This window comes from Chionomys nivalis, chromosome 5 (assembly GCF_950005125.1).
Source record: "Chionomys nivalis chromosome 5, mChiNiv1.1, whole genome shotgun sequence".
NCBI classification, from domain to species: Eukaryota; Metazoa; Chordata; class Mammalia; order Rodentia; family Cricetidae; genus Chionomys; species Chionomys nivalis.
The window spans coordinates 21,785,823-22,070,902 of record NC_080090.1 but is presented as its reverse complement, the minus strand read 5'-3'; the positions used below and the strand labels follow the sequence as shown (position 1 = coordinate 22,070,902).

General features: G+C 44.8%; 9 protein-coding genes across 14 annotated transcripts; 3 read left to right on the top strand and 6 right to left on the bottom strand.

Moving 5' to 3' along the window:
• Nucleotides 1–13,669: 13,669 nt before the first annotated feature.
• Vangl2 (VANGL planar cell polarity protein 2) lies at nt 13,670–41,332 on the bottom strand. 2 transcript variants are annotated; one of them, XM_057770846.1, is made up of 9 exons: nt 40,362–40,460; nt 36,515–36,631; nt 27,643–27,904; nt 27,395–27,515; nt 23,980–24,587; nt 23,135–23,271; nt 22,524–22,659; nt 18,192–18,423; nt 13,670–17,291 (listed from the first exon to the last, which is right to left on the bottom strand). In XM_057770846.1, exons 3-9 carry the CDS (start codon nt 27,711–27,713, stop codon nt 17,031–17,033), a joined length of 1,566 nt encoding a protein of 521 aa, XP_057626829.1. In that variant the 5' UTR covers nt 27,714–27,904; nt 36,515–36,631; nt 40,362–40,460; the 3' UTR covers nt 13,670–17,030. The 2 variants fall into 2 exon arrangements, with proteins under 2 accessions (XP_057626829.1, XP_057626828.1); XM_057770845.1 differs by lacking the exons at nt 36,515–36,631; nt 40,362–40,460 and adding an exon at nt 41,082–41,332.
• A 25,955-nt stretch (nt 41,333–67,287) lies between these two features.
• Nhlh1 (nescient helix-loop-helix 1) lies at nt 67,288–72,565 on the bottom strand. The gene is made up of 2 exons (XM_057770425.1): nt 72,297–72,565; nt 67,288–69,390 (listed from the first exon to the last, which is right to left on the bottom strand). The coding sequence occupies exon 2, from the start codon at nt 69,216–69,218 to the stop codon at nt 68,817–68,819; it is 402 nt and encodes a 133-aa protein (XP_057626408.1). The 5' UTR covers nt 69,219–69,390; nt 72,297–72,565; the 3' UTR covers nt 67,288–68,816.
• Nucleotides 72,566–80,900: 8,335 nt separating this feature from the next.
• On the bottom strand, nt 80,901–96,971 carry Ncstn (nicastrin). Its single transcript, XM_057769083.1, has 17 exons — nt 96,763–96,971; nt 95,331–95,435; nt 90,717–90,840; nt 90,020–90,141; nt 89,520–89,665; nt 88,108–88,258; nt 87,691–87,800; nt 87,330–87,482; nt 86,691–86,795; nt 86,475–86,552; nt 85,119–85,291; nt 83,661–83,763; nt 83,456–83,551; nt 83,083–83,170; nt 82,674–82,828; nt 82,185–82,397; nt 80,901–81,613 (listed from the first exon to the last, which is right to left on the bottom strand). Exons 1-17 carry the CDS (start codon nt 96,845–96,847, stop codon nt 81,491–81,493), a joined length of 2,130 nt encoding a protein of 709 aa, XP_057625066.1. The 5' UTR covers nt 96,848–96,971; the 3' UTR covers nt 80,901–81,490.
• On the top strand, nt 96,955–144,223 carry Copa (COPI coat complex subunit alpha). 2 transcript variants are annotated; one of them, XM_057769081.1, is made up of 33 exons: nt 96,955–97,118; nt 103,381–103,494; nt 104,458–104,531; nt 107,070–107,150; nt 107,419–107,495; nt 108,718–108,827; nt 114,751–114,860; nt 118,398–118,497; nt 119,594–119,729; nt 120,616–120,698; nt 124,055–124,205; nt 125,332–125,398; nt 126,460–126,535; nt 128,455–128,537; nt 129,998–130,137; nt 130,681–130,766; nt 130,843–131,008; nt 131,884–132,046; nt 132,144–132,290; nt 133,509–133,698; nt 133,819–133,914; nt 135,345–135,433; nt 135,621–135,744; nt 137,427–137,516; nt 138,052–138,161; nt 139,144–139,221; nt 139,394–139,462; nt 140,287–140,423; nt 140,690–140,876; nt 140,962–141,072; nt 141,380–141,541; nt 142,941–143,135; nt 143,569–144,223. In XM_057769081.1, the coding sequence occupies exons 1-33, from the start codon at nt 97,079–97,081 to the stop codon at nt 143,626–143,628; spliced, it is 3,702 nt and encodes a 1,233-aa protein (XP_057625064.1). In that variant the 5' UTR covers nt 96,955–97,078; the 3' UTR covers nt 143,629–144,223. The 2 variants fall into 2 exon arrangements, with proteins under 2 accessions (XP_057625064.1, XP_057625065.1); XM_057769082.1 differs by having other exon boundaries at nt 96,956–97,118; nt 130,870–131,008.
• A 9,991-nt stretch (nt 144,224–154,214) lies between these two features.
• On the top strand, nt 154,215–162,534 carry Pex19 (peroxisomal biogenesis factor 19). Of its 2 annotated transcripts, XM_057770109.1 has the most exons (8): nt 154,215–154,294; nt 156,035–156,144; nt 156,565–156,730; nt 157,317–157,402; nt 157,570–157,731; nt 160,703–160,879; nt 161,262–161,306; nt 161,462–162,534. In XM_057770109.1, exons 1-8 carry the CDS (start codon nt 154,225–154,227, stop codon nt 161,543–161,545), a joined length of 900 nt encoding a protein of 299 aa, XP_057626092.1. In that variant the 5' UTR covers nt 154,215–154,224; the 3' UTR covers nt 161,546–162,534. The 2 variants fall into 2 exon arrangements, with proteins under 2 accessions (XP_057626092.1, XP_057626093.1); XM_057770110.1 differs by lacking the exon at nt 156,035–156,144.
• Nucleotides 162,535–171,809: 9,275 nt separating this feature from the next.
• Dcaf8 (DDB1 and CUL4 associated factor 8) lies at nt 171,810–217,715 on the top strand. 3 transcript variants are annotated; one of them, XM_057769978.1, is made up of 15 exons: nt 171,842–172,057; nt 172,352–172,451; nt 172,967–173,034; nt 191,171–191,247; nt 197,193–197,845; nt 198,784–198,924; nt 200,833–200,927; nt 202,854–202,964; nt 207,551–207,623; nt 208,102–208,159; nt 208,640–208,747; nt 210,067–210,197; nt 214,189–214,308; nt 215,070–215,186; nt 215,797–217,715. In XM_057769978.1, exons 4-15 carry the CDS (start codon nt 191,199–191,201, stop codon nt 215,911–215,913), a joined length of 1,773 nt encoding a protein of 590 aa, XP_057625961.1. In that variant the 5' UTR covers nt 171,842–172,057; nt 172,352–172,451; nt 172,967–173,034; nt 191,171–191,198; the 3' UTR covers nt 215,914–217,715. The 3 variants fall into 3 exon arrangements, with proteins under 3 accessions (XP_057625962.1, XP_057625961.1, XP_057625960.1); XM_057769979.1 differs by lacking the exon at nt 172,352–172,451 and having other exon boundaries at nt 171,810–171,887; XM_057769977.1 differs by lacking the exon at nt 172,352–172,451.
• A 270-nt stretch (nt 217,716–217,985) lies between these two features.
• On the bottom strand, nt 217,986–227,707 carry Pea15 (proliferation and apoptosis adaptor protein 15). Its single transcript, XM_057769838.1, has 4 exons — nt 227,550–227,707; nt 221,447–221,620; nt 220,119–220,274; nt 217,986–219,956 (listed from the first exon to the last, which is right to left on the bottom strand). Exons 2-4 carry the CDS (start codon nt 221,616–221,618, stop codon nt 219,892–219,894), a joined length of 393 nt encoding a protein of 130 aa, XP_057625821.1. The 5' UTR covers nt 221,619–221,620; nt 227,550–227,707; the 3' UTR covers nt 217,986–219,891.
• A 3,037-nt stretch (nt 227,708–230,744) lies between these two features.
• Casq1 (calsequestrin 1) lies at nt 230,745–241,363 on the bottom strand. The gene is made up of 11 exons (XM_057769773.1): nt 240,846–241,363; nt 239,161–239,245; nt 238,011–238,111; nt 237,270–237,381; nt 236,868–236,941; nt 236,408–236,538; nt 235,022–235,067; nt 234,589–234,643; nt 234,271–234,371; nt 233,054–233,128; nt 230,745–231,387 (listed from the first exon to the last, which is right to left on the bottom strand). Exons 1-11 carry the CDS (start codon nt 241,122–241,124, stop codon nt 231,229–231,231), a joined length of 1,218 nt encoding a protein of 405 aa, XP_057625756.1. The 5' UTR covers nt 241,125–241,363; the 3' UTR covers nt 230,745–231,228.
• Nucleotides 241,364–245,020: 3,657 nt separating this feature from the next.
• Nucleotides 245,021–280,717, bottom strand: LOC130874443 (sodium/potassium-transporting ATPase subunit alpha-4). Its single transcript, XM_057769789.1, has 22 exons — nt 280,565–280,717; nt 280,323–280,382; nt 276,859–277,062; nt 276,217–276,330; nt 273,848–273,982; nt 273,273–273,390; nt 268,870–269,138; nt 267,319–267,520; nt 266,934–267,043; nt 266,604–266,738; nt 262,570–262,759; nt 262,285–262,457; nt 258,382–258,518; nt 257,847–257,997; nt 257,448–257,616; nt 255,817–255,971; nt 255,564–255,687; nt 254,084–254,229; nt 249,888–250,018; nt 249,678–249,779; nt 245,419–245,510; nt 245,021–245,138 (listed from the first exon to the last, which is right to left on the bottom strand). Exons 1-22 carry the CDS (start codon nt 280,715–280,717, stop codon nt 245,110–245,112), a joined length of 3,099 nt encoding a protein of 1,032 aa, XP_057625772.1. The 3' UTR covers nt 245,021–245,109.
• Between the last annotated feature and the right edge of the window lie 4,363 nt (nt 280,718–285,080).

Here is a 285,080-nt window from a genome sequence, read left to right as displayed (position 1 = left end):
AAATTTACAATCCCTGGTCTCAACAAGCTTAGTCTTAAAACAACAGGAACAACATATGAAGTGTGTTCAAAAAATTTGCATTAAACCCATTACTTTTTATGCTGACTAAAATAAAAATTAATAAAATAGGCATGTTGCTGGGCACAGTGGTTCACGCCTTTGATGCCAGCACTTGGGGAGGCGGTGCCAGGGAGACAGATTTCTGTGAGTTCTGGCCAGGCAGTGTTCAAAATGATAATAATCCCCTAAGCCAGTCATTCTCAAGCTGTGAGTCGTGACGCCCTTTGGGGAAGTAGAATGACCTTATCACAGGGGTTGTCTGAGACCATCATGCATATCAGATATTTATATTACGATTCATAACAGTAGCAAAATTGCAGTTATGAAGTAGTAACAAAAATAATTTTAAGGCTGGGGTTGCCACAACATAAGGAACTGTATTAAAGGGTCACAGCAAAAGAAGACTGAGAACTATGTAGGGCCTAAACTCTAATGGCACAGATATTTAAGTCTAATTTCTGAGACACTATTTTATTTGGTTAACCCTTTATTGATATGAAAAATACCCCTGGAAGCTATCAAAATTAATAAACTTAGGACAAAAGAAATATAATTACTAAAGGCCAGGAGTGGTAGTGCACACCTTTAATCCCAGCACTTGAGAGGCAGAGGGAGGCAGATCTCTGTGAGTTCCAGGCCAGCGTGATCTACATAGCAAGTACCAGGCCAAAGTTACACAATGAGATCTTGGCACAAAACCAACAAAGTAAATAAATAAATACTAAGGCTGAGCATTTACTCTGTTCTCACTATTTCTATTTTATTTATCCAGACATTTGTGGAAATACATGTGACTCTGTATACAGTTGCTTAACTTAATCATGAATGCTCAAAACTTTATGTCGTGATTCTGGTGAGCCCTAGAAAGTGTGGTCCAGCAGGAAGGCCTTCTGAGTGCTTTATCTCCTGTTAACTGGCAATGATGACCCACCCAGTCACGGACCCAGCCTCAGTACCACACAAAGCACTTTCTGAGACAGGGTCTCTTGTATCCGACACTGACCTGGAATCTTTATGTTAACCAAGAACAACCTTGACTCTCCGATCCTCCTCCCTCCACCTCTCGCATGCCAGATTACAGGTATGTGCCACCAAGACTGGTTTCTATGATGCCGGGGATCAAACTCAGAATCTAGGCAAGCGCATTCTTATCTATTAAATCCTAAATTCATTCTTGGATGGTAATAGTGAAGATAAATGTGAGCGATATCACCCCATATCACTTGAGAGGATCTGACTGATGAGCTTGGAATAGCAAGCTGCCAGTGATGGGAAACCTGGAAAACGTTAATGAACACTTTGCTTGGTCCACTTCAGGGATCCCAGGGCTGTGTGCACTATTATTTAGGTCTAATAATTACCCTGCAGTGGATAAGGACCACGGTTAAAGTTTTAACCCATAATTATTAAAGAAAACACCAGCCTGCCCAACCCTCCTATCTGTGATGAACTGCTCCCCTGTAGGTGCTTAGGATGCTAAATTTTTTTTTTATTTATTATGTATACAATATTCTGTCTGTGTGTATGCCTGCAGGCCAGAAGAGGGCACCAGACCTCATTACAGATGGTTGTGAGCCACCATGTGGTTGCTGGGAATTGAACTCAGGACCTTTGGAAGAGCAGGCAGTGCTCTTAACCTCTGAGCCATCTCTCCAGCCCCCAGGATGCTGAATTTTTATGTGGTGAACTTACAGAGGCTCCCAGGAAAAGCCCTCCCCTCAGTGCATGAATGAAGTTTGTCCTCAAGGAAGTCTTAGCCCTGGGCAAAATGGAAGCTTTTTGTATCTCCGGAGGCCAGCTTCAAGCTCCAGCCTCCTGCATTCCTGTTGAAAACACTAATTTTGTAAGTGAACAAAGGGAAGATCACAAGCATCTCTCCTTAGCATCTCTCTCCCCAACCAGGGCCTCAGTGCAGGACCACAATGACGCCATCGCTGGTTGTAATAACATTCTACTGTTTGTTTGTTCATCTGCTTGTTTGTTTGTTTGTTTGTTTTTAAACACAGGGTTTTTCTGTGTAACAGCCCTGGCTGTCTGGATCTCACTCTGTAGACCAGGCTGACCTCAGACTCACAGAGATTCACCTGCCTCTGCCTCCCAAGTGCTAGGATTAAAGGCATGCATGCACCACCTTAGTTCTAATGCTGAGAAATCTTTGAGTAACTTTGGAAGGTTCAGTGACTTCAACACTCACTATATAGCAACTATGTGGACAATGTCATCACAGAACAGAAAGAGTAAGGTCTCTCTTATAAAACGGGGTGCTTTCTTGTTTGTTTTACTTTTTAATGTGTGTGTGTGTGTGTGAATCTGTGCATGCATTCATGTGAGGAAGTGTGCTCTCACCAGGGCCCACACGTGCCATGGTGCACATGTGGTCAGAGGACAATTTCAGGTGCCCATCTTACCTTTCACCTTGATTACCTTATTTACAGCAGGGTCTCTTCCTGTTTTGTTTTTTTTTTTGTTTTGTTTTTTTTTTTTTGGTTTTTGAGTTTTGGTTTTCCTTTTTTTTTTTTTAAGATTTATTTATTCATTTATTATGTATACAGTGTTCTGTCTGCATGTGCATCTGCAGGCCAGAAGAGGGCACCAGATCTCACCACAGATGGTTGTGAGCCACCATGTGGTTGCTGGGAATTGAACTCAGGACCTCTGGAAGAACAGCCAGTGCTCTTAACTGCTGAGCCATCTCTCCAGCCCTGGTTTTCCGTTTGTTTTGAGACAGGATTTCTCTGTATAGCCCTAGCTGTCCTTGCTTGGAGACCAGACTGGCCTTGAACTCCCAGAGATCCCCCTGGCTCTGCCTCCCAAGTGCTGGCACCCCCACCACTCAGAGGCAGGGTCTCCTCTTGTCTTCCCACTGTGTATATAGAGCCAGGTTAGCAGGTCCTCGGGCTCTTGGGACTTCTCCCTGTCTCTGTCTTTATTCTCATTCTATACTTATTGCAATAAATATAAATATTCGAGTGCATCACAGGATCTTATCTGAAATCCGTTAAATACAGTTGAAGACCTAAATATCCTTTGTTCTATCGGCAGTGTTGACAAGAAGTTTCTGGGGAAAGATAATTAATTCAAACAGTATGCATGCTGCTGCTTTAACGCTTTGGCATTTTTCAAGATTTACTTTTAACTGTTTAAAGTGTGTGTGTGTGTGTGTGTGTGTGTGTGTGTGTGTGTGTGTGTGTGGTTGCAGGACCTGTGGAAGTCCGGATCATAGTTACAGGTGCTTGTGATTTACTAGCTCAGGTCTGCTGTAGGCAGAGGATTTTGGTGCTAAAAATCCAGCATCATGGCTCTTCTTTGAACCATTATACCAAGAAGCCAACTTCTCTTGCATAAACCCAACACATAAGCCCCCCATCTCACAATATATTAGTATTTAAATGTCTCACAGAAATCAGTTTGATGCATATATGCAATCATATAACATGAGCAACAATGACTTTATCAAGATATTTATTATGGTCATGAAGCTCACTAATAATAATTTTTGTTTTTTGAGATAGGGTCTCATTATATGGCTCAAGCTAGCCTGGAAGACATTATATAGTGATCCTCCTGCCTCCGTGTCTCAAGCACTGAGATCACAGATGTGCACCACCACACTCAGCAAACAATTTTGAACTCTTGCATCAAGCATTATTTCTTATTAAGGCAAATTTGGTCCCCTTCAACTTCATGAGTACAAAAACTTTCTCTTACGGCCTTGCTACTCCAAGTAAGATCTGCCTAACAGTATCAGCAATGTCTGCTGGCACTGCAGACTGAGTCGCGTGATCAGAATTCAGGTGCTGAAGCCTCGCCTGATTTGATGTTCTTTCAGTAGAAATTAGGATAAGATGAGGGCATAAAAGAGGGGAATTAGTGACCTGGCTAGAAATCAGAAACCTAGTGTTTCTCTCTCTCTCTCTCTCTCTCTCTCTCTCTCTCTCTCTCTCTCTCTCTCTCTCTCTCTCTCTCTCTCCGCCCCCAATGTGATGTGATGTCACAGTAAGAGGAAACTGGTCTACAACCCAACCCTCTTCTCCAGATCACAACCATGTAATCCTTGGCGTTTAAGCTCCCAGAACAATAAGAAATGAATAAATTCTATTTATGTCACCCAATCTGTGGTATTTTGTCATGGCAGCCCAAGCTGACTAAGAAACCAGATGTGTATACCCTCAAGATGTATACTCCCAGGCAGGTAGTGGGGGGCCACACCTTTAATCCCAGAAGCAGAAGCAGGCAGATCTCTGAGTCTGAGGCCTACCTGGTCTTCAGAGTGAGTTCCAGGACAGCCAAGGTTACACAGACAAACCCTGGTCCCATCCCAGACCTTATGTGTAAGGTCCTAAGACCACCTGTACACGATGATGTGTACACCCTGGTATGAGCACACTTACATTTACATGAATGCATGCACAGGTTCATACACACACACACACTAAGAAGCTGCATATCTGGAAGATGCTGGAGTGATCTACACATGTCATAGGTACAGTGACAGTGTGAGAAGCTCTATTTGGGGGGAACTGCCTCAAGATAGACTAGAACCGCCGGAACATTTCAATCCATGAAAGAAAGATCCCTGCTGTCCAACTCTTTGATATGCTCCAATTCAAGAGGCATCGGATTCCATAGTCGTCTTAGCAAATGAAATCTACACAGTTAGCTTTGTCTGTTTTCTTTTCAGCTCAGCCCCATCCTGCGGAGCAAGGAGCTGTGTTCGGGGAGAAGGGCAGAAGCAGAAGACAACGACCCAAGTGGAATCCATCTAGACTGTCAAAACTCTCCCAGTCTATTCCACCCTAAAATTACACGTTAAGGTGTCAATGGAAACTAATGTTAACAGGAACTGGTAAAGAGCAAAACCCAGCTCTATCCACTTTATCTCCCAACACAGTGAGGCCCATGCAAATTTTTGGCATCTGTGGTAGATCATGAGGCCCTCCCTTTCCTCTTCGGATGTTTTTGTTGCATTTCCACATTTTTTATCTGCTATCTTAAGTCCTACACTAGTGCTTTTATTGCTTAATCTATGTCTAGAACTACACATGTGTAGTGGGGAGCTGCAGGCCTCTTCCCACAGCCCAGCTCATGGCTGCCTGGCTAGCTTATGCCCCAAAATAACGACACACAAACTGTATTCCTTTAAACACTGCCTGGCCCATTAGTTCCAACCTCTTATTGGCTAGCTCTTACATATTGATCTAACCCATTTCTAATATTCTGTGTAGCACCATGAGCTGGCTTACCAGGAAAGATCTTAACCTGCGTCTGTCTGGAGTGGGAGAATCATGGCGACTCCTGACTCGGCTTCTTTCTCCCAGCATTCTGTCTGTTTACTCCACCCACCTAAGGGCTGGCCTATAAATGGGCCAAGGCAGTTTCTTTATTAAATGAAAGTAACTCCTCCATCATTTCCCCTTTTTTTGTTTAAACAAAAAAGGAAGGCTTTCACTTTAACATAGTAAGATTACATATAGCAAAACAGTTATCAAGCAAGAATTACAGTTATAATATTTATATCTATTTTATCTTTTATCATAACTAAGGAAAACTATAACTATAACTAACCATTCTTCAACTCCATCAAAGACTCCAGAAGGATATAATATTACCTAAGTAAACAAGAAATCCAAAACTCTAGAAATGACAGAGACATTTCGCTGCCTGGACAGTCACCCAAAGTTCTTTTGTACCGTTGGGGCATCCATCTTCTGCCTGCAGGCCCATAGTATCCAGCAGACATTTTCATGAAGCAGGAAATTTCAAAGACAGTTCAGTCACTATCTGCTGTGTCCTGCAGAATGTCTCGTAGACTCTTTCATGAGTCAGGAACCCCGAAAGATCATCTCACCTTTAGGCAAGTTCAGTAGTCCTCCCTCTGAGGGTTCTCTGTGTCCAGTTTATGCAACAGTCCAGGCAAGAGCAGTTTCTTGCCCAAATGGCTATCAAACTCCATAAGGAGCCTCTTTGATGCCCATCTTCCTCTTGAAGTAGATTGGTGCTGTCAGGAGCAGATGTGTCTCATTTTCATAAAAAGCCCTAAGTTTTTAAAACATTAAATGCCATATTCTGCAGTCTTTGAAAGATATGAAGAATGCCTATCTAGCTGAAATATATTTATGCACATCTAGAAAATCTAACTAACATGACTACAAGCTTGACTATTATTTATGATTATCCATTAGCAACCTATATTTCCTAATTATACATTACATTTTTAAATGAACTACACAATCACAATACCTTAATCAAGATCAGAAATACATATACATATAACAAAATTGACCTTAAAATCTATACAAATGCAAATTGTTCATATCTATATCATATCCCCCTTTAAATGTAAAAGAATATTCATAAACAATATTTGGGAATATGGGCGCAGTTTTTTTCTCTCCAAACTGCTTCCTGCTGAATGGGGGCGCTGTATTCAGATCTTTCATGGTGTAACCTGTGTGTCAGGGTCATCTCAGTCAGCAGTTGAGTGAAGTAATTTTCTGAAGGTGTTCACAGTAACCTTTCAGGAGGGCGTGGTCTATCATACCATATTGGGATAGAAGAAATCCACAGGGTCGCATCCTCTGTGAAAACAAAAGAAGACCCTCTCCAAAGCATCATATCCTTAAACCCATATTCTGAAATCATAATACCCTTGTATCCATTTTGGTTTAGCTTGGCAGCCCATATAATGAAATGTCTTTCTGCAGTTAGCTCCTTTACAGTCAAAAATTTTAAAGAAAACACAATAATACAAAGAATCCAGACTCTCTGTGAATTTTCCATTTCTACGTGGCTTATTTTTCTTTATTTCTTTTAATCTATAACTATCTGTACTCTGTCTCTTTAAGGACTTTATCCCCCCCCTTTTTAAGGGCATTAACTTTATTCTTTATATATATTTTTTTCTCTCTCTCAAGCCTACGTACATTCATCCAACAGTGTCTGAATCAGTTTTATTGTGAATCTGTAATTTTTTTACTATCCAGGAGCATTTCTTAAAATGTTAAGCACTTTTTAAAAACTTAAGTTGCACCATGTACAGATAATACAGTACCGCCTGTGTCCTGCACAGTCCAAACCTTAACTGCGCTGTTATTATAGTAATTACGGTAGTTCCTTTCTGAGACCACCACAGTTCAGCGTGGTGGAGTTGAGCCGCTCCTGCCTCAGAGCCATTTGGTGCCCCTGAGCCACACACAGTTCCAGGCACACAGCAGTCCACATGCCATCAAGCAAGACGTAGCTCTTTACTCCAAATGATCCATTCAAAAGCTCTGTCTCCAGCAGGAGGCAAACAGAGATCACAATGGCGGCACAGCCCAGAAAGCCGGCATTTTAAAACAGCCAATTTTTTCCTGTTGCTGAGTCAGGACAATTTCTTTGCCACACGCAACCCACAAACAGCAAAAAGCTGTCTTAAATTCTCTCTCTGTCCTTTTTAAGCCCTCTCAGGTTTTACGTGGAGTTCATTAGCACGTTGGGTGCCACTCTGTTCACACATGGCTGTATTTGGTGCTTTGCTTAGGTTTTTGTTTGTGTTACATAGACTTCATTTTTCTAAGAGCTGCAGTTTCTCAGGAAAATTGAATCTAATTCGGAGATTGTCCTTAACTCTCTCCTGCCCCGTCCCCTGTTCAGCCCTGCACTGGAGTGAGCCAGGGGTGACAACTGGCAAACTTGCAATGATGCACATTATCAAAGCCCATAATTAACATTGGGGTTCAGTCTTGGTAAGGTACAGTCTGGATTTGAACAAATGATGATACTGTGTACACTACGGTAACATCCACCACCACTATAGTAGCATATCTAGTCTCACTGCCCTAAAAGCCGTCTTTCCCAGTGCTAACAACATAGTTGCCTGGGTGCTGCGGCCAGCGCAGCCTGCATAGCCAAGACTGGCGGGGGGTGCTGGGATTGAGACACGGACGCTTCATTTCAGGTGGAAGAACAGCAGCCTTTATTTTTCCCAGCAACCTTTTATACCTCTACTCCTTCTGTGGAGCCCCACTGGCCAGAAAGAACACAAACATCCTTGTCAATTACAGACCACAAGGAAGTTCCCCTGTCCGATCAGGGGGAGTAAGGGCAACTGGATCACAACACCTGGTTAAGCAGCAAGCAGCACTGGTTAGTTGTGTAAAAGCGAGAATGACTAAGACACAACCATATCCAAACTTTTTTCCCAACCACAGATTCTCTTACAGGATATCAGTTCAGACAGCCTTGCAAGTAGTGGCTACATGATAGTTTACCCACTCCTACATTGCTTGCTTCTGTCTGTCTCTTGCCTATGCCATGGGTCTCCTCTAGGGGAAAGTGTGATGTATTTCCTTAGTTGTCAACAGTAGGAGACAAAATGACAATAATGGTATTTCCCACTTGTACTAGCAAAGGTCCTGAGAGCTCCTAGGGAATGGGAGTGACCCTTTATTTCCCTCTGCATCCCAGTATCACTATCACAAAGAAATGTCTTCCCGAAACTTGCAGAGGTAAGAGAAACCATTGTGTTGCCCAAGTTTCACAGATCATTTAAACGAGTATCTTTTCCCCCCACTCCACTTAAATGTGGCACTTGCTATGTATCACGCCTGTCCTGCCTTTTGTAATGAATTCCGTTCTCTACTTTAAAAGGTGAGAAGCTACAGAGCTCTTTCTACTGTACGCCCAGGGGTTTCTCTCTCCCTCTCTCCCTGCCCCCCTTTTTCCTACCACTTTAAAATGCATTAATGCTGCAATGGCTTCCCATGAGCTGACGTTCCCCCACCCAACCTTCCTAGCAATTGGAGGAGCCTTTGCATCATTTGCTTAGACTAATAAATAAAATGAGGCACTATTTTGAGTAGCTGGCTCTCAGTTCTGGGCAAGTGATTGAACTGTTCCCCTCCTCCAAAACACTAGTAACAAATCACTAAAAACTGAGTGTAACATTGTGTCACTTCACCAAGAACCACAGCCTGCCCCCCCACCCCACCCCACCACTCTGCCCCCCAGCTACATTGCAAAGTCAAAGACTACACCATCACATTTGAGGAACAAGAAGAAGTCTTGGTCATGACCTTGACAATCAACTAAGCTGAGTACCTATCTTCTTCAGTGATAGTGAAGTGCTTCCAAACTGTCCCTTCTCAACTAAAGGTTACAAATACCCTTTGTTTACATGGCAAAGGGCTGACATCATGACTTTCACTTTTAGCAAACCCCTGAAGAAAATAAGGTCTTACTGACGAGCATTGAGGCTGGTCTTAAGTTGATTAGTTCCTGGACCAGCCTTTTTGGTTAGTTTATTGGTTTTGTTTTTTGGCTTTTTGAGTCAGGGTTTCTCTTTGTAGCCCTGGTTTGACCTGGAACTCGGTCCTATAGACCAGGCCGGTCTCAAACTCAGAAATCCACCTGCCTCTGCCTCCAGGGAACTGGGACTAAAGGCGTGTGTCCCATTCCTAGCCTGGACCAACGTTTAATAACGAGGTCCATTATGTTAAATGGACACTGCTCAAAGGTCCACAAAGGTCAGTTCAGTGAGAGCAGGACCATGGCCACTATCTTTACCACCCAAGGCAAGGCACTTTAGTACCAGACTGGGGACATCAAGGCACCAAACAAAAGCTTAGTATACTAAATGGCATTTATTCTATATTTCAATAATTTCAAAGGTTTGAAGTAGAAATCTGGTCATACTAAAACTTAACTATGAGGTGAACTGAAAACAATAAATACAAGTATTTCTTCCATAAGCCGAAGTACAAAGAGGACAGGGGTGTAGTTTCCAGAGAAGTATTTTTGTGGCCAAATAAGAAAGATGTTTAAAAGTAGAAGCGAGGGGCTATAGTACAGTTCAATTGGTAGAGTGCTTGCCTAGTATCCATGAAAGCCCTGGTTCAATCCCTAGCACCACCTAGATTGAACATGGTTGTGCAAGCCTATAAGCATGAACTGGGGGTAAAAGTGGGGCAATCAGGAATTAAAGGTCATCCCCAGGACAGGCTGGGATACATGAGACCTTATCTCAGACAAAACAAAAGCTAATGGTACTATGTGTGCCCTTGTGTGTGTGTGAGGGGGGTGAGTTTGTTTGTGTGGACACACATGTGGAGGTGGTGTCTTCCTTGATGCTCTTCACCTTATTTTTTAGGCAGGGTTGGAGCTCATTGGTTTAGTTAAGCTGGCTGGCCAATGAACTCCATGGAACTGTCTGTCTCCCTTCCTCCCCAAGCAAAACCACTGTGGCTACCCAGTTTTTTACATGAACCCCTGGGGATTTGAACACAGGTCCTCATGCTTGTGTGGTGGCCACTTTACTGACTAAGCCATCTTTCTAGTCATTATCATGTTAATCTAACTCATTGTTCATTTAGCAATATTTTTAACTCTATTGGGGCTTTTTTTTTTTTTAAATACATAAGGGTTTTTTGTTTTGTTTTGTTTTTGCCTGCATGGGTGTCTGTGAACCACATGCATTCCTGGTGTGCTCAGGGGCCAGGAAGGGATATTCTATCCCTTGAACTGGAATTAAAGTCAGCTGTGAGCTGCCCTGTGGGTGCTGGGAATCAAACCTGGGTCGTCTAGAAAAGTATCCAGTGCTCTTAATTCCCCTGCCTTCTTACCAGCCCCAATTAACGATATTTTTGTTGAGCATCAACACTATATGAATTAGGGCAGACGGCAGTAATGTTTAGAGAAATAACACTTAATCTCAAGGCTGTGGTACTCCCCTCTGAAGTCTTAAAGAAGAAAAGCTCCCTGCTACACAGCCCTTTAGGGTTAGCTCTCCACACTGCTGAAGACTGATTGGGCCTCCCATTTCAGTTCTCTGATCTGGCATCTCCAATAAATGTGTCTTGCATTTGCATCCACAAAGCCTGGAAAAGCCGTGAGGCAGGGGCAAAGGAGGACAATATCTAGTAAATGTGTCATCTCCACGGAGGAAAGTGTAGGTTTGTTTTAAACCTGAGAAGACAAGGGGCCCAGCCTGGAGCACACCAGGACTACGCCAGTAGTAACAGGACTCAGGAAGCGGTAACAGGAGGATAGCAGGCAAGCACACAAACACCCATAAAGAACCTGCTATACGGAAGTGCATTCTTTTTGCTGATGGTGGTGTTTGTTTGCTGAGACCGGGTTTTTCTGTGTAGCCCTGGCTGTTCAGGAACTCATTCTAGTATCGGACCAGGCTGGCCTTGAACTCAGAGATCCGCCTTCCTCTGCCTCCCAAGTCCTGGGATTAAAGACTGCTCCATCACTGCCCAGTAGAGGTGCAGTCTTTAACTCAGCACTCTGTAAATTGAGGGAATAAGTATCTGAAACCCAGGAATTTAAAGCCAGCTTGGGGTACATAATAAGACCTCCCTTCTTTCTCTTAAGACTTTTTTTTAACATTTAAGTGTTTCTCAGCCATCTGAGATTCCTCCATTGAGAATTAGATCTGTACCCCATTTTTTTTTTTTTTTTTTTTTTTTTTTTGGTTTTTCGAGACAGGGTTTCTCTGTGGCTTTGGAGCCTGTCCTGGAGCTAGCTCTTGTAGACCAGGCTGGTCTCAAACTCACAGAGATTCACCTGCCTCTGCCTCCCAAGTGCTGGGATTAAAGGCGTGCGCCACCACCGCCCGGCTGTACCCCATTTTTTAATTGGATTATTTGGTTTGTTGATGTCTAGTTTCTTGAGTTCTTCATTTATTTTGGATATTATACCTCTATCAGATGTGGACTTGGAGAAAACCTTTTCCCATTCTGCAGGCTACTGTTTTGTCCTTTATCTTGCAGCTTTTCGGTTTCACGAGGTCCCACTTATTGTTGATCTGAGTGCTCGCACTATTGATGTTCTGTTCTGGAAGTTGTCTCCTGCGCCAATGCACTCAAGGCTACCATCCACTTTCTCTTCTATCAGGCTCAGTACATCTGGTTTTATGTTGAGGTCTTTGATCCACTTGGACTTGAGTTTTGTACAGGGTGATAAATACGGATCTATTTGCATTCTTCTACATGCAGACATCCAATTAGACCAGCATGTAAAGATGCTTTCTTTTTTCCGTTGTGTATTTCTGGCTTATCAAAAATCATGTGTCCATAGGTGTGTGGATTTATATCTGAATCTTTGACTTGATCCCATTGATAAATATGCCTGCTTTTAGCCATCAGGGAAATACAAATGAAAATTACTTGAGATTCCATCTTACACCTGTCAGAATGGCTAAGATCAATAACACAAGTGACAGCTCATGCTGGTGAGGATGTGGAGCAAGGGGAACGCTCCTCAATTGCTGATGGGAGTGCAAACTTGTACAACCGCTATGGAAATCAATATGGCAATTCCTCAGAAAATTGAGAATTAATCTACCTCAAGACCCAACTAAACCACTCTTGGACATAAACCCAAAAGATGCTCCATCCTACCACAAGAACACTTGATCAATTATGTTCACAGTGGCTTTATCCATAATAGCCAGAAATTATAAACAGCCTACATATCCCTCAATCAAAGAATGGATAAAGAAAATGTGGTACATTTATACATGGCTATTAGAAAAAATAACATCATGAAATTTTTGGCAAATGAATGGAACTAGAAAAAAATATCATTCTGAGTCATGTAACCCAGAAAGACAAACAAGATTGGTGCCTAGGCCAATTATCATCAGAGAGGTTTCCTCTGGCAGTTGGTAGGAGCAGATAACACCCACAGCCAAACATTAGGTTAAGCTTGGGGAACCCAAGTGGGGTGAGGAGAAACATTTATAGGAGCCAGAGGGGTCAAGGTGGGCAGGATAACATGGTCCAGAGAAGCAACTAAGCAGGGCTCATAGGGGCTCACAGAGACTAAATCAACAACCATAGCGCCTGCAAGGCTCCTCTGAATACATGTTACGGTTGTTCGATATGACTAAGAGGAATGCAGGGAAGGGAAACTGTGGTCGGGATGTGAGAGAAGAATTTAAAAAAAGAAGAAGATTTATACACACGTGCGCGTGCAGAAGGCCAGAAGAGGGCACCAGATCCCCTAGAGCTGGTGGTTATGAGCCACTGCCAATGTAGGTGCTGGGAACCAAACTCGAGTCCTCTGTAGGAGCAACAAGTAAGTGCTCTTAACACTGAGCCATCTCTTCAGCCCCAGGAATCCACCGTTTAAAAATAAATAAAACCAGCGGTGAAGTTTGGGGACTTTCATAAGTGAAACGTGAGAAGCCGTCACATCATCATTTTCTGGTTGAGAGCCCACTCCAGTTCTCACTTGGAGGCCACGCGCACACACAGACACACTCAAGAAGACAGGGGATGAGAGCAACCTTCCTCCCCTTCCCTCCGCTTCCTCCTCCACCCGCCCCCAGGACCCAGAGATTATCCATCGCAGCTCTCCTCAGAATGAGGGTTAGCAGCAAGCGGTTTGCTTTCTCATTTTCCCTCATTCTCCTCCAAGCTGCCTGAGGCCTGCAGCAAGACAAAGTTCACACTGCCCCCTACTGCCCAGTCACAGTCTCTTTTCCTCGACCACCTTTATCCCACTTTGAAAAAAGAAAAGCAACAGCATACCCCCACAAAAGTCAAATGTCTTTATTTATATATATAAAAAAAATTTGTACAGTTTTAGTTCCTATGTTTAAGAAAAAAAATCCCTAAAATTGCCATAATGTTTAATCCACTGCAAACTGTAAAAACAAGATTTTTATATATTAAAAAAATTTACATTTTACAATTTTCTACATGCATGCACAAGATCTCAGCTCTGTAACCAAAAAAAGGAGGAAAAAGAAAGAAAGAAAGAAAAAAAGGAAAGAAAAGAAAGAGAAAGAAAAAAAGAAGAAAAGGGGGGAAGAAAAGGAATTTAAAAATCTAGATCCAACCATGGAAAATTCTAAATTACATTCTCACTTGGAAGAGATTCAAGAAGGCCCTTCCTTTTGCACACAGAAGAACAAATTACAACAATCACACATCAGAACAGAATCCATCAGTAGATGTTGTCCCACGAGGAGAACAGAGGGGGCAAGAGACTGACAGACACTAGGAACTGACAAGGCAGAGCAAGGCCCAACCAACAGGGCAAGCACAAACCCTGGAAACCAGACATTTGGAGTGAGGACCTCCCAGGATCCTGCCTCCTTGTCTTTATTAAATCAGGGTTTACAGTGGGAATGCTGTGGCTGGCTAGGACCAAAAGCAGAAGGGAAGAGATTCCAGAACTGGGAGGACATAAAATAAAAACAGAGCGAACAAAGACACTTATTTAGGAGAAACCAGGAAGGGACCGATGGGGATAGCGACAGAGTGGTGAGGTAGGTGAAGGACTTAGGCACGGTGTCCTGGCGTGGAGGGAAGAGAGGTAAGCACTCCAAGGTCGTGAAAACAAAGGCCAAGGAGCAGCGGGATGAGCTAGGACGCCTCACGGATGGAGAAGCGAGGACACTAAAGTAGGCCAGCACAGCATCCCCTGCGGTGATAGCGCTGGGCTGGGCAGGCACATTCCTCCAGTGGAAGAATAGAAACCAAGTGAGTGGTGGGACAAGATTGGTGGGGGAAACTGCTCAGAGGGACTGAGTCAGCCACCCACACACAGCGGTTCACAGCATGAAGACAACTTCCTATTCTGAAGAAGAAAAGACACACAGATACACACCTCTCTCTCTCTCTCTCTCTCTCTCTCTCTCTCTCTCTCTCTCTCTCTCACACACACACACACACACACACACACACACACAGAGCTATATTCTTGACAAGTCATCCGGACATTTTAAAAAACATAATAACCAAAGTAGACAAAGATACCACAGTTCTGACACAAAGGACCAAAACGCTATACCATTCTTAGTCACAGCCCTTAGTGCTTTGACAGAGAGTCGGGGAGACTTTTTTCTTTTTCATTTTAGGGAAAAGGAATGAAAATATCACAGTGATTAAAAAACATGGCAGGTTCTTAAAATAAACGCCCCTGCGCCCCTAACCTAGGGCATCAACTAAGATCCCAAATATTTTCCTTCTGCCCACCCCCACCCACTGCTTAAACCAACACCATACCCCATTCTTGCCCAAAAAGGCAGCGGTCCCCAATCACCATCCAGGCCCTGCTTTCCAGGATAGTGAGGTATTTATGTGACCCAAAAGGACTCCTTTGAAACCTGCTTTGAAAGAAAGAAAGAAAGAAAGGAAGGAAGGAAGGAAGGAAGGAAGGAAGGAAGGAAGGAAGGAAGGAAGGAAGGAAGGAGAAAAGGAAAGATACCTTCCCGTGACTCAAGTACAGATTTATTTCCCTGGAGTCTATCCAGGAACCTCTACCAGACGCCTAGGCTAACCTTGAGGCCCTGCCTAAGTCAGCTCCAAAAGCCCATTCCTGTGGGAACAGTAAGGGGTGGTTGGCTATGGATCCCACAGCCTCACATAGAGATCAATGGGTACCTCATCTCAGCGGACGGCAAACACCAGCAAAATTTCCAGGGAAGTGAAAGGCCTATGCAGGGGCTTTGGTAGTTATTTAAGAGACATGACCGACCCAGGGGCATTGCTCCGTCCCAGCCATCAGAATCATCTCCCACACGGACTCCTGGAAGGATGGATGTGGATATTTCCTGTTTCTACTTTCTTGTGATAAAAGATAATTTAAAGGTGTCTGATTTAAGGGCTTAAATTTGCTCTGAAAATATCCACTAGAGGGTTAATGAATCCTGCTCAAAATGAGCTTTCAATTACTGAGATTCAGATGTGGTGCAAAGGCTATGTTAGTTAAAATGGGGTGAGGAGCTAAGACCTACAAAAGGCAGGAATCCTGGTCCCTCACCCCAATATAGAGCCTAGAAAGCAAGGCAGGGAGAGAAGAGGATGGGACCCTGGAAGGCCATGGAAAAGAGACCCCTGAGGCAAAGAACCGGACTTAAGGCAGGGGATGAGAAGGAGCGGCTGGGCCCTCCCCTAAGAAGAGATGAGGCCACAGGTCTCTAGAGTTGGAAGTTAGCAGGACTGGGGTAGCTGGTGCAGAAAAGAAAAATGTCTTAGGCCATGGTCTTAGACCACATCTTAGGGTTGGTCAGGGTCTGCACATCATAAAGTCCCTACAGAAGTCAACATGCATCCTTCACGGGTAAGGGTGGAAACGAACTGCTCAGAGGGATAAGGGTCAGTGGTTCAGAGGGATAGGGGCCAGTGACAAGCATCTCTCCAACTTGAGGGGGTTGTCCTGCCCTTCCCCTTAGAAGTTGCCCAAAAAAGAAATACCGAACCTCCCCCACAGCCCTAGTAAAGTGGTCAAAGAGGTTTTCACCTCAATTTGCCTATGATCATGTGATCCCACAAGTCAGAAATAGCAATGAAGACTCCTGGGTGGGACTTCCCACTTGTTCTGTCTGTGCGTGGACCAGGAAAGTACAGCTGTAACAGCGGGAAGCAAGTTAACACGCAGGGAGAATCCTAACTCTGGGACTTGTCACAGGTCCAGCCCTGCCCAGGGACTCGGGGCTATGAGTGGGCACAGGGAACAGGGTTAGCTGCTGTCCCGCAAGAGTTTGGCACCATGGCTCTCTGGGGTCAAAGCTCTGCGCCCCCACTCCAGAGAAACCCTATTAGGACCACTGGAGAGCAGGGCTCTAAGAACTTAGGTTTGTTATGTGGAAGTTCAGGGTTAAGGTACAATCAAGAAGGTCCTGCGCCCTTTGAGAAGGGACTTCCATCCAGGGGACACTTTGGGAAAGAACAGGGTAAGAGGCACTGTTTCCTGCAGAGCCTGGAGTGATACAAACTTGGGGGGGGGAGGCAGGGTGGTTCCCAAATATTGTTAAAGCAAGGTGGTCTCTCCAGATTTACATGGGAAAACTGAGGAAGAGGGGTGGAGACCAGATACAGGATAAGTTAATTCAAGTAAAAAAACAAAACAAAACAAAAACAAGAGCAAGAGGAAGTAGGGCAGCAGAAATGTGGCAGGGCCGGAGCCCCAAGCCAAGCCCACTCTGCAGGAGCCCCCCCCACATCCCCCCCTGCCCTGCTACTGCTGTAGAGTCACACAGAGGTCTCCGACTGCAGCCGCATGACAAACTTGTGAGACTTGGGATCCACAAATTCCTCAGAGAGTTTGAAGAATGGCACCTTCTTGGTGCTCACCACCAGGCTGAAGTCCTGGCGTTTTAAGAGGAAAACGATGCCGTCCTTAAGCCCGTTGGTCACCGGCTCCTCGCTCACCAATGTCCACTGTTTGGCCAGCCACCGTTCCTTGTGGTACTGGATGGTGGGTCCAGCTGCCAAATATCGCTCCAGGAAAGCCTGAGGAGGAGAAAAGACACTGCCTGGGCATCTCTATCACCCGCCCATCCTTCATCCTCTGCCACACAGCTTTCAAGGGCAGCCATGATGTTCTGAGCTCATTCTATACACATGAACAAGTATCTTCAAATGTGTGAGCAAAAGAGAGCCTGCGAGAAGCTTAATATTCAGATGAGGAGGATAGCATGCACAGAGGTGAGAGTGCTCCAGTCAGGACCAGAACTCACTCTGTTCCCTGCACCAGGCTGCGTCCCAGGCAACTTGACCCTCATTCTTCCTTCTTTCTTCCTCCCCTTCCATACAGCTTATATGATTAGAGCCATGTAGGTCTGCACACAGACAGAAGAGGGCCAATCAAAGATATACATGCAACAGAGTGTGTGTGTGTGTATGTGCGTGTGTGTGTATGTGCGTGCGTGCGTGCGTGCATGCGTGTGTGTTGTGCTAGTAATTGAAATCAAGAACTCAGGCCTGCTCTAGCACTGAGCTACATCCCCAGCCTCTTTAGCACCCACTCACCAAAGAAGGCTCTGAGAAAGCCATTCTAGGAAGCTGGCAACTGGGTTGAGGCAAGCAATGGCTAAAAGTAAGCACAGGCAGAAAGCTTACTTGGAGGCCGAAGGGTCAGGAGGGTAAAGGTGAGACTTGGAAATGTAGAAATTCCAGAGCCTTATGAAGAAGAGCAACAGGCCTCTGACATCCCCCCAAATGGTTCAGAAGCCTACCCTTGCCTCCTCCACTCCACACAGACAGGTTAGGTGGAGTGGGGACGAGAAAAGAGATTACAGAAAAGAAGTGAGGAAGAGGCAAAGAGAGGGAAGGTGAGTGAAGGAAGAGCAGCCATGAACAAAGGGAACCGGAAGCTGGACCCAGAGGAAGGGCTCAAGGCGGCAGGCCTACCTTGGGCGTCATGTCATGAGTGATGCAGAACTCCAGGTGCTGTAGGATGCTCTCCATGGTATGGTAAGGCTGCTGCTTGGTGGTCCGGAGGTACTTCTGCATAGCACGGGCCATGGAGGCAAAGATGGCTTGGGCTGCTTCCCGGGGATCCATCACCTCCCTGGGGTTCTTCTGCTCCTCTTCCTGCAGCCGCTTAATGTGAGTGAAGGCCTCCTCCACAGCCACCACAAGCCTGGGGACAGGCAGTAGCTGAGGCAGATGCCCACTGCGGCCCCACCCTCCACCTACTGGCTTTAACTGCTGCAGTCAGAGCAAGGTCAGGCATCCCTGCTCTCTCTAGTCCTAGAAGCCCATTTGGAGCCAAGTGCTTGGGGATTAAGAGATGGGGGGGCAGGCAGGTGATGTTTTCTCACAGGCAACAATAAACAGTTGTAGAACTCAGTGGACTCAGACTAGAGTTCTAAAGTGAACAGGCCTGGCATCAAATCCAGAAAGACACCTAAGAACTATGTTACTGAAAATGCCAAGTATCCCACCATACCCTAGGAAAAGTCTCCACACCACACCACACTATACTATGTAAGAAAATTAATAGATATGAGTAAAGGGAAATGGCTCATTATCATCATTATTATTTATTTATCGTTATCATCATCATTTATTATTACCATCAAAGTTATTTATGTGTATGTAGGCATGCATATGTCTTCTGTGGAGGTTTGAGAAATCCCTTCTTTTTCTAACATACGGATTCTGGGGATTGAACTCAGATCATCAGGCTTGGCAGCAAGACTTTGCTCCTGGCCCTAGAAATGTGGTTTCTGTTCAGCCACAGTGGGAGAGGCGGTGCTGACACTTGACTGGGACCAGAGTAGGGGAAGGGGGAGAAAACACAGACACAACATGGGACATCTACAGTAGCTAAAGCTGTATCTACTATACAACGAACTGCTATCTAAAATACACAAGGAATTCACTACAGATCAGGAAGGAAAATGTAAACTCTTTAAAATAATGAATAAAAGAGGAGGCTGGTAAGAGAGCTCAGCCAGGAGAGGGACTTGCCACCAAGTCTGACACCTGAGTTCTATCCCTGGACTTACATGGTGGAGGAACAAAACCCACGTGCAAAAATTGTCCTCTAACCTCCATATGAACTCTGAAGTGTGCATGGCCACACAGACACATAAATAAATAAATGCAACTATTTAATTACTGACAAGGGAGCCAGGAAAGATGACATATTCCTATAATCCCAGTACTTGGTAAGCAGAGGCAGAAGAATCACAGGTTCCAGACCAGGCTGGTCTACAGTGAGATTCTATCTCAAAAAACTAAGTACACTCAAATAAAATCAGACCAAGGAAGTAAAGGATTCATATGAAACCTGAAGGACACTAGGCAAGTAGAGATACAAACTGAACACTAATAAGGAGCTAGAGAGGACGGCTCGGTGGTTAAGCAAACCCATTGTTCTGGCATAGGACCCAGGTTCAGTTCCTAGCACTCACATGACGGTTCACAGCTGCAAGTAACTCCAGGTCCAAGGGATCCCATGTCCTTTTCTACCTCCCTGGACAGCATGCACACACATGGTATTCATACATGGAGGCAAAACACTAATACACATAAAATAATCTTTTTGTGTGTTTGTCCATCGTCTCGTTCTCCCCTCCCCCAATCCGGTGTCAGCACCACCTGTCCCACTGTGGCCGAATAGAAATGTCATTTTCAGAGCCAGGAGTAAAGGCTCTTGCTGGCAAGTCTGATGACTTGAGTTCGATCCCTAGAACTGGAACTGGAGTTACAGACAGCAGTGAGCTGTCATGTGGGTGATGGGAACTGAACCTGGATCCTCTGGAACAGCGTCAGTGCTCTTGATCACTGAGTCATCAATCCAGCCCCTAAAATATTTTTTTTAGTTTTTAAAAATAAATAAAACATTAAAAAGATGCTTCTTCATCAAGATGGAAAAAACTATAATCCTAACACTGGACAGCAAGTCAGGGGCTGGTGCAGGACAACTGTCTATATTCTGTCAATTATGTTTTAAATAAACACTAATTGGTCAGTAGCCAGGCAGGAAGTATAGGTGGGACAACCAGACAGGAAGTAGAGGCGGGTCAATAAGAACAGGAGAATTCTGGGAAGAGGGAAGCTCCCTCTGCAATCCTGTCCAGGCACAGAAGAAGCAAGGTGTGACTATGCTGCTGAAAAAGGTACTGAGCCATGTGGCTAACACCCATAAGAATAATGGGCTAATGTAAGTTATAAGAGTTAATAAGAAGCCTGAGCTAACAGGCCCATCAGTTTATCATTAATATAGACCTCTATGTGATTTCTTTGGGACTTAACGACTGTGGGAACCGGGCAGGACAGAAACCTCAGACAACAAGGGGCATCCTATGAACCACAGCGCAGCAATAACATGCAATGAGGGGGACACATAGGTGAACCTCAAAACACACTACAGAGGAAGAAAAATCAGTTTAGCAGAGGGCCTGGATGAGTTTGAAGTCAGCCTGTCTGCATAATGAGTTCCAGGCCAGTCAAGGCTACAAAGATGATTTTATCTCAAAAAAACAAACAAAAAAGTCAGTTAACACTAATATCACAGAGCCACACAAGCCAACACATCATTTGTTCAAAAACACAGATTCTAAGGACCTCAAGCCAGACTCAAGTATATGAGAAAAGACTGTGAAGGAACTATGACCCCAGGTGGTAACAGCTGAGGACAGCGAGGAGCGTCGTACCCACTAAGTCTAAAAACTGAAACAAAACCCTTGACCTGAAAGTAGGAATGACCAGAAGTGATAAGACAAGAAAGAATGTGAGGCCTGGATCCCAGAATCCAGACACCTGGGGACCTTCCATGAGCTCAGGATGGAACTCTGGGCTAGTACATGCCTTTGTCTGCAGGTCTCCTTTCTGGACATCCTTATGCCTCCTTACGTTTCTTGGTAAAGTTTCTTTAGAAAAAAGATCTTTTTGTTTCAGGTGAACCAGAGTTTCTACCAGCTACAAGCAAGGTAATGGGGAGAAGAAAAAAACCCGTATGCCAAGAGGGACAGCGGCCGTGATACCCAAGACCCTAATCGGGAAATAGCAAAAGGGCCTTCACTGGTTTCTTTCCAACAAGTGCCATTTCCAAGACAACAGGCAATGTCATAGAAGTAGAGCTGGTGGTCTTTGCTCTCCGGGGGACACCAAGCTACATTAAGACCAAGACTGGGCTCTCTCTGCCCTGAAGCCTACAGATGGGAAGTGGGTGGAAGGCAGGGTGGATGTTCCAGTCCTATATTTCTGCTCCTCTCTTCTCCAGTGAAATCCTAGAAGTTTCAGCCGGAACCTGGTAGCAGCAGATACTGAGAAAGAGTCTTCAGACATGGTTTAAGTTCTTATGACAAAGGGAGACATAAAGACAGCATTTAAGAATTTACCAAATGAGGTCAGGCGTGGTGGAACACGCCTTTAATCCCAGCTCTTGAAAGTAAGATATCATCAGATCTCTGTGAGTTTGGGGCCAGCCTGAACTACATAGTGAGTTTCAGGGCAGCTAGGGCTACATAGTAAGGCCCTGTCTCAACAAAACAAACAAACAAACAAAAAATCAAAGTCTATGTCCTATACTTTGAATCTCAACACCAGGGAAACAGAGATGACAGATCCCTGGCATCTGATGGCCAGCCAGCTTAATTTAACCTACTTGGTGAGCTCCAAAGCGAGGAAGATACCATCTCAAAACACAAAGTGGATGAAACCTGAGGAACAATAGCCCAGACTGTCGTCTGACCTTCACATGCATGCACACACAAATATATACACACACACAAATAATAAATAATGAACAGACAAACAAACAAATAAATAATCTGTTGAGGCCTGAAAACCACTTTTCCCTGTAGATAGCAAAATTTAGAAAGAGCAATCTCCTGTTAGAAAAAACTGGAACCTGTTGGAGTTTCATGACATGAAAGTGATCCCATCAAAAGCCAGGGAACTTGGAAGAGAAGCCCGGGCTCAGATGAGAGCCACACAGATTTATCCTTCAAGGTCAAAGCAGATGGTCCAGCAAACCCGAACCTGACCCACGGAACAGAGCAATAATAAATGCACTGTTTTACAGCTGCTGAGTCTGTGGCAATCAACCACGGAAGCACTAGAAAATGACTACGCAAACCTGTATCATCACTGCTCTACCCCCAGTGGGTCTACGCCTCCTATGCTTCCTCTCCCCAGTCCATCCCAGAGGCTCGCCCTCCCCATCCTCCCGGCTCTTCCCTTCCTTAGGGTACTCGCCAGGCCCCTGAACTCACGGCCAGTACCCACCTGGCCCTGCGCTTCCGCACTCTGCGCTCATGCTCGGCTTCCTCGTAGTAGTACTCATTGTGACTGTTGTCCCGCCTCCGTGCCGCTGCCGCAATCACAGCCCTTGACTGGCCAGTGGAGTTATTGGTGCTGTTTTCTGCACAGGAGCAGGATGGAGGAGATGGTCAAAAAAAACAAAAGAACAAAGATAGCCTCCGCACTTTGCTGGAGCTCTGGGAAAATGCCTGACACATCCAAAGGATACGCCCCCACCACCCAGCAATGCCTCCCAGTCCCAGCCCTCCTGGCTACCTCTGGAAGAAGCTGCAGGAAAGCAACCAGGAAGGCATTGGAAGGGCAGAAGTCCTGCATATATGCCTCCCGAGGCAGGAGACTTTGCAGCTCAGGGCCGAAGGGTAGAGACCAGGGGTATGAGAAGACACAGGTGCTAAACCAGGGGACACACCGTAGCATAAAAAGGATCAGCAGCTAAGACCAGCTACCTGAAGTCAAGGGAAATGACAGAACAGAGGGGGCTGGGACACAGGCCAGAGAAAGGAAAAGGCAAGGGAAGTAGCTTGGAGTCCTGTTTAGGAAGAGGCCGGGAGGGGCGGAGGAGCAGGGCCGCTCACCCTCTCCGAGAGAATACACCTTGAAGCCAGACACTTTCTTGGCCAGGACGGACTTGGGCAGGTTGAGGAGGGCGGGGTTGTAGACAGGGAAGTCATGGTAATACTTCTCCAGGATCCACACTGCCACTCGCTGGATGCTGTTGGGGAGACGGCAGGAGGGGAGGGAGAAGGGACAGACAAGGGGCGCAGGGGAAGGGACACATCAGGGCAGGTCGGCAGGGCTGGAGAGGACACATGACAGGGACAAGCTGCTTCCAGGAAGCCTGGCTCAAGCCTGAGGTCTACTTACCAGGCCCCTAACCTTTCCCAAGACTGGGTCTCCTAGTCATTTCCTACCATGCTGAAGCCCAGGGGTAAATAGGGCCCAGCCAGAGGTCTCCTCATCCCCCTCGAACATTCTCCCAAGGTTACTGACAGGACCTGGGAGGTGCCACTGATGCTCCGCACAGCCAGGGGGAGGGAGGGAGTCATCCTGCCCATAAGCCTGGTAGGAGGCAGCCCATCCTCTGACCAGTTCATCTCGCTGACTACTTGCAGGAAGCTGTGCCTCCAAGAAAAGGTTAGAAACCTCCTGTTGCTACCCCGTATCTCTCTCTCCTTTGGTCCATCCTCCCCTAAGACTCCTGATTTTGAACTGCCTATCCCTCGCAGTTCACAACTCCCACAGGCATCTTGCCCACGGGTCTCCATATGACTTTGCCATCAGGTTGAAAATATCCCTTCCATCCAGCCCCTCCCATCCATCGCTTACTGTTCCCACCACCACACTCTTCCCCTCCCCCCAAGACCTTTCAGGTCTCATCTTCGTCCTATGCATTGTCCCACCTACTGCCACGCACCCATACCTGAGATGGCCGACATTGTAGAAGCGGCTGGCCCCGTCCGTCGACCGCACGACCTTAAGCGTGAACTGGGGCTGGAGTTGGCGCAACTCCAGCAGAACTACAGCCAGGTAGTGCACGAAGAGTAGGGCGTCCACTAGCGAAACAGCAAACTGAACCACGCCCTGGTAGCTGCGCTCCCGCGCATCCAAGATGCGCACGCCGTAGAAGAGCCAGTAGGAGATAACGAGCAGGAAGACGAGCACCATGAGCAGGGCGCGTAACACGAAGACTCGGGGCAACGAGGCCTTGGGCCGGCGGAAGAACAGAGCCCAGCTGCCCAAGAGCAAGATGAGCAGCTTGAAGGCCACGGAGATGAAGAGGCCCTCACACGCTGTCCCACACGGCTCCAGCTCCTCCCGCCACAGTAGTGGAGGCAGAAGCAGGAAAGCCAGCGGGGTGAGGAAAGAGAGGAGCGCCAGAGTGGCCCCTGCTGCCACGCCCAAGTGGCGTGAACAGTCCAGCGGCACACTGTCCTCCATGTCCTTGGCGATGCGCGTGAGGTCATCGTGGGAGATACTGTGCTCGGAGGTGCCTGTGACCACCGTTGTTGTCTCTCCCCAGTTGTCATCCTACAGTCGGGAAGGGGACGAAGGAGAAAAGATAAGCAGAGAAGACAGAGGCGCACAGGAGAAAGGAGACAGCAGAAAGAAGGGGAATCAACAAATACACCGTCATCGGAGGATGCTGAGCTCCACCATGCGCCCGTCTTGTTGCTGCAGGAATTGCAATATAAAACCCAAATCCTCGGGGAGCTGCACAGAGACTGGGGAGGGAAACGCCACGTATGCAGCGATGACCCTCAGAAAACAAACCACAGGACAACTGCCAAGGGAACAGCTTGGGACGGTGACAATGACCCAGGGGCAGGCTTGCCAGGCAAAACAGGCAGTTTCCAGAGAGTGATAGGACCCGAGCTGACCCCCCCAGCAGCGGGTGACATGCAAAAGCTCTTCTGAATTAGTGGTTCCCAACCCCAGCTGCACACATTAGAATCACCCTGGGGAGCTTGGAAAACATACCAATTATGCAAAGTGAGATCTGCTTGTCAACCTTTTTTTAAAACAGTCCCGAGATGATTATAATGTTCAGCCAAGATTGGGAACTCTGAACTAAATGATCTCCAGGGGCTGCTAGTCAGAACACTCTGTGGACCAGCAGAGCAGCAGTCACCTGGGAGCATGTGAGAAACGCAGAACCACAGGTCCACCCCACATTTACCAAGGCACAGTCTGCACTTCAACAAGATGCCCAGGAACTGTTTCAACTTAGAGTTCTCCTAAGTTTCTTACAGCTCTTGCAGAAGACCACAATTTCAACAGAAGCCAGAGACAGACATTCAGGGCAGAGATTCAGAGGGCTGAGGATCCAAGCACAGGGGCTTGGAAGTGCCTGGGAAGGGGAAGTCAAAAGCCACTTGTGCAGGCCATGTGGCAATGCCAGGCTAAGCAACAGACATCTATCCCGGTCAAGTGAGGTAATGCATAACTACGATTCCAGCGTAGAGGAGGTTGAAGCTGGAGGATCGTGTCAGCTCAAGATTAGCCTGGGTCACAGATCAAGACAGTCTCAAAGAGGGAAGAAAAAAAAAAAGCCAGGGGCTTTTACATGCCTGTAATCCTATCACTTGGGGAAGTGGAGGAAGAACTATGAGAGGGTCAAAGCCATCCTCAATTATATTAGTGAGTTCAAGGCCAGCCTGAGCTCGGGAGACCTCATCTTTTGAAAAAGCCGTCTATTCTTCAACCATGAGCAGCTACTGCGGTGTTCCCACAAGGGATAAAGGGAGACAAGACGGCCGGCGAGTGATCTAAATAGGATGTGGGAAACACACTGCAGACTCAGGGGTCACCATGGGTGACCTCAGGTCACTCGGGATCTCTGGGAAGCTAGTGCGGCTGGGTGGCCATCTGAACAATCATGGTTTTGGTCTGTGGAGGTAAGCAGTGGACAGGCTGGGTGCCTCAGGTACTCTCCAGAGTGTGAGCTGCCCACATCCGCTTCTCTGCAGTGGCCAGAGACCATCCTCCAAAGAAGTCCCAGGACACCAGGACTTCCAGTACCCACAATTCACTTCCTGGACAGCCTGGGCATATGGAGTCATACCCTGAAGCCCAGGGGATGCAGGCCACAGGACCGAGTCACACAGTGCAGTGAAGGGGGGTGGCCTAGAAGGGCCAGTGACTAGAGGGCTGAGGAATCTCCTCTCCCAAGGAGGGGGGAAGAACCCAAACTGAATGTAGAAAGTAGAAGCTCTGGCAACTGTTGGCCGTGGGGGTGGAACCACACCCTCACCCGGTGACCCCAGAAACACTGTCTACCCTCTCAAGGATCAAGGCCTAGGGAACCCCACCCCATCAGGAGTGATCAAGATCACTTCAAAAATCTATGAAGCTTGGTATCATGGAAAGAAATGAGCTTCCAATGTCAGACAGGTCTGCCCCCCGTCCCCTTTTCGAGGAAAAAGAAGCTAAGAGTCTCAACTTCCTAAGAAGGAAGTTCAGGAATAAGAAGATTTGGGCAATCTCTGTCACTGCAAACCCTGTTGCTCCTCAATTCCAGGACTGTATTCCGGACCCAGAGAGTGCAATGAACCAGAAGTTAGAACAGGAACAACAGTTCCCTCCGTCCTGGAGAAATCTTTTCCAAGGTACCTTCCTTAACTGCTCAGCCTCTCCTCTCTCCCTAGGACCTAGGTGATGCCATTTCCACATCCTGACAGCAGAGGGCGCAAACCTGAGACTCAAGGGAAACCTGTGGTCTACCCACCAAGACTGCTGCCCTCCTACTCCAACCTGCACCAGCCTGCCAGACTAACTGGAGCCTCAGAGGAGCGGCCCATTTCTCCTTATTCAGCTAAACCCCCTCCACCGCTTGAGAAAGGGTAGTTTTCCACTAAAATTCCCTGAATTCCAACAGGGCTCCACCTTGGAACCCTAAACTAAGGAAGGGAATAGTAGCACACAGCTGTAACCCGGACACCTGGGAGTCGAGACACGAGCGTACCATTTTAAAAGCAGTCTGGGGACCAGGGATAGTGGCGCACACCTTTAATCCAGCACTCGGGGCAGAGGCAGGCGGATCTCTTTGAGCTGGATGCTAGCTTCGGCTACACTGTGAGGCCCTGTCTCACAACCATAACAACAAAACAAAAGAAAACCTAAGACCAGTCTGGGCTACATAATGAGTTCAAGTCTAGCCTGGGTTACAAAAAGAGACCTTGTCTTGAAAAACAAATGAAAAGATTCCCTTCTGGATCCTGTAACTGTCCCAGGAGACCAGATATTTATCTTGGCCCTTCCCTTGCCTAGTGGAGCCCCGACCTCCCTCAAGGGATCAGAAAATGTCAGCTCTAAACCATCTTACTCCTAATGCTCACCCGCTCATCTCCCCTCGTGGACTCATTGTCCAGCAGGGGCTCTCCTGGAGCCTGGATCGTCACTGATTTATCTCCACGGCTCCCATCCCGGCTCTTAGAGCGGTGTCGGTCCCGGCGGTCCCTGCAGCAAGAAGTCGGAGAAACAGGAACAAAAGGTCAAGAGGGGATCTTAAAGATCCTTTCAGGAGACCCCTACCCTGCCCACCTCTCTACCAGCCGGACCCTCCCCACCATTCAGCCGGACACACCTGTGCTTTCTGGAACTGCGGGAATGGCCCGACTTGTAAGAGTAGCCCGAGTACTGGGACTCGGTGTCCATGGCGTCTGAACGCCGTGCCTTGTAGCGCTCCAGGGTCGCGGGCTGGAGCCTCTTGGGGGGCCCCACAGCCACCTCCTTTAGCACAGGCTTCTTCAGGCCAAGAGGCACCTTTAGGAAGTCAACTGTCACCCTGAGGGACTCTATTTTGCTGGACGAGTGGGCTTATCTCAGAGAAATTCAAGCGGCGACACCTAAGGAGATAAAGCAGTTGCTTAGGGGTAGCCTGGATTCCCCCATGGGTGAAGACACAAAAGAAAACCATGCCCAAATGTCACCAGAAGCTTAGGTAAACCCAGACACAACCTGAGAATACCTCATTTTTGGTTCCTGTTCTGTTCAATAGACTCAGCTCCTCCTGCTCCGCCAGCTAGAAAAATCCTTCACCCACGGTGTGCCCAGTATTCAGGGCGGGGGAAATACTGGCACAGGCTCCGAGGGCAAGAAGGACACCCCGAATAACCCAGCTTGGATGCCCCATTGGGAAGAATCAAAGCAGTACTTTCCTATTCTCAGCCAGGAAGACAGAGACTTAGAGACACATGGACATATGTACAAACTCACAAACATAATATCTCTCTCTCTCTCTCTCTCTCTCTCTCTCTCTCTCTCTCTCTCTCTCTCTCTCTGTCATTGATGGGTGGATGGAGGAAGTAGCCTGACAGCAGAAAACAAACAGAAGCATCCTCCAAACACCTGAAATCTCTGGACAAGCAAGATCCAAATCTATCCCCACTTTGGGCTGGTGGGCAGCCTCCTTTATCTACACTGCACAACTCTGCAGCAGAGGATGGTATCTCCTCCCCGAATCTCTAAGCACCACCCATCCTTCAGAGCCCAGCCCCAGCTCTCACAAAAGTCCCAGCTACTCTAGCAACTAGGGCCATCTTCTCCACTGATGCTGGCAACACTAACTTAAGTCATCACCTTGCCCTGAGAACTTCCTGTCTTCACTCAGTGATTGAGCAAACCTCTCTAACGCACCTACTTTGAACTATATACTTTGCTATGCCCTGGGTACTGTGGTGTAACTGACTCTGAGTTTATAGTCTGGGGAAAGATGTACGCTAAGCAACTAGGCCAATAAATACAAGCAGCCATGTCAGTGTGGTGGAGCTTGGCCGACAACAGGCAAAGGTATCAGGGACCGAACCCTGTGTTCTAAGCAGGCATTCTACCACTGAGCTAGCTACATTTCCAGCCCCATGGAGATGGTTTAAACTGAGTGTCTGGAAACATTGGAAAACAACACTTAAATGGATGCTGAAGAAAGGAAGGAAAAGCTCCAGGAGGGGAAGAAGTAACACCACATCAGGGAAAGTCAAGTCAAAAGTGCTCGTGAATTTAAGGCACAACCACCACACAGCTGAGGACAAGAGAGGAAGACAGAAGCAGCGGGCGGCAAGTGAAGAGGTCGGGTTTTATTCTAAGGTTATCAGGAGACTATTTTGCTGTGCAGATTTGGGTTGGAAAGAAGAAGCAGCAGAAACGGAGATATCAGTGAGGAGGGTCCACGGCAGGAAGACTTGGCTGCCAGAACCAAGAAGGAGGAAAGAAATGGACTCCCAGAACCAACCAGACCTGGTGAAAGGCTGGCTGAGGGGGTGAGGAGCAACAAAAACACCTAATCAAGCACATAAAATAAGTAAGTAAAACGTAATCAAAATAAATAAAAACAAACAAACCTAGCCTGAGCAAGGGAGAAGGTGCTGAGTCTCTGGTAAGGCAGATTATTAGAAGACAGGGTTGGGGGACACTGTTTCTGAAGAATTCTGTGTGGAGAGAAGGGCTGTGAGGACTATTCCCCACGCATTGAAGGTCATGCCTATGAGGAACTGGACAGTTTGGCATTCAAGGAACTGGAGTCTGAGCTGGATGTAGGGGCCACAAGCAAGAGACACTGCACTGAGCTCAGGAGAAAACTTCATAATTACATGCAAGAAATGGAAGGGAAGGTGTCCAGCATAGAGGTTTAAAAGGAGAGTCCAGAGGTCAGTAGAGTGTAATCTCAAGGCAACCGATAAGACAAGTGGACTTCCAGGGAGGAATAAACACAACCAGGTCCGACACCACTGAGAAGCCCAGTTTTACGCACTCAAACAGACTTGCTTTGTGGAGTAACCTTTTTTCCAACCACTTTAAATCACCAACAAGTGGAGAACGCGCAGATTAAGTCATACATATTCGCAGACATCTCCCCTCCTGTGGGTACAGGGCAAGTAACCGATACCCACCTAGTAAACGAACACGCTTCAGGGAAACTGCCACTGCAGGGAGATAAGCATCAATGTGAAATCTATTCATTTCTCCGCCTAACAGAGTCACGTGGAAGCGATCCATGAGCCAGTGATATCAATACCCCCACATCAAAGCACTGTGCGATAGAGACATACTTTGGGACAAATATAATTCAACCCGAACCTGAACCTCTCTAAACAGAACCATAAACAGGGCCCGTCCCATGCTCATCCCTCTGCCTGCAAATCACATGTTGGAGTTCTCCACCCCTCCCCAGGGACCCACTCTACTGGTTTACTCCACCATGTGGCTCAGACAGTCGCGGCCACATCACTTTTTGATGTGGTTCCCACCTATTCTTTCTAGTTCTCCTCTTAAACACTGAACTTTGCCAGGAGGCTCTGAAACCAGCAGATTAGGGGAAGGGGGTGAAATAAAAGGACAAAGAAATGCCATGGATTAGATCCAGACAGACACTAGAGCCCTCTCCTTCGCCACCCCCATCCCCGAATACCTACACTCTATCTGCCAGAGCCAACAGCAGAAAGAGCCTGGATTTACACAAAGACCTGGCTTTAAAGGCTCCCTCTCCCATTGCTGAGCTGTCTTAACTGTGGGCAAATTACTAACCTTTTTGTGCTAGTTGGCCTGGTGGGCCCTGGTAAAATGAGGTGATGATACCTCCTTCATGGGGTAGCTGCAAGGAACACGGGGATGGAAGGAGTGCTTTTATACGCTGTACAGCTACTAACAGTTAAGCAATTAATAAGCTCTCAAACTCCAGTCCCCAACCACTTCCTCTGAAACTAGGGAAGGCGATGGTATAAATAAATTGTACGACTAAATAAAGAACTCGTTCGCACACACACATCCCAAACAGACCCACTACTTCAAACACACCCAGATGTGAGGTGAAGCCGCTGTTTCCCCTACAGATAAATGTCAAGCCAGACAGGGTACCAGCCATCTCCCAAGTCTTTGTTCTGAGTCACTTAGCCTGGATCCACTCCCTTCCTCACTAGCAAAAGGCAAACCCCGCAGCCCTAGAATACAGAGGGCTCCCCAAAATGCAACAAAACGTGCTCCTTCCTCAACTACCAAACACAGAGGGCACAAAGGACCACTTCTGAAGCCTTTGCCTGCTGTCCCTTTGGGTACCCAAGGGAGCTAGCTAATCACAGCATTGGGAAGGGATGAAAGGTAGGCAAAAATATGGGCAGATGATCCCCCCCCCTTACTTAATTGGTCTCAAGGATCAGGTTTGGAGGGTCTCCCGGGTGGGCAGTGTTCCCAGGAAACAAGGTGGGGGAGGGGATCAGTGGATGAGATCAACAAGTAGAAATGTCAGAGCGATGAAAAGACAGGAGAGAAGTCTGGACTTGGCACAGGGCAGAGAGCTGTACCCAGCTGAGGGGCAGAGGGTAGGAGGCTGTAAAAAGGGAATATGCCCCACTGTTTTTCAACTCACCCCCCCCCCCACTCCTCAAGACACAAATACAGGCACCTCGTCCCCTACTCAAACCAGCCATGGATTATCTGGGGTTAAAAGGAGGCCAAGGAGGAGAGGGAGAGAGCAAAGAGAGCCCCACACAAAAAGGAGACCCTTCTCCCCTCCAAAGGCCTTTCAGAAATAAAATTAATGGAATGTGTCTCAGTATCACCCCAAGGGAATTGGGGGGGGAGGGCTGAGGGGAATGTGGGGGCTTTTGTCCCGGCTGCCCAGCTTCTCCCACATTGATCACCATAGCAACCAAAGCCCCCTGTTGCCTAGGTGATGGCAGCCAGGTCCTGGAACCCATACCCAGCATCCAAAGCGAGAAAGGTTATAGAGGTGGGAGAATGGAACAGAGGAGAGAACGGGGTTTCTCCTCTGGCAGCCCCAGCTTTTGTCTAAGCTTGGGATCGCGTTTCTTCAAGAAACAATTGGAGGCCTCTAGAAAAAAAAAAATAAACTGAAAACTTGGCAAGAGGGCCCTGGGGTACATGGTACGTGAGTAGATATGGGTGCCGGGTAAATACAGACCAGGACAAAACGACCCTTCCTCATTCACCACTCACAGGAACAGCTGAGTGTCAGCTGAGTGTTCTGCGTGTGCGCACACGTGCACACACACACAGGCACCCCACATGTGGCAGGTGCTCAGGACAACAACCAGGCATGGGAACCTATGGTCACCACCTCCTTCTGCCACTGCAGTAGCCCCGGCCTTTAGACCCAGCATGGGGACATGAGGCAAAACACAGCGAGGACACATCTAGGAAGAATCAGAGAGCCTGGGTGACTCAGCCAGAGAAAGATAGGGAAGGGACAGATGCCCAGTGCACACCTCAGAAGCAGCGTGCTTCGTCTATACCCATATGACAGGGTTGGAAGTAGCCGGCCTGCGGGGTGGAGGTACCTGTTCCTGAGGACAGGAAAGTTCCTGAGGACAAGAAGCTAAAAGTGCTGCTTAGACAGAAGTCTGTCTCTAGGAGAGCACATTCCCCCTTCCCAGCCAGGGACCAGGAGGTCTCCTGAAGAGGCATCCATCTGTGGGAGCTTGCCCATTACAGCCTTCTGATTTCTACACAAGAGTCACAGTCGTCCTGTATCTGGCCTGGCCCCACTTCTGCACCACAGCCCGTAGAGAGGTGAGGGACTCCTAGGTAGCTCTCACAAGTGCTGAGTGCCTACTTTGGAGGTGGGGGTTTACTGATTAGCTATCTGGCCGGAAGCGGAGCACCTAGTCATAAGGCTCATCATCAAGAGGCAGAGAGAAGGTTTAGAGGTTCCTTTGGTCCTTACCACACTATCCCTTGAATGTCTGAGATGCGTCCAAACAGGTGGCCTGTCAGGCAATAGTAGAGACTCAAGGCTTTTGATGTGGGTGAAAATACAGACACCTAACTCGGATCTCTGAAGAAAGGGGTAGAGCTCTCTGATTCTGCCCTCGTCTCTCCTACACCGGGAGACAGTGAACTGACCCACAATTCTCTCAGCTACTGCAAGCATTAGCTGAATGGTAACTCGGAGCCCTAAAACCAACCGAGTTTTACAGTAAGGCCCAATGAAGGGAAAGAAATGGCTGGCCAGTGGTCACTACTTCCATGACAGCCGATTCTGGCCTCTTACTGCTGGGAAAATTTCTCTTGAAGAGCAATCAGATTCTTCTGCGAGCCTCCCTCTTGCCCTTTCAACAGACAACACTAAAAGAAGCTGAGGGAAGGAGATATGCTGACTCCTGCCTTGAGCCTTCCCATCAGTGAAAACGATCAGAGGTCAGGCAGGCCTAAACCCAATAGCAAAGAATCCCTACGTAACCAGCCACGGCTCCAAAGAGCGTCAGCACACCTTCATTCCTCCGCATCCAGTCTTGGACATGGGCAAGCCTCCCATTCCAAGAGGCTCATGCCAGGTCCTTCCCATCACAGAAAGAACCAAGGCACAGAATGGGCGAGGACCACCCTCAGCCTAAAAATGGGCTCCAGACTCACTCTTTTAAGTAGTCGGAATAGACCCAGTGACTCTAGTGACCCAAGAGGCCAAGAAGGCAGCTGGATCTCAGGGGGCCCAGTGGGAAGGCTACAAGACCAGGTGCCCAGGAGCTGGCACCAGGTGCCCCACCCCCGGACTGCTAACCAAGCACTCTCCTAGGAGGGCCAGACATGAGCTCACCATCCTCACAGCCCCAGGGTGGGGGAAGGAGCCTTCCCCTCGCAGGGGAGGGGCAGAGGAGCAGGGAAGGGCCCACAGATGGGCTTCTACCAGGGTACAAGATACTAACTAGGAAGGAAGGTGCTAGAAAGCAGAGCCACGCCCCTTTCCACCTTCTGTAATTTCCCTCGATGTAAAGGAGATCAGTGTGGAGGATACCCTCCAAACCCAGACAAACACCGACACACACACACACACACGCCCATACATTCTAGTTCCCCTTCTGAAACCTGGAATGGTTCCTGCCTGCCCCACCCAGCTCCACCCACCCTGGCTAGGCAGGTTCTGTAGAGACCTGTTCTGCTCTCTCTGGCACCCCTACCCCCACCCGGCTCTCAGAGTCCCTACCCCCAATCCAGCACGCATACAAACACACACACACAGCCCATAGCATCCCATTCTTCAGTTTCTCCTAGACTCATCCCTGGTCAATCTCGAGCAGAATGTTGAGGGGTGAACATTCCCTTTGGCATCTTTCCCGGGTTGAGGCTATAGGGAGAGAGAGAGAGGACACAGAACTTGTACGGAGGCAACCAGGACTAAAATGCCAGGATGCTCTAGTTAATTTTCACCACCCACAGGGCTTTGAGCTGCTGCCTCCCAGGTTGTGGCAAAAGAGGCCCCTCCCCACATGCCAGGTGAGGTGTGGACAGACTAAGGAGGAAAAACGGAAGGACAAGAGGAAGGAGGTGAGCTGTGCTGACCCACAGGCCCACTCCCCCACACATGGTCATACTAAATGCCATCTTGAAGATATCCTAAGGAGGCCTCAACTGTCCCTGACCCCAAGAGACCTCGACGCCTGCTCACTCAAACCCTGCCTCAAGGCAGGAAGAGTTATTTAGGAAGGGGAAGTCAGCCAACCTCAGGCTGGCAATGTCGACCAGGAGCGCTGAGACGTGGGGAAGGAGTGTGGGGGAAGAAACATATGGGACACTGTGGGTGAAGGCCGATTGTATGGGGAAGCAGTAGAGTGAGCCTCAAGGTGTGAGACACAGTGTGTGTGTTGGGGGGGCGGGTAGGCCTGAGGTTCTCCATAAAACCTCCTCCACCCACCTCAGCCCAGGGCCACTCATATCGAGGAACACTGAGCAGGCCGAAAGGCCTGAGTTCTAACCAGCCTCCGCCCTCCTGACAACACCCACCTCCCTCATCCGAGATTCAGATTCTGGCTCTTTCTAAAGATGATCAACTCCCCCATCCTTATATCTGCCACTTCCATTCCTGGAGTAGAGCAGGTGACAAAATATGTGTTTCTGTTCACACTTGGCTGTTTTCTGAGTTACCACATCACGCGTCAGGCTCAGCACCTGTTTCTGCCTGACCTCCTCCGCTTATCCTAAAAAGCTAGAGCCCCCATTCACAAACCCCCTCTTGTCTTCCGTCGAGGCCAAGGGAGCCAGGCGCCAGTGAAAGCAGAACCTGAGGACGTACAGTAACGACTGTGGGAAAATCCTATGACAAGGATGGCAAGATCTCCTCCACACAAGACTCCATGAGCTACGGTAGCGAAGCTTATTCTCTTGGCTGAGCGCCTGCTCCACACAAAAGGGAAGAGCTTCAGCTCCAACAGGAGTCCTGCCATGGCTTAGACAATGAGGTGCCCACCCCCAGAAAAAGCCTGGGTTTCTCCAATAAGGCCCCATCTGGTTCTCATCCTTAGAAGGTGTCTCTACTCATCAGGCTATATGGACTCGAGTTAGCTTTCCAAGGGGGAAGAGGAATTAGTCACGTTCAAGATTAAAGCCAAGAAGGAGCAATCAGATAAAATTGGGATGACAGCGCAGACACGACAAGAGCACTTTGAGAAAAGGAAGACCAAAGAGCACAGAAATTACAGAGATCAAGCCCAGCCTTTAGGGGCTACGCCATCTTGAAGACTTCCTTGCCTTCTCTAAGCTTATTTTCCTGGCTGTAAAATGGGGACAATAGTTTTCCATATAATGTATCTAGTAAGTCAAAGAAGCTGTAATATACAAGATGCTCCATCAGGCCAGATACAACAGTCACATGTTTTTGTGATCCAAGCACTTCAGAGACAGAGGCAGGCAGACCTATGTGAGTCTGAGACCAATCTGGTCTATAAAGAAAGTTTCAGGCTAGTCAGGACCACACAGTGAGTGAGACCCTGTTTCAAAAAACAAAAGATAGCTAGACCTATAGATGATAGATTAAAAACTGATGCTCAGTGAAATGTGTTTCCCAGCTCTTTTAGGTACCGGATAGTCAATCCTTCGACTTCTTTTCCTCTAACCTCATTATAAAAAATAGATTCCACTCAGAATAAGGAGGATGCAGAGGTGGTTCCTCCCCAACATGGGCCTCAGCCAGAACTAATCCTACTGTGATCCATTTCCTCGGGAGCTCTTGGGTCCCCAGCTTCTCTCTTCTGCTCCTCCCTCTTCTTCAGTGAGGTCAGGCCTAGGATCCAATGTCTTGCCACTCTTCTCCAGTCTCTCATCCTAGCTACTCATCAATGGGAAGAGGAAGGAGACCCCAAGGCTCCTGCCCCTCTCCAGCCCCCCAGCTACTGCCTACTCGCCCCTGTTAGGGCCCCACCCTGATTACCAGGATAGCCTCAGTGCTGCTGATTCCAAGCTTGCTTCTCCCAAGCCCATCCCCAGCTGTCTTGTCTGTAATTACCAACCTTGCCAGGGGCATCAGACTGGCAATGCAACAGCTCATTTCCAAAGGGTCCCACCACAGAAGACTCTGCCTCCCACTCTGCACCACGCAGAAGGGAGAATAAAAGAGATGAAAAGTTCTGTCCAGGTCACTGTTGAGAAAGTGACAAACGGCTGTCGAAGACCAAACACGATAGAGCCCATCACATCTCTCCTATCAAAATCACACGCAACACAGGACTACCCACCTGTAGAGGGCAAAAGGCTTCAGGTCAACTCAGAGAGAGAGGAAATTGATTGGAGGCAAAGCAGGAAGACAATTCGCACAGGGATGAGAGCAGAAGCGCACAGGGCACAGGTGGGAGCTTCGAGGAGAGAGGAGGAAACAGTAAGTTAAAAAGAAAAAGACCTGAGAAGAGACAAGACTATCATCCCAGTCTCTCTCCCTGAGGCAGCCACCTCTACCAACAAACACCACAGACAGGAAAGAAAAGGGATCGTTAATTTTGTTTTATAGCTAGGGAAACTGAGACCAAATCCTCACTTCGTACTTCAAGATCCAGCAGGACCAAACACCACAGTCCTTCCTGCTCATGCTCAGCCTCTACCAGCAAGCCCTCCTCAGTTCTCTCCATCTTTCTTCCTTTGAAAAACTGCCAAGGGCCAGGCGTGGTGGCACAGGACTGAGCCAGAGAGGCAAGCAGATCTCTACGAGTTCCAGGTCAGCAAAGATAAAAAGCAAGACTTTACAGATAGATAGATAGATAGATAGATAGATAGATAGATAGATAGATAGATAGATAGATAGATAGATAGATAGATGATAGAGAGAGGATAGTGAGAGATAAATGGGATCTTCTAAGAAATATGTGCGTAGTAGAATATTACTAAGCCATAAAAAGGAGCGATGTACATACATGCTGCCACATGACTAAGCCTTTCAAACATGTTCAGTGGAGGAATCCAGACATAAAATGACGAAATTTGGAGGAAATAGCCAGAGCAGGTAACTCCACAGAAACAGACTGCATGTTAGGGGTGGCCAAGAACTGAAAAAGAGGGCATTGGGAACTTAGTGTGCCTGCAGTTCCTTCAGGACTAGCAATAATGTCCCACAACTCGACAGAAATGGCTGCAGAGTATTGTGTGTGTGCACAAAACTCCACTCTCTTTAATGTTCATTTCATGTTAACTTCTAAAACTCCAGCGGCCAACACATCTCCTTCAGGAACCTTGCCCAATACTCCACCTCAGAACCAAACTCTATGCTGCAAAGGCCTCCAGAATACACCTCCATCCGGCACTCAGGGGCTTACGGGGATCGACATGTTCAAGCATGCTTCCCCTGTGAACAGTGTCTTCTTCACCCTTCCATCCCCCGTGCTTCTCACAACACCTAGCAGAAAGTGGACTGCACTGACTGTGATCTGCCAGGGGAGAGCACAAAGCAAGCTAGTTCACTCCCCTGCCCCACTGCCCGGACCTCCATCGCTTACAACAGCCATGGATTAAAATTCAAGCCACACCAGCCAGGACTTACTAAGTCATTTCCCCTGTGCCTGGCACTGAGGAGCATACTCTTCCCAGGTTATTTCACTTGGTCCTCATGAACCTAAGAGGTGGGACTTTATCATCAAGCCATGTAACAGGTGAGGCTTTACAAAACTTATCCGTTTTGTCTGAGGTCACAGAATCAGGCAAAGCTAAAAGTTAAGAGCAAATTGTCAACAGGGGAGAGAGGTCACAGCACCAGGAGGGGGACTTGGGATTCCTTGTGGATGGGTTCAGAGTGGCCATGGAGGATGGTGTCTTAGAACACCTAGGCGGCTAAGGAATGGAACTTAATTACATGCATCCGGTCACATTGCTCTTAGACTAAGTGAAACTGTCTGACTCTTCCTTTTGTCTCATAGTGTGGGAACCAGCAAAAGAGAAAACCAGAGTCCTTAAAGCTCAGAAGGAACGAAGGGCCAGGGAAAGGGGGATCTCCCTCCTCACGTCCTACAAGAAGGTGAGGGAGCACAGGAAGAGAAAGGAAGGCAGCCCTGTAGGAATTAGAGAAAGTAGAAAGCAGGACCAAGACAATAGAGAAGGAGGGGCCAATGTGGCCACTGGTTTCCAGTCTGGAAGTACTTTCTGAAATGGCACTTCCTATTGTCTAACCACAATTCCTCCTGCTTGGAGGGCAACTCCTACTGGTGGTGAGCATAAACTGAGCAAATAAGGTATGCCAAAAAGTCAGGCACTTTGGACACAAGTGCTTTGCAGGTTTGGGGAAAAACATCTGATTGGTGTCTGATTTTAAGAAATAGAGCAGTGAGGTGGGGAAGGGGACATCTAATCTTTTCCTAGCCTGCTCCTCTTCCTAGTCCAACATTTTCTAAACCTCTCCACTCTTTCCAAAGGCTTTATGAAGGGTAGGGAGCTCTGAGGGCTAAAGATGGAACATTCCAACTGCACATGCCCATTAGAGACCAACATTCCAGTTGCAATTACCCAGGGACTCTAATGGGCCCCTGTCTTAAAACCGGTGACCCCGCCTAACTAACCTCTGGCAGCAAGTGGGAAATGGTTGAGAATGTGCAGCTGGGAACAAGACTTGGGTCCCAGAGGAGACGACCACCCCGGTCTTCCTTTCACCCCAAAGGAGAATGAACAAGAGCAAAGAGAGAAAGAAAGGAGGTAGCCGCTGCTACTCCTCAGAGAAGAGATGTTCCCCTCATGGTCTCTGACTTCCCACCCACTCTCATAATGATGAAGGCAGACCCTTCCCACCATGTGGACAATCTGGCCCCTGGCACGATCAGCGCCACCACACACACACACACGAACTCACACACAGACACATTCACACAGAAACACAAACACAAGCACACGTGTACATATGAACTCACGCATTCACACATATGTGCACACACACAAACATGTACACACATGTACACACACACAAGGCTTCTCATCAAGAAACTACAGGACACACACTCGGACACCTGCAGAAACTCCCAGAGAAGCACCCCATGTCCCTTTCTCAACCCTGTGCCTCCCTACCAGGTCTCATGCTGTGTGCATGTTTCTTCTCACCCCCCAGCACACACACACACACACACACACACACACACGTCTCTGGATCCTAAAGGTAGGGCAGAGTTGGAGGGCTCTGAAGTAGTCACCTTCAAGACAGCTTTCCAAGAAAGCTGTGGCCTCAGAGAAGAACTGGGGCAGAGAAGCCAAGCATGTGGCCTCAAAGAACACTAGAGCCCAGCCTAGAACAGTGGGGAAGATCGCTACTCTTATTTGTGTCCTTGAATCCTTGAACCCCAAAATTCCTTAGGACTACAGAGCCCCTCCACCTCTCCTGAGCCTATTCCCCACTCCCTTACAATACACACCATCTTCCAAAAAAGTCTACCTTCCCAAATACGCACCACCTCATAAAGCTCACTACCCCCCAAATGCACAATCCCCATGAGGGTCTCAGATCCTCAAGACACTACCCTTGAATCTAGGCAGAGCCATTCAAATCCTGCGGATAGCCTTCCCTGTGGGCTTTTGGCCAGGAAAATCTGCCTGCAGAGACAAGAGGTACCCCCAAAACATACTCAAAAATACACACCCTAGCAAAGGCAGGCACACACATTGACATCTACCCATCAGTACAGGTTACTCACGAGAGCACAGATTCACACACACACACACACACACACATACCCGTTCCCACCACACCGGTGCCCACACAACTATCCACTTATACCACCCATTCTGCTCTTATAAACCCATTTTTTCTAATACCTACCCACCTCTTTCCTATAAGCCCCTCTCTCAGCACATACACAGATACACACCCCTTCCCTAGAGTATACACACAAATACATACCAAACACACAGCAGATATGTGGCCAGCTCTCTCTCTCTCTCTCTCTCTCTCTCTCTCTCTCTCTCTAGAGAGAGAGAGAGAGAGAGAGAGAGAGAGAGAGAGAGAACCATCTACAACCCAGGGCCCACCTGCAGGAACACGCAGCACGTCAAGGCGTGCACACACACACAAAAACAAAGAATCATACATACTGATCCCCCAATCAACCCTTTAAAACTCACTAACGCAGTGTCCAAGCCCTTCGATGAGTAAATAGGAGGAGGGAGAGATGATGTCGTTTCCCACAACCCACCCAGAAACACATTCCCCGGTATCGCTGCAAGTCCCATCCTTGGGTCTCTCTCTCTCTCTCTCTCTCTCTCTCTCTCTCTCTCTCTCTCTCTCTCTCTCTCACACACACACACACACACACACACACACACACACACTGCTGTCCAGGGCCATCTCTCAGGGATCCACTCTACACCATGTACATAGAGTTCATGAACCTGCCCCTTCCCTCCCGACATTTCAAAGGTGTATATGCAGCCCTACATACCTTTAGCTTCCAACACCTCCAGCCTCCGATCCTTCCACGGCCTCTACCACCACCTCCAACACACGCTTCCCAATCCCCAGCTTCAATGGGCTCTCTGGGGATCGTTCAAGCGCCCGACCCGGGCCCCCAGCCCAGGAAAGTCCCCGGCTCTTAAGGCCTGGGCTCCGCCCCTTCCCCACGAACCCTTTCCCCTCCCCAAAGTTGGGGGTACTCCGCTGGGTAGTAGAGAACAGACCGGAAGGGGGTTGCCTCGAGCCCCCCTTCCCCCAGAAGCCACCCCGCTTTCTCCAGGGCCGGGCGCTCCCTGATCCTTTGCATGATCTCCTTTTTTTCTGCTGCTTTCTTTCTTTCTTTTTTTCTTTTTTTGCAAACTTTGCCCGCGCCCCCGCGGCCCGCCACTCACCCGCCGCTGCGAACAGTCGGCTGGACTGGGCGCACGCCCCGCTCCGCTCCGCGCCTTTGTATCCGCAGCGCACCGGGTCGCTCCGAACTCAGCGCTCCAGGACCGGCAGCGCGGCCGATGGGGGTTGTTGAGGGGGGCTCCTGAGGTCGTTCACCCCGGCTCCGTCCCAGACCACTCGCCTCTTTCCCCGTCGAGGCCCCGGGGGCAGGGGGCCGGGGGAACTGCAGGGCGCTCAGGCTCCCATGGCGGGACCGAGGAGGACCAAGCAATCGGGGATCAGGAATCAGATCTCCAGCCGGCGGCGGAGGGGGGGAGGGGATAGAGGGGGAGGGGACCGGAGGGGGGCAGGGGGCGGGGAGCCTGCTCCCAGGTGCCGCCTCCCGGCTGTTCCCGCAGCCGCCGCCCCTCCCGCCGCTGCGTCCATTGTCTGCGGCCCGGCTCTTCCCCAAGTCGTGGCACCCCCAGCTCTGCGCCTGGCCATGCCCTGCGCCCTCGGGATCCTGGGAATCCGCTCCGGGTTTGCGAACCTGGCCAGGAAGGTGGGCTTGATGCTGCCTCGATTCTTGGCTTTGGTCCAGCCCGCAGCCCCTCTTGGAACTGTCTCCTTCGACCCCCCGTTGAAGACCTTTTCCCTAGGCCCTGATGCTGGCCATATTCTCTTCTTTGGGACCACAAACCCGGCCACATGAAATCCACTGGAATCTGAGACGTGGGAAGATTGATCCCCCCGGCCCAGAGCTGCGAAAAGGGTCATCCCTGATTTTAATTAGTGACAAGAGACAGGCCCCTCTCCCATGTATACGGAATTTCCCTGACACCATCGCCACCATACCCCCCTTCTTCCAAAAATAATTTAATTACTCGGTGTTCTAGCTGTGAGCGACGACCGCCTAGTCAGACTGGGACGCTCGCTCATTAACACGTTTTCCTCCCCTCTGGTTTGAGTGTTGGGATTAATTACAAAGGGAATCCTGCCCTACGGGAACGGGGGAGGGGGGGGGGATCGACGACGAGGGCCCGCGACTTCAGGCGGCGGAGGAGAGGGGGGATTTCTCCCAGGAACCTAGAGTAAAAAATGCCTGGGTCGGTGCGGAACTCCTAGCTCTCCACCCATGGACTTTTGAGTAGTTTAGCTTTGCAAGTAGGTCCCAGAGAATGTAGGTTAGCACAAAATATCTGGCATTTCCACTTCAGAGCACACTAAGAAACAGAGTTCCTAAAGAGGGAAAGAACCCAACAGAGGAGAGCCTACCATAAAGTGGCTGTGGGAAGGCCAGGTTGCCTTCGGAGTGAGTGAAAGCAAAAGTATTATTATATCGCCGCTGGTATTATTTACCCTGTAACCTGCCACTTACCTTGAACAGTATGGCTTCAAAAGCATCTTCACACACGTCTCAACACCCCCACCATCTCCACCTTTCAATTCTGATACCTGCCCTCCCAACCCTGTGATTAAGAAATCCCAAGGAAGGCGACTCCCATCCTCCTTCCTCTGATACTCTCTCCGAAAACTCCCTCTTGTCGCTGCTGTACATCTAACCGGTCCCCAAATGAGGACAGGTTGTCTTTATCTTCGTTATGACCGTTCGAAGGTGAAGAACCGAAACAAATGTGTCCTGTCCACCTTGCCCAAACCCTTGCTTTTCCTCAGCCACTAGTTTTTTTTACTAACCATTATGGGTTAGCAAAAAAATTAGCACCAAGACTTCAATAGTCATCATTTCAAGTACCACAGCCTGTGCAAACACAGTGGCCCTCATTCACCTACATCTATCTTGTGCCGACACTGGGCTGTTCTGGGGGTCCCATACCACCAGGAATGTAACGGAGGGACACATGGCAGGAGAGCAGGAAACCATAAAAGGAGATAGTAAAGACATCAGAGTCCCCTGGCCTGTCCAAAGCATACCTCCAGTGTTGAACACAAGTTTATAATTTGACAGTGTTGGGGCTGCCACGTCACTGGAGGTCCTCTGCTATGTTTAGTGTATATTAAATTCATATTCTGCCAGTTTTTTTTCCAGACCTCAGAAGACCCTCAAAGAATTGGAAACGAGTATCGATGTGAGAACTACAGTCGATTTTTTTTGTTTGTTGTTTGTTTGCTTTTATTTTTTTGATACAAGGTCTCTCTGTACAGTCTTGACTGTCCTATAGACCAGGCTGGCCTTGAACTCACAGAGATCCGCCTGCCTCTGCCTCATGAATGCTGGGGTTAAAGGCATGTGCTACCACCGCCTAGCTAGATTATAGATGAGTTTGTAGACTGGCCCCAGTTAAAGCTTGAAATGTCAGTCAAGATGCCAGGTGAGTACACAAGACTTTAAAATTAATGTCCGTAAGGCATGAGCCTGGAATACACTCCATTCTTCTTTTTTTCTTCTGAGGATGAAATGTAATTGATAAATTGTATCTGCGATGATGAAAATACTGTCTTATAGAACTATCTGACATTAAATGTAATTGCTCTAGTATGTCCTATCCGTACATACAGCTCTCTGAACAACCCTCCACTCTCACCCATTGGATGAAATTCACACATCCTCAGATCACAGAGTGGAAGCCAAGGCCCAAAGACAAGAGTCAGTCATGCATTCAGGTCCTAGCCTAATTCTTTAGGAAGAAGAGCACCCACCGAGGCAGGTGATATCTAACCACAATTTCCCGAGGACAACATGCTGAAGCAGAGCAGGGCTGGAAACTAAGGAGGTCAGGAACCTGAAGGACCACGTAGAGGGACAATTGGACTTTGTTTCGTTACATAGTCCAGGTCTCTTTATGTAGTCAGGCTAGCTTGGAATTTAAAACCCTCCTGCCTCAGCTTCCCAAATACCACCATGTCTGACTTAGCATTCTTGGATGTTGAATGCACAAACAACGTATTTATTCAAACCTCAAATCTATTCATGTAAAGCATACTAATGAGGTAACAGAAGGCGTCCCCTCTGTAGATCCACAAGGTCGATAGAACCAGTGAGTTCCTGGTCAAGTTCCTCTTTCCTCCCTGTTCCATGCCTACGGCACCCCTGGGTCTTTGGGGATTCTTCTTCAGGGAAGTGATTTCTAGTCCAAAGTCAAGGCCTTCAGTAAAATCTCTTCTAAGTCCTTGCCAGCTCAGGGTCCTGGGCAGCAGGGATGGAGCAAGCAGACATCCCAGAGGTGTCTCAGAAACCCTGGGAGGTTTGTCTTTCAGAGAAGATTCAAAAAGCAAGAATAGTTTCTCTTCAGGAAGACAATCAGGCTATAGAAAAAATGCCTGTTTTCCTGCATCAGTAAAGCTGTCCCTGGCCAGGCAAAGGTGGCACACTCCTCTAATCCCAGAAAGAAAGAAAAAACTAGTAGATTACTATCTATGTCTTTCCTTTCTAATATCTTTCTTTTCTCCATTTTCGTCTGTCTCAAACTTTTGTGGCTCTCTACTCATTCAGTGCTTCCTAATTTTGAGTTTCCTTGAATTCAATTCCATTATCACTAATCTAAAAAGTTACCTACAAATTAAATGGATGATTCTCAACCTTCATCATAGATAATAATCTCATGTGGAACTCTGAAAATATAGCAATGCCCAGGACTCATCCCATACTAATTAAACCAGAAACTTCCAAGGTGTTATCCAACTATGGGCTTTTTTGTTTGTTTCTTTGTTTGTTTTGTTTCCTTAGTGATTACTCTAATATAAAAATCATTACTGTAGCTTTGTTTTGTTACTTTTCTGGTCCTGTGATAGAACACCTTGACCAAAGCAACTTCTAGAAGGTGAAAGACCTGGATAAATACAGACCCCCTCTAGCAGGAAGAATAGAGCCAAAAATCTAACAGAAAGAGAAGAGCCAAAAATCTATGTTAGCCGGTTCAGTGACTCTGTTCCAGGAACTACCTGACCATAAAGTTAGATTATAATCTTGAGAATAATCTTGAGAAATGGGAAGTACCCCCTTGTGATTATCACTGGTATTTTTGGAATTTTCCAACAATGCCCTCCCTACCCTCTTTGGGTTGTGGTTTCTTCCCCTAAATACCCCTTCTCCCAGCTACTCAGGGTCAAACTCCTCTACCCCTGTGTGGGAAATGAGTTTCGGCCCTAGTGCACTGGTTCCTGTCAATAAACCTTGTGTGATTGCAGCAAGTATGGTCTCTCGTGATTTCCTGGGGAGTCATGTTATCCCAAGACTTGAGTGAGAGTTTCCCCACTCCAGGGGTCTTTCAAAGGGAGGGTTTATTTGACTTATGGTTCTAGAGGGGTGAGAATCCATCATGGTAGAGAAATGGGGCAGGGAAAAACAGATATGGCGGCTGGACAGAAGCTGAGGGCTCACATCTTGAACAGACAGTAGGAAGCAGAGACAGCAAATGGGAAATGGCACCAGGTTTCAAACTCTTAAAGTCTGCCTCCAGTGACATCATTTCTCCAATAAGGCCACAGCCAGAGCCTCTCCAAACAGTGCCACCAACTGGGGACAAAGCACTCAACTGCCAGGTAGTAAGGAGGACACCTTATTCACTACCACTTTTTGATTCCCTCCCCCCTCTCTGGGAAAATAAATGACTGTCCTGCTTTTCTTGGGAGGCGGGTCTTGTCCCTTTCCATTTCTGTCAGTTATCCCCAGTGTCTCCCACACCTGACTTTGACCTCTTCACTCATCTGCATCTCACATAACAAAATCAAATAACAGATGGCAGTGGCTCACACCTTTCATTCCAGCACTTGGGAAGCAGAGGCAGGTGGATCTCTCTGGCCAGCCTGGTAAAACAAAAACAGTTCCAGGACAGCCAGGGCTACACAGAGAAACCCTACCTTGAAACAAACAAACCAAATACCTCCCTCCACTCAGTACCCATCTTTGCTTCAGTTTTCTCTTCCTTCTCATTCTACTTTCCCCCCCACACCACAACCCACCCACCCGTCACAACTGTGTACCCAAGGATCCTGCTCCACCTCCTAAGTGCTAACTGCCAGGACTACTGGTATGAGCCACTATGGCTCATTTATATGGTCCTGGGGACTGAGAACACGGTGTCATGCATGCTTGGTAAGCACTCTGCTTACCATCTTAAAGGGATAGATTCCCCATCAGTATCCTTTCTTCTACCTTCACTACAAAGCTCTCTGGGATGGCTGCCTCCTCTTCCATGCCTAGACTCCATCTCCATGTTCCTTCAGCCTTCACACTGCTCTCCCCGAACCATGTCGTTCTCTCCTGTCAATTCAACCAGTGCTTACTTACTGACACTTCAGACTCCAGGTCTCTCGTCTAAGCAGCAGATTCGAGTTTCCAACTTCCTACTAGGCATTCAGGCATGTACATTCTTTGGGTACCTGTCCTCGTCAAGATTACTATTGCTGTGATGAAACACCATGACCAAAAACAAGTTGGGAAGGATAGGGTTTCACATCATTGTTCATCATCTAAAGAAGTCAGAATAGAAACTCAAAGAGGGCAGAAACCTAGAAGCAGGCGCTGATGCAGAGGTCATGGAGGAGTGCTGCTTACTAGCTTGCTCCTTGTGGCTTGCTTCTTATAGAATCCAGGATCACCAGTCCAGGAGTGGCCCTACCCACAATGGGCTGTGCCTTCCCATATCAATCACCAATTAAGAAAATGCCCTATAGCATCATTTCTCAATCCACAGGTCTCGAACCCTTCAGGGGTTGAATGACCCTTTCACAGGGATGCCTAAGACCATCCTGCATATCTGATATTTACGTTACTATTAATAGCAGTAGTAAAATTGCAGTTATGAAGTAGAAACGAAAATAATTTTATGGCTTGCTGTGGAATAATCTTTGTGTTCACTGTGTGAATATGTGTCACTATGATTAGTTTAATAAACAAGTTAACTGGCCAATAGCTGAACAGGATAAGGTTAGGCAGGAAAGACAGACTGAGAATATTGGGATAAGAAAGAGTCAGACGTATCACCAGCCAGATGGAGAATGAGTTGTCCTAAAAAATGGGATAGTGGTACAAGCCATGATCCTGGGGCAGCACATAAATTTATAGAAATGGGTTAAGTTGTAAGAGCTAGGTAGTAATAAGCCTGAGCTATTGGCTGAGCAATTATAATTTATATTAAGTCTCTTGTAGTTATTTGGGACTGGTGGCTGGGACTAGGAAAGAAATATTCGCCTACAAGGATTGGGGGTCACCACAACATGAGAAAATGTATTAAAAGTCAAAACATTAGGAAGGTTGAGAACCAACTGCCCTAGAGACTTGCCTACAGATCAATCTTAGGGAGGTATTTTCTCAGCTGAAGGTCACTCCTCTCCAGTAACTCTACCTTGTGTCAAACTGACATAAAACTAGACAGCACAGTACCTAAAATGTAAAAATTTTCAAAGAAATATATTATCTTCCTTCAGGAATCATGCCCAACTTGATTTATCCAGAACTTTACCACTTCTAAACTTGTTTCATCTCTTTCAGTCCCTCTTATCCATTGCCAACTGAATTTTTCTTTTCAAAAAAAAGATTTGTTTTGGGGCCTGGAGAGATGGCTCAGAGGTAAAAAGCACTGGTTGCTCTTCCAGAGGTCCTGAGTTCAATTGGAGTTACAGACAGTTGCAAACTACCATGTGGGCACTGGAAGCAAACCTAGACCCTCTGGAAGAGTATCCAGTGCTCTCAACCTGCACCATCTCTCCAGTTCGCAAGTGATCTCTGAAAAGAAGACAATATGATCCTTAACATTAGCAATGAATACACACACAATGAAAAACACAGTTTTGTTGCATGCAGTGTTTTGAGTCTATGTTCCCAACTACTTAGGAAACTGTGGCAAAATGGTGGCTGGAGTTTAGGCATGCAAGGCCAGCCTAGAGGTCATAGCAAGATCCCCATCTTGAAAGCAGGAAGATGAGTGGGGCTTGAAGATATACCACAAGGGTAGAGATCATGAGGCCCTGGATTATGTAACATACTATAAAATATTTTAATACTATTTATATAGTTTAATACTATTAGTAGTTTAATACCATTTACATAGTATTAAACACACATATATAAATATAATGTGAATAAAATAAAATGTTCTTTAGGAATACATCTAACAAAAGGTGTTCAAATCAAGTTTACTGAAAACTACAAAATACTAATCAGAACAATCAAGGAAGATCTAAATAAATGGACTGGTGTACACTTTCACAAATTGAAGGACTCAGTAATATTAAGATTTAATTTTCAGTTGAGTGTGATGGCACACACTTGAAATCCCAGCACATGGGAGACTAAGACAGGAGGGTCACAGCAAGTACAAGACCAGCTAGGGATACAGAGTAAGAACTTGACGCAAAATATTTTAAAAAGAAAGAAAGAAAATATTTCATTCTCCACAAATTGAATCTATAGAATAAATTCAATCCAAACAAAATCATAACACTCCTTTAAAAACAATATAAATTGACAAGATGGGCCACTAGCTCATGTCTATGAATCAAACAGGGAGAAAAGGCAGGAGGATTGCCATGAGTTCTAGGACTACATAGTAAGTGCCTAGCCAGCCTGGGCTACAAAGTGACACTCTGTCTCAGAAGGGCACGGTGGGGATGTGGGTGGATGGCTCAGTTAAGAGCACTGGTGATTCTTCCAGAGGACTCAGGGTCCAATCATCAGCACCCATATAGCAGCTCACAATCATGTGTAGATCCAGTTCCAAGAGATCTGATGTCCTCTTATGGCCTCTGTGGGCACTGGGCACACAGTGGCCCAGAGACATGTATGCAAGCTGAGTACCTATGCACATAGAAAAAATGGACTGGAGAGAAGCTCAGCATATAAGAGCACTAGCTGCTCTTCCAGAAGACCTGGGTTCCATTCCCAGTACCCACATGGAGACTCACAAATGCTTGTAACTCCAGTTCTAGGGAATCTAAGAATACCTGTACACACATGTACAGAGTCATGCAGACACACACATAATTTAAAGCTAAAAATAAATTGTATACATAATTGACAAATATTTTTTAAAATAAATAAATAGAAATAAAGCAGGGCAAGGGAGAAGGAAGAAACTAACAACAGTGATTCTAAACATCACATGGAGTTGTTGGATTTTTCTGTCCTGCCTGCCAGCTCCCAAACAAACAACACGGAAACTTATTAATTATGAAAGCTTGGCCAATAGCTTAGGCTTATTTTTAACCAGCTCTTACAACTTAAATTAACTCATTTCTATTAGTCTATGTGCTGCCTGAGGCTCGTTTACTTCATCTATGCATTTATCCATTGTGCTTGTTCTGCATCTTATGGCATCTCCCTCAGATCTTTACCTTCTTCCCAGCATTCCCCTCTGCATCAAAAATCCTACCTAGCTATTGGCTGTTCAGCTTTTTATTAAACCAATCCAAGTGACACATCCTCACAGTGTACAAAAAGACTATTCCACAACAACATAGAAATTCAAAGGAACAAAACAACTTTGAAGGAGAATAAAGTGGAGTTATGTAACATAAACTAATCAAGACAGTAGGGGCATAAGTATAAAGATAGACAAGTTGAACAGGGAACAATAGGAAGTCCAAAGACAAGTCCACCTACAAATGGCCGATTTTTTGCTAAGGCAGAAGGACATCCAAATGCAAAAATTAATAACCCACCCCAGTCATAAGAATTAACCCAAAATTGATCACAAAACTAGAACTGGAGTCTAGTTTAATGACAGGCCAGCATGCATGAGGCCCTGGGCTAGGCTCCTAGCACCATGTATGCAAGCACACATACATACACACACACAGAAACTCCTAGAAGAAAACAAGGGAGAAAAGGCATGGTAGCCCATGCCTCTAATGCACTTTGAAGGCAGAAGCAGAAGATCATCTAAAGTCCAGTATTAGTCAGGTCTAACTTAAGACCCTGCCTCAAGACAGCAACGAAAAAAGTAGGATGAAAATCTTTGTAACTTTGGGATAAACAAAATTTTCTTAGGTACGATGCTAAGAACAAGGTACACAAAAGAAAATGAGAAATTAGAATTTATCTAAATTAAGAATTTCCATTTTTGAGCAGGGCAATGGTAGCCCATGCCTTTAATCCTAGCACTCAGGAGGCAGAGGCAGTCAGAGCTCTGAGCTCAAGGGCAGCCTGGTCTACAGAGCAAGTTTCAGGACAGCCAGGGCCACACAGAGAAACCCTGTCTTGAAAACCCCAAAAAGAATTTCTATTCTCAAACCACTTGTTTTGTTGGTTTATTTGTTTTCAGATGGAATCTCACTATGTATTCTTAACAGGCCTGGAAACCCTACATGAGTCAGGTTGCCCTCAAACTCATAGAGATCTGTCTGTCTTTGCTTCCTGAGCTTTGAGATCAAGACACTTCAGCTGCAGACCAGGGAGAAAAGAGGTGAAGAGCACATTTAACAGAGCATATAACTGCGGTGTTAAAAATAATTCTTAAAGGCCAGTGAAACAGCTTAGCAAGTAAGAGCACTTAGTGTTTGATTGCTGTGATGAAACACCATGACCAAGTAACTTGGGGAGGAAAGGGTTTACTCAGGTTACACTTCCACTGTTCACCATCAAAGGAAGTCAGGACAGGGACTCAAACAGGGCTGGAACCTGGAGACAGGAGCTGATGCAGAGGCCATGGACGGGTGCTGCTAACTGGCTTGCTTCTTATGGTTGCTCAGTCTACTTTCTCATAGAACCCAGGACCACCAGCCTAGGCAGGGATGACCCCACCCACAATGGACTGGGCCTTCCCATATCAATCACTAATAAAGAAAATGCCCTACGAGCTTGATTACAGTCCCATCTCAGTGAAGCATGGGAACTTCCTACCTGCCAAAGCCTAACGACCTGAGTTTGATTCATGGAACCCATGTGATGGAAACAGAGAGTGGAAGGAGAGTGTCTTACCACATGTTCACCATGGCACATGTACACATACATGTGTGTGTGTATGTACATACATACAAAACGAATAGATATTTAAAACTTTTAAGGGCTGGAGAGATGGCTCAGTGGTTAAGAGTATTGCCTGCTCTTCCAAAGGTCCTGAGTTCAATTCCCAGCAACCACATGGTGGCTCACAACCATCTGTAATGAGGTCTGGTGCCCTCTTCTGGCCTGTAGGCATACACACAGAACATTGTATACATAATAAATAAATAAATAAATATTTTAAAAAAATAAAATAAAACTTTTAAAACATTTTTTAATGTCCCAAAAGTAAAGCAGGGGCTAGGGGTGTGGCTCAGGTGGTAAAGTACTTGCCTAGCGTGAGTGAATCCCTGGCTTCAATCCGTGACACTGCATGCACCGGGCATGGCTCTGTGCACCTATAATCCCAGCACTGGCCTGGAAACAGGAGAATCAGAAGTTCAAGGGCATCCTTGACTACATAGGAAATTAGAGGCCAACCTGGACAACATGAGGTCCTGTCTCAAAAAAACCTAAAATGAGAAGCTAGAAAATGGCAAGACTATTTAAAAAAAATACAAAGGAAGAAATTTTTTTTTTTTTTTTAGTGTTGATGTTTTATTACATGAATGGGATAACTGGGTGACCTGTGGAGAAAATAAAGTTGGGTTGCTACCTGGATTTTACATCTAATGAAATACAGATAGTGGATCTGAGAATGAAGCTCAGTGGTAGAACACGTACTTAGCAGGCATAAAGATCTGGGTTCTACCCCAAGTGCCAAAGGACAAGAACAACAGCTAAACAATAATAATAATTATAATGGAATATGTAGGGTTTTTCTGCTATGATTTTTAGAGCAGAGAAGATTAAGACCCAAAATGCAACCATTTTCTTTCTAAACTGAGACTGGTGAGCCTAGCCTGCAATGCCGTCTACTCAGGAGGCTGAGGCAAGAAGATCTCATGTACAAAGCCTACCTGAGCTATGTGAGTTTAAGATGAGTCTGGACAACTTGACTCAAAATAAAAAGTAAAAATAGGACTGGATATCTCGTTCACATCACTTGTCTACCTCTGCTTTTAATCCCTGGCAACACATAAATTATTACCTAACTAAATTTGGCATGGCAAAGTTAATATCTATAGTCCTGTGACTCCTGCAATTTTATAATCCTAAAGATCTTAGAGTGAGTTAGAAAATTCCAAACAACCAAACAGAAAAATAGTATCTTTCACTTTATATCACTTTACCTAAGTAGTAAAATTTAATAGTTGAATAATATAAAATGTTAATGAAGTCTTCCTACCAAGGAAATGGAACCCAAAATGAGCTACTGGTGTGGATATAAATCTGTGTGTTTTATAGGACAATTTAGAAGTATCTATTAAAATTGAATACGTGTATAGTCTATGATCCAGTTCCACTTTTAGGAATATATTATTAACCAACCCTGTAAATGACACACAAAATAGCATAATCAAGGGTGTTTATTGCAGAAAATGAGGAAAATCTTACATGATAGATTGCAGAACATATACATAGTATATATAGATACAAAAGATAAACTATATGCCATGTTACATTTGAAATTCCATCCCCTGTATAAAAAGAGAATTGTTGGGTTAGTAATGTTCTCCTCAAGATCCATAGACTAGGACTGAGCCAGCGACCTAGGCCAGAGCAGGCCTGGAAAGGTGAACTCCACGGGAGCAGTAGTGGATCTAGACCAGGGACATTTGCCAAAGTAGGACTGAGCCAGCAACCTGTTCATAGCAGCATTGTTTGTCATAGCCAGAACCTGGAAACAACCTAAATGCTCCTCGACCAAAGAATGGATAAGGAAAATGTGGTACAGGTACACAATGGAGTACTTACTACACAGCAGAAAAAAAAAAATAATGGCATCTTGAGATTCGCAGGCAAATGGATGGAGCTAGAAAACATCATACTGAGTGAGGTAACCTAGATTCAGAAAGACAATTATAATATGTACTCACTCATAAGTGGTTTTTAAAATATAAAGCAAAGAAAACCACCCTACAAATCACAATACCAGAGAACCTAGACAACAATGAGGACTCTAAGAGAGACATATATGGATCTAATCTACACAGGAAATTGAAAAAGGCAAGATCTCCTGCGTAAATTGGGAGCATGAGGACCTTGGGAGAGGGCTGAAGGGGAGGGGAGAGGCAGGGAGGGGAGCAGAGAAATATGTAGAGCTCAATAAAATCAATTAAAAAAATCCATAGACTAACAAAAATCTCAATAGCAGACATGAGAGACTCTGACATGGAATGCCCTTCTGTAGGCTGAGAATATGTGTTGCTTTTATTGGTTGATGAATAAAGTTGCTTTGGCCTACAGCAGGACAGAATATAGCTAGGCAGGAAAGCCAAAGTGAATACAGGGACAAAGAAGGCAGAGTCAAGGGAGATGCCATGTAGTCACCCGAAAAGAGAGATGCCAGCAGCAGCCAAAGGGGAAAGATGCCCGAACAGAGGTAACATCACCGCCATGTGATGATACATAAATCAGTAGAAATGGGTTAATTTATAGGTAGAGCTAGCCAGTAAGAAGCCTCAGCCATTGGCCAAACAATTATATTTAATATATTAGCCTCAAGAGATTATTTCATAAGCAGCTGTGGGGACTGGTGGGTGGAGAGAAACTGGTCTAGTGGGGAGAAAAGTCTCCATTTACAAGGCTCACTTTGAATTGCTGGTCAGAGCTGTCCAAAAGACTTCCAAAACATTATTGGCTATTTGCTGTTGCCTTTGGGTGTCTCCCAGAGATGAAAGGTAAGTCCCTATTGCTAAAGATAAATACACTTTGGACACAGGACTCAGAGGACCTGAGCTGGATCTGACCTGAAAGTCTCCTCCCTGAAGAACAGCTTTCGGGGTACCAGAATGTGTCATCCAAGCCTCCAAGAGAGAGAAGAAACCAACAGTCCTACCCAGTTATGACACCTATGAACCACAACAATGGCCAACATGTCACAATAACATAAGGGTGTAATGTGTCTTTTTGGGGCAGAGGTGGTTTCGAAACAGTTTCTATGTGTAGCCCTGGCTGTTCTGAAGCTAGCTTTGTAGACCAGGCTGGCCTCTAACTCACAAAGATTCACCTGCCTCTGCCTCCTGAATGCTGGGATTAACGGCGTGCGTCACCACTGCCCAGAAAGAATAGCTTCTATTGCTGTGAAGAGACACCATGACCATGGCAACTCTTACAAAGAAAAACATTTAGTCCATTATCATCATGGCAGGAAACATGGCAGTGTGCAGGCAGACATGGTGCTGGAGAAGGAGCTGAGAGTCCTACATCCGGATTGGCAGGCAGCAGGAAGAGACTGCCACACTGGGCCTGACTTGAGCATTTGACATCTCAAAGCCTGCCCCCATGACACACTACTCCAACAAGGCCATTGCCTAATAGAGCCTCTCCTTGTTGACCAAGCATTCAAACACATGAGTTCATGGGGGCCATTCCCATTCAAACCACCAAAGAATGTATATTTAAAGTTTTAAATTGAGTTGTTCGTGTGTGTGTGTGTGTGTGTGTGTGCATGCAGGCCTTCACATGACACGGCACATTTGTGGAGTTAGAGGACAACTGTTCATCACCTTGTTGAGGCAGACTCTGTCGTATTTCTGTTGCTGTATTGTACACTCCAGGTTACCTTGTCTAGGAGCTTCTGGTCTATTTTTTTTTCTTTTTTTTTGAGTCTGCCTCCTATCTTGCCGAGGCAGTGCTGGGATGACAGATTTGGGCCACCACTTCCAACATTTTCCACGAATTCCGGGGATTGAATTCAAAGCATCAGGCCGTGTTATTGGAACCACCTTCCTGACCCCACATTTAAAATTTTGATAGGTGGTGACAATCGTTCCTCAAAAAGAACAGTATTTTATTTTATCTTTTCTGAGTCAGGGTCTCCCTATGCAGCGCTGGACAGCACCAGACTTGCAGTGTTGCCCCTTGCCTCTGCTTCCCAAGCGCTAGGACTGTAGGGAGATGTAATCATGGCGCTTTACATGTCTTCTATTTGAACCGGGGGTGAAAATCCTCATCCCTCTAGATCATGTAAATTCCAATGAAGTGGAAAAAACAAAACACAGCTCTGGAGGAAATAACTTACGAAAGCCCCATCTGAAATGAATGCTGGGAGAGAGAAAGAAACCCATATTCTCAAGGTGGATGACAACAGGCAGATGCAGAGACACCGCAGCAACTGAAACACTAGATAGTAAAAGCATTAACTTCCCTAACACAGATGCCCTTTGTCGAGCACCGTTCTGCACCAGCATAGGGCTGAACATGTTATCTCAATAATTTATTCTGGTTCACGCAGAAATCCATGTGTGAGTAGAGAGGTGATGTCAATAAAATTCCATGTAGTGAGGGTGTAGTGGTTGAGTGAAAGTGGCCCCTATAGGCTTATAGAAAGTGACACTTTTAGGAAGTGTGGCCTTGCTGGAGGAAGTGGGAGTGGGCTTTGAGGTGTCAGATGCTCAAGCCAGGCCCAGTGTCCCTCTCTCTTCCAGCTGCCTGTGGATCCAGATGTAGAACATTCAGCTACATCTTCAGCACCTTCTCTGCTTGCATGCCATCATGCTTCCTGGCATGACAATGATGGACTAAACCTCTGAACTGTGAGCCAGCCCCAATTAAATTGTTAAATTGAAAGAGTTGCTGTGGCTATGGTGTCTCTTCGCAGCAACAGGAATGCTAGCTAAGACAGAAGCTGGACCAGAAGTGGGGGTTTGTTGTGATAGGCATAATTCCTTTTTTGCCTGGAAAACAATGGAACACTTTACGGCTTTGAACTAAAAAAGCAACTGGACACTTTGAGCAGGGTTTAATGGGCCATACTGGGAGAAGCATGAAAGATAGTAGTGTTTAGAGTAATTTGAAGGTGGGGGTCAACTCAAGAGTTTTCAGAGGAGAAAATTTTTAGGATGTGGCCTAGAGACTGTTATGTGATATTTTGATAATAAAAAAAAATGTAGCTGCTTTTTGTCCTTGTTCAAAAAGTCTGCCTGAGGGGCTGGAGAGATGGCTCAGAGGTTAAGAGCATTGCCTGCTCTTCCAAAGGTCCTGAGTTCAATTCCCAGCAACCACATGGTGGCTCACAACCATCTGTAATGAGGTCTGGTGCCCTCTTCTGGCCTGCAGACATACACACAGACAGAATATTGTATACATAATAAATAAATATTTAAATAAATAAATAAATAAATAAATAAAAAGTCTGCCTGAGGCTGAATTGAAAAGTTTTGGATTAACTGTGTTGGCAGAGGCAAATCTCAAAACAGCCTAGTATGAACTCTGTCATGTCGTTATTAGTGTTCACTCTTATGCAGATCTATAATATGAACTCTCTCATGTCGTTATTAGTGTCCACTCTTATGCAGATCTATAGTATGAACTCTGTCATGTCGTTATTAGTGTCCACTCTTATGCAGATCTATAGTTTGAACTCTGTCATGTCGTTATTAGTGTTCACTCTTATGCAGATCTACAGTGAAAAGGAGCAAGTTAAGAAAGTAAAAACACAAAATGTACAGTTTGAAGAGCAAAGGGGTACCAGGAAGAGAAATGGAGCTAAATCCTGTCTTCAAGGAGATAAACAAGGAAAAGTCTGATGGAATAAAGAGAGTGGTGACCTCAAAGTGAGACCCCCACCTAGCTAAGCTCCCAATTTGTGAAAAGGAATTAAAGAAAAGTAAAAAAGAATTAAAGAAAAGTTTGAGGCTAGGTATGATGGTACACATCTTTAATCCCAGAGCTCAGAAGGCAAAGGCTGGCAGATCTCTGAGTTCAAGGCCAGCCTGGTCTACAGAGCAAGTTCCAGGACAGTCAAACTTAGACAGCAAAAGACAGAAAGCTGGTGAAGATGTAATTGAATGAGGGGCCATGTTCCAGCCCCAGCAAGCAGCAGAACTTGGCAGCTTCAGCCACATGGTTCTGGCTTAGAGTCAAGGATACATAAAAGTGGTTATAGAATCTCCTGCAACTAAGGAAAGCCTGTTTCAGGGTTGTCCCTGCATGAAGGGCTAGAGAGATCATTGTGTGAAGCTGTGAAGGTGAAGCCTTGGAGATCCTAAGAAGCTGGAGATGCCAGATTCATGGGATGCCTGCAGAGAAAAGCCGCTAACAGGAATAGAACAAGTCTAAGAGAAGAAATGTGTTGCAGTCAACAAAGTTGAAAGGCTTGGAGATCTGAAGAGCGCTTTGACATCAGGCATGGAAATGCAGACTTTGGAGTTTGCCCAGCTGGTTTTTCTATCTTGCTTTGTTCCGGGTCACTGTGCTCCCTTTCCTCCCTGATGAAATGGTAATATATTTCCTGCACCATTGTATGTTGGAACTGTGTGATCTGCTTTTTATTTTGCTTTTACTAGGAATTACAGTTAAGAGATTGTATGAATTGCAGAAGAGACTTTGAACTTTTTAAACATTGTTGAGACTGTGGCAGATCATGGGGACTTTTGAAGTTGGACTGAATGCAGTTTTTCATTATGATATGGCCACAAGTCTATGAGGGCTGGGGAGTGGAATGTGGCATTTGAGTGAAAATGGCCCCCAGAGGTTCATGGGGAGTGACACTGCTGAGAAGTGTGACATTACTGGAGAAGGTGTGACAGTGGGGGTGGGCTTTGAGGTTTCAGATGCTCAAGCTCGGCCCCGCTGCCTGACGATCCAGAAGTCTCGGCTACCTCTCCAGCATCACGTTTGCCTGCATGCGATCATGCTTCCCACCATGACAAAAATGGACTAAACCTCTAAACTGTAAGGCAGCCCCAATTAAATGCTTTCCTTTAGATGAGTTGCTATGGCTGTGGTGTCTCTTCACAGCAATAGACACCCTAAGACAGAGGGCAGTCATGGAAGCAGGCATTCCATGAAAGGAGCACAGTGGAGCAGGGTCTGGCTTGGGGCTTTTGGAGGAACACACCCCTTCTGAGAGAGTTTTGGAGATGAAGACATCTGTTGTTATCCTGAAAGGTGAGCAAGCCACAGAAGAAGTGCAGAGCATGGGAGATCTCGGATGAAGGAACTCCTGGGTAAAGGACAGGTAGAGAAGCCGTGCTAGTGTAGACACAGAAGTGGGAAATGCACCGAAGGATGCTGATCTCGCGAGAACTGCCAGACCCTAAAGCACAAGGATGGAATGACATCCGAGGCTGGGCAGAGCGGCAGGAGAGGCACCCGGAAGGAAGTCTCATCCCAAGTGGAAGAATGAGTTTTCTTCTGGAAATCATGGGGAGCCAGGGGAAAGAACTGATCCAGATGAATCCGGTTAAATTTGCATTGTGATTAGGTAAGTGTGATGTCAGACTGCACTGTGGACTCAAGAAGAGGGACCTGGGAAGTAAAGGGTGGGCATTTAAGCAACAGCTAAAGCTCTATGGAAAGAAAAGAGAGGTATTAACGGATATACAAGACGGTTCAAACCTCATTTAAGAGGTAAAAATGTAGCCTGTGATGACAGGCTGCAGATGTTACAGGATATTCAATCACACTATAAACCCTGAGCTTGAGTTTGCATTAATTAAATAAAATCAACCTTCGGTCAGGAGGCGGAGTCAGCAACTAGTTGACAGGAAGTAACCATAGAAAGTCAGAGGGGATCTGGAAGATGGATAGAGAAACACACAGGAAGTAGTAAGGAGGGACTTTGAGTGTGGTGGTCCTTTTTTGGTTTGGCAGAGCAGGAGGCTCCCCTTTTAAGACAACTGTGAAGAGCAAAGTTCAGTTAGCTGTCCCTCGGCCTCTCTGAGCTAGCAAGTTTTCATCCCAGCCTCTGACTCCTGAGTCTTATTGATACATAGAACAATAGACATTTAGTTAAAAACTACATTTGGTGGTAGCAACAGCAGGAGGCAGATCTGGTGGGACATAGGCCAGTAACTGCAGAACGACACTTCTGGCTAAAACAGCAGTAGATTCGGGTACAACTGCTTTGGGGAGGTGAAACGACATAGGTGGGAGGAGAGAGAAGGAACGTGTGGTAGCCAGGGCAATGGAGCTCTGGTGTGCTGGCAGCACTGTGGTCAGGGAGCAGGAAGAAGATAAAATAACTCTTTCAGGGCATGTAGAGTTGGAGATTTCTGGAGTGATCTCTGGTAAAGAGACCCAGCTCTTCAGCTACAAACCCAAGAAGAGAGCTGGGCGGTGGTGACCGTGTCCTTTGCTTTACAGAAGCTTTTCAGTTTCAGGAGGTCCCATTTATTGTTTCTATCTGTGCTGCTGGGGTTCTGTTTAGGAAGGGGCTCCCTGTGCCAATACGTTCAAGTGTACTTCCCACTTTCTCTTCTATAAGGTTCAGTGTGACTGGCTTTATGTTGAGGTCTTTGATCCATTTGGACTTGAGTTTTGTGCATGGTGATAGATATGGGTCTATTTTCATTCTTCTACATGTTGATATCCAGTTATGCCAGCACCATTTGTTTCCTTTCTCCGTTTGATATTTTTTGCTTCTTTGTCAAAAATCAGGTATTCGAAAGTGTGTGGATTGATATCCGGGTCTTCTATTTGGTTCCATTGGTTCTCCTGTCTGTTTATGCCAATACCAGACTGTTTTCAGCCCTGTAGCTCCGTAGTAGAGATTGAAGTCAGCAGTAGGTACTCTAAGTGCTGAACCATCTGCCCAGCCTCTCAAAGTGACATTTTTAAGATATGAAATGATGGTGGCACCTATGTACCGTACTAGTGCCTGTCCACTGTTTGCTCTCCCATCCGTGCACGGCAAAGGACTGGACGCTACCTACCTTACCTGACCATTGTCCATCCATCTCCTGTTTCTCCCCACTTAGCTTCAAAAGCACTGGGATTATCCACACCGTGCTAAAACACTCTTTTGTTTTGGTTTTGTTCTGTGTTTTCTGCTTGTTGTTTTCACCGCTGGAGACTGAACCCAGGGCCTCACGCAGACATCGTAAGTGAGCATTCTATTACTGAACCACACCTATGGTGGGAACGGGGTCCTTTGATTCTGACATTGAACGCAGGCAAGGGCTCCCAGGAGTGGACTTGGTTCAGGTGTGAGGTAATGACAGGGTGACTACAGAGGCCTCTGGGGATCCCACAAGGGTTCTCAGGCTTGGGATAGCCCACATCGGCCAATCATTGCATTCAGATGCCCCCGGGAGAGAGCCATCTTCCTCCCAGGGCATGTCCTGGAGAGACTCACCTGTGAGTCAGCACGCCTACACCTACACGCCTACACCTAGGAAGAAAGTGCCTCTGTCCAATGAAGAAGGCTTCTTGGCTATAGCAGCCACTTTAATCACCTTGCTGACCTGAGAGGCCCTTGACCTTCAGAACCCAGCTTGGATTTACCTGTTTCTGTGCTCAGCAGTCTTCCTCACACCACTTTTTTTTTTTTTAAGATTTGTTTATTATGTATACAGTGTTCTGCCTGCATGTGTCCCTGCCAGCCAGAAGAGGGCACCAGATCTCATCACAGGTGGTTGTGAGCCTGTATGAGAACCTGCAGCCGTGCTGGATGCACCTGGAGTTTCGGTAGATATGTGTCGCACTGGATGGAATAGAACCCTCTAAGAGTATAAAAGGGACAGTTTGCCGGGCGGTGGTGGCGCACGCCTTTAATCCCAGCACTCAGGAGGCAGAGACAGGCAGATCTTTGTGAGTTCTTGGCCAGCCTGGTCTACTGAGTTCCAGGACAGGCTACAAAGCTACACAGAGAAACCCTGTCTTGAAAAAATAAATAAATAAACAAATAAATAAATGGAAAAGTTGGAATTGAATGCCATGGAAGATAAAAGAAAGGGGGAAAAAGGTAGCTAGCAGACAGACTGTGTTCTCAGACTCTTATCTCTCCCTTGCTTCTCTTGGAAGAGCCAAGTCTTTCATGTTAGAGAAAATCAAGTGTCTGAGCTGAGAATGAAGTGGGACAGGGATCAGAAAAAACAAAATCTGCGACCTGCAAACAGCCACACGGATGATAGAGCCTTTCAAAAGTGAGACGTGAAACTCAGAGAAAGAAAAGGCCTCCAGGAAAAAGGAGAAAACAGTGCCTTGTTCTTGCTGCCTACCTAACAGCCAGCACCCAGATTCCTACATAAAGAAAGGCACGAAGGGACTGGACAGTGGCTCAGAGCATATGAGTGCACACTGTTCTTGCACAGTACCAGAGTTTGGTCCCCAGCACCCACATCAGGTGGCTCACAATCACCTGGAACTCCAGCTCCAGGGCATCCAGCACTTCTGGCCTCCGCTAGCATCTGCACTGGGGTGTGTGTGTGCATGCACGCATGTGTGTGTGTGTGTGTGTACGTGTGTACGTGTGTGTATGCACCCACAAGAAACAAGCATCAAGACACAGGTGTGTAGCCACACCAAATGATACAGCCACAGACAAAAATGATTTGAAATTCTCGTCAATGAATAGATGTAATAAAACACGAGGTCTGGTCTATGTGCCTAGTCAGCACCCCACATTCCCTTATCGTCCAGGAACAGAATCCTGTGTTGCACACCCCACCAGCGTTTTCTCTGCTCTTTGTCCCCAAGTCTGATAGTTTCCTCAGGGTTTTTTTTTTTTTTCCGGTTTCTTAGCTGCTCTCCTTCAGGAAGACGAAGTCTGAAAAACATCTCTGCTAGTGACCAGCAGGGGGCAGTGTTCAACAAGCAATGGTCAAGATTTACAGAAATTGGGCCTGGAGAAGGAAACCAACCAAACGGGTTCTCAAACGCTTTTCTATTTCATTTTTTCTTTTCTATTTCTCTGGCTCCCTATTCTATTTCTTAAGCCCCCATCCCAGCCCCACCCCCACTCCCCTGGCTATAATTTCTCCAGTCTTAGTTTAGTGTATCTCCCAGCTTGCTTGCTTGCTTTTTTTTTTTGACCTTTAAGACAGCGTTTCTCTGTGTAGCTTTAGAGCCTGTCCTGGAACTCGCTCTATGTACCAGACCGGCCTCAAACTCACAGAGATCCACCTGCCTCTGCCTCATGAGCGCTGAGATTAAAAGCCAGTGCCACCACTGACGGGCATATGGAACACTTTCATGCAAATCTCATTTAATCCTCCTAGCACTCTGGCAGGCTTTAATTGTCTTCCCACTTTACAGATGAAGAAGTTGACAGCATAACAGACAGTTTGTTTATTACAGTTAAAGTAATAAACAGTAAAGATGAAGTAAAGGCTTACACCTGTATTCCCAGAACTTGGAGCTGAGGCAGGAGGATGGCAGCAAGTTTTCTATCTCAACAACACTAATTAGGAAGAAGAGGAGGAGGGGAAGGAAGACAGGGAGAGAGGGAAGGGAACTAGGTCACCACCAGTCCGCTGGCTGTCGGGTATGGGCTGGGCTTTCTCGCCCTCTGCACAGTGTTGCTGCTGCCTAGCCCTGTTTCTCCACCCCACCCCACCCCCGGCACCCCATGCCTCCCAATCTTACAGACAAATGGTTTTGTGTATTCTTCTCCTGTGTTAATGACCTGTGGTGGCGACTTTCTTGCTAACTCACCCTCCATGCTTGGTCGAATTCGAAAGCACGGGAAAGATCATTAGAAAGAAGCAGAAAGATGAAGGCTGGGGCCTTCGGGGAAGAGAAGGAGAGGAGGCTAACAAGACAAGTGTTCTATGGGGCCTGGAGAAGGAAGGGGTGGGTGAGCTGAGAGAGAGAGGAGGAGAGAGAGAGAGAGAGAGGCACCCGCATTCTATGCCCAAGCTGTAAAGGGGCACAAACAGGGACTCCATTGTGAGGGCACAAAGAAGCCATATGTCTGCCAGTCTACCTCAGTGTGTATGTGTGTGTGTGTGTGTGTGTGTGTGTGTGTGTGTGTGTGTGTGTGTGTGGAGAGGACTGGCTTAGAGACCCCATTCCGAAGCCCTTGAGGCCTTGCCTTCTGCTGTCACTGAGTTAAGGCTTTCTGAGATAGAAGGCAGGGGGGCAATTATATTGCAGGCAGGACTTGAAGATTAGGGCCTGTGGCCACCAGGGGATGAACAACTGCAAGAGACCGCGCTGTGCATGGGCCCTCGAAGAGGAAAGGGATGATGTGTCAGACTCCCCCTCACCAGACAGCCCGCTTCGCTCACACCCTGCCGGCTCTGGATCCAAGTTTTGCTTTTTGTCTTGTGATTTCATTTTGTTTCTTCTTTCGGTTTTTTGAGATCGGGTCTTGCTATGTATGCAACCCTGGTTGGCCCAGAACTCTCTATATAGCCGAAACTGGCCTCTCGAACTTGGGATCATCCTGTCTCTGCCTTCCTGGTGCTGGGATTCCAAGCCTGAGTCACCACACCCTGCTTTGGAGCGGGGTTCTGGAGCAGTGTAAAATGAGCTGTGTCCTATCCCTGCCTCTCTCACTGCCTGTTGGCTTTGCAGCTTCCACTTTCCTCTTCTTCCCTCAGCCCTGGGACTGCCATCTCCCGCACTGCGCGCGCGCTCACGCTCACTCACACACACGCGCGCGCGCTCCCGTCTCCTGTCCCCTCCTCCCCTCACCCTCTGCCTCCTTCCCTGTCCTGCCACGCAGAGCAGAGCGGCAGCCGAGGCCAATTGATTATCTGAAGAAATTCGGAGTTAGCAGCACAACAGCTGCAGCCGCCCTCTCTCACCACCCTCAGGCCCTGAGGGACCTGCGAGGGGAGGGGCCCCTAACCCTTCTGCTCTCCAGCCTGGGAGGGAGGGAGGGAGGGAGGGAGGGAGGGAGGGAGGGAGGGAGGGAGGGAGGGAGGGAGGGAGGGAGGGAGGGAGGGAGGGAGGGAGGGAGGGAGATGGTCCCTGAGCACGGAGGCCTAGTGCTAAGGCTTGGGTTCACACCCAGGATCCTGAGAGTCTTCGTGAGTCATGTCACTTTTCTGGATAGGTAGCTGTCCTTGAAACAAAGGTGTTACCAGGCACCCAGGCACGGTGGTGGAGGCATATAACTGTCATCCAAGCTTTGTAAAGGAAAAAGCAGGTGCTTGCTAAGTTAAAGGCCAGTCTGGGCTATTTAATGTGTCTTTTTTTCTTTTCTTTTCTTTTCTTTTCTTTTTTTTTTTTTTTTTTTTTTTTTGTTTTTGTTTTTGTTTTTTCAAGACAGGGTTTCTTTGTAGCTTTGGAGCTTGTCCTGGAACTAGCTCTTGTAGACCAGGCTGGTCTCGAACTCACAGAGATCCGCCTGCCTCTACCTCCCGAGTGCTGGGATTAAAGGCATGCGCCACCACCGCCCGGGTTAATGTGTCTTTATATCAAAATGAGTAGTTAAATAAATAACCGCTGGGCGGTGGTGGTGCCCGCCTTTAATCCCAGCACTTGGGAGGCAGAGGCAGGCGGATCTCTGTGAGTTCGAGGCCAGCCTGGTCTACAAGAGCTAGTTCCGGGACAGGCACCAAAAGCTACAGAGAAACCCTGTCTCGAAAAACAAAAAAAAACAAAAAAATAAATAAATAAATAAATAACCAAAGGTGTTGGTCATGTACAGTGGCGCACCCTTGTAATTCTAGCCCTGGGGAGACTGAGGTAGGAGGATGGCAAGTCGGAGGCCAGGTTGAGCTATATAGTGACACCTGGTATCAAGTTTTTTAAAAAAAATAAAAATGAAAATTAAGGCCGAGGTCTGGGGAGATGGCTCAGTTGTTAAGAGGTCCTGAGTTCAAGTCCCAGCAACCACATGGTGGCTCACAACCATCTATAATGAGATCTGGTGCTCTCTTCTGGTATGTGTATAATCAATCAATCAATCAATCAATAAAATTAGGGCCGAGCAGTGGTGGTACCTTTAATCCCAGCACTCAGGAATCAGAGGCAGGAATCTGTGAGTTCAAGGCCAACCTAGTCTTCAGAGCGAGCAAGTTTCAGGACAGCCAGGGCTACACAGAAAAACCCTGTCTTGAAAGCAAACAAACAAAGAATTTAAAAGGAAGAGAGGTAGGAATGGGGGGAGCTGGACACTGGGATCTTCCAAGGTCCTTCCAACACAGCGCTCGGATTTCGCTGCCCTCAGTTCAGCCCGTCCTCCTGCCAGGCTCTGGGCTCAGGATATTTCACTTAAATCACCCGCAGAAGAGAAGACATCACATCTTAGGAGTTCCTTTCCAACTGTCATCCAAAGCCCTCTTACTAATGGCATTCTGCAGCCACCCTGGGATGTATGTAGTACATACTGCATTCTGTTGGACCAGAGGATGGATGTCTCAGTAGACCCTTCCCACTAATTGAAGTTCAGCTGTCTCGCATGGCCCTAAGTTAGGAAAGGCTCTTCCAGAGATCCTTCTGGAATGGGAATGTGCTCTAGGTATCTCTTTACAGACTAGATACTTCAGCCCCTCTACCTGGATTCCTCTCTATGGGGCAAATGGACAGCTCCAGACTCTACAAAACTGCCAAGTTTTTCTTGGAAATAAAATCTATTATGCTATAGCCTCTACTCAGTGATCATGATTCTAGCTTCTGGAGACATAGAAAGTCCATTTTTCTTCATTTAGTATTTGAAGATAAGGATGGTTTTACTTCTAAATCTACTCCTTGCTTGCTTTGTTTTTTGAGGTTGGCTCTCACACATATTCCAGGGTGACCTCAACTGTAGCTGAGAATAACTTTGATCCACCTGCTGCCACCTTGGAGTGCCAGGGTCAGAGGGGTGCAACCTACCCCTTTTATGCAATGCCAGGGATCAAGCCCAGGTTTCTGTGCTTACTAGGCATGCACTTTACCAACTGAACAGTCCCTAACTATACTATAAATATAATATATATATATTCTAGCCCCTAAATATACTCTTATCAAGACAGACATCATTCCTATCCCCTCTCCAGCACCCGCCCCAACCGCCCCAACCACCCCAATGGTACAGCACTGGCCTACAATGTGTGAGACCTCTGGTCCCATCCCCAGCATCAAACCAAAAGCAAAACAAAAACCCCAAATGTATCTTCTGTTTTCCTTGTAGCGTGGTCTCCAGACCTTTCACTTTCTTAGCCATGTGATGGGCCTCTCTGTTCTATCAGTGTTCCTCTTAAAAACGGGGGGTCCAAAAGAGCACTGTCTGGGCCGGGCGGTGGTGGCGCACGCCTTTAATCCCAGCACTTGGGAGGCAGAGGCAGGCGGATCTCTGTGAGTTCGAGACCAGCCTGGTCTACAAGAGCTAGTTCCAGGACAGGCTCCAAAACCACAGAGAAACCCTGACTCGAAAAAGAAAGAAAGGAAAAAAAAAAAAAAAGCACTGTCTGTCAGGTTGGCTTCTTCTAGGGAGATCAGATAGAGCGGGGAGCACCTGTAATTCCAGCACTTGGGAGGTTAGCAGGTGGAAAAAAATCTCAAATTTAAGACTGCCTATGACTGTGTGTCAGTCAAGATTAAAGCCAACCTGAGCTACATGAGACCCTGTCTTCAACTGACCCACTTGCCCCCCAAAAAGAAGCTGACTGTAAGTCTGAGTCTTAACTGTGTCCCTAATAACTTTGTGACCTTGGGGAAGGTGCTCTCTGACTCTGGGTTTAAATGTCTTTATAAGTTGATTTTAGAGTTTTTTCAAGAATCCTTCTGATGCCGGTTCAGCACCTCCCCCGGCTCTGGTGTTTTGGGCAGGTTCTGGGCTGGACTTGAACGCGTGGCTGCCTGCCTCAGTCTCACAGACTCAGCCACTCAGCACTCTATTTTTTTAATTACTTTCATTCTCTCACTATCACGTCCTCCATCACGCTCCATCCTGTAGCTGATGATGCGGTGCACAGAACAGACCATGAGCTGTTTCAAGTAATTTTGACCCATCCTGGAGATGATCAGAGAAAAGGCAATGCCTTGATTTTATACCATGGCTTTCTCCAGCAGCATGGACCTACAGACACAGGTAGGGACACCTAGCTGCCTTTTCTCAAGGCCCTAGTGAGAAAGATCTGAAAAACAGAAAGCATCACTCAATGACTGCTAAAATGGAATGTATGAGATTTCTGGTAGGAGACCTGGGGCGTAGGCACAACCTCTTTTTCCTGTAGCCCCTCTTCTCTGTCTCCATTTATTTACCACACGAAGCTCTCATCATGATACAGACAGACACTTTGAAGAGGCCTCAGTGCCTAGGACCCTCGATATCCTCTTTACATAATCTTTTTCCTTTCTATCTTTTTGTTTTTTGTTTTCCGAGACAGGGCTTCTCTGTAGCTTTGGGGACTTGTCCTGGAACTAGTTCTTGTAGACCAAGCTGTACTCAAACTCACAGAGATCCGCCTGCCTCTGCCTCCTTAGTGCTGGGATTAAAGGCGTGCGCCACCATCGCCCGGCTATATTCTTCAGGCCAGCTTCCCAACACAAAGTAGCCACAACCATTTCTGGTACTAGATCGAGGTCACTTTAATTTTTCTTTTTTTAAGAAATTAGCAGTGTAACCAGAGAGAGACTTACACACAGGACACCAGACCTGGACTCTGGGGTCTGCTCTTGGTGGTATTGGGAAAAGCAGAGTCAATAAGAGGAATGGAGGTGGGTAGGACTGGAGCGGGACTGCCAGGGATGGAGGGGTTGAGAGAGGGCACCCAGAAGGTGGGAGGCTGGGGGAGGGGCACTATTCCAGAGGAAAGGGGGTGGGGACGGAGCTGAGGAAAGGGTGCTGGTATGCTGGGTGAAGGGATCCCCACACACACCTGCATTGGAGAAGGAGCAAGAAAAGGAAAGAAGGTACCAGGAGAAAGGATGGTCCCAGCTAGAGTTAGCTGCAGGGAGCCCCCCTCACCATACCCCAAAGTGCATAACTCAGTAATAAATAGTAATATTTATAAATAAATAAATAAATAAATGCATAAATAAATAAATACATAAATAAATACCCTTGTAGAGCTAGGAGTTTGCTGTGAGGGTGGGTGGAGCATGGAGAAGCAGTGAGTTCATCTCTTCTACAAGGAGTCTAAGACCCATGGACTCACGGTGCACAGACTACAAAGGGCAGGTGGGGCTCAGAGGCATGGGCGGGGCTCAGCAGCATGGGCGGGGCACCTTCCTTCCATGGCAGCTTCAGAAAGGAGGGGGGAATATAATAAGAAGGCCCAAGAGCATGCACAGGAGGCAGGCACAGGCATCCCCTTGCATCTGAGTGGGAAGCTGATAGGGTTTGCATGTTTTCAAGGTCTGCTGGGACCGAAGCAGCTGCGCTGAGCTGCCCCATGCAAGGCCTGGGCCTTTTGCAAGGTGCCTTGGGCTATTCAGAGATGACATTTTCATCCCAGGACTGAGGTTTTCCTTTTGCTAGCTGCCACAGGGGAAAGGAGAAAACTGGAATGGCAGAAGTGGGAAGAGACGGGAGCGGTCAGACAGCTCCTAGAGAAGGCAAGGCACTCACTACCAAGTAAGATCTGAGGTCTATATAATTCTAAGCCTCAGGAGTAAGATAGGAAAGGAAGGGCAGACTTTTTCTATAACCCCTGGCTACCCAGGAGTCACCTCACTCATTTTTCTGTCCCAAGAGCCCATTCCTCTCCCAGGCATGGCTGGAGAAGTCTGGGACTTAGGAACCCACTCCTCGCTCTCCCACTGGTCATTTCCCCTTTGGATTCTGATGCTGAATCCCACACCATTGCCAGAAGAGAATAATGGGTCTAAGGTCTCTGAAAACTTAGACATAGGGCAGAAGAGGCAGCAGCTGACCAGAGGCTAGGGTAAGTAAATCCAGCAAGGGCTCCATTCTGACCACTCAGGCAAGCAGCTCTGATCAGCTAGGCCCTAACAACTCTCTGAAAGAACCCACGAGAGCATCCCTCACAAGCCTAGGTCAATGAAAAGAAACTGGCCTTCAGGACCAGCGGTGTGAGCCCGGTCCTCTGGGATGGGAAGAAGACAGCCATAGGTAATGCATGGTGGCAGGGATCTCAGAAGAGGCCCCAGGAGGAGGGGAGAATCCAGGGTGGGAGGCGGGCTGAGTTCAGACATCCAGCACGTGATTCAGGTAGGAGATGTAGCAGATGGCCAGACGCAGGATCTCAATCTTGGAAAGCTTCTTGTCTGGGGGCAGAGTGGGCAGCAGTTTGCGCAGCTCGGCGAAGGCCAGGTTGAAGGCTTCCACGCGGATGCGTTCTCGCGTGGCATGTGCTGTGCGGTACTTGGCCGTGGCTCGGCGCCGACGTCGGCGCTCCTCCCGGCTCAGGTGCTGCAGGTCTTTGCGGCCGGCTTCTCCGAGATCTGCGCTTCGGACCTGGCCCACTCCGGGATCCCCCGACCCGGCGCCATCCGGGCCCGGCCCGCCCCCACAGTCGCTAAAGCCCGACTCGGTCTCCGAGTGGGTGGGAGGCAGGTCCAGCTCCATGGTGTCAGAGTTGAGCATCATGATGGAAACCCCCAGCCTAGTGAAAGCCGGATCACCTCCCTACCCCTCCCTCTCGGAGCTTGAAAACGGGCTGTGGGAGAGGCAGTAAGGGTCTGGAGTGCTGGGGTCCACCGCTAAGCTCAGGAAAGCAGAGTCGCTTCAAGGTTCCATGGTCAGGATTCCAGCCTGGAGCCTGAAACAGAGAAGAAGAATTAAGAATTGACTGCTGAGTGGGTTGAGCGGCTCAGAGCTGGGAGAAGAGTTGGAAACTTGGAGTCAGGGCTGTCCAAGGTTAGAGAGACCAGCAGGCAGAAAAGAGTGAGAGGAAAAACAGAGGAAAGAGAAAGTTCTAGGAAAGACACAGCAGGCACCGTAACACTGAACAAGAGAAATGAAGACCTAGAACCGCTGCTTCCTAGAAGAAAACAGAGGGGAAACCTTTCGAGACATTGGACTTGGCCTTCATTTTTCTTGACTATGAGAACAGAAGCATAAGCAGAAAGGAAAAAAATGTACACCAAACTGTAGCACACTAAGAACAATTACCACGGTGAAAATTCAACCTACGGAATAAGGAAGCAGTCACAAATCATATATCTGGTAATAAGTTCATATCCAGAGCATATGAAGAAGTTCTTAGGCAAGTGTGGCAGCATATGTCTGTGTAACCCCAGCACTCAGAAGACTGAGGCAGGAGGATTGTGAATTTGAGACTGGATACATAGTGATACTCAGTCTCAAAAGAGGAAAGTACAGAGCAACCAAAATATCGCATAACTTCATTTTGAAGTGGGAAAAGGACTTGAACGGACATTTCTCCAAAGATGATGCACAAATGGCCAACGTGCTTATGAAAATACGTGGTCACTAAAAATGCAAATGAAAACCACAGTAAAATATCACCTCTCATTCACTAGAGATAGAACAACAAAAAACAAAACAACAACAGAAAGAAAAAAAACTAAAACTCAGTCAGTGTTGACAAGAATGTGAAGAAAGCCGGGCGATGGTGGCGCACGCCTTTAATCCCAGCACTCGGGAGGCAGAGGCAGGTGGTGTGAGTTCGAGACCAGCCTGGTCTACAGAGCTAGTTCCAGGACAGGCTCCAAAGCCACAGAGAAACCCTGTCTCGAAAAACCAAAAAAAAAAAAAAGAATGTGAAGAAATAGGAACCCTTGTTTATAGGACTGTAGAGCGGTACAACTGTTATGGAAAACAGCTTAGATGTTACTCAAAAGCAACAATGACAAAAAAAACCACCTGAAACTGGAAATACAGTGTGTTCTAGCATTCGTGAAATATTGGCACACCCATGCTCATAATAATAGCAGAAGCAGCTCAAATGTTCACCGGTAGAGCAGTGGATAAACAGCATGCAAATATGATGCATACATTATAAATGTATACATCTCTATATAAACATAAATAAATATAAAATTATATAAATATATACAGTATAGCTTCGACTAGGAAGGGACTCCTGTCATACTGCAACGTCGATTAAACCTTGAGGACATTATAAGACAAGTACTATGGCTCCACTAGTTTAAGTTCCTAAAGTCGTCTAATTCATAAAAAGAGAAAGTGGAGTGGTGGCTGCCAGGGGTGGAGGGAAGGCAAAGGGAAGTTGTTTTATAAGGATCATAGAATTTCACATTCAAAAGATGAAAAAGTTCTGGAGATCAGTTCCACATAAAAGAATATACTTAACATTCTCAGGTTCTACCCTCATTTGTTGTGATTGCAAATTTTGTTGGGGTTGTGTGTAGGGTTTTTTTGCCAGGTGGGAGCTCACATAATAATAAATAAGGGGAAAGACAGAGAAATAGCCCCAAAGGAAGTTGGTTATAATTCTAGCCCTTTCCCAGTAGTGAGGGGAGGACTGTTAAGCCTTGGCTTTGGGACCCTCTGTCCTCTTGTTCCTTGCTGGGGAGAGGAAGCAAATGCAGAGACTGGTCATTGTTGCGTGCGCTGGGATATATGAAGCATGGTACAACTTTCTCAGCACCACCGCTGGAAACATTATGTCCTACCACCCTGCCCATCAGGACCACCGGACTCCCCAGCTCTGTCCTCAGCACAGTTAGCCCTTGCCGTTTCATGGCCTCTTGGAAAGCCTTCAAGGTAGCCAGGGGACACTCACCCACAGCCTGCAACACGGTCTGCAGAGGAGGACACAGGAAGTTCCTTGGAGCTACCCTTATGGAGACCAGCTAAGTTTGCTTGTCCCAGAATCTCTGGGTCTTTCACAGTGAGTTCAGCCTTAATAGAAACAGAGGCACTGGGACTCCTTCCCAGCCACCATGCCCTTCGTCCCCAGCCCTGGCTTTCCAGCTGACAGACAGTCTCACAGGACCCACTCTTTCTCCGAGGCTTGCCCCCGCCCCACCGCACAGAAGACAGGTTTGAGACCAGAACAGTTACAAGCCTTTAAGGGGACACTAGACCACTAGCTTCTGATGACGGAGAGACACCTACACACCAACCACACCATAAAACAGAAGCTGACTAAAGCTGAAATTATGAACGGGGTCCAAAGAAAGAAGAGAGGAGAGAAATAGTGTGGGGTGGTGGGAGAGCAGTTCCCAGTAGTCCATAATTCCCGACTCACAGGGTGGGCTGGAACCAAGAGTTTAGCCTTGGAGTTCCCAGTACATCTATTACAACTGGATTCCCTCCCTGACCAGTCCCTATGTTCCCACATCCTCCATTGCTCTCTGATGCCCTCCCCTTCTCTCTGCTGCTCCCCATCTGTCACGACCCATCTCCACCTGCCCCTCCCGTCTCCCCACCTCCAGTCCTGGCAGCAGCTTCTATTTTCCCATCAAGTCTTTTTCCTCCATGTCTGGTCTCAAAGTTTCAGGCTCCGAGGAGCAGGGACGCAACAATTCCAAGCATCCAAGACAGAAATTCCCACCCTACTTCTTCGAACTACAGTTGACAGAGGCTGCACAAAGAATCCAAGAGAACGGGAGAAGAGAGAGAAAGGCAGAGGCTGAGGGAGACCCAGCTAGGGGAAGGTTTTGGGAGGAGGGGACTCCAACCAGAGATTGGGAGTGGCATGCCCACCCTTCCTTCCAGCCCATGGTTTTCCCTTACCTAGAAGGACTCTGCCAAAGGATCCAAGCCGGCGGATGAGGGGGACAGTGTAGAGTGTTCCAGTCTCTTCTGGCTGCTCAAGGGTCATCTGTCTGCAAAGTTAGTGGTCAGTTTTAGAGCTCTTAGGGATAGCTTGTTGTGGCTGAACAGGCTCCAGGACGGATGAGAGGGGTACGCATGGTAGAGATGTAAGGCCTAGCCAGAAGGGGGGTCTTACTCAAACACTGGAGTCACCCACACTCATACACTCATACACACACTCATACACACTCACAGACACATACACACCTGTACTGGCCCAGCCTTATGTGTACATATATATGGAGATACACACACACCCCCAGCTCTCCATTGGCTGGCCCAGGCAGCCCCCTCATCAATATTAAACAGCCAGGCCAGGCAGCCATTGGCAGAGGGATCTGGGAACCCCTTGGGAGCTGGGGGCGGGGGCTGGCCCTGAGGGGGGCGGGGAGTGGGGGAGCAGGGACATCTGTTCTCCATGCATATTTCATAAGCAAGAAATAGAGAGCTGGGGAAGGGGTGGGGCTGGGGCGAGAGCCAGGGCAGGGCCACAGATGAACCCCTTCAGTCTCCGCACTAGAGGTAGTAGGGCAGGGTCTCTAAAGAAGCTGGATTTAAAATAGTTCCATTCTGAGTTCCAGAGTGGCTTTGACTGTCCCTTCTCCGTATCTCCCTTCCCCTGGGAAGAAGGCTGTCCCTAGTACTAACAGCGAAACTATGAAAAGACTAAGAGACCGGCACTAGGACTTGGAAGATGACCTGGAAGTCCTCCCCGTGTATGAGTTCTCATACACACAGTTTGCACAGTTGGGCAGGCTGCACCTCGCTACTGTCCAGGTCCTAGCTCTTGTCATCCTGGGACTCAAGCACCCCATTTTCCCACTTACCCCATCACCAGGCTGTAGTGGGGTCAGATTCTAGATAGAGACCCCTCCCCCCCGAGGAGTTCTTCCAGACTGGTCAGCCCAGGGACTTGGGGAAACCGCGGGGGGGGGGGGGGAGCTAATAGGAGAGGAAGGAGGAGATCCAAGAGAGGCGGAACAGAGATTGGAAGGACTCTGGGAGAGGAGGGCAGGGCAGTCCAGGCTGCCTGAGTGTGCAGACCATCAAATGAGCATCAAGAAAAGTAGATACAAAATCATGTGCAAATGAGCACTGATTACGCTCACTTCGAAAGCTCAGCCGCCTCCAGGGTCTGTGCCTGTGCCCTGTGCGTATGCGTGTGTTTGTGTCTGTGTGGGTGTGTTGCAAGGTAGCAAGTTTCTGGGGCTGAGGGAAGCACAGAGAAGCAGTGAGCTGGGTTTCAGCGTGGAAATTCTCCCATGTACTGAGCCGCAGGACGTTTCCATTGAGCCTCGGTATCAGAAACATACCATGGCTGGAGAGACCCCAGACACAGTGAGCGACAGCGAAAGGGGCTCTGTCAGTGCACGACCTTGGGCAAGCAATGACCTTTGGGCCGCAATGTTTTCTTTAAGATGGGGTAAATTCTAACTATTTAGGTTATCATGGAGATCAAGGGGGATAATGCTTGTAATAAGCATAGACCCTAGTAGGAGCTCACGCTGTGGGAGGGATTTGCCACTTCACTGTACCTTCTCAACCTTTTCTGGGCTTTCTCCAGGGTGAGGCCTTCCCTATAGGGAATCCTATAATTCCTCCCCAAGCTCACCCTCCTCTCCCCACCCCCAAGGTCTGGGAGGTGCCAACTCCCACCTGGGCAGGCCCAGACAGGTGCCCAGGCGCCAGCAGATGGGCTGAGCTGGAGGGGAAAGAAGGTCTGAGGAGGGGGTGGGGGGGCAGGGGATCAGGTGGCGGTTTGGTTCTTGCATCATCATTGTCATGGTGCTGATTAAAAACCAATCTCTACCTAATGAGCCCCCAGCAACAACAATTCTACTTCCACCACCCTCCCGCCCTCCAACCCATCTAAGGAGTGGGGAGCCATGGGAGGGATGAGAGGAGACGGGGAGAAGCAGAGGAAAATGATGGAGAGTAGAGGAGACGCTGAGACGTGGGGAGACATGGAGAAGAGGGAGGATGTAGTCACAAGGTGACAGAGACATAGGGGAGACAGAGGTGGAGAAAGAGGGTGGGGTCAGGTTGCCAAGTCTTTGCAAGAAAAGAAGGGGAAAAACTTGGGGGGGGGGATCTGAAAAATGACTGTTATGGAGATTCAGGTGTGGAAGGACGGACTCAGGAACGGGAAAGTCTGAGAGAAGCCACAGACAGAAGAGAGAGGTAAACAAGGGGAAAGCAGAGAGTGGACAGTTGTCAGGAGGAGAAAAATCATGGGTGATAAGGTAGGGAGACACAATCGTCAAGTGTTAAAGTGTCACCAAAATGGGGGACCCAGATCCCAAAGGGTAAGGCATTGAGGAACACAGGAGCAGAGTCTTGAGAGACCACAGAGCAAAAAGGAATGATGGGACGAGGAAGGGACACTGGGGGAGGGAGCCAAGCTCCTGTTGCCAGCCTCCCCCCTGCAGGCTATTTAGCTCAGATAGTTTCAGCCCTGCAAGCCCTGTCCCTGAAGCATTCAGCTCTAGCTGTCCCACGTGCTCTGGGGACTATTTCTTCCTCCTCTGCATCTGTCATCCCAAGATCTTAGGCTCTGGGGAGCCCCAGTCCTAGGCCTCATACAGGAATTCAGTTTTTACCTTTTAGGGCAGTAGCTAAAAAGAACACAGGTAGGTAGTAAAGAGGAGCCAAGAGCCTAGAACCATAGAAAGCACTGTGTCTACTCAACCTGGAGTCTGTTGGACATGAGGCCAATTCCTTGTGACCTTGGACAAGTCACATAACCTTCAGTGGATTCTTTGCAGTCTGTAACATGGGCATAATGCTGCCTTCTCTATAGGGCTGTTATGACACCCAATGAAACAGTTCGTGGGAGATCGCTCAGTGAACTGGGGAGTGTTCACCCCAATTCTCTACATATGCACGGTGGTTGAAAGGATATAGGAAGTTTCATTCACATATGTGTGTGAGGCAGTATGACTGAGGGAATCTGAGGTAAGCTCTCCATGTTGGGAGATATGGGCGTGCGTGCGTGCGTGCGTGCGTGCGTGTGTGTGTGTGTGTGTGTGCTTGATGTTTGTATAGGGCTATCTTCCCTGCAAGGAAGTCAAGAGGAACAGGCTTTGGGGATGGAGAAAATTATTATACCTTTGTGATTTATTGTTATTTTGTATTTTACAGGCATCTACTTTTTCAGGCTGTGGATTACAAATTTCGTTCTATCCTTAGGCAGGCTATGAGGTTCTAAGGGGAGGAGGGAGTTCGGAGGGTAGGTTAGACACAAGGGCTGGGGCTGGTCCTTGAGGGTGAGGGGAGGGCCTGGAGAAGCTGGGAAGCAGTGGGCTTGGCAGGAGAGGGGGTGACATATGTAGGGAGCCCTGGGGACCCAACCAGGCAAATGGCTGGCAGGGAGAGCAGACAGTGTTAACTCTTGCTGTGCTGACCCTTTCCTGAGAGTGGCTGGGGTTGAGGTGTCATTTTGTCAGCCGCTGGAGGCACATTGGGTCACAGAGACACAGGCAGGCAGGAGAAGCCTGAGTAGGAGGTGCTGTCACTTGGAAATGGCAGGAGTGCTTTAGTGTCTTCATCTTCCAGTTTCTGTTCTTGGTTGCCACATGGCTTCTGTCAGTCTTTCTGCCTCTACCTCTCTGTGCCTCTCGAAGGTGACAGCGGGTCTCCACTCTGGCTAACCACACAATCTGTCACTCTCTGCGCTGCCAGCCCAGCTGGAAGCCCCCCCTTCTCAGCACCCAGCCCCAGCCCTCTGCCCCTGGCCCCCTAGGCCTTATCGCCTTTGTCTCCTAAGGCGGCCTCCCCTTTCTTCTTCCTCTTCACTCACCTCAGAGCCCATCTCCAATCTCATTACAGTCTCAGGCTCCAACCACTGTACCCCTACCCCCAGCCTCCCCCCTTCCCTCCCCCACCCATCTGTCTTCCCTGAAGCCCTCCTCTTTGTGTCTTCCCATCTGTCACCACCAGCACTGGGCCTACTCCCCTCCTGGCCATACCCTCCCGGCCTTTCTCCCCTTGGGCTCAGTTCCCTCTCCCTCCCCTTCCTCCTTAGGCCCTACTAGGAAACCAGCTTCCCCTGTTTCCTATCATAATTTTGTTTTTCCAGGTTGTCTTCTCTCACTTCACGTTTTAATTCCACCCCTCTGACTTGTGAGTTGGGGGAAAAGCGAGGACTCCAGGGTCCCAGCCCCTAAGCTCTGAGCAACCACTTAGTTGGGACAGAGGATGGTAATGTTGGCTCACAGTTGCATCACCTCAGGTGAGTGACTTCTCCTCAGGCCCCCTGAGATGACCCTCCACTCTTGCTCCACGTTTCCCAGTGTGGGCCCAGGGCTTACACTGCCCTTCTGCACCACAGGAGGTGAGACTCTCATACTTTCTGAGTTTGAATTCATGAGAAATAAAATTTTATCCAGAAGCCCACTGGGACCCTGGCCTTCCATGGCTTCAGATACTCCAGCATAACCACAGCTTTCTCTTTTATTTCTTCTATTTCTTTTTTGTCCTTCCTTTCTCCTTTCTTCTTCTACCCTCCTTCTCTCACCTTCACTCCCTCTCCCCCTCCCTCCCTCCTCCCTTCTTTCTTCTCTTTCTCCCTTCTTCTTTATTTCTTTTGAGGAAATGAAGCCACATTTATCAAATTTCTCCTGGTCCTAGGCTAGGGAACAATAGTGTCCCTTTCTAGAATTGATCCTTATGCCATCTTGAGAGTTCATAAGTTGATGTTTTTTTTTTTTCAAATGGTCCTTGCCCCAAGGAACTTAGGGAAAAGGAAGAGGCTAGAACCCCAATTGTTCCTTCACGGAACCAGACAGAGCCAGTATAGACTAGAGACTACACTCTGGAGAGAACACTGGAGCCCGGAGAAGGACAATGCTCCTCCCGCTGCCACACAGGCAGCAGACCATCCCACAACATAAGGCTCCTCTCCACTGGCCTTTGCCCTCTGAACTCAGGTAGAACCTTCTAAGACTGATCTAGTGTGATGCACACACAGTCTTGCTGGGTTATCTTGCGCTATGTCCCTTCCTTCCATCCAAACTTTGGAATCTTCAAGAAAAGACGCAATATCTCTTATGCTTTTACCATGTGGGGACAAAGTGGCTCCCGGGTAGCTATGCTTAGCAAGCGTTTGCTACTCCATGGCTGCCGGCAGAGATACCAGGCATGTTCTAGTTCCCCCTCAGACTCCCGTTTATTGGAGGACCCTGTGCAAGCAGCATCACTCCTCCAGGCTAGCCTCCCCTGCTTATCAATCAAATGAGCTGAGCCTCCGAACATGGCGGCACATGCTGGTATTTCCAGGACTCGAGACACTGAGGCAGGAATGGCTGAGTTTGAGGCTAACCTGGGTTTAAGACTCAGTCTCAAAAAAGAGGGAAAAAGGGCTGGAGAGATGGCTCAGAGGTTAAGAGCACTGACTGCTCTTCTAAAGGTCCTGAGTTCAATTCCCAGCAACCACATGGGGACCCCCAACCATTTGTAGTGAGATCTGGGGCCCTCTTCTGGTGCTGCAAGCAGAATACTGTACACATAATAAATAAATATTAAAAAAAAAAAAGAGGGAAAAAATACACATGATTTCTAAGGTCTTAGAAATTCTAAGTCCCTGGATGCAGAGAGTATGGGAAGAAGCAAAGGGGGAAGAGGAAGATGCCATATAGTATGAAAATGCCATAATGAAACTCGCTGCTTTGTATGCTAACTTAAAAAAAAAAAAAAAAGTTGGCGGGGCTGAAAATGGTTCAGCGGTTAAGAGCACTGGCTGTGCTTTCAGAGAACCTGGGTTCAATTCCCAGCACCCACATGGCAGCTCACAAGTGTCTGTAACTCCTGTTCCAGGGGACCCAACACGTTCACACAGACATACATGCAGGAAAAAAGCACCAATGTACATAAAATACAAATGACTAAATAAAAAAAGTAAAAAAAAATTTTTTTTTAAAGATTTATTTAAGCCGGGTGGTGGTGGCACACGCCTTTAATCTCAGCAGAGGCAGGCGGATCTCTGTGAGTTCGAGGCCAGCGTGGTCTAGAAGAGCTAGTTCCAGGACAGGAACCAAAAAAGCTACAGAGAAACCCTGTCTTGAAAATCAAAAAAAAAAAAAAAAAAAAGATTTATTTATTTATTATGTACACAGTGTTCAGCCTCCATGCCTGCAGGCCAGAAGAGGGCATCAGATCTCATTACAGATGGTTGTGAGCCACCATGTGGTTGCTGGGAATTGAACTCAGGACATCTGGAAGAGGAGTCAGTGCTCTTAACCTCTGAGCCATCTCTCCAGCCCAAAGTAAAAAATTTAAAAAAAAACGTTGGTTGTGGCACACTCCTTAAATTCTACCTCTCAGAAGCAGGTGGATCTCTGTGAGTTTGAAGTCAGCCTGTTCTACATAGCAAGTGCCAGGCTAGCTGGGGCTACAATAGTTAAACCCTACCTCATATCTAATTAATTTCCCTCAAGGGCAAAAAGTTCTATTGAGTAAGGTGGGATTTCAGTGCAGAGCACCAGAATACAGACCAGAGAAATGGCTAGGCCAGCGAGAGTGCTTGCCATGCAAGCCTGGCCACCGAAGGTTGATTCCTGGGTCCCATGGTAGGAGAGAATTGGCTCCCCAGAGTTGTCCTCTGACCACACACATGCTCTGACATGCGCGTGCATGCACATACACACAAAAGTAAACATCTCTTCCTACAGTGTGCTTTTCAACAACCACCAAGATGTTAAAAAAAGGAAAACAGTATCTTTATTCAAACAGATTGGAGAAGACACTGGCTTCATGGGTAGACAGACTGGTATCGAGGCATAGGGAGTCATTCATTCAACTTTCTACCTGGGCTCGGAGAGAAGGGCTGATACGAAGCTAACAAAACATAGGGTGAGAGAGAAGCCCTGGGGGAAGGGAAAGGGCTAGAAAATGACACATTTCAGAAGGCACAGACCTTCTAGGGTACAAAGGAAGACTAAGGGATTATAATAAAAGTGGGTCCTAAGATGCTGCAGGCCATTTGGTCTTCAGGGCACAAGGGGTAACCTCTTGAGAGGCCAGCACACTGGTCTGAGAGAGGGAGCGGGTCTGGGAGTCCCTGAGGGTCGGTCTCGGTGGCTATGTTCCTTCCATGGAGTCTGACCTCTGCAGAGACCGTGAAGAACTGGGTTCTGAGGTTGCTGGCAGGGGGCAGGGATAAAGAATGGAGCGACTGGAGCAAGGAAGACAGATGAGCTCGTATTCTGTGTCCTTCCCTAGGAGCAGGAAACATCTTGTCCTCTTCTTTTTTCCTACCCCGATCCCTTGACTCTGCCCAAGCCTCTGCTTCTCTATTTAGCCCCCTCTCTGGTACCCAGCCATGTCCCCACTTCCTGAAGCTGCCAGCAGGATGAGGGAGTTTACTGCTCTGTCCGCTGGGAGACCTGTTGGCCAAGGGAGGCATGGAGCCGGCCCAGCCGAAGGCGGCAGCTGTGCTCAGCTCCCACCAGTGCCAGCACAGCACACAGCTTTTCCAGCTCCAACTGGGGGCTGGCAGGGGAGCAGCAGGGTATATTTCCTATCTCAGAACCCTGAACATGCTTCCTCCAGGGAGCCTGGAGAGAAACCTGGAGGAAAATCATCTCCTCTCAGCAGGATTCTCGAAAAGGTAAACAGCTCAACCAAGGAACGGTGTCTGGACTGTGCAAACACCGGCTTTCCATGTCCGCTGGTCTTCAGACATGTGTGAGCAATGGCCTCCTGGCCAGCAACAAGGAGAGATAGCAAGCCCCAGTTAGGCATCCACCCCTGCTGGCTCTCTTCCCCCACCCTCTGTTGACTCAGCCTCGGCCCACAATCACTGTGGCTCTGTTCATCTCTACTCTGCAACTGAACCTCCACGAAGACACAGGGACTTGGTCTCTAAGAGCTGAGGGTCTCCCTGAAGCAGCCCCCAAACCACTCTTGTGTTGAGCGACAAGAAGTCTGCCATCAGTACAGGGCCCAAATTCCTTAGCATGCCACCCAAGAACCTTCGGGTGTGGCCCCAGCCTCACCGCCTGCTCATCCTCATGGTTCAGGCACACTGAGTACACTTACCATGGCCCAGACACAGGCTTCTGCTTGCTGTGCTTCTGCGTGTGGGGAATTCTAATCCTAACTCACGGTCACATCCATTGCCCTGACTCCCATCTGCAGCACATCACAACGCTTCCGCTTCCATTTAGTACACTCAATAGTACATCCAGTTCTAAGGCTGTCTTTGTCTCTCACTCCAACCCTGAGCTCAAGGCTTAGAGCTGCATCTGCTCAGAGCGGATACAGTAAGCAGAAACTCCACTAATACTGTTCTAAGAGGGGCTCTGGGGATGTCTGAGCCCTGCATTTCACCTCTGCTGTAACAGTATCTTACTTCTGGAGGCCAAGGCTACACACACACACACACACACACGGTGCTCTAGTCCGGGGTCACCGAACAAGGTGATCTGGGAAGGAATACAAAGGAACAAATACAAATTGTATGGGATAATTTTAATGAAACTTGCTATTTATATATTTACAAAAAAGGAAAAAACCCAACAAAAATAGATATTACAGTTTAATAATAAAAAGTACAACTGAGCACTGTGGGCTAGAGGTGGGATACCCACCTAACGGCATGCCCACCCTAACATGTCATCTGGGGGCCTGGAGAGAGGACTGTGAGAAAGACACAGGGGCTCAGCCAGAGAACCCGCTCTTCTCCCCAAGGGTTAGGGCAGTTTGAATTTGATGCTCAATCCTTCACATCCTCTTCCTTGTCCAGCAGGTGGCTGGGTACAGGGGTGGGGGTAGGGTGACACTAGGATCAGAGGGAGGTACAGAGCAGGACGGAAAGACAAGACGTATCCCAGGAAAGGGCAGACAAGGGTGGGTGACTGGTGACTTAAGCAGAAGGAAGTTCCTATCATAATTCCTGGTATTAGAGACGGGGGAGCAAACAGGAAAGGAGAGCGGGAAAGGGGAGGCAACTTGTCCACCTCTCCCTGTCTCCACTCACAGTTCCATTCCGTGTGTCAATTCCAGTCTAGGACAGACCCAGAGACAGTCCAGTGATAAATTAGTGGTTTGTTCCCAGTGGAACAACTGATCGAGGAAATGAAGTCCAAAGCTGGTAGGGAGAGCTGGAGTCTTCTTCAGTAAGACACGGATCCTGGCTCTCGGGGAGCAACGAAAAGGACATCGGCTTTGGCATTGATGCAGTAAGTGACGATGAGAGAGAAGATGAGGATGCCGAAGCCCACGATCAGGGTGATGAACTGCAAGGGTGAAAGTGTGAGCAGGAAAGGAGAGTTCTCAGATGCCACAGTCTTAGGTAACCCAGGAAGAAACGACATCAGAATTCTGATAGTAGACTCAAGTACCAAGAACCAGCAACAACCATGGGCAGCATCTTCCCAGTGAGCAGCCCGAGCTCTCCTTAGGTGAAAAGAGCGGTGTCTGTGTTCTTTAAGTGATCTGAAGGTAGGCAGGACTCAGGCCTCAGTCCTCTTATACTTATGCTCATGACTTACTTGTAACAGGGGCTCAGTGACTATTCGACTGACTTCTCCCAGCTATGCCATAAAGTAGATGCTAGGTAGGAGTGGAAGATACAACTGAACTTCTTAGATTGAACAGGGCTCTTCTAAATAAGCATGCATTTACACTATCAGTGCAGAGAGGCCTTCGAAAGGGAGGCAATAGCAGACCAGGCACAGATTTGCACTGGTTTTGCTGTAAATCTGGGACAAATGAGAAACAACAGAAAGGAGCCTAACAGAACTGAGATGAGAGATAGCAAAGAAGACCCCAATGGAACTCTACTACCTCCCTCCAGCCCATTCTTACCTCAAGTTCTTTGCTGGCAATCAGGAATATCCGAGCTTGGATGTCTTTCCAGCGGCTTTCAGCCCATGTAGAATATTCTGTGGAGCCCCACTGACTTAGTTCAAAGGCAGGGGACAAGGCCCTGGCCAGTCGTACTGTGGAGCGCACACACCGGGGGAGCCGCTCTGTCTTGTTGGAATTCCAAGGGCCTTGTACCCATGAGTATTCATACAGCTGCACAAGAAGACAGTCAGAGCGCAGGGCTGAGGTGACGGGTCTTCTCACTCGCTCCCAGCTTCCCTATTAGCACCACATTCCAACCCACCAACTGGCTGACACTTCAGCCCACAGGTGGCCCAATTTCACTCAGGATACTGCTTCCTCAACACGCAGGTTCAAGGACTATATCCCTCTACCTTCCCATGCCCATTCCAACGTCTGCCCCACAGATTTCCAACTCTTCCAAGGGAAAGAGGCCCCAGGACACCTCCGACACCCACCGCCACTCACATCCTTGCTTTCATTTGGGACTTTACTTGGATCCTGGCACTGCTCTCGGGTGAGGTCGGTCACCTTGCCTGTCAGATTTGCTAAGGCATACTGCACAACGTAAGTAGTGTTGGTAGGGCTGGAGACAGCGATGTAATGTTGAAGAGGCCCATCATCTGATTGCAGGTCAAAGGGAAAGGGACGATTTGGGAGGTGAGGTCAAGGTCGGCAGAAACAGAAAGAATCCAGAATTGGCAGGAACCAGAAGGGAGCAGGTTAAGAGAAAATAGCCCAATAAGCATCAAGAAAAAGAAAGGAAAATGGGGAAAGAAAGCAGAAAGGGAAAGAAGAATAAAGATTAAGCAAAATGACACCTTTTTCTCTATACATTTTGTTGGGTAGGGACCCCCCTCTCAGAGCAGATGCTTACCCAAATAGGACCTTAGGTCCTGTCTGAGGATAGACTGGAACCACGAGTTGTTGGCTCTAACCAGGAACCCATAGAGCAGACGTGTAACCTAGGATTGGGACACAGAGAAGAAAAAAACGTTGTGACTTTGAGCAAGACCAGGGAAACAACGAGCAGAGATCAGTTATGAGACAGGACGTCTCCCAGGGCTGGGAGTCAGTGGGCAGTTCACAAGGATGTAGACGAAGCCACTCGAGAGCGCTCAAGTATCATCCTTGCAGGCATGAACAGGCATGCTAAATTCCAAAGTTCAGAAAGTTGGCAAGGACCACGGGGGATGGGGGTGGCCTGTGTTAACAGAAACAGGAGGGACTAGGGGCCCATCTTTTCTTACTGTTTGGGGATCAGCCTGAATGGAGTCATTGAAGTTGGTTCCTCCTGCAAGCTCATACAATGCGCGAGCCAGCACTGTGGCCACGTTCGCCAGAGCCTGCAGCGGGTGAGGAGAAGGGCTAGATGGCTCACCTGTCTCCCAGGGCTTCCCTTGGGCCATCTCTGCTATATTTCCAATGCTCCTACCCAGCCCAGATCGGTGCTACCTTGGCAGTGTCTGTCACAAAGTTCAGATCCTCTTCTGGGCTCTGCCACTCCGGATAGGTCACGTTAATGTTCTCAGCAGTGTCATAAATGCTCTGGTAATACCTGCCAGAAAAGTCAGCATGAGCCCTGGCTATATGAAGCCAGGTCCTTGTCCCTTTCCTATCTAAATGTCCTTATGTGGGAACTTGCTATCTTATTTTTCATTGTCCAGTGGGAAAAGGAAAGAGAAAATCAGGCTACATTATTAAAAGGGTATTGGAAATGGGGAAGTAGGAATAACGGTGAGGTAAAGCAATTTAAAGCCTCTGTTGCTAGACAGAGTATAAAAAATAAGCCACACAGCCGGGCAGGGGTGGCACACGCCTTTAATCCCAGCACTTGGGAGGCAGAGACAGGCAGATCTCTGTAAGTTCGAGGCCAGCCTGGTCTACAGAGTGAGTTCCAGGACAAGTTCCAAATCTGCAGTGAAACCCTGTCTTGAAAGACCAAAAAGAAGAATAAGAATAAGCAGCAGCAGCAGCAGCAGCAGGCAGCTCTGGACACACAGGAGGCTGCCTGGCTTCTCAGAGAACTATCTCCCTGTATGAGTGTTCCCACAGATGCTCACAGTGACAGAGGGGAGGCTGTTGGGGCTAAAACCAGGGATGCTCACAGACAGACACTCTGGATCAGATCACTGTAATTGTCCCTCTGAGTGACAAGGAAACATATTTTAAAGAGCACCCTTAGCCTTCCTATTCAAATGCCTCTTATGTAGGTATGAATTGCTGCCCCAAGAAACAGCCAAGCAAGCCACATAATCAAGTGAATTATCTCTTACCCCATAGGGAAAAAAAAGCTGATAGTGACAGTAATCTAGAACCGCTCCCCTGAGGAGTGAGAAAGGATCTTTGCTACGGTCAGAGAATCAAAGTTCAAACATTTTTATTGAAAAAACTCATTTGGGTCCAACGAGGCTGGAGAAAGAAAGAGAGACATCTAGCCTGAGTGAGAACCCCATTATCCCTGGGCTCAAGTTAGGAAGGCGTGATGACCTCTCCAGAACCAGGAGAGGTGACGGGTGCCTTCTTATCTTCAGAGGCCTCTCCTGCATCAGCCACGTGCACCTATCACGTGGTGAGAACATGTTACATTTCAGAGTAAGAACACTGCTTGTGGACCCCAAATAGAACTCCTTTCTAGCTTCCCATGCTTTGGCCTGAGATGAAGACCTCCGTGGCAGCCATTGGGAGCACAGGTGCCGGGAGAACCTGGGAAAAGTGGACCCGCAGCAGAGGATGATTGCTCTAGGAGTGCTCGAGGTTGAGGACCAGGGTTCCAGGCCTCCTGTGGACAGGCTACTGGGTAAAGAACACCCGGTTGGAAGTGTATGGGGTGGGAAGAGACAGCATCTTCCTCCCAGACTACAGACTAGACTGTCTCTGAGAACAAAGAAGGTGTGGGGTCAGGTGACTTACCGGTTATGGAAGGAACCAGAGTGGTCGGCCAGAACCACACCCGAGATGTTTCGAGCCCGAAGAAATCGTTGTAGAGATGATGGTGGAAGGGCCTGGGACTGATTCTGCCTTCTGAGGACAACTTCAGGGACACTAGCACCACTCTTCTCCAGAGTGACCAGGAGGTTCTCCACCTGAGGAAGGAACAGAAGCAGACTGCTGAGAGGCGGGGTGGTGGGAGGGCTCTATCAGCCTATGCTCTCCTAGATATATTCTTCAAATGCCCTGGAACCAAGACTGAATTCCCTACAGTTCCCATGGTTCTTTCTACAGTTAGGAAATTAGAGCCCAAAGATGCCTGGGTTTTCCACATTTATAGGTAAGTTCTGTCCTCAGGACTCTGCCTTATCCTCAGTGGGTATTTCCTGTAGAATTCATTGTGCAGATCTGGAGGGGGCCAATCAACAACAAAATGCCAAATATGTAAGTCATTCTCTAAGTGCTACAGGAGTCCAGAGCAGACATGACAGCAGCTGCAGAGGCAACAAGAGCACTTCAAGGAGAAAGCAGGCATACAGCTGCACTTGGTAGCACATAAGAGTCATGAATAAGCATGGAGAAAGAGGAGGGCAGAGGCAAGAGAGATGGCTCAGTGGTTGAAAGTACTGGTTGCTTTTGCAGGAACCCAGGTTTGATCCACAGTGAATTCATACCTATCTATAACTCCAGTTCTAGGAAATCTGCCCCTCTTCTGATCCTGAGCACCAGACATGCATATGGTGAATATACATGCAGGCAAATACTCTTACATATAAGATAAAATAGATCTGTAAATCCCCCCCCCCCCCGCAATAAAGTGGAAGGCAATTTGGGCAGGAGCCTGGTGCAGGCAGGACTCCAGCAGGCAGCTCTGACAACTGGGTCCATGGGACAGCAAGACTAGAACAGAAAGAGCAAGTCACACTAGGTGGTGGTGAAGTACGCCTTAATCCCAAAACTTGGGAGGCAGAGGCAGATGATCTCTGTGAGTTCGAGAACAGCCTGGTCTACAGAGTTTCAGGATAGCCAGGGCTATTATGTCTTGAAAAACAACAACAACAACAACAACAACAACAACAACAACAACAACAACAAAAAACCAAAAAAAAAAAAAGAAAAGAAAAGAGAAGAACAAAGGAAGAAAGGAAAAGAAGAGAAAGAAGGAGCAGCCACTCAAATGTCAGTAGTGATACTATTTAGGTGCTGAATGATCACAGAGAACTACCTACTCCAGGGAACCGATGAGATACCACTGTCTCTATTATTCTTCTCACAAAGCAGTGGTGTTCAGCTTTAGCCAACACCTAATTTCATCCTTTCTCTTATCTGTTGGGTTACCTGGTTCTTCACAGAGTCATTCTTCTGAGACATGGGATCTGTGTGCATCCAGAGATCTAGGGAAGTTCTTAAGGCCACCTGGGAAGGATGAAGAGCACCATGCATATCTGTCTCCTGCTGTGATCCATGTCTGGGAGACAGACACTAGGGGATGGGTGACAGCCGCACAACAGGGTGCTTAAGTGCGAGGAAGAGGTGGAGGATAGAGGCTCACACCTGTCCCAGCTCCACAAATGAGTCGATGTTCTCGAGCCGCACGGGAAACTTGCCGTTCTCCATGTCATAGACCATCCTTGAGCTGCCAATGTAGTCAAAAGTCTCCTGAGGAGTGGAGATAGGAGAGATTCCCAAGGGATAGGGCAGTCTGAGGTCAACACAGTGGGTTGCTTTCTTGGGTTATCTTAGCTGACAGTCATCTTACAGTCATGAGATCTAGCATCCCCCCAGCAACCTCCCAGCTGCCTCTCACATGCATGTATCATGGGATTTTTGAGCCTAGAGGTGGGGAAAGCAGCCTTTGTAAAGGATTGAAGCAAACACCAGCTGCTACAGTTGCTTCTTGATTCTCCACCATCTCCACAGCTCTGGCTTCTACTACCGTACACTTCAGCCAAGCTGTAACACCACAGGGATTGGACAGTAAACACGAAAGGAAGCCTCAAACGAATTTTGTTAATGGGGGAAGGAAGGGGACACATAAATTCAGGAAATCTAAGCTTCCTAAAACAGAGGATGTCAAAGGGGAAACAGAGAGACACACGCAGAAACTCTGGTTAACAGCTCAGGTCAGTAATTCCTCTCCCACCATTACCATCCCCTCTTCATTGCCCTCTTGCCCTACGGAAAAGCCCTTACCCCCTGGAAGAAGACAAACATCACATTGCGGGGTAGCGTGGTCACATCAGGTGCCTTGTGCAAAGCTTCAGCTGCAGCCAGCTGAGTGACAAAGGAGGCTACAGCGCTTTCTGCCCCTGGGGCCACGTTCCAGAAAAAGGACCGGCTATCCAGCTGGAATAGCAGAAGACAAGACAGGGTGGTGTACTTTAAAACTGGACCGTTAGAGCCAAGTAAGCACCTTCTCTTTGGGGCAAGTACTAGAGCCAAGGAGTCCAACAGCCCAGCTCCCTCTCCACTTAAGGCTCCCCAGTGTGCTCACTCTGAAATCAGATGTATCTAATGGGGAACCCTGCCCATGCTGCACAGGGGCAACACTCACCCGGGTGGCAGCAACCACAACCTTTTCATCAGGTTCTAGTGCCCCAGATGTATTTATAGGCTTAAGCATGCTCCATACGTTGTAGTCAGATAAGGGGTCACAGACGATTTCTGAGTAGGACACAAACAACGAGAGATCAATAGTACTAAGGGAGAAGGCAGTTGTGGAGAATGCCTTCAAGATGGCTTAGCCTCTGTCCCCATAAACTCCGAGGACCATTTTCTCCACCTTCAACAGCTCTAGCTCCGCTTCTCTGCCACCGTCCACTTCAGGTGCAGGCTGCCTCTTCTCTTCAAGATTCTCCTATCCAGTGCCTGCTGCCCGGGCCCACTCTTCCCTGGATGATCTCACCAAACTCCCCGGCTGGGTCCACCCCACTCACCGCAGTCCACCTGCATGGCTTGGCTCTCTGCCTACCTGGGTTGATGCTGAAGGTGCTCTGGATGAAGTTGCGCCGCATGCAGGTAGCGGTGCTGATGACGGCGTGCATGTGTGAGAAGAGCTGCATAGCACACAGTGGGAAGCTTGGTGCAGAGCCATTCTGACCCAGGTTGTGATCTTGATAGCACTGGAGAGGAGATGGACCCCACTGAGACAGCTAGCTGTGGAGGCCCTCTCTCGCTTTCCAGGAAGAGGAAGACCCAGCTCCATTCTTAAGCCATTCCCTTTTGGGAGACATAAGTCCCCAAGCTACAGGTGTCCTGGGATAACCATATAAGGTCAAAGAGAAAAATTCCTCAATCAGTACAAATAGCATGGACTCAACAGACTGGTTGGAGCAGATAAACTTATCCAATTCTAACTGGTGTGGTCCAAGCTTCAGCCACCACAGGGTCTTGCTACACAGTTTACTCATAATCCTGTTTCAGTTTCCCAAGCATTGACAGTACAGGAGTGTGTTACTGTGCCTGGCTTCAGAAATAAAGAATAAAAATTCAGGACAGCTTGGCCAGCAACTCACTTTGATAAATCTCTCAATTTATCTTAAAGTGAAGACGCTGGACTAGACAGAATGAGGACATCAGAGCCGTAAACAACTCATCTGAGATGGCTCAGGGGGGAAGGATGTTCACTGTGCAAATATGAAGAGCTATGTTCCAATCCTAATACCCATGTAAAATGCTGGACACAGCCAAGCATGAACCCGTAACCCCAGTGATGTTGGGAGAAAAGACAAGAGGACTGCAGGAGCTTGCTGGCTGCCAGTCTAGGTGGAGAGTGATAGGGAAAGATATCTGATGCCTTCCTCTGGCCTGTGCATATATACTCAGGTATACACATTGCATACATACACAGAGAGACAGACAGAGAGAGAGAGAACCTCAGGGATTTACTGAACTCAACCGCTCAACCCCTAGTTCAATGCTCTCTCTTTCTGTTTTTGTTTTGACCTTTATCAGACAAGCACTCACTGCAGGCTGACCTATTCTTGCCAGTGCCTGGGATTAAGCATGGTCCAAAGTTCTTTTTATGTCTTTTTTTTTTTTTTTTGGTTTTTCGAGACAGGGTTTCTCCGTAGCTTTGGTGCCCGTCCCGGAACTAGCTCTTGTAGACCAGGCTGGCCTCGAACTCTCAGAGATTCGCCTGCCTCTGCCTCCCGAGTGCTGGGATTAAAGGCGTGCACCACCACAGCCCGGCATCATTTTTTGTTTTTGTTTGAAACAGGGTTTCTCTGTGTAGCCCTGGCTGTCCTGGAACTAGCTCTGCAGATCAGGCTGACCTCTTTCAATGTGTGCACTAGCAGAACAAACCACCCACCAAACAGGACAGCAATGGGAAAAATAATCCTGTTTCTCACTGGAATCGCCAGAAGCTGGCAGAGTCAGTACCTGCTTGATGACCTTGGTTTCATTCTCATCTTCAAGAAGAAAGATGGGAAAACTGAAGTCTTCATAAGCCAAGCCATTGCCCAGTTCATTCCACAGTGTTTGTTTGCAGTGAGCAAACTCTGACCCATAGGAGTTGGAGTAAATACCTGAGGGAGGAGGCAGGGAGGGGTACAGAGAACAGTATATTGAAGCACCAAGTATTTAGGGACCAGGAGAGGTAGGAAGGGCTGGGGCTAAGAGTACAGAAAGAGACAATGATTCTAAGAGGCAGTCATGAATCTATCACCAGCCCCATTAGATAGAAACTGCTATCAGGGAAACCTAGGCTGGCAGATTAGGTATCTGAGCATGCGACAAGAAGGGATGGTGGAAGAGGAAGTGGGGAGGAGTCAGTTGTACATAGTCCACACAGACATCTGCCCCCTGCCCCGAGACCTGATGCTGGTGTAACAGTTAGCTTTGTACAATAGAAGGTTCTCATGAGCTTTTGAGGCTCTTACCAAACCCATCATTTGGGCACTGCACACTAGGAGAGAAGCTTGAAGTCGAATTGGGCTTGGCTAGAGTCACTGCAAGACCAGCAATTCTGTTGGTTTTCCCCTTCAGCTTTTCCATTACATCCCTAGAACGAACAAGGACAGGAGAGAAGACAGGAAGGTATCAGAGAGACTAATACTCAAGACGGAAACAACTGGAGAATTAGGGACTCAGAACTCCAACTCACTTCTTCTCTTTTGGGGCTTAACTTCTGAGTCTGGACTATGGTCCAACCTGAGTTCAGGGTTTCATTTACCTTGTCCCTGCGTGGTTTTGGACAACCCTCCTTCCCTGAAGAGGGTCTAATTTTTTTTTTTAATAATTATTTATTATGTATGCAATAGTCAGTCTGTGTGTATGCCTGCAGGCCAGACTTCATTACAGATGGTTGTGAACCACCATGTGGTTGCTGGGAATTGAACTCAGGACCTTTGGAAGAGCAGGCAATGCTCTTAACCACTGAGCCATCTCTCCAGCCCAAGAGGGTCTAATTTTGAGATCAATAAGATGATTCCTTTTGATGTTACCTCTTTTCTGAATATAAACCCAGCTTCCCTTCCCACACCAGACTAGTGCAACAGAAGTTGCCACTCATCAGTACAAGGAGCAGATCTTTTCTTTCTCTACATACGGTTCCAGAATGACACATACAGTTCTTACCTGATAAAGAGCCTGCCCTCCAGTAGAACCACATACGGGGGGTTGGGGCCATCCGTCAATGCCCACTGCAGGTCCTCTTCTTTCTCCACGACATGGATAACCCCTGTATCCCCACTAATTGAAGCTGCCAGGACAGAATGGGTCAAATTAAAGCTCTCATGGTTGATAATTCTGCAGATTTTTTTTTTTTTTTTTTTTTTTTTAAAAAAAACAGGGTCTCACTGTGTAACCCTGGCTGACCTGAACTGACTGTGTAGACCAGGCTGGCCTTGAATTTGCAGTGATCCTCCTGCCTCTGTTTTCCAAGTGCTGTGATTCAAGGCCACCACATCCAGCTTCTGTAGATTTTATCTCTAAAGATGTCACAAAATATTAGGGTAAACACTGCCACTTCTAGACTTGAAGAGCTGAATTACCCCAGCTCCATTTGAAGGAGGAAAAGGAGAACAAAAGCCCAAGAGGACTCATTAGAAGTCTTTCTGAATTTTTTTTTTAAAGTTTGAACTTGGGTCATTAGGATTGTAGAACAAGAGCTTTCACCCTTCAGGTCTTCTCACTGGCCTCTATAACCCTTTTCATTAGATGTTGGAAAGACGGCACTTTTCTTTTTAACCCAATTCCAAAGATCTCACTTAACCATATAACAAGATTCTAGAACACCAGACATTCAAGTTCCAAAATCTGATTTTTCCTCAAGAAAATGCCAGACTCTTTATTGCCAGCTAAGACTTCTAGCTTTGATCTTCCTTTGAAAAGACACAGATTCTGTGGCCTCAACAGCCATTCTCCAGCCTCCTTTGGGAATGTCTTTATTTGCTCCTGGCCAGGGTTAGGTGATTTTAATCTAGAACTCTGAACTCTCTAGAGCAGAGCTTCCCAATTGATAGGCCTGGAATGGACTGAAGACATGCTGATAATCACTAACTCCTTTCTGGGAATCTAGGGTTTCAAAAGATCCTCAATTGTCCAAAAACAAGAGCAGACTCCTCATTTACCCAGGATGACCCATAAATAATACCCATTTTTATATGTTAGGATGCCAAATTCAATATTTCTATGCATCTCATGATATGACAAAGACTAGGAAGTACAGCCTCACAGAACAAATGATCCACAGTCCAGGATGTCTAGAATTTAACATGATAGCCTGAGTCTCCAGGGATTCATGTGGAGACAACCTAGGGAAGACTAGATGTGCTATTCGAGAGTTCCTTTAGACCTAGCCCTCACACAACTGTGTGAGTACAATTACATCGGAAGTATTCTTTGCTTTGCTTTTTTGGCACTAGGGACTGAGTCAGAAGCCTTGTGGACAACACCCACTACCAATGAGCTGCACCCCCAGCCACTGGAATTTTAGGAAGTATAAATGCTTGGGCATTCTCTCAGTGGAGCCTGGATATATGTATTTTCTAAAATTATCATATGTAATTCTTGGCTATTTACAGTTAGACATAAGAACTATGCTTCTAGACCACAGCACTGAAATCAACTTGCAACTGGCAGAAGACTGGAAACCATCAAGTACTTCTCAATTGCTAACTAAACAGAACTCTTCTCCTGGGACATCTAATAAACAGTAAATACAGTGAAGAGTCTACAACATTTGCCTATCCTTATATATAGTAAATAATTAACAGGATCATGGCCATGGCAATAAAACGTAGTGGAAGAATTGCGGAGCTGGGCATCGCTTTAGTTAAGATCCAGATATTAACAAAGGTTTTAAGTAAAACAATAGAAAGGAGAAAACAGTCTCTACTTGCTAAAGTTCTTAAAACATGAGAAAAGTTAGTGTAGTGAATTAAGAAGAAATAAATAAAGGTAACCGGTAACCAGCTCTAAGGAGGACAGGGAAGAGACAAACTGTGATGCTGAACTAAAGAAACCTGGACTCTCATCCAGGTCCTGACTGGTGCCTGCAGAGTTTCAAGTAATGTGTTTGCTTTCTTTGGATCTTCAGGAAGGAACAGTTTTCTTATCCCTATTCATCTTCTACAGTGGGGATGGAGGGAAAACAGTTACATGTAGCTCTCTTTGAGCACTTTAAGGATCCAATAAGTGGGTCATAATAATCAGAAAATCAAATCTAGAGCTCATCTTTTCTCCTCAGTTTCATTAAGCTCCAACCCTAATTAAAAGGGTGTTGCCTGTGAAGGAATGGACTGGAGTGATGAAGCAAGACTCAGAAGTAAGAAGGTTGGAAGGGAAACACGATCCTAATGAGGAAGTGGCCAGAGTCCAGCCCCTCCCTCTCCTCTCTGCACTAGCTTTGGCTTTATCTCCAGAGGTACTGCTCTGCTTCCCACGGGGCTGCCTGCAGAACACGCAATGCAGTGACTCATCTCCAAAGGAGAGTTTTTAGAGCCCTGCTTCAGGAGGATGGGGTCCTTGCAGTCAGGCTCTGGCATATCCAGCAGTCTGATTTCAGCCTACCCTGGACCTAGTTCTCCTTCATTCACAACTCAGAAGAGAAACTAAATCCAAAAACCTTAAGGCTGTCTGTAACCAATGAATCTGCTTGTGGTGTTTCCTGTATGGGCGACATGGGACAATTAGCTCACGGACGTATAGGTAGAAAAGCATTAACTACCTCCCTGAGAAAATTCCTTACTTTCTAGTAACTGAGTTTCTTTTCAACCAAGATGGAAGGCAATCACATAAAACTGTTTGACACTTTACTCCAAATCAACAACAGACGCTTACTTAAAAAGTGTTTGAAGCAGGAAGTGGAGGACTGTGACTACGTGATTTCAGCATTAGGAAGCCTGAGACAAGAAGATCACAAGTTCAAGACCAGTCTGGGCTATATGATTAGATACTGTCTTTAAAAACAGAAAAGAAAAAAGAGATACTTTGACTTTCAGCTTTGTGTATCACTATCCCAGTCATTATTAAAAGGATAAATTAAAATTCAAAAAGTGATCAATTTGATAATAAAGCCAATATCAGGCCCTGCTTATCTGCAAAAATATATCCTGACAGAGCTACTGTTCACAGAAGACTGCAATCTGATGATAACAGATAGCTCAAGCAGAAAACAGCTGTAATTTTTATTTTATTTATTTTTTTTTAATATGTGTAGTACCAAGAGATAGAATTCAGGGCCTTGTGCATATTAGGCAAGTGCTCCACCACTGAGCTACCCTTCCAGTAATTTATACAGTACTGAGAGTGATAGTGTTCTCATGGTATTGTTTTGGAACACATTTACAAAGTATAAGGATAAGTCCAAATACTTCACTTATTTCTCTTTTGGTAGATGGCATGGGCAATAGGGTCTCTACCTCAGGCTGGCTTTGGCAACCTACCTCCTGGTTGTTATTATAGCATATAATAAAATATATAATTTATACGGTGCTAGGGACTTAAATCAGGACTTTGTATTTGCTAGGAACACACTCTACCAACGACTTCCATCCCTAGCCTTTATCTGGCATTTGTGTGTACATGTGTGCACTGTGTGCAAATGCCCGACAGAAGACAACGTCAGCTCTGTCCTTGTCTTTGGTCTTGTTTGGGGCAGGATCACAACAGACTACCTGGCCTGTGAGTTTCCACTGATTCTACTGTCTCTGCATCTTGTCTCTCTATAGGAATGCTAGGATTATAAGCAATCATATTATGCCTCTAGCTGTTTTAAAAATGTGAACTCCAGAGATTCAAATTCACGCCTAAGAACTATTTTACCTACTGAGCCATCCCCAGCCCTTAGTTGTCATAAAAAACAAATAAATAAAAATAAATATTTTTTAAAAATTGTGTACGTGAGTGTTTTGCCTCCATGTATGTATGTGCACCCACACATGTGTTCAGTGCCAACGGAGGTGAGAAGCATCATCAGAGTTCCTGGAACTGAAGTAATAGCTAGTTGAGAGCCACCATGTGAGTGCTAAAAACCAAAAGTCAGCCCTCTGCAACAGTAATGAACACTATTACTGAACCATCTCTCCGGCCCCCTGCTTAGCATTTTTAATGCTTTTTCTTCAACTAGTTTACTGCCGGTGAAGAAGCTGATTTTTGGAGGCTCGGGATACTAGTTTGAGGATAGGGATTTAATCAACAGCATCACAAAACAACAAGAGAAGCTCAGACAAATAGGGGTGCATGTTTGTAGCCCCAGAACTATGCAGAAGGCTAAAGTCAGACTGGGGTGCACAGTAAGGTTCTGCTCAAACGAAGAAAAAAAAGGCCATTTTGGCTCAAAAAAGATCACTCAGATGCCAGAGTGATGGCCAGATTCCATAGAATATGGATTTCTTCTTTCTTAGAGAACTCTATGATAAAATAGTTAAGAGTCCCACCAGGGTTCAGGTCCTAGCACAATTTCTTATTATGATAATGGTGGGAAAGCTAAACAGTTTCTGTAAGTTTTAGTCCCATTGTTTGTACAATGTTAATAACAGGGATTGATGTGGAGGTAAAAATATAATGCACACATTAAAACAACATTTACTAAATTTTAGCTCTTATTATCTTGCCTGGTTTGACAGATGCTAATCACACTCTGATTTGAATGCCAAAATTCCTAAGCAGGATACGAGTATTTCTGCATATCCACGAAGCAAACTGAATTATTAGCGGCCACAAATACAAACTGCAATTTCAACTTACACTGGCAGCCGATCTGATGAGTGGCATTGAGCAGGCGGACACAAGGAGCTGTTTTATTTAAGGGGATGTAGATTTTCCTCTCCACTGAGTTTCCCAGACACAATCCTGGCCAGAAGATAAAAAGTATTAGGGAAAAATGAAAGATATTTGGTATTAGCCTCTATCATCATTAGCTTGGCTCATGGTAAATCATTCCCTGTCATATTTTCTAACACAGGACTAATGATCACTGTTTTCACTTCTTGGTCACATTAGTGGAACATAAACATTGTATAAGAGTACCTAGCTATTAATAACTATTTAATAACTTAGGAAGTTATTACACTCCATGATGACCAATTAACAATAAAGTTAAAAAATGATTTGTCAGAAGTCCTTGACTTGAGATGTGTCAGTGTCTGGTTGCATGGGTACAGGCTTCTGCTTTTCTATCTTGTATGTATATTACCAAGTAGCAAAAGACCTCTGGTTTGAGAATATAGCTTACCAAAACCAAACAAAGAAAAGCATTCAACAACAAAACCCGGCTAAGAATCTGAACAGGCCTAGGAGAAACCTTATGCCACACACCTGTTCAATCAAACATCAGATCATTTGTGTATACAGCTAGAGTAGGTGGCGGCTACCATTTCTTCCTTGAAGAAGGTCGAAAACAATGTGAATGGAGGGGATAATTTAGTCATGATTATACCCCGGAATGTTTGCATTTTAAGACTTAACTAGAAAGCCATAACCATATAAAGAAATATTTACACTTTGCTCAATTCTTAGTTGAACACACTATAAAGAATTACTGATGTGTTAATTATTGTAATTCGTAATTGCGAAATTACTAAATGTATATTAAATCGAAAAAATGAAAATATTCATATACATTAAACGTCTAAAAGTCCTTGACTCATTACTTCCCTCTTAACAGTTTAAAGCAGTCAAGCCCAGTTTACCCTCACTTTAGTAAGTAAAGGAAATAAGGAACACATATTTAGTATACAACCATCAACAGGAGGAAATGAGGGCACTCCCCCCTCCCAGGGTTGCAAAAGCTCCCACAAAACAAGACTTTTGGTCTCAAAAATACTAGCCCAGAGAAAGAAAGCAGGCTGAGCTTTTTACACCTGTCCCTTTTGGTTGTGGGTGGGGTGGCTGGGGCTTTAAAGAAAACGAGGCATGTGAATAAGGTATAAGAGAATCAGACAGGAACCCCGGGTAAGGGCTTGAGAGAACTGATCGAAACGACGCGCCTCGGGAGACAGGAAACGAAGGTCCTGTCAAAGGGGGAACTTATGTCGTGGGAACGAAAGACAAGACGGATTTACAGGGCGGGGGGGACAGAGGGGCAATGGGAACCAGAAGGGCAACGCCTGCGCTTAGCGAAGGGCCGATCCGGACGGTTCTCCTTACAGAGCAGAGCCCCGGGGTAGGGTGGCCTCACCTGCCAGTGTCATGGAAAAAGACAGAAGGAGAAGAAGACCCCGACTTCCTGGGTCAGGCCCAGAGCCGCCCCTAGTCGTAGCCATCTTGCCTCTCGGCAGGGCGGAAGCATCGGGTCCCTTCCAGTCTCGTATCGGCCTCTCTAGGCTTCCGCCGGCACCGTCTCTGTAGCCCAGCGCTCCAAAGACCGGAAGTTACTGTTGCGGAGCTTCCGGGAGCCACGACCTCGGGTAGCTGACGTGGAGGCCTTGGGAAGGCAACCACAACCGGGAGCGGCCGTAGCGGCTAATCGGACCTGGGAACCGGAGGCCTGAAGGATGCTAACCAAATTCGAGACCAAGAGCGCGCGGGTCAAAGGTAGTGAAGAAGAAGAAAAGGAGAACAACGGGGGTTAGATGTTAGGGGCGGTGCTGTCACTAAGGGAGTGAGGATGGGCGGAATCGCTGACCGAATTGGGCCCACTTGAACCCGGAGGAATACTCGAGGGAGGCGGGTTAGGTCTAGTGGAGTCTCTGCAGTCTGCGCTTCTTAGTGAGTTCTGGGACTTTGATTTCCTCATAAAATGGTTCCTGCATTGAAGGAGATCCCTTAGGCCCGCTTCCTATTATTTCCATCCACCTCTTCTTAGGGCTGTGCTCCGACTTTTATTCTTTCTGTTCTTATGGCCTTGTGACTTTTATGTTTTTTTGATGACCATGTTATATGGAGTACCTCTGGCGTTTGGTTCTCCACCTCTGTCACTGTAGCTTTTTTGGAGTAGGCACTGGCTACTCCATTAGCCTGTCTGCACATCTCGATGTCCAGTGCTTCCGTTGGACTCTACTGCCTACTTGTCTACAGCCCCATCAAGTCCCGAGACTGGCAAGATTGTTCGATAAATACAAGATGCTTTGTATTAGATTTGAATGTCAGACAATTTTTTGGTAATAATTTTTTAAGGACAGAGGCCTGAGATCAAAGTCTTTCAGAATGTTGAAATTAGAGAAGCAGAGAATTAAGTCTACGGAAATCTGGTTAGAGATATATCTGGAATAGTTCCTAAAATGCATTATAGTGAAGTGGTTTGGAATTTGTTCTCTGGAGTCCAGTTGTCTTCCTTAGGAATTCTGAAGCATCCACTAACAAACTATATGGCCCGAGTCAGCAGACTTACTATCTCTAAAGTTCTATATTCTTATTTTTAAAACTAAGGGTAATTAACATCCTTTTATAAAGAGAATTAAAATGAGAAAGTATGTTGCATATGTTATGATAATGCCCGGCCAGATTCAGTAACTCAAAAAACTGGAGGTTATAGCTGAGCAGTTTCCAAGTATCGTGGGAAATTTGATCATGAAAGGTACCCTTAAAATTCCTACTACCGGGGCTGGAGAGATGGCTCAGAGGTTAAGAGCATTGCCTGCTCTTCCAAAGGTCCTGAGTTCAATTCCCAGCAACCACATGGTGGCTCATAACCATCTGTAGAGGGGTCTGGTGCCCTCTTCTGGCCTGCAGGCATACACACAGACAGAATATTGTATACATAATAAATAAATAAATATTTAAAGAAAAAAATTCCTACTACCATCATGGCTATGTAGAGCCTGTCTCAGTGGCAATAAAAAGAAAGACCCATCATCTCTGGTACAGTCATGGTGGCTTTAATCCTAGCACTCTGGAGCCAGATGCAGGTCAATCTCTGTGAGTTGGAGGATAGTGTGGTCTACACAGTGAGCTCCAGGCCAGTCAAAGCTGCAGTGAGACACTTCCAAAAAACGGTTCTGGGGCCGGAAAGATGGCTCCGTTAACAGGATTTACTGCTCTTGCAGAGGATTTGAGTTTGGTTCCCAGGCCCCATGTTTGGCAGCTCACAGCCACCTGTAACTCCAGCTCCAGATGATCTAATCCCCTCTTCTGGACTCTGTGTGCACCTGAACTCATATGTGCCTGAGCGTAATTGAAAACAAACAAAACCAGTTTCTGGTACTTGAGTAGATGATGGGAGTCTTCATTTCCTCTTAGTTCTTTTCAGATGTCTTCTTGGTCAGTAGGAAGGGGTGGGGGAATGAGTACTTGAGAGTTTGTGCAATCAGAGTTAAAACTGCATACTGCTCATGCAGAGTTTGGTTCCCATCATCCGTGTCATATGCCTCACAACTACCTATACCTTCAGCTCCATAGGATCCAGTGTCCTCTGTCCCCCTTCAGGCCCTTGTACTAATGTGCACATAATCCCACACAGATACACTTCGTTAAAAATAAAAAAAAAAAATGTAAGTGCTAAGTTAGACGCTGTGGTTCATGTCTGTAAATCCCAGCGCATGAGAGTCTGAGGCAGGAGAATTGCTGTGCATTGGAGGCTACTTGGTGAGACCTGTCCAAAAAGGGGGGGGGGGGGAGAAGTTAACAGTATACCATAAAAATAAAAGAAACACCATGCAAAATTGGTGTCTTTGTAAACTTGCTGATTGAGCATATTCGTACAGTGTTCTTACAACTAAGCAATAGCTACCGGAGTTGGATGTGGTGGTTCTCACCTGTCATCCCAGCACATGGGAGGCTAAGGCAAGAGGTTTGTTGCAAGTTTGAGACCAGCCTAAACTACAAAGTGAGTCCCTGTTTTAAAAACCCAAACATTTAGTGCCAGGACAGGCTCCAAAGCTACAGAGAAACCGTGTCTCGAAAAACAAAAACAAAAACAAAAAAAACCCAAACATTGCTGGGTGTGGTGGCATAGAGCAGGCAGAGTTTGAAGCCAGCCTAGTCTCTAGAGTGAGTTCCAGGACAGCCAGGGCTACACAAAGAAACCTTAGCTCTGAAAAACTAAAACCCAAACATTTACCAGAATATTAAATGTACATGTTCTAAGCCAGTGAGATGGCTCAGTGGGTAAAGGTGCCTCTCACCAAGTGATCCCCATGACCTACATGGAAGGAGAGAGCTGATTCTCACACACATATATCATGACATGTGTGTATGTGGACACAAAGACATATATACACTCTCAAATAAATGTAATGCAAACTTTTTAATGTACGCGTTCTATTTTGTAGCCATTCCATTTTCAAGTTTTTAGCCTAAAGCACTGTTAAGGCAATTGGTCTAGATTATATATAAACATATCTTCAGTAGATTTTTTTTTTTTTTTTTTTGGTTATTTTTTGAGACAGGATTTCTCTGTGTGTCCCTGGCTGTCCTGGAACTCATTCTGTAGACCAGGCTAACCTCAAATTCACAGAGATTCACCTGCCTCTGGTTCCTAAGTGCTGGGATTAAAGGCATGTGCCACCACTCAGCTTCAGCAGATCCTTTTGATAGCCAGAAACTAGAGGTGGAACTTAAATGTTTTCTAAGAGTAAGGTGGGTTTTTTGTTTGTTTGTTTGTTTATTTATTGACAATGTCTCGCTATATAGCCCCTGTGGGCTTCAAACTCATGATGTTTCTGCTTCAGCCTTACAGGTGCCAGGATTACAGGTGTGTGACACCATGCTCAGTTTGGGAGTGTGTGTGTGTGTGTGTGTGTATGTGTGTTAATGACTAAACTGGGCACCAGGCAAGCCACCTCTCTCCCACTGAAGTAAATCTCCAATTCCAAAATAGTTTAAAATGTGATAGACGAGTAAGATGACTCAGTGGTTAAAGTTCTTACCACCAAGCCTAATGATCTAAGTTCAGTCCGCAAGGCCCTATGGTAGAAGAAGGGAATTGACACCTGCAAGGTTTTGTTGTTGTTGTTTTGGTATTTTTTTTTTTTTTTTTTTGGTTTTTTTCAAGACAGGGTTTCTCTGTGGTTTTGGAGCCTGTCCTGGAACTAGCTCTTGTAGACCAGGCTGGTCTCGAACTCACAGAGATCCGCCTGCCTCTGCCTCCCGAGTGCTGGGATTAAAGGCGTGCGCCACCACCGCCCGGCCTGTTTTGTTTTGTTTTTTAAGGCAATATCTCAATATGTAGCTCATATATATACATATATATGAATTGTCCTCAGACTTCCACACATGGACCATGGTACATGCGTGCCTACACAAGAACACACGTGCGTACACACAGTAAATAAATAAATGTAATTAAAAATTTTAAGTTTGGTGCCTTTGTTCTTTACAGTTGTAAAAAAAAGAATGAATTTCCATTAAGTATAAAAAGATTTATGTCATATATTTAAGTGAGAAAGGTTTGCAAAATAGCATTGTATAATTCCATGCCCATAAAATAGTAAGGCCTGTGTTTATATGTAGCTGCATTGAAAACCTGGACACACTCCAAACTGTTAACAATTCTTTTCTTCTAGTTTGTCCTTTCATCATCCTGGTGGAGTAACAAGGGATATATTTGTTTCCCTTTCTTAAATCACTAAACAACTAAACAAAACTACAAAGGTTTCAGACATTGATCAGTAAAGAGTACCAGAAATTATTCCTTGAGGGAAGGGAAATAAACGGGGTGAGTCCTATGTTTGTTTAGATTAGTGCTTAGAGACAGATTCCAGGCAGTAGTGAAGGAAGAGGGAAGAACCCTGTAGTCTAGCAGATGAATAAGAGCTCAGCATTTGGGGCAACAAAGATGACTAAAATGTGCTTGGAAAATACCAGAAATGACAGAGCACTGGAGGTCTATATGGGTTCCCTTGGGCCTTTCTTAGAGTGCTGATAGGTACATGCATGTGAGAAAAAAAAATCCATAATTTAAGAAAAGGCTATCAAGAGGTAGTTGTGGAGCTGGAGAGATGACTCAGTGGTTAATAACACTTGGCATCCTTACAGAGGACCCAGGTTCAGTTCTCAGCATCTCAGTGGTTATGGTGGCTCATAACCATTGGTAACTCCAGTTCCAGGGGATCTGACCTCCACAGGCACCAGGCATGCATGCGGTGCACATAGACACATACAGGCAAAATACTCAGCATTTGCAGTGGTGGCACACATCTTTAATCCCAGTGGGAGACAGAGACAGGTGGATCTTTGTGAGTTTGAGGCCAGCCTGGTCTACAGAGAGAATTCCAGGACAGGCTCCAAAGCTACAGAGAAACCCTATCTCAAAAACAAAAGCAAACAAAAAAATTAAGAGTTCATTTTAGAAGTTGTACATACCTATAATCTGAGCACTGGGAGGCTGAGATGGAAAGATTGTGACTTTTTAGGCTAGCCTAGGCATAAGAATGAGGTCTGTCTTTTTTAAAAAGAGGAAAAAAATAGTAATCGAGGGCTCCAGAGATGGCTCAGTGGTTAAGAGCACTTGTTCTTCCAGAGGTCACAAGTTCAGTTCCCAGAACCCATGCCAGGTGGCTCACAATCACCTGTAACTCCAGTTCCAGAGGATCCAACACGTCTGGCCTTCATAGGTTTTCATAGGCACCTGCACTTATGTGTGCATACCCACACATAGACACACACCTACACATAATGAAAAAGAATACAAAAACAAATATTTTTAAGATTTATTTGTTTTTATGTATATATGAGTGTTCTATCTGCATGTACACCTTTACACCAAAAGACATCAGATCCCACTATATATGGTTGTGAGCCACTATGTGGTTGCTGGGAATTAAACTCAGGATCTATGGAAGAGCAGCCAGTTCTCTTAACTTCTGAGACATCTCCCCAGCCCCACAGAAACAAATTTTGTTTTGTTCTGTTTTGTTTTTGTTTTTTCGAGACAGGGTTTCTCTATAGCTTTTGGAGCCTGTCCTGGAACTAGCTCTTGTAGAACAGGTTCACCTTGAACTCACAGAGATCCGCCTGCCTCTGCCTCCCGAGTGCTGGGATTAAAGGCGTATGCCACCACTGTCTGACAAAAACAAATCTTTTTTTTTTTTTTTTCAAGACAGGGTTTCTCTGTGGTTTTGGAGCCTGTCCTGGAACTAGCTCTTGTAGACCAGGCTGGTCTCGAACTCACAGAGATCCGCCTGCCTCTGCCTCCCGAGTGCTGGGATTAAAGGCGTGCGCCACCACCGCCCAGCCAAAAACAAATCTTAATAATAATTTTAAAATAAAGAATGGACAGAGAAAGCAGAACAGTTATCCCTGGAGCTCACACAAAGGTGGAAATAGTCTGTGCTCCTATAAGACAAACAGAAAGGGTTTTTTTGTTTTGTTTTTGTGGGGCTGGAGAGATGGCTCAGCAGTTAAAGATTTCCTGACATTATTGAGCATCCTATAGAGACCCTCTGGTGGGTATTCCTTAGCAGTGATTTCAAATTAGACTATAAAGGCAGCTATAGACCCACAGTAACAAAACTTTAGGTCCTATCTGTCAGCTGATTCCAGCTAAGATACACCTCAGAACAAAGCCTAGCAATGCTTAAAAAAGAAATACCTAACAATAAGATTTATTGTATTTGGTATCCAATAAAAAGCTAGTTATCAGCCAACAGGCGGTAGCGCATACCTTTAATCCCAGCACTCGAGGAGACAAAGGCAGGCAAATCTGTGAGTTCCAGGACAGTCTGTTTTACAAAGTAAGTTCCAGAACAGTCAGGACCATACAAAGACACTTTAAAAATTAGGGAGAAAGCTATCAAGCATGTTGAAGGAATAGATAGCCTCTGGTTAATCTAGTTGTTCCTTTTTATCAGACTTGACAAAAGAAGACATCAGGGACCCTATCTCATGGTATAATTTTCTGCTTGTCCCCTTTCCCCAGGCCTAAGTTTCCATCCCAAAAGACCCTGGATCCTGACCAGTTTACACAATGGGGTCATCCAGTTATGGGACTATCGGATGTGCACTCTAATCGACAAGTTTGATGAACATGATGGTAAGTTAGTTTCTAGGGGAAAATTATAAGATTTAAGTATTGGGGCTGGAGAGGTGACTCAGAAGTGAAAAGTGAAAACTGTTCTTGCAGGACCTGAGTTCAATTCCCTGCCCACATCAATCCAGGGCTCACAAACCAGCTGGAACTCCAGCTCCAGGTGATTTGATACTCTCTTTTGGCCTCCACTAGCACTTGAACACATGTGTACATGCACATATACATAATAACAATGAATATTTTCATATTCTTTGGTTGTGAGCCTAGCATTTAATGGCCGAGCCATCTCTCCAGCCCAAAAATGAATACTTTTAAAGGCCAAGTATTTGTCATTATATAGGGTGATTTAATCATCCCTCAAATAAGAATCCTAGTTTGACAAGGATTCCCCTAAAACTAAAGAATGTGAAAGTGGAAAGAGGTAGAAACAAACAAACAAAAGCTACAAATAAGAATTTTTTTCTCTGTGAAACAGTCCTGGCTGTCCTGGAACTCACTCTGTAGACCAGGCTGGCCTCAAACAGAGATCAGCCTGCCTCTGCCTTCCGAGTGCTGGGATTAAAGGCGTGCACCACCATTGCCTGGCCTATACAAATAAGAATCTTAAACCTGGGTGGTGGCTCACACCTTTAATCCCAGCACTTGGAGGCAGAGATAGGCAGATCTCTGAGTTCGAGGCCAGTGTGGTCTACAAAGCAAAGTCCAGGACAGCTAAGACTATTACTCAGAGAAACCCTGCCTCAAAAAAAAAAAAAAAAAAAAAAGGTGTGGGGGGGAGCAGGAGGAGCTTAGAGGGTAAACGTGCTGCTAAGCCTGAGTTAGGTGAGTTCCATCCCCGTGGCCCATATGGTAGAAGAAGAGAATTGACTCTGCAGCTTGTTTTCTGACCTCTGCATGTGCACCACATGTAGACACAAATAAAGAGGATAACTTTCCTTTACATACATTGCCTGCCTTCTTCCCTAGGTCCAGTGCGAGGCATTGACTTCCATAAGCAGCAGCCCCTGTTCGTCTCTGGAGGAGATGACTATAAGATTAAGGTACAGGCCATCTGTCATGGCTGGGAATAACGGATGGGAGAATGTGGTAAGGTTTGGGAACTAAGGAACTGAAAGACAGAATTCATTTATTGAGGACTTGGACTTCTAACATTATCCAAAGCACTTATCCAACAAACACTTACTGAATACTCACTGTATATCAGAAACTTTTCTTTTGTGTGGGAATTGAAAGATAAGTACAAAGTAACTTTTGTTCTCAAGGAGCCTTTATTCTAATACAAGAGATAAATGTACACTCAAATAATAGCATGTATAGTGTACTAGCTGGTTTTGTATGTCAATTTGACACAAGCTAGAAGCATCAGAGAGGAATGAGCCTCGGCTGAGTAAGTGCCTCGATAAGATCCAGCTGTAAGGTATCTTCTCCTTTAGTGATCATTGAGGGAGGGCCCATGGTGGGTGGTGCCATCCCTGGGCAGGTGGTCCTGGGTTCTATAAGAGGGTGGGGTGAGTGGGCCAGGGAGCAAGCAGGATTCCTTCCTGGCCTCTCTGCATCAGCTCTCGCCTCCCAGATTCTGTTCTGTTTGAGTTTCTGTCCTGACGTCTTTCAGTGATGACTAGCAATGCTGACATGTGAGCCTAATGAACCCTTCCTCCCCAACTTGCTTTTTGGTCATGGTGTTTCATTGTAGCAGTAGAAACCCTAAGACAAATAGTTTGAATGATATAATAAAATACTCAAAATAGAAAAAGAACAGTCCAGGTACAGAAATGGACATGCATAGCTGGATGTGTTTGGGAATCTCTAGTTCCTTTTAGAGAGATAAAATCTAGAGACAGTGAAAGAGGGCAGAAGACAGAGAGATCTAGAAGGTAGATAAGATCATGAGTGCACATTTGCGGTGCCCAGGAGTTCTCGTTATTATACAAGCGTGGAGCCAATACTGGGGCTTAGGTAGAGGAGTGGTAGAAGATTTACATTGATTTTATTTTTTAAATTTCTCAAATGAGGCTGGGCAGTGGTCCCAGCACTTGGGAGGAAGAGGCAGGCGGATCTCTGTGATTTTGAGGCCAGCGTGCTCTACAGAGTGAGTTCCAGGACAGCCAAGACTACACTGAGAAACCCTGTCTCGAAAAACAAAACCAAAAAAAATTTTTTTTTCTCAAATAATAGTAAATAAAAGATTGGATAAGTAGGGAAGGACTGAAGACATAGATACCAATGAGGAAACTATTTTATAAGTGCTTGGGGAAAGTGAACAGAACCTGAACTTAGGCAATACCATCTGAAATGGAGAGAAGTAGATGGATATGAGAGCTTAAGGAAAAAACCATTGTGATGGACGTCAGAGGGATGATAAAGAAAAGTGAATGAGATACTATTGTGGTACATTCCCCCTCACTGCTGGGGACTGATCTTAGGACTTCATATGTACTTGGCAAGTACTCTACCGCTCAGGTACATCCCCAGCCCTAACAGAAGGTCATTAACTTGGAAAGATGAGTCTGCAGTAGGTACAGTTTTCTGGAGTTTTGGAGTATGAATAATTCCATATTGGCTCTACTATGCTTGAAGTACCTAGGAGACTCACTGAAGATATTTGGAATTTGTCAGTAGTAAGGAGAGAAGAGCTAAAGCCGTAGTGTAAAGGATACTGCACAGGGAATAGTTTGAATGATAGACAAATGATAATCTAAGACAGAGAGAGGTGACTTTCCTTTGAGCCCATTCCCATATATGTCTTTGAGAAGCCTATATTCGTGCTCTTGGGCGTGCCTTACTTTCTTCTGAGTACCTCTCTTTCTCTTACCCCTTGTGCTTAAGTCTGCATTAAGAAATCTGTATTAGGGGGCTGGTGAGATGGCTCAGAGGTTAAGAACATTGCCTGCTCTTTCAAAGGTCCTGAGTTCAGTTCCCAGCTCACAACCATCTGTAATGGGGTCTGGTGCCCTCTTCTGGCCTGTAGGCATACACACAGACAGAATATTGTATACATAATAAATAAAAAAATTTTAAAAAAAAGATATCTGTATTAAACACCAGCTATACTTGATGGGAAAAAGAAGAAAAATTGAATAAGTAAGAGTAATTTTATAGTTTGGAGATAAACCAAGGAAAAGCTAAGGAAGAAGGAAGTTTAGGGGAAAATGAAGTCATCAGAATAAGATCCAGATGAAGAAGAAACCTCTAGATTGCTGAGTAAGGAGTTTATTAGTAATAGTAACACCTTAACATGAGGTGAGATAGTCAGCAGAATGTAGACAGATCTAAAGGTAAAATATAGTGCAGCAACTTTGGATCTCCAAAACTAGATTTCAGGGCTGAGGATGAGGCTCATTTAAGTGGAATGTTTTTGAAGTTTAGCACCATATAAAACTGGGTCTCAGCACTCAGGAATTGGAGGCAGGATTAGCAATTCAAGGTCGTTGTTGGCCACATAGTAAGTGCAACTGTAGGAGTTTCTATGTATATGAAACCCGTTTCAAACAAGCAAGCAAACAAAAGGAACTCAGTGAGACTTTCTTAAGTCCAAGGTGTTTATGTCCTATTCCATGGTTGAATTTCTGTCTTTTCAGGTTTGGAATTATAAACTTCGGCGCTGCCTCTTCACATTGCTTGGGCACTTGGATTATATCCGTACCACATTTTTTCATCATGTAAGTGGCTATTGACCTTCGTTATGCAGTGTTTTGTGGTAATTTCTCCACAGTAATCTCTATGCCTGGCACTAGAGCTCCAGCTGTGAATAAGAAGCTGGGCACTGTGACTGCATAGCTTAAGGCTAGCCTAAACTACATAGTAAATCCTGTCTGAAAAACAAGGGCTGGGGTATAACTTAGTGATGCTAGGACACTTGTCAGGCGTGCACAAGGATCTGGCCTGACAGAACGAGATTGTCCTAGCCCTGTCTGAAATGTCTTTCAGGAGTATCCTTGGATTCTGAGTGCCTCAGATGACCAAACCATTCGCGTGTGGAACTGGCAATCTAGAACCTGTGTCTGGTAAACCAAGAGGCAGTAGCCTCAAAAAAGGGTCTAATTCTTTCTAAATACTTAAAATCAGCTTCTTCTCAGGTCAGCCATCTTCCTTCCCAGGCAGGCCATATCTGCTGATTAATTACTGATCATATTTGTAGGATTCTTTTAAATATAACATTAGCCTAGATTTTGTGATGTCTTAACAAGAAGAATAGGTCATAAGACTAGATCTTTGGAGTAGAGCGTTTAGATCCGTTTTCAGTTCTATGTCCATAGAACTGGAGTTGTAATATAGACAATGAGTCTCACTTAGTGTTTGGGCTGGTCCTCTAGTAGAATTGCCATAAGAATTTCCAACTTCAGCCACTAAAGGTATTCTACTAAAATCTTTCAAGTGTATTTCCTATATGAATTACTAATATTGCATTTATTTTCATATTTTTATAAGTCTTTAATCTGAGAGTAATCTCGATTCCATGAAATTAGTAATATTTAAATATTAAACAGTTAGTGTTAGAAAGAGAATTATTGGAGAAAGCAAAAAGGTGCCTTGCAAGCCTGGTGACCTGAGTTTGATCCATGTAAAGGGGAGGAGAGAACTGACTCCACGCGGCACCCACTGTTGCCACGGCACTAAGAAGAAGATAACTTTTTTTTTTTTTGGTTTTTCGAGACAGAGTTTCTCTGTGGTTTTGGAGCCTGTCCTGGAACTAGCTCTTGTAGACCAGGCTGGTCTCGAACTCACAGAGATCCGCCTGCCTCTGCCTCCCAAGTGCTGGGATTAAAGGCGTGCGCCACCACCACCCGGCTAATAACTTTTTTTTTTTTTTTTTGGTCTGTTTGAGACAGGGTTTCTCTGTGTAGCCCTGCCTGGCTGTCCTAGAACTTGCTCTGTAGACCAGGCTGGTCTCAAACCCACGGAGATCTGCTTGCCTCTGCCTTCTGGCTGGGCTCAAAGGCATGTGCCATCACTGCCTGGCCAAAAACTATATATTTTTTAAAAGGAGCTATTAGCTGGACATGCCTTTAATCCCAGCACTCGGGATCAAAAGAACCACAAAACAAAACAACAGAAAAGGAACCATTGTTAGCACGGGTGTCATTGCTTATTACTAGTTTAGAATTGTTAGGATGGCTTACATTGCTCCCACAAAAATATGAGAAAAGCGTCCTCTGACTGTGAAGAAAGCATTTAGCTTAGGAGCCTGTTGATTTCTACCTTTAATTGAATGTTTTTTCCTTGCAGTGTGTTAACGGGACACAACCATTATGTAATGTGTGCCCAGTTCCACCCCTCTGAAGACCTGGTGGTGTCTGCTAGCCTGGACCAGACTGTCCGCGTTTGGGATATTTCTGGTGAGCTGCCCAAGTTCAGGGGACAGTCTAGTCACGTCTGGCGCAAAACTGCAATTGCTTAAAACAGCGAGAGTATTTGGCTTAAAACAACAAAATTCAGAATTTCCATTTCTGTATAATATCTTTGTTTTTGAAGGTATTGAATCTGCTTTGATGTTCATGTTAGCATATTTTCTATGAAAGCAACTTACTCTAGGAAGCTAATTTGATTTCTTTAGTTACCTCAGATTTTCATTAAAATATGTACTGGAGAGATGACTCAGCAGTTAAGAGCTCTGGCTGTTCTTACAGAGGTTCCAGGTTCAATTCCCTGCACACACATGGCAGCTCACAACTGTCTGTAACTCCAGTTCCAAGATACCTGATACCTTCAAACCAATGCACATAAAATAAAATTAAATAAGTTATTTTTTAAAAAGTACATCTGATTTATTTCATTAAGAACCAAGCTTTCCACTTAAGTAAAATACATATTTTACAAAAAAGAAAAATGAAAATATGTAAGTAAATGGGATTTGTGAATCCTGTTGCCTTATTTATAAATAGAAAAGTCTCCCTATTAGATTTCTTCTATAATAAGGAACATAGAATGGGTAAGGAGTTGGTGACTTTTGTATTCAGAATACCTTTTAATAAGCTTTCTGAGGGCGGGAGAAATGGCTCAGTGGTTAAGAACACTGCCTGCTCATCTAAAGGTCCTGAGTTCAATTCCCGCCAACCACATGGTGGCTTACAACCATCTGTAATGAGATCTGGCGTCTTCTTCTAGCCTGCAGACATGCATGTAGGCAGAATACTGTATACACAATAAATAAATAAATCTTAAAAAAAATAAGCTTTCTGAGCCCTTTGAATAATTAGGCCAAGTTCTGTCATAATTTATATATAATGATTTTTGAGATAAAGATTGAAATTTTAGTGTCATACGGAGATCTAAAATGTTGCCACACAGAGAATACTGAGAGAGAATGCTGTCTATGACTTGCATGGAGGGGCTTCATACTGGAATAGGGAACTGAGACTCTAAATACTGTGCTTCTCTGCCCAGTTAAATTTCAAAACCAAAAAACCTCACTCACTGAATTATCTTTATTTGCCACTTCAGAAATTCTGAGATTGGGTTCTTAGGAAAGTCATATGAGACTGTAAAACAGCATTTCTTACCTAAATAGGAAGGCCCTTGTGGGCCCTTACCTGCTTCTCTGTGGAAGTGAAGGAGTTAGCTTTCCCTTTCTATAAAGTGCTAAAGTGATAACTACCCAGCTCCCTCTGACAGTGCTGGGCTAGGACCATTTAGGAGTTGCTGCTTTTATAAACCATCAGTGAACAGCAAGTGCAAACTTTGGATTCCTGAATACAATGATTAGAATGTTATAGTAGCATTTAAAATTTATTTATTGTAGAAATAAACCAAGGAAATTTGGGCATGGTCTTGCATGCTATAATCCCAACACTTAGGAGGTAGAAGCAGGAGAATCAGAAATTCAAAGTCATTCTTGACTACATAATAAGTTTAAGGCCAGCCAGGGCTATGTGAGACCCTATCTCAAAGAACCAAACCAAAGGAAAAACAAAACCCAAACAAGTCAAGGAGAAAAGAGGGCAGTTGGAGAGTAGGGTCACTGTATCATGCTATCTCTGCAGTTTTCCAAAGCAAGACAGTGGTGTAAACAAGATGGTTTGGGAGATAGGGCCATTATGTTCATCCTCTAGGGCTTTGCCATTGCAGTTTTCTGTCAGACCGACTAGGCTATTTGAAGTACACCCAGATGTGACCAGCCATGCCAACAGGAGGAGCTTGGTACAGGCTTTGTGAGCCTGTGCCCTCTCCTCCCTGCCAGTACTGGGGAGCTTAGCATTCACTCTGCAGTAACCTGGCTGTGGCTTTCCATACGGTTGCTCCATGCTCACATTCAAGACACACTCTCTGCTCGGGATATACGCACTAATGAGGTCAGCTCCCAGCCTGTGCTGTCCCCGCTGATCAGGGAAAGCTATGTAGATAGTCTTGAGTTCTGTGAGAAAGGTTCTGGAGGAAGTATCCTGCGTGATTTTTCTCAGTTCTCCCAGGAATTGTGTACAGCTAATTCTATCCTAGAACATATGTTAATTTTATACCTACACAGTTGTTTTTAGGTACTAGGGGTTCATCCCCAGAACATTGAGTTGAGAAAGGCCCCATACCGCTCCACTTTAAAAGTACTGCTTGTGCCATATGCTGCTAGCACAGCGTGTTCCCTGTGGTCTAGCTAAAGTGACTTGGAAAATGCATTTTTAAAAATCTGTTAATTAAAATAAGAAGCAATTTGGAAAAGTAAAGTGGCTAGGTTCTCATTTGTGACCATGAAATGCCCAGGACAAGAAGTACTTTCTTCATCTTTTGCAGGCAGAAAGCATGTTTACATCAAAGTTAAGGGCCTTAGATTAGAGGAGTGAGGGAGAGTATGACCTGGGTGGGGTTTGTGTTGCTCTTGAATGTGTGGGTTGCATGGATTGCTATGTGGTATTGCAGTTGCTGTAATTTGTAGATGGTATAGTGAGAATGTTGTACTAACTTGTTGTACTAATGTGAACGCATCTGCTGTTTCTCTGCTGACTCTGCTGACTTAAAGTAATCCTTTAACTGGAGTGGAAGGCAATGTTTTGGTATTTGAGTAAGCAGAAGAGCATTTGGGTTAGACTTTTTACACTTATATTTTCCTGTCCTCAAAATTTGCATACTCTTCAGAATTCCATTTTGCTTTAGTTCCGGTTAGTCTGAAACAGTAAGAGAAACCAATTTTCTGGTCTCTTAGGGACTGACAATAACATTTCCAAGGCAGGAAAGGACCTTCTGAATAAGGGAATGAATGTACCCAAATTTAGGGGATTGTGACATTTCTCATTATTTTGACTCTCTTGAAAAGAACACTAAATTAGTGGGTAACACCAAGAGAATGTAGAACGCTTTAAAGGCAAAGCGGTCCCTTAACACCTGTCCCATGTGAATTTAGCCCCCAGAACTTACTAGAACCTGAATATTCTGTGAGCCTGGAAAACAATCATTTGTTTTTAGGGGAACATTGAATAAAAACTAGCTGTGGAAGATGGGTTTCAGTTTGTGCTTCCAAGTAAACTGTCAGTTAAATTATTTTAATATGCTTATACCTTTGCATGTCAACCCCATATAATTCAGGCTCACTCTTTGAAATATCTACTAGAATATATTAATATGCTGCCAAATCCTTTGCTCATCCCTCTCTCTTTACTGCTTCCTCTGGTCCCCACTGGGAGGCATGTAATAACTGGTCCAGTCTGAGAGTGTTCTCCTCTCCCTCTGGATTTGGGTAGCTGCTGTAGAAATTTTCCATCTGTCGCTCAGTCCTAGTGAGTGGCTTGTCAAAGGCTCAAATATTTCTTCTCTAAATATCTTTTCACTGCCTGTCACTATTCATCCGTTTCCCCTTCCCCTTTTCTTGGATCATTGCAGGCAAGTGCAACAAAGACTTTAATTCTGTCGTGCAGCTTTCATTTTAATGTGTTTGTTGAAGGTTATTGGAGGTGAAGTTCCTCACAGCTGTATGCTTTTGTATCTGTCCTGAACCTATTTCATACATTAGCCTCATTAGAAAAAATTGACAGACCCTATTAAAGGGACAAATGAAGTCAAAGGCAGCTTCATGTATTAATGAAGCTTGAGGAGAGTGCTTTTTTTCATAACTTTTATGTCTCTATACCTACAAAGAATCTCTTGAATTAGGCATAAGCTAAATTAAAACCGTTCTCTGATACTGATGTTAGGTACTATTCTAATAGAAGAAATACAGTATAGTTTAAAACAATGACCATAAGTTCATTGAACTTAACTTTTTTTTCTTTCTCTACAGATACCACATTTTAGTCTGAAGCTTCTTAGGTTTTATTTTCAATTATATGTTTTATTTAGTCCCTGTTTTAAAATATTGTCTGTTTAAAAAAATTTAACAAATACTAAGTAACCTTTTCTTAACCATTTTTTCTCCCAAATATTTTTAAAGGATTTTCATCCCTATTTCGTTTTGTTATGTACAATTTGGTATGGTATACATGATTATTATTACCTATCTCTAAGGGTTGTTATCAGAATTAAATCTGATACTGGTACTTTGTATTATAATTTTGCTTTTTTTTTTTAATTGGTTTTTCGAGACAGTGTTTGTGTGGTTTTGGAACCTGTCCTGGAACTAGCTTTTGTAGACCAAGTTGGTCTCAGACTCACAGAGATCCACCTGCCTCTGCCTCCCGAGTGCTAGGATTAAAGGCGTGTGCACCACCACCGCCCAGCCTTGCTTCTGGTTTTAACACAAGTAGTCAACTTTCCACCAGCCCTCCCTGCTTTTTGAAATAGGACCCTATAGCCCAGGCTAGCCTTGAAACTCACTACATAGCCCAGGTTCACCTTGTGGCAGTCCTCCTGCCTCTAACTCCTGAGTGCTAAAATTGCATGTATAAGCCAACACAACTTACTTCAAGTAGTTATCTTTTATAGATTTCTAGATGAATTGCAAACATGATCGTCCACAAAAATACACTTCTCGTCCTGGTGTCTTTTGCCTATCATTTAAAAATTATCAGTCAGGCGGTGGCAGCTCATGCCTTTAATCCCAGCACTTGGGAGGCAGAGGCAGGTAGATCTCTGTGAGTCTGAGGTCAGTCTGGTCTACAGAGTGAGGTCCAGGAGAGCCAGGACCACACAATGAAACCATGTCTCGAAAAACAAAAAACAACAACAACAAAAAATTATCAGCTAATAATTCCCCCCAGTAAAACTGGCATCTGTTGGCTTTAATGGAAAAATACATATGTTCATATCTATAAGCAGCTTTTATGCAAGAAAATGAGAAATCAAACAGTTTTAATTATTTGGTGTCTTGTCCAAGAGGCAAGTAGGTGTGAGTACACTTTTTTTTTTTTTTTTTTTTTTTTTTTTTGGTTTTTCGAGACAGGGTTTCTCTGTGGTTTTTGGAGCCTGTCCTGGAACTAGCTCTTGTAGACCAGGTTGGTCTCGAACTCACAGAGATCCGCCTGCCTCTGCCTCCCAAGTGCTGGGATTAAAGGCGTGTGCCACCACCGCCCGGCCGTGAGTACACTTTTTGCTAGTACCTTATTGCTGTATCTTCTCATAGTGTTTATAATAGTTCTTCCAAACTAAATAACTGTTTTGTTTAATATGTGTAGTTCTGCAGTGCATCTGGAATGCCTCTGCACATTGCTTCCAGTTTGGGAAACACTAAAGCACAAACTCCCCCGGGGCATTTCTTCAAATTGCTTCTATCATGAGGATTGGAGATATTGCTCAGAATTTAAGAGCACTGACCACTCTTCCATAGAACCTGGGGGTTCAGTTCCCAGCACCCACTTAGCAGCTTACAAATATCTGTAACTTCAATTCCAGAGGATATGAAGCCCTCTTCTGGCCTCTGCAGGCACTGGTCATGAATGTAGTCTCACAGATGTACATGCAGGCAAACCCCCATACTCATCAAATAATAAAATACATTTTTTGAAAAAAATTAAAAAGTAAAAAAAATAAAAATTTAAGATGGGAAAAGGTTGCTATAGGTTTTATGACCCTGAAAGAAGACATTGAGTGATTACCATTTGAGGCCACATTTAGAGAAGAATGGAAATGCTATTAATCTGAAATAGAATGGTCTTTGAGATGAGATTTAATGAACTGAGTTGTGTTGGAAGTTTGGGCCGGCTCCTAGCAGGGGTCTTGTAAGTGTTAAGGAAGGAGCTAGTGCACACACAGAGGTATTTGTGAGCTCCTTTCTTCCTTTTCTCTAGGTTTACCTGCCCGGTTCCTTTTATCTTAGTCTTTCGATACCTATATGCAGTTCTGCTACTTTGCTCTTATGACATTGTATTTGCATCTTTCATTCCACTCCTTAACCCTCCGAAGGTCTGAGGAAAAAAAATTTGTCTCCTGGTGCTGTGGAGTCGGATGTGAGAGGAATAACCGGGGTTGACCTGTTTGGAACTACAGATGCAGTGGTGAAGCACGTACTTGAGGTATTTATCTGTGTTGCCGGTGGTGAGTGGGTGCTACCCGCTAGGGAATACGCTGTTCGTTTTATTTCATCTCTATATGGGTGTGTGATGTGTGTGGGTGTGTGCCTCAACACGTGTGTGGAGTCTAGAGGACAAGTTTATAGAGTTGGTTCTCTCAGTCTTTTTATGAGTCCCAGGATTTAAACTGTGACTTAGGGAGTGAGCATTTTATCCACTGAGCCATCTTGCTGGCCAACGATTTTTCATTCTTTCAGCAAATATGTAAGTATTGGGCACCATTTGAGGTTTGGAGAATAGAACTGTAAGTAAGCCAACATTGAAAGGGAGAGATATGCTATCTTATAAACCCAGTGGGGAAAAAGGAAGAAAACTGGACATGTGCTTCATCCCTGTCACAAAGCAGAACCCATTATTAGGCTTGTGGAAGGAAGGCTCCTAAAGAAAGTCAGTGAGAGCCGGGCAGTGGTGGAGCTGGGCGGTGGTGGCGCATGCCTTTAATCCCAGCACTAGAGAAGCAGAGAGAGGTAGATCTCTGTGAGTTCGAGACCAGCCTGGTCTACAGGAGCTAGTTCCAGGGCAGGTTTCAAAGCTAAGAGAAACCCTGTCTTGAAAAACCAGAAAAAAAGAGAAATTCAGTGAGAAGGACCAAGAGCCAATTTCATATGAGAAACTTTGTTAATGATGAGAAATGGAAAAGAAACTAGGTTTTCTGGTGGTGGTGTTGCACACCTTTAATCCCAACACTTGGGAGGCAGAGGCAGGTCTGTGAGTTTGAGGCCAGCCTGGTCTACAGGAGCTAGTTCCAAGACAGCGGGGACTGTAGCACAGAGAAACCCTGTCTCAAAAAACCAAAAAAAGAGTCTAAACCATACAACTACTCACTGAAATACATACTATTTGAATCAAAGCTGCCTTACCTATGATTCTGTCAAAGAATGAAGTACAATAGAATAGGGACTATCTTGCATCATCATTCTTAAACTTTCATAGGAATTCTCAAGAGTTGATTTATGTATTATATCTGTCAATATTAGCCATATTTTCTTTTTTTTTCTTTTTTTTTCTTGCTGATTTTTTTTATTGATTAATTAATTTAATTATTAAAGATTTCTGCCTCTTCCCCGCCACCACCTCCCATTCCCTCCCCCTCCCCCAATCAAGTCTTCCTTCCTCCTCAGCCCAAAGAGCAAGCAGGTTTCTCTGCCCTGTGGGAGGTCCAAGGACCACCCACCTCCATCCAGGTCTATTAAGGTGAGCATCCAAACTACCTGGGCTCCCACAAAGCCATTATATGCAATAGGATCAAGAACCCATTGCCATTGTTCTTCAGTTCTCAGTAGTCCTCATTGTCCATTATGTTCAGCGAGACCGGTTTTGTCCCATGCTTTTTCAGTCCCCGGCCAGCTGGCCTTGGTGAGTTCCCGATAGAACATCCCCATTGCCTCAGTGTGTGGGTGCACCCCTCGCCGTCCTGAGTTCCTTGCTCGTGCTCACTCTCCTTCTGCTCCTCCTTTGGATCGTGAGACTTCAGTCCAGTGCTCCAATGTTGGTCTCTGTCTCTGTCTTCTTTCATCGCCTGATGAAGGTTAATATTCAGGGGGATGCTTATATGTTTTTCTTTGGGTTCACCTTCTTATTTAGCTTCTCTAGAGTCACGATTTATAGTCTCAATGTCCTTTATTTATGGCTAGAAACCAAATATGAGTGAGTACATCCCATGTTCCTCTTTTTGGGTCTGGCTTATCTCACTCAGGATAGTGTTTTCTATTTCCGTCCATTTGTATGCAAAATTCAAGAAGTCATTGTTTTTTACTGCTGAGTAGTACTCTAATATGTATATATTCCATACTTTCTTCATCCATTCTTCCATTGAAGGACATCTAGGTTGTTTCCAGGTTCTGATTAGCCATATTTTAAATGAAGCAGGTCTTTTTATTTATTTTTATGTATGAGAGTGATTTACTTTTGGGGGAACAAGGAGGAGTGGAGGGAATGGTAACTGGTTGGGATGTATTGTATGAGAGAAGAATCTATTTTCAATTAAAAAAATTTTTTAAGTGTTTTACTTGCAAGTATATCTATACCATATGAATGTCTGATCCCTTCAGAGGCCATCAGAGGGCACTAAATCTCTTAGGACTAGAGTTACAGGCAATTATGAACAGTCATATATGGTTGCTGGGAACCAAACCTGGGTGGGTCCTTTTCAATAAAAGTCAGTACTCTTAACCAGTGAACCATCTCTTTAGCCCCTTGTTTTTTGTTTTTATTGTTTTTGTTTGTGCTAGGAATTAAACCTGGTACCTTGCACATAGTAAACAGATGCTCTACCATTGAATTGAATTACACCCCCAGCCTAAAACTGAGGGCCTTTAAAAAGATGGGCTCTGTCAGCATATATCTCTTTAACTGTCAGAGCAATGATGTCATCACCTATCACGTATCCTATGGAAAATATGGATAATAACAATAAAGTCTTAGGATTAGGAAAGTAGCTTTGAGTTTACAGACTTTCAGATGGCTCTTGGAACTCCTTCAAAGGATTCCAGATCATGCTCTGAGAACTTCTGAATTAACTTATAAAGTAGGTCTTTATACTTAAGAAGTTACAGTTACTTGGAGCAATAAAACATACATAGACAAGTAAAAAGGAAGGCAAAACATACTAAATACAAATAAAACTAGCTCAGTGGTGTGGTGCATGCCTTTAATCCCAGCACTCAGGAGGCAGAGGCAGGCGGATCTCTGTGAGTTTGAGGCCAGCTTGATCTACAAGAGCTGGTTCCAGGACAGGCTACAAGCCTACAGAGAAACCCTGTCTTAAGAAAACAAAACAAGGGGTTGGTGAGATGGCTCAGTGGTTAAGAGCACTGACTGCTCTTCCAGAGGTCCTGAGTTCAATTTCCAGTAATCACATGGTGGCTCACAGACATCTGTAATGAGATCTGGTGCCCCCTTCTGGTGTGCAGGTATACATGGAAGGAATGTTGTATACATAATAAATAAATCTTTAGAAAAATAAATAAATAAAGAAAGAAAGAAAGAAAGAAAGAAAGAAAGAAAGAAAGAAAGAAAGAAAGAAAGAAAGAAAGAAAGCTAAATTTCCTGGTGGAAATCTTTGGAACGACCCATGAGAATTTGAAGTAAGTGAACATATTGACATGGCTATTCTAATGTTCAAAGCTTTACAGTAAGCCAAGTATAATGCCACATACCTGTACTCCAGAAGACTGAAGGAGAAAGGTCTGGAGTTTAAACCCAACTCAATCTATACAACAAGACCCTGTCTTTAAAAAACATATCAAATGAAAATAAAACAACAACAAATGGACTTTAAAGTGGCACAGTCCCTTGAGTCTTTTTACTTGAAGAGTGTTTCAGAGGGCTGGAGAAATAGCTCAGCGGTAGACTACTGTCTTAGCATATCCGAGGCCCTGAGTTAGAGTGCCTGTATTGCAGAAAAAGAAACACCAGCGTGATTGCTTTGAATTGTGTCTTTAAAGCTGTTTTTGAAGACCCACCTTGTCTTTTTAACAGGGCCATGATCGTGGAGTAAACTGGGCTGCCTTCCACCCCACCATGCCCCTTATTGTATCTGGGGCAGACGACCGACAAGTGAAGATCTGGCGCATGAATGGTGAGTAAGGCTGTGGTGGTGTTGCCATATCCGAGAAAGGGACTGCTGGCCAGTGAGGGAAAGTAGCCAGGTCTTCTGGATTTGGATCTGTTTCCCTTCCTTGGGTGATTATTTCCTGCTAGTTCTAAGTGATTAGTCATTATTTCTTCCTTTTTTCCTCATGGCTTATAACCTTATTAAGAGACATGAGCATAGTTAGAGTAAAAATTCATGCAGTCATTTAACAAATAATAACTGTTTTGTTTCAGATTGTGTTCAGGACTCTATATTATTGTGAGTAGAAAATTCCGTGCTATAAAGTTTATATTGTTCTAAAATGTCAGCTAGTAATACATACAAAGAGAATAAAATAGAATAAAAGCTTATAGAATTTTTTAATATAGGTATTGTAGTCAATAGGGGCTCAGAATAAAAGATCAGAGATGTACAGAAAAACTAGGAAGTTTAGAGTTGAGATAGCATGTGATAGCAGCTTCAGCTACTCAAGAGGCTGAGTCCGTATTGTTCCTAGGAGTTCAAAGCCAGCTTGTACAACACAGCAAAACTGTATCTCCTCAGAAAAGAGGGTGTTGGGGATAGAATAACAGCAAAACCACACAGACAAACAATACATAAAGAGGAAAAGACTTACATAAAATCATTGCCCCATTTGGGGAAAAATTATTTTAGTATTTTTGCAATAATATGTAACACTTGATTAAGAGTATCACAGCTAGATATGGTGGTATATTCTTGCAGTCTCAGCATGTACGATGTTGATCACAAGTATAAGACCAGCCTGAGCCACATAGCAAAACCTCGTCTCTTCAAAACATTGGGGCTATAGAGATAGCTCAGTGGACCTTCAGAGGACCTGATTTTGGTTCCTGACATAGCACCTATGTCAGACTTCTCACAACCACCTATTACTCCAGCTCTGGGGGATCCAGTGCCTTGTCCTGGCCTCCACAGGCACTGTACTTAGGTGCACAAACTCACAGACACACACACATAATTAAAAATACAAATAAAATCTTTTTTTTTTTTTTAAAGGATGTTGGATTTATAGATGCCAGACTTATAGAGAATTGTGGTAATAATTCCTTTTGTTCTTCAGAGTCAAAGGCATGGGAAGTTGACACCTGCCGGGGCCATTACAACAATGTGTCTTGTGCTGTTTTCCACCCTCGCCAAGAGTTGATCCTCAGCAATTCTGAGGACAAGAGTATCCGAGTCTGGGATATGTCTAAGCGGTAAGAAAATTATTAATGTTATGTGACTTTCTTATTCTCTGTCTTTGAAAATGAGATTAGAAACCAACCATGGTAGCACATACCTGTAATGTCAGCACTTGGGTGTTGGCAGGGGGTGGTCATCTGCTGTATGGTGAGTTGGACCCAACCAAGGTTACCTGAAACCCTGTCTCAAAAATTTAAAAACAAAACAAAACAAAACCAACAACAAATGATGAGATGGCTCAGCAGGTAAAATCACTTTGCATACAAGTTTGATGACCTGCTTTAATCCCTGAGCCTACAGTAGAAGAAGAGAACCATCTCCCAAAAGCAAGTTGTCCTCTGACTTTCACATGAGTAGGTGGTGTGCACATGTACACACCTTATACGTTAATACTTTTTTTTAAAGGAAAGGGAAAAGTTAGAATTTTCTTTCTCTTTAGCATGAAAAAAAATCAAGCCCTACATTATGAAAATTTGAAGGGTATAGTTCTTTGTGGTAAAAGTGTTTGCCTATCGTGCATGAGACCCTCAATTTAATGTCCACTGCTGTTAAAATAAATAAGCAAACAAACCTTAGAGACTGAAATATCAACACATATTTATTAGATAGAAATCTCCATGTATTCTTCTTTCTCCTCTAAACTTAAATGTGATTTTTTTTCCTTCTTGGATGCTTAGCTAAGGAGGTGAGAACTGGGAAATGAGCATGCAGTAGGAAGTGGCAAGGGAGAAGCTGACGAGTTGCAGTAATAGGATCAGTTTGTCCTTGAAGACTGTGTCCCGACACACGACTTCATCTATACTGTTTGTCAGCTTATATGCTTTCTGTCAGTTCTCGTGTGTATGTTGTACTGAAGTTTCATAATTAACAGTTTTCTTCGTGTACCTTTTCATTTCCTAGGACTGGGGTTCAGACTTTCCGCAGGGATCATGATCGTTTCTGGGTCCTAGCTGCCCACCCCAACCTTAACCTGTTTGCAGCAGGTGAGAGCCATTTCTTATCCCACCCCTCTGATTTAGTTAAACGTTTGTAAGGTTTGAAAGTGGGTTTTCATTAGTTTTGTCTCCAGTATGCGGTAATAAGATAACAAAAAGAAGCAGAATTCTCAGAGCCACCTAATTGAAGAGCTTCTCATTTTTACCTCTCTTTTGGGGAAAGTATTCTTTAGTGTTCTTCTCATCCCAGATCTGTTTAACCTTAAGCTCATTCTCTTGGATGTGCTCCTAGGAGCTCATTGGAGACTAATATTGAACACTTAGAGTTCTCACACTGAGAAAATAGAAGTCAAGTCTATTTCATTCATTTGTCAAATACATAATAAATATTAGGCTCTGAGTGCTGATATCAAAGCAGTGCATGAAAGTCCCTGTCTTGATGGAACTTTAAGGGAAATAGACTGTAAACAGTAAGTATATAAAATGATGTGTGTTTTAAAACGCTTTGAACAAAAATGAAGCAAAAAGAAAGATGACAGTGTGTGTCCTACTGGCTTATATTGAGTGTTCAGGAAAATGAAAATGAATGAAAAAGGAAGACTGTCATAGGCAAAGAACATGAACTAGATGAAAAAGAGAAGTTCTTAGCACGATAGGGGAATATTAGAAATGCCAGTATACAGAAATACATAGTACATGGTATTAGATAGTAGGAAGTAAAACCACATCAGATTTTGCTTGGTTTTATAAGCTATGGCTTGTAATTGACTGTTTTTACTCTGTTCTTTGGGGGCTTGCCCCCCAGCTCCCAAGTAAATACGTGGAGACTTATTCTTAATTAGGAATACCTGGCCTTAGCTTGACTTGTTTCTAGCCAGCTTTTCTAACTTAAATTATCCTATCTACCTTTTGCCTCTGGGTTTATACCTTTCTTTATTCTAGGTGTCTTTCTTATTTCTTACTCTGTTGTTGGCTGTGTGGCTGAGTGGCTGGCCCCTGGCATCCTCCTTTCCTTTTCCTTTTCTCACTCCTCCTTCTCTTTTTCTCCTTCTGTTTATTCTCTCTGCCCCTGGAAACCCCACCTATCTCTTTCCTTCCTAGCTATTGGCTGTTCAGCTCTTTATTAGACCAATCAGGTATTTTAGGCAGGCAAAGTAACACAGTTTCACAGGGCTAAACAAATGCAACATAAAAGAATGCAACACATCTTTGCATCATTAAACAAATATTCCACAGCATAAACAAATCTAACACATCTTAAACTGATATTCCATAATAATGGCTAGAACTTAATATTTTACTCTGGCTGGGCAGTAGTGTCACTCACCTTTAATCCCAGGTGGAGCTCTGTGTGTTCAAGACCGGCCTGGTCTACAGAGTGAGTTTCTAGGACAGCTAGAGTGTGTGAGAAACCCTGTCTCAAAAAAACAAACAAAATTTAATTGGATGAATTAAAAGCCACTGGAAAGGGGCTAAAAAGATGGCGCAGTGGTTAAGAGCCCTTGTTATTCTTGGAGAAGACTGTGGTTTGACTCCCAGCACCCACACAGTAACACAACCATCCATAACTCTAGTTCCAGAGAATCAGATGCCCTCTTCTGACCTCTGGAGGCACGTATGTGGTATACAGATATACATGTAGGCAAAGCACTCACACACAGAAAAAAAATCTATCAAGTTTTTAAAAGAAGCCATTGGAAGATTTTGAGTTGAAAGTAAAGCTGGTTTGTACATGGAGAGCAAGCAATTGGAGTATAAAAATAAGATTATTTAAGGAGTGGATGGTGCTAATTGGGAGAATACAAACTTTTTTCCTCTCCAGGCAGGGTTTCTCTGGTAGCCCTAACTGTCCTCGAACTCACAAAAACCTGACTGCATCTGTCTCTATTGTGCTGGGAATAAAGGCGTGTGCCACTACCACCTGGAAACATTTTCTTAAAAACATCATAAAAGCTTTTTTTTGTTATAGGCTGGGCAGTGGTATCCCACTCCTTTAATCTCAGCAGTCAGGAGGCAGAGGCAGGAGGATCTCTGAATTCGAGGCCAGCCTGGTCTACAAAGTGAGTTCTACAATAATAGAGAGAGCCTGTCTCAAAAAAAAAAAAGAAACAAAAAGATTTTTCGCTTTTTGTTTTTTAATTTATTTACTTGTTTCATAAAGGCTTCTTAAATTGACTTTCATGTGCAGGCGAAATGGCTCAGCTGGTAAAAGTGTTTGCCAATAAGCCTGACCACCTGAGACAATCCCCGGAACCCACGTGGTAGGAGAAAACCGACTCTCACAAGTAGTCCTCCCGCCTCCAAACACATAAAATCATATGCCCTCCCCCGGTAAACAAAGAAATGTAGAAAAAGTGAACATTCATTCTTTTAAGCAGATAGTTTTTATGGTTTTCTTACTTGCTAAAGACTGAGGAAGAATGAAAAATCATATAAATCTGTCTTCAGAGAACATGTTAAATAGTTGGGGTGAGACACGTGAATGCTAACAGCGGTTTATACACAGTATTAAGGGAATACACAGAGGGTGTACTAAACACAGGGCTGGGAATATAGTTCATTGGTAGAGTGCTTTCCTAGCTTGTTTGATATCCTGGGTTCAAGAAGAAAGGGCAAGGAGATAAGTGACAGAAAATTACTTGGAAAAAGATTCGAAGGATTGTGAGAGTTTAGGAATGCTTTTAGATGTTATATTATTCTGTTATCTATAGCTCTAGCGAAATACTTCACACTAGGTACTTTTTTAAAAAAGAGATTTAGACTAGAGAGATGCCTCATGGGTGAAGAGTACTTGCTACCCTTAAAGAGGATTAAGGTTCCATTCCCAGCACCCACATGGTGGTTCAGAGCTGCCTGTTACTCCAGTTCCAAGGGATCTGATGCCCTCTTTTGGCTTCCTCGGGCACTGGGCATATACAATGTGGATATAATTTGAATGCAGGTACTCACATGTAGAAAAAGAAAAGGTGTTTATTTTTTTCACCATTAAAGAGGTTGAAAATCCGAGATTGAGCAGCCCAACTGTTTGTCCTTTGGTGAGGATTCCCTTGGCTCAATTACAGTATGACACAAAGCATCTTGATAGTAGTGATCAAGAGGGAGAGATCACATGACCAGGGAAGACTCCAGAGAGAATTCAGGATATTCTTTGTATAGCAACATTCTCCCCAGGGTGCTCTAATGACCTAGTGACATTTCACTAAGCCTCATCTCTTAGAGATTCTACCACCTCAGCATCTCACACTAAGCTTCTACACGTGAACCCTTGAGGCACAGTCCATCTCCAAGCCGTAGGAGATGCCCTCTACCCTTTTAGCATTGAATATATTCATCTGTGTATCTCCTATTTCTAACCATCCTTTTGCTTACAGATGATTGTTTCCTCTCTTCCCTCTGTTCTCTAGGCCATGATGGTGGAATGATTGTATTTAAGCTGGAACGTGAGCGTCCAGCCTATGCTGTTCATGGCAATATGCTGCATTATGTAAAGGACCGGTTCCTGCGTCAGCTGGACTTCAACAGCTCCAAAGATGTAGCTGTGATGCAGTTGAGGAGGCAAGTCTGACTTCTCCTTTCCACACCCTTTCATCTGTTGCACTTCCTCAGGCAGGACTCTTTAACCAGCCTTTTGGGTCTCAGCTATCAGACATCGATTCCCATTGAGCAAACCTCTTCAGTTTAATTCCCATAATGACAGATACAGAGGTGTCATGAACAGGAGGTCTTCTATTGGGACTGCTCGTGGCTCTGTGCAAGGACATTCTACTAATGTCTACAAAATCTCTTGCAGATCACAGAAAGCTCCTAGCTAAAAAGTAGCCCAATTTGGTAATGCAAATTTTGGCCTTTTTCATTTATGCCTTGAGGAACTTTGTGGCAGAGTGGGGTGATAAACCTAAATGACTGGAGTTCAGGATAATAAAATAGGGAAGATATTTTTTAAGAGTTGCAGTATATCAGAATTCAACCTTTACAGCAAAATCCCACAACCCTAAAAGGGAAAACTGTGTCTCTGGAACGGTTAGCTCTGAAGATATGATAACCTCTGGGATGCCTGGCCAAAGGACCTGTGCTTTGAATGCCAGCTGCAGCATGCTGAAACATTCATGGCAGCAAACACTGGCATGCAGGCTTGATAACCACCCGCTAGCTTCACTATGACAAAAAAATGGGTTTTTGTGAACAGTCCCAGGGACAGAAGAAAACAAGCAGAGAAATCACATCAGGCTACACTGTGGTGTCCACTGCAATTATGCATAGGAATTTGTACCAGGCAGAACTGTCACCACTTACCACCTTCTGATGGAAATGTGGCTTGTGCTTTGCTGATTGTACGATTAAGTAGTCAAGCTTTAATGGAAAGAGAAAAAAACACAGTATCTGTTTTTCCTCAGTATAGAAGTAGTGAACATATGTGTACTGAGTGGCTATGTAGACATTGAAGGGATAATTTTTTTTTTCTTTCCTGTTCTTTTTTTCTTTTGTTTTTTTGAGTCAGGGTTTCTCTTGTGTAACAGCCCTAGCTGTCCTGGAACTAACTCTTGTAGACCAGGCTGGCCTCGAACTCACAGAGATCCATCTGTCTCTGCCTCCTGAATGCTGGGATTAAAGGCATGTACCACCACCGCCCAGCCTTCTTTTCTATTCTTACACCTATTCTATTTCTTCCTTTTTTATGTAGTGGTTCCAAGTTTCCAGTGTTCAACATGTCATACAATCCAGCAGAAAATGCAGTCCTGCTGTGTACTGTAAGTAATTATGGCTTCTCTAGGTTCTCCTCAGTTTTTGTATCTTACTGCCTTTAGAGAGCCACTGATGGCATTTTTTGAGACACTTTGACTGTCCTCAGACTCACCCTGTAGACCAGGCTGGCCTTGAATTCACAGAGATCCACCTCCCTCTGCCTCCCCAGTGCTGGGATTAAAGGCTAAAGGCATGTGTACCACCATTACCCGGCCTCTAATTGCCTCTTTAAAGCTCCTCCCTTCCCCCTCAGTACTGAGGAGTAAACCTATGGGCACCTGGTGGGCAAGTTGACCCTTTCCTGATAAAGCTCCTAACGGATGTTTTGTAAGAGCTGACGCAGTGGACACTCCAGCTCACACTAATGGTCATGAACCTGCTAAAGGTTGTGAAGTGGTCAGAAGGAATGCTTGAATTGTGTGCTGAACACACAGGAGATGCCTTCTGTTCCTTTTGCTCAGGTGAACACAGCAGGCCTGTGCTGGAAGCTGATTCTCCAGTGAATCACCTCTGAGTTTTCAGGGCCCTCCCCGTTTCCTGCCACATAATTTGGGGAAAAAAAAAAAAAAAGAATGGAGAAATGGCATTCTGATTTTAGTATACTGGTGGCTGAATGAAAACTGCTTTTCCTATATAACTTTTCATACATAATCTTGCTCATTTAGTATCTAACACAACCATATTCTTCTGACAGTTTCTTGACTGTCTTCTTAGATCGGTTTTGTTTTGTTTTCCTTTTCTTTTTTCAAGTATACTTTTAAGTTGACAAGTATATTCAGATGAAGCACCAGGTTCCTCGTCTTTTAATTTGTGGAATAGAGAGAAATCTTTGTGTCTATTCAGATAATATCTGCATTTTTAGAGGATAAAGAAAATAGTGCCATCAGTGCTTGGTTATTTGGCTAAGAGCGTTATAATTGTTACATATAGAAATAACTGAAGTACCCTCTGGGTACGGGTAATGGAAGTATGCGTTCAGTATTGTCTGTGTTGCAGTGATATCTTCTCTGTCAGAAAACGGTGTCTTCAATGCTGCTTCCTAAACATGTCTTCCTTTTCCCTACAGAGAGCAAGCAATTTAGAGAATAGTACTTATGATCTATACACCATCCCCAAAGATGCAGACTCCCAGAATCCTGATGGTGGGTGTTCTTTGTCTCCTCCACTCTGCTTCTAGCTCTCCTCACCAATATCATCACTTCTTTTCAAGTTTTTCATATCCCATCCACAGGCCGTGGCTACATCACTCATGTCTGTTGGCAGGTGCTGCTGACAGTTGCACCAGAGGCAATTGTGGTGTGAAATATTCATGTTCTGCCTCCATTTTATTACCCCAGCTAGATATATATATTTTATAATTTGGTTATTAGAAACTCTCCATTTTCTCTTTCAGCACAGCATGTTATCCTAGATTATTGTCAGCCGATATGACTTTCACCCTGGTAGTTTCATTTATTTAAAAATGTGGCGCCAGTCTTGCAATGTCTCATCCTGGGCCTGGGGATTTATTCTTGCCTTTCTATATCCAGATCCGATTTGCTTTCTTTTGCATGTCAAAAAGATGAGGCTGCTAACAGCCCCATGACCCACCTGGGATCCCAGGATCCAGCTGAGACCCCTGCCTGCCTCTTTCATCACCACCATCCCCTGTTGATGTTCTTACTATTAGAATTTGCTGACAAAACATTCTCAGAATGGATTGGAGTCTCATTTATGCTCTTTTCAGTGCAGTTCTTCCAGTGGATTTACAGGCCTTAAACAATCTAAAGCTTATTCCACAGGCCCTGCCTTTTACTAGTACATTTTGTTATTTTATACTCTCCAAAGTTCTGAGAAATATTTTGCTAGGTCTCTCCCTTTTGTGAGTGCCAAGAGGTCATTATTATTGTAATATTCTCTTTTGTTTGTTTTGTTGTTTTGGAGAGTGCATATATGCGAATAAGAGAGGGTCTCACTGTGTAACCCAGAGAAGCCTAGAACTCATAGTTGCCCTTAATACTGGAATTACACATTATGCCATCTCCCTTTACCCTTTTAAATGTGCTCAGTCTGAGATGATGAGAGAAACAATATATATATTTGGATCCATAAAGTGAAGTTTCCCTCACAAATTAGTCAGTTAAGTCTTCCTAAGTAAACTTACGTTTTGGTGCCTCCCAACCCACCATAGTTTTATTCATTTTCCATATCTCTTAGCAATCAGCAGAACTTCTGTTATCCATCCTTTAAGAGGGATAGTAATTATAAAGGTGTGGTCCAGCGGTGGACACCAGAGAAAAAGTAGAAGCTCAGGTAGTATGCGTTGTGGTAGAAATTTGTTCTGTAAATTCTTTGCCATTCCAGGTACCAGAAAAGTACAAAACAAGGCTGGCCAGCATGCTCTGGTCTGTTTTCCATTGCTATAACAGATAAGATTGTTTGAATATAATCTTTACAAGTTTCTCAGAGAGTGGAGTATCCATTTCAAAATTCTAATCAGCTGCAAACTGAGGAACATTTTATAACTCTCCTCAGGGCGATAATGCTGAATTGACATTCACAGAGCAACAGCTTGATGCTGTGTTGCCCAGCACTGAGCCTGTCAACATTTAGCTGGAAGTACTGTGTCCCACCCTGCCCGACTAGGGGGCCAGCATTAGCATGTTAAAAGCAGCCGAGCAGCTGCGTCCTGGGGTGGGGTTCTGTCACTTCTCCAGCTTGCTTAGATAGGAGGTCTTAGACTTTGACAGGCTGCTTGCTGTGCCTCAGCTTGGCCAGGAAGGCCCTGCTCGTTAGCTTGATGGAGTATCTGTCTCCCAAGATGGGCAGCATTTCTGCCAGGATGTGGTGCTGGCTGAAACGCAGCCACTTGGCCTAGAGATAAGAGGCTTGGCAGGGGTGGGGGCTGGAGTTTGGAGGGAACTGGTGGAGAAAAGTCACTGACAGTAGCCTGAGGTTATGGCTGAATTAGTTAGGAAGCAGCTGAACTGGCAAAGCCAAAATGGCAGCTCCATGGCACCTGACTCTGTCACCTGCTAGTGGCTCACCACATGCTCTCATACTTTGGTTTTGTTCTTCTCAGCCCCTGAAGGGAAACGATCCTCGGGCCTGACAGCAGTTTGGGTTGCTCGGAATCGGTTTGCTGTCCTAGATCGCATGCATTCGGTGAGTTAAGGTTGAAAGTGGAAACCAGTTTAGGGAGTGTGATAGCAGTACACAGTGAAGAGCACTGCTTTTCCTTAGTCTCTCCAGAGCAGTTGTGGTCCTGGGGTCCTGGGTCTCCCTCTAGCCCTGGCCCTAGACTAATCCCTGGGGAGGAAAAGTTGATTTGTTGGGTTGATGTTATAGGGCTCTGGGCTTCTGAGCTTAGGGGAGCTAAGACCATCAGATTTTAATTAATTTAGTAAAATATCATTTATATGCAGAGATTTTCCTCCCTGTCCCACTCCCCTTATCAGTACTTAAAATGTAATAGGTTTAGATTCCCAGGCATGGTAGCACACTCATTTAAGTCTTGAGGCAGGCAGATTTCTGTGAGTTTGAGGCCAGCCTGGTCCCCAGAACAAGTTCCAGGATAGCCAGAGCTGTACAGAGAAACCCTACCTCAAAATAAATAAATGAATGAGTGAGTGAATGAATGAATGAATACGATAGGCCCATTTTAGGATAAGTGAAGGTCTCCCAATAAAATACTTAACTAAAGCTTAATCCCTGCCTGGTTTCTTTCCAACTGATTGAGAAAATCAAATTTAGGTGAATTTCATTTTTTTGTTGTTTGCTGATTTTTGAGTCCTAGGGATTGGATTTAGGGCCTTGTTCATGCAAGGTAGGTGCTCTGCCACTTACCTATATCCCAAACTATTTTTTTTTTAAACTGTGTGTGTGTATGCTGTGTAATTTTGAGCATCTCACTAAGACTAGTGAGGATCTGTGTAGACTGGGAATGAACTCACTCCTTAACCCCGACTGGGCTCGTAGTCCTATGGTCCTACCTGAGCCTCTCAAGTGGCTGAGATTATAAACCTACACCACCACGAGGACAAGGCCCAGCCTCTCATGATCTCTCTCTCTCTCTCTCTCTCTCTCTCTCTCTCTCTCTGTTTTGAGGCAGGGTTTCTCTGTGTAGTTCTCGCTGTCCTGGAACTCACTCTGCAGACCAGGCTGGCCTCAAACTCACAGAGATCCGCCTGCTTCTGCCTCCCTGAGTGCCAGGATTAAAGGCATGCACCACTACCACCCAGCTAGGATTTCTTTTTTAAGAGAGAGGTGAGAGGCCATTAGATGTCTCAGTGGGAAAGGACCCTTTCTAAGGTAGATGACCTAAATACAATCCCTGGGAACCATATGTAGAAGGAGAGAATTTCCTTCTTCACTTTCTCCTCTGACCCTACATATGGGCACCATGGTGTGTGTGTACCCACATATGCATAAACGTTGAGCAAGGTGGGGAAGAAGTGAGACCAGACAGAGGTTAATAATAAGGCCCTGGAGACAGTCTTGGAGCAATCAGCATGATGACTTGGACAGGGAAAAAGATTCTTTATTGAAAGAATAATTGCTGAGGGACGTCATTAGCTGTTACGTGACTTATTCGCCTCTTGTAACTTCACCTGTACTCATTTCAGCTTCTGATAAAGAATCTGAAGAATGAGATCACCAAAAAAATCCAGGTGCCCAACTGTGATGAAATCTTCTATGCTGGCACTGGCAACCTCTTGCTTCGGGATGCAGATTCCATCACACTCTTTGATGTCCAGCAGAAGCGGTAACATGGCAGATACCTCTGACAGACAGAGATGTAGTGAGGGAAAGTTGAAATTTTTACTAAGCCTTTTCCTAGGCTTACTATGTGGTGTAGCTGCTGCTTGTACTCTTCAAGACTGTCCATAGTTCTTTTTCTCCTTCCGTGGCAATCCTACCACCCTACGCATGCACTCTAGTGGTATAGCAACGGGCTATGTAGTTAGGTATTTTTATAATACATACCTAACGGCAAATGCTTTCAGGTCGTAGAGTGAGAAGGACACAAGTTGAATAGCAGTTACTGTCCTTAAAGAATTTTATACTTTTAGTAGACTGATAGGTGTAAGTGCCTATAGGAGGGAATAGGGGACAAAGAATGAGGAAGGGGGCAGTGCAGAGTGTGAGCCAAAACATTTTAGCTCACTGACCTACAGTGTAGGCAATGTTTCCTTGGTGTTACATTGAGAAATTGAGTTTTACATTAATCAAAGATGGAAAAGACATAGCTTAGCTTGAGACAAGGGGATTCAGCCAGTTTGTGATTACCTTTCTCTTGCTGTCCCAGGACTCTGGCATCAGTGAAGATTTCCAAGGTGAAATACGTTATCTGGTCAGCAGACATGTCTCATGTAGCACTGCTGGCCAAACATGGTAAGGCTTCATTATATCCACCGTCTTAGAGCCCACTTCCTCCCTGCCAGTCTGCTGCACTCACCCTGTCCAACAGAGCACTCATGCCCTTTGCCTCTTACAGCCATTGTGATCTGTAACCGCAAGCTGGATGCTCTGTGTAACATTCATGAGAACATTCGTGTCAAGAGTGGGGCCTGGGATGAGAGTGGGGTGTTTATCTATACCACAAGCAACCACATCAAATATGCCGTCACCACTGGGTAAGTTAATTATCTGGGACACAGTAGGAGAAGGTGTCTTCTTGAAATCACTGTGCTAACTCAAGAGATATAACTGCAGTTCTCTGTTAACATTCTCCATGAAAAAGCTAGCAGGGCACCTATGTGCTAAAGACATTCATGTGGGCGGGTGTGGGCGTGTGGTGTGTGTATAGAGGCAAGTTTTCACAGACCCGGTAACTTGAGTTCAAGCCCCAGATTCCTTCAAGTGGCTGAAGAGAACCAGCTACTTCTGAGAGTTATCCTCCAACACCCAACACACACATTATATACACATACAAACACATATACATAAAAGGTTTTTCAAAACTTCAGGAAAAAAATATAAAGGATTGGGGAGGGACCAGTGATACGGTGCATCAGGTCTAAACAAAAATACTTTATGTGTGAGCCTGGCTAGCGCCCCGAGTTTGATCACAGAACCCTTGTATGGGTGGAAGGAGGGAGAGAACGGATTCCTCAAAGCTGTCCTCTGCCTTCCACACATGCAGTGCGCACACATTTATATACATCATGGTCACATATGATTTGTAACATTTTTAAGGGAGGCTGGTCAGTGGTAATATGCTTTCCTAGAATGGCCAAGACTCTAGGTTCAATCCATTTTATTACAAAACATAAAAAGTCCATAGCATCAGCTGGGTGGTGATGGCTCATACCTTTAATTCTAGCATTTGGGTGGCAGAGGCAGGCGGATCTCTGTGAGTTCGAGGCCAGCTTGGTCTACAGAGTGAGTTTCAGGGTAACCAAGACTGTTTCACAGAGAAATCCTAACTTGAAAAACCAAAAAGAAAAAAAAAAAGAAGCTGGGTTTCCTTGCACTTCCTGAAAATTGTGCCTTTCCCCCCTATTCCTAGGGACCATGGGATCATCCGAACTCTGGACTTACCCATCTATGTGACAAGAGTGAAGGGCAACAATGTATACTGCCTGGACAGGGAGTGTCGTCCTCGGGTACTCACCATTGACCCCACCGAGTTCAAATTCAAGCTGGCCCTGATCAACAGGAAGTATGATGAGGTATGAAGCAGGGAGCCCTAATGGGAAGTGCAAGAGGCTGTGCACCTTTTTCCTGATAAGCAGCCTCTGCTTCCTGCTTCCCACACCAAATGTCTAGGTTCTGCACATGGTGAGGAACGCCAAACTTGTAGGCCAGTCAATCATTGCGTATCTCCAGAAGAAGGGTTATCCTGAAGTGGCCCTGCATTTTGTGAAGGATGAGAAAACTCGATTCAGCCTAGCTCTGGAGTGCGGAAACATCGAGGTGAGAGGGCTACAATCCTGTCCCGGGTGGCTGTAGAGAAAGGGAAGTTCCAGTCAGTGGAACGTAGTAGAGAGCTAGGTGGAAAAGTGCTCTCCAGAAAGTTCTTCTGTTTCTGATTCTTCCATCTCTTCTTCTGCCACAGTATTTCCACTCTCATGATTATCTTCTTTTTTCTTCCTTTCTCTCTCTCTCTCTCTCTCTCTCTCTCTCGCTCGCTCGCTCGCTCGCTCTTGCTCTCTCTCTTTCTTTCTTTTTTTCTTTTGTCAAAGTTGAAGCAGGCTTTAATTAAATACTGGCCAGGAGGGTGAACTCTGGCCAGGTCCTCTACTGGGTTTGCAGGAAATGGCCTCTTTTTTTTGTTTTGTTTTGTATTTTTGAGACAGGGTTTCTCTGTAGCTTTGGAGCTAGTACTGGAACTAGCTCTGTAGACCAGGCTGGCCTTGAACTCATAGAGCTCCACCTGCCTCTGCCTCCTGAGTGCTGGGATTAAAAGTGTGTGCCACTACCGCCTGATGAAATGGCCTCTTTTTACTATTTTCAAACTGAATTCAAGAATTTCTAAGCTGGGCCGTAGTAGCATGCACCTTTTAATCCCAGCATTTGGGAGGCAGTGGCAGATGGATCTCCAAGTTCAAGGCCAGTCTGGTCTACAAAATAAATTCCCGGACAGCCAGGATTGAAACACAGAAGAACCCTTTCTGGAAAACACAATAAAAAAAAAAAAAAAAGAACTTCTAGTATTGAAGCAAGATAGTAGAAATCCCAAGAATCTGCTTGTTTTCCTTGGTGCTTGCTATTGCTGGATGAAGTACTTAGAAATTGTTGAGGCACAGAGGGTACAAACATTGTTTCAAGGAGGAAAGGACCTAGGAAAGCTGCTTTTCAGTTGCATTTCTTCTCTTCTTATTATTTGCTCTGCCTTCCCTAAAGCCCCTGTGGAGTTTCAGAGCTAGCAGATAGGAAATAAGACGCATAAGCAAGGCCTGTCTCCGTGGAGTACGCAACTGATGGTGACTGTACTGTACAAGTAAATTTCAGAGGGCGAGAACACTGGGATAGCCCCAAATCACATTGTACATAGAATTCCTGATAGAAATAGAATGGAAGTAGTGATTGCAAGTATAGAGAATTCCTTGGGAAATTTTTGGCAATGCTTTTGAGACTCCCCTGGTTTTGAGTCATAGTCTACCCTAAACACTGACCATGGGAATTCTTTAGATTGCTCTAGAAGCAGCCAAAGCCCTGGATGACAAGAACTGCTGGGAGAAGCTGGGAGAAGTGGCCCTGCTACAGGGTAATCACCAGATTGTAGAAATGTGCTATCAGCGTACCAAAAACTTTGACAAACTTTCCTTCTTGTACCTTATTACCGGCAACCTGGAGAAACTTCGTAAAATGATGAAGATTGGTGAGTTCCTTTAAAACTAAGGTTGGGAAGTGTGGAACTTGTGGGGAAGGAAGGAGGTAAATAGAGGAGAGAGGTCTCTAGAGAGAAGGCTTAAGTTGGTTTCTCGTTGACTTGATGCAGCTGAGATCCGAAAGGACATGAGTGGCCATTATCAGAATGCCCTATACCTGGGTGATGTGTCAGAGAGAGTGCGAATCCTGAAGAACTGTGGACAGAGTAAGTATCTACCCACTACCCACCAACCTCCTTGAGACCTTTGGAAGTATTTTTTGGGAATTGCTCTTTATTGTACTGTGTGTGTGTGTGTGTGTGTGTGTGTGTGTGTGTGTGTGTGTGTGTGTGTGTGAAAAATAATAGTATGTTTAATTTTTTTTTCCAAACCAAATGGTGGTGGAGCCAGACAAGGAGTCCTGTTTCTTAACTTGCACTGTAGAGATTAAACTCATGCAGTTTACAGGACTTGATTTGTTGTTGCTCTTGTTTGTTTCTTACTGTATACCAAATATGCTAGAATTTGAGATCCATTAAGGAACAAGTTCCAATCCTGAGTCCAATTCCCAACAATCACATGGTGGCTCACAACCATCTGTAATGAGATCTGGTGCTGTCTTGAGGAAGAGACCTGCTCAGTCATCCTTATCAACTTAGACCAACCATGAAACCCAATATGGATAAGTTCAACAGAACCAACATATACAGGCTGCCCATGCATTGCCAGGGTATAAATTACAAATTCATTCATTCATTCCAAAGAAGGATACCTAAAATATAATTGTTTTTAAATTTAATTTACTTTTAACATTTAATTATAATAGACTCTAATAGAACACTTCTAGTAAGTGACAAAAGATGTGACAATGAACTCAGATATTTAAGCAGGAATGGAATCAAGGGTCACAGTCATCAGGCACAACAAACAAGTTTCTTTTTACTAGATTTTTTTCATCCATGTTTTTAGCATGCTTCTTGGGCTGTTTTAGGGACTTCTTGCCACATTTATGATACCTATTGCCCCTTTCCAAGATATATTGTAAAACAGCTGAGGGAACCAACTCCCAACAGATTGTCCTCTGGTCTTCACATGTGTGCTATGAGACTTCCACACAAATATGTATACACAATAAACATACAAAAAAAATAATAAATAAAACATTCCCTCACATTTAGAGTATGGCTTAGCTTTGGTTCAGTGTGTTCTACTAAAGCTGCATTCAAAGGGTGGCTAGTACTGTAGACATACAAAGACCCAACAGGAGAAGAATGCATTTCCACACTCACTTGTATGGGTGTGGGTGGTATTTGGGTCTTTGTTCTCCTTCGTCTGAGAAGCAGCATAATCTTGCCATGTTGCCTTTTCCATCATAAAATTCACAACATGGTACCTGGTTACCCTCAGAACAGGTAATCAAGATGACACCCAAATAGAATCCACAATCACTGTAAGCTGATCTTGAGTGTGACAGTTCATCACTTCCGATATATTCTGTATATTAGAAGCTAGTTAACAACCTCAGGTTGCATGTAGGGTTGGGTATTAGGAAGCATCTGGGTACTAGGAGATAGGGGTCACCCCCTCCCGCAGGAGTCTACTGAAATAACATTCTCTTGGGACTGTAATTATACCACAAAGCCTGTGTTTTCTTTAGAATCCCTGGCCTATCTCACAGCTGCTACACATGGCTTAGATGAGGAAGCTGAGAGTCTGAAGGAAACATTTGATCCCGAGAAGGAGACAGTGAGTATTTACACATGTGTCTCTGATAACAGGATTCATCCTTATCTTGGGATAATTTAAAACCATAAATTTTACTCAGCAAACTATTGAGAAATGTCTAGGGGAAGCAGCATAACCTTTTCTATGTGATGCTGTTGAGAGCTTGAGAGTTGTTCATCCTTAACGTCTCCATTATTCCACCTCTCAGATCCCAGAGATCGATCCTAATGCCAAGCTGCTCCAGCCTCCTGCACCTATCATGCCATTGGATACCAATTGGCCCTTATTGACTGTGTCCAAAGGGTTCTTTGAAGGCTCCATTGCCAGCAAGGGTAAGTGCTCATTTCTCCTATAGCACTCTTGTTACTAGTTTTTTTTTTTTTTTGGTTTTTCGAGTCAGGGTTTCTCTGTGGTTTTGGAGCCTGTCCTGGAACTAGCTCTTGTAGACCAGGCTGGTCTCGAACTCACAGAGATCCGCCTGCCTCTGCCTCCCGAGTGCTGGGATTAAAGGCGTGCGCCACCACTGCCCGGCTCTTGTTACTAGTTTTATAGAGAGCTATCCTAAATGGGTCTGAGTATATACTTAGTAGATTGCTTGCCTAGCATGTGGAACTCTGGGTTCAGTCCCTACCGTTATGCACATAACTGACACACACCTGCAATACCAACTAGGGATGTAGAGGTAAGAGAATAAAAAATTCAAGGTCATCCTTGGCCACATAGTCAGTTTTAGGACAGTCTGGACTACATGAGACCATGTTTTAAAAACAAACGAACAAAAACCATTTTTAGGAGGTACCAGTAAGTAACAGTTCCATCTGTTCTTTTTGCTGTGTGAAGTTTCACAGAGCACTGAAATGCTAGCCAGGGCTAGGATGTAGTCTCACAAACTGAGGAAAAGTTTTTTGAGAGCATTAAAGAGAATGTGAGCCAGATGTGACACATATTCTCAGCAATTAGGAAGTTGATGCACAGAGGAGACAAGAATTCAAAGCCAGCCATCACAGATTACATAACTAGTTTAAGGTCAGGCTGGGCCTCATGAAACCCTTTCTCGGCTCTCTAGCCCTACCCGCCCCCCCACACACACACCTAAAACAAACAAACAAACAAAATAGAGTTTAGGGGCTAGAGAGATGGCTCAGTGGTGGAAAGCAGTGTCTGCTCTTCCAGAGTTCAATTCCCAGCATGCTCACAACCATCTGTAGTGGGATTGATGCAGAAAATGTTTTAGAACATTTAGAAAATTATGTCGGTGGGTGGCTGTGCTACCCTGACATCTGGGAAGACTTTGGTGTGTTTCTCTAGTTCACCATGCTTGCAGTCATCTCCTCTCCCTGTTTCCTGTTCATTGTGAGCTGTGTGTGTCTGTGGACAAATATTTCAGGAAGAAGTTCCTGGAGTGGGCAGCCAGAGACAGCCAGGTTTTGGTAATAGGGAGTTAGTTCACTCCTACCTCAACAGGGATTGAATCCAGGGCCACATGGATAACAAACAAGCTCTCTTCCACTGAACTACAGCAACCTCTGGTTATCTCTCCTATTTCCTCGCTTTGTGGAGCCTGTTGCAAGTTAGCATAACATATATACAACAGGAACAATAACTCATAATATATGGATGGCAACTTTGGAAATTGCTTAGTTAGTAAAGTACCTGCCATGCAAGAGTGAGGAGGACCTGAGTTTGGGTTCCCAGCACTGGAATTGCAGCCACTCACATACACACACATTTAAAAAAAAGAAAATTGGACAAAGCAGAACAGGACAGCACCTTGGCAGTTACTGTTTCTTGGTTGAGTTTTTTGTTTTTTTGTTTGTTTTGTTTTGAGACTTAACAACACAATAACATATGTTTACTGACATTCAGAGTTACCACTTTCTAAGTGGACAGCACACACTCCTGAGGACACAGCCCGGAGCAACTGCTTTTGAAAGCATGCGCCTTGCCTGTAGAGGAGATCAAGACTTGAGACTTGCCAGTCTCTGATATTTCCCTTCTGTCCTTCCTTTGGTAGGGAAGGGAGGAGCATTGGCTGCTGACATTGACATCGACACTGTTGGTACTGAAGGCTGGGGAGAGGATGCGGAACTGCAGCTAGATGAAGGTAAGAATGCTGTTTTAGGGCTCTTCTGAGATGATAGGCTCCATTGTAAATGGACCTTTCCTGTCCCGACCACCTGTCCCCAAGTACCTGGCAGCTGCTTCCTAAATTACCATGCAGGCTTCTATTAATTATAAATGCTCAGGCTTATTACTAACTTTTACATTTTAAGTTAACCCATATTCCTTATTTACTCTCTGCCACATGGCGGTCCCTTTATTAGCTTGGCATGTTCATCTCCTGTTCCTCCGTGTCTGACTGGCAACTCCAGACTCTGCCCTTCTCTTTCCCAGCATTCTCAGTGTGGCTCTCCTGCCTAACCTTATTCTGTTCAATTATTGGCTAGTCAGCTTGTTTATTAAACCAATCACAGCAACAAATCTTTGCAGTGCTCAAAGGGGTTATTCCACAGCACTCCGTGGGTATTTGTGCAGCAATCTGTAAGCTTCTAACTCATGGACCAATAGGGTCCTAATAGTTGCTTTTTTTTCTGACTGTGCTACCACCCAAATCTATTTTGATCCTGAATTCCTTACAGATGGATTTGTGGAGGCTCCAGAAGGTTTGGGAGAGGATACTCTTGGCAAGGGACAAGAAGAAGGAGGTGGCTGGGATGTAGAAGAAGATCTGGAGCTGCCACCTGAGCTGGTGTGTGAAGTTCCTGCTCTGGAATTTCTTTCCTTTTCACCCTCTGAAAACTAGAGGGGTGTGCTCTCTGACTGTCTCTGTCTCTGCCTCTCTCTCACACACACACACTCCTCTTACACTCTGCCTATCCCGAAGTCTCCACAAAGGAGGGGGTCCAGAGCAGCCTCCTATTCTGGTATATATCTCTGATACATTGTGTAAGAGGAGAGCCATGTTTCCCTTCTCATGTAGCATAAGAGAAGGGGATGCAGTTTCCCTCTATCTGATACTTGTCTTCCACTTGAAAGAGGGGAGTGTTTGAAATCTGAGTTGGAGATTTTGGTATGTTTTCATTTTGGTGAGGTGGCTCCCTATTCTATCTCTCTTATAATGTCACCTTTCTCCTATAGAGGTAGGCATCTAAAAGGTTGTATCTTTTTTGTCCTTGGTGAGATGGCTCCCATTGTCTCTCTCCCATAACCATCACATCTTTTCTTAAACAGAGGTAGGCGTCTAAATGGTTGTGTCTTGAATTCATCAGAACACCAGTACCTGGACAGTTTTTTTTTTTTTTTTTTTTTTTTTTTTTTGGTTTTTCGAGACAGGGTTTCTCTGTGGTTTTGGAGCCTGTCCTGGAACTAGCTCTTGTAGACCAGGCTGGTCTCGAACTCACAGAGATTCACCTGCCTCTGCCTCCCAAGTGCTGGGATTAAAGGCGTGCGCCACCACCGCCCGGCTTTGGACAGTTTTTTAAATGTCTTAATTTGGGACCTGCAAATGTAAGTCAGTTGTAGGGTGCTTGCCTGCCATGCACAAAACCTTTGTTTTGATCCCCACAATATGTAAATCAGGCACAGCGGCATATGACCATTATCCTAGCACTAGGTTGAGGCAGGAGGAGTTTTTGCTACATGGAGAGTTTGAGGTTTTGTCAGACTCTGTTTAGACAAATAAATAAAGCCTTTGTTTTTGTTTGTTTGTTTGTTTCCTTTTTCTCTTTTAGGATGTACCCTCTGGGGTCACCAGTGGTGCTGAAGATGGGTTTTTTGTGCCCCCCACCAAGGGAACAAGCCCAACTCAGGTAAGTGGAAAAACACAATTATACAGGGATGAGTGCTTCTGAGCTGGTTAATATTTGGTTACTGTGTAAAAAAAATATATATATATTGGCTACTTTTAACAGAGATGGAGGAGGAGAATTGGAAAGAGAAAGGAAATTTTTCATTTTGCTTAGGTTTTCTGTTTCTTACTAGATCTGGTGCAATAACTCTCAGCTTCCAGTTGATCACATCCTGGCAGGTTCTTTTGAAACAGCCATGCGGGTAAGTCTTTAAAAGTCTTGGCCTTCTCTCCTGAGTGTCTTATCCGGAGTTCCAGGGAGAATAGTTGATTATCTATTTAACCACATGGGAGTGGTTTTTGTTTTTTATTTATTTTTTTTTATTTATTTATTTTTTTTTGGTTTTTTTCGAGACAGGGTTTCTCTGTGGCTTTGGAGCCTGTCCTGGAACTAGCTCTTGTAGACCAGGCTGGTCTCGAACTCACAGAGATTCACCTGCCTCTGCCTCCCAAGTGCTGGGATTAAAGGCGTGCGCCACCACCGCCCGGCATGGGAGTGGTTTTTGTTGTTGTTGTTTGTTTGTTTCGAGACAGGGTTTCTCTGGGTAGCCCTGGCTGTCCTGGATCTCAGAACTCACTCTGTAGACCAGGCTGACCTTGAACTCACAGAGATCTGTCATTTTGCTTTCTGGCTTACATTAATAAAATCAGCACTTCTTTTAGTACACACTGTATCAAATGTAATGATGACAATAGCACCTATATCAATGATTATTTATTGTCTCTATGTATGGATTTTTAAAAAATACTTTATGTAGATATTTAAATGGAGTAGATCCCGTATTTTAGTAATGAGGAAAAAGTACACAGAAGTAAAATACCTTGCCCAAGTTTGACTTAATTTTTAATTGGTAGAAAACAAATCCTCCAGTACTCTAGAGGCAGAGGCAGGTGGATCTCTGTGAGTTCGAGGCCATCCTGGTCAGGACAGAGAGTTCAGGACAGCCAGAGCCACATAGAGACACCTTATCCTGAAAAACCAAACAAAGAAAATAAATCCTTGTGTTTCTTTTTTCTTATTTGCTAGCTTCTTCATGACCAGGTGGGAGTAATCCAGTTTGGCCCCTATAAGCAGCTTTTCCTGCAGACATATGCTCGAGGCCGCACCACCTATCAAGCCCTTCCCTGCTTGCCGTCCATGTATAGTTACCCTAATCGCAATTGGTAAGGTCCATTACTCCTTGCTACCTACTCCAAGTTGGAGTAAACACTTCAGATGGTAGCCACAGTGACATGGAATTGCCCCAGAGCTAAAGTTTCCGAAAGAAAGGATCTGTGGCTTGTTACTTTGGAGTTTGGTTTTTTACCAGCTGCCATCCTATTCCCAGCTACTTTCACAGTAGGGTTGTTGGTGATTGTGTTTGCTAGAAACAGGGCATGAGTCCTTGGCTCTTGACTATCCTATTTTCTTCATAATTTTCCCTTTCCAGGAAGGATGCAGGGCTAAAGAATGGTGTACCAGCTGTGGGCCTAAAGCTTAATGACCTGATCCAACGATTGCAGCTGTGCTACCAGCTCACCACAGTTGGCAAGTTTGAAGAAGCTGTGGAAAAATTCCGTTCCATCCTGCTCAGTGTGCCTCTTCTTGTTGTGGACAATAAACAGGAGATTGCGGAGGTAGGAGAGTCTAGCCACTTGCTCGGTCCTGGGCACCTCCGTAGTCTTGTCTGTGTCACATGACTGCCTTCTGCAACCTCTTCAGGCCCAGCAGCTCATCACCATCTGCCGAGAATATATTGTGGGTTTGTGCATGGAGATAGAAAGGAAGAAACTGCCTAAGGAGAGCCTAGACCAACAGAAGCGCATCTGCGAGGTAAGATGTGTGGAGCCAGTGCTGCAAAGGCACCGTCCCCGAAGCCCTCCATTACATCTAAAGTGTTTGGTTCGGAACTTTATTGACTTTGGGGAGGAAAGAAAAATGGAGTTCATCTCCTTGAAGAGGTACTCCATTTCTCCACCCTGTTCCTCAGATCATCAGTTCTCATATTTTAAGAGGTAGAACTAATCTCTGTTTAAAAGTCTATTATGTTTGCTTTCTGTTGTGGTGTTCTTTTATGATTGTGTAGCTGTTTATAAACAGCTGAATATCAGTCTGCCTTGTGTTCTATTCTGTCCACTAGATGGCAGCCTATTTCACACACTCAAACCTGCAGCCTGTGCACATGATCCTGGTGCTGCGGACAGCCCTCAATCTTTTCTTCAAGCTCAAGAACTTCAAGACAGCTGCCACCTTTGCCCGGCGCCTGCTGGAACTAGGGCCCAAGCCTGAAGTGGCCCAACAGGTACAGTAGAATTCCATCGGTGACTTTAGGGGAACCAGATGGAAGGAGTAGAGGCCCAAGATCCTTGTCTCTGAAACAAAACAATAGTATTCAACCTGAAAGAAAAAGAAAAATAGAGTATCACCCTCTGACCACTTACCGACCTTTAACCTTGAAACTAGAGTAATAATTTATTCATATATGGCATTGGGTAATTGACATTCTGAAATACTCTATATAGATATTTAAATGGAGTGGAGCCTATAATTACCTGTATTTTAGTAATGAGACAGCAATACAGAAAAATAAAAATACCTTACCCAAATTTGACTCATTTTTTTTTCTATGTAGATCTGATTGTCCTGGAATTCACTATGTAGACTAGGCTGACCTTGAACTCACAGAGATCTGCCTGCCTCTGCCTCCCCAGTACTAGGATTAAAAACCACATGCTTCACAGCCGGGCGGTGGTGGCGCACGCCTTTAATCCCAGCACTCGGGAGGCAGAGGCAGGCGGATCTCTGTGAGTTCGAGACCAGCCTGGTCTACAAGAGTTAGTTCCAGGACAGGCTCCAAAACCACAGAGAAACCCTGTCTCGAAAAACCAAAAAAAAAAAAAAAAAAAAAAAAAATGCTTCACCACACCTGGGTTTAATTTTTAATTTGACATTTGTGCTACATCTTACTGCTCCATCACTTTGCAACCTAAATAGCTCCAGTGCATCTGTAGATAATGCATCTATCCTTAAGTTACAGTGCACCTGCAGATAATGCATCTGTCCTTAAACTCTAGTGTACCTGCAGATAATGCATGAGTTGTTAAACTCCAGTGCACCTGAAGATAATGTATCTGTCCTTAAGTTACAGTGCACCTGCAGATAATGCGTCGTACTTAAGCTCCATCTTGACTTCTTGTACTTATACAGATTCCATTATCTGTGCCATCTAAAAACATTCTTCTTGGGCAATAGAAATCCGTTTTAACTCTTTCTGGGGCCCAAGCCTGATAATCTAATCCTCAGACTTTGTTAGATTGTGACTTTAGAGCAATGGAGCCATGTGGAGAAAGAGAAAGATTTCACTGTGTATCCCAAACCTGCCCTCAAACTCCTGAATCTCCTGTTTCTGACTCCTGAGTGCTACCGAGAAGCAATGGCAATTGTTAATTTTTCACATACATCCTATACACAGGACAGTACCTGTATTCCTGTAGAACAGTTACTTTTGTTGTTGTGTTCTGTTTTTGGAGACTGGGTCTCAGTATGTAACTCAGGCTAGCCTGGAACTTGAGATCCTCCTGCTCCTAAGTGCTGACATTGTAGATTTAGACCATCATACCTAGCATATAGTTGTATTTGTAGCAGAGATTATTTGTGCTGCTTTCTGTCTTCTTAAATAAAATGTTCCTTCCCTCTTCTAGACCAGAAAAATCCTGTCTGCCTGTGAGAAGAACCCCACAGATGCCTGCCAACTCAATTATGACATGCACAACCCCTTTGACATTTGTGCTGCATCTTACCGGCCCATCTACCGTGGAAAACCAGTGGAGAAGTGTCCACTCAGTGGGGCCTGCTATTCCCCTGAGTTCAAGGGGCAAATCTGCAGGGTCACTACAGTAAGTACCATCCTCAAGAATGTGTCTAGGAGCTGAGCAGTGGTGGCGCACGCCTTTTATCCCAGCACCCAGGAAGGCAGAGGCAGGCCGATCTCTGTGAGTTTGAGGCCAGCCTGGCCTGGTCTACAGAGTGAGTTCCAGGACAGACTCCAAAGCTACACAGAGTAACCCTCTCTCAGGGGGAGAAAAAAAAAATGTGTCTAGGAGGGGGAGGGACAGAAGAAAAAGATGGAAACAGTGGTTGGTTTCTCACTTTATGTTTGCCCCAGCTCCTTGAGGCAGTGGTACTGGGGAGAGCTCGAGCTTCTGCTCACTGTTCACTTCTCAGCACCAGCCATCCTTCTGACTGCTCATTGTAGGGTGTCGGGAATAATCTTTCTGGGGTTTTCAGCCTTGTTAATCTCTAACTTGATCCTCTTTTCCACTTCCACAGGTGACAGAGATTGGCAAAGATGTGATTGGTCTGAGGATCAGTCCTCTTCAGTTCCGCTAAGACCTCTTGGGTTAATCACATATTGTTCCCTCAGAGTATAGCCTCCAACCTTCCACTCTCCCCTTACACTGACACTTCAGCTTGTTGACATTTGGTTCTCCCTAAAATTTCATGTCCTTCTCTACTATGGCAAATGAGAATTTCCAAGCCTAACTTTGTGGCTAGTCCAGCAGACCTCTCTCCTGAAAGTGGCTGTGGCTGTGATCATAGAGGACTTTGCCTTGCAGCTTGGGTCTTGCAAGGGACAAATGAAAACCTTGTGCTGAATGTTTGTTTAGCAGATCCTTTCAGTATTTATTCCTCTCTTACCCATCACCTTTGTTTCCATTCCACTAGAAAACAGTGTAATGTAAAAAAATGCCATTTTTCCTCAGCCACACGAAATTCCTAACAATCTTGTATTTTCCTTGGGCATTTAATTGGTCATCAATAGGTTCCTGCTCTCTGTGGGCCCAGATGCTTGCAGTCTGAAAAGAAGTCTTTTTTTTTATTATTTGCAAAATGTATACCATTTCTCATTGATTTGTTTCTGTCCTTTATTACCATTGTTCTTGTGTTTTATTGCTCACACTAAATAAAATAAATTTCTAAGAGAGCTCCCTGGTTTGCCGTTTTCTTCTTGGACACTTACTTTCATGTCCCAGTTCACATCCATGTATCTCTCTCACGAGAACAAATTCTTTGCTTGAGAATTTTTTTTTTTTATGTGTAGTGTTCTGTCTTTATATATGCCTGCAGGCCAGAAGAGAGCACCAGATCTAATTATAGATGGCTGGGAGCCATCATGTGGTTACTTGGAATTGAACTCAAGACCTTTGGAAGAGCAGGCAGTGTTCTTAACCACAGAGCCATCTCTTCAACCCTCTATATACACTGCAAAGAGAAAAATGATACTGTTTTTTTAGTTCTACATTGTTAGACAATGGTAAAAAGAGTTCTCTTGGGGCTGGAGAAATGGCTCAATAGTTAAGCACACTGACTGCTCTTCCAGAGGACCCAGCTTCAGTTCCGGCACCCATATGGCAGCTCACAATTGTCTGTAACTCCAGTTCTAGGGAATTTGACACTCACACAGACATAAATGCAGGCAAAACACCAATAAAATAAAATTTAAAAAAAAAAAAAAGAGTTCTCTGTTCCATTTTTTCTGCAACTTTTTTACCTATTGCTAATTACAGCCAGTATTTGCTGAGCACCTATCTGTCCATCACTGTTGTATTTGACATATTCACGTAGAAGATAATTAGATAAATAAACTACATATTTACAGTAAGCATATAGTTGTCTTATCGTCTTTTCTCATTGCTGCAATAAAATCCCCTGACAGCCGGGCGGTGGTGGCACACGCCTTTAATCCCAGCACTTGGGAGGCAGAGGCAGGTGGATCTCTGTGAGTTCGAGACCAGCCTGGTCTACAAGAGCTAGTTCCAGGACAGGCTCTAAAACCACAGAGAAACCCTGTCTTGAAAAACCTAAATAAATAAATAAAATCCCCTGACAAAAGCAACTTCAGGGAGAAAAGATCAATGTGACTCACAATTCCAGCTTAAATTGTCACTGTAGGGAAGTGAAGGTGGCCAGAATCTGAAGCAGCCAGAGAGCAGTGAATTCAAGGAGTCCTGCCAGTACTCAACTAGAGGTTTCTTCTTGTTTTTTTTTTTTTTTTTGTGTGTGTGTGTTTTGTTTTTGAGTCAGGGTCTCACTTAGCTGGGCTGGAACTTGCTATGTAGACCTGGCAGGCCCTGAACTGACAAGAGTGGAGAAAAAGATGTCTACCTCTTTCAATACCAACATTCTGGAGGCAGAGGCAAGTAGCTTTCTCCTTTAAATTCAGGACCTCAGACCCAGCAAATGCTGCTGCCCACAGTGGGCAGGTCTTTCCCTTATCAATTAATTAAATAATTCTTCACAAACATTCCCTGAGGTCCTTTTTAAAAATAAACAAATAAATACTTGGTTTTTTTATTTTTTGGTTTTTTTGAGACACAGTTTCTCTGTATAGCTTTGGAGCCTGTCTGGAACTTACTCTATAGATCACACTGGCCTCGAAACTCAGAGATTTGCCTTTCTCTGTCTCCTGAGTGCTGGGATTAAAGGTGTGCGCTACCACTGACCTGCTTGCTTATTTATTTACTTATTTGTGTATGTTTTTCCACAGAGGTGAGAAGAAGGTATTGGATGGATCTCCTGGAACTGGAGCCATAAATGGTTGTAAGCACCATGTGTGCACTGGGCATCAAACCCAAGTCCACTGGAAGAGTAACCAATGCTCATAACCGCTAAACCATCTTTCCAGCCCCCTCAGAGGTCCTACCAGGTGATTCTAGATTATGTCAAATTGATAGACTATCAAAATTGTCAATAGGGCATTTTGCCTATTGTAAATAGTAATATTTACTAAACTAATTGAGGAAATGATGTGTTACTCCATTGATTTAAAATACAAATATTCAGGTCCAGCCTGGTGGCTCCATCTGTTCTAGCACTTGCAAGGTAGAAACAGGACCAAAGGTTTAAGAGCAGCCAGGCTTGGTGGCACATGCCTTTAATCCCAGCAATTGGGAGCAGAGTCAAACCTCTGAATTCAAGATCAACCTGATCCAGTGTACATAGTGAGTTCCAGTCAGCCAAGCACCACATAATGAAATCCTATCTCCAAAACTTAAAAAAATTAAATATCAGAGACTAGAGAGATGTCTCAGCAGTTAAAAGCATTGGCTGCAGTTCAGAGTGCCCAGTTTCAGCTCCACAACACCCATATGGTAGCTGAACCATCCATAGCTTCAGTTGCAGGGGATCTAACACCCTTCAGATAACCACAGGTACTGAACGTACATGGTGCACAAACCTACACCCCCGTCAAAACATTTAACCACACAATAATCATTAAATTCAGGATAACCCCAGCTATTTCAGAGCCAGCCTGGACTACCCTATCTCAAAAACAACAAAATAGACTAGAGAGGTGGCTCAGCAGTTAAGAGCAAGTATTGTGTTGTGATTTAAAAAGCACAAGAGAGGGGCTGGAGAGATGGCTCAGAGGTTAAGAGCATTGTCTGCTCTTCCAAAGGTCCTGAGTTCAATTCCCAGCAACCATATGGTGGCTCACAACCATCTGTAATGGGGTCTGGTGCCCTCTTCTGGCCTGCAGGCAGACACACAGAATATTGTGTATAATAAATAAATAAATAAATATTTAAAAAAAATTAAAAAAATTAAAAAGCACAAGAGAGATGCCACATGATAGAGCTCGCATGGAGATTTTTTTTAATTTATTGCCAGAAGAGGGCACCAGATCTCATTATAGATATTGTGAGCACCATGTGGTTGCTGGGAGTTGAACTCAGGACCTCTGGAAGAGCAGCCAGTGTTCTTAATCTCTGAACCATCTCTCCAGCCCTGTTTTTTTTTTTTTGTTTTTTTTTTGTTTTTTTTTTTTTTAATTTGGGGAAAGGGAACATAAAAAGGGGGAAGAGTAGGGGACCGGCTTCTAGTTTCAGAAGTGGCAGAAGAGGAGAGAGGCAGGTGATGTGGGATTCTCCTCTGTATGCTGTGAATACCATTGGTGAATAAACTAGCTTGATCTGATAGGGTAGAACAGAGCTAGGTGGGGGAAACTAAACTGAATGCTGGGAGAAAGAAGGCAGGGTCAGAGAGAAGCCATGTAGTCCTGCTGGAGACAGATGCTGGAACTTTACCCAGGTAAGACACAGCCTTGTGGCGATACACAGATTAATGGAGATGGGTTAATTTAAGATATGAGTTAGCCAGAAATACGCTTAAGCTATTGGCCAAATAGTATTGCAAATAATATGGTTTCTGTGTGATTATTTCAGTACTGAGCAGCCAGAAACAAAACAAGCAGCCTCATACTACAAATTGGCACACCATCATCAACTATATCCTTGTAAAATCTCAGAAAGCTTAGAAAGTAATTCTAGGTGCAAAAGAACAGAGTTAAGCATGGCTTCTTGGTAACCCAGCTACTGGTGGCATGCTGCAACTCCTTTAAGAGAGGTCTTACTGATTCAGTAGTAGCAGAAAAATAGAGCCGCTCATTTTTTAAATGGTGGCTTCATGGGCCTTGCTACCAGTACAAACTCTGATGAGGTCCAGCTATGGAGCATTTAAATAGGGTTTGTGAGTGGAGTGCTACAACTTGCTTAATGGCAACATAGACATGCTATGTACCTGAAAATGGGGCTATGAGCATGGCCTGCTCTAAACAGACCTCCGCCCCACCATGTTGGACTGAGTGGAGCAAAAAGACAAAGCAGCCTAGCTATTTAGCATTTTAAGAAGCCATCCTGGTCAAAAAAGGATTACAGATAGGCAATAAAGACATATTCAGGCATAAAGACCTTTAAATGTGACAGTGTTTTAAAAATGTATATAGGCTTGGGAGAGAAGAAAAAATGAGAGAGAATAAATGTAATATAAAAGAATACAGGCAATCATAGATTAAAGGAGTAAAGATAATAAAATAAATATTAAACTTGTAGAAAAATAATAGAGTAAGAAAAATATAAGTCATGTAAAGATGGAATATACACAGAGAGTCTAGAGTATGTATACTATTGTGTTTTCTTTGAATTTTTTGATTGTGAATGAGCTAAGTACAGAGAGACATTTCATTGTACATATTGTTAAACTAAACCAACATATATACTCTAAAGGTATCTTGACTTCAAAATTTGGGTCTAAGGATACGTTGCTTTGGAAAAGAGGTTCTTTTGTTTCCACAGAGGATGAGAACCTATGGAAGGAATCCTTCTAGACTAATGTGGTTTGATGGACCAAGACCCCCTGAAAGGTCGCCTTGAATACCCCTCAAACAAATAACTTTGCCCAACGTAAAGCAGGAAGCAGTTTGGAGAAGAACTATGCCCATATTCCCAAATATTGTTTATAAATGTTCCTTTACATTTTAAAGGGGAGTATGATATAGAGATTTGCATTGGTATGGATCTTGATCTATTAATACAAATTTAAGGTCAATTTTGTTATATATATATATCTGCTCTTGATTAAAATATTGTGTTCGTGCAGCTCATCTAAAAATGTAATGTATAATTAAGAAATATAGGTTAATAGATAATCATCTCTAATAGTCAAGCTTATAGTCATGTTAGTTACATTTTCTAGATGTGCAGAGATATATTTCAGATGGATAGGCATTCTTCAAACCTTTCAAAGACTACAGAATATAACATTTAAAATGTTTTAAGAACTTAGGACTTTTCATGACAGTGAGACACATGTGCTCCTGGAAGCACCAAATTACTTCAAGAGGAAGATGAACATCAAAGAGGTTCCTTATGGAGTTGGTTAGTCATTTGGACAAGAAACTACTCTCGCCTGGACTGCTTGATATTATGCTGTATGAACTGGACATTCAGGACCCACAGAAAAATGACTGCTGAACTTGCCTAAAGGTGAGATGGTCCTTCAGGGTTCCTGCTACATGAAAGAATCTACCAGACATTCTGTAGGAAATAGAAGAAATCAACTAATTGACTTTACTATTACAAGGCAGAACAGATCTTCAAATTTCCTACTTTGTGGAAAAGTCTGCTGGATACTATGGACCTGTGGGCTGAAGATGGATGCTCCAACAATATAGAAGAACTTTGGGTGACTGTTCAGGCAGCGAGATGTCTCTGTCGATTCTAGAGTTTTTTGAAGTTGTTTACAATACCCTTCCTGTTTACTTTGGTAATATTATATCCTTCTGGAGTCTTTGATGGAGTTGAAGAATATATAGCTATAGTTTTCCTTAGTTATGATAAAAGATATAGTAGATATAAATATTCTAACTGTAATTCTTGCTTGATACCTGTTCTATGTAATTTTACAATGTTAAAGTTAAAGCCTTACTTTTTATTTAAACATAAAAAGGGAGGTGATGTGGGATTCCCCTCTGTATGCTTTGAATACCATTGATTAATAAGGAAACTGCTTTGAGCCTATTGCAGAGCAGGACACAGCAGAGCTAGGCAGGGAAAACTAAACTGAATGCTGGGAGAAAGGAGGCAGAGTCAGGAGGAGAAGCCATGTAGCCCTGCCGGAGACAGATGCCAGAACTTTGCCTGTAAACCTCATGGCAATACACAGATTGGTGGAGATGGGTTAATTTAAGATATAAGTTAGCCACAAATATGCTTTAAGCTATTGGTCAAACAGTATTGCAAATAATATGGTTTCTATGTGATTATTTCGGGGCTGAGCAGCTGGGAACAAACAAGCAGCCTTCTATAACAGGCAGAGAGGTTGGGGAAGAGACAGAGACAAGCAGAGAAGCAGAAACAGAGGAACAGATGGGAGGAAAAGGGAGGAGAGGTGGGCAAGGCTCATCTTTTAAAAGGGAGCATAGCAAATGTACACAGAAGGTGCTCTTAGTGGCTGCAGCTAAGGACGTGTCCTGTCAGGACCTCAAGGGCAGGCCAGTACAGATGCCTGACTACTGGCATATTGTTCTTCCAGAGTTCCTGGGTTCAGTTCTGATCACCCAGGCAAGGTGGTTGAGGACTCCAGCTCCAGGGGAGCCAGTGTTTTGTTTTGGCCTTCATGAGCACCTGCACTCCATGAAAACCCACATGTAGCTGCATATAAACAGAACAGTTGGAAATGCTCCATTGTAGAGTGCTGGCTTAGTATGTACAGGATCCTGGATTTAGTTCCTAGTACTACATATGGTAGCACACAACTTTCTCAAAAACTAGATAAATGTAGAAATTTTGTTCAATTAGTTACTGGATATTTAACCCAGGTTTGCTCATGATAGGCAAGCCTTCTACTACTGAGTTATCTATATCCACAGGAAAAAGGTGTACAAAGTATTTAACAGTTTCTATGTGTTGTTTCTTGAGAAAGGTCTTGAACTGTATAGGCAAGAATGACCTTAAACTTTTTTTTTTTTTTTTTTTTTTTTTTTGGTTTTTCGAGACAGGGTTTCTCTGTGGCTTTGGAGCCTGTCCTGGAACTAGCTCTGTAGACCAGGCTGGTCTCGAACTCACAGAGATCCGCCTGCCTCTGCCTCCCGAGTGCTGGGATTAAAGGCGTGCGCCACCGCCGCCCGGCTTTTTGTTTTGTTTTTGTCTTTTTTCAACATAGGGTTTTCCTGGCTGTTCTGGAGCTAGACTGGAACTCAAAGAGATCCACCTGCCTCTGCCTCCCTAGTGCTGGGATCAAAGGCCTGTACCGCCACTGCTCTGCAACCTTGAACTTTTTTTATTTATTTGTATTTTATGTATGAGTGCTCTGCATGCCAGAAGAGGGCATCAGATCCTGTTATAAAATGGTTGTGAGCCACCAAGTGGTTGCTGGGAATTGAACTCAAGACCTCTGGAAGAGCAGCCAGTGCTCTTAACCCCTGAGCTATCTCTCCAGACCCAACCTTGAACTCTTAATCTTCCAGCTTCCACTTCCTGGGTGCTGAAATTACTCAAATTTTTCATTTAATTCATTTTAAATCCATTTTTTCCTTTAATCATGTAGTTCACACACCAGTATTTAGAACTATGCTGTCAGGCCAGTGAAATGGCCTAGAAAGTAAGGGCACTTGAGGTCAAGCCCCACAACCTGAGTTTAATCCCAGAAATCCACACAGTGGAAGGAGAGAACTGGATCCTCCAAGTTGTCCTATAATCTCTCTACAAGCATCATAGTGTGTACGCCCACATACATACACACTCAAGCAAAATAAATATTTTTAAATTGTGTTTTAAAAACAACTATATTATGACAAGTTTATCTTGTGTACTTTTTTCCCTGAGCCACTCAGTTTCCATCACCTTTCCCCAAACAGGTAACTAGTTTCCAGTTGGTTGCCTTATGGTTTATATTTATGAGCAGATATACATTTGTTTTTCCCATTTTCCTTTTATACATGACAGAAACTTAATATTCTTTGTTATTTTTTGTTCATTTGACACATTTTAAAGTTTTTTCATATACATATATTTTATTTTTCTCATTGCATATTTTATTATAAGTTATGAAAGTGTCTCAAAGTAGCTGGGTTATTTGCAACCTTTTGCAGTTATCAACATTGCTGCAACAAATAAACTTTAACACACATTATATGGGTGGAGGAGTGTTCCTGAGACTACACTACAAGAGGAACACCTGCTTCAAAGAGCAGAGGACCTCAAACTTAGACTGCTTTCTCAAAAATCTCTATACTATGAAAATGTTTTCCTACGTTTTAAACATCCTTCCTGCAAATACAGGAAACGCTCAGGCGTGGTCGTTCACACCTGTAACTCAAATTCTTGGAAGGAAAAAAAAATTCTTGGAAGGCTAAGGCAGAACAATTGTCTCAAGTTCAAGTCCAACCTTGCCTAAAGAGTGACACCCTGTCTCAAAAATTGGACATCTTGGAATTACAGAAATGGCTTAGCTCTGCTTTTGCAGAAGACTCAAGTTCAGTTCCCAGCACCCACATCTGGTGGCTCATAATTACCTATAACTCTAGCTCCAGAGGAATTTGCCACCTCTTGTCCCTGAGAGAAAGTGCACTCACATACACACACCCAAATGCAGATATGCACGCACACACAAATATATTTAAAAATATATTGTAAGTCTTGGCAGGCAGATCTTTGTGAGTTCTAGGCTAGACATAGTGAGACCCTGTCTTTAAAAAAATAAATAAAATAAAATAAAAGGTCTTATTTTTTAAATAAATATTTATTATGTATACAGTGTCCTGCCTATCTATATGCCAGAAGAGGGCACCAGATCTCATTATAGATGGTTGTGAGCCACCATATGGTTGCTGGGAATTGAATTCAGGACCTCTGGGAGAGCAGCCAGTTTCTTAACCTCTGAGTCATTTCTACAGCCCTATTTATTATTTTTTGTTTTGTTTTGTTTTTCTCTGTAACAGTTCAGACTGTCTTGGAACTCGCTTTCTGGACCAGGCTGGCCTCAAACTCACTGAGATCCGCCTGCCTCTGGCGGCAGGACTAAAGGCATGAGCCACCACCACCCGGCAAAAGGTCTTTTTTTTTTTTTTTTGAAACCTAAAATAATTTTATCAAAACCTCTTTCTCAATAAGAAAGTAAACCCAACTGTAATCTTCAAGTAATCTAAGCAGCCCCTATTTTTAGGAAAACAATATTTTTTTAGAGATTCACCTGCCTCTGCAAAAGGTCTTTTTTCAAAAAATAATTTTACAAATGAAATTACAAAATTGTATTCAAACATTCTAAAATGAGTTTTGTGAACAAAGTTGATGATCTTTGCTTCTTGTCACTTATGTAACTGAGGAAATAAGAATGGATATATATGAAATAATTGTAAATCAAGAATCTGAAGTTAATCTATAATCAGGGGAGAGCCATTAACTCCTTCAATAAGACTGATATGAAAAGAATGCTGTGAGCAGAAAAGGGCATGGTAGTGCATATCTGTATTCCTAGCACTTGGCGTGTAGGCAACAGGATGAGGAGTTCTAGGCAAGCCTGGGCTAAACGAGCCCCGTCAAGCAAGAAAGAAAGGGAAAGGGGTTCTATTAAATACCGTTTTGTCAGTATTCATTATATATTAGGAAGCCAGAAAGAGTAGTTGCGGTAAATCAGCATTGAGGTAGGAGGCTAGGAATATCAATAGTAAGAACAGAAAACACATGCCTTTAGTCCCAGCACTCTGGAGGCAGAAGCAGGCAATCTCTGTGAGTTCCATGCCACTCTGGTCTACCGAGTGAGTTCCAGCACAGTCAGCGCTACACAGAGAAACCTCGTCTTGATAAAACAAAACAAAACAAAACAAATACACACACAAAAGAAAAAGACCACAGAGAAAGAATTGTTTGTTTTTGAGTCTGTTTTAATTTATTAATTACCACCTATGTTTCTAATTCTACTTCAAGTTAACCCTTACAGGCAGGACCAAGTGATTTATTTGCTTATTTCATTGTTCTCAGAATAAGATTGTATACATCAGTAGATGCTCGCTACGTGCTAAAAATAGATTTGCTAATCCGTTTGTTTATCTATTTTGTGTTTGTATAAGAGCACACGTGGAGGTCTCCTACCATGCAGGCTCTGGGGGTGAAACCAAGATTGCCTCAATTTTGCAATTCTGTCTCAGCCTAAAAAAAATGCGTGTTACTAGATGTATAGCTCCAGATTTAGCTGAGCTTTGTGGTGTAAGTAGGAAAACAAAACCTCTCCAGACTAAAAGTTCCGTGTGAAAGGGAAAGTAAACAAACAAGGAAAGCAAATCCTCTCACTTCTTCAGCCCCCCCATCTCGACTCCCACATCAAGCTGGGCGGGTGGGTCAAGCATTTGGGAAATAGAGACCGGAGGAGCCCGATTTCTAGAACAGCCTGCTCAAGTTCTAGGCCAAGTTCAACTGCTGTGGCTGTGTAGCTCCAGGGGTGGTGTGATAGTTTAATAGGAATAAGGGCCTAGGTAGATTTCCAGAACAAAAACAAAAACAAACCCACGGTTTCCTGTCCCTTTAAAGATGGCGGTCCTGCACAGTAGAACGATTTCATTGGCTGCACAAGTCTTGGGGGCGGGGCTAGGGGCGAGACAGGTGCTGGCTTTAGTGGTTCCACCTCCTACGGCAAGTCGGAGGCAGCAAGATGGCGGCCGCTGAGGAAGGTTGCGATGTTGCGGTCGAAGCGGACCGGGAACTGGAGGAGCTTCTGGAAAGTAAGAGCCCATGATGGGAAAGGCCAGAGCGGTCGGGGACGAGGACCCATTGGGGGTTAAATGAACTTGAGATTTCGGGGAGGAACGGGAGAATCTCTCCAATGGTTGGCGGGGGAGGTGGTCTGACTTCGACCCCGGCCCTCCTCGTTAGCAGGAGCTAGGTGTCACCTTGGCCAACGATCAGCCCAGACCGCAAATCTCCCTGCGAAGGAGAAAACTAACTGTTATGAGATGTTTCACGGCCCACCCCCGCCCCAAACTTCTCTTGCTGGTTTTGAGGCAGGATCTCACCCTGTAGCATAGCCTGGCCTTGAACTCCCGACAGCCTCCCTGCCGAAGCCTCTGGAGTGCTGCGAAGGGCTGGAACCTCCAGGACCGGCTTTAGTAAATTACTGAAATCTCCTTTCCTGTAAGCAGCAGCACTGACAGAATAACCTTTAACTCCAAGAGTCCTTATGCCCATGATCGTATCAAAGTATCTTTCCTAACTCCTTTTATCTCACAGTCTTTCCTAAGATTTTACCAGGCTCTTAGTTCTTTCGTGTCAGCAGTTCAAGGAAACCACTCCTAAAGTTATTGTTGGCTTGAGAGACTGTCTCATGTAGTCGAAGCTGGCCCTCAGACTCAAGGATGGTTTTGAACTTGTGATTTTCTGGCCCACTACCAAAAGGGCACCACCATGCCTGACATCCTTTTTCATCCCTTGGAGAAACTAAGAGTAAGCCAGTCCCGGGGAAAAACACTTCATCTTCCTGAAATGATGGTGGATGTTTCTTGCTTGCTAGCTCTTGCCCTCCACTCTGGTTTCCTGCTCAGAATGAGGCCAGTGCCCTTTCACTGGGTCCTGGCAAGCTTTTCAGGGCAGAGGTGAACCTTTTATCTGTTGCTCAGTCACAGCGAGGTAGGCCGGCACAAAATGAGCAGATCTGGTGAGGCGTGCCAAGTGACCCGATTGGCCAAGGGTTACTGCACATCAGGCCAAGGGAACCTGTAGGTGCCTGCCGAGGGAGAACTAAATTGGAACAGAATTTAAGAATTTGCTGCGGGGCTGGAGAGATGGCTCAGCGGTTAAGAGCATTGCCTGCTCTTCCAAAGGTCCTGAGTTCAATTCCCAGCAACCACATGGTGGCTCACAACCATCTGAAATGAGATCTGATGCCTTCTTCTGGCCTTCAGGCAGACACACAAGACAGAATATTATATACATAAATTAAATAAATAAATATTAAAAAAAAAAAAGAATTTGCTGCCCTCCTATAGAATGTGTGGAATTTGTGGTAGTAGTAGGGCCCGTACAATGTTGAGTGGGCTATCTTGTGCTTTCTTATGAGAGGTTCTTTAAAGGCCCTCAGAGTGAGTTCAAAGAAATAAGTCTCTCTCTCCCCACTATTCATGTTAGATAACTGTGTGGGACTTTTAGGGAATTTTATAGTATGCATATAGAGATTTCTCTTCATGGCTTATTTAACCCTTCCCTCCTAGTTCTGAGATGAACACGGGTTCTATGTAAAAGTTTTTTGTTTTTTGTTTTCCCAATTGGTCACAGTAAGTTAGGTGATTCCCAAGGGTGGTAGGAAACCTGTTGATCCGTGGACCAGGCAGGGGAGACGCCAAGAAAAGAGAGTGAGTTCAGGAAAGCTGGCATTTTATATGATTGTTTTCCTGAGAATTGGCACGGAACACACAGCTGTCTAGCCTTACCCATCCCCAACATACCCATCATGTCTCTTGTTTCCAAAGGTGCTCTTGATGATTTCGATAAAGCCAAACCCTCCCCAGCACCCCCTCCTACCACCTCGGCCCCTGATGCATCAGGGCCCCAGAAGAGATCGCCAGGAGACACGGCCAAAGTATAAGTTCCACACCCTTAAGGGAGGGGGGTGTGGGCATGGAGCTCAGAGCAGGGGTGGGACAGGCCCCTGTGGGCCACAAGGGTGGGTGGGAGGATACCTTTGCCTCACACTGCTGAATGTTCCTCCAGGCCTCAGTTCTTGTGAAACAAGGATCTGGGATTATATTGAGGGATAGCAAGGAAGTAGCTTGAGAAAAGAGCAGTTTTAAGTGGTTGGATTTGTATGCTACCTCATACTGTTCCTTCAGTGGCCAGCTTCTTTGCCTGAGGCCCCCTAAGAAGAGACAGGTAGAATGTTCAGTAGAGGTGTTTGTCGGGGAGGTGTTTTGTTTTCCAAAACCTCAACCTGAGCTCCTATAGGAGGCTAGACTCAGGGTGGTGCTGCAAGAAGTGAATTTTGTCCATTTCCTCCCTGCAGGATGCACTCTTCGCCTCCCAAGAGAAATTCTTCCAGGAACTGTTCGACAGTGAGCTGGCTTCCCAAGCCACTGCAGAGTTTGAGAAGGCAATGAAGGAGTTGGCAGAAGAAGAGCCCCACCTGGTGGAACAGTTCCAAAAGCTCTCAGAGGCAGCTGGGAGAGTGGGTGAGGAAATCCCAAACAGAAAATACTGGACAGACCTCTTTATTGCTGAGAATACCAGGATTGTGAAATTACTGACAGTCATAATGTCACAGCCATGGAGTGTGGGACAAGGCAGGAGGAAGAGATGTGGGCATCTTGCTTACTGAAAGAAATGGTTAAGATATTTTGGAAAGTAATAAAAAAAAAGATTATTTCAGCCAGGTATAATAGTATATTCCTTTAACCCTTAACCATTGAGAGGCAGAGGCAGGTGGATCACTGAGTTCCAGGCCAGCCTGATCTGCCTAGTAAGTTCCAGAACAGCTAGAACTACATAATGAAACCTTGTCTCAAAAGTAAATAAATACATAAGATTATCCCAAACCAACCGTTTTAAAGACCAGGGTTGCGAGTGTTACTGTGGAGAGCTGTTAACACATTATATAGATTTATGGCATGACCATGAAGGTGACCAAAGACTAGTTAAGATTTTGAAGTGGTAGTAGTTTGACAATAAATGTTTTCTATCTAGACTAGTAAGTAGGTCAGTCTAGACAAGTTGACAGTTAACATCCTAGGTAATCCTGGTTCTTTTTGTCTCTCCTAGGCAGTGATGCAAACTCTCAACAAGAATTTACTTCTTGCCTAAAGGAGACATTAAGTGGACTAGCCAAAAATGCCACTGACCTTCAGGTACTTCCACTCCCAGATGCTCCTGGGCAGTCTCACAAAGAGATGCTCTAGGGGATCTCCCCGACTCTGACCCTGCCTTAATTGTTGTTACAGGCACATCTAGATAGTTTTTTCCACCCAAATGAAAGTGCAGTGTAACCTGTTCACCTCTCCTTGATCTTGTCTAGAACTCAGGCATGTCTGAAGAGGAGCTCACCAAAGCCATGGAAGGGCTGGGCATGGATGAAGGGGATGGGGAGGGGAACATCTTCCCCATCATGCAGAGTATCATGCAGAACCTGCTGTCTAAGGATGTGCTGTACCCGTCCCTGAAGGAGATCACGGAAAAGGTTTGTGAATTTCCACTTCTGCCTCTTCTCCTGTTTTCATTATATCAACTTGTGGGCCACTTTGCTCAGACCGTGCATAATAAAAGTGTGGTTTGAGCATACAAGTACTTTTTCAAGCTTTGTTGGAGGTAGAAGAAGTTATTGAGAATAAGGTACAGAGGTGGTCTATCTGATTGTTCGTCCACGCTGGGACAAATTCTTCGGCTTTAGTTTTCTGTAAATTAGTTCAAGACTGTGAGTCTAACTAGTCCGCTCCTTCTTGTATCTCTAACTTTATTGGTTTCTCTAGTAAGAACTCACAGGGTTTGTGCTGGTGCTGTGAGCAGTTTGAGAGTAGTTGAAGTAATGGTCCCTCTTTAAAAGCTTATCATTTCACTAGAGAAATGAGGTAGAGAAATAGAAGCTCTGTAGCATTACAGGACAGCATGTGCCTGAGTGGGAAGTGGATAACAGCCTAAGTCCAACTCGAAGAGTATTTTTTACATTCTTTTAAAAATATTTACTTTTGGCCGGGCGGTGGTGGCGCACGCCTTTAATCCCAGCACTTGGGAGGCAGAGGCAGGCGGATCTCTGTGAGTTCGAGACCAGCCTGGTCTACAAGAGCTAGTTCCAGGACAGGCTCCAAAGCCACAGAGAAACCCTGTCTCGAAAAACCAAAAAAAAAAAAAAAATTTACTTTTAATTAGGGGTTTGTGCGTGGGTGTGCACACATGTGCGTACATGAGTTCAGGTGCCTATGGAGGCCACAGGCATCAGACCACCCTCCAACTAGAGTTACAGCTGGCAGTGAGCCACCTCACATGAGTGCTGGCTATTGAACTTGAATTGGGTGATGGAGGTGGGTCTTGTATTAATCTGTTGCTTTCATTGGTTAATTAATAAAGAAACTGCCTAGGCCCATTTGATAGGCCAACCCTTAGGTGGGTGGAGTAAACAACAGAATGCTGGGAGAAAGAAGCTGAGTCAGGGAGTCGCCATGATTCTCCCACTCCAGACAGACGCAGGTTAAGATCTTTCCTGGTAAGCCAGCTCATGGTGCTACACAAAATATTAAAAATGGGTTAGATCAATATGTAAGAGCTAGCCAATAAGAGGCTGGAACTAATGGGCTAGGCAGTGTTCAAAAAAATATAGTTTACGTGTAATTATTTTGGGGCATAAGCCATGCGGGCAGCCGGGTGGCGGAACACAGCCCCGCCGCTCCTATTACAACAATTGGGGTCCTTTGCAAGAGCAGTATGTTTTCTTAACCACTGAGCCATCTTCCCAGCCCCGGTTTTTGTATTTTTAAGTTTAAAAACAACAGGACTGGAGAGAGATTCAACAGTTAAGACCACTGACTTCCACCAGGTGATGGTGGTGCAGACCTTTAATCCCAGCACTCAGAAGGCAGAGGCAGACAGATCTCAGTGAATTTGAGGCTAGCCTGGTCTACAAAGTGAGTTCCAGGACAACCAGGACTGTTAACACAAAGAAACCCTGTCTCGAAAAACCAAATCCCTTCCCCGCCACCCAAAAAAAAAAGAAGAGCACTGACTGTTCTTCCAGCGGACCTGGGTTCAATTCCCAGAACCCACATGGTAGCTCAGAATGGACTGTGGCTCCAGTTCCAGGGGGTTTGATGTCCTCTTCCAGCTTCCGAGAGCACCAGACACACATGGTGCACAGCCATACAAGCAGGCAGAACATTCATATAAAACCGAATAGAATTTAAGCCTGTTGGTGATGGTGCACGCCTAATCCCAGCACTCGGAAGGCAGAGGCAGGCAGATCTGTGTGAGTTCGGGACCAGTCGGGTCTATAAGAGCTAGTTTTCAGGACAGAGAAACCCTGCCTTGCAAAACCAAAAAAAAAAAAAAAAAAAGTATATATTAATACAATTTTTAAAAATTATTAAAAAAAAGGCAGAGGGGGGGCTTGTTTTTGTGTTTTCCTATGGTTTTATTTGTTGTTTGTTTGTTTGCTTTTCGAGACATGGTTTCTTTGTGTGACAGCCCTGGCTGTTCTGGAACTCACTCTGTAGACCAGGCTGGCCTCTAACTCACAGAGATATGCCTGCCTCTGCCTCCCAAATGCTGGGATTAAAGGCGTGTGCCACCCTTGCCCCCCACCAAAACCCCAGCTAGAGGGGGCTTGTTAAAGAGTACTTGCTGGTCTTACAGAGGTCCCGGTTTGGCTCCCAGCACCAACATGGTAGCTCATAACCATCTGTAACTGTAGTTCTAGGGGATCTGACATCCCTTTCTCTGACCTTCAAGTGCGGCAGGTATGCACATGGTACAAATACATACAGGTAATATACTACTAATACATAAAAAGTAAAAATAAATCTAAAAAACAACAGAGAACAATGTTCAACAGAGACCACATGTGACCCATGTTCTAGCTAGCTGCAACTGTCAAGTTTACATAACCCAGAGTCATTTGAGGGGGTCTAGTTGGGGGATTGCCCAAATTAGATTGGACTGTGACCATGTGTATGAGGAATTGCCTTGATTGATGGTTGGTGTGGAAGGGCATAGTTCACTGTGGGTGGTACCGTTTCTAGGCAGATGGTACCTAGACTATATGAGAAGCTAAAAAGTCAAAGAAGAAAGTAAGCCAGTATTCCTCCATGGTCTCTGCTTGAGTTCCTGCCTTCAGTGATGTACTGTTACCTGGAAGTATCAGATGAAATAAAATAAACTCTTTCCTCCCCAAATTGTTTTTGTTGTTTTGTCACAGGAATGAAACTAGAACCTAAATAAAATGATTACTATCTTGCTTTTCACAGACAGAGTTTACTAATCTGCAGTTACCATAAATACTAGTATATCCAGGTGGAGTCACCGTACTTTGTCTTTTCCACAGTGAACTTAGTGAACTTGCTTACTTAGCCTTCTTTCCTCTTTGTCCTCTTCTCTTCACATTCTAAGCCCCTTCTCTCCTTGTTCACTTAATTCTTTCCCACCCATTCCCTCTCTTTCCTTAGTATCCGGAATGGTTGCAGAGTCACCAGGAATCTATTCCTCCAGAGCAGTTTGAAAAGTATCAGGAGCAGCACAGGGTCATGGGCAAAATATGTGAGCAGTTTGAGGCAGAGACACCCACGGACAGCGAGGCTACTCACAGGGCTCGTTTTGAGACGGTGCTAGATCTTATGCAGCAGGTAAGACCTTTCACTGCCTTCCTGGTGCTGTCCACTTTGGTGCTGAATGGAAGAGATGTCTGGAAAGGGTGCTATACAACTAAACCTGTGTGCAGGGAGCATAAAAAAATCTATATACCATGGTCAGAAGAAATCAGATCATGACGGGTGGTGGCGGCACATGCCTTCAATCCCACCAGCACTCGGAGGCAGAGGCAGGTGGATCTCTGTGAGTTCGAGGCCAGCTTGGTCTACAGAGCTAGTTCCAGGACAGGCTCCAAAGCCACAGAGAAACCCTGTCTCAAAAAAAGAAATCCAGATCACAAATCAGATTCCTTTTGTTACTTTTTTGTGTTTTTTCCCCTGTGATATTTATTTATTATCTCATATTTTTATTTTCTAGTTACAGGACTTAGGCCATCCTCCGAAAGAGCTGGCTGGGGAGATGGTGAGTATGCTTTTCACATTTTAACCCAGTTTGCAGACTCCGGTAACACCCGGTTAATCTACATAAGGTGATAACTGTGGCTGCTAGGGATGAGCCTTCAGAAGCTCTGACCTGAAATATGAGTGGTTTTCTCAGTTGCTTCATCTCTTCTCCAGCCTCCTGGCCTCAACTTTGACCTGGATACCCTCAATCTATCGGGCCCACCAGGTGCCAATGGCGAACAGTGTCTGGTCATGTGAAACACAGCTCGCTTTCTTCCTTGAGTCCCAGCCATGGGGAACATCTGGAGTCAGCAGAACCATTGAGAACTGAGGCAGAAGTGTCGTCTCTGGGAGCTGGCTGCCCCACACTACATCCCATTCAAGACTGTGCCATACCAGCTGAGGGTCTGTTCTGTAGGCATTTCTGTGAGCCTTACTCCATCATGAGTTCTGCTGTTAGAAACAAGCCAATTAATTGCCAGGTGAAGGAAGGCATCCTTTTCGGGGCATTTCACTCCTTCTTGGTCCCAGAAATAATGTTATATATGGCTGTACTCATGTTCCCCTTTATTCCCAGGGACTTCGTGCCTTGTTTCTACTTCCTGTCTTGGATCTGGGGAGCAGGAACTGAGTCCTAAGACTTTGTGTTTCTATTAGGCGGAGCCTCTGGGATGGGGAGAAATGTAGCCTGCCCTGGGGCTGTAGGTTTGGCAGCACATCTCCTTGCCTTCATTTTGAACTCTCTGAAGGAAAAGGACTTTTGCACTTACCTGTGGTCAGGATGGAAGTGAAGCCCTAGGTTTTTTCTGTCCCTAGGTGCTGTGCCCTTAGTTTCCTTTCTTCCTGAGAACTCAAGTTGCTACCCTGGTTCTTTCTACAGCTCTCTGATTTAGGTGAACCAAGCTCTTGACCTTCCTTTGCTGTCTGGCTGTCCTCTTACCTCCTCTCTTTAGATTTTTATTTATTCCAGCCCCTCTGAACAATGTTGTGATTAATGAAGGCCAATCTTGTTTCCTTTCGTCTAGTACCTGTACCATTCTTACTAGACCCTTCCCTTCCCTGGCCAACACATAATTGTGGTGTCAGATCTGGTAAATGAATGGCCATTCTACCCAGATACATTCTGGTTTACTTGACATCAAATTCCCTAGACTCCTTGGTTCAGGAAGGTGTTTGGGAAAGTGATGTAGCCTGAGTCTCTTCCTGCAAGCCCCAGGGGACAGTATCTAATAAATATTCTGAGTGCATGTGTGGGTTATTTTTCATCCAGGTCTGTTTCTAATCTTCCTGAGCTTCGAAGCTGCAGAGTGTGAAGTGTTAGGAGATAGTTCTGTATAACATTATAATACATGCTAGGCTGTACCATGACCCTGCCCTCCAGCTCAGACTGCCCTTCCTTTGGTAGAAGGATACTGTCTTCATCTTCTTGGTAGTTCAGTCTTCTTACATTATAGTTGATGTTAATGATATATTGTTAACATGTTTTCTAAATTACCTAGCATTAAATGATCTCAGTAGGTCTAAGGACCATGGTTGCCATATATTTTATGGATATTCCTTTTAGCCCACCTAGCTGTCCTGGTTCACTTGGAAAATAACTTTTAAAATATATGTTTTTATTAATTCTTTGGGAATTTTATACATGTATGAAATGTATTTTGATCATATCCACTCCCATGGAAAATAACTTTTGCAAGAACAAATTCACATTTATCATTTGAGTCACTTTGATACATCCTCCCTGACTCTGGGTTAAAGTCACTCTTAAAGATCCCACATCCCACACATTCTGTGGAAGGAAACGTGCTTGCAAATAGCCTGTGGGAACTAATCAGCGTTTAAATATTTAAACTGTCCTCAAAGTTCACAAGAGCTTCTCTTCCAAAATTCTGTGTGTTCGGGTAACAAATTTCTGATTGGATAGATGGATTCATGAAACAATCAAATTTTTACAAGATGTATGATAATGTCTTTTTCCTATGACCCTAGGACATGCTTTCATGTCCCAAAGACTAGAACTAGGCTGTTGGGAAGCTTGGGGAGTTTGGAGAAAATGGCCCACATAAAAAAAGAAAATTAAAACATCTGACATAAAAACCTCTTAAGGTTTATTGTTAATCTGTTTGTGTGTATGTGTGTTTTGGGCCTCTGATCTCCTGCACTGGAGTTATGAGTAGTTGCGAGCCACCAGATGTGGGTGCTGGGAACTGAACTCCTGCTTTCTGAAAGAGCAACAAGCTCTTAACCACTGTCCCACATTAAGTAGACATGGCAGGTAAGACAAAAATGTACAAAAAAGATTCAGGAAGTAGGCATGCAGTGTTTGCTGTTGAACTGAAAAATTCACTTTGTTCCTTTGGAAAGCAAATGCAGCACTTACCTGTTTAAGCAAAATGGAAGCTTTTCTACGGGGAAACAGCTTGAATGGAGATTGATAATAGAGCCCAGGTGATCTATGAGCAGGACAGATAGGCAACCAAGAAATAGAAATAAGACCTTCAAAAGCGAGGTCAAAGAAGAGTGGTAAGTTTTGCTCAGCATCTGAGTTACAAACTGTTAAGATCCATTTAGTTACCAACACACTCAGGAAAGAACATCCAAAGAAGTTGGAATACATGGCTAATAGGGGTTTTCTAGAGGAACAGTAGAGGCAGGTAGATCTCTGTGAGTTCAAGGCCAGCCAAAACTACAGAAACCCTGTCTCGAAAAACAAACAAACAAACAAAAATAATCAAGTCAGAGCCAGGCAGTGGTGGCACATGCCTCTAATCCCAGCATTCAGGAGGCAGAGTCAGGCAGATCTAAAGTGGAATTCCCCTCTGTATGCTGTGAATATGTTTTACCATTGGTTAATAAAGAAGCTGCTTTGGGCCTATGGCAGGGCAGGATATAGCCAGGCAGGATATCTGAACAGAGATATATAGAGAGTAGGGAGAGGAGTCAGGGAGATGCCCCAGAACCTTACTGGTAAACCATGACCCTCATGGTAAAATACAGATTAATAGAAATGGGTTGATTTACGATGTAAGAGTAAGAAGCCTAATGTATTGACCAAGCAGTGTTGTAAATAATATAGTTTCTGTGTTATTATTTGTGTTCAGGTGGCTGGGAAATGAACGAGCAGTCACTGCCTACACAGATCTCTGAGTTTGAGGCCAGCCTTGTCTACAGAGAGTTCTAAGACAGCCAGGGCTAAACAGAAACCCTGTCTCGAAAACACAGAAAACATGAAGGCAGTCAGGCAGGCAAATAATACTTTCAGCTGAAAGGTGCTTCCTATTGGGGGAGGATCTTCCCCTCTCAGTCCTTCACAGAAGTGTCCTTACAGACCTGCCCACGTGTTTCTTGGCTGATTCCACATCCAACAAATGAACATCAAGATAAGCCATCAGTGTGATCGGGAGGTAACTCAATGATTAAGAGTACTTGTTGGTCTTTCAGAAGACTTCAGTTTGGGTCCCAGTGTCCACATGGTGGCTTACAGCTGTCTGTAAATCCAATTTCAGGGCCTCTGATGCCCTTTTCTGACTTATGTCGGCATTGCATGCATGCGGTCCACTCACAGGCATGACACTCAACACACACAAACTACATCACACCACACACAGATCACAGGTCTTTGTAGGCGTTCATGTCCGTAGATTCAAAGCACCATAGCAGTGTCTCTCCAAACTTTCCTCATTTAGGAAACTATGGGATACATAAGTGGGATGCCAGACCAAATCTGCCTTACAGTGGGTCTACAGATTCTATCTTCGATGATTTCCGCAATATCCAAATGTGTGTCTCTGTATGACTTGCCAGTGAAGATGCCCAGCATTTGGCAGAAAGACCACGTAGAAACTCCTGCGACTGCATCCTCACCTCTGTCAGGATAAAAATAATGTTATATTGTGAAGGAAATGGCAAGGATTAGTTCACCCTCAAAGGGTTCATTAGATCCTCATTTACTTTAATCTTTCTGGCTTTTGCAGAAACTGACTGGTGGGTTACAGTGGACAGCTTGCAAGCTAACCAAGTAGTGGTCCTCAAAGCAGGTTATGTGACAATTATATAGGGGTCAGCAGATTACAGCCTATAAGTCAAATGTGGTCAGTTTCCCAACAAAAAACTATTTCATGCGTGTGTGTGTGTGTTTGATGGGGTGAAGCCATGAACATGTGGAAGTTAGAGGACAACTTTGTGGAATCAGTTCTCTCCTTCCACCTTTATTAACCAGTGTCTACCCGCTGATGTGAGCCATCACAGGCCAGTTGCTTTCCAGGTTTTGTATAGGCTTATTGATGTTCTCGATCATTTATGTACTGTCTTTTAATGCTTTTGTGCTACCTTGGCCATGTAGAGTAGTGACAGATAGTATGACTTGCAAAGCCTAAAATACTTAGTAACTGAAGTTCATAAACCCCCAGTTGGGAATGTATGCTCTCAGTTCCCATCAGAAAGTATCAGAAGGAGTTTGTATTTGTAAGGGATCACTAACAATTATTAACAGTCTTAAACCTTGGATATGTCCATTCTCACTCTTTTTTTCTTGTGTTTCAGGGTCTTTTGAGTGGGGAGAGGGATATAAAGTGGGTAGGCAGGTGGAGAGGATCTGGGAGGAGTTGGGGGAAGGAAAAACATGATCAAAGTATATTTTTAAAATGTTAAAAAAAATAGGCCGGGCGGTGGTGGCACACGCCTTTAATCCCAGCACTTGGGAGGCAGAGGCAGGCGGATCTCTGTGAGTTCGAGACCAGCCTGGTCTACAGAGCTAGTTCCAGGACAGGAACCAAAAAACCACAGAGAAACCCTGTCTCGAAAAACCAAAAAAATAAAAGTTAAAAAATACCTTGGGGTTAGTGAAATACCATAGCTTTCCAAAAACAGATCCTGAGAATTCCAATATAATCAATGGAGTTTTCACTTACTGTATTCATGATATGATGGCATTATTGGGAGGTGGTAAAAGGTGGGAGTGGATAGTGCTCTAGCTGGAGGAAGTAGGTCACTACCTGCCCTTGAGGCTATAGACCTGGTTGGCTTCTTTCTATATTATCCCATTTCTTTGTTTCCTGTCTGCCAAGGACAAGAACAACCTTCACCCCACCTCCTGCTGTAATATTCTGCCCAAGCACATGGAGCCAGGCAACAATGGGCTGAATCTTCTGAAATCATAAGCCAAAATAAAACAGATCCCCATTTAATCAGCTTGTTATTGTCACACCAACCAAGTTATCAGATTGGGTGGACACAAGTGTGGTCCATCTTAATAGGTTGATGCAAAAGGAACTGTGTTTTTAGATTATGAATTTTAAATCATTGTAACGAAGCTCAAACACATTAACCAAAATAGGAACCGTTACAATCACCAGTCTTTCCCAGTGAGAAGTAAGGTTGTTTATTTCTGTAGCATAAAAATCCATGCTGCCGGGCGGTGGTGGTGCACACCTTTAATCCCAGCACCCAGGAGGCAGAGGCAGGTAGATCTCTGTGAGTTCAAGGCCAGCGTGGTCTATAAGAGCTAGTTTCAGGACAGGCTCTAAAGCTACAGAGAAACCCTGTCTCAGAAAAAAACAAACAAACAAACAAACAAAAAACCAACTTCATGCTTTGAGATTTGACAAACAGCTGAATGTTTCCCCTCAAAAACCCTGCTCCTGTTCCCCTACATGTATCTCAGAAAAAGGCCTTGCTCTTTTTCAGTTAAGATAACTCACACATCCTTGCTTTTTTCCTCTTATCTCACATCCGTGTTCAATCTATTAGCAAGTTCACCTCCTTGCCCCTTTGAGAGCGCATCCTCAGCGCGGCCACTTGTGCCACTTGGACTGCAATACTCGTCCTGCAGGTCTTTTGTCATAACCTTCCTAACGAGTCTGTCAGCTTCTGAAGGCAGTTACAGAAGTCAGCTAGGGTGAGCTTCAGTTAGAAATCAGTCATGCCACTTTTATTAAAAATTTTAATTTATTTATTAATTTATCTATATCCTTCTCTTGTACTACTTGGCTTCCTATGTAAGCATACTTTTTTTTTTTTTTTTTTTTTTTAAGTTTTTCGAGACAGGGTTTCTCTGTGGCTTTGGAGCCTGTCCTGGAACTAGCTCTTGTAGACCAGGCTGGTCTCGAACTCACAGAGATCCACCTGCCTCTGCCTCCCAAGTGCTGGGATTAAAGGCGTGCGCCACCACCGCCCGGCATATGTAAGCATACTTAACCTTTGGACTGGAACACTTTTCTCCAGGTGTGTATGGCTCAATTTCTCACTTCAGGTTCTTATTCTGAGCATTCCTCAGCAAAGGGGCCTTCTCTGAACTCCCAGGATAAGAGAGCACACCCATCCTGGTAAACTTTACATTATTGTCTACGTATCTCTCCTCCCTCTTCACTAAAAGGTTATGTAAACAAAAGAGTCTTGGTTTATTTTATTCACTGCTCTTGTGCCAAGATCACAGCCTCTCATGTAATAGGGATATAAGAAGTAGTTGCTGACTAATGAAGGAATGCAGGGTGATAGGACCTTCACTACTTGGCTCACTAGACTTCCTATAGGTGTTAAGGTCACAAAGATGAAAAAGGGGTAATTCCTGTCTTCAGCAACTTATATTCTAATAATACAGTTAGATTTAAAATATGTAATTGGAGACTAGAGAGGTGATCTAGTGATTAAGAGCATTGGCGTCTCTTCAGACAACCCCATTTGAATTCCAGCATCCACATGGCAGTTCACAATCAGTTGTAGCTCCAGTTCCTGGGGATCTGGTGCCCTCTTCTGGCTTCCACAGGCACTGCACTCACACAAGTGGTGCCCATCCACACATTAAATTTAACCTATAACTATAGGTTAAGTGTTATAAAGTAAAATATGTTATGAAAAAGTAATGCAGCCTGGGTACACTAGTGTGCATCTGTTCTCCTGCTATGGAGGCTGAGGCCGAAGATCACTTGAGCCCAAGAGCTGGAGACCTGCCTTTCTTCTTTTTTGTTTTCAGACAGGATCCTATAAGCCTAAGGATGGCCTTAAACTACTGATCCTCCTGCTTCCACCTCTCAAGTTCTGGGATTACCTGTATGGGCCACCACACCCAACCTGTGAAGCCTCTTCTCTTAAAAGCAGAGCCAGGTGTGGCGGTGCCTTTAACCTCAGAACTCAGGTGGCAGAAGGCACTTGGGTTCAAGGTCAGCCAGAACTACACAGTGAGACCCTGTCAGTAAATAAATAAAAGCAGAATGGGGATAGAGGTGGATGGATAGTGAAGTGTTATTCCCAATAGTCAAGAGCTGCCTCTCTTTGAAAGTACCAGTTGTATAGAGACCTAACTTAAGAGGAAAGATGCTTTCTAATAAACTTTATAGCTGAATATTCCAAGGTAAAACACCAAGCTGGAGCTGACACATACAGTGAATTTTGTGATAGCAATAAGGGTAATGAGGCTAAAACAGATCCAGGCAGCCAGGGAAGAGATAAAATCAAAAATAAGAACCAATGATGTAAAGCCTGTGATAATTTTGATTTAAAACATTTAAAAAGATTTGTTTATTATGTATAGTGTTTTGTCTGCATATCTGCCTGCAGGCAGAAGAGGGCGCCAGATCTCTTGTTAGGAATTGAACTCGGGACCTCTGGAAAAACAGCCAGTACTCTTAACCACTGAGCCATGTCTCCGCCCTCCCTTTTAAAAAGAGTTATTTATGAGCCGGGCTGTGGTGGCGCACGCCTTTAATCCCAGCACTCGAGAGGCAGAGGCAGACGGATCTCTGGAAGTTCGAGACCAGCCTGGTCTACAAGAGCTAGTTCCGGGATGGGCACCAAAGCTACAGAGAAACCCTGTCTCGAAAAACCAAAAAAAAAAAAAAAAAAAAAAAAAAAAGAGTTATTTATTATGTATATATAAAAATATTTTTTTCAAGAGTTTCACTGTGTAGCCCTGGCTGTCCTGAAACTCGATCTATAGACCAGGCTGTCTTGAACTCACAGAGAACCACCTGCCTCTGCTTCTCCAGTGCTAGGATTCAAGGGGTACACCACCCCTGCACTTGTGTCTATATACCACGTTTGTGCAAATGCCTACAGAGCCAGAAGAGGGCATCATCTCCTGGAACTGGATTTTGTTAGCCACCTTGTTGGGTGTTGGAACTTGAACCTGAATCTTCTGGAAGAGCAGTTAGTGCTCCTAACTGCTGAGCCATCTCTCCACTTCAGATAATTCTGATTTTTAGTATGGGATGGGAAAGCTTTGGATGTTTTGGGTAGGGAACTATGACATGACTTATATTTTAAAAGACACTCTGACTGTCTTATGTGTGAGGGCATCAAGGCACTAATGGAAACAGACAAACTACTGTACTGGTTGCTTTCCTAATGGACAGAGCGTGGGATCTGTGAAACTTAAGCAAGGGTTTATTTCAGCTCATAGTTTGAGGGGAAGTTCATCATGATGGGGAAGGCATGGCAACAAGTATGAATAAGGTTCACATCAAGAAACAGAGAGATGAGCACTGGTGCTCAGTTCACCTTCTCCTTTTTATTCAGTTAAACCCCCAGCCCATGGAGTGGCGTTGCCCCTGCTTAGGCTGGGTCTTCCCACCTCAGTTCTCCTCCTAACCTAGGGAATCCCTCACAGGTGTGCTAGAGGCATATCTCCTAACTAATTATGGATCTTGTCAAGTTAACAGTATTAATCACATGTCTAACACAGCAGGTAGTTAAGCAAGAGACAGTTTGGACTAGAATATGGCTGGGAACATAGTTCAGTTGGTAGAGTGCTTGCCCTGGTATGCATGAAGCCCTGTTATATTCCCACTGCTGGATAAAATCAGACATGGTGGTGCATGCCCAGCCCTCAGGAGATGGAGATAGTAGTTATATAAATTTAAAGCTATTCTAGGATACTTAAGTACCTGTCTCAGAAACAAAGATCTGAAGTCGGGGAGGGAGGGAGGGAGGGAGGGAGGGAGGGAGGGAGGGAGGGAGGGAGGGAATGGTATTGATATGGGTCAGTGTTGAGGAGTCTGAACCTAGCACCTCGACCTTCTGTTTAAAAGAAAAAGGCAAAGTTGTAATTTACTTGGTAGAGTACTTTTTCAACATGTCCAAAGCCTGGCACATACATACACATTACACATACTTATTCGTATTTAACAGGAAATACAAAGGAGCCTGAGAGGCAAGGAAGAGATTATAAAGGGAGGGAATGGAAGAGGAGATAAAAGGGAACAGATCTGGCTGGATGGTGGTGGCACATGCTGTAAGTTTGAGACCAGCCTGGTTTACAAAGCGAGTTCTAGGACAGCCAGGGCTGTTACACAAAGAAACCCTGTCTTGATAAGCAAACGAGAAGGAGTGAAATAGACACTTGTCGTGAAAGCTAAGGGTAACTAATTGAAGGTATCAACAAGGAGAAAGAAGGTTATTGGGGAAGGGGACCAATAAGAACCAAGTATGACACAAATGTATGAGGAGCCGGGTGGTGGTGGCACGCGCTTTTAATCCCAGCACTTGGGAGGCAAGAGGTAGGCAGATCTCTGTGAGTTCAAGGCCAGCCTGGTCTACAAGAGCTAGTTCCAGGACAGGCTCCAAAGCTACAGAGAAACCCTGTCTGGAAAAACCAAAATAAATAAATAAATGAAAGAAAAAAGAAAAAGAATACCACAAGGAAATCGACTATTTTATTTTTGTGTATATGTTGTGTGTGTTTGTTAGGGATGGGGGAAGGACTCATTCTGGCCCAGAATTTACTACTGATTGGATTGACCTCCTGCTTGAGCCTCCTAAGTGCTAGCTGTGCACCACTATGCCCAGCTTGAAACCTGGCTCACATTTCTTGTTTAAAGAAAAACAGAACAGGGCTGGAGAAATGGCTCAGAGGTTAAGAGCACTGACTGTTCTTCCAGAGGTCCTGAGTTCAATTCCCAGCAACCACATGGTGGCCCAAAGCCACCATGAGATCTGGTGCCCTCTTCTGGCATGCAAGCATACACGGAAGGAATGTTGTATACATAATAAATAAATCTTTAAAAAAAATAAAAAATAAAGAAAAACATAACAAACAAAAACGTCTGCTTTGAGGGTCAATACTGTGTTTAAACCGGGAGGTGGTGGCGCACTTGGGAGGCAGAGGCAGGCGGATCTCTTGAGTCTGAGGTCAACCTTGTCAACAGTACGAGTTCCAGGACAGCAGAAAAACAGTCTGGAAACCGCCTCCCCCCCCCCCCCCAAAAAAAAGAAAGATTTTAAAAAATGTGTCAAGAGTTAGACCCTCAGGACTGGAGGATGCCTAGTGACTTGCCTGCCAGTCCCTTGGAAAGTGAGGTTCATTTTCCGTCACAACGCTAAGGAGCCCCTAAATCACATGTGTTTTGAATACTAGGCGCCAAGCCACCACTCTGAAACCACAAAAACAACTTGACTCCTCCGCAGCGCGCACGCGCCCCTCGCGGCTTCGGTTGGCCGTAAGCCCCGCCCCTTGCGCGGCCACCGGGAGGGTTGGGAGGCGAGGGCTCGCGCGACCGTTCTCGCTCAGTCTCCTCCAGCACAGCGTCGCAAACGCGGCCGGAAAGCGTGACGGCGCAGGCGCAGGCGCAGAGACCCGAGGCGGCGGTGGTGGCTGCCGCTGGCCAGTGTAAGATGGCGGCGGTGTTGGTGGCGGCAGTGGACGGGGCGGCTGGGCCTGGAACAGTCGGAGCATCCGCTGGCAGAAGGATGACCCAAGACGGGAAGCGGGCCGCCGAGCCTCGCCGACTCCCGTGCTTGTAACTGTCCCAGCCGAACGCCCTCCCCTTGACCTACCCGGTCCGTGTCTCGTTCCGGCTCGGCCTGTCCCCCCCCTCTCCCTGACCGCTTCCCCGCAGGATGGGCCCTATCCCTTTCCTAAGCTCCCAGGGTTTAGGTCTTCCTCCCCTCACCCGGGTCAGTGCTGGGAGGACTGCTTGTCCTTTGCCCAGGTCAGTCCCGGGGTTGCCCCCTAGAGCTAACCCCCATAATTCACGGGGACTTTTCGTTCGTCCGGTGACCCATCTGTATGCTCTCATTTCTCTCTTTATAATGTGAGGACCCGGTTCTGTCTGCGTCTCCCTGTCACTTTAGGGCCACCGCGCAGTGTGCCTCCCCTCCCCCATTCCAAGTTCTCAGGCCCAGCACCTTGTACGGAAGCCGAGGTCCAAGAAACTGGCAGTTTATACTTGAGGTCTGGTCTTGTATGCTTTGTAATATGATTATCTTAGTCTACCTCCCCCTGTCCCGAAATCTTTTAGGACACCTTAGAACGGCCCCAGTTGGTCCTTATTGGAAAGCATCTGGTGGCTTGAATTTCTGACTCATGATTGTTGGTAGAGTCTGTAAACAAACCGGCACTAGCGCTATCACGTTCTCGCTGAGTCCTCCCCCTCCCCCCTCCACTCTGTAGCTTGTGGATGAGAGGTGGTTTGGTGTAGAGTTGAAAAGATGCAGGTTTTCCTGATAAATGACTTCTTAGTGTTGGTGGAACTGGGAGATAACTTGCTTGACGTGTAAGTCTCGTGTTAATTCTTTGTATTTAAGTTCCGTGTATGGGTTTTGTTCAGTAGTCAGAACTGAATTAAGTAAGTTATTTTGGTTTTAAATAGTTCTGAAGCCGACTAGAAAATAGTAAAGTGTGGTCATAAATATTTTGACTATGTTCAGAAGAGACACCTTTGCCATGTAAACTTTAACTTTTCTCAGTTATTCAGTGGACCTCCAGACGAGTTTTCTCAGGAGCCAGCTTTACACCGGTGACAAAAGGAGGAAAGGTGAGTGGGAGTGGGAGACATTCAATTCCTCAGTCCAGGACAGACTCTTACTTGATGCTCAAGTGCATATCGCTAAACTCTTAACAAATTTACCATGCTTTTCAAAAGTTTGGCTATTGTAACTTTGTTCCAGCTTTGGTTAAATTACTTAAATTGGCTGTGTTTTGACCTGCTACCCTAAACTATTGCTGTGTGACTACAAATGATTTGAGTTAAGCCTAGAGTGAGCACTCTGCCTCTGTGGTGTTTGTTTTGGTTTTAATTCATTTGCACTGTGTTTTGTCTTTGTGTGGATCATGTCTTATACTATTTAAAAATTGAGAATGGGCTTGCCGGAAATCTGTTTAGTTTTTTTTTTTTGGGGGGGTGCGCGCTGGTTTTTTGAGACAGAGTTTCTCTGTGTAACTGTCCTGGCTGTTCTGGAACTTGGCTTTGTAGGTCATTCTGGCTTGAAACTCACAGAGATTCGCTTGCCTCTACCTCCTGAGTGCTGGGATTAAAGGCAGTTAGCCTTTTGTCAATTCAAATCTCTTCTCCCAGACCCAAAAGTTATCATCCATGCCATAGGAGTGAAGAGTGATTCTCCATTTAGTTGGTGTCCAAGTCCAGATAGTCTCAGAGGTCCAACTTTTCAAAACACAGTGGTTAATTTTTTTGGCTAAAAGTATCTCCTTTTGTAGCTAACTTACAGAACTTTTGATTAGTAGAAACAGCATCCTGTGCTTTCATCAAAGTGGGCCAAGCCACAGAAGGAGTCGGAACACAGTTGTAAATGTAGTTTCTGTCAGGCTTTTAGATTTCTGGTAGCTGTTTTTGAGACTCATAAGACTTACTAGAAAAGCTAAGTGGTCTCACCAGTTCTTAGTATCCTTATGATTTGTAGTATAAAAATTTGAGAGTGACTCTGCTAAGTTTTATTCCACATGATGCCCAAGCCAGAAAATGTTTATTATGAACTAAAATAAAAATTTTAATGATGATGTATATATGTAAGATCTAAGAATATGCTGGCCGGTGGTGGCGCACGCCTTTAATCCCAGCACTTGGGAGGCAGAGGCAGGCAGATCTCTGTGAGTTCGAGGCCAGCCTGGTCTACAAGAGCTAGTTCCAAGACAAGGCTCCAAAGCTATAGAGAAACCTTGTCTCGAAAAACCAAAAAAAAAAAAAAAAGTAAGAGTTAAGAATAAAAGTACAGCTTTTAAAATTTAGTTTTATGTGTATGGGTGTTTTACCTGCATGGTTATCTGTGCACTACTTGCATGACTCATACAGGAGGAGATCAGAAGATCAGAAGAGAGTGTCAGATACCCTGAAATTGTAGGTATAGATAGATGGTGAGTTGCTATGGGTGCTGTGAATCAAATCTGGGTCCTCTCCAAGAACAGCAAGTGCTCTTAACCACTGAACCATTTCTCCAGCCCATTTATTTGATTTTTTTTTTTTTTTTTTTTTTTGGTTTTTGGTTTTTCGAGACAGGGTTTCTCTGTGGCTTTGGAGCCTGTCCTGGAACTAGCTCTGTAGACCAGGCTGGTCTCGAACTCACAGAGATCCGCCTGCCTCTGCCTCCCGAGTGCTGGGATTAAAGGCGTGCGCCACCACCGCCCGGCCCATTTATTTGATTTTTGAGACAAGGACTCACTATCCTGGGCTGGCCTGAAATTGGCTATGTAGATCAGGCTCATCTTGCAAACTGTAAGCCTTCTCTAGTTTCCTAAGTTCTTGTGTACAGATGTGGGGCCCAGTGCCCAGGAAGTTACATGTGTTTGTTTTGTTTTAGCACTCATCTTTCTAATTTCTTCCAGTTTTTTGGTTTGTTTGTTTGTTTGTTATAAAAGAATTGGGGCCTAGGCTGGTGGTGGTAGTGCACACCTTTAATCCCAGCACTTGAAAGCAGAGGTAGGCAGATTTCTGTGAGTTTGAGGCCAGCCTGGTCTGTAAAGTGAGTTCCATGACAGCCAGAACTACATAGTGAGACCCTGTCTCAGAAAAACAAAAACTGGGCCTATGTTTCATGTATACTAAGTAAACTCTGTTACTGAGTCACAGCCTCAGATTCATTTTTAAGATTTATGTATCTGTCTTGTGTGGGAATTTATGCATTTGAGGGCAGTGCCTATGGAGGCTAGAACAGAAGAAAGCACCACTTAGGAGCTGGAGTTACAACCTGTTGTGAACTGTTGTGTGGTTTCCAGAAATTGAACTCAGGTCCTCTGCAAGACCAGTAAGCACTTTAATTGCTGAGCCAACTTCAGTTCCCTCAAATTTAGTTTTAATTGTTCATATCAGATGTTTGCTTTGTAAGTGCTCATGTGAGGTATCTTTTAAACCTGATTTCTGAGTATAAGACTAGGGAATGTTTGTATATATGTATTTCTAAATATGTCTCTGTCCCTTCCATCCCCATACAAGGCTGTCCTGGAACCTGTTCTGTAGACCAGCCTGGCTCTAAATACATTCCTTTCCTTTTCTTTTTCTTTTTTTTTTTAAAATATTTATTTATTTATTTATTATGTATACAATATTCTGTCTCTGTGTGTGTCTGCAGGCTAGAAGAGGGCACCAGACCTCATTACAGATGGTTTGTGAGCCACCATGTGGTTGCTGGGAATTGAACTCAGGACCTTTGGAAGAGCAGGCAATGCCCTTAACCACTGAGCCATCTCTCCAGCCCCATCTTTTTCTTTTTTTTAAAGATTTATTTATTTATTATGTATACAACATTTTGCCTCTATGTATGCCTGTAGGCCAGAAGAGTGCGTCAAATCTCATTACAGATGTGGTTGCTGGGAATTGAACTCAAGACCTCTGGAAGAGCAGCCACTGCTCTTAACCGCTAAACCATCTCTCCAGCCCCTCTAAATGCATTCTTAAACTAAATATCAATAATTTCTTTTTGTTTTGTTTCTGTTTTTTCAAGATAGGGTTTCTCCTTTAACAATTCTGGCTGTCGCTGTCCTGGAACTCTCTTTGTAGACCAGGCTGGCCTTGAACTCACAGTGATCCACCTTTGCCTCCCAAGTGCTGGGATTAAAGGCATGAGCCACCACCGGCCAGCCATCAATAATTTCTTTGTTCATTGATTTCTTCTTCTTTGTCTGTTAACATACCTTATAGTATTTGTTTCTTCTATAATGTTCACAAGTTTGTAACTGTCCCCTGTGTGATTCAGTTTTGATGCAAAAAGGGATAATTTTCTCCAAGATGATGAGCCCTGCGGTGAACCTCACCAACAGATGATTAAGAATGTGATAACAGCCAGACGATGGTGGTGCACACCTTTAATCCCAGCACTCAAGAGGCAGAGGCAGACATATCTCTGTGAGTTCGAGGCCAGCCAGTTCAACAGAGCGAGTTCCAGGACAGGCCCCAAAGCTACAGAGAAACCCTGTCTCGAAAAACCAAAATAAAAAAAAATTTAAAAAAAGGAATGTGAGAAGGAAATATTTTTTTCTCAAGTGAATCTACATTATCTTTAGACAGTGCAGATAAAGAATTTTAAACCATTTTAGTTTTTTTTTCCCACATCTGTTTGGAAGAGTAAAGGGTTCATAAAAGTTGAAGTTTTGATGACAGTACAGCAAGTAGACACTTCTAGGTCATGATTTTTGTTGTTGTTGTTGTTTTAGGGCTGATTAACTTTTATCACCACTACCCAGGGGCTAGATTTCCTATCGATATGTCAAGACTCTTGGCAGTGGTCATGAGTTAGGCATTTGTATTTTATGAGATTGGAGGTTTTTGTTGCATGAAGGCTGTGGAGGAGAAAAGGAAATATGTTGAAAAAATAACTTGACTACCCTTTACTGCCTTTTTTACTGGATAAGGACCCTCCACCCCCACCCACTTCCAAAACCTGCAGGAAAGATTTTAGGTAGCATCTTGGTGTACATTGAATCCTATTTTTTAGTCTGTGTATCACAGCTGTAAAATTCTTGTCTAAGGACATTTCAGTGTTCTGATTATTATCAGAGAATAAGGATTTTGTTGTTGTTTATTTCTCCCTCTCTTCTAAAGATGGACTCTCATGTAGCCCAGTTTGGCCTCAAACTCATTATGTAACTGAGCATGAACTGAACTTCCAGTCTTAGATAGCCTCTGCCTTCCTAATGCCATCACAGCATGTACCACCATCCTGGTTTTATTTTTTTGAGAGCACCTCATCTTGAGCTCACTACATAGCTCAGACTGACCTTGAACTCGCACCACCACCACCACCACCACCACTACTACTACCACCACTACTACTGTTCAATGTCCTGAGTGCTAGCATTATAGGTATGGGTGACCACGCCTGACTTTAGATTAGAGGTTATTAAAATCAAATGACTAGTCAAACTATGTTATTGGTAGATTTACTACTATATTGTTCTTGCTGTATAAAAGTTACACTGATCTAGGAAATAGCTAAATTATAAAAAAGCAGCAAGGCTCCAAAGTGTTGAGTATTGTGGTGCACATTTTTAATCTTGGCACTCAGGAGGCAGAGGCACTGAGTTTGGGAGCTAGTCTTGTGTACACAGTGTGTTTCAGGACAGAGCTATATATAGAGAGACCCTGTCAGAAAAAAAGGAAGGGCGAGAGAGAGAGAGAGAGAGAGAGAGAGAGAGAGAGAGAGAGAGAGAGAGAGAGAGAATCAATCCAGTCTGAAGTTTCTACTATATAGCATTGGCGTTAGAGTTGTTTTTAAATTTATTTATTTATTTTTGGCTATGTGATAATTGTCTTTCTGTGTCTGGGTTACCTCACTCAAAATAATGTTTTCTAGCTCCATCCATTTTGAGGCAGGAGAATCTTGACTGTAAGGGCAGTGTGTGCACCCTGCATGTCCCAAATCCTCCCCCCCCCAAGAAAAGAACAAGAGTGTTATGCTGTGGCTTCTGAGATATACTTAATAAAGGATCATCAGAAAGACACCACACTGAACTTGTATATATTTTTTAAAGGTTTATCTCTTTTTATGTTATGTTCATGTGTGTTGTGTGACAAAAGTTTGCCTGTGGAGAAACAACACATATCACCCCAGATAGGGAGCCTACCACAGACTAAAGTATGGATACCACCAGAATCCATCTTGCAGGAATATGGGCAAGAGGTAACTTACAGACGCAGAGATAATTTACAGACAGGTATAGTGACTTTTTTTTTTCCTTTTTTTTTTTATCTTGGTTTTTCAAGACAGAGTTTCTTTGTGTAGCCTTGGCTGTCTTTGACTGGCCTCGAACTCAGAGACATCCATTGTTACTGCCTCCCAAGTTAAACTTGTTAAACACCGATTAAAGGTGTGCCACCACCGCCCAGATTCAAGTTTGCCATAGAAACCAGGTGGTAGTGGTACACACCCTTAATCCCAGCCCTAGAGAGGTATATAAGACAGCTCTCACTCACAGTCTCATTCTGAGATTCCTGGAAGCAAGATCGCTTTTTCGGACTGAGGTAGAGGTAAGAACCAGTGGCTGCCTGTTTTAATCTCTGAACTTCAGGCAAGCCTTGGTGCCAGAGGGGGTCTTTCTGTGTGGTTCAGGCCAACCCAGTGCTGCTGTATTCTTTGTACCTTCTAAGCTGGAAACGGTCATTCTGCTTAGCCTCCTGAGTGTGGAAATTGTAGACATGCACTACCATGCCCAGCTTATTGTTGTTTTAAGCCTGTTTATTTTTATTTTAAGTAGTGTATTTGGAGTCACACTTTTTTTTTTTTTTTTTTGGTTTTTCGAGACAGGGTTTCTCTGTGGCTTTGGAGCCTGTCCTGGAACTAGCTCTTGTAGACCAGGCTGGTCTCGAACTCACAGAGATCCGCCTGCCTCTGCCTCCCGAGTGCTGGGATTAAAGGCGTGCGCCACCATCGCCCGGCATTGGAGTCACACTTTTTAATTTCTGTAATCTACAGTTCAGTGATGTAAGAGAAAACGGAAGTATGAATGACTAACAGTGTTAATGGGGACAGAATTCTGATAGGAAAGGTAAATCGGAATGGAAACAGTGGGAATAGATGATCCTGTATGTTCACTTAAATTGATAAATGAGTTTGACTGTTCTCAAAATTTTTTGTTTGTTTTTTTGTAACAATCTGGCTGTCCTGGAACTTATTCTGTAGACCAAGCTGGCTTCTAACAGAGATCTGCCTGCCTCTGCTTCCCAAGTGCTGGGTTTAAAGGCCTAGAGTGCATTCTTAACATGCTCCAAAGCAACACCACTAGAATCAAAGCCTAAAAGTATAAGCCCTGGCATTTGGTATTATTAACATAGAGAATGGGACATTAATCTGTAGAATAAACAGTTTCTTTCTCACCTCCTCCCCTTAAAAAAATATAGGTTCTTATGTAGTCCAGTCTGGACTGCGAATTAGTTGAGAATGATCTTGAACTTTTGAGCTTCTTGCCTCCACCTCGTAAGTGCTGGAGATATAGTTGTGAGCCATCAGTACAGCCTTGACTGAGAGTTAACTGAATCCTAGTGGGGTCCCCCTCCTCCCCACCCCAATGGTTTCTCTATAGCTTTGGCGCCTGTCCTGGAATTCATTTTGTAGACCAGGCTGGCCTTGAACTCACAGAGATCCACCTGCCTCTGCCTCCTGAGTGCTAGGATTAAAGGCGTGTGCCATCATTGCTCTATGAATCCTAGTGTGTTATGAGATTCTTGGATGGGGAAAAGAAATAGCTGAGTCCTTGAATAACAGAGTCACTTAGCTGGGCACAGTGGCATACACTGTTACCCTAGTTATCCTAGCACCCAGAAGCCTGAGGCAGGAGGGTGACTTTGAATTTGAGACAAATCTGGGCTAAAATAGCAAGTTTTCAGGTGAGTATATGCTACATTAGTCCTTGTCTCAATTGCCACCTCCCCAAAAAAGCTCCCTAGGTAATTCCATTAGAATACCTTCTCACTCTCAGAATCTTTTCATCTATACAAATGTTTCTTTGTAGTGATGGAAGTAAGAGGAAACATGAATCCTTTTTTTGTTTGTTTCAATTGTGTTTTTGTTGTTTGAGACAGTGTTTTTGTGTGTAGCCTTTGCTGTCCTGGAACTCACTCTCTAGACCAGGCTGGCCTTGAACTCAGATTCGACTGCCTCCTGCCTCCCACGTGCTGGGACTAAAGGCATGAGCCACCATGCCCAGTGAAGTCTTTTTACCCTTGACTTTCCTCACCCATTTTGTTCCCACTCAATCTTTTCTCTAAGAAGAGATATTTCCTAAGATTCTTGCCTGGGACTTTCTTTCTTAGAGCTTAATTAGTCTTAGGTACTGATTTAGTTTGTTTTTAATAAGATTTCGATTACAGGGTATCTGATTTTGAAATTTCTGTTTAGATAATTTGTAATTTGGTATATCTATCTCTAATTTATTTCTTCAAAAAATTTGAATTCTGTTTTTACTTGAGTGGGTGTGTGTATACATGTGCCATGATGTACTTGTGGAAACCAGAAGACAGCTTGCAGGAGCTGATCATCTCTTACCACATGGGTCTAAGTTCTACATCTTCTGCATTGGTTCTGACTACCTTCATAACATTTCAGCTTGGATTTAAACATACTAGAATTAGTCTTCCAGGTGCCAACTTGTCATTTGAGGCATTTGATTTGTGTTCTCAAAATGTGTCTTTAACTTTTAGTTTTAGAATTATTTTATGAAGCTAAATACTGTTTACCCTATAGTGTTTCTAATGTCCATTTCCCATTATTTCCATGTGCCACCAATCTGAAGCAACTATAATAGCTTTTAAACTCGTTTCTCAATTTTGGATTGTCTTCCCATCTTTCTTTTAAAGATTTATTTATTTTATGTATATGAGAGGCTTATCGACTTTATACCAGAAGAGGGCATCAGATCCCACTATAGATGGTTATGAGCCACTGTGTGGTTGCAGGAAATTGAACTCAGGACCTCTGAAACAGCAGCCAGTGCTCTTAACCTCTGAGCCATCTATTCAGCCCCTGCCTTATCTTTGCCAAAATAACCTCCCTGATGATACCCAAGGAGGAATGGGCGCACGCATGAACTCACTCTTTGTACTCTTATTGGGTTTTGTTCACAGTATGGGGAGGCTGGACCAGGACTTTGTAGATGCTCAGCAAGCACTGCACCACTGAACCTCCTGTTTGACTAGCTCATTAAAGTTAGTTAAAGCTGACGCACATGCTTTCGCTTTCATTTTGTTTTTCTTTCTGGGTAGTCAGAATATCATTGTCATTGCCATCTTCCTCTTTCTCGACTTTATCTTTCTTCTCTTTGAAATTTTATTCATCGTCTTAAAAGCTTGTTTTCCCTTTTTCCCAAAAGTAAAAATAGCACTTTACTCCCACCACCCCAGACAGGGTTTCTCTCTGTAACAGCCCTGGCCATTCTAGAACTAACTCTATAGACCAGGCTGGCCTTGAAGTCAGAGATATCCCTCCCACCCCCGCCCCTGCCTCCCAAGTGCTGGGATTAAAGGCATGTGCCACCACCAGACACTTTCTTTAATTATAACATTTTAATTTGTTTTCTTTTTGAGGCAGGCTCATTGTGTAGCTCAGGTTGGTCTTATGACTTAGGATTTCTAGCCTTGGCCTCTTGTATATATTTTTAATGTTCTTGATATTTGTACCCTTTTGTTAAAATAGTTACTTTCCCCAGTTGGTTAGTTGGCTATACAAGGGATTATAGAGGTATTATTTAGTTGTAGTTTCTGCCAGGTGTGGTGGCCCACGCCTTTAATCTCAGTACTGGGGAGGAAGAGACAGGCAGAACTCTGTAAATTCAAGGCTAACCAGAATTATGTTGAGACTCTATTTAAATAATAATAATATATTTTCAGCTTTATCAACTGGTACATTGATGCATACCAGTTTGCTTGTCTCAGATAGACTGCTCGGTAGTTCAAGAGTCTTATAATGTGGCTAGATTACCCAACACCTCTGTACAGTTGGGTTGCTTTGTGCTATCAGATTTTTGCACAGTGGAAAATAGATACCCTGATCCCAAAATACCCAGTTTTCCTTCTGTTCCTGTATCCAGTGTACAAAAGGATAAAATGGTGGTTATTTGTTCCATCCAAATATTTAGTAATAGAAAGTAACCCAAAGTCCTGACTCCCATAAACACTTGATTTTTTTCAATTATTTATTTATTTATTTATTGAGGTAAGACCTCACGACATAGCCCTGGCCACCCTGGAACTTAACTATGTAGACAGTCTGTTTTGGAACTCATATAGAGATGCATCTTCCTCTGCCTCCTGAGTGCTGAGATCAAAGGTATGCATCACCACACCTGGCCCCATAAACATAATTTATGTAGTGTGAATCTCCTGCTTTGTATTTCAGTGCTAATAGGATAGTAAATAGTATACTATAATAATGTAACTGGCAGTATTACCAGAAAATTGGCTTGGAGAATTATTTGTTATGAGGAAGAAAAATATTAAAGTGAGAAAATGAACATTTTCTCTTGTAAATAACTTAATTTTACCAGGCAGTGGTAGCACACACCTTTAATTTCAGAACTTAGGAGACAGAGATGGGTGGATTCCTGTGAGATCCCTGGTCTTATAGAATGAGTTTCAGGACTGGCTCCAAAGCTACAGAGAAACGCTGTCTTGAAAAACCAAAATAAATAAATAAATAATAAAATAAAAAAATTTTTAACTTATTTTTTAAAGTATCTATTTTTTTTGTTTGTTTGTTTTGGTTTGGTTTTGAAATAGGGTTACTTTGTGTAACCCTGTCTGTTGCTGTCCTGGTATTTGATCTGTAGACCAGACTTGTCTTAAATTCACAGATCTACCTATCTGCCTCCCAAGTGCTGGAATTAAAAGCATGTGCCACCATCATCTGGATAGTATCTTTAGTTTTTGAAATTAAAATATAATAGCATATATTCTCCCTTCTCTTCTCTCTTCAATGCCTCCCTGTACTCCTCTGCTCAAATTCATGGCCTCTTTTTCTTTAATTATTGTTTTACACACATACACACTTCTAAATATATAAATATAACCAGTTCAGTCTGTTTAATATCACTTGTATGTATATTATTTCAGGTCTGATCACTTGGTATTGGATAATGAATTAGGGCTCTTTTCCCTGGGGAAGACTTTCTCCCATTGTCTTTTTCTCTCCCCTGTCAATGTTTCTTTGTCTAGGGCTGGGGCCTGGTGAGGGTTCCCGTTCCATGTTAGCTTGTCTATTGGTGTTATCCTTCTTCAGGTCTTGTTTAGGTAGCCACAATGAGGCTTCATGGGTGTAGCTTCTTTAGTTTCTAGATGTAGAGAACCTGGTGCCCTGTTCCAGCAGATAACATCTAAAACACAATTCCAGCACCTAAAGCTTAGGGATCCTCTGGGGTGGGGAGCAGATTGTAAGAGCCAGAATAAAATGAATTTTAAATGAGCTGGTTTTGTTTGGAAACAAGAATTGATAATAAGGAAAGGAGGACTAATTCCAGATGATAATGGGATCTAGAAAAGCAGATCTGTCTTCTTAGTGGAAACTAAAACCTTACCTCATTTAAATATAGATGTTCATGTAGGAAAGTTAGCTGCATAGCAGAATGAAACATGGTTGGCCTGAGAGAATGCTGGGAAAATAGAAGTCATAAGAACTGACTATAGCCTTTAATCCCAGCACTTGGGAGGCAGAGGCAGGCGGATCTCTGTGAGTTCGAGACCAGCCTGGTCTACAAGAGCTAGTTCCAGGACAGGCTCCAAAGCCACAGAGAAACCCTGTCTCGAAAAAGCAAAAAGCAAAAAAAAAAAAAAAAAGAACTGACTATAGGGCTGGAGAGACAGCTTAGCCGTTAAGAGCATTGACTGCTCTTCCAGAGGTCCTGAGATCAATTCCCAGCAGCCACATGGTGGCTCACAACCATCTATAATGAGATCAGGCATACATGCAGGCAAAATACTGTATATATAATAAATAAGTCTTAAAAAAAAAACTGACTAAAACCAAGTTCTTAGTAAAAGGATCAAGGACAGTACCCCCTATAATGTTACTGAGATGTTTCTGTCAGGCCCAAGATAAAGTAAAGTCATCAGTCATCAGACTAGTTTTTATAGGTCCTAGACTGAAGGATTTAACATGAATCTAAGGAAAGTTAAAACAAAATGTCAGCCAAGCAGTGGTATTGCACATCTTTAATCCCAGTACTCAGGAGGCAGAGGCAGGCGGTTCTCAGAGTTCGAGGCCAGCCTAGTCTACAGGTAGAGTTCCAGCTTGGACAGCCAGGGAGGGCTACACAGAGAAACCCTGTCTCACAAAACAAAATAATGTCAACATAGAGGCAATAGAAGTGTAGCTCAGTGGTGGTGTTTATCATGCCTGTGTGAGCCCTGAGCTCAATTTCTAGCACCAGTAAGGATTCAGATTAATAGCTTACTTGCTAGAAATACATTGAGTTTTTAGCAGAATATTCTTAGTTTTCACCAAAACAGTAAAGTTAGAGGTTCTTTATCTTATGTTGGATTCATCTTGCCATTTATGTTGGTTACTGATAAATAAATGCTTTATCTGAGGCACAAATCCATTTAGCACTTGCAATTTTAGGTTAGGAGATGTGACATTTTACTCAGTTGCTATGATGCATTGGCCACGTTCATAAATTTATATTAATAATGATAGCTTTATCCAGCCGTGGTGGCTCATGTATGTGTAACCCCAGTACTGGTCTGGTGGAAGGAAGGATCAATGCAAATCTGAGACCAACGTAGATTATATAGTGAGTTCTAGGCTGCCCTGGGCTATGTGGTAATAACTTATCTCAAACAAAACAAATATCTCCGTCCTCCAGATAAAGTGCAGGAGTAATAATAGGGATAGTAATGGTGCAGCCTTGAGAATTTAGTGGCTTAAAAAACAAAAACCAGTTAATAGCAGGCAGTGGTGACATACACCAGCAGGCGAATCTCTGAGTTGGAGGCCAGCCTGGTCTACAAAGTGATTCTAGGACAGCCAGGGCTACACAGAGAAACTTGTCTTGGCAAACAAAAAACAAACCAAAGCAAAAAAAAAAAATTTATTTCTTAAAATTATGTGTATGTGTCTGGGGAATGCAGGTATCCACAGAGGCCAGAGACATTGGATCCCACAGGAGTTAGAGGTGGTGGTGCCGTGCAGTGTGGGTTCTGGAAAGGGAACTCTGATCCTCTGTAAGATGGGTAGTGTAGTCTCAGCAGTTTTAGTTAATTAATGATAAAGTTCAGAATCTTTCCTCAGTTGGTCATTATATGTTTTAAGAAGTTTTTTGTTGCCGGGCGATGGTGGCGCACGCCTTTAATCCCAGCACTCAGGAGGCAGAGGCAGGTGGATCTCTCTGAGTTCGTGACCAGCCTGGTCTACAGAGCTAGTTCCAGGACAGGCTCCAAAGCCACAGAGAAACCCTGTCTCGAAAAACCAAAAAAAAAAAAAAAAAAGTTTTTTGTTGTATATTTTTAAATTTTGGGGACAGGGACTTACTCTGTAGCCCTGACTGGCCTGAAACCTACCATGTAGACCAGGCTGGCCTCGAACTCCCAGAGATCCGCCTGCCTCTGTCTCCCGAGTGCTGGGATTAAAGGCGTGTGCCACTACCGCCCGGCTAGCACGTGTGGTTTGTTATACAGAACTTTCATCAGTAAGGAAGTCCTGAATTTTTCTTTTTATTTATTTTTTATTTTTATTTGTTTTTTGAGACAGGGTTTCTTATGTAGCCCTGGCTGCCCTGGAACAAACATGTAGACCAGGCTAGTCTTAGACTCATAGAGATCTTCCTGCCTCTGCTTCTTGAGTTCTAGGGTTAAAAGCATGTGTGCCACCAAACCTGTTCACCAAAAATTTTTAAATAAGAGATTCTTGATTATGTTTCTGCTGACATTTAGTTAATAGTTTGTCATATAGTTAGCTAAAAAAACTTAAGCTCTATTATTAATACAGGAAAAAAACCACTAGATCACTTGGATTTATTACTGAACTTGAAATAACACCTGGATCCACACACACACACACACACACACACACACACACACACACGCACACACACACACACACCATCCTCAAATAGTTTACTCTTTAACCTTCAGTTTGACAGGAGTCGGGCTATTTTTAGAGTATAGGCGGTAGAGCTAATCTAAACTCCTCCTGCTACCTGAGACAGTGATCTCCCCAGCTCTTCAGCTCAGCATGGTTTGTTCTGGACCATATTTTACATGTTAATTGACCAGAGTGGAAACAGTGGAGAGTTTTGGGGTATGTAATGCATTGAAAAATGAAAAAGGTGGTTGGGGCTTGACTCAAAATAGATTTGTTGATGAATGGAAGAGATTCTGCAGTGGCTATGATATTAAAGTTGTAGGGCACAGTTAATTGTTTGTGTCTGCTTTAGTTTGGTATTATCTTAAGATAGCTCAGGGTGCTAGAACAAAATAACGACTGGTGGCCTAAACAACATAATTTAATTCCCTTATTATTCTAGAGGGTAAAATCTAAGAGTAATGTACTAGTGTGGATGGTTTCTGGCCACGGATATCTTTCACCTTCGGAGTTCTCCTCCACGTGTGCCCTCACGTGCTAGAGAAAAGGGGAGAAATAAAGGACTCTGTTTCTCACAAAGGTAACAATCCTGGAATGAGGCTATTCTCCTCTAAACCTGATTGTATCCTAAAGACTCCATCTCTAAATGCTATCACATTGGAAGTTATGCTTTCCATATATACATTGTAGGTGGTCACTGCAGTTTCTGCACTAGAGTTGAATTAGTTGTATTTAATTTTGACTGAAACTAAGGAGAATTATAGCATCTCTCAAGAGTAGTAGTTGTATTGACATAATTTGTGTGTGTATATGAGAGAGAGAGAGAGAGAGAGAGAGAGAGAGAGAGAGAGAGAGAGAGAGAGAGAGAGAGAGTATACGTGCACATACTTGATATACAAGTATGCTGCAGCATGCGTGTCGGGGCAGAGACAACAACTTCAGAGGGCTGTCCTCACTTTCCACCTTGTTTGTGGTAGGGTCTTTGCTTGCGCCTGAGTATACCATACTAACTCGACTGCAAGTTTCTTGAATTCTCTTTTCTCTAGCTCCCATCTTTCCTAGGAACACTGACGTGACAGATGTGAGCTTACCATATCTTGCTTTTTTTGTGGCACCTGAGGATTTGAACTCATCCTTAACACTTGTGTGTCGCAAGCACTTTCTTTACCCACTAAACTATCTCTTCAATCTGTAATTTCTTGATTTTATAGAGAAGTAGTTTCCCAAAATGGGAAATTTTTAGTCTCATTAAAAGATTCTATAAGATGATCCAGTGGTGTATAGATAATGTTGAATACTTGTTTGGCATATATTCTAGAAAATAATTAAATACCTTTTAAAAATTATTACGTTTTTCTTATTTTGTGTGTGTGCCACGGTACATGTGTGGTCTGAGAACAATTTGGAGCCCGTTTTCCTTCCACCATGTGAGTCCCAAGGTTCAAACTCAGATTCGCAGACTTGGTACCAGGTCAGGTACACTACTGAGCTATCTTGCTAGCCCTATATTTTTAAAAATTATTTTGTTTTATTATGTGTATGGGTGTTCCTGCCTGTGCAGCACATGTGTGCTTGGTGCTTCTAAAGACCAGAAGAGGGCGTCCTGTTCCTTAGAACAGATGATTGTGAGCTGCCATGTGGGTACTGGGGAATTGACCCTGGGTCTTCTGAAAGAGCAGCCAGTGCTCTTAAGCTCTGAGCCATCTCTCCAGCTCCCCTATTTTGTGTTTTTGAGATAGGGTCATATTTTGTAGCTTTGGCTGGCTGTTACTCTGAATGTAACCCATGTTGGCCTCTAACTCTTGGCAGTTCTCTTGCCTCAGCCTCTCAAGTGCTGGAATTACCAATGTGTGTTTCTAAGCTTTGCTAACTTTAATACTGAATACAATCCGATTGTAAGTGTATAAATATATATTGGGGGTAGATGCCCAAAGTTTACACTGAAGTTCATTAATAAAATTTTGATCACTGCTTTTTTCTACAGTTTTTTTTTTTTAACTTTTATTTCACTCGCAGTGGTGGTTTGCTTGCATGTATGTCTGTGTGAGGTTGTCAGGTCCTCTGGAACTGGAGTCACAGGTAGTTGCGAGCTGCCATGTGGATGGTGGAAATTGAACCCACGTCCTCTGGAGGAGTAGCCAGTGCTCTTAAGCTCTGAGCCATCTCTCCAGTCCATCTGCACAGGTTTTAATGTAAAATTCTTCTAATGTATAACTCTTTTTGAATAGCTACAGGTTGACTATCCCTTTCTTAAACTGCTCAGGACCAGAATTATTTTATGTTTCAGTTTGTCACATTCGTAGTTCTTATTGCAGTATTGGGCCTTGAGCCCAGGGCCTCGTGCGTGCTGGCCAAGCACTCCATTAAACTATACTTTCAGACCAGATTTGGAATGTTTGCATATAAATATAGGAACATCTGAAATGCTCTAAAATTTGAAACTAATTAGGAAACTAATTCTCAAAGAGTGTCACAATTTGGGGGCATTTGAAACTTAAACTAGGGACACTCAAGTCTTTTTTGTCTTTTTGAGGCCAGCGTCTCATGTAACCCACAGTACCAACAGCTAGAATTTTCTAAGGATAGGTAACCCTGAACTCAGATCTATCTTCACCTCTCAAGTCCTGGGATTACAAGCATGTGCTACCCTGTCCAGCTTTCTGTCTGTGATTTTATAGATGGAAAGAGCAAAGTCTAGCAAGAATCATGAGCTCATCATATACAGTGTACAGTCTGTTAATGGCTTCACTCATTCGCTGGGATCTTGAACTTCTACTTTTTAGTCTGGAACTGATTTTGTTATCTAAAGATTAAGATACTATCTGCTGTGGTTTGCATAAGCATTCACAGGGTTTTACACTTCTAAATTTAATAATAAGGTCTGTCAACTCTATCTCAAAAAGAAGATCGTTTTTTGGAAGAACTTTAGTTCATTTTCTCTCCCAAAAGACTATCCTGTAAACTCTGGATATGAAATGAACATCGTGGCTCCCTTTTCCCTGCCTCTCAGAGCAGGTCACAGAGGCTGGGTAAGCCTTTTCTAGAACAATTCGACAAGTTCATACATTCCCAACCTCCTGGAGAGGATGCTCTTTAGTTATGAGAAAGGTTTTCAGGAGCTGCTGTTTTTATCTTCTTGAAATGGATAATAGTGGAGTAGGAATGTGACATGGTAGACGGTTTAGTTCTAGAAGTGGAAGAATATCTCTGCTACTCCTGATCTACCGTGACAGTGATCTGCTTTATGACTAGTAATGACATAACTTTCCTTGTTTCATAGGACTTTTACAGTAATTTAATTAATTTTAAACCTATAGATTCAGGGTTGGGGAGGTTACTGAGGTGCTAAAGAATATCAATAGTGACTATTGAGAAGCAAAGCCAAGTACTGTGTGGGAAATGCTTTACCAAAATTCATCCAAATGGGATGGGAAAGGTGGCTCAGAGGTTGAGAGCACTTACTTGACTTGGGAAGACCTAGGTTCGTTTCTCAGCACCTGCATGGTGGCTCACAAACTATTAACTCCAGTTTCAGGGAACCCAACACCATCATCTGACCTTCTCAGGCACATATGTGATACACATAGCTACATACATGCATGTATGCATGCATGCATATAAGCAAAAAATCTCACACAAAAATCTTTGTTTAAAATGATGTACACGTCATTTAAGGAGGGAAAAGATGCCAGTTGTGGTGGCTTTCAGCTGTTAAAAGTAATCTGCTCTGGAAATAGCTTGTGTACAGCTGTTCACATCTTGTGTCTTTCATCACTGCTCTCTAGGTGTTCTCAGACGCAGTCCTGTTTTTTATTTTTGTTTTTGCATATTTTAACTTCTTCATTGTGGCCTGCTACAAGCATTCTTTGGGCAGCTGTCTCTGCAGAGGGCAGTTTTTATGAAACAGTGTAGGTTTCTGTAAAGGAGAGAAGTAGAGGGTGAGGATAAGGATGGACTTCTAGGATAATTGTTAGGGGAATAAAGGGCTGTTGAAAGACTGGAGGATGGTGCCTGGGTACTTGGTCTTAGCTCATAATCATACCCTGTCTTTTACTACTGCCTTTTGTTCAAGACACTGAAAGGGCTAAACAAAACTCTAGCCTGAATAATATTATTCTTTGCTCTTTGGAATTTGCTGGAGGTGGCAGTAAGGCCCTGGAGAGGGGTGGGAGTGTTACAGTGCAGTAAAGAAATAAGATACATTCCCTAGTTCTACGTAGGGTTTTGCTACAGAGGTAAATCTGGTGAAAATTAGGAGAATTAGCTGAAGTAATGTTAGCCACTATGTTAAAATGAGCTAAGATGTTTTAGTGGGAATTCTCTTTTACATACCTTTGTATGGCCAGTCTGGCACTAACAGAGATCTGCCTGCCTCTGCCTCCCAAGTGCTGGGATCAAAGGTGTGCGCCACCATCGCTCAACCTCTGCTTATAGTCTTTTTTTTTTTTTTTTTTTTTTTTTTGGTTTTTCGAGACAGGGTTTCTCTGTGGTTTTGGAGCCTGTCCTGGAACTAGCTCTGTAGACCAGGCTGGTCTCGAACTCACAGAGATCCGCCTGCCTCTGCCTCCCAAGTGCTGGGATTAAAGGCGTGCGCCACCACCGCCCGGCCTCTGCTTATAGTCTTATGTGTTTTGCTCATTATACAGGCTTGACATCTGAGTGACCAAAGATTAGGTTGCGTTGCAAGAACTTGATTTCTTCTTTTTGTGTGTGAAATGAGATTCATATATTCGTTTTGTGAAAAGAGAAGCTTCACAGAATTTGTGGAAACGTGTGTTACTTACAGTGGGGTATTCTTGCTCAGAGGGCAGTGTTGAAGGTAGCCTTTTTGTGTTAAAGTTCTTAGCTAGCAGCTTGTTATTAGATTTGCGCCTACTGTTTCAAATTTTATCTCAGATCCTTCTTTCCCATGTAGATAAAAAACCACTATCAGCTACTCAAGAAAGATGGCAAAGAGTTGGTAGTTGACCTCCTTCCCAGTATGTCTCTCTATGGAATTATGTCCAGGGAAGTTTGGGGTTGGGAGTAGTTAATATTAACAAAAGATTAATTCTTATGAAAATGGTAAAACCTATGAATTGTTAAGTGTCCTTGTCTATTTTATTGTCTTTCCCAGGGGCTTTTCTAATTATTTTGTTTCCTTCTTCCCCAATCCAGGCTGGATACAGCAAATATCATTTTCAAGATGTCCAGCAAAGGGAGCAGCACAGATGGCAGAACAGATTTAGCTAATGGTAAGGGACGGCAAAAAGGTCACACTCTGTTTACTGTCAGGTGGGGTCTCCCTCCTTCTCTAAGGGATAGTGGAGACCTGAATTTTAGTGGAACCAAGGAGCCCTTCGTGTGTTGTTTGAATGAGAAAGCACATAGCAATCTTCATGGATTGCCTGCTGCTTTTGCTCTTTTGAATTTTATCTGATTGTTTTCAGAAAATATTTCTTTTATAATTTTTGTTTTATATGTCTGGTTATTTTGCCTGCATATATGTCTGTGCACCACTTTTGTGCCTGTTGCCTGCAGAGGCTAGTAGAAGGCCTTCGGTCCTTTGAAACTAGAGTTACAGACCATTGTGAGTCACCATGTGGATTCTGAGAGTTGAACATGGGTCCTTTGAAAGAGAGGCCCATTCTTTTAACTGCTGGGCCATCTCTAGCCTCAGAAATTTATTGACTTTTTAGTGAAGTGGTTTGAATTTTTGAAAACCTGTTTACAGAAGGATATACTTATGAAATCCTATTAAGAAAAAAAAAGTAAGGTAGAGGAAGTAATAAGGTAATAGTCAGTCAGGGAAGACTATTAATTGAGAGGTCTGTTTCTATGGTAGATGATAGTTTCAAAGAGTGGTAAGAAATGAAGTTTCAAGCTGGCTGTGGTGGCGCATGCCTTTAATCCCAACACTCAGTAAGCAGAGGCAGATGGATCTCTGAGTTTGAGGCCAGCCTGGTCTATAGAGTTTCAGGACAGCCAAAGTTACACAGAGAAACCCTGTCTCGAAAAACCAAAAAAAAAAAAAAAAAAAAAAAAAGAAGAAGAAGAAGAAGGAGAAGTTGTTACTGGGAATGTATCTCAATGATGAGTACATGTAGACACTTGGTTTATTCCCCTGTGCCAAAAAGATGAAGAGAGGAAAAAGTTAAAACCAAAATTATCCAGAACCAGGTCTTCCTTCTATCCTTTTATATTCTGTTTAATTAAAAGGGATAGGATTCTAAAGACATTTTAGGTATTAATATTTCTCTCTCTCTTTCTCTACGACCGTGCCTGTGCCTGTGTGTATGTGTAGATGCTAAGTGGACATAATGGTCCCCATGTGTAATTCCAGTCTCAGACAGTGGAGACAGAGAGGTCCTGAAACAAGCTACCTAAGCTAGATTGACTGCATCAGCAAGCTCTGGGTTCAGCTGACAGGCTGCATTTCAGTAAGGCGGAAAATGATTAAGACTCCTTATGTCAATCTTTGGCCACTTCACACACGTGGGCACCCCTCCCCCACGAACACAGCATATACTCGCACATACCACATACAAACATGTAAAAAAGGGTTCATCAAAACATAGTCATGTCTATTTATGTAGTATCTATGAGTTGCTTTTGTGTGGGTTAGGTTCAGTAATTGAGACAGTGATAATGGTCTTCTGCAACTTAAAATTTTGACCATCTGTGTACAGGAAAAATAAAATTGTCAGATCCTAAGGTAGATCTTGGGCAGTGACCACTGAGCCCCTTCTTCAAGCTTGTTACTGGTATACTCTGTCTGATATATTAATGTCCTACTACCTTCTCAGTCTGAATTTGTTATCACAACTTTAAATTTTATATTACATTTATTTGTTTAGTGTTCACTTGTGCCATGGTACTTTAGTAGAATCTGGTTCTTTTTCTACCCTTTTGGTCTTGGAGACCAAAATTCATGCTATCAGGCTTAATGACAAGGCCTTTATGTACTATACCATCTTACTGGTCCTTGTTCATAATTTTAATAGTAAATTCCAGGAATGTGAGGGGTTTTCTTTTTCCTTGCATCTAGGGCTCTGTTAGGTGTTGTGTGCAGGGGTATAGTACCTAACGTCTACCCAGAACCTTGTACACACTAAAAAGGGTGCTTCACCATTGAACTAGACCCTCAGCCCTAGGAATGTTTTTATTTATTTTTTTATTTTATATATTTTTTTGGTTTTTCAAGACAGGGTTTCTCTGTGGCTTTGGAACCTGTCCTGGAACTTGCTCTGTAGACCAGGCTGGTCTCGAACTCACAGAGATCTGCCTGCCTCTGCCTCCCGAGTGCTGGGATTAAAGGCGTGCGCCACCATCGCTCAGCCCTAGGAATGTTTTTAAAGTCCTTTCTTATCAATGCCAAGATTTAGCCCAATTGCATTTAAATACATCTATTATACTTTCTTAGCGTTTGTAATTCTCAGCAAATCTGCTTTCTAAGTTCAGATTTCTATGGGTTCCCCCCACTTCTACCTGATAGCCCAGTTTTCCTGTTATGCTGTTTTGTGGGTTGCTTTTGTGTTGTTCAACCTTCTCTTGTTACTTCAAACAAAACATTTTTATCTGTTTTCTGTGTTGGGATTTTTCTAAGAGTTCATTGGGAGGAGTTTTTGTTTCTTGAGCAGTCTCACAAATCACCACTCCAGCCCAGACAACAAGGCAGTATAAAGTGCTCCAGCTGTCCATCAGTAAACATTATTGGACCTGAGTAGCTTATACTGGAGTCATACAACTGGTTTATCTTTCTCCAACTTGACTTGTAGCAGGATAGAATTTGTACTCCTCTGCGGAGAGGAGACAAAAGTAAACAGTGTTACAGCATTTTTAAAGCGTTTCTTGTTATTCTTTTTTCTATACCTTGACCTTAGGTTGAAAGTTGTGATTGTATTGGGTGTGAACATTGCTCAAGGGCTCATTGCAATGATAAATTTTTTTTTTTGCTAGATGGGAATGCAACATTTAATTGTAAGCACTGAAAGTCATCAGTTATGTAACTGCCAAGATAGCAGATCTACACTATACTGAGCCTCTCAAGAACCACTTAAAGTAGCCATGCTTTTTACCAACTTCATGAATGTTTCTCAATAAAACCATTTTATTTCTTAATAAAGAGACTGGAAATCTGTGTTTTAGTATGAAAATTTTAAGCTAGATTTGGACATGTAGCTTCAAGGGTAGACCTTGCCAAGCAAGTACAAGGTATTGAGTTTGATCCCTGAAAACATGGAAGAAGGGACTGGAGAGATGGCTCCCTGGTTAAGAGCACTGACTGCTCTTCCAGAAGTCCTGAGTTCAATTCCCAGCAACCACCTGTAATGAGATATGGCGCCCTCTTCTGGCCTGCAGGAATACATGCAGACAGAACACTGTATACATAATAAATAAATAAATCTTTAAAAAAAAGAAAACATGGAAGAAAAGGAAAAAATATTTTTTATTACTATTTACTAAACTGTTTTAGTTACTATTTACTAAACTATGTTAGTGTTTCATACCTGTAATCTTAACACTTGAGAAACCAAGACAGAATCTTTGTGAGTTTGAGGCCAGAGTGGGCTACATAGTGAGACCATATCTAAAACAAGGTAGCTAATTGAGGTAAGTTAATATACATTTTTTAGAAAGAGGCTAGTGAAAACCTATTTAAGTGATCATAATGACCAACTTAAAATCTTTCAACCCCATGTTTCCTGGGTTTTAAGAACTTAAAAGATTGGCTAGCATTATATATAGCTCAGTGGATAAAATTGCTTGCTACCTGGTTGGTGCCTGAGTTTGATCCTGGAACTCATATGGAGGAAGAAGGAAACTCAGTCCTCCAAATTGTCCTTTTATGGCCACATGCTCACTGTGGCACCTACCCCTTCAATGAATAAATTTTTTAAAATAAAAAATCTTCATGGGTGAAAGTTAGCAGTGAATCAGCAGGGGTAGGTGCTTTCTTTTTTTTTTTTTTTGTTTTTTTTTGTTTTTTTTGTTTTTGTTGTTGTTTTTTTTTTTGGTTTTTCGAGACAGGGTTTCTCTGTAGCTTTGGAGCCTGTCCTGGAACTAGCTCTTGTAGACCAGGCTGGCCTCGAACTCACGGAGATCCACCTGCCTCTGCCTCCCGAGTGCTGGGATTAAAGGCGTGCGCTACCACCGCCCGGCTGGTAGGTGCTTTCTTGATATGGGAAATGGCATAGGCCACTGCGATTTTTGTCAGTTACCACGGCTATGTAGTTCTTGCTGAGATATTTTTTCTTTTGATTTTTTTTTCAATTGAAATGATGCCTTGTTATTGCTGGATGTTTTTTGTTTTATTTTGTTTTTTGTTGTTGTTTGTTTTGGTTTTTTGAGACAGGATTTCTCTGTGTAGCTTTGGAACTCTCTGTCTCAGACCATGCTGGCCTCAAACACAGAGATCCGCCTGCTTCTGCTTCTAGTTCCCAAGTGCCAGGATTAAGGAGGGTGTGTGCCACCACCACCTGGCACTGGAATTTTTTTGTTTTTCTCCCAAGACAGGGTTTCTCTGTAGCTTTGAAGCCTGTCCTGGAACTAGCTCTTGTAGATTAGGCTGGCCTTGAACTCACAGAGTTCTGCTTTCTCTGCCTCCCGAGTTTAAAGACGCATGCCACCACTGCTTGGCAGCACTGAAAATTTTTTAGTAGATAACTTAATTATTTGCTGTAATCAGTAGGTGCCTATCAAACAACATAGCATAAAGCCAGGTGTGTGGTGGCATATGCGGGTGATCTCAGTGCTCAGGAAGTATAAAAGAAGACTTTCCACAATTGGAGGTCGGCCTGATCTACATAATGAGTTTTAGGCTAGCCATTTATTGGGAGATCCTGTCTCACATAGAGGGCAAAGTCTAAGATAGTTGCATCGGGCACACACACTTTTTTGTTTTGTTTTGTTTTGTTTGTTTTCCGAGAGAGGGTTTCTCTGTGTAGCAGTTCTGGCTGTCCTGGAACTTGCTGTGTAGACCAAGTTGGCCTCAAACTCACTGAGATTCTCTTTTGGCTTCCCAAGTGTTAGGATTACTGGCATAACAAGTGCTGGGATTAAAGTTGTATACCACCACTGCCTGGCCACACTCTTTTTTTTTTTTTTAAAGGAATATTTTTAAAATTTATTCTGTGTGTGTATCTGTTTTGAGGCAGGTTTTCTCTGTACCCCTGTAAATTAGATTTACTAGGTATGAATCCTAGAACTTACTCTGTAGACCAGGCTAGTATCGAACTCAGAGAGATCCACCTCCCTCTGACTTGTATAGATACTCCAAACTAAACACATATAATCTGTAAGTTTGAAGCTAAGATTCACATAAGAGAGAATACATGTGATGTCTTTATGAGCCTAAGTTACCTCCAGGCACAGATTCATACAGTATTCCAGCACAACATCCTTTTTGGGTTTGGGAGACTGGATCTTTTTGTGTCGTCCTGACTGATAGTGAACTTGGGGTAATCCTCCTGTCTCTGCTTTCTGACTATGGGAATTGCCAGTGTGTGCTTCCATGTCTAGTGCCTGTGTAGCTTTAATCTTAATCTTTTATTTAAAACAAACAGCTGGGGGCTGGAGAGATGGCTCAGTGGTTAAGAACTTTGCCTGCTCTTTCAAAGGTCCTGAGTTTAATTCCCAGCAACCAACATGTGCTCACAACCATCTGTAATGAGATTTGGTGCTCTCTTCTGGCCTGCAGGGATACATGCAGGCAGAACACTGAATGCATAATAAATAAATAAATCTTAAAAAAAAAACAAACAAAAAAAAATCAGCCAGGCGGTGGCGGCACACACCTTTAATCTCAACACTTGGGAAGCAAAGACAGACAAATCTCTGTGAGTCCAAGGCCAGCCTGGTCTAAATCAAATTCCAGAGCTACACAAAGAAATACTGTCTTGAAAAACCTAAATAAATAATAAAACATATCAAGATTTCATCTCAAAAGTTCCACCATTCCACTTTTTTGAGACATTAGCCTGAGGAGCCTTAAAACTTGCTGATGATGACTTTGGATTACAAGCATATATCACCTTGCCTGGCTAGAAATTATTCTTTATGACCATTTGGAAAGAGACACATTTATTGAAATTTGTTTCTTGGTCTTTAGGGTAATAGTTTCTTAAACCAACGTGGAAAGTCTTTGCTGTCCTAATTATTTTTCCATATTTTTTCTTTGCGTATATCCATTAATGTCCAGGAAGCCTGTCTAGCAGTCCAGAAGAGATGTCTGGAGCTGAAGAGGGGAGGGAAACATCCTCAGGTATTGAAGTAGAGGCCTCAGACCTCAGTTTGAGCTTGACTGGGGATGATGGTGGCCCCAACCGCACCAGCACAGAAAGTCGAGGTACAGACACAGAGAGCTCAGGTGAAGACAAGGACTCTGACAGCATGGAGGACACTGGCCATTATTCCATCAATGATGAGAACCGAGTTCATGACCATTCTGAAGAGGAGGAAGAAGAACAGCCTCGGCACCGTGTACAGCGCAAACGGGCCAGCCGTGATCAGGACTCATCAGATGATGAGCGAGCCCTGGAAGACTGGGTATCCTCAGAGACAACAGCTTTGCCCCGACCTCGCTGGCAAGCCCTTCCTGCCCTTCGGGAGCGGGAGCTGGGTTCAAGTTCCCGCTTCGTGTATGAGGCTTGTGGGGCAAGAGTCTTTGTGCAGCGTTTCCGCCTACAGCATGGGCTTGAGGGCCATACCGGTTGTGTCAATACCTTGCACTTTAACCAGCGTGGCACCTGGCTAGCCAGTGGCAGTGATGACCTGAAGGTGGTGGTTTGGGATTGGGTGCGGCGGCAACCAGTACTGGACTTTGAGAGTGGCCACAAAAGTAATGTCTTCCAGGTAATTAGCAACTTGAGAAAATCAAGCGGGAAGGTAGACTAAGTTGCTTCTAAGGGCAGAAGCTAGTAGCAAGTTGTGATTGGAATTAGATAGCAGGACTTGACTATAATGATATACTGAGAGACCATGGCACATAAGGAAACATTATCCTATCCCATTATGGATAGGATACTTGAAACTCAAACGTATATCATATAGGTATATAGGTATATCAATACACGGCAGTGTAAGACAGCGCACAGGATCCTGAGCCAAACTGCTTAGTTTTCAGATCCTAGTCCTATGTAAATTTGGATAGTTATTTAACTTGCACTTTGAGTTTCTATATCTATGAAATAGGGCTTGTAACACATCAGCACTAACAGTGCATGGACATGAAGTGTAGTTCAGTGGTAGAGCATTTGCCAAGATTCTTTGCTAAGAGTTCTTTCTCCAGTACTCAAGAAAAAGAAAGCAAGGAGAAATAAGCACTTAAATTTATGGCTGTTGTTTACTTGCATTTGATCAGTTTTCCCTAATAATGTTTATTTTATGGAGATACTACATCTTAATCCCATTGTCCATATGGTACTGCCACCCGTCCACAAGCATGCCCTTTTCTTCCAGGTTCCTTTCCCTTTGTAGCAAATATATGTTTGTTAGGTAGATGAAGATTTGTCCTTGTTTATTTTTTGCTTTTTCTTCTTTAAGGCATAATTGCAGTTTACTAGTGTTTAATCATGTAACATTCACCCTTCTAGAACCTTCCAGAATACACTTTTATGTCAAAGTGACTTCCTTTCTCTTCCTTTTACTGCTGGAAGAATTTGAGCTTAGCTGTCTGTACAAAGAGTAGGAAAGGAACATACAGCTGTACAAGGAAAGGGTGACAAGGGGTCATCAACACATTTTTCTCTTAAATTTACTTATGTGTCCCTTTTTCATTCTTAATACTCTAGGCCAAGTTTCTTCCCAACAGTGGTGATTCCACCCTGGCAATGTGTGCCCGGGATGGGCAGGTCCGTGTGGCAGAACTGTCTGCTACACAGTGCTGCAAGAACACAAAGCGTGTGGCCCAGCACAAGGGAGCATCTCACAAGGTCAGTAAGCCTTTGTTCCTAAGACTGTGAACCCAGACCTCCATGGATCTCTAAACCAGTGTTTTCCCTTGTGTTTCCTCTGTTGTCTTCACCTGCCTTACCTCATTCAGCCCCTAGGTTTGTTTTTTGTTTTTTTTTGTTTTTGTTTTTCGAGACAGGGTTTCTCTATGGCTTTGGAGCCTGCCATGGAACTAGCTCTTGTAGACCAGGCTGGTCTCGAACTCACAGAGATTCACCTGCCTCTGCCTCCCAAGTGCTGGGATTAAAGGCGTGCGCCACCACCGCCCGGCCCCTAGGTTTGTTAAGAAGGGAGTAAAACAGTTGTCCTAAAGTTCCCGAAAAACCCAAGTACTTGAAAGACCTTCAGCTCACATACTGACAAAGTTTGGTTGATTATCCCCTGGCTGGGTGTGGTGGTTTATAACTGTAATCCTAGTACTTGGAAAGCTGAGGCAACATTGCTGTGGGTTTAGAGCTAGCCTAGGCTACAGAGTCAGACTGTCTTGAGAACCCCAAAATAAACAAACCTAGCCTCAAGTGGAGAATAGTTAGTTCAGAGACCCTTGAGTTCCTGTGTCTTCTGAAGTTTACTGTTTTTAGATCATTTTAATGGGTCCCAGGTGCTAGTGGTTGGGTCTTCTAAATCCTGATTTTCCTGCTCACCACTAGCCTATAAATAGCCATGTTATTGACAACTGTATTTAAAGCTGTGACTATACAGTGGATAGTCATGGTGGCAGCTAGGGAGGCACTGAGAACTTCCCAGCCTCAGGGTAGATATTATGTTTGTTTATTTGTTTTTCATGCCATGCAAAGAATGATATTCTCTTACAAAACCTAAGAAAAGTTGGAGCCCAGAAGGCTCCAGAAATATGAAAAATACTCACTTCTTTGATTTTTTCCCTCCTCACTTTAATTTTTTTTTTATTTTCGAGACAGGGTTTCTCCGTAGCTTTTGGTTCCTGTCCTGGAACTAGCTCTTGTAGACCAGGCTGGCCTCGAACTCACAGAGATCCGCCTGCCTCTGCCTCCCGAGTACTGGGATTAAAGGCGTGCACCACCACCGCCTGGCTCTTCACTTTAATTTTTAAGTCTAGTTCCCACCCACTAAGTAACTAATTTTTAGAGTTAAGATACAGGTAGGAAAGAAGTTTCTAATATTATTGTCTACATGTCTGAACTGAACTTTATTTTATAATGAAGTTTTTGTTTTTTGAGACAGAGTTTCTCTGTTTAACAGTTCTGGTTGTCCTGGAATTCAATTTGTAGACCAGGCTAGCCTCGAACTTACTGAAATCAGCCTGCCTCTGCCTTCCAAGTGCTGAGATTAAAGGCGTGTGCCGCCACCACCTGGCTGAATGATGCTTTCTTTGCTATCTCTGTTCATGTTCATTGTGATTTGGTTAAAATAGAAAATTACCTGTATAGAATAAGTGGACTATTAACTCACCCAGAAGAGTGAGTGAAGCTTAAATTATTTCCCTTCTTAGGATTTTTAAAAAGATTTATTTATTATGTATACAGTGTTCTGCCTGCATATATTAGAGTTGGTTGTGAGCCACCATGTGATTGCTAAGAATTGAACTAAGGGCCTCTGGAAGAATAGCCAGTGCTCTTAACCGCTAAGTCATCTCTCCAATCCCCTTCTTCCCTTTTTAGGGTTTTATAAAAACAAACAAAAAAAGTACACATTTTACTTGCTAAGACTTTTTTTTTTTTTGAGACATGGTTTCACTATGTAGACCACACAGATCTCGCCTCAAACTCCCAAATTGGTATTAAAGGTATGTACCTACCATGCCTGGCCTGCTAAAACATTTTAATTGCTTCCCTTCTTAAAGGTAAGTCAGTGAACAAGATTCCCTCTCAGTATTTAGAAATCACATCCTTTCCCTTTCTCTCCTTCAGTTGGCCCTAGAACCAGACTCTCCCTGTACGTTCCTGTCTGCTGGTGAAGATGCTGTTGTCTTCACCATTGATCTGAGACAAGACAGACCAGCTTCGTAAGTTCAGCCATAATATCTTTTTTAAAGATTTGTATTAGTTTTAGCCAGGTGGTGGTGTGCATGCCTTTAATCCCAGCACTCTAGAGGCAGGGGCAGGTGGATCTCTGTGAGTTCAAGGTCAGCCTTGTCTACAGAGTGAATTCCAGGAAAGTCAAAGCTACACAGGTTTGTTTTATGCTTGATCTTAACCAAAATGCCTAGAAGTAATGATATATTTTATTTGTAATCTTGTGTAGGTGTGTATCTGTGGGGCAGGTATGTACACATGAGTACAGATGTTCGACATAGATGCTGGGAGTCAAACTCGGGTCCTCTGCAAAAGCAATGTGTACTCTTTAACTTCCGAGCCATCTTTCTAGCTTGTGGTCACATTTTCTTTGCAGAATTCTATTCCTTGGCCTTGAAAATGTTCCTTACGTCATGATAATGTTGAACTCTTAGGAGCACAAACCACAGTATCTTTAATTTGTGTATGATAAGAGATAGCTTCAGGTTTTGGAGAGATTCTTACCTCCATGTCTGTTTTTTAGTATAAATTGCCCAAGCTACCTTTATCTTTCAGAGGTGCTCATTTTTTATGTGTAGACTTTAATAATTTGGTAATCTTCTGTTCTCTATTCACAAATCTACCTGGTCAGCAAGCTTTGGGGATGACCCCTTGTCTGCCTCCCCAGCACTAGGATTAGAGGGGTACATCTTCATATCCAGTCTTTCTTGTGAGAGCTTTAGCTCAGCACAGCACACACTTCACTAACTGACACATCTCTTCAAACCCGAAGCCAGGTTCCAGGGAATTTTTTTTATTTTTTTATTTTTCTAAAAATTGGGAGATAGACTTTGATCTCCAGGCGGTTTAGCTTCCTGTTGCTATGATTCTTCCAGCACTCCTTGTATCTCCAGGTGTTTTGTATCATGTATCAAGCTTTTAGTTTGTGTTTAATTTTTTTAATTTATTATTTTATATGTACAGATATTTTGCCTGCTTATATCTCTTGCTTACCACATAAGTGCAGTGCCTGAAGAGGCCAGAAAGGACATTGGATCCCCTAGAACTGGAGTTACAGACAGTGGTAGGCCACCATGTGGTTGCAAGTAAACAAACTCGGGTCCTCTGGAAGGAAGGACAGACAGTGCTCTTAACCACTGAGCCATCTCTTTGTTCCCCAGCTTATTTTTTATTATTGCATCTATTTTACAGAATGATGGATTCATTATTGCAGGTTCAAGTACATGTAATATAGTTTGATCATCATCATCTAGATTCTTCCCTCACTCCGTAAAGCATCTTCCTTTCCCTCATAGTCTTCCTCCTATTTCTTCCTTTGTAAAAACAAGACTATCAGTTCCATAAATGGCAGAGGATGACATTAGCTTCTCATCTTCTTGTCTCTGCTTCTGATGCTGGACTTACAGCCATGCCATGATGGCAGCCCTCTTCTCTTTCTTGTTGTACTTTCTCTTCCCTTACTCCGTCATGGAGGAAAGCAGGCAGTATATTTTTATGACTCTGGTTTAATTACTTGATGATTTCCCGCTATTCTCCTCAGACACTAGAAAATTACTTCATGTTTTCCCCCAGTCTTCAAAATAGCATAGTGCATTTTCTTGTTATTTAGAACAGAATAAAACAAAACAAAAACAACTTTTTTTTGGTACAGATTAGAATTTGATTTCTTAATCACATCTTCATTTGCTTTCCTGATTTTTCACTTTTCATGACCACCTTGAGTCTTTTAGTTTTGGGGGTTTTGTTAGGGAAAGAGGGCACGGTAACCCAGGTTAACCTGGAAGTCACTAACTATGCTGGCCCTGAATTCAGGCAGTTAACTTCTTGAGTGCTGGGATGACAGATCTGAGCGACCATGCTGAGCTCCATCTGGGTCTTTTGGACGCTGTAACTGTTGCCTTTTCTATTCTTTGAAGGAAACTGGTGGTGACAAAAGAGAAGGAGAAGAAAGTGGGGCTGTATACAATCTATGTGAACCCTGCCAATACCCACCAGTTTGCAGTAGGTGGACGAGACCAGTTTGTAAGGTGAGTTTGTCGGTCCTTTGGCTCTTTTAGAGTTTGAGACTTATGATACATTGTATATTGCCAGATATTACTCAATGCTAAGTTAGCAAATTGTAGGAATTCATTAACTACGCTGTTGAAGTTTTTACCCTTTTGGAAATGCTTTACCTGAGACATTCTGTTCCTTATGACAACAATCTGAGGAATTTCATATTATGGAAATTATTATATTTTAAAATTAATATATTTTATTTGTATTTTGTCTGCTTGTGTATAACTGGGTACCATGTTCATGAGTGGTGCCTGAGGAAGTCAGAGAAGGAGGTCGGATCTTCTGGGATTGGAGTTAGAGATGGTTGTTGGGCACCATGTGGGTGCTGAGAATTGGAACTAATCCTCTTAACCACTATGCCATCTTTTCAGTCCCGGGATTATCATGTTTTAAAGATTGATAAATTTGTCCCAAATAATGGCTCAGACATAAAACCCATATGTGCCACTATTTTTAACATTGTACTGCAATCTTTTCATTGTTTTTTGTTTTGTTTTGTTTTTTGAGACAGGGTTTCTCTGTGTAGCTTTGGAGCCTGCCTTGGAACTTACTCTGTAGATCAGGCTGGCCTCAACCTCACAGAGATCTACCTGCCTCTGCCTCCTGAGTGTTAGGATTAAAGGTGTGTGCTGCAACCACCACTCCCTGGCTTTTTCAAATAATTTTAAAATTTAATTTTAGTATTATCTGTGAGAGTGATGTATTTATGAGGGGTGTATGCCATAGTGCACGTTAACATGCATTAGAAGTCACAGAACAACTTTGTGGAGTCATTTTGTTCTTAACTCTTGTTCCGGAATCAAACTCAGATTGTGAGGCTTGCATCATTGAGCAGCAAGTATGTTTACCCAGGTAATCATCTTGACAGCTCTTCATTAGCAGTTTGGAGCACTGGTTAGATTTAGAAAAAAAATTGTCTCGGGAACACTCTGTAACTGAGGATTTTTGTTTCTGTTGTCCTGGACCATTTTTCTTTATCTGTAGTAATATCTTTGTTACAATGAATATCTGTTTTTAACACTGGCTTTTGAAACACATCCTAAGGGAAAACAGACAACCTTCTTTCAGTCCCCATTGTACCAGTTGTTTTCCTCCTGACCCGTATTCTCTAGTTAGCCAGCTGCTGTATTTTAACTACATTTCTGTGGGGTTTTCAGTTTGAAAACGGAGGGACAGCATAATTAGAAAAGTGGTGTTTTGTTTTTCTATTCTACTTGTAGTTGAAAAGTGACACTTTTTTTTTTTTTTTTTTTTTGATTTTTCGAGACAGGGTTTCTCTGTGGCTTTGGAGCCTGTCCTGGAACTAGCTCTTGTAGACCAGGCTGGTCTCGAACTCACAGAGATCTGCCTGCCTCTGCCTCCCAAGTGCTGGGATTAAAGGCGTGCGCCACCACCGCCCGGCTATGAGAGCACATTTTTAAAACTATTTTGAAATTACTTAGCGCACGCCTTTAATCCCAGCACTCGGGAGGCAGAGGCAGGCGGATCTCTGTGAGTTTGAGGCCAGCGTGATTTACAAGAGCTAGTTCCATGGCAGGCACCAAAGCTACAGAGAAACCTTGTCTCGAAAAACAAAACAGAGAGAGAGAGAGAGAGAGAGAAATTTCAGAAAATATATGACTTTGTTCAAGAGTTCTGGATAATTTGTTACTCTTTTCAAAATTTGTTTCTTTTACCCGTAGTCTTTAAATATATAGCAGTATTTTATGTATTTATTTTTGTGTACCTTATGGTGTGCCTGGTGCCCACAGAGGCTAAAAAAGGGCTTTGGATTCCCTAGGAGTGGAGTTGTGGGTGGTTGTGAGCCACCATGTGGGTGCTGGGAATTGAACCTGTGTCCTGCAAGAACAGCTAGTGCTCTTAACTGCTGGCCCATCTCTTCAGCTTCCTATTTTCTATGCTGTTAATAATAAAAAGGCTATCGTTGGAGCTTTCTGGGTTAAGCTTGAAGCGTCTCTGAACCTCTGGTTGGGATTTTTTTTCTTGGAGAAATAAATTGCTTGAAAAGACTCTTATGGAGAATATAACCACTAGGACCAAGATTTTTAAAGAGGAATGGGTGAGTTGGATGTATTGACTACTCTGAAGATCTTTTTTTTTTTTTTTTAATATTTATTTATTTATTTATTATGTATACAATATTCTGTCTGCGTGTATGTCTGCAGGCCAGAAGAGGGCACCAGACCTCATTACAGATGATTGTGAGCCACCATGTGGTTGCCGGGAATTGAACTCAGGACCTTTGGAAGAGCAGGCAATGCTCTTAACCACTGAGCCATCTCTCCAGCCCCTCTGAAGATCTTAATAAAGTTCCAGTACCCTATTCCACAACTTGTAATTTCCCAAGGCTAAAAATTGGACTGAGAATTATTTTAGCAAACAGGAATAAAATACCCAGATCTTTTCTTTTATCTGCGTCAGTGTTTTCAGTCCCCGTGTGCACCCCATGTCCTTGCAGATGGGCGCCTGTATACCTGCCAGGAGCACATGCAGACTATGAGCCACACTGCTCTCCATGAGTAGAGGTCCTTTTAGCACTGAGGTCTCTGACAGTATCCTCTTCTCAGTCTACAAAGAGATATAGCCTACTCAACCTTAAGGCTTCATATAATTATTACTGAATTTTAGGGTTGTGAAAGGTATATGTGTAGGGTCTTAAGGAAAAACTAAGAAGTTTTATTGTTTTGTTTGCTTGTTTGGTTTGGTTTTTCACGACAGAGCTTCTCTGTGAAACAGAGCTAACAGTGATAGCTATCCTGGTGGTTCTGTAGACCAGGCTGGCCTGGAATTCAGAGAGATCTGCAGATGTTTGAGCTTTTGTTTCCTGTAAAGTGCTCAGAAATTACTGAGGAGATTTGAATGGGAACTTAAAATTTTGTATAAAATTCTGATGACGACATGAGCAGGAAAATCAGAAGGATATCAAAATAAGCAAAGTATGATGGAAGGAAGTAGGAAAAGCAGATATAACCAAAACTGCATACCCAGGGAGAGGAACTGACAAGAAGTAAACTATAGAAGAGAGAAAAGACTGGGGAGAAATGGAGGGATGAACATGGGTTTTTTAAAACACACACACACACACACATATCAAATACATGTATGAAATTATCAAAGAACTAACCAAAAGTTTTAAGTGTGAGAGACCTGTATGTGGCTTGGTCATCTGTATCAAGGATAGTGTCACGAACAGATTGAGGGCTAGGGACAGGTTTAGAAAGAGTTTTGGAAGGAAAATGAGTTTGCTTTTGGACAACATATTATTAGAATATTTGATTGGTAAGTAGATGTTACAGATGTTAAGTCTGGAACTCAGAGTAAGAGACACAGATTTAAAATAGATTTCCAGATATAGGGAACTAGTGGTAGTTAAAAAATGCTAATAGATTTTCCTTATCAAAAGAAAGTAACAGTAATTTCCCCTAATCTATAAAGAATGCATACCATGGTGATAGCTTTGAACCTCTGGATAGTAATGAACCCTAGAAGTACTGCGTTTGTTTTGTTTCTCATATATATCTATGATAATTTATGAATTAGGCACAGTGATTGATTAGCAGCAATGACTAATAGTAAAGTAGAATGTTATAGAAATACTGTAAAGAAATTTTTATTAAAACTAGTAAATTGGGTTTTTTTCTGGACTTATTCATTTAACATTTTGAATAGTTGACTACAGGTAACTTCGGGAGATTGGTGGTTTGGGGATAGTTTTTGTGGCCTGTAAGAGAGAGTCTAGCCAAATGAAAGTTTAAGGAAGGAGGGATGGAAAGATGGCTCAGCAGTTATGAACACTTGATGTTCTTTCAGAGGATCTGGGTTCAGTTTCTTCTACCCACATGACAGCTCACAACCATCTGTAACTCCAGTTCTCTGGGATCTGGGACCCTATTCCTGGCCTCTGCAGCACTGCACTCATACATGAGATATATATATATATATATATGTATGTATGTATGTATATATATACATACATGGAGGCAGAGCACTCATACACTTAAATAAAAATAATTTTTTAAAGGACTTAAGATCTACTTACATAAAATGGCCTCTGCCCATAAATAATAAATGCTTTGGGATAAGTAGCATTTGTATAAAAAGTGTGTATACTAATTGCTTCAGTGAAAATAAAACATAAATGGGGCTTGGCAGATGGATAGTTCAGTCTATAGAATGTGGAATCCCAGTGTATCCGTGGGGCTTGCTGGCCAGCAGCTCTGGTATAATTGGTGACTCTAGAACAGTGAGGAACCCTGCTGTAAAGAATGTGAATGGTGTTCCAAAGGATGACACCCAAGGTAACATACCACCACTAAAATAAACAGTAGGTGACATGAAACTTGAGAGAGACCATTCCAAATGGATGCACTTGAGGATTGCTGCTTTATGAAAGCCATCTGGATAAGGCAAAGTTTAGAACTGGATTGCAGAGGGGACACCTTTCCTAGAGAGAAGACAAGGAAGAAGCTTGACTAGGAAACAAGAGCCTTGCTTTCAGCCCTGCAAAGGGATCACTTTGTAAGTTTTGACACTTTGACTGCTTCTTTCATTAAAGGATTTATGACCAGAGGAAAATTGACGAGAATGAGAATAACGGAGTACTAAAGAAATTCTGTCCTCATCACTTGGTAAGATTCCTGAAGGACTAGTGGCTTCTGGCTTTTTTGACTTCATTCTGTGCTGCCTCCAAACTTACTGGCATAATGCGAAGAGTTTGGAGTTTGAAGTCAGACAGATTTTAATCCTGGTTTTCTCACAAATTTTATGATTTTAGGTACCCAGTTGAATTTTTTTTTAGCCTCAGTGTTGTCAACAACAAAATGGAGATTGGCACCAGCACGGTGGCCTAATGAGATAATGCATCTGAAATGCTAGCACTCAAAAGAGAACCAAGACAGGGCCTAAGACTACTTCTTGAGATGGACATATTTCCTCAGTTAGATACCTCACTCACTCTCTCGCCCCTCCCACTGCCTCTTTCTATTTATCTTTTGTTTGTCTCTGAGGAAAGATACAGAGGAGTTTTTTTAAAAAGCCTGTTCCTGAAGTTGATATAACAAATGGGGTGGGGTGGGGGCATCAGTCAGTATCTGCTCCTTATTGCAGGTGAACAGTGAGTCCAAAGCAAACATCACCTGTCTTGTGTACAGCCACGACGGCACAGGTACGTGAGCAGGGCCTAACCCCTAGGCTGGCATGCCTCCTGTCTAGGGAGCTGCTGAGCTAGTGAGGCATGTGCCTTCCTTGTTCACCGTGCACTGTAGCTCCGCGTGGACAGCTGGGAGTAATACTGATGGTGAGCATGGAGTGGGAGGATACAGCAGTGACCCTTGGAAATACTTCAGATGACATTTCACAGGCTCGTCATGAAGCCTAGGCTACTAGCCTAAGCAAATTCTAATGCCTTTGATTCCTTAATAAATTAGAGGGTGTGATCTCCTGTGTCTACTACCCCTGGGCTGGTACAGTGTTCATCAATAGACCCTATGTCGCTGCAAACTAAGTAAGATGGGAGCTGTGTCTGGATGCTAAGAGGATGCACTACCAGCAAGAAGCCCCATCCTAAACACCCTCATCCCCTGAATTTCCTGGTCTCTGCATTTTTCAGCCTTTGCCTTCACTGCTGTGTTCTTGTTCTTGGCAGAGCTCCTGGCTAGTTACAATGATGAAGACATTTACCTTTTCAACTCTTCTCACAGTGATGGGGCCCAATATATTAAGAGATATAAAGGTCATAGAAATAATGCTACAGGTGAGTCTGCCTTTTTCTGTTTCTGTGACCCAAGTCACACTGAAAAACCTGTTAATCTTATTCCCTAAGGAGCAGGCTGCATGTGTCATCTTGGGTAGTGTGAGGTTATGCCTAGTTGGGCTGGAATTTTCTTTTTTCAGAAAGTGTGATTCAGGGGGGAGGGCTCATTAGCATCTTCACTGAGGTGATGTTGCCTCCAGTTGGTTTAAGCATGATGCTAAACTTTTACTTTCTGTGATTTCACATATTGTGAAATAAGCACAGAGGTCCTTTTTGAAGTCAGGGAAAGCTGTAGTACTGAATTAACACAGTGTGTGCAGGATAGATATCTTTAGAGGGAGAGCAGGGAATGTTTCTTTTGAATAAAGCAAAGTAGGGCAATAGTAGTGATATCTAGACTAGGTTTGCAGTGAAGTTTGGCGTTTTAGTTCTGTCTGTGGTTCCCAAACATTGGTGCTTAGTGCACTCACCTCAGTCTTTAGGAAGAGAGCGCTGATGCCTATGCCCCCCCACCACACACAGACACACTCATTCAATTTAATTGGTGCTGGGTGCAGCTGGAGCATTGGAGTTTTAGTGTCCAAACTGGTTCTGATGTAAGGAGATAGAGAATTGTGGCACTTTGTTGGTTCCACTCCTCTTAGCTAGGTGTCATCATCTGATTTGGAGACAGTAGTAACTTTTACTTTTTCTCTTGGCTGGTAAGAAGGAAAGAGGGGCAGAGTTCTGTGTTTGGATTTCATTATGTGGGCAAGCAAAAGGAAAAGTGTCACTATTGTGACTGGTATATGGAACTGGTTCTAAGAGTTGGACTCCTGTCTTATACAAATTTTAAAGATTTGAGACCTTTTACTGAATTCTGGTAGTGAGCATAATCAGATGCTTCTTCTAGGTGACTGTGCCATCTACCTTAGTCAGCCTCAGATCAACTGATGACATAAGAAACACTGGCTGAGTACCAATAAAATATAGGCCAAGAATAATCCTAGGGCCAAAGAGTGGACAGACAGAGCTGAAATGAATCAGGTTGGGACAGATAGGGCCTGTACTTGATACAGTATAATTGAATAGAGTGCTGCCCAGGGACAGTAGACTCCTGATAGAACTCTTTGGGAAACTATAAATAGTCTCTGGGACTGGTGCAATTCTTATTATAATTATCTATCACACACATACTCTCTTGATTGGTTTTGTAGAAATGAAAAGAATTATTTGGCATTTAGCTGACAGTTTGTGAATTACTAAATTCCCAGTGAGGTAAATAAATACAGGCCCGGTGCCAGCCCTTATGTGGTTTCTTCCCTCATTTATCCTTTCAGTAAAAGGCGTCAATTTCTATGGCCCCAAGAGTGAGTTTGTGGTGAGCGGTAGTGACTGCGGACACATCTTCCTCTGGGAGAAGTCCTCTTGCCAGATCATTCAGTTCATGGAGGGAGACAAGGGAGGTGTGGTGAGTATGATGTGCTGGAGTGGCTGGCCCTAGATTCTTAGGTCAGTAAGGTAGGTTTTTACAGTGGACCACTGAATTTTCAATATATGGTACCATGTTTTAGCATTCCATACAGTTAAAGGTATTATACCTTAAGGGTGCTGAGATTTTGATAGAATACTTTCTTCTATTCCTTCTGCCCTTAAAAGGTTATAGTTGATTAAAAAGAAGAAAGGGTTTTAGGACGAATTTATAGCCTGAACAAACCTTAAGCATGGGCTTTTTCCAAAAAAAAGAAAACATTAGTTTAGGACAGACCTTCCTCTATAATATCAAAACGAGATGTCTACTGCCTTGGCTGTAAGGAAGCCAAGCAATGTCCTTGGCTGACTCCTGGATTGGCAGAGAAAAGTTAAAAGCACATTTATTTTTCTTTTATTTTTTTAGAAGATATATTTTTTGAACATTCAGGGAAGTAGCTATGATTTGTAACTTATATTACATGGTATTCAATATTAAATGTAATTAAATGTATTCTTACTGTCAAATGGATGCAAATACACATAATGTATCTGCATAGGTAGAAAGGAAAGTGAACAGCCTGCTAGGTAATGTGCTCATCTGGTTGTCCTTTGTGTTTTGCAAGCATTCTCTTTGTTAATGACTCAAGAAAGAATCGTGAAAATTAAAGTTAAAGAGTGAAGAATGGTCATTCAGCTCTTATGATTTTTCTAGTTTACCATTTTCCTTCCTTTTTTAAGATCTAGCATTAGGAAAGAATTAAATAGCTTTCTACAACAAGGTTTTGAGCCACTGAAGAAAGGAAAGAGTTTGAAAGATTATACTTTACTAATTAATTACCAAGATGCTTTGGCTACATACATCTTGTAAGGAATGATAGAACTGCTTGGGCTCTCATCCTTTTCATTCTTCTACGCTGTGGGGAACTTCAGCGTCCATCTATGACTTGATAAGGCTTACCAGAGAGCGGTGGTAGAGCTTAAAGTGTCTTTTGGTGTCAGGATCCCATTCCTTTCTACAGTTTTCTTCTGTTTTATGAGGCTATTTCCTATTTAATTCTGGTTTCTTCTAAATATTTTGAACCTAGCACATATATGTCTCACATATATAAAGCTTCTTTTTTTTTTTTTTTTTTGGTTTTTCGAGTCAGGGTTTCTCTGTGACTTTGGAGCCTGTCCTGGAACTAGCTCTTGTAGACCAGGCTGGTCTCGAACTCACAGAGATTCACCTGCCTCTGCCTCCCAAGTGCTGGGATTAAAAGCGTGCGCCACCACCGCCCGGCTTATATAAAGCTTCTTTAGCCTGAATGTATTGAGAGGAATCTCTTAAGTTCAAGGTGTGTCTTCTTGAACACACTTCTCTGCCTGTGTTTCCTTTCCTTCAAAGGTCCCTCCTCTTGTCACCTGTAGTTAACAAGTTCAAGCATTGGAATCTTAATAAAAAGTCTGCAGTGGGCACATAGTAAGTCAAAAAGGACCTGTGAATTCTTTCTTGATCAGAAATTATTGTCTTGCATTCTCTTCCAGAAAGATGCAGGGATGAATGCCAGCACTTGTTTCTCCAGAAGCATTCTTCTGGCTGATTTGCTTTCAGCTCAGCCAGTACCAGGGTTTGTTGATTAATCTAGTGCCCGGAGAAAGAGATCTTTTTGGGGTTTTATGATTCTGAGAGATGTAGTGGCTGCCACTTCAAGTTTCTTTACTTGTTCTTGCCTTTATGTAAGCCAAATGGTTCATGTGGTTCTTACTGTGTAGAAAGGAGCTGCGGGCTGCGTTCCTGCCACCCGGCTCCTGGCTGCCTGGCTAGCTTATGCCCAGAAATAATTACACGGAAACTGTATTCTTTTTTTTTTTTTTTTTTTGGTTTTACTGCTTGGCCCATTAGTTCTAGCCTCTTAATGGCTAATTCTCACATCTTGCCTAACCCATATTTAGTAATCTGTGTAGCACCAGTCTTACCGGGAGAGATTCAGCATGTCTGCCCTGGAGAGGAGCGGCATGGTGTCTGCCTCACTTCCCTTCTTCCCAGCATTCTGTTCTGTTTACTCCACCCACCTATGTTCTAACCTATCAGGCCAAGCAGTTTCTTTATTAATTAACCAATGAAATCGACAGATTGATATATGACACTCCCACATCATTACTGGTTTCCTCTCAGATAGTTTTGTTTTTTGTTATAATCTTTCAGCATTGGAGGTCACCAGATTCCAGCCTAGGAGTAGAAGAAGCATTCTCTATATCATTAAGTAGAATGTTAGCATCAGAGGGATCTTAGACTATATTGCTCACCTTGCCCAGGCCTCCTAATTCTTGTTTTGGGATCCTTTGTTCCCATTCACCTTCACATCACAGGGACAAGAGTGGGAAATGATGTCAAGGAACAACTCCTTACTCCCCAAAGAGCACTTGGTGCTTTATCCCATTCCCTGCATCGCCCCCCATCCCCCCAGCCCAGTCCTGTAAAGCCAGAGTCTCGGCTAGAGCATTACTGACAGGGTAAGTAAACCCTGGAATCTAAACAGGTCTGGTGAGGTGACCAGGTCCCCTGGCCCAGAAGCTCTCTGTCAGCTTTCCCTGCAGGCTCCAGTTGAGGCACTGTATGTAATTTATTCTCTTGTCCTCTTGCCATTGGCTTTGTCCTTAGGCTAAGTTCCACCCAAGGAACTGTTCCTTTATGCTCTTATTTTTCTCCACTTGTTGGAAGCTCAAGAGTACAGGTCTTGAGCAAGACTTCATGAAGAAATGGATGAATGAGGTCAGGTCTGCATGTGTGAGTTGTGAGTATCTGTTGCTAACATTTTCATACTGGAGTTTGTTCTCTAGTGCGTCCTTGGGCTACAGACTGTACAGCCTAAACAACTGCAGTAAGCCTTCATGTGAAATCAGAGCAGAAGAGAACCAGGCTTTCTCTTTTACTCTTAGGCTCAGACTTAGATTTGGCCTTCTGAGAGTGTCTTACTTGTAAACTCAGAGAAAATGAAGTCATCCAAGTCTCTATGCCTTCCTTTCCTTTTCCTTAGCTGTGGTCCGAGTGTGCAGATAACAGCAGCCAAGCTTAGAGTGAACTAGAAGAAACTTTTGCCAGGGGTTTATTTTCTTGGACTATAGAGCAGAAGAAGGCGGGGTGCTTTTCCTATCTGTTCCTCATGTGACTAAAAGCCTAAAAATGCTTTAGCAGCTAGATCTGGGACTGGCTCTTCCGGTGCGGATGGGAACTGCTCTGCCCCGCCTTGCCCTGCCCGGTTAAGGAAGCTCATGTTAACAAGTCAGACAGCAGAGGGCATGGGTGCTTTTAGACAAAAGGAAACTGTCTGAAACCAAATGTCTGCCATCCACTGTTTTTTCTTCTTCAGTGAATGAGGGTGACTGCAATTGATTCAGTGGTGAAACTGCACGGGCTACATTGTCCTTCCCTGTAGTGAGTTTACTATGACCGTAGGGCAGATAGCAGGATGTTGCCGTCTGTGATACAGTGCTCTTAAACAGTCCCAAACCTCCCTTACCCTGTCCCTTTAGTTCATCCTCCTTAGCCTCCCCATTCTCCACTTAGTAAACAGTCCCAAGTGGATATAATTGTTCTCCATTTTCTCTGGAAGTACAGGGTTGTTTTTTTTTCTTCATAATTGTTACTTGATGAAAGCCATTGATTTTCCCCCCCCCCGCCCCCCCAGCCTTGGGAAAGTTGGAGCTTTAGACTGTGGTGTGAATGAGGTTATGCACTGTATCTCAGTTACCTTATGAAACTGCAATATGCATGGCCTTTCATTCACTTGCTCCTGGGGCTGTGTCTGGGGATGTGGCCTCCCCTCATCTGTATATTGGAAATGATAGGCAGGCTGATTTTGTATCCAGAGCTATTTGGTCTAGGCTCAGGTAGGTAGGTGGACCTCTTTCAGGCCAGGTCATGGCAACTATTTGGCTCAGGCAGCTGTAGTTTTCACACTCTGCTCCTGTGTACTCCTGAGCCACTGCTTTCTTTCCTCCCAAACCAGGTAAACTGTCTTGAGCCCCATCCTCACCTACCTGTCTTGGCAACCAGTGGCCTGGACCATGATGTGAAGATCTGGGCACCCACAGCTGAAGCGTCCACTGAGCTGACAGGGTTAAAGGACGTAAGTGAATGGCTGAAGGCATTCGTTTGTAGAAACAAATGTGTGTAACTGTCACAGGAAGGACAGTTCTTTAAAGTCATTCTCTAACAGCTCTTCTGCTTCCTCTCACTGCCTCTGTGGAGACAGTCCTGAGCCAGAGAACAGCTCTGAAGTGCTTCTAGTTAGTAGGTAGGAAGCATTCATAGGAAAAACTGTTTTATGGTAGAGTGTCTGGCCTTGCCAGTGACTGGCCTTCGGCATCCTTTCTGAATCTAGCGCTACATTAGCTTAATGGTATCAGAAGGAATGTTTTATTGGAATTAAAGATGCACTGCTTATCCCACCCCTCCCCTCCCCCACAGTGCTGGGGGATCGTACTCGGTCTTGCACATGCACTGCCACTGAGCTACGATCTGGCTGGCCCCGTGGTTTTCAAAGATAAGCTTTTTTTTTTTTTTTTTTTTGGTTTTTCGAGACAGAGTTTCTCTGTAGCTTTGGAGCCTGTCTTGGAGCTAGCTCTTGTAGACCAGGCTGTCCTTGAACTCACAGAGATCTGCCTGCCTCTGCCTCCCAAGTGCTGGGATTAAAGGTGCACACCATCACCGCCCAACTCAGAGACAAGCTTTTAATGAGTAGCTCAGGCTTGGTCTTGAATTTGATCCTTCAATCTCCACCTTCCAGTGTTGGGTTATAGTCATATGCAAACAGCAGCGCCAGTCTTGTTGATCAAGCCTGGGTTTCTATTAATTATTATCCCTTCTCCTAACTCTTTTGGGTTCCAGGTGATTAAGAAGAACAAGCGAGAACGGGATGAAGATAGTTTACATCACACTGACTTGTTTGATAGTCACATGCTTTGGTTCCTTATGCATCACCTGAGACAGAGACGTCATCATCGGGTAAGCCTTCATCGGGTCAGCATCAGTTGGAAGTGAGTTCCCAAGGATTATGTGCCTTTGAAGAAGCCTAAGCACACTTCCTTACTACATTAAAGAGGAATGGCATGGTCTCGGCTGGGTGTCTCATCCACTGGCCTTTTATCCCTATTAGACCAACTAGTAGAGAGGAGGGAGTGTGTGATTTTGTCCTCTGTCACCTTATATACAGAGGCTTATGAGTGGGAGGGGTAGAGAAGAAATGATTGCTCTGGGTGACCTGTGTTAACTTCATGCTAAAAGAGGTCTAAAGTAGGGGTCAGGCTACGAAGCTTTATTGAAAACACAGCCATACTTGTTCTCTGTACTGTCTGTGGCTGCTTTCATGTTACAGAGGCAGAGCTGAAAAGAGACCATATGCCCACAAATATTTACAGTCTGGCCTTTTAAGAAAAATTCTGAGCCAGGCACAGTAGTAGCTACTGGGGAGGCCAACCTAGGACGATTGGGAGTAACAGGTTGGGAGTAACAGGTCGTACTAGATTATTTAATTTAAAAAAAAAAAAAAATTCTAGATCTAAGGTCTTGTCTTTGATCCAGGGGACATTACTAACAAGGATTTCCCATCCTACAGCGCTGGCGAGAACCTGGGGTTGGGGCCACAGATGCGGACTCTGATGAGTCTCCCAGCTCCTCAGACACATCGGACGAGGAGGAGGGCCCTGACCGGGTGCAGTGCATGCCATCCTGAGGCCCCAAACTTAGGAGGGATGGGCTGGGGCTGCCAACCCGATCCTGCCTGGGCAAGTCTTTTTCAGTCCCAGGCCCTTATATTCATCAGAAATGCACTTTGGACTTTTTGTTTAAATAAAAGAAAGATATCTGAGAAGGACAGACCACAGGAGATTGAACCAGCAGAGAGCCCCTAGGAGTGGAGAGACAGCCGGTATGAGCTTCCATGGAAAGGTGCAAAGGACTCAACAGAAACAGGCCTCTCCCTGAAGCCTTTGTTTAGGGGAGAGAAACAAAGCCTTTTGTTAACTGGCTTGGACAGGAAATGGGGCTTATTTTTCTTTAACCTCCCTTGTTTCTTTTGTGGGGGGTGAGGGAAGGACTGGCTGGTCAGTACCAAGGGGCCAGAGAAGAGGGTAGGAATGCCACTCTCTTTGGTTTAGGTTTTTCACTTTTTTCCCTTCCTTTGTTTTTTTTTTAAAGAAGTCTGAACAGTTCCATTGTTTTTGCCCCTGAGCAACCACATCCCAGGACTGTTTTATTTTATTTTTTTCTTTTTTCTGAGAAATCCTTAAACGTCCCTAACTATCCCAGTACTCTTTTCTTCCCTTTCCACTGTACTTATTCTCTGTACTTATCACAGTGTGTACACTTGACTAGGTATCCTCCACTTTGTCATCTTCATCCCAGCACCCTCTAAATGGGGGTCTGTGATAGAGTTTGTGGAGAAGTGGGGTGGGGGCATGAGGTGGAAAAAACAGGAAGAAGTTACCTCTTTGTTTTGAATTGTTCAGTGGCAGCAATTTCCCTGTCCCTATCACTGTTAGAGGCCTAATTTTATATCTATAAATATATTAAAAAGCAAGTTAAACTTGGATGTATCAAGTTAAAATTATTGTCAAAAGTTTAAATACCTATATATTCTCTATGAATACAATGCAATAAAGGGACTTAAAGGAAGAATGAGCGAGAGTGATGATATAGAGGGGATACGTGCGGTCAGCTTCCATTTATATATGGCTGTCAGAGCCTGGGGCTTACCTTTAGTTCTTACAAGGCTCAAAAATGCAAGAATATTTAGCTGTGCCCTTCTCTGCTTTGGTGCAGCGATATGAAAAAACAAATTCCTCTCAGCTTTGCCTCAGGTCTCCTAATTCCCTTAAGTCTTGTGAGGGATCCCAAGATTGCTCCTCTCATTGGAGGCTGACCTGTCTTTAAAACATGGGCCGAAGTGTGACTTCCGAGGGCACCACTGCTACAGGCCTTACCCTGGATCTGTGGATGACAGAAAGCACACTCGACCCCTGGCCTTTAGCTGCTTGATTCTTTAAGCCATTCAACTCCATACCAGCTCCCTTCTTAATGGAAAGATGAAGGGAAAACTTCCTGTGAATTGAGGGACAAGCCAGTAATTGGAAGGTTATTCTGGTGACTGGGGTGTAGACACCCGTCTTAACCATTGGCCACTGTGTGTTAAAGTCCCTGTTGAATTCTTGCCCTAAATGCTTTTGCTGCTATTTCTTTGCCCCTAGTTTTCACAAGGTTCAATCAGGAATCCTGTATCCTGGGTCGGTTCAATTTGACCACACTGGGCCAGGATGAAGGGGGAAAGAGCAGAGGGTGGTATCTTTACACACTCCTTCCTCCTGCCCCTTTCCTAGCAGCTCAGACCAGATCCAGCTACTGTACTTCCTGAGGCAGGGAGTGGAGGAAGCGAATACTCTCATGTTCTCACTGCTAGCGGGAGTATGAGGTGGGCTTAAAACCATGCACTCTGGAATTTGTTGTATTTTGTCTCAGTAAAGCTTTCCCCCCCCCCCCCGACTGCTGCTTTGTGTGGTATGTGGTCCATTTATTTGTGACAGAGAACTTTGGTTCCTTCCAGTATAAATGCTTGATTCTGCCAAAGTCCCTGTTTCTAATGCTTGAGCTACAGAAGAATGTTTTAGTGGGATGGGCCCGTTTATGCCAGTGCCCTTGATTCATACTGAAGTGCATGATAATAGGGAAAACATGGCTGCATGTCCCCTCCCAGTCATTCAGACGTTTCCCAACTCTTAATGACCCACAGAAATTCTAGAATCAGTCAGGTACAGTACAGTCAGTCACCTTTATTCCAGGGTTAGAACAAGGCCGTGCATGCTGCAGACAGGAGCACAGGCTAGGGGCAACCTCACGGCAGCACAAGGATAGCAGGGTAGGTCAGTCTATTAGGGCAGGTTAGTCTATTTAAAGTTTATTTTTTTGCCTTACAGAGAAACTGCTGAAAAGCACCCTCTCTCTTCTCCTGTTTCTCCCATAAATAAGGAAAGCTCCGTCTCGCTCTCATACAGTCCCAGATGGAAGGATGGTTTATGCTTAGTTCCTTTCTCCCAGCTGTACAAGTCTCTATTTTCTTAAAGGAGAAGCCAGACAGGACTAGGGAGACTTAGGAAGGACCTTTAAGGCAAAACTGGAGTCTTGGAGGTGTGTGTGTTAAGGCAGGTGTCTGCAGCAGTGGTCAGAGGGGATGGGCAGACTGGGCTGGGCTAGGAGTTGAATGCGCTAGCTAGCCAGTCTGGCTTCTTCCTCTTCTGACAGCCTGGCCTCCCCTCCTGTGAAGCTTTGCTCCCACATCCTAGAAGCTCCTACCTTCAACTTCCTCTAAATAGTCTCTGAGCTCACATGTAAATTTAATGTTTGCTGTGGTTGGTTTAAATGCTTTCTTTTCCATTTGGGCTATGTAACAATTTGGCTCTGTCACTCCCTTCACTGTGACAATCCCCTCCCACTCCTGCTCTGGCCTAGACAATAAGTTAATGCCAAAAACCACAAAAAAAAGGGCAGACATGGCAGTGCGGGTTTAATATACATATATGTAGAATATATATGTACACACAGTTAGCACGGTCAAGATGGGGAAGGGCATCTTGGGACAGGTAGGAGGCTGGGTTCACTCACTGTACTCTGTGACTTGGCAGCATCCACAAACCCAAATGAGAAAGGTTACCAAGTCCCTTCCTGGATTGAATTAGGGTGGTAATCAGCGCAAAGGAAACCACTGTAATTAACTCCTTTTTGGGGTATTCCAGAGTGTGAAGGCTACCTACAATATCCATATTGGGACCCCGTAGGTGTGGGCAGGTTGAGGTTAAAACCTACAGATCTCATTCCCCAACCTCCTTAGGCTCAGGGTCAGTATATTCAACAGTCTATATTTAGGAATAAAGGAGTAGAAAGTGGGCCTGTCTCTGCCTGCATCCCTATCTCAGGCTCAGTAGTGCTTGGTCCCAGCATAGTCTCTCCAGAGCAGAAGTTGGGGACATCAAATGCTGGCTTCTCCATGGGGTTTGATTTTGGGGGGCAGCCAGGAAAGGATCTAGTGGTCTTCTCATCAAGATTTCTGGCTCATACCCATCCCAGGCCCGTGACAAGGGCATAAAAGAGGACCTGCTGGCGCTCAGGACTTCAGCCTAAGGAACAGCAGGAAACTGGACTTCAGCCAGTCCAGCAGAGATTTACAAACACTGAATTCTGGCTTTGCTTTCCCCTTCCAGGTAGAGGTTGAGTTGCCTCTTATCTTCCTTCCCCATTGGTTTTCTTTAGCTCTAACCATCTCTCCCATACCTCATCTTCACCTTAACTCCTCAGTGCAGGAAAATGCAGGTCCTTTCTGCTTCCATACTTTAAAGATGTGGGGGAAGAGTGGAGGAAAGGGGAGGAGGAGGAATGTGCCGATTTCTATTTACATAGAAATAGCTTCCACCTCCCCTATAGTGGGGAAATTAAGCTCCCCCTCCCCTGACTCCAGTCCCCTCATGAGGAGGAGGAACTAGATGAGCTAGACAGACAGACAGCCAGAGCGTGTGAACACGCACACACACGCGCAAAGTAAGGGGGTTAGGACCAAGTTAGTAAGTGGGTACAGGGCAGGGGGAGTGCCCTAGCCCCTCCCGGTGAGGATGGGGAAGGGAGTTGTCTGATGAAGATCAACCTTCCTCCTCTTCCTCCCCCTTGCTCAAGCCTTCTTTGGTGGGGGAGCCAATTTGATGATTTCTTCCTCAGAGGGCTGCCGGATAATGTCTGGAAAAGCAAAGATGGGTATGTCCAGGGATAGAAGTTAACCAGGCAGGCCCATTGAGCATCAATCTCCACTCCCCAAATTCAGGGTGATTCTCCACTTTTAAGAATATAGTCAGAGAAGAAAAGCAGCAGTGTAGCTATGCCCATGGCATGGCCTGTTACCTTTGTACTTCTTGGCACTGGGGATACGGGTTAGCTTGGTGTCCAGCTCATCCTCCTCCGAGATCTTCAGCACGCGGGTTCTGTAGTCGACCACCATAGTGAGTAGGTCAGGACGACGGGATATCTCAAAGATGTGCTCAATGTAGGAGAGGTTGTCTGGAGGAAGGCAGCTTGAGTCAGAACTTGGCGATAGAGGTCAGCCTCTACCCTGTCAAACTGGTATTCTTGAACCAACACTGACTGCTTACACTGGTTACTGGAGGGGACTGAAAGAAGGGGGTGCTAAGCCAGTGAAAGGAAGCTTGCGGCAGCCATGCAGTTCTGAGGACTGATCTAGGTAGGACGGGTGTCAATGAAAGTTTCTAGGGCATAAATGGGAAATAAAGACTAGATATCAAGTCCATCCTTGGGAAGGGACAATAGAAAAACTGCCTTCAAAATTAGCCCACATCCATCCTGTCCTTTTTCCATTTTCTTTCCAAATGAGTATCAGAATTCGAGACACCACATGTGGAAAAGAAGGATGAGATTTAGAGCCAATCAAAAAAGTTCTGTGTCCAGTAAGAAAAGCTACTTAGAGAAAGCACTGACAAAGACAGGGTGGTTTGTGAAGATTGTGTATGCCTCCCGCCCTGGTTGCTGCAATAGTCTTGCGTAGTCCTCCTTCAATATCCCTCCCTGCCATCTATCATACTAGAGCCAGAAGAGTTCATACAAAGGACTCTGACTTCCCTTTCAGACCCATCTAACTCAAGATTTACATTCTCAGGTAATCAGATCCAATCTTAAGTCCAGCTAAGGTTCTCTGGGTTCTGCTTTAGGAATCCCACTTGCCTTGGGGATGGTCTATTAGCATTATCATTGTGTTGAGTGTGGGCAAAGTACGTGGAGGTCAGAGGACAACTTTGAGGCGTTGGTTCCCTCTGTGACTGTGAGCCCTGGGCTCTCGGTGGGCATGCATGGCAAGTGCTTTTCCCTGTCACTCTGCCGGCACCTGAGACGGCCTCACACGTCTCCCTGCAAGCCCCAGCTGCATGCTACTGCTCTAACCAGTGTCTCCTTCCTACTGTTAAAAAGCAGCAGCCTCTAAAAGTAGGTAAGAAGACATTAGAACTATGGCTTTAAGTTTTACCACAATAGCACAGGTATTAAAAAACATTTTGTACTAAAAAGGGCCATAAAGGAAGCATGTCTAATGATTACTGCCCTAGAATCCTGTCGTCTCTTAAGAGTGTATCATTTACCCTGCCCCATCATAAGGTTTCACTTTGTGTAAGAGGCTTGTGTTAGTTTGTTTCTATTTGCTGAATGAACAGAGCCCCCACAACCTTTGTCCAGCTTGTTGTGGCTCTCCAGGAAGCTAAACCAGGCACTGCCTGTAGTGATCTCCTCACTCTTCTCACTGGGGATGTCCTCCTTGCAGGCTGACTTGAGCTGTTCCAGATCTTCAAGGGTGATGTTGTTGGTCAGGTCCTGAAGGAGAGTCCCGTACTCTGCCATGACTGGTAGTCAGGGTAATAAAGGGAGAGAAAGCTGAGCTTAGTGTATGGGGTCTGGTTCACTTGCTGCCAGTTCTTATCTGCACCTTATCCCCATCCCCAGCAACACGCACACACAAGAGCACTTTGTCCTGCCAGGATGGTATGTACCTAAAATGTGGAGGTTCAGGGGAAAGCAGATCCGGAGGGAGAAAAGGAAAACCTCTGATACACAAGAAGAAACTTAGGAAAGCTAGGAGCCATCATGGAGTCTAGAGTGACAGGTCACACACACCCCATGCACAATCTTTTTCTTTTTTCCCTCCCTTAACAGTAACCCTGGCAACAGCTCCCCTGACTGAGGAGGCGGTTGCCATGGCAACATTCTCCAGACTTTCTTGCGTCTCCAAGTCCCCCTCCCAATTGCCCCACCTACCTACAACTCCTCCCCTTGTCACAGGCTTGCCTAGCATTGAGACACTAAAAGGTTTGGTTGAAGCCCCGTGCATTCCATCTTCCGTTCTTCCCCAGAAGCAGAGGGTTCCTCATTTCAACTTCCCACCACCCCTCCAATGACTCATTTTGGATGGATGCCTAATTACTTGGTCTGATGGATCCCTGTCGTCCCCCCACCCCATGCTTACCCCTGCATTAGATTATTAGGTCTTAAAGTAGCAGGGAGCCGTGGGCCACCCCCACCTTTGTGAAGCCCATTTTCTCCCTTTATAGTTTACTGGGCCCCAACTCAGCCCTCCTAGCCTTTGTGCTCTGCCTGCAGCCCCCGCGCTGAAGAATACCAAGCGGCTGGCTCTGGCCCCTCGCCCAGTTCCCAGGCAGGCTGGGTGATGGGGGGAGGGGAGTTTAGATGTAGCTTTCAGAAATCTGGCAGGAAGGGGGCTGCTAACCTTTTATCAGCATCCTCTAATGCTACCTCCAACCTGGCCGCCTACAGGCAAGGCTAGACCTGCCATTGGCCTCCATGCCTCTCATGATCCTCAGTTGAGGAAGGGAGCACTCAAGGACACCCTTCACTAAAATAGGGACAATAGCTAAAATAGAAAGGTCAGACCTGGGGCTGGTGAGATGGCTCAGTGATTAAGGGCACTGGCTGTTCCTCTAGAGGACCTAGGTTCAATTCCCAGCACCCACATGGCAACTCAAAACTGCAACAACTCCTGTTCCAGGAGATCCAAAACTCTCACCCACACATATAAGCAGGCAAAACACCAATGTATATTTAAAAAAAAAAAGTCAGACCTCAGAATGAACTTTATAGATTTGATAAAATGTAAAACTCCAGTGGTACGCTAAGTGACTGAGTATAGTGACCTATGCCTGTAGTTCCAACATTCAGCAGTCTAAGGCAGAATTGCTCCAAGTTTAAAGTCATCCTGGACTACATAGCAAAACCTTATTTCAAGTAAGGAACTGTTTTTTGCAATGAGTATATTTTTATGTTCAGAAAATTAAAGCATTAAAAAAGCATTCTGTGGCTAGACCAAAAGGTGGGCAAGAAATTATTTGGCCTTGGACCTGACCAGAGCTGCCCATGCATCACCCAATACTGACCTGAAACTTGCAGATCAAAGGAGCAGGTTGACAAACCTGTTTTCCTTGTTTCTAGCCTCTCTTGCAAGGGAACTGAGGCAGAGCCATGGGCATTGCATAAGTATGGGCCCAGAAGACCTTATTCTCAGCCCCCTACTTGGACCAGAATAAGCTCTCAGAATAATACTTTCCCTCGGTGGCAGGCACCGTGACACAAACAGACAATAAGCCAGACAGCAGGGCTAGCACGATCCGTGGAAGAATTGATCAGAAACACTTTTACTTGCACACCAGGTGCCACCAGACAGAAGGGCCCAGCGGTGGTCCTACCAGGCAGAAGGGCCCAGCGATGGTCCTACCAGGCAGGGCCAGGGACAATGCTCTCTGACTGTCAGCACCAGGAACCATCTCTGCCTTGAAATCTAGGTCACATAGCAGCAAGCTGGAGCCCAGCCCCGCCTCCACTGATAATCCTAGGGGAGAAAAAGGGGTGTGGGGGAGCGTAGCATAGGATGGAGACCAGAAGACCCTGCCCCAAAGGAGGCACGAGGACCAAAGTCTTAGTGGAAAAGGGGTCCATACTGCCTTGATGTCACGGGGAAGAGGAGTTTGTAAATACGAGAGCTGCTGTGGGAGGAACATGTGTAGCTGTGTGTGACTCGGGAGGAGTGAAGATTTAGGGCTCTGGATCTAAAACACAGATCTGCCGGGGAGGTAGGCGGGAAGGGATTAATGTGTGTAACATACACACCCACAAAGGTTGGGGGCAGTTTCCAAGAGTAATACTTACAAGGAGGCCCTTAAGAGGGATGTGGGTAGGATATATAAGGTGGCTGGGGGAGACAGTGTGTACAGACATGTTTGCACGCACTTGAGTTTTCCTGGGGGAAAACAGGTATGTGGCAAATAGAGTAGGTGTGTTTGGGTGCTCTGGTAAGGGAGGTATATGCAGGCACTAGCTGTGAGCTTCTGGGGGACGTATGTTTGTGTTAGAACCAGCTGAGAGTGTGCAAGAAAGTGCAGACTCAATCCAGAGGGGTGAGGGAACCCACAGTGAGACAGGAGAGCTGGCCTTGGGAAAGGCTGCGCATGAAGAATTCAGTGGATATGTCTGGGGGGGGGGGGGTGCAAGACACAAGTCCACAAGGCTGCAGCCTCCACTCAGCTGTTACCATAGCAACCTCCGTTCAGAGTTAACCCCCCCCTCCCAATCATCAGGACAATGACACCACCAATGGGAAGAGTATGGAGAGGGCTAAGGGACAGAAAAGAGGACTAGGGTCTCTTGAGGGAGCAGAGTAAGGAGAATCTGAAGTTGCTTTTGTCCATGGCGAGGTGTGACAGGCAAAAGCAGGGCAGTTAGGGTACAGACAGGAGGACTCTCCCCTACATGACTTTTGGGTTTCACTAATCAGCTATTACCCCTGGCTGGTCAGTCTGGTGGGGCTTGGCAGAGCTTGCCTCTTTCATCCTCACCAAAGATTGAGAATTCGTAAGGACCTATTGAGAAGTCTGCCTTCCTGGCTCTGGAAATTCTCATCTCTGGAGCAGCATAGGGGCCGTCTCAGGAGCGCCGGGTGGAGGCCACTCTTGGGACAGGATACCAGGACAGGAACTGGAGCTCAGGCTGCAGGAAGTCAGTTCCCTTCCCTCTCGTCTCATTCTGTATTCTGCTCACTGCTTCCTCACACCTTCCTTCCTTCCTTCCTCCCTACCTCTCCGAAGGTGGCTCTAGGCAGAGCCCTGACCACTGAGGGTGCAGGAGAAGGGGCCTTTAGGTGCGGATTGGGAAGATAGCACTAGACAAGTAAGTCGTGTGTTGCTCAGAGAAGCCTCGCAAATGGATCAAACACCTTAGTGGGGGTGGCAGCACCATAACTATTTCTGAGCATTCTGATCCTAATCTGTGGCCGATTATCCCCTTTCCCCAGCATTTGGTTCCACATAGGAAATTTAAAAAGGAAGCCTAAGGGTTAGATTTTACCCCTTCCTCCACATCTGTTACAGCTGCTGGCAGTTGAGGGGAGGGGCCATCCTGTGCAGATGCAAGGACCTGAAGGTCCCTTTAATAGGCAGGAGGGGATTCCTCAGCACTCACTCAAGTCAGTTGGTCTTGTCTGGAGCTGGAAGCTGGGGAAGTAATCAACGGAAACAGGTGGGAAGGGAGGGTGCTAGGGTTGGAGCCATTGTGATGTAAGTGATGTCTGGGCCCCAAATCCAGGCAGTTTCTTTGGGTATCTTAGCTGACTTCTTCCCCTAACCTTTTTGTCTAGCTTTGGATAGCTCGGCCACCCTTCTTCCTGTAACAAAGAGGGTTTTTACAGTTCCAGGTCAGCCTGGGAGGACGGCTCTAAAATGTACACCTAGGAAGAAAAACAGGTTGCCTCTGAGACTGCAAAGGGCCATGCCCAAGATGGAGGTGGCCAAAGATAGCTAGCATTGGATTAGGCAGGGCAGAAGAGGGCTTCACGACTGTGAACAGGGAATGGGCCCTGTGACTCTCCCTCTAGACTGTGTCTTTCACAGCTTTGTCCCTTCTCATCTGTTTTCTTTCTCCTTCGTCAGTTTTGGTTTCTTTTTCCACCTCTTTCAGCTACCTTCTTTAGCCCCACTTTGGAGGACCAGGCAAGCACTCTCCCACTGAGCTAAGTTCCCAACCCCCCTTTACTCTTCCCACGGGCTCTCATACCTTCTCTCTCTCCCGATTCACTCATCTCATTTGCTGATAGCCATGGACACATTTGAATTTCATGAGACTCAGCGTCCCCACCCAAATACTCAGAGCTACCATAAGGAGGGATCCGCTTCCCCACTGAAAAGGAAAAAGGTGGACAGAGGAATATATGATGGTTGGCTGCTGCCTAGCTAGTGAAGAAGCCTAGCTGGACTGTCTGCACGTTGTACGTGAAGATCTGTGTGTGAGGTCTTGTGAGTCTGTGACCTTACGTATGAAGTATATGTACGTACACCTGCTGAGCACAGGTGTCGTATAAGTAGTAGAAGCTGGCAGCCTAGGGCATGCTGGCAGTTTCCCCACTGGAGTGTTTAACCGCAAAGGGAAGAGCAATTAACACTAATCGCTCATCCAGCCTGGGGGCCAGACACAACCTAGAGAAACAAGACACAAATGTTCACGTGTTCCTTCTAACTCCCTGCTTTCTTCACCCTCCCTAACTTCTAGGGTCCTCTTTAGCCTACTCTCGAGCATTCTCCGGTTCCTCTGGCCACCCTTCTCTCTCCTTTCCTCTCCATGGTTCACTCTGGATCTGTCCCTTTTTCCATGTCTACCTTCTCACACATTCCTCTCTCTCTCTCTCTCTCTCTCTCTCTCTCTCTCTCTCTCTCTCTCTCCCCCCCCCCCCCGTTCTCTTTCCCCACCCTCCCTCTAACTTGGGTTCCATCCGTGGCTGACTCATTCTTTTCGCCCTCTCCCTTGCTTCTGCTCCCTCCTCCATCCTTTGGCCACACTGATGCCCAGAATCTAGCCACTCCCAGGTACTCCATGCTCTAAACGTGCAGTCAGCAAGAAAGGTCACAGGAAGCCCCTCACCCAGGTAAGAGCACAGGCTCACCAGTCTTTGAGGTATTGTCTGCTAAAGCTGTCCATAAAATCTGGGTGCGTTTGTGGACAGCAGCCGCTTACACCCACTACTCAACATTCCTGTTAAGAGGGATATCTTAGAGCCGCCGGTCACGGAGACTCCACACGGGAGGCAATGGGTTGTGGTGGGTGGGTGGATGCGTAGTGCAAGGATGTTGTGATTTGGTTTGTATGAGAGGATGTGTGTAAGTCACATGGGTGTGTGTCACCGTGTGGTTGGCTTTTTTCCTTAAAGGTGTGTTGTGTCCCTGTCGGTTTTGACACTGATTTTTTTCCTTTTTTTAAATTAGGGTCTTTACGTAGCCTACATCATTCCTCTGCACCCGCAGCTCCTACCTCCTTCCCTCCGGGCAAGCTTCCACCAATCTCACTCTCCCCAGACGCAGTAGGCTGGGTGTGAGAGCACACCTACCAGCTGCCTGCTGCCGGAGGAGCTGAGGCTGGGCTGAGCTGAGCCCAGAGACCGCCTGCAGAGGCGAGTCCGAAGCAACAGCGAGGAGGGAGGGGCGGGAGCTGGCCTGGCCAGGCCGGCTGGGCGGGAAGCAGGCTACATCCTAATCCCCAGGCCTCATAGGACTCCCAAACTGCTGTTCAGCACGGAATGGGCAGACGAAGCCACTCTGCCTGCAGCACAATCCAGACTCTGAATTCACCGGCATAAACCCCACGGGGCCTGACACTATGGACCTGTCTGAATCCTCACGCTCCCCTATTTATCCCCCGGGTTCAGAATCGTGACCTCTCTAGACCCAGACCCCCAATCTACCTCCACCCCACGACACATCTCCCCTTTGCCCCTCTCACCGCCTCCGGAGCTGAGCGCTCAGGGTGCGGGCACTCGTGGGTCCCCGGTTCCTAAGCAGCGTCTGGAGCCAGCTCCTTGGCTCCCGCTGCCGCTGCCGCCGCTCCTGCCGCCGCCGCCTCTTCCGCCCGTGGAGCAGAGCCTGAGCCCAGCACCGCCTCACCCCACCCGGCTGGCCGGTGATGTCAGAGCCGGGGAGGGGCGGGGGGCGGGGAGCGGCGAGAGAAGGGGGAGGGGAGGCAGGAGGGGACATGGACTGTGGGCTGGGGTTCTGGAAGACTCCTAGATGCAGACAGCACTGGTCTGGAGTATGGACTCTGCCTCTTCCACTTCAACTGTGGAACGGTCCTCAGATTAATTTGTCCCCAGTGGGTCGCTTTTCTGCCCTCTGACTTTTGGATGATCACGGTGGCTAGGACCCCTGGAAAGCGGAAGCAATTTGGATTGGGGGTTTTGGAAGGCCTGTGACCTCTGGGTTCTCTTGGCTGCTTTGCTTTAGTATTTGGAAAAGCCTCCTTCCTGGCCTTATAGGTCAGAGGAGCAGTAGAAAATGATCAAGTTTGTCCATGCTAGGAATAGAAATGGGGATGGGGGTGGGGAGGAGCAGCAACAGGATAATAATCTCTTTTACTTGGCCTGGAGCCATGATCTCTTCTGGATAATAGCAGCTGGACCCCTGTGCTCCTCCTGCCTTGCCTTTCCCAAATAAACCCGGACACACTCACCCCCTACACACACACACACACACACACACACACACACACACACACACACACATACAATGATGTAATTTTATTTTCTGGGGAAAAAAGCCACGAGCTCAGCATGCAAATATAGACAACTAACAAAGCCACACTTAGCTGTCTCCTAGCTCTGTCCCTCTGCCTAGGCCCAGTGTGATAATTCTCACTTCCCCTCCACCTCAGGGACTTTCCTCCCCCACATTCTCAGCCAGACTGAAAGAGGGAAGGGAGAACTGGAGAAGCCCTCAATATTTACTCCATCTCTAGCATAAGGGATCTCAGCTCAACCCTTAGAAGTATGACCATCCTTCCATGTTTGCATGCCACTAGAACGGCTCGTCTTGCCTCCGTCCTAGCTTGGCAGAGACCCTTCCAGAAGCCTCAGTGACTTGTTCCTTTCTCGGGGCCACACTTCTGGGAGAAGCAGATCATGTTTCTACCACTTTAAATTTCACAGGGCTTCTCTTTGCTCTTCTCCCCCAGCGTGGCTGGCTGCTGCCCCTTTGAAGATAACATACCCCCAGAATTTGCTTTTGTTCCTAATTCTGTGTCGTAGAGCCAAACTCTCTTGTTGACCCATCTTTGAGACTCAGCAACTGCACAACATGTTGTATTTAAATGAAGCAGATCCGGCAGCAGACACAGACTATGAGCTTCCTGCTTACTGTTTCCTCTAAGTTCATCAAGTTCTGTGTCCACCAGCCAATGAGGATGCTGTGCCAATATAAGGTTCTTCCAACAGTCAGAAATATGAAGTCTTTAGGGACCGGTACCAGATAGGTGCTTAAAAAAAACAGGAAGTTCTTTAGTGTGGTATCTTTCGCTAACCTGTACTAGACAAACCCCATACTTTTATGGTGTAACCTAACACCCAATTATTAATTATCCATTATGTGTGAACAGGTTGATGGATATTTGGTTTCTGTTCTATACAATATGGCCATTTTCTCTAAGAGTGCTGCCTGGGTAGATTTGTCTGTGGAGAGTGAAAATGTCTATAATCTCAGGGCTCATTTTTCCATACTTAGACATCTACTAACTTTACACTGGTTTCACAAAAACTAGGGTGAGGCATAACGTGGTATACACCTGCCATATCAAGATTCAGAGTGTTGAAACAAGAGGCTACATAGTGATGCCCTATCTAAAAACAACAATGTCTCTTTATTTAGAAGCTTGTTCAGCAGTTTGGTCCTTCATTCTCCCAACACCTGTGTGCTTACTCCCACCTGAACCTATCCTGGGGGTGGGAGTATGTGTGTGAATCTTTTTCACAAAACTCTTAACAGGTTTAAGTCTGGGGATGCTCTTAGTTCAAAAGTCAATTCCTCTTGGTTGCCATGACCACCACACGGGTCCAGATTCTCCCCAGCTCACTGATCATACAGTTTCTGATTAGGAGTGGGGCTCTTTGCCTTTGCATCACCTCCCCTTCCCAAGTCTATCCTGGTTTTTGCTATTATTAGTTGAAATTTTGCCCTTCTATCCCAGTTCATAGGATTTAGTTCAAACACTTGTACAAATCAACCCCATTACACTTGCCCAATCCTGTGGCCACAACTTGAATTTCTCTTCACTTTTCTGACCTCTGGTTCCGCCAAAATGACAAACACACCCTGCTAATGCTTTTGAGTTTGTTGTTATACTTCCATTGACTGCAATGTCCCTGTCCCAACTCCTTTGGCTCCCATCAAATCCCGTTCTTCAGTTGAAGGTCTTGAGGAGGTTTGCTTCCATCGTGGAAGTCACCAAGTCCATGTTTATCCCCCTCTCCTACCTTGTTGTTTCATTCTTTCTTTAAACTACCATGGGGGCAATTCTTTACGTACAAGGCCCTATAGAAATAATTCTTTACGTACAAGGCCCTATAGAAATAATTCTTTATGTACAAGGTCCTATAGAAATAAAGAGAAAGCCTGAGTCCCTGCCCTCCGGACTCACTTTAGTGGCTGTGTAATAGCAGACCAGTAAACAGGGTGCATCAAGTGTAAGAAGGGAGGTGTAGGTGTATGTACACAGAAACAGCAACGGGGACCACAGAAGGAGATGGCAGGACCGCCATGGTCTGGAGAGACCTTCACTAAGGAAGAACAGTGGACTCAGTCTTGATGTTAAATTCAGAGCCTCTGGGAGGGCACTGTCAAGCAGCAACATAATCAATTACATATTGCTATGGTATTCTTCCGTTGTTTAGGGTGCTAGTCTTAATTTTCCAGCAAGGCTAGTCAGCTCAAGAGCAGGGACAGGCCTAGCGCTGTCTGTTCCTCCAGATCCCAACAACAACACTGAACAAACACCATGTGTTCAGAAAAGGCTTGTTGACTGGAGGCAGATAAATATCCAGCCCTCCCTGGGATAACTGTTAATCAGCCCCTAGCTCATTCCTAAAAAGGCACTCACAGTGAAATCTCCCCTCCGATGGTCACCTCCCTCCTGCCATAAGGGCGAGACATCGTCAACAACAGACACTTGCTCATTCTGCCCCAGATCTCTTTATTAAGGCCTTGCATTTGACCCAAATACATTAACAAGAGATGGGTGAGATACATCCCTGAACACAGTACCTCCCTTCCTCCTGGCCTGGATCAGGACAGCCAGAAAGGTTTAAGATTTGAAAAGTGGGAGACTGTGTTGATGGACGGGACAGAGAAGAGATGGCAAGAGAATCAGAAAGTATGGGGAGGAGAGAATCAGTAGATACGGATAAGGTATAGAATAAGAAACGAGAGAGATGAAAGAACTGGGCTGGTATCTGAGGAGAAGCAGCTCCCTTTCTCATCAGCGGGGGAGACCAGGACCTCAAGCACCCTGTATGTAGACCACAGTGGGCCCTGTAGTAGAGAGTGACCTAGTGTCCCAAGGAGCTTGGGGAAGTGTGTGGATGGTAGGAAGGTACATGTGAAGAGCAAGTGGGGCTGGTAGTTGGTTGCCACAGCAACTAGTCATCATCGTCATCGTCGTCGTCATCATCATCATCGTCGTCATCATCATCCTCTGTGTTGATTTCTCCCGACAGCACATCTTCTAGCCAGTCTTCCAGCTCCTCGGCAGAAGGCAGGTCCTCCTCGTTGTCCATCTCCATCCATATGCTGTCCGCCTAGGTGATGGCACAGGTAGGGGATGGAAGCCAAATTTAATACAGATCTGGACCTCGTCCTCCCGCTCACTGTACATCCTCTGTCCCTTCCGTGGCCAGAGAACCTATCCTGGTGAAGATCAGAGTCAGCATAGTGATGGCCAGAGTGGAAAGAAGAGGTGAACCGACCACAGACCTCCTTCCCTTCAGTCTGTCTTCCTTCACTGTTGCCATCCTGACCTGCTGAAAGCATGCGTCTCTACTGCGTCCATAATACAAAAGCACTGGTGGTAACTCACAGCCAACAGAATAAAGTCAGAGGTGCCAACATTCAAGATTTTTATAAAATGATTTTCTAGTAATAGTCTCAGTGATCTTAAAGTCTGAAACTCTATTTTAAAAAATGCTTGCCCATTCCCAAACCTGATATTCACTTTTTGCTGTGTTTTTGGTTTTGGTTTGTTTGTTTTTCAACTCTTTTTTTTTTAAGATATGCTCTTGATGAATCACCCTTTTAATCTCAGCACTCAGGAGGCAGAGGCAGGTAGATCTCTGATTTAGAGGCCAGCCTGGTCTATAGAGTGAGTCCCAGGACAGCAAGGGCTGTATGGACAAAAACCTGCCTCAAAATCAAAAAATAAAAACAAGGCCGGGCGGTGGTGGCGTACGCCTTTAATCCCAGCACTCGGGAGGCAGAGGCAGGCGGATCTCTGTGAGTTCAAGGCCAGCCTGGTCTACAAGGGCTAGTTCCAGGACAGGAACCAAAAGCTACGGAGAAACCCTGTCTCGAAAATAAAAAATAAAAATAAAATAAAAATAAAAACAAAACAAAACAAAAAATGTGTACTTGCTTTACAACCTTGGCTGGCTGGTCTCGTACTCAGCCGTGTAACCCAAGCTGGCTTTGAACTCTCTGCAGTGCTCCAGCCTTTGCCTCTCCTGTGCCTAGGTTGCAGGCATGGGCAACCAGGCCTGGCTCTCAGCTTGGAGAGTTTGTCTCCGATTGAAATCCTCTACACTATATAATCTCCACTATAATGCTGCTTCCTCTTAAACTCTACTCCGAGTCTCTCAAGCAGAAATTCCTAGCATTTTATTTCTATTATAAAACTTACCAGAGCCAGCCTTACAATTAGCGGGATACTTGCCTATTCCATTAGACTGAGAATACTATAAGTGCAAAAGCTGCTCTACTCAGTTCAGCTCAACACGTAAGTATCTACTATGTGGTCACCAGAAGACGTCTGCCTTTGAAATGTTCCAAGACTGCTAGAAGAGACAGGATGCTCTAAAGGGAAGTTCTTAATGCCAGTGGCTCCCAGGGTACCGTAGAGGGGATGATTCCAAAAAGAAACTCAGTGGAGGACAAAGAAATTGAACTGGACTTTGAAGAATGACATGATTCCAGCGAGTGAAAGATTCAAATGCTCAGGTCATGCGTCCCCACCCCACAGGTCCAGCCATTTGACCAGAGTGTCTACTGCTCCTGGGCAGTGCTCGCTTGGTTGTTAGCAGCAGTGTGGAAGAGAGCTAGCTATGCTGAGACAGCTGGTGCTGTCTACGGCCACACCACTCTAAACACACCTAGTCCCATCTGATCTTGGAGGCAAAGCAAAGTCGAGCCCCGGTTAGTACTTGGGTGGGAGATGATCTGCTGCACAGCCAGGAATGAGGAAAGGAAACTCACGTCTGTAACATTGACAACTCCTATTTGCGGAGCTGACAAGTCGATGTCAAACGTCTTCTCCCAGTATGGGACCAACTGTGGAGAGAACCAAAAACGTCAACTTAATACCGGTTAGAAGTTCACAAGCCCATCAGAGGATAAGTCTCGGGCCAGAGCTAAAAGGAGGCAGGATGAGCTGCGCTAACGGATGGAGGGACAGCCCAGCTGTGGACTACAATCTTGTAGGTAAAGCTAATCAGTGAAAGAGAAGAAACCTCAAAGGAAAAAGACGAGGAAGGCAGCTTCTCCCTTTGGAGAAGTAGAACAGAAACTCTACTTTGTTCCTGGGTCTACCTACGATTGGCCATATGCCTTGGGGCAACTCACTTCTCTTTGCAGAACCCTCAGTTCCTTCATCTCTCTCTTTTTAAGATTTATTTATTTTTGATTTTTTTTGAGACAGGGTTTCTCTGTGTAACAATCCTAGCTGTCCTAGAACTCACTTTGTAGACCAGGTTGGACTTGAACTCACAGAGATCCTCCTGCCTCTGCCTCCCAAGTGCTGGGATTAAAGGTGTGTGCCACCACCATCCAGCTACTTAAGGTTTATTTTTATTTCTACTTATGTGTGTGTGTTTGAGCATTTACCACGTGTGTGCATACCTTCAGAAGTGGTATGGATCCCCTGTAGTTGAACAACCACCAGACATGGGTGCTGAGAACTGAACTCAGGTTCACCGGAAGAGGAGCGTGTGCGCCTAACCTCTGAGCCATCTCTCCAGCTCAGTTCCTGCGTGTCTTAACATAAGTACTTAAACCTGGCAATCATCAGTATTCTGTCATGTTCCTGTTTGCTCATTCAACAACAAATGGCAGATGCTAGGGATTCAGCTGAGCGTGGAGCCATCTCCCGGCTCATGGGATCTGCTGACTTCCTGAATTCATGTGCAGTGTGCTGTATCCAACTGCTCGCCAGAGGACCGCTTTTCAGCTCTGGCACACAAATCACCTGTCTGCCTCTGATCTGGGAATCACATACTACATCCCGTGCAATCACATGTCGTCCCCGTTCCCCTTGCTCAGATGCCCTCTGTCCAAATTGCTCATGAACATGCAGCAGGCATAATATTCTGGGTCCCCAACTAGGAAGTACATAGGGCTAGGAATTCTGAAACAAAAACAGCGCCCCAGGCCAAGTCCCCAGATTAGGAGCCCAGTGCTTGAGCTGGGCCTCTTACCAGGGGGAAGTCATCGGGGTCAATCCAGATGATGCTAAGGTCAGGGTTTTCAGTATTGTCTTGGGCCACCGCCTTGAGAGTCTCTAAGAACTCAAAACCATCTTGGAGGGAGCAGAAGGGAGAAATGTGAGGTGGAGCAGAAAGGAAAGGGACACAGGAGACAGGAATCCAGGCCTGTTTCCTCACCTCCTACACCAACACATGGCACGCCCCGGGCTGCTAGCAAACTCCCAGGAATGCCTTCCGCAGTCCAATGACCCAACAGACACACCACCCACCCCTGGCTTCCCCTGGGCCATGTCAGGGTTCTTTCCTCACCAGGATCAGCTTCCTCTGCAAAGGCCACAATGTGGATCCCGTCCATATCGTCCTCCTGTTGGAGGGTGAGGAAGGGAGCAGGGTTATAGCTGGGGGCGACCTCACTCTAATCCTATCCAGCCTCCTTGATGTTGCTTGAGTCTGAATCATGGAATGCCACCTTGTATTTTCATGGTGGTGACTCTTTTCTGAGTGACACCTTTCGGCTCTGGTAAGCCCTTTACCCTCAGAGTTCGAGACTACCTTGTACTCTTCATTCACTTAGGCCTGCCATCGGAGATGTGTTCTTCAGTACAGAAACCTTACCCCTTGACTGAGATACTGCTCCCCCCCCACACCCCAGCAGAAGTCACAAGGTAGCGGAAGGATGGCCATTTCTAAGACTCTACCCACCCCTGCTCCCCAAGCACCGGGTCCTGGGAGAGGCACTCACCCAAGTCTCATACATACTCTCAGGCTTCAGTTTCCTCAGGGTTGATCTAGGAGAGAGACAGAAGGTCCCTACTCACATCTCCCTCCAGAAGGTCCCCACAGCTGAAACCCCCTCTGGGTCAGGCCTAGGGCATAGACAGTTTGTACCTCAGAACAAGCCGGCTTGCAAATCTAAAGCTCTGGGCGTCAGGCCCAGATCATTGCATGGCTGCAAAACAATGGCTGGTGGGAAGGGGATGGCTGGAAGAGAGACGCTAGGGGGAACGGTAAGAACTGGGTATCAGGGTAGTCTTTTTTTTTTTTTTTTTCATTTGTTCATTCAATAAAATTGACAACCTGGGCTCAATAGAATTGCATGCCACATGCTGGGTGGCAGTGGCACATGCCTTTAATCCCAGCACTCGGGAGGCAGAGGTAGGCAGATCTCTGTGAGTTCGAGACCAGCCTGGTCTACAAGAGCTAGTTCCAGGACAGGCTCCAAAGCTATATATATACACACACACACATATATATATATATACCATGCCTAATGTGTGCCAGGCCCTGGGTTCCCTTCCCAGTACCAGGAGCAGGGAGGGGTTGAAATACATTGTAAATACTGAGTTAGGTATTGGGTAGAGTTAAACAATGCAAACATGTCGTGCCCCAATGAAAGGGGCCAGCATCCAGCATCCAGTGGGAGAGAGTAAGTGGTACTTAGACTGATGAGTGGGTATTTCTAGTCGTGGAGTCTCATGAAGGAAGTGAATTATGCGTGAGTATAGGGCAGGCTTTCCTAGCTTCAGCAGCGCTGATGCAGAGGGGTGGGGGTATCCTGTGCACTGCAGGATCCTTAATAGGATCTCTGGCTTCTAATTAGAATACCAGCCACACTCCTCACAGCCAAAAATGTCTTGGAAACATTGCCTAACAGCCACTGGCCAATTCCTCTACCTCTGTTGACAACTGCTAGCGTTGAGAATGAGAACAGGCATGGGACTGAGTTAAGGCTTAAATCCCAGTTCTGACTCCTCTTCCCCTTGACGCCTCTTTCATTGAGGATGATAAAAGAATGAAATTCAACAGTAGAGAGGAGGAGCCTTTTAAGTCTCTGGTCAGAACACAGGCACTCACTACTCATTTGTTGGCAAATTCCTTAAATCGTAACCAGCCCCACGGTCCACACACATTCACAGAGGACTTTGTACAGGGCTCGGGGCTAAGTTCTGGGGCACAAAATATAATGCAGAACCACTAGTGTATCAGTGAGCACCAATGTCCAGAAGAGCATTCATCTCCAGTGGACACTGGCTTCCAGGCTGGCTTAAGTTTCCCAGCCCAGCTAACAGACTGGTGTTCTAGCCTCAGGAGGAACCCGCCCCCACTAAGAGCGTTGCTCAGTCCCCACCTCCTGTGCTCCTCCACGAAGCTGACAATCTCCTCTTCACTGTTGGGTTTGTCTGGGATGGTCACAGGCTCATCCATGAAGGCCTCATAGAAATCAATCTCGTTCAACTTCAGGGTCAGCTTCTTTGCCACCTTTGAGGAAGTAGTCAAGTGTTGTGAGTTGGAGATGCAGGGTTCGAGTGGGAACTAGTATAAAGGGGAAACGAGCTAAAGGAAAGGAGTCAGAAAATGTGAGTCTGCGTGGGTAGCTTAACTTCCCTGGGCTAATTTAACAGGACAAAGACAGGGTAGACAATCTAATGCCCCTCTTCCCTTCAACTATACAGAAGAAGGAAGGGATGAGTTTTAGGTGGGGGAGTACCGGAATGCAGAATGGGACCAAGACCCCATCAATTTGGGAGAGAAGGCTGGGGGCAACTTAAGAGTGTAGAGAGAGCCCGTGCGGTTTCAGGGAAGAGAACCTTGCTGTCGAAGGTGGCGAAGAAAGGGATATAGGGATGAAACTCTTCAGCGGCATCCTCGAAGGCTTTGTAGTCTGAGGAGAAGAGAGGACAGTCATTCTCAGGTTCTGCCAGAGAATCAGCCCCTTGGCTTCTCTGCAGATCTTCCTGGACCCATCTCCTCTAGCCTCTAGTTCTCTGAGAATAAAATACAACTGAATTGTAGCGGAAGTTCTGGAATGCAGGGCTGGGGTGGGGGAGGATTGGGGAATGCCCCAGGGTACAGGAGACAGGACAGATGAAGGAGCTGACCATGGGAAGGAAGGAGAGGGACAGGAAATGCAGAACCAGAGATGCTGAGCCATTGGCAGAAGGAGGGAGGCAAGCGGGGTTGGAGAGGGGAGCAGTGGAGGTGTTACCCACGCTCTGAGTCTTTGTTCTTGAAATAGCCAATGAGTTTGATCTCATCCTCAATATTCTCAAATGCCTGCAGCTCTCGTTCTCCTTCGATCAATTCGACGGGGTCTTCTAGGACCTGGAAGAACAAAAACATGAAGGAGACCATTTCTGTCCTCACTGATAGGACACAGAGAGGGATCCAGGGAAAGGCAGGGGACTTTTTCGGGATAAAGAACTAGCTGATGGTAGAGGGTGGGCACATGGTATGCTGTACACTGTTAACAGTGTTGTGCCTTGTGTGTGAGGTATATGTTCTGTATCTTCTGTTTGGCATGGGGTATATGTTTGTGATATATTGTTGTATGTGTGGCTTATTTATGGGTCTAATTGCATGGTATATATCTGATATAAATTGTGTATGTTGCATGTTATATGTGATATATGTGTATTGTACGTCATGTGTGCTGCCTATGAGAGTGCATTGTGTGTATGCTGTGTGACTGGTATATGTGGTACTGTATATGATGTGTGCTATTTGTTACGTGTGAGCATATACATGTGGTGTGTCTGTTTTGTGTGCATTGTGTCTGATCTGTGTGAAATATGTTTATCTATTGTATGTTACATGTGGTATGTGTGCAGCATATGTAGTATGCGTGTCTGGTTTGTGGTGTCTGTGGTGTGTGTGTAGGGGTGGAGGGTGGATCAGTAGGGACTAAGGGGCACTGGAAATGTCAAGGCTGTCAGGCTCAGGGGAGTCCTCACATCAAGCAGAAACTCCACCAGAGTGTCCGCAGCAAATTCGCCATCGTACTCAATGACTTCATCTCCTTTAAACACATAAACGCTGTCCTCTTCAATTAGTCCTGAGGAACACAGGGGAGGTGAGCTGCGACCCCAGCCTTCCCCGAGTCGAACTTCTGGTTAGAGCCCACTGTATAATCCCAACAGACTCATCCCTGCCTCGCCATTTCTCTCCCCCACTCACCTTCAACAACTCCTTACACCCTGCGTTCTACGTCCGCGCCTTGTGATTTTAGTTCAGGAGCTAACCTCACAGCTGAGCAGGCTAAGACGCTGGGGCAAGGAGGGGTTGTGGGGAGCAGGTGGGGTCTGAGGGGAGGACACCAGAAAAATGCGGATTCTAGCAACACAGCTCCCTTGCTCTGCCTACATAGCCGGGGATGAATATTCCTGCCAGCGTCTCTGAAGACTCTAGGAGCTGCTTCTCTGCTATGGCCGTCCAGATGACTTGTTGCTAACTACCCTTCCCCCATCCACATCCGGTGTCCAGCCTGTGCTGCCGCCTGGTGGCCGGGTGATGTAGCATCTGTGCTCTGCTAAGGGGGGGAGGGGAGGGATGAGGGGGAGGGTGGGAGAGGAGAGGAGTTGAAAAGGTCTTTGCAGAAGGTCTCTCTGGCTATGCCTGTATTCCTTGGTTTCCCCTTTCCTTCTAACACCTAGCTGTGTTTTTCTTTGTTTCTTCTCTCGCGTTTTTTTGTTTTTTTGTTTTTTTTAACTAAATTAGGCTAGTATACAAAGCAAAGTATCTACATGCATTTTTTTTTTTTTTGGTTGTTTCACTATGTAACCGAGGAGGCTTTGAGCCCACAATATTACTGCTTTATCCTCCCATGTACAAGTATTGCAAGAATGAGCCACCATGCCCCTGCTCATGCCCAGCCTTAGCCATTTTTTAGATAAAGATGGCCACCCGCCCCACTCCATCTTGTGCTGGATTGGAGCAGGCACAGATCTCTGTATAGAATAGCCCCCAGTCTCAGACTCTCCTCCCCACCAGAATAGATATGGTAGAAGAATTCCTAAGCCCCCTGTATCTCCCCCAAGTCCTCCACCGAGAAATCTCTGGTCTGGCATCCCCTTTCCGCTTCTTGCCCCTCCTTCCCTTCCTTACCTAGTTTCTTGGCCACAGCTGCATCCTTCTCAGAGTCCACCAGGCCGAAGCCAACACCCTTGTCTTCTAGGACTTGGGCTGCTAACTGGAAGAAGGAGTCAGGGTTAAAATTAGCTCCTAGAATTCTTATTTAACCCCCTTCCCCATTTAATGCTTTCCTACCATCAGGTCAGCTGAGGTACAAGAAGCTGAAGCATTGACCTTGCCCATTCGTTAAGATGCACACTCTGCAAACACCCCCTGGTCCTAGCCTGTCTTTGTCGCAGTGTTTTTAAAGATTGTGGGTATTTATTGCACATTGTAAAGTTCCTGAGGGAAGATGAGGAGTCTCATTTTCCCTGAAGGGCGGGGCCCTGCCCCTTCCATCCTGATCAAAGGCCAAACTCAGCATAGGGGAATATAGGATCCTTGGAACCCTCAAGTAACTCCCAAAATGAGAACTGAGACAGATGGGGTGAGGGGGCGCCTGGTCATGTTGTTGAAGGGTGGGAAAGTCTAGAAAGTCAAGAGGTCACCATTCATCACCCAAGGAGGGAGAGTCACATCAGAAACTAAGTAGCATTCTTCTTCCAGATCCGTCTCCCCTTTCCGTAGTACTGTAGCATTTCCAGCCAGTCTTCAGGGTAGTCACAGGCTGGTCACTCCCCCACAAGCCTCCCCACCCAGTAATCCACCCTGACTCTTTCTGCTGTGGGTACAGCTGCACCCTGCCCAGTCCTGCAGCACAGTGATTCTTAGGGGAACGGGAGGGCGGGTGGCAGGTGGATGGCAGAGGCTACTGAGCACTCAGGATAAAAATACTTGGCTCATTAATCAGACAGCGGTTTCCAGAGCCCGACAGGACACACAGAAATGCAAGCCTGGGGCCTGGTGTCTGACACTGAAATGTTCCAAGTTTTCCATACAAAGTGGAGCCTCTTGGTATCACCAAGCCAGAGAAGGGACCAGAGAAGTTAAGACAAAAAACAAAACAAAACAAAAAAGCATGACCATATCGCAGCTCCCTTAAGGGTGTGTGTGGCCATGTATCCCAATCGTAAGGTCTCCCTGCTGCCACTTCCCCCCACATCCTTGTGCTTTGTTTTAACCATCTCTGCTGTGGGTTAAGTCAGACTTGGGGTGGGGGTAAAGAAATCTCCTCTCTGAAAGAAAAGATGGGGATGGCATGCTGAAGCCTCCTTCAACCAAAAGAATTTTCTGTAAGGACATTTGTCCACTAGGGACAAAAGAGGAATTGGAGGACGGAAAGGGACTGGGCTGGGAGGCTCGTGGGAGGCCCCCAGGAGATGTTTAACTACATAGTCATTAAGTCAGTCATAGGTAAATATCAGTCCTGTTTACATTCCTGCTGGGTATTGGGGTATAGCCCTAAGTGTGTGAGGGGGGCATATTTTTACTAGGAGAGAACATCGCTGGTATGGAACGCAAAGCAGAGGCCTGCACGCAGCCCCCCTCCTTCCCAGCTAAACCTGGGATCCCTGCCTCCTACCGCACAGACTTGCCCTAAAGTTACCAAAGGAAGCATAGGGCCCTGGTTCCTGAGTCTTTTTCTTTTGGCTAAGGCTGCATTCCAGTCATGCTCTCCATGAAGACAAAGGCCCTGTGATGCTCTGACCCCAGCTTCCACCACCCTCAGACACAGAAGGGACTGGGCATGCTCCTCGGGCCTGCTATTCTCTACTCACCTCAAGGATTAGCTCCTCCATCTCAAATTGTCTTTGAGAGGCCTTGTCGTCCTCAGGGGGCTCATGGTAGAGGAGGGCCAGCACCTCATACTTCTTGAACACATTCTTGTAGTTCTTTGCGTTCACATTGATGACACGGTCCACACCATCGTACTCGGGGAAGTCCAGCCCTTCCTCCCCCTGGACTCCTGGCTTGGGTATCCCCAGCACCAGTACAAACAGCAGTGCTAGCCGCAGCTTAGGCACTGCCCTGGCCCCCATCCTGTCAGTAGCTCTCATGGAGGTAGTGGGATCTGGGTCTGCTCTCCTGGTCCTGAGGAGGTTAGCTGAGATAGGGAGGTGCCCCTGGATACAAGAGTCCTGAGTTAGGGGCTCTGGGTGGGGGTGGGGTAGGGATTGGGCCAGAGCAGTGGACAGAGGACACTGCTGGGTCCTGGAGAAACTGCCGACAGAGCCAAGTGGAAAAGGGTCAGGAGGAGCAATAGGAGCAGGGGCGGGGAGGGAACCGGAGCTGCCCCTTGAAACTGGCACCCCTCTGTCCCCACCTGGTCCTGTCTAAATATGTCTCTGTGGTTGGCAGGAGAGATGGATAACCTTCTGAGGCCAGGACAGCTCCACGAGAGCCTGAATCCTCCCACCTCCTACACCTCTTCCCTAGGCTCCCAGCAGCTTCTTCCTCCCCCTCCCCCAGTGGCCAGGGCTCCTCAGCCCCTGGCCCCATGCAGGCCTAAGAGCTCATCGCCATATTAAGAAAGGGAAAGGGAGAGATGCCGGATCTAAAAATAAGACCAGATGAGTTAGGGGTAAGTGAAGCCGAGGCTGGAGGAGGGGAGATGGAGGGGTAACTGGGGATCCCAGGGTAGGACAAGGCTAATCAGACAGACATGTAGGTGAAGAGGTGGACGCAGTTTGGGTCAGAGGCTAAACTGAGGATGAAGTGGGGGACGTGCTGCCTTTCATCTGACGCCTAAAATCTAGCAATCATCCATAGGTAAAGACTATTTCTTTGATCCTATGAAAGAGAGGGGGCAATAAAAGCACATTCCAGGCTCCAGGAAAGAAACCCCCTGCAGTTCCCTTTAAAGAACGTGGACCAAGGATGAGATCATTCTCTGAATAAAAGATGGAGTGGAGTCCAAGACCAGAAGCCTGGCTTTGCTCCAGCCTGTTTCCTTTGCTTCTCTCACCAGTCCTAACTCAGGAATGTACGGGGAAGGACAGGGCTGGCCCAGATTCCATCCTGTAGGGATGTGGGCTTGGGCTTTCTCAGCCTGCAAGGACCACTATGAGGAAGGGAATTCTTCTGGGCTGCTTCCTCCCAGTGCTCTCTGCCCTGATCCTGCGGGACTCTGTTTCTAGGACAGAGAGGGCTGAGCGGGATGCCCAGGCTGCGTGATTCTAAATTAGAGAGCTAATAATAAAAAAATACTATTTTTTCCTATGTCTTTGATAAGGCACCAGATGATCCAGTATAAACCTGGGAAAAATCAACATGAGGTAAACAGGAAGAGGTGGGCCCTGTGCAAGGTTACCCGGATTGTGGATTAATTCTATGCATCTGAGACCCGAAGCAGAGCTGGAGGTGTGAAAACGGTAGTTTCAGGTTCCTCACTTGGAGGTGAAGAGATGACTTTAGTTTTCAGTATCTAGCAAGACCCCTTTTATGGCCTTCTAGGGCTCACACTCTATAAGAACTACACCAGGGCTCAAGGGGAATCGTGAGAAGATCACCCTAAAGCCAGCTCTCCTTGTCCCCTCTGCAAGGTTTTTCTCATTCGAGAAGGATAGTGTTTATTTTGCATCTAGGTAGAAACATGAAGCTATATTAGCAGAATAGCTTCTTTTGCTGCCCTGTGACAGACCTCACGTGCCTAACTTACATTCTTAAGAACAGGAGTGGGTATAAGAGGGACAGCTGCCACGGTAGCAGGGGAGACCAGTGCATGGCGCTGGAGCTGGGGCCATCTCAGAGTCCTGTCTCTTGATCTCCCGGGAGAGCGCCCAATGTGCCAGGCAGAGCTTACAACCCTGGCTGCAAAGGCCACCCAGGACTGCCCATGAGTAGATCCAGTCTTGGTGTCTCATTTCTGCAGGTTTCTGGGGAGAGGCAAATGTCTGAAGAGACAACGGAGCACTAGATTTCTTCCTTCATGAATTAGACCTTTGGAAGCAGACAGGACTTCATGGGGACCCTGGCCCCTTCAGCTCCTTCTATGCTGCCAGCTCTCCCCACTGGGGGCCCTTTCTGGCTCCATTTCTACCCTTAACCTCTTCGGCTCCTACATCACTGCTCTAGGCCTCCTCTCTCTGATGCTTCCCTCTGTGCTGTCTTCTCAGGAGCCCTTCATTCCAGGCTCCCTGTGTGCAGCCCTTTGGATGGATTTAACATGCCTCAGCCACCCATATCAAATGACCCTGAGTTGGGGTGTCAGTATTTTTAACCCACCAGACACTCAAAGTTCCTCACTACTGAAACTTGAGGAGCTGGTCCCCCTCCTCCCCATCTCACATACCTCCCCACCTCGTTTCCATCTTCCAGGGTCTGTTTCAGCCCTGTCAGCAGCCTGGGTGGACCCCAGACTGTTAGAGCTCTGTCCCCAGGAGACCTTGTGTTGGAAGACGAAAGGGGTGGAAGGAAACCTCCGAGAAAGGAGCCCGATACAGAGAAAGAGGGGCTGGCTACACCCTTCAATGTGAGGGATTTTTTAAAAATTTTGTTTTGTTTTCTGCCAGCCTGCAACAAAGCCCATCCTTCAGGTCCATGCTCCACTCCCATTATCCTGTTTAGTTTTTGTTTCATTTGTAACCGTGTTTGGTCACGGTTACCACTGAAAGAGTAGTTTGAAAAGCGGTTAATGCTACAAGTTCCAGAATGAGGCTCTAGCTTCTTCTCCTACGAAACAGAGTGCAGTGGTGGGAATCTAGAGCACAGCCCTTGCCGCAGTGTCGGGAGGTGTGCAATGGTGCCTATGCTGTATTTTGGCAACAGCTGCTGAGTTCTTCCCGGTTTTCCTCAGCATTCTTCTGGTTCCTTTGGTGCACAGATCCCTAAAAGGTCCCTGAGAAGGAACTCAGAATCTTAGAGCAAAGCAGAGGTGCTCACTGAGCAGAAACGAGGTATTAAGGGGGAAGACAAAGTGGGAAGGAACCACAGGAAGAGGCTGGGTAGGAGAGAGGTTCCTTGCACCTTTGTGCTAAGACAGGGGAAGCTTGGGTCCAGGGCTTAGGGTGTAGCTCAGCAATACAATAGTTGCCTAGCATGCACATCGCCTGTTTCAAGATTATACTGGAGAGAAAGGCTAAAGGATGGGCTAGGTTAGAGATGTCCTAATGACAGGCCTACTGGGCAGGGACCACCAGTCTGCCCTAGAGGAGAGGACCTCCCCACACTCCATGTGACCGTTCCCAAGTCATTGAGCCTTGCTGGACCTGACGGGTCTCCTTAAGAGCAACAGTGCTGTGGCCTGTCATCTGATCTGAGAAAATTCAAGTCAGATCTAGATTATTTGGCCCCACACACCCCAAATGTGGGTGCAGATATGGGTGCTATGGTACCTCTACAAGATGTAGCTCAGCATCAGCTGGTTCCAGCTAGACTTTGGGGGCATTCTCTTGTCCCTTACACTGATAGCACATGAGAGATTGATTTTAAAATGGGAAATACCCTTCAGCGACAAGTAGGCTTAATCTTCTGTTTTTAAAGGCAGGGTCTCACTGTGTAGCCCTGTCTGGCCTGGCACTCACTATGTAGACAGGCTGGCATCAAATTCATAGAGGTCCATCTGTCTCTACCTTCCAAATGCTGGTAGTATTAAGGGTATATGTCACCACACTCAGCCTCAGACGCTTGATTCTAGTACCTTTTCAGCCTCCTCTCAGGTCCCTGGAGGTCTCCCTTGGCCAGCTACAATTTTAAGTGTGGGAATAGAACTTTGTAGCACCCTCTAGTCCCCCCAAATCAGATTCCTACATACCGAGTTAGGCAAGGGCTGCTCCAGATTTTTACTCTCTAGACTGGCTACTGAATGTATCAAGACTGTGCACCTCCTCGCTGGGCTCCAGACAGAGCAGGCTGGGCTTTCCCCAACCCACCCCATCTCCTACCAGATGCTCTTGGTCCAGCCCCAGGAATGCCTCTCTCTCATCCAGAGTAAATTCAATCCAATGTCTCTGCCCCCCGCTTGGCTTTATCTCAGATGTTGTGTTACACTCAGTCTCAGCTTTTGGGAGACCGATGTCATGTGAAGATCTTTCTCTGCTGCACTCAGTAGTACGTTTCCCTCTCCAGCCAGCCTGTGCAGAGGAGACAAAGAGAGCTGAGAAGAGGGAGTAACCACGAGAGTCTGCAGGGGAGCTCCGCGGAAGAGCGGAGAAGGGTCAGGTGGAAAGCCTGCCACGTGGAACAGGGCCCCCGAGCATTGGAGGGAACATGGAGATTCAGGAGTAGAGGACAGGGGTCCAGGAAGAGAAAAGGACAGACAGTGAGTCAGTGGGTCTGGGGAAGCCAGATGGGATGGGAAAACTTGCTAGAGTGTTGGTGACCACTCTAGAGCAAGGTCCAGGACAGCCTTACCACCAGGCCGTCTACGGATGATGAGTTTTCTGATTTCATCATAGATGAAGATGAGAACACTGTAGGGAAGGGCGCAGAACCACCAGTTTATCCTGCAGAGAGCGAGAGTTGGTTAGTGTGGCTGAAGATACAGGGGTCAAAGCAATGGTGCATGGGAACATTGGAGACTGAGTTGAGCGCTAGGGTTGAGGAGGTGAACTGAGATCCAGTAGATACTCCCTCTGAGGAGGTCAGAACCTGAGTGCCGCGGAAGAGAAAAGACACAAGACAAATCTAGAATGCCAGTGGCAATACGATAAATGTCATGTCCAGAGTTAAATGCAGCATTTAAAGAGGTTGTTAACTGACTTTCATGAGCTGCTGAGTCTCTCCTTTCCCCTGCTGCTTTTCTGCATAGTCTAAGTTTTGCAGTTATGGAAGGGAATATATACACTTATTTATGTGTGTCTATATGTACTCCCATATTGCCAAATAAGCACTTTTTTTTTAACCTCTTTGAGTCTCTTCTATAATTAGGGACCAGGAAGATGGACCCAAGGAATTTTATACCCTTGAGTGATAGAGAACCATACATAAATCAACAGCACTGTTCAACAGAAATACAATGCAAGGGTGGAGAGATGGATGGAGATAGTGACTCAGTAGATGAAGTGCTTGTGGCAAAAGCCTGGTTACCTGTGTTCAGATCCCTAGAACTCAAGCAAAACCCAGATGCAGTCACACAAGCCTCTGTAATCCCCTAATGGGGCATGGGAGCCAGAGGCAGAAGAAGCTGCAGACTCAGGTAGATCAGTTAGTCCAGTGCATGCATCAGTGAAGAACAGAGAGACTCTCATCTCTAACAAGGTGAGAGGTGAAGACTGATACCAGAAGTTGACCTCTGACCTCCTCATGTATACCATGGTACACATGCACCTGCACTCATATAGGGACACACATCATATGCACACACAGGCGGACACACAGAGACAAAGGACAAAAAGAAAGAGAAAAAGATAATGCAAACCACATGTGAAATTTAAAGTTTTCTAGTGTCTGCATTAAGATAAAACATAAGAAATTTTAATTTTATTTAACTCAATATATCCAAAATACAATTTCAACATGTGTATAATCAATATATAAACATTATTTTGTTGTGTTTTGTTTTAAGACCCAGTTTTTCTATATGACTCAAGTTGCCTTCGAACGTGTGATTCTCCTGCCTCTCAGCCTTTCAGTGCTGAGAAGCAGGCATAGACCCCCATGCCAATCAATAGAAACACTACTAATGAGAGTATACATTTTTATTTTAATACTAAATCTTGGAAATCTAGTGTATATCATGTACTGCTCACCTTTCTTAACTCAGCTACTAAATATTCTTTCCCACCCTCTTTGCAGGATCTCATCATCCAGACTTGCCTTGAACTTGCTGTGTAGCTAAGCACAATCCTAAACTCCTGATCCTTCTGGCTTCATCTTTTTTTTAAAGTTATCTTATTTTTAAATTTTTATTTATTATGTATACAGTGCTCTGCCTGCATGTATCCCTGCAGGCCAGAGAGGCACCAAATCTCAACCACCATGTGGTTGCTGGGAATTGAACTCAGGACCTTTGGAAGAACAGGCAGAGCTTTTAACCACTGAGCCATCTCTCCAGCCCCCTGGCTCCAACTTTCAAGTGCTAGGATCACAGTCATACACCATGTCCAGGTTTGGGATATGAAATTTTCAGTGACTAAAAGGAAATACAGTCCAAAAAATAAAATAATTTTTTCTTTTCCTTTTCTTCCTTTAATTTTTTTTTTTGAAATGTGGTCTTATGTTGCCAGGGTGGCCTCAAATTCATGATTCTTCAGCCTCAATCTCCTCCATTGCTCAGACTGCGGATTATAGTGCTGCTCTATGTAGCCCATACTGTGTTTACAGACATATTTAGTGTTGCTTTAGTTTTTCACTTTAGGCAAGTTAAAATTACAAATACATATTTTCATGCTCCTTAGTCATATTCAAGAGCTCAGGAGTGCCGGGCGGTGGTGGCGCACGCCTTTAATCCCAGCACTCGGGAGGCAGAGGCAGGTGGATCTCTGTGAGTTCGAGGCCAGTCTGGTCTACAAGAGCTAGTTCCAGGACAGGAACCAAAAGCTACGGAGAAACCCTGTCTCGAAAAAAAAAAAAAAAAAAAAGAGCTCAGGAGTCACATAGGGACAGTGGCTACCATATTGGACCGTGAAGACTTAGGTCGGGGTTCATCTGCTACACACACCACAAATATAAATGCTAATGTGCAGACACCTTTTCAATCATTGAACAACATTTATATGTACACCCTGAATCTGCGTAAGGTATCAGGGAAACAAACAAACAAACAAACAAACAAAAATCACACCATGGCTTTTTATCTCATGGAGTCCAGAGAGAAAAGAGATGGAGGAGCACACAAAATAATTTTAGGTGCTATGTGCTTGGCCAAGGTGCATACAGAGAACAATAGGGCTCACTTTCATTTGTTACTGACATCAGCAGCAACAAAATCAAAGCTACTATTAAAATCTCCTCCATGAGCCGAATATGTTCAGTGCTTAAAACTAAGTTCTACATGTAATTCTCAACACGCTGCCAGATTCTATTACTTTCCCCAATGCTGGAGCACAAGTCTAGGGTCTCGCCAATGTTATGCCTGTGCTCTGCCACTAATCTACGTAGAGAGTCCTGCCAGGTGTGTGCTGTGGCTGAGGCTCAGAAGAGCTACCTATTTTCTCAAAGTCACAAAATAAACAGAGTTGAGTTTCAATCTTAGGATTGTCAAGGACTAAGGCCAGTCCCATCATTAAATAGTAGTTGAGCACCTATATTGTAGGAAGCAGTGTGTAACACTGCAAGGGATGAGCAGGTGAGCAAAACTGCTGAAAATATGAGAGACGAATTGGAAGAATATGCACTAAGTTATTCTGATAGGCTGCCTGTGCAGGTGACATGGTGGCAAGGGGGAAGGCACTTCGATGTTTTCCTTGGTAAGTTTTAGATTTATATCTTCAATGCTAGGGATAGAAACCCGGGCTTTGCAGGTGCTAGGCAAGCACGCCATCACTGAGTTACATCCCACAGTTTCTCTGTATTTTTAGCATTACCAATTAAAACCAAGCACAGTGGCACACACCTGTAACCCCTGGGAGACTGAGGTAAGGACGATCAGGAGTTCAAGGGCATTCTCTGCTACACAGCAAGTGCAAAGCCAGCCTGGGTACATAAGCATGAGACCCTGTCTTGAACATTCATAAGCATATATTAATGTTAATTCAAAACATAATAACAACCTGAGAGTTGACTAAGACAGGGAACCAGACACTAAGAATTTCAGTATGCTCATTTTCATATATTAAAACAAATATATTATTAAAACTAATAATCTCATATACCAAAACATTATCACATTAAAACAGACTTGTATGAAAAAAAAAAGATTAGTTAAGATAACCATAAATTTGGCTCTTTGTTTTGAGGCAGGGTTTCTATCCCAGGTTGGCCTCAAACTTACTATGTAACCAAGTGACATGGGATGGTCCTTCTGTATATGTGTTGCTTTTATTGGTTAATGAATAAAGCTGTTTTGACCAATGGCTTAGCAGAGTAAAACCAGGTGGGAAATCTGAACAGAGATTGAAAGAGAGGATAGGCAAAGTCAAGGAGACACCATGTAGCTGCTGAAGGAAAGATGGCTGGAATCTTACTGGTCAGCCACAGCCTCACGGTGATACACAGATTAATAGAAATGGGTTAATTCAAGATGTAAGAGCTAGCTAGAAATACACCTGAGTCATTGGCCGAGGAGTGATGTAATTAATATAGTCTCCGTGTGATTATTCGGGTCTGGGCAGCCAGGAAAGAAACAAGCAGTCTCTGTTTACAATAATGTTCCTGATTCTACTTCCTAGGACTACAGGTATGCACCACTCCACCTGGTAAATGAGACTATTGTATTAGGACTAAGAAATATGTATCTTCATCCAATTCTATCAGATGACATCATAAAATTACCCTCGGTTAAACACTGCTAATTCTGCTGAATTTGCAAGCCCAATGGCATGTAATCATTTGGCATAGTCTCTAATACTACTCCAGATAAAAGTCATAGATGTGAAAGAATCTCCGACTCACCGAGTGTAGCTCCACTGGTCTGGGCAGTCCCCTACCTGGTGATTGTCCCATTCAAACACACATTTCCTCCCACTTCCTCCCAACTGTTCCCCAGTGTTGGCATCTCTTCCTTTACTCACCTGAGAGGGTACATTCTCAGGGCCACATCCATGCCTGGAGTGTAGGACAGGACAGCTGCCAGGAATGTCTCCTCAAAGATTCCAAACAATAGGACTTTGTTTCTGGGAAGAAAGATTGACGAGTATGATAGATGTAAGATGTAGGAAGAAAAGGCAAGGGAACGGGGTGTTTGAGCCTGGGAGGGTTGGCGGCTACTGGGGGACGCTCACTTCATGCCCTGTTTGAAGAGCGAATTGCGGCGGGTCTTGCAGATGATGAGGTCAGCCCACTGCACAACCACAATGCTGATGAAGAAGGCCGTTTGGCATGTGTACTCCACCACCTTCCGCTGCTCATAGGTCTGGAGGTAGGGTGGGCAGAAAAGTGCTATCTGGGTCAGAAAGGAGTTTAGATATACCCAAGAATTTCTTACCTTTCTCACCTTTCAGAACCCAGAGTCTGAGCTTTGCTTTGCCTGGAATCTTCTAGCATGGTGTACATTAGCTTTCTTAGCACTTTCTATACTGCATTTAATATTTTTGTATTTTCCTTACATGGCTGAAAGTTCTTTGTGTCCCTTCCTCGTACTTCGCCTATTGAATGTTGTGTAGCATGCCTCAGTAAGTACTAAATTCACTAAGTTAGGACTATTATTAAAAGAAAGTGAACTTAGGCCAGCAGAATCCAGAGGTCATAGGGAAGGGAGATCCAGAGGGCAGTATGAAGACAGAGCAGGGAGGAATGTCCCAAAAGAGTGGAAGACAGAAGACTGGGGCCGTAGCTCAATTGGAGCGTGCTGGCTTAGCAACCAACCCCATTGGATGGCAGACAGGAGGCAACTCTCTTATTCATTTCATGGTTCTTTCATTTGTATTTTGTACATAAGGGACTTAGAATCTAGTAGGAGGCATAAAATTACTAACAATGCCAATACAATAGTTATAACAGAGAAGCCAAGGGCATTGTAGGAACACAGAAGAGGTGCCTCTAAATTAGACTCGGGGCAGAAAGTTGGAGAAAAGAGTCTAGGCTTAAAAACAAAACATGTTTCTAAGTATATATAAGAAATTAATAGGTGAGTTTGCAAAATATTAGCATAGTAACTGTGAAACCACTTGGGATGTGCCAAAGTTGTACTTGGATAGAAATAAAAAAGCTTATATGGTTAGAAAACAAAGGTTCAAAAATTTTCTGGGTATGGTGGTACACAACTTAAACATTAAACATAACAACATTGGGGAAGTAGAGGCAGGCTGATTTCCATATTCAAAGCCAGCCTGGTCTGCATAATGAAACATTGTCTCAAACAAACAAACAAAAATCCAAACAAACAAATATTTGATGAGCCAAAAGCGGAACATAGGCCAAGAGCAGCCAGCATATTTGCGTCCCAATGAGCGCTTCTCTGTCTGTGACGGTCCCTGTCATTGCTCAGAGTTTAGCATCTGACTCACTGATACTCTACTTCTCCTCTTGTCCTCATTTTTTGAGATTTAAATATTCATATTTATGAATAATCTTCCATTACCATGGCTTCCAATTTTTTTTTTATCCCCTCTAATTCTGTTGCCTTTCACACTCTAACTGGGCAGCTTGTTCTTAAGAGTTAAGCTTTAGATATTATCCTAAATCCTTTCCATACCTACAGTTTTCTGCAATTTAAATTTCAAGCATCTTTATCTTCCATGTTTATCCTTCCAACTCATTCTAGTATATCAATTTCAATATTTCCTAGTATTTCTTGTACTTAATTTAAATCTGTTAACTTGATATGTTTTATGCACGCACACACTCATGGGCATACACATAACCACACACACACACACCCTCTCCTCCCCTAACTAGAGTAAGCTCAGTAAGAACCACGGTTTATAGGCTGGATGTAGTGCATACCTTTAATCCCAGCATTTACGAGGAAGAAGCAAGAGACATGTAGATGTGTTAGAGGTCATCCTAGTCTACCCAGAAAGAAACTCATGACTATTTTAGTTTACTATCATATCCCCAGGGGCTAGGTCAGTTTCTGGTATAGGTTGTGATAAGTGAGATTAATGAAAGTTTCTTAGAAGATAATGAACTGTTACTTTAACTGTAAGTGTGTGCTTTCTGGGTGGAGAGCTTTCTGCTTTGCCATCTCGAACTCTAACCCTCTGGAACTATAAGCCTAGAAGAAACTTTTCCTTCTATAAGTTTCCTTGGTCATGGTGTTTAATCATAGCAATAGAAGAGTAGCTAAGGGGCTAAAGAGATGGCTCAGTGGTTAAGAGCAATTGTTGCTCTTGCAGAGGAGCCAGGTTTGGTTCCCAGCATCCATATGATGGTTCACAGCCACACTTAAATCTAATCCAAGGTATACAAGGACCTCTTCTGATCTCCATGGGTCACATACACAACACAAACACATAAAATAAAATAAATGTAAAAAATAAAGAAAAGAAATGTAATTAAAACAAAAATTGGTACCAGGAGTAGGGTAATGCTGTGGTAGACCTGCCCATGTAGTTTTCTTGGAGGAATATGGAAGACTTTGGTACTTTGATCTGGAAAAGTAGTTGAATGTTATAAGCAGAGCTTAATGGGCCAATCTAGTAGGAGTTTTGAAGACAGTAGTAAGAGCTAAGTACAAGATCTATGTTGATTGTGGAGGCCTAGCTCAAGAGGTTTGAGAGTGCCAGGCAGTGGTGGCACACACCTTTAATCCCAGCACTCAGGAGGCAGAGGCAGGCAGATCTCTGTGAGTTTGAGGTCAGCCTGGTCTACAAGAGCTAGTTCCAGGACAGGCTCCCAAAAAACTACAGAGAAACCCTGCCTCAAAAAACAAGAAGAAGAAGGAGGAGGAGGAAAAGAAGGAGGAAGAAGAAGAAGAAGTTTGAGAGGAGAATATTATTAGGCATTGGACTAGAGATGATTTTTGTGCTATCTTGGCAAGGAATATGGCTGTTTTCTGCCCTCATCCTAAGAACTTACCTACAGCTAAATTTGAAAGTAACGGACTAATTTCTTTGGCAGAAGAGATTTCAAGATGGCCTAACACTGACTCTGTCACAAGGTTATTAGTAATCACTATTATGTAAGCCAACAATAAAAAAGAGGAAGTGTGGCAAAAAGGAAATACCAAGTGTACAGCTTGAGGAGAAAAAGCATATCAGGATGTTTAATGTTGCCCCCAGTGTGCTGAAAGCAATAAGGAGACTAAGGAGAGACCTGATCTACCTTGGCATAAAGGGATGGGTGCCCTCAGGGCAAGACCCCACAGGTAAGGGAAGCATCAGAGAAGCATCCTTGAGAGGTTGGAAATGCCAGAGCCATAAGATGTCTGCCAAGGATTGCTGCAGACAGGGAGCAGAACCAATCCAAGAATGAGAAGTGAGTTGCAGGCAGCAATGCTGGATAGGTAGAGTCATCTAAGCCCGCTGACCCAGACCCAGAGCTGTAGGATCTAGGGTTTTTCCTGTTGGGTTTCAATCTTGATTCAGTACTTCTTCACTATGTACTGATTTCCTTACTTTTGGACTAATAATGTGTATTCTGTGCCATTGTATGTTCAATGTATGTAATTTGCTTTTTGATTTTACAGGGGTTTACAGTTAGATTGCTTGAATCTCAGAAGAAATTTTGGACTTTAAAGCAGTGTTGAGACTGTGAAAGACTACTGGGGACTTTTGAAGGTGGACTAAAAACATTTTGCCTTATCATATGGCCAGGAACCTATGGAGCCCAGGAAGTGGAATGTGGAGATTTGAATGATAATGGTCCCCATAGACTCATGTTTGGATACTTGGTCTTCAGTTGATAGAACTCTTTGGGAAGGTATGGCCTTGTTGCTGGGGGTGGGTTTTGAAGTTCCTCCTGTCATCCCCCAGTGAATTCTTGGCCTCCAGCTTGTGATTCGAGGTGTGCGTTCTCAGCTGCTGCTACAGCCGCCACTTGCTACCTTCACAAGTCTTCAGTGTGTAAGACAAATTCTTGTCATGTAAAATTATTTTTAATTAAATTTAATCTATTATAAATAAGTATCATGCCACATCTTGGCCACAGGGAAGGTATAGGGTGTAAAACTAACAAGAGCTTGAGTTGAGGGTTGGGGAGATATTGGTCTGGTGAACAGGAGGGACTTTGGGTACCACTGGCTGCTGGATCATTAGAAGTTCATCATCATGGACTTCTGATGGCTCGTGGGGTTCCAACAGCAGAAGCCACAAGTGTGTAAGAGATATATTTTCAACAACTAAGATTTGAGCACACATTTTTTTGGGACAAGGACTCAAGCATATAGCCTAGGCTAACCTTGAACTTGCTATGTTCCCAGGCTGACTTTCCATTTGTGGTACTCCTCCTACCTCAGCTTCCCAAGTGCTGGGGTTATACTATTAGGTGTCTTCCTCAGTCTGTCTAGCTGCTCTTAGACCCTGCCGTTTCTGCTTACCCACTGCTGTCCAAAGCTGTCTTCCAGGTCATTGACGCTTGCATCATCCCAGTACAGACGGATACCCAGCAGATCCCAAGGCTTAAACCCGTTCTCAGACAGGATCACAAAATAGGTGAAGAATCCAGCCAGCGCCTGTATCATCCCTGTGAGTGACAGCCATAGTGGAAGAGAGAGCGGTGGGCTGGTCCTTGCTACTAGCTGGGTTAGTGATGAAGGTTCCTGTCATCAGTGATCTGAGCTGGCCATCTCTGAGAGACTTGGTTCCAAACCCTGACATTGGTTTCTAAACTCCAAGTCAGCAGAGTAGAGCCACCTTAAGCCCCCTCTGACACCAAACATGGAGCTCTAGGATTTAGAGTTTGCCCTGCTGGGTTTCAGTCTTGTTTTGGTCCAGCTAGGATCATCTTTGACGCACATATAGTTTTCACTGTGTGTATGGTCGGGGGAGGGGATATTCAAGGTGCTGACAGAGGTCAGAAGAGGGCTTCAGATCCCCTAGAGCTGGAGTTACAGGTAATGGGAGCTGCGAATCGAACTTGGGTTCACTGCAAGACAGGATGTGCTCTTGACCACTGTGCCATCTCTCCAGCCCTTGAATCAAATAATTTTAAAACTAAAAAGGACTATAGTATCACTTCGTTCTTTCTCTCTACTGAGTGCTGGCTGAGCATCAGCGATCGCTACGATAGTAACATTTGCCTGTTAGTTACAGAGCTTTGCACACAGGTTCTTGTGGTCATAGCTCCTTCCGGTTCTGAACTGTTGTCCTAAGTGGGAAAATCAAAGCACGTGACTCAATTGTCTTCTGGGCCCTAGAGGCAAGCAAGCAGTGACTCAGGTTTCCAGCGGGTCTGACTTCTATGCCACTGCTGTTCAGACACATTTCCTTCCCTGAATGGCTTCTTCTGTCTCTAATCTCTTCCCTATCCATCTCTACCTTACTCTCTGAAACACTCCATCACACTGAGCTGGTAAAGGACAGAGACCTTATATGGTTCTTACAAGTTTTTCAAGGTTGGTCCCAGTGTTAATATCTACAACCTTATTTTCCATTACTTCCTGATCAAGACTAAACATCACTAAAAGAATTTGCCCATCACTAACCACACCTTGTGAACTTCCCTCCTCTGCTGGCTCAGCATACTTTCCTACCTACTTAACTAGTCCAAACCTTATCTTCTGTTTTAAGTTGTCTCCTCCCTAAAACCTCTGTCACTTCAAAGCTGATGAGCTAACTGCTGTGTGCTCCTGTAGCACACTACATCTTTACTTTTTGCTTAGCATGTGAAAAGGTGTAACGCTATCATTTTATGTAGGTTTTTCTTTATCAGTGGTCTTTATGGACAGATCTTTGTGGTTCCAGGGCTAAGCAATTGGTTGTTGAGAAACTATCTTCCTGACTTCTAAACAGAGGTATCTAAATGGCCAGTCAAGGCAACCCTCTCCTCCCCTCCACCCCTCACTTCTCTGGGCTCACCGATCTGCCCATAGGCCATGCCAATGAGCCGGTGGTTCACAAGATTGTCAGTTTTGGGGTTCCGTGGAAGCCTCTTCATGATGTCACTTTCAGGTGTCTCATAAGCCAAGGAGATTGCAGGGACCTGGAGGGTGCAGGGTAGGAATGACAGGTACAGGTACACAGAGACAGTCTAGCTTCGTCCCCTCTTACGACAAATTTTTCCCTACTTTGACCTATCTTAGGAGTTCCCAGAGTGAGAGCCGGTGCCCACCATGTCAGTGCCCAGGTCGATGCAAAGAATGGTAATGGTACCCAGAGGCAAGGGTATACTTAAGATGATGAACAGCAGGAAGGGGGTGATCTCAGGAATGTTGCTGGTCAGGGTGTATGCGATGGATTTCTTCAGGTTATCAAAGATGAGGCGACCTGGGGAAGATGGCCAAACTTCTGTGAAAAGCAACCAGAGGACACACCTCCGATAAGGCAGCTCCTGGCCAGCAAGACTACTAGGAAGGAGTGGTCCATGAAAATATTGGCAAGTCCAAGACCTTGTGGGCGGGCCCATGTTTTGTCTGTAAATTGTGTGACCATCAAGCAAAGCCATGGCTTGACTTTGTACTCTTGGCCCTTGGATTCAACATGGCTAGTGTTACCTGATCTCTGAAAATTAGCAGGGTTGGGTAGAGTTAATCCTGGAGGTGTCTGAGAATGCCAGGATTAAAGACTTTGCAAGATTACGACTGAGTGGAAAGAACCTGAGCTTAGTATAGGCTTGGGTTTGAATCTGATTTTCTGCCTTACTTAACTTGTGACCTTGCTCTCCCCTTACATCTCTCAGTGCAACTTCTCCTGCTTTGCAAGATTGCTAAGTCCTTTCTTAGCTACCCTTCTAAAGCCTGTCACCCTTCCCTGAGTCCCATGCTTTATTTTTTTCCCATTGCTTTAACATACTATGGAATTTGCCTTGTTTGTTGTCTGTCTCTCCTCACTACAGAGCAAATTGTATGCAGGCAGGAATTTCTGTCTTTTGTCTCCTGTATCGCGATAGTATCTTGTAAATGGTGCTCAGAAAAAAAAAATTTATTGAATTAAATAGATTTAAAATACTGTCAGATTCACACTAGATTTCAGTAAAATAGATTACTGTGTCTTAGTACGACAGCTTTAGACGGAAATGAGGGAGCCTGGCACGGGGCCTATGGGGTTCTTCTGTTTCAATGGGCATTCTCTTTAGAATTCTGTGGAAAGAGGGTAATTGGGTTCATGCTGTTAATTTGCAGATACTCTCCAATTGGTCTTAACATGTCCTTGTAATTCAGGCAACAAGTTCCTAGGGGTCCCTGCCGAAGACTGAAGCATTGAGTTTCCCAGGGTATAGCTACCTTTAAAAACTTGCAGTGGATACACTTGAATTCCCATGAGACCATAAAGAAAGAACGGTGCTATGCCAGAGTCTAGGTCTCCCTGGCAAATCTGGAAACCTTCCAACTTTGTCTTTAAAAAGAACACCCTTAAGGATTAGCTGAATCTTTTTTCTTTTCTTTTTTTTTTTTTTTTAAATATGGGTTCTTTCATGTCACACAGGCAGGCCTCGGAATTGCTTTGTAGCCAAGGATAACCTTCAAGCCATGCTCCTCCTGCCTCCATCTTCAGAGGGCTGGGGTAATGGGCATTTGGTGGTGCTGGGATCTAAAGCCAGGGCTTTATGCATGCAAGCTAAGCAGTCCACTAACAGAGCCGTGTTCCTCCAGCCCAAGATAAATGGACTTTTCAAGATTTGTAATTTTTTTGCGGTCCATACAGGATTAGGAAGTTGGATGGTGACCAAAGGCAATGAAGGTAATGTGCACTAAGCCCCATTCCAAGGATGGAGTCCCACTATTAGGTACCCTGCCTCCTCACCCTCCTCCACGCCTGTCACGATGGAGGCAAAGTTATCATCCAGAAGGATCATGTCAGCTGCCTGCTTAGAGACATCAGAGCCAGTGATACCCATGGCAATGCCGATGTCAGCCTTCTTCAGCGCGGGGGAGTCGTTCACCCCGTCACCAGTCACTGCCACAATGGCTCCCTGGTGAAGTCCAGACAAGAGTGAAAAGAATATGTGTTAGATGCAGGCAGGATCAGTCCCAAATAGCAGTTTGATCCCAGCATCTCATTTCTTAATACTTGTTTGATTAAGCCATCATTGAGGCTCAGCATCCAATTCTCTCCAGGACCCTTCTACCCAGCCCACCTGTTCCCTGGCTGGGTTTGTGGCTGGACTCTGCCAGGCTCCCGGGGGTGCCTTGACTCCCTTACCATTCTCTGACATCCCTCTACGATGATGAGCTTCTGCTGAGGAGAGGTCCGAGCAAACACTATCTCCTTGTAGGACTTGAGGATTTGGTCCAGCTGGTCTGAGTTCATGTCCTTAAGTTCTGAGCCGTGCACTACAATGGCTTTAACAGACCTATGGGGAGGAGTTTCCAAAGGCTAGATCAGAGTGCTGGGGACTCACCTCAGGTTCCAGTGTTCTCTGCGGAACCCTTAAGATCTGGTTTCCTTCCCGCCCAGTCTTTTTGTTCTCAGTGTGAAGTGTCCTCAAATTGACTCATCCCATCCTTGTGCCCTTGTCAACCACTCTCCCTTTGGCTCTATTTCTTTTTCTGTCTCCTCTGAAAATGCAGTGACTGAATCATCTAAGTCACTTCTCTGTTATATATATTTTGGCAGAGTGTATATATCACAATCCTACTTGCTGAAGGAGACTCCAGAACTTTAGGAAGTGGTTTTTGATGGAACAGGTTGAGGATAGAGGGGGACATGTCAACTCTGAGTTCTGTTGGGGTCTCACTTGGTATTGATTTGGCTGACAGGGACATTAAGTCGAGCAGCCATGTCCTCTGCTGTCTCGTTGGCTTCTGAAATGATGCCCACACTTTTGGCAATAGCTTTGGCAGTGATGGGATGATCTCCTGTTACCATGATTACCTGGGTGGGGAGGAGGAAAAAAAAGGAGAATGTTTTAGACAAGATCTGGATCCATTATCCCCTAAGTAATAACCCATTCAGTAGCTGAGTTCCAAGCACAACTCATGCCGGCCAAGAGCTATGCTACTGTGCTATCAGTCCTTGGAAGGAGGCAGGGATGTCAGCTGATATGACACAGATCCTTCAGGTTCTCTACTTCCCAGGAAGAAGTCAGTGACTTGGAAATACTGCAGAGTTCAGAATTCCATCCAATTGTTCCAGAAGCTGTTTGCAACTTTAAGCCACAACACAGAAGCACATACCAAAGAAAAGGAATGTTTGGAATAATCTGTTGCTTAGCGAAACTTCACCAAGGCTCTGTGCACACAGACCCTCACTCTACCCGTCGCCTTGCCTGGTCCTACACTTTCTACTTGGAAGCTAGCCGTGTCCCATTCCTACCCAAAGATGAGGTTCTTGTGTCCTACACTTTCATAGCATACTGTTCCTCCTGTGTGCTACTGCTTGACACTTCTCTCTGTGTGCTCTCTCTTTCCCACTGGCCTGAGAGCTTTGTGAGGGTGACATGGGCAGGCACTCTGCGCCTCTACGATGGCCTGCACTTAACAAGCCATCAACAAAGAAATTCCAGGATGAGAAATGAAGGGATGGATGGTGGCTCCCCGGGAGCTCCTCCTCAAGAACCTGAGCTGCCCTCTAGGCCTCCATATAATTTTCCAAACTCTGATTGGGAGGGAGAAGCAAAACATTGACAAAGCAAAAACAAAGAAATCACTGCTCCCAGGAACAAAAAGGTCAATATGCTTTCAAGGCATGGGAATATGCACGGCAGTGGTTTTCCTCGAAGAATCAACTATAGGGTTTCCCAAACCCCCATCATTCTGAAAAGCTAGCACCACCCCTGACTTGATGGAAGAAGACAGCAGAGTTAGCTAGGCTGTAATTACCAAGGACTTGGGGAGACCGCACTGAGCTGGTGTACCAAGCCCTAATGTTGATTGTTCAGCCTCGTTGTGCAACAGTGGATCATCAGGAGCTTGGCCTGTGGGCTGCATGATGGCGAGGATCTAAGACGGACCTACAAAAGGACTGTCTACATGTGGCCGAGCCCTTCGCCATGTGATTCTGGGTTACACTGTAATGTAAGTCTTCCAGTGGCTCATCAATAGTGGCCTAGGACCTGCTTCCCAAGGCATGCTGTCCTCCTCATACATTCCTAATGTCTCACCGTGTTGGACCATTCTATAGACTGTTATCTAGTGGCTTCAGCCACGTCAGAGAAATAAAAATACAATGCTCTTTCAAGAGTGAGTTCCTTGGACACAATTTTACTAAGCCCCCATGCACTCATATATGAGATACACTCATACAATTGGAGTGCAGTTCTACAAAAAAAAAAAAAAAAAAAAAAAAAAAATAGCTCCCTTTGAAGAGAAGGGGATCCAACTGCTTTTGGAATTCATCAGGTTCCGGAAGAATTTAATTCCCAACATGTTGGTGCTGCCTATACCTCTGATGTTTCCACACCATTGTACCAGCTACCCTATGCTCCCTTCTACCATCTTCCCCCAGACTAGATCATCTGAAGAAAGCTTTCAAATGCTGGTAAGGAAACTAAATTCCTTGGGCAGCTCTCAAAGCCTGACTTTTTTGTAGAGGGAACGAGGGTTATAATGTACCAAGTATCTCCATTCTACGGAAGTATTAATGATTATTAATATAATGGTATTATTTTTTAATTTTTTAAAATCACATCTATTTCAAAGTCACGGGCATACAGCTGCCTGCTTAGTCCTCCAATCATTTTCCCTGTAAAAGGCTTTGGGGGTCATGCACCAATTATTTGGTTTCTTTTATTCAGTAGTCTGTGACAGTCATCAGCTCTGTGTCACCACCACTTGGTGGGGGGATGGTGGCTCAGGAAGGGTTTGCTTCAGAACAGACTCCTACGTGTCTATTACATTTTGTACATTTTGAGAGATGTTGCCATCCTTCTGTCTTATACTTCCCTACCAGGAGAGGGAATGATTCACAACTCCTCACTGAGCCTGCTAACTTCCCATCGGGCTAGAGTGCAGACGGAGGTACACAACTGTAGTGAGACCTAGAAACAGGAGCTGTTCAGACAGCATTGAGCCTCCTAGCTCATGGTCAGTCCTACGAGTCCTCTCAGGCTGTGGTGGCATCCTGATTGTTGGGCATCCTGATGCGTATTACTTCTCTACTCTCTATTTGGGCCTCCCCACCTGTTGGCACACTTGTGGCTCTCTTCTTACCAAAGAGATCCACAAATCCCCAGGTGAGATAAATTGCTGGCTATAGTCAGAATGTTATTCCTTATTCTAATAGTCTACCTCTAAGCTCAGAAAACTCAGATGAATGCTTCCTTCCACAATATGGGAGGGTATCTTACAGCACTTTGGGGAAACATTAACATTGGTTATTGTATGGTGATGTTTTGTAATAATGCCATCTCCTCAAAGAATTTACTGCCTCGGCAGTTTTGTAAGGTGGTGATTAAAAAATTGATGCAACCTAATTTTCCCCATCGTTTCTTTAGTTCCACTGCAGGGAACCACTATTTAACTAAGCATTGTTCAGGACGACTCTTAGACAAATTGCCAACAGTCGCAGGTCTAATGGAAGAGAAGGTCTCTCCAGCTGAGAGACCTCCTCCCCCAAAGTGCCTCCAAAGCCTCTGCTCTATCCAGTTCTTCCCACATCTAGAGGATGCAGCTGATTCAGAATATAAGGTCTGAGCAGCAAGATGTGAGTCTTGGGCCAGTGTATTGACTTAGCGGATACAAGCACTTGCTGTACGAGCCTGACAACCTGAGTTCAAATCCTGAAGCACCCAAGATGGGAAGAATTGACTTCTAAAGATTTTTCTCTGAACTACCCATGTGCATCATGACATGTGTGTTCCCTCACCTATGCACACACACACACATACAGTCATTCAGTCAACATTTTAAAGACAATGATATGAGCCTTTGACACCTAGAAACATGAATAGACAGAGTCTCAGAAATGGGGAAATTCCATTGCTGCCTTCCTATGACAGCCAAGATCCACCTCACCAGAGACTTTCCACTTCTGGGTTTGCGATAGTGGAGTTCCACTTTTAGTTTCGGTTTTCTTTAAGGATCAGGTTTGCAGCTGTTCACTGCACGTCAGGTCCCCAGCTCGCTCTATGACTCATCCTCACTATGGCCTGCTCCAGCCGCCAGGCACCTTACCCTCACAGTGTTACCGTTCATCCCAATACCAGCTCCCTAGCTCCTCTGTAGGGCAGCAGTAGGAGCTTGTTCAAAATGTGCAACCTCCAGGGGCCTAGATCTACTGAATCAAGATAGGAGGAGATGGGGGTGGGGTGAGGAGAGGGAGAGGGAGAGAAGGAGAGGGAGAGGGAGAAAGAGAGAGAATTCCCAAACTGGGCTAAGAAGCACTGCTTGACAGTGGTTTCAAACTGTGTGCTCAATAGAATTTCCAGAAACTTTTAAGTACTGATGTCTGAGAGCCATCCTGGGAAGTATGGGGTTCAGCTTAGAGTTTTCACGCTTCCTTGGTGATTCGAACTATCCATGAGAGACAGGCTTCTGGGGAAAACATCCTATTAGGCATCTCCTAAGAGTAGACGCCATAGACTCAAGGAGGCCGAAATCAGTCGAACCAAGGTTATTTGGCACCTACTCTGGACCAAGCTTTCTACTACCTGCTCCAACTTGTGATGGGTGAGGGGCTCTTGGGGAGGGCAGGAATTTACCTTAATCCCTGCGCTTCGACACTTGCCCACAGCATCAGGCACAGCAGTTCGAGGCGGGTCAATCATGGATATGAGGCCCGTGAAACACAGATTTTCCATGGGAAAATTTATTTCATCTGTATTGAACTGGAATCCCTTAGAGAAGTTGCTAGGCAAGTTCAAGAAGCAGAACCCTGGAGAGAGAGAAGGGCCCAGCAGTCATTCCCACGCTGTCTCCTGCCACACACCCACAAACGGTTACTTTGATGGCTTTTTTTTCAAAGCCAACCCCCCATAACTCCTCACCCAGCACGCGCTCTCCCAGACCTCCCAGTTCTAAGTAGGCATTTTGGAAGTCTGTCTTCATTTCCTCATCCATGGGGTACTCCTGCCCATTCAGCATGAAACTGGTGCAAAAATCCAAGATCCTCTCGGGAGCACCCTTCATCAGCAGCACGTGGGCTTGGGAGTCATCTTCCAGAAGGTGGATGGACATCTAGGGAGGGGGAAATGTAGTGAAAGAGCCAGGTGGCGGGGGGGGGGGGGGGGGCATAGGAGGGGAGGGGGAGCATGGGGCAAAAATCCGGAGGGAAGTTTTTTAAGATTAAGTAAGACTCTGACAGCCTGCTTCATATCCACCTCCCACCCTCAATCAGGACAAATCAGACTCAAGCAGAGCCCAGTGCCATCCATTGCACTGGAACCTAGTATCTGCTCAGGAATTCTCTGAAGACATAGCAGGTACTCTCCTTTCTCCCTGATTCCTTGCTGATTGGATGGTTCAAGTGAGTTCGAAGACCAGTTTGTTCTCAAGCCAGAATCGTGTCTTATCTACTTTATGAGCTCAGCTAAGTTCAGTCAAGCCTGAGAAACCTTAGTTCCTTTCATAGATAGTGAAAGCAACTTGCCTACTTTATTGGGTTTCTTCTTTTAAATGACATTTTTATTTTATGTGCATTGGTGTTTTGCCTGCGCGTGTGTGTGTAGGAGAGAGCGAGGGTGTAAAATCACTTGGAGCTGGATTACAGACAGTTGTGAGCTGTCATGTGGGTGTTGGGAATTGAACCTGGGTTCTCTGGAAGAGCAGTCAATGTTCTTAACCACTGAGCCATCTCTCCAGTCCCCTTTATTGTTTGTCTGTCTGTTTTTAAGGAGAGAGTTGTAAAACAAAAGCAAGCAAGCAAGCAAACAACCCAAAACTTTGAGACTGAAACACAGACAAAATAAATTATCCATAGCCATTCTTCTATAAGCTGGAGTTGCCCCCAAGGAAGACTGCCTACTGACTGGATGCCTGATGGTGGAGGGGAAGGTATACATTCGTGACACAAATCTGCAGAGACCACACACCAGAGGGAGCAGTCAGGTGGCTTGTGTTTAGCGGTTGCCTCCAGGCACCCCCCGTAGAGTTCCTCTTTTAACTTATAGGAACTGCCTGCTATGGCCCCTGTTGGAGACTGAATCAGCAAATTGAGAGGAACTGTGGGAACACCGAGGAGGCCAGACAGCACTTCCCGGATGTCGAGTGGGGTGAGCCACTGGTGCATAAAATGTGACTACGATTGATTGGTTAGAGAATGATTAGTGCGTTCAAGATATGGTTAAGTGGGAGCTGGAGAGATGGCTCAGAGGTTAAGGACGCTGACTGTTCTTATAGAGGTCCTGAGTTCAATTCCCAGCAACCACATGGTGGCTCACAACCATCTACAATGAGATCTGGTACCCTCTTCTGGCATGCAGTCATACATGGAGGCAGCACACTGTATTGTATACATAATAAATAAAATCTTTAAAAAAAAAAAAGATATGGTTAAGTGGTTAAAAGGGAAAACCTTGTTTAAAGGAGGAAACTGTAAGATTAACAAAGCTCAGTCATCTCGGTGCTCAATGAATCTTTGCTGAATGAATAAAAGGCTCAGGTGAGCACAAGATCTTCTGACCCACTAACCTGGTCACGGGGAATAAAACTGGATAGAAGATTATAGATAGGGGCTTACAAGATTGCTCTACAAATAAAGATGCTTGCGGTCAAACCTGAAGACCTGAATTTGATTCCTGGACTGACAGTGGAAGGGATGGACCAGTTCCCACAGATCGTCTTCTGGCCACACAGAATCCATTACACACACACATACACACCCCAAAATAAGTATTTTGGCTGGATGTGGTGGCATATACTTTTAATCCCAGCACTCGGGAGGCAGAGATAGGTAGATCTCTGTGAGTTCAAGGCAGCCTGGTCTATATAATGAGTGTCACACTATGTAGAGAGACATAGCCTCAAAAAGAAAAAGAAAAGAAAAGCAACAAAAAAAGAAACATGTTGTTTGTTTGTTTGGCAGGATCTCACTATGTAGCCCTGGCTGGCATGGAATTTATGTAGACCAGGCTGGAATTTAGAGAGATCCTCATGCTCCTGCCTCTTGAGTGCTGGGATTAAAGGCATATACCATCGTATCTGACCAAAAATATAAATGTTTCATAAGATTACAGATAAAGAAGATGGAGAGAGAAATCAGAAATGCTCAGACTAGAATGTATTTGATTTCCATTTCAGAGATGGTAGGAGACCAAGCTCTGCAAACGACAGACAGGCTAAGGAAGACACATTCCTTTCAAAGACTGGAGTCTTTGCCCTTGGAGCAAGCTAATTATAGCAGTTCACTAAGTCTGCCAGAGCTAGTGTCTGCTGGAGCTGAGTCCAGCGGATTGGCCTGTCACACACATGTACCACAGAGACCAGTTCTGCCACTTGAATGCTATTCAGTAGCTCAGAAACACTCATACAGTAATTTTGGGGAACATGGTTGCTTGTTGGACATCCCAACAATGTCATGAATATGTCCGACTTTTATTTTTAACCACATAGAGGGAGAGGTACCTAATTCATCCAAAGGCTTTACTCGTACTCTGCCAAGCCACAAAATTCCTGTCTGGCTAGCAAGGCCACCAAGTGTCAGGAAAAAAAAATGGGACTAAGGTTTGTAGTTTATTTGCAGATCTGGGAGATCTGTTTTATTAAAGTGACTGAGACAAGTTTAGACAGAAGGTATGGATCTACTTGTCTCTTAGGGTTCCATCAGAAATTCATAGTAATCGAGTATTAAGAAATCTATATGGACTGTGATTGTGTTGTTATGTCTGAAGACATAAAAGCAAAACTGACTTAAGAGTCTTATTTCATACACTCAAATGTCTGGTCTTCATGGAAATACAAGGAATTGAAATGCTTGAATGAACTGGCCTGGTCTGCCTCCAGCCATGGAGAGGCTGCTCACTGTTTCCTACTTTCTACTGAAATCCTGTCTTCAGATTAGGCTCGCATTCTTGTTACCACCATGGGTTATTTTGACTTTTCTTCTTCCTTCTCCTCCTCCTCCTTTCTTCTTCTTTTTTAGACAGGGTCTCATACTATAAGTCAAGCTTCCCTTGCACTCAGGGTAACACTCCTGCCTCAGCCCCCTCCTCCATGCTGAGCATATAGGCATGAATCACCATGCATAGCCTCTCGGGATTTCATTGTTTGTGCCACTGGGCATTACTCAGCCTTTTCCTTTCCTCCCTGGATAATAAATCAATGCCTTTAGAAAATAAAAAATATCCTTTAATCCCAGCACTCGGGAGGCAGAGGCAGGCGGATCTCTGTGAGTTCGAGACCAGCCTGGTCTACAGAGCTAGTTCCAGGACAGGCTCCAAAGCTACAGAGAAACCCTGTCTCGAAAAACCAAAAAAAAAAAAAAAAAAAAAAAAAAAACCAAAAAAAAAAAAAAAGAAAAGAAAAAATATGACACATTGTACTACTAGTGACCCCTGACTGCCTCACTGATGGCCGCACCAGAACTTTATGGAGGGAAAAGGGCTATTTGATGGCTAAGGAAACAGAATGGCTTGTAGACAGACTTTTGTCTACATAGCAGACACTGGCATAGGCTAATAGTTGTTTGTGGTTCCCACCAGCCAACCTTGACTGCTTCCGTCTCAGCAAACTTGGAACTTGCTCTGTACACCAAGCTGACCTCGAACTCACAGAGATTCCTCCTGAGTGCTGGAATTAAAGGCATGTGCCACGGCCAGGCCTTAGTGAGCTTTTTAAGACATGTTTTGTTGCGGGTGGCGGGGGTGAAAATTCCGCTAGAAACGATTCCTTTATCACCCAGTTCTCCCGTTTGCACTGCCACTTCCCTGGAGGTGAGCGTTCCTCCTAGTTGGCCTGCTGGTTCTCCAGAGCTACTGCCCTGCTCAGAAGTACAGCCGGAAGCCAAAGCATAGCTTCCCTATTGCGAATCCATTCTGTCCCCCACACCCCGCCCGCCATTCTCCTACCTTTCTGGGTTCTGTACCTGGTACTTGTTGGTAGAATTAAAGGGGATCTCTGCCACCTTGGGGTTTTTCTGTCTCATTTCATTCACAGGGCTGTAGGACTGTTCAATGAATTTTAGGAGCGCTGACTCAGAAGCATCCCCTGTTGTTACCCGCTGCAAGGAAGGATTTGGATGAGCCCCAGGGATACACCATCTGGGCATAGGATTTGCCTGTGGTCTCAAGGAGAGGCATGGAATGGGGAGGGAAAGGGGTGTAGAAAATCACCGAGGGTGGGCAGAGAAGCAGACTTTTTGGGAAGAGGGGCAGATATATACTCATCACTGAGGTACCCTCTTTTCATTTGATACCTTAGCTATGGGGACAGATTCCTGATGAGGCCTAAAGTCAGCCCGGTTACAGAGGCCAGCGATTCGAGCCAGGTGAAACCAGGTGTCCGAGGACTTGGGAAATGTTTTCCCTAGGTAGGAAGGAAGTGTTAACAAACAGAATTTAATACAAGGGATTAATTACACTTGCAGGGAGAGGTAGGGGATTAGGAGGTTCAAGGTCATCTCCAGCTACTTATTGAGTTGAAGGGTCAACAAACACGGAAACTCAAGGTTATTCATATTCTCTTTAACAACCAAGTACCACCTCCTCCCATCACCAGATTCTATCTGTCTCCTGTTTGCCATTCTCCTAAGGATCCCAGCCCAAATCCTCCTTCTCTAGGCTACCCAGGCCGCTAGTCACCGGTAGTTTGTTCCTCACTGGTGTCAGCCTCATACACAGTCTTATCAAACCACAAGTGGGCCACTGTCATACGGTTCTGGGTGAGGGTGCCAGTCTTGTCCGAGCAGATGGTGGAAGTGGAGCCGAGGGTCTCCACTGCCTCCAGGTTCTTCACCAGACAGTTCTTGCGGGCCATGCGCTTGGCGGTCAGGGTCAGGCACACCTAAAGTCACCAAAAGAGGCAAGAATGGATTGATGGGGGGGAGGACTATTCACGTCATTTGCTTTGGAAATTCGGTCTTTTTTTATTTCCCTTTTATCCTTGACCAGTCTTTAGAAACCCCACCTGTGATCATCATAAACAACACTGAGGGAGCGATTTCGATGTGTACTTTCTGGCAAGAGTTTCAGGGCCTTCCTTCACCAGCATGGCTGTCACAGAGCACAAAGCCCTTCCCCAGAAGGCGTTTAGACCTCTATCTAGTATCCTCTTCTTCATCCTGGGCTGCCTCCTCTCTCTCAGATCCAGTCTCTCCAAGGACCACACAGAGAGGTAAGGCTTTATTATGGCATACAGTGCTGTGTATGAACCTGGGCATGTTGCCAGTAGTTCCAGAAAAATTTGGCAGGAGGGAAAGATGACATTGGGAAGCAATGTCACAGTACTGAAAAGTCCTTGAGAAATCACTTAAATCAGAAAGTGTCTGTTAATCATAAATCGAATGCAAGGTTCTTTTAAAAACTAGCAAATTATTGTGTTGTGGATGTGTAAGTATAGAATTCCAATTATGGAATTGCAATCAATCACTAGTCCCAATGTTTTACACACCCTAAATGTTATTCTTATTTCTATTTTAAAAAGAATATTGAGAAGTTAGAGCATACCCCAAACAAGCTGTTAGTGTGACAGAGAGCTAATACCTTCTCACAGGAAGAATGGTTAAGGACAAGGTTACCTAGAGAATCTGAGGGGGCATGGTGACTACATCCAACGGGGTGGGGACTGGAACGTCGGAGACGGAGAATCAACTTATTTTGGTTGGGAAAACTAGGATGAAATAGGGAATCATATTCCTGCTCAACACAGTGAAATTTAACGAAGTGATCCAAGAGCAAACTAGGCAAAGACAAAGAGGAGCTATGTTCTCCATTCCCAGAGAAAACCACACAATTACCCTCCACGGATCTTTATAGAGGACATTCGGTGTTGCCTCAAAGGTTCACTTTAAATGGCCTTGAAGTCCTTTGCACTAGGAGTCTGTAATTTCAAATTAATCTTTCTCTAAAAACTGTGAATATTTTTCAAGTATTGAATACTTGAGGCCCAGAGATCTGAAGTGGTTTGGCTGAGTTTAACAGCTCCAGAACAGAATGCACTTTTTCTCTCTTGTGCCTTGCTTCCTCTTTCACTGAGGAGAAAGAGGTGAGGGTAGAGGAAGTCAGTGTAATGTTGGGAGCTAACTGCCCACACTTAAGATGTTCAACAACAGCCAAATCCATACGAGTGATTTCATTCCCCTGGGGTTACTTGTCTGCCCAGAGGCCACCCCCCCCCACATCTTGTTGACTCACAGTGACAGTGGCCAGCAGCCCTTCCGGCACATTGGCCACAATGATGCCAATCAAGAAGATGACAGCATCCAGCCAGCCGTAGCCCAAGATAAGCGAGAGTGAAAAAAATGTGATGCCAAGGAAGATGGCGACAGCTGTGATCAGATGGATGAAGTGTTCGATTTCAACAGCAATGGGGGTCTGGCCTATCCCCAAGCCAGATGTCAGAGAAGCAATTCGGCCCATGACTGTGGAGTCTCCTGTAGCGATCACAATACCCCGGGCTGTTCCTGTGGATGAAGGGAGAAGCTGTGATACCATACCATGGGAAACTTACCTAGGTGGTAAGAGAAACTTGTGTTTTCTTTCTTTTTTTTTTTTTTTTTGGTTTTTCGAGACAGGGTTTCTCTGTGGCTTTGGAGCCTGTCCTGGAACTAGCTCTTGTAGACCAGGCTGGTCTCGAACTCACAGAGATCCGCCTGCCTCTGCTGGGATTAAAGGCGTGCACCACCACCGCCCGGCCCCGAGAAACTTGTGTTTTAATGAGGCAGCTTTTGGTGGGTTCTTGGCTAGCCACAGGAAGAGGGAGTTGCCTGGGAGTCAACCATGTAGTTACATGGTGGACTTTCAGCTCTACAGTTCAACTTCTGAGAAGAGTGAGGCTAAAGGTTGAGTTGATTACCAATGGCAAGTGTTATAACCAGTCATGTCTATATAATAAAACACCCATTAAAAAGCCAAGACAATTGGGTTTGAAGAACTTCCAGACTGGCAACACATGGAGGTGCCTGGAGGGTGGCATCCTCAGAGAGGACCCAAAAGTGCCACCCAGAGAACATACAGAAGCCCACATACCATTCCCTACGCATGCTTCCCTTCTGGGTATTCACTTGCATCCTATTAAATGTAAGAGATGGGAAATGTAGGCCGAGTGCTTCCCTGAGGTCTGTGAGCCTCAAGGAAGAAGTCATGGGAATCCCAGTGCATAGTCAATCTGCCAGAAATATGGATGACAACCTATTACTTTGGATTAGAGTCTGAAGCAAGAAGAGTCCCATGGGATCGAGCCCTCATCTGATGCTATTTTGAGGCAGTTAACTGTCAAAATTGGACTGAGTTTTGGGGAACTGATAGGGAATCCCTCCAGTAGGACACAGGATTCTATGTAGACAGAAGTAGCAAGGGGGGAAGCCAAGGCCTGCTAAGTATCCTACAGGGCACAGTTCAGCCCCCCTCTCTACTCACAGCAAAGAGCTCTCTAGTCCTCAGTATTGGTAGTTGAGAAACTCTGCCTGAAGAGCCCCCTCCCTGCTTTTCTGGCTAGAGCTAGTCTGACCTCTGCTGGGTAGCACAGGCCATCACAGCCCCCCCCCCCCAGCTCTGCTCTCTACCTACAAGGGCAGCTTGGACCTCGTGGTTGACTTTACCCACGCGTGGTACAGGACATTCACCTACAAGCTTGAAACAAGGTTATTTAAAACCACCCTTCCTGCTTTGCCACAGTGCCTGTAATTTCCACCACTCAAGTCATAGAATTATCAAGAAACTCATAGAAAAAGGCAGAAACATCAACTTCGTAAACAACTCTCTCTTTTTCCTGAGACAAAGGACTATGCTCTAGGGAACTCAGGCTTCCTTATACTTAAAGTGGGATGACGCACATCCCAGATGATGTAGGGTACACCTAGAAATCCAGCATTTGAAAGGCTGGGGTAGAGGATTGCTCAGAGTTCAAGGCCAGTGTGGGCTACAGGCTGAGACTTTGTCTAAGGAAGAAAGAGGAGGAGGAAGGGAAAGGAGGAGAGAAGGAAGAGGAAGGAGGAGGAAGAATAGGAGGAAGAAGACAGGAGGAAACAAAGTACCTAAAAATTGTGCAATTAAATGTAATTAATTGAGTATATAATATAATTAATGTCCAAAAGAGTCCAGAACAAGGTTGGCTATGTGGTAGGCTAGGCTTCCAACTTTGTTCTCACCTTCAGTTGACTAAACGATTTCCTGAAGGACCAATATAAAATGATATGTGTGGCTCAGTAGGAGCAGCTCCCTCATCCACAGGGGCAGGGAGCAGCTTGGGGTCTCCAGTTCTAGAACCACCTTCAGAAACAGTCCAGGAGCAAGGGGCCAGAGAGATGGCTCAGTGCTGAAGAGGATTTCCTGCTCTTGCAGAGAACCTGGCCTTGGTGCCTAGACCTATATGATGGCTCACAGCAATCTATATATAACTGCAGTTCAAGGGGATCACTTCCTCTGACCTCCTTGGGCTCCTGAATACATTGGGACATGTACATAAAATCTCTCTCTCTCTCTTTCTTTCTCTCTCTCATCTATCTATATGGATATATATATCTATGGATCTATCTATCTATCTATCTATCTATCTATCTATCTATCTATCATCTATCTAGAGTCCAGGAGGAGAGTTCTCAGCTGGGGCAGGCTAGTATTATGAGGAAAGAGATCCTGTAAAGGGTCACAGTATAAAGCACCCCATAGACAATCTTTGAACTGGTTGACAGAAGTGTTCTGAACCTTTTTGAAAATACTAAAATGACTGAAAGATACCGAAAGGATTTCATATTGTTGATAGGGTAGGTGTGGGTGGCTATGATGTCATCTTAATCTATTTTGTAGGATGATTTAGCTTGAAAAGATGAAATATAATAAATGGTCTCTATGTGTCTAGAGACAAGAGTTGGTTAGCATCCAACTAGAAGACGACCAACAAGGACAGGTATCCTGTATCCTAGGCCAGACTCTTCCCTCATATGCTTTCCATATGTCATCAGAGAAAGAGCGCAGGCTCCCTACACACTTGGGAACACAGAGAGGCATTTGTGCCACTGCCCGTCAAGGTCAAGCAATGACAGCTGGAGACAAGGCTAGAGTGGTATTTATATAACTAATTTGTAAATTAGTCTAGGGCAAAGGTTAAAGGGGGAAGGGAGCTAGTCTAAGGAAAATTACTGAGCAAGTTGCACAAACATTCCTTAGTTTGGCTGATATGGGCGTGCACACTTCTTTTAACTTCAGCACTCAGGAGGCTGAGGCAGGTGAATCTCTGTGAGTTCAAGGCCAATCTGGTCTACAGAGCGAGTTCCAGGATAGTCAGGCATTGTGAAGCCTGAAATGTTTCAAAAAACAAAATTTCTTAGCTTAATCTAGCTAGTTCCACCCTTTTGGCTACATTTTGGGTTCTTTTTGTCTATGAAATAAACTCCCTTTTACCCAGATAGACCCTTGTTTCTCGACTGGAATGTTCTCACTCACTCTTCCCTAACTATCAGTGGCATATGCTTAGTGAATGAAAAAAACCTACTTCAGAAACATAAATCTCAGAAAATTTCCCTCCTAAAATGGAGCAGCAGAAATCCAGTAATTTTAGAGAAATCTTGTTAATTTACATTTTTTGTTCATTCACCTAATCATATATTTTATATATTGTGTACAAATCATGTGATACTATTTTTTCTGGTTGGATTCTTCCTTAATGTCCACTGAGCACTAGAGTTACTAGTAAGGTATTTCCAAGTGAAAAGTTTGATGAGGAGAGGTTATTAGCAATCTCAGTGCTGAGCGGAGTGGAGCAGGGAAGGAAAGAGCTTGGCCTTTGGGAGACAGACTTGCATTTGAATCGGCTAATCTTCCTCTTTTCTGCTGAGTCATACTCTTAAGTATGGTGCGCATGTAATTTCTTTAAACTTTAGACTTTGTGTGTGATACTGTGAGAATCAAGAAAAAATGTTATAGTAGTTGACACTAACTACCTGCGTTTATGCATTCAGCAAAAAGCAATTATCTCTAGACAACAAAGCATTTATTCTTAAGCACTAGTAATGGTTTGCAAATGGTTTCTTTAAGGGCAAAGGAGAGAGGGACATAATGATGCCAAGCCTTTTGTCACCACTTTGGTCAGAACCAACTTCTGGCTCAAGGGTGCCTTCCTTCCATTCAAGTGACAAAGCCAACGTTTGAATGGTAAGGTTTGAGGGACACCCCTGGTAACTCACACTTGCAGGGCTGCTATTTTCCTCTGCAAGGTAAAATGAAGTTAGGAGAATGACCCAGCAGGGATGGATAACTTTCCTCCATTCTGTGCCATTTTCAACACAAAAATCAGTCTCCCCACCAGCTAAAACAACTGTCCACAGCTATAGGGCACCTACAGTGTATTAGACCTGGTGCTAAGCATTTTGTATTTATGTCACTTAGTCCATAGATAATCTATGGGCGGCAATATTTAGTACACAAATTTGGAAATGATGGTCTTGACCTTTTACCAAAGGTCATCAAGCTTCAGCGCGATGGAGAAACCAAGTTGGTAAGGGTCTTCCTACTCCAAAATCTTTAGAAACAGAAGGTTGAAAAGCCTTGTGTTTCCACCTCTGCTTTTGAGTCTGTGCTGCGTATGGTGCACTATTCACCTTCTACACAGTTGGTGGAGAAGAAGATGATGTTCCGAGTCTCCAAAGGGTTCTCATGGGTGCATTCAGGGCAGCGAGACTGGGGTTCAGACTCCCCAGTCAGGGAGGAGTTGTCTACCTGGGGTGGCAAGGAGGATCAATTAAAAGGCAAGCATAGGAGAGATTCATTTATGAAGACAACATCACCTTACCTGTCCTAACCATCATGACATTAACATACAGAGATAAGCAAATGTCCTTCCAGCTCCTTATTGTCTCACTTTTTTTGTTTGTTTGTTTTTGTTTTTGTTTTTTAGAGACAGGGTTTCTCTGAAGCTTTGGAGCCTGTCCTTGACCTAGCTCTTGTAGACCAGGATGGCCTCGAACTCACAGAGATCTGCCTGCCTCTGCCTCCCGAGGACTGGGATTAAAAGTGTGCACCACCACCACCCGGCTTTGTCTTACTTCTAAACCATCCTCATCACAAGGTTCTGAATAGTAGGATCATATTTTCTGTACCTAAGCTCAGGTCCTTATCATACCTTCGAACCATACATTGCCTTAGACTCCCTCCTCTGCTTTCCAGACCTCCTCACCTTACATCCTTGTGCAGCGATAACCCTGATATCAGCGGGGATTTGGTCTCCACCCTTCACTTCTACTAGGTCTCCCAGAACCACATCTTTTACATTGATTTGCATCTTCTCTCCACCTCGAATTACCAGAGCTTGCTGGAGGAAGATAATATAGGATTGTTATGCAGCTTCCTGCCTTGCCCATCTTGCTCCAACCCTAGAAGTTTCCATTTCGAACTCCTTTCTCCTGTGCTTTGCACCATAATAGTCTTGAGTTTCAGCAGATTGTGTACTTCTGCCGTCGCTGTCTGCAGAGTCTTTGCTATGTGACTTTGGTGGCCTTGCCATTAAGAGGTGGGATCTATCTCTTAGTTTCTAAACGTAGACTTGGCCACGTAATCGCTCCCCTTACCCCGTGAGATATTAGCAAGTGTGGTACAAACAAAGGCTTAGAAACGTTTTCCCTGCTATTCCCAGGAACCCCTCTGCTCCCATGAACAAGACAGAGCCCCAACCAACCCAGTTATTTCAACTGAGGCTCCAGAGGAGTCAATAAAGTTATTTTATATTCCTACCTAGCACAAGCTAAAGTCACAGACCACAGCAGCAGCTCAGACACAGGGACAAAAGCCCTGTTTGGGGCAGTGTATTAGGTCACCAGTGCTACCTGATAAACTCCAAGTTCCTAATCAAAACTCTTACTGGAGGAAAAGTTTAAATTATGACAGGAGAAGAAACTCTTAAGCAGCAAGGCTCGAACATGATAATACCGTTGCATGATTCCAGAGACTTTTTAAGCGTCCAGACCTGCATTTAGGAACTCCAATCTGCTGTCATACTATTTCTAGATACCTTACAAAAATTTAACTTCAAAATAATTTTTAAATTTCAGAAAAGTTTCCGTAATGAAAATAGTGACAAGCACACCTGTAAAACTTTTACCGTCATCGCCTACTAACTTTTAATCTCATTTGCTTTGTCCTTTTCTGTCTCTAAGTTACATGCATCATGACAATTTATGCCAAACACTTCTGTGTTTATTTTACAAGAATTATGTTATCTTCTCTCTTTAAAAAAAAGATTTTTTTAAATTGTACTTGTATGTGTATGTGCCATGTTCATGCCTGGTGTCTGTGAGGCCAGAAGAGAAGGAAGGATGAAAGTCCTATGGAACTGGAGTTACAGGTGTTGTAAGCCGCCTTTAGGGTATGGGAACGGAACCCTGGTCCTCTGCAAGAGCTGGGTCTTAGGGTTCTATTGTTGTGATCAGCATCAAAAGCAACGGTGGGAGGAAAGGATGTATGCCACTTACCCTTTCCACAGCACAGCCCATTTGTCCAGGGAACTCAGTAACTCAAGGCAAGAACCTGGAGGCAGGAACTGATTCAGAGGCCACGGAGGGGTGCTGCTTATAGCTTGTTCCCCATGGCTTGCTTAGCCTGCTTTCTTATAACACTCAAGACAGTCAGCCCAGGGGTGGCACTGTCCAAAGCGAGCTGGGGCCTCCCACATCAGTCAAGGAAATGTACCACAAGCTTGCCCACAATCTGGTGGGGACATTTCCTCAACCGAGTTCCCTCTTCCCAAATGACTCTAGTTTGTGTGTCAGGTTGACGTAAAATTAGCTAGTGCAAGCAATTTGAACCAAGATGGACAAGTGCTCTCGGCTGCTGAGCCATCTCTTGGCCCTGCAGTGCTCTCTTCTACAACAGGGCAGTGGTAGCTCCTGCAGGTTCCACGCTGATGCAGTGCTCACATCTACTCTACATTCTAGCTTTTGCTACTTGATCCTAAATTCCTTTTCAGGCCTTACCTCCGGGGCACAGCATCTATAGGCCCAGGCCTAAGACCTTTATCTTTACCAGGATGTTCACACTCCCATATCTTTTCAGCTTCTTTTAAACTGGAACGTTTCCCAGGGTTCATTGACTTTAATGTCAGCCTAGCCACTGGCTTCTTTCTTTTGTTTTTAGTAGAATGTTCTTGTTTGTTTGTTTGTTTCTCGAGACAGGGTTTCTCTGTAGCTTTGGAACCTGTCCTGGAACTCACTCTGTAGACCAGGCTGGCCTCGAACACACAGAGATCAGCCTGCCTCTGTCTCCCTAGTGCTGGGATTAAAGGTGTGTGCCTCCACCGCCTGGCTGGTAGAATGTTCTTGTTTGAGTTGGGGAGGGTCTTTTTTCATTGGATTATCACTTTAGACTAGACAATTCTTTGGTGGTATCACCTGAGTTTCACATTGTTTTCCTGGTAGTTTCTAGGCCCATTCATTACCAGCCTCACTCAGCGCACCCACAGTGGGTTACAGACTCCAGGGAACTGAGTGATTATACAATTGGTCACAATCTGCACTTCCTCCCACTAGGTCCTCCCACACAAGTCCTACCTACCTGAGGTACCATGTTCTTAAAAGATTCCATGATCTTGGAGCTCTTGGCCTCCTGATAATATGAGAAGCAGCCAGTGATGAGGACCACAACAGCGAGTACGATACCCAGGTACAGCTGAAGACAAGGGAAGAAAGTGTGATTGATTAGCACATCCTTTCCTCCCTCTTCATCCCCAGGGACTGCCAAGGCAACAGCTTCCTCTGGATGGAGGAAATCAGAGGGGCTGAAAAGAATCAGGGATGGTGCTGGCACACTAGGCTTCTTAGTAATAGAAACCTGAGCCGTTGCGGTGAGTGGTCAAAAAAATGGCAGAGAATGTGTGGCTTCCTCTCCCATAAAGGTGGGAGGTGGGTAATGAGCCAAGGAAGGTGAGAGATGGAGAGGCAGATGTTCTGAAAGTTAGAGAAAAGGGTTGCAGACGCTGTGACTCTGGCTGGCTGGGATGATGCTTCTCAGGGAGCTGAACCAGACGCTTCCTAGATAAGAAGTTGCTGGGGACCAAGATGGATCAAGAACTTCTCTAGAAAGTTCTGAACTATTGGAGATTTGGACTAGAAGACTTGGGGAGTTCCAGGCTGTTGAACATGAGAGTTTCATGGACTTAGCCACAGACTAGATTAGATGGTAGATTAGCAAACTCACATTATCTTTGTTGATTTTTTCACTGTAATGAACGTGTATGCCATAGGCCAGGAAGCAGAGAAAGGCACCAGTCCACAGCAGGAGGGAAAAGCCACCAAACATTTGTTTACAGAATTTGACCCACTCTGGTGTGGTTGGGGGAGGGCTTAGTGCATTCGGTCCGTTTGCAGACAGAATCTCCTGGGCATCTTTGAGGCTATGGCCCTGGGTGGAGAAGAAATAGGGTTCGGAGAGAAAGCAAAGTTACAATCAAGGATAGGCGTACCCCCCAAATCAGGCCTCTGAATGCCCTTCTAGGTTCTTCCTTGATAAGGTAGAATTTTAGACTTCGTGTTGTATAAGGGGTGTCATTTAGTATACTTACATAGAGCTTTTTTGATTTGTTCATTTGTTTATGAATTGACTTACAAACATTTGAACTCGAATGCTTTACCTTGGGGCTTGGTAGTATGATAGGCACTGAGAATACCCTCTTGAGTAGGCACGGTCTCCACTCCAAGGGTCTGGTGAGATGGCTTAATGGGTAAGGGTGAATGCAGCAAGGCCTGACAACCTAATCCAACACTTGGACTCACAGGGCGGAGAGAATGGAATCCCACAACGTTGTCCCACCTCCGTGTGCATGCTGTGGTGGCTTTACACCCACACACATAAACATAGGCACAATCAATCAACGAAACTAAAGAATACCCCTAGGGAGCTCAAGTCAAAAACAAACAAATAGAAATGATTATGGTGTTCTAGCCTCCTGGGGCTATGATCCACAATGCTGGTTACTAGCATTTACACTTTGGCCTTCTAGTTTGGAAATAAGAGAAAATCAAACTAAAGACACAAATGCATAGATTTTTTTTTCTTTTTTCTTTTTGTTTTTTTTTTTGGGGGGGGGGAACCAGAGTTTCTCTGAGTAGCTTTTGGGTCTGTCCTAGAACTGGCTTTGCAGATCAGGCTGGCCTTGAATGCACAGAGATTCGTTTGCCTCTGCCTTCTGATTGCTGGGATTAAAGGCATGCACCACCACCGCACTCGGATAGATTTTTTTTATTATAGTCTTATGCACACACCTCTGTGCTTTTTCCTTTATATTATGTGAAAATAGAATCTAAACCCTGTCATCCATTCCCTTAACCTCTTCTCAAAAAGACCCAAGGGGCCTCCAATACTTTCTAGGGATCCATAAGGTCTAAAGCTTTTATTTTATTTTATTTTATTTTATTTTAGTTTATTTTGGTTTTTCGAGACAGGGTTTCTCTGTAGTTATTGGTGCCTGTTCTGGAAGTTCTAAAGCTTTTAATAATACATTGTCTTTTTTACTCATTCTTGAGAATGGATGGTTGGCCAGCAAGTTCCAGGATAGCCTGATCTACATAGTGAAACCTTGTCTCACAAAACAAAAAACAAAACAAAACAAAAAAAACCAAACAAATGTGTATGATAGATGTTAAGGATTGACTCTTACTCTTAAATGTTCCCCAAGCAACCTGGTTCCCAGCTTATGGGAAGAATATTAGGAGACAGGGGCTGGAGAGATGGCTCAGAGGTTAAGAGCATTGCCTGCTCTTCCAAAGGTCTTGAGTTCAATTCCCAGCAACCACATGGTGGCTCACAACCATCTGTAGAGGGGTCTGGTGCCCTCTTCTGGCCTGCAGGCATACACACAGACAGAATATTGTATACATAATAAATAAATAAATATTAAAAAAAAAAGAATATTAGGAGACAATTTAGGTGGAGGAAATTGGCCACAGGAAGTAGGCCATGGGAAGTAGGTCACGGGAAGGCATCCTTGAAAGGATTCTTTCTCCACCTTCCTGTCTGCCCTGAGGTAAGCAGCTTTACTCATTTCCTTCCTCCCCTCAGACTCAGAAATAGTGGATCCTCTGGGCAGTAATAGCAAATGCCTTAAATCCCAGCACTTGGGAGGCAGAGGCAGGTGGCTCTCTATGAGTTCAAGGTCAGCCTGGTCTACAAAACAAGTTCCAGGAAAGTTAGGGCTACACTGAGAAACTCTATCTCGAAAAACTAAACAAAACTAAACTAAAAATAATGAAATAGTGGCACCAAGAGACCACGGCCTGAGCCCTCAGAGCTGTGAGACAGAATGACTCTCTACATTGTTTGTCTCCGTCTTATGTTATTTTTCTACTGCTGTGAGGAGACACCATTACCAATGCAGCTTATACAAGAAAGGGTTTGCTGGGGCTCACAGTTCCAGAGGGTTAGAGTCATGACCATCATGGCAGGCAGTAGCTGAGAGCTCGCATCCTGATCCACAGGCAGAAGGCAGAGAGAGAGACAGCTGGGAGTGCCTGGACATTTGAAACTTCAAAGCCTCCATGACACATCTCCCCCAACGAGGCCACACCTTCTAGTCCTTCCCAAGTGTTCCACCAACTGGAGACGAAGGTCTCAAATATTTGAGCCTATGGGGCCCTTCTCATCCAACCCACCACAGATTCAGGAATTCTGTCCCCTAATAGAAAGATGACACTTCAAGATTTCCAGTCTTCATGACATGTTCCAGTAGATTTAATACCAAAAGAGGAGGATTCAGATTTTTCTATTAGAAAACTAGACATTAAAGAAGTTTGGAGCCTGGAGATATGGTTCAATGGTTAAGAGCACTGGCTGCTCTTCCAGAGGACCTGGGTTCAATTCCACCTCTACCTGGCAGCTCACAACTGTCTGTAACTCTAGTTCTAGGGGGATCTGACACCTTCACACCAATGTACATAAGATAAAGTTGTAATAAATTACAAAAAAAATTATGTAAAATATAGGTGGGCGGGATGGAGGCGCACACCTTTAATTTCAGCACTCAGGAGGCAGAGATGGGTGGATCTCTGTGAGTTTGAGGCCCACCTGGTCTACAAGGAGTGAGCTCTAGGCCAGTCAAGGTTGTACAAGGCTGCTGTCTTGAAAACAAACAAAAAAGAAGTTTGTAAAATATAATATTTTTTAAAATGTAGTTGTTTGGTTAAAATATTATCGCTACAAGTTTATAATAAACCTTTCCTTTTCCCCTCCTCTTTCATTCGAAATTCTGGGGGTTGAACTCAGGGTCCCACTCAGGGGTGTACCGCTGAGCTACATTCCTGGCCGCTACTCTATTTGTAAAGGAACTGGAAAATACATTTAAAATTTGCCATCTTTAATTTTACTGTGGCAAATACTGATTATGTTATTTCTACCTAAGCCAAAGCTCTGTGGAGACCTTGATAAATCCTAAGAAACTGAGCAGATCCCGAGGATAAACAAAGGCAGGCCTCTCCCATCTACCTGTAGCCTCTCTCTGGGGTAGTTACTGGGGTCGTCTTTTCCGGCTAGAGTTTCATGGAACTCTGCAGGGCCTGAGGGTAAAAGATACAAACTTGGGTTTGAAGATGGGGGGGGGTGTCTCTGCACTGTCCTTGTGGCCCCAAGTCCATGAGAACCTCTGCCTCTCTTGGGCAGTTCACACTCACCTTGGTCAAGTCCACAGAGTACTTGGCGCTCAACTCATCCAAGGTTAGCTTGTGGTCATCCTAAGGGGACAGAAGAGTCATCACGGTGAGATGGTGACCTCAAGGTCACGTGCAGAGAGGAGGGAGGAAGTGGGAAAGGGAGAGTCCTGGCAGTGTGCTTTGTTCTCCCGGCAGGATGTGGAAGGCAACCAGGCAGAAGGCCTAGAAGTGTTTCAAGGGTGATTTGCTTTGGCTTTCCTCACCATAGCCACTTCCTTCTTCAGCTCCTCTAAATCTTTATTCTTCTTTCGCCCTTTTCGTAGATTTTTATTCATCATTATAGGCCTCGCATCAGGTTTTGGGCTTAGATTAGGCTCCTGAGGGGCCACAGTCTCTTTTTCCTTTCCAGGCTCCATCACGTGATCTCTAGACACAGCTGGCTCGGCTCAACTAGTGCGAAGAAAGCAAAAAGGGTAAGGATGTGGGAGCGAGTGGCAGGAAGGGTCACGGAGTTGGAGGTGGGCGGTGGGGTGGGAAGAGTAAAGGAGTGAGATGAATGGGGAGAGGAGTCGCGGTGCAACACCGGAAAGGAAAGGTGCGCAAGGGAGCAGGTCTGAGCGGCAAGGGTGGAGAAGGAAGCACCAGGCCGAGTGAACCTGCAGGTAAGGGTGGAGGTACAGAGAGGGAGATGGGCGTGGAGGGTACCTGGGTACCTAAAAGATGAAGACTGAGGGGCTCAGCAGGTGGGAAGTGCAGGTGGGAGCCAAGGTGAGAGTGAGCTTCTGGGCAGGCCAGGTGCCCCAGCCCCAGGTCCTGTGGGTGCCATGGCAACAGCCTAGGCCTGGCATCATAATGGGCTCATGAAAATTCTAATCAAGAACACACAAACCTCACTGTCTTGGGGTGAGGATGACTGGAGCAGGTTCTGCCACAGAGAGACTGTAGATCAGACAACAAAACTAGAGCAAAGTCTTTGTATGGTCATGTGACTTCCGAGGCTAGGAATACTCCAGTTAGGTGGCTCAAAAACTGAAGGTGTGTGTGTGTGTGTGTGTGTGTGTGTGTGTAGGTGTGTGTGTGTGTGTAGTTATTGGTCTCTTGCTGGTTCAGAACTGGCTCTGTACTAGACTGACCTAGGATCTATGTTCCTTCTTTTTTTTTTTTTTAATATTTATTTATTTATTATGTATACAATGTTCTGTCTCTGTGTATGCCTGAAGGCCAGAAGAGGGCACCAGACCTCGTTACAGATGGTTGTGAGCCACCATGTGGTTGCTGGGAATTGAACTCAGGACCTTTGGAAGAGCAGGCAATGCTCTTAATCACTGAGCCATCTCTCCAGCCCCTCTATGTTCCTTCTTTTGTCTCTGCATCCCTGAGTATTGGGATCAATGGTGTGGTCCACCATTTCCAGTTCTAGTGATGCTCTGACATTGACCAATATTGAATTTAATTTTTCAGTTTTGGAGATTGATTAGGGAGATAAACTTTGGGCTTTGGAATGTGTCCTGTTTGAGTACAGAGTCTTCGTCTAATAGCTGTATGACTTTGTGCAGATTAACTACCCTTTCCATACTCCCTTTTCTGTTTAGAAAAAATACCTTCCACCTTGCAAAGTAGCACTCGTAAGAATCAAAGTGAGGCGCTTTACCTCCTAGCTTCTCAAACGGTGTGTGGCTACCCTGTATATGGTTGTGTAACTAAATGGTTGTGTGTGTGCAAAAAAACTGACAACAGTAAAAGTTATACAATAATGACAGATTAATTTTAAATCAAGCATGGGATGAGTCTGGCAGCGCCCACTCCTGTAACGCCATGCAGCTTCGTCATAGCCTTGGTTCTGAGCACACAACATGCACACTTGGTACTGCTACATGGGTACAATTAATGCTGCTAGAAATACCGTGGCCCAATTAAACACTGTGTGTGTGGCCTATGTGTGTGTGTTGCATGTGTGCACATGACACAGTGCCTGTGTTGGAGGACAGAGGACAACTGGGTTCCTGGGACTGGAGCTCGGGCCCTCTAGGGTGGGCAGCAAGTTCCACTACTGCTGAGTCATCACCTCCACGCCCAGTGTTTTTACTATGCATGCAGAGTTTTCTGTTCTCACAGAAACATGACAGAAAACAGTTTCTGAAATGTATTTTTCCTGGTTTGTACTGCATGTTGATGGGAAATGGTATTCTCAGCATTGGTGATTGATTATAAAATAAAAAATTTGATAAGCTCTGAAAAATATTGTTGGGCAATAACAAACATTCAGCCAATATTTAATTATGTAAAAGTAAACAAGCACATTCGTATCACGAGCATGCAAAATCGTGTAACACTTTCTCAGGAGAAAAGGGGTCGCACGTGGAACATTTGAAGAAGCCTTCCTTGCTCCATGCACAAAATAACCTGAGTGTGAACGGTGTGTGTTCAGTAACTATTTTGGATTCATTCTTAGTGGTTTTATGTGCAGCTAAATGTGCAGTTCTCCTTGGAAACAAAACTGTCCCGCATGATATGCAGTATCCCCTTCCTTTAAAATGTCTTGGCTAGCAAGATGGCTTAGCAGGTAAAGGCGTTTGTTGCCAAGCTTGATGACCCAAGTTCGATCCCCAGAACCCACATGGTGGAAGGAGAGAACCAACTTCCAGATGTCTTCTGACCTACACATTCATGTCATGTACTTGCACACAGACACACACACAATGTACGAAATTAAATTATGTGTTTATCTCTTCTGTTTACCCTCTCTAGTATCTCACTAAGTGCCTTGACTTTTATGAGATAGTTATGCCTTAATCATTTTTAAAATTTTTAGTTTATAGTATAATAATAACATTTCTTCTCTTTCCTTCCTTCAAACCTTCCCATATACCTCTCCCACTCTCCTTCAGATTCCATGGCTTTTTTCTCACTAGTTGTTAGTGCATTGTGCTAATTATTTTTTTAACATTTTATTCAAATGGATCTGAAGCAGCTATATATTTCTATCAAATATATTTTTCAGTTATGAGATCACATATGTTTCAGTTATTTGATATTTAACTGTGTTTTGGCTGTGTGTGGTTTTGGTTATGATGGAACTTAAAGCATCTCTCACACCAATGGCATCCTTCACACTGGTTCCCCTTTCCAGCCAGAACAGAGGTTTGTCTCTTTCCTTCAGAGATTGCCTTCCTTCTTTAGTAAAAAGAAGAAAATAAGTGGGGCTGTGGACATAGCTCAGTCCGTGAAGAGCTTGCCATGTGAGCCTAAGGCCTGCAGTTCAGATCCCCAGCACCCATACGAAAAGCTGGGTGTGGTGATACGTGTCTGTACTCACAGTGCTAGGGATCCCTGGTGGGGCTGACCCGTCACTCTAGTTGAATCAGTGCGCTCCCGCTTCAGAGAGACCTTGTCTCAAAAAACGTGGCAATAGCTCTGGCCTTCGTACACCACACACACACACACACACACACACACACACACACACACACACACACACACTTCCTCTGCTATCTATAAAATGAAATAATCTCAACACTCAGGAGATGAACCAAAAGATCCTTGAGTTTGAGACCAGCCTGGGTTACATGGTGAGATCTTATCCTGTATTTTTAAAAAAGTATCGGCTGGATGGTGGCAGCAAACACCTTTAATCCTAGGAGGCAGAGGCAGGTGGATCTCTGAGTTCCAGGCCAGCCTGGTCTACAGAGTGAGTTCCAGGACAGCCAGGACTATACAGAGAAACCCTGTCCTGGAAAAACAAACTAACAAACAAATAAAATAAAGCAAAAGTGTAAAATGAAAGCCAGAAGTCCCCTTTTCCCTTCCCCACAGCCGTTCCAAGGCTGAAACAGTTGATATTAAAATGCTGCCCATCTTTCCGGTTTTTCCTATGTTTATTCAAGTAGAGACCTAAGAGGAGATGCGTTTTTAATCTTCACATGGCTATTCAATTCTCCTCTCATTTATCAACTTGTCAGGTGCATGACGCGTGTCTCTCAGCTCCTGCAGGCTTTCCACAGTCTGTGCTGACCACGGCTTGTACGGTAACTCCACGACTGAGATGGTGAGAGGCTATTTCCCATCTGTTTGTTTAACCATGAAACATTGCCATGGAGGCAAGCTGGTTAGAGGTAGCTTTAGACTCTATTTCTGTAGAATCGATTTCCATTGCTGAATCATACGGTAAGCTCATTTAAAGTCTTAAAATATTCTGCCAACTGCTATTAAAAGGGCATTGCCTTGGAGCTTAGCCGTAAGATGTAGCAAAGGCCACCCTCCACACAGGGTGACCTTGACTTCTCAAGAGTTTTAATTTTTTGAAGTTATTGTTTGTGTATTTTCCAATATGTTGGTGGATTGTCTTCTGGATAGCCGTTTTTCTTCTGTGAATTATACTATCATGCCGGGTGGTGGTGGCACACGCCTTTAATCCCAGCATTTAGGAGGCAGAGACAGGCAGATCTCCGTGAGTTCGAGGCCAGCCTGGTCTACAAGAGCTAGTTCCAGGACAGGAACCAAAAGCTACGGAGAAACCCTGTCTTGAAAATCCAAAAAAAAAAAAAAATTATACTATCATTTGTTCAATTTTACATTGTTTTCTTTTTTAAAATTGAGTTATTATACTCCACTGCCATTTACACTGCAAATGTTTTCTTGTTTTTTTTTTAAACATTTTATTATATAAAACAGTTCAGAAATTTAAATATATTTGATCATATTCTTCCCCTCCTCCAATTCCTTACAAATCCTCTCCTTTTCCCTACCCACCCAACTTTAAGTTCTTTCTAAAAGACAAAA

Excerpts from the sequence above, each read along its gene's own strand:
- Vangl2 (XM_057770845.1), bottom strand. The coding sequence starts at position 27,713 with ATGGACACCGAGTCCCAGTACTCGGGCTACTCTTACAAGTCGGGCCAT. Across the intron at positions 27,516-27,642 it reads CGCAGTTCCAGAAAGCACAG|GGACCGCCGGGACCGACACC; the intron begins GTGTGTCCGGCT and ends TTCTTGCTGCAG. Across the intron at positions 24,588-27,394 it reads CCACGAGGGGAGATGAGCGG|GATGACAACTGGGGAGAGAC; the intron begins GTGAGCATTAGG and ends TCCCGACTGTAG.
- Nhlh1 (XM_057770425.1), bottom strand. The coding sequence starts at position 69,218 with ATGATGCTCAACTCTGACACCATGGAGCTGGACCTGCCTCCCACCCAC.
- Ncstn (XM_057769083.1), bottom strand. The coding sequence starts at position 96,847 with ATGGCTACGACTAGGGGCGGCTCTGGGCCTGACCCAGGAAGTCGGGGT. Across the intron at positions 90,142-90,716 it reads GAGGGCAGGCTCTTTATCAG|GGATGTAATGGAAAAGCTGA; the intron begins GTAAGAACTGTA and ends TGTTCGTTCTAG. Across the intron at positions 85,292-86,474 it reads ATGACTCTGTGAAGAACCAG|GTGGAGAACCTCCTGGTCAC; the intron begins GTAACCCAACAG and ends TTCCTTCCTCAG.
- Copa (XM_057769081.1), top strand. The coding sequence starts at position 97,079 with ATGCTAACCAAATTCGAGACCAAGAGCGCGCGGGTCAAAG. Across the intron at positions 132,047-132,143 it reads TCAACAGGAAGTATGATGAG|GTTCTGCACATGGTGAGGAA; the intron begins GTATGAAGCAGG and ends CCAAATGTCTAG. Across the intron at positions 139,222-139,393 it reads AGGGAACAAGCCCAACTCAG|ATCTGGTGCAATAACTCTCA; the intron begins GTAAGTGGAAAA and ends GTTTCTTACTAG.
- Pex19 (XM_057770109.1), top strand. The coding sequence starts at position 154,225 with ATGGCGGCCGCTGAGGAAGGTTGCGATGTTGCGGTCGAAGCGGACCGG. Across the intron at positions 156,731-157,316 it reads AGAGGCAGCTGGGAGAGTGG|GCAGTGATGCAAACTCTCAA; the intron begins GTGAGGAAATCC and ends TGTCTCTCCTAG. Across the intron at positions 161,307-161,461 it reads AAGAGCTGGCTGGGGAGATG|CCTCCTGGCCTCAACTTTGA; the intron begins GTGAGTATGCTT and ends TCTCTTCTCCAG.
- Dcaf8 (XM_057769979.1), top strand. The coding sequence starts at position 191,199 with ATGTCCAGCAAAGGGAGCAGCACAGATGGCAGAACAGATTTAGCTAAT. Across the intron at positions 208,160-208,639 it reads GTACAGCCACGACGGCACAG|AGCTCCTGGCTAGTTACAAT; the intron begins GTACGTGAGCAG and ends TGTTCTTGGCAG. Across the intron at positions 214,309-215,069 it reads AGCTGACAGGGTTAAAGGAC|GTGATTAAGAAGAACAAGCG; the intron begins GTAAGTGAATGG and ends TTTGGGTTCCAG.
- Pea15 (XM_057769838.1), bottom strand. The coding sequence starts at position 221,618 with ATGGCAGAGTACGGGACTCTCCTTCAGGACCTGACCAACAACATCACC. Across the intron at positions 220,275-221,446 it reads CCACAACAAGCTGGACAAAG|ACAACCTCTCCTACATTGAG; the intron begins GTTGTGGGGGCT and ends GCCTTCCTCCAG. Across the intron at positions 219,957-220,118 it reads CAGTGCCAAGAAGTACAAAG|ACATTATCCGGCAGCCCTCT; the intron begins GTAACAGGCCAT and ends TTGCTTTTCCAG.
- Casq1 (XM_057769773.1), bottom strand. The coding sequence starts at position 241,124 with ATGAGAGCTACTGACAGGATGGGGGCCAGGGCAGTGCCTAAGCTGCGG. Across the intron at positions 239,246-240,845 it reads TGGAGGAGCTAATCCTTGAG|TTAGCAGCCCAAGTCCTAGA; the intron begins GTGAGTAGAGAA and ends TCCTTCTTCCAG. Across the intron at positions 235,068-236,407 it reads TTCGTGGAGGAGCACAGGAG|ATCAACCCTGAGGAAACTGA; the intron begins GTGGGGACTGAG and ends TCTCTCTCCTAG.
- LOC130874443 (XM_057769789.1), bottom strand. The coding sequence starts at position 280,717 with ATGGAGCCTGGAAAGGAAAAAGAGACTGTGGCCCCTCAGGAGCCTAAT. Across the intron at positions 266,739-266,933 it reads AATCTGTCCCCATAGCTAAG|CGGGTAACAACAGGGGATGC; the intron begins GTATCAAATGAA and ends CCTTCCTTGCAG. Across the intron at positions 262,458-262,569 it reads TCTGGGAGAGCGCGTGCTGG|GGTTCTGCTTCTTGAACTTG; the intron begins GTGAGGAGTTAT and ends CTCTCTCTCCAG.